At 35.6% G+C, this 288358-nt stretch overlaps 1 protein-coding gene across 2 annotated transcripts; it reads left to right on the top strand.

Moving 5' to 3' along the window:
* The first annotated feature begins 61441 nt into the window (after positions 1–61441).
* elfn1a (extracellular leucine-rich repeat and fibronectin type III domain containing 1a) lies at positions 61442–276092 on the top strand. 2 transcript variants are annotated; one of them, XM_056453928.1, is made up of 4 exons: positions 61442–61849; positions 133119–133213; positions 195362–195425; positions 273115–276092. In XM_056453928.1, exon 4 carries the CDS (start codon positions 273500–273502, stop codon positions 275891–275893), a length of 2394 nt encoding a protein of 797 aa, XP_056309903.1. In that variant the 5' UTR covers positions 61442–61849; positions 133119–133213; positions 195362–195425; positions 273115–273499; the 3' UTR covers positions 275894–276092. The 2 variants fall into 2 exon arrangements, with proteins under 2 accessions (XP_056309903.1, XP_056309904.1); XM_056453929.1 differs by lacking the exon at positions 133119–133213.
* Positions 276093–288358: the final 12266 nt, after the last annotated feature.

Genomic DNA, 288358 nt, shown 5'->3' with positions numbered 1-288358 from the left:
AGACCAATAGTTCAAAAGTTAATAAAATGACCCTTCTGTACAGAATTTAAAACATGAAGCAATCACATGTTTTATCAGAAACATGATCTTATCCCACCTCTTTTACAGAATTTTCCACGATCACATGACCATGGCTTTACCACGACAGTCTCAATCTGAAGTTTAGATTGGAAACAAAAACTGCCATCTCACAGGAGGAACGTCCAGCTTGGTCCGTCTGATCTCCATTAAGAGTGGGCAGGTAGGTGATGTGAACAGCTAATGCATTTACTGAATCTTACCTTGTTTCCTGTTAATCTCAACGTTAGATGAACTGTGTGGTTCTAGTGAGAAGCTACCGTGAAGAAATAGCTTACCTGGAAACGATTAAATGCATTTTTGTGACTCCCCTGTTAAAAAATGCTTAAAAAAGTAATGAAAAAATAATAATAAAGAGAAAATTGCTACTTTCTCTCTTCTATGCGATAATAAATTGTATTAACGTGTAATCACTTGATAGTTAGAATTAGAAGTTAAACTAAAGTAAAAATAGACCCTTTTTGAAGCCTCTGTTTAATAAAAACAGGCTGTGACCGAGTTTGTATGCTGTTTTGATAGCTGAAGCTATGAATTTGATATTTTTAGTACCCCCTATAAAGTTTTAAGCATTTATCACCCACAACAAAACAATCTTTGAGCCACCATTGGCCTGTGGTATTAGTTTCAGAGGTTATTGTCTGGAAATATCACTTTGATATGTTATGATTGACCAATCAGAATCAAGTAATCGGAAAGTACTTGGTGATAAGAGGCAATAACATGCATTACTCTACTCTGACAAAAAGTCTTGCCAGCTCTTCAAGTTTAGGAACAACAAATAATAACTTGACTTCTAGTTGATCATTTGGTATCCAAAGTCAAAACCATTGTTGTATCCAAATAAATTGTCTGTTATTACAGTATTATTTGTAAGGACACTGAAAATAAATTGTTACTTTTTATTTCCTTTTGTTGTCATTTCATAGCACAAACAGGCCTATTCACAGATAATCATCCGCAGTATTTACTTATACATAAACAGCAACTCAGTGCATTAGGCATGTAGACATGGTCAGATAATCTGCTAAAGTTCAAATTGCTCACCATAAAAATGAAGACTTTAAATGTGACAGCTTGTGGTCAACGATCGTCTGGTCTGAATATTTGAGAAACTCCTCATCTACTGGGATTTTCCTCACAACCCTGTCTAGGGTTTACTGAAGAGATATCCAGATGTCAGTGGTCAGAGGAGAATGACCAGACTGGTTAAGCCGACTGGTTCTGTAGCAGACAGGAAAAAGGTTGCCTGGAGTGATGAGTCTCGATTTGTGCTGTGACATTTGGACGGTAGGATCAAATTTTGTGTAAACAAGATAAAGCATGATCCATCCTACCTTGTATCAACAGTTCATGCAATTGGCGGCGAAATGGTGTGGAGGAGATTTTCTTGCAACACTTTGGGGCCCTTAGTGTCAATTTGGCCTGTTTTAAATGCCACAGCCTACCTGTTTATAGCTGTCCACGTCCATTCTAATTTAGGAACACAGTATCTAGTCTAGCGATGCTTCCAGAAAGATAATGCACCAAATCACCAAAGCTAAAGTTCATATAATCCGGAAGTTGCTGTGACTATTATTTCAGTATGTTGATGGTGCTTCCAACTGAAATGGAATATGAGTAAGGGGCGGGGCTTTCTTTTATGCCTCCTTCTCTCATAGCAATCTAATGGTAAGGTGGGCGGGGTTAGGCATATTGATATACAGTTGCTATGTGTGGCCGATTCATTTGAGAGATTTATTTATTTATTTTATATGCAAGTACTAGTTAACTTCAGCAAACTTGCATCTAATGTTTTGTTTTATTCACTTCAAGAGTTCCTATGTTTGTTGTAGGTGGGCCTGTAAATAGTGTGACACCGGGTGAATGTTCAAGCTTCCATCTGTGTGCCCCTGCTCAGTCGCGTGGTGCACGCAGGATGGTGAAGCAGAGGTAATTTCGCTCTCCTCTAATCCTACAATTATTATCCCTTTGCAGTCACAATCATTATATTTTGACACTAAAATGCTGTTAAGGTTTCTGTTGTAATGTGTATCGTTGTGATGAGTATATTTTACTTTAAATGGTGTGTTTATTGTGATTTTAGAGTTTTCATTTGCACGTGTATTTTTCATGTAGGATTGAGAGAGTTTCCGGTGTTAAACTATACTGACTGTGCCTCACTGTTTTGTTAAGGTATGTTGTTTTGGTTATTGGCTTGTTATTTTCAAATATGTAAATCAGTTTAAATTACAGTAATGGTGTTATTTAATTGTGTCGTGGCAGATTTACAACTAATAATTCAATTAATGCAAACAAAAAGGGTTTTATTTTATCAGTGATCAAAAATTAATGCAATTTACAATTAAATACAAGTTAATGTGAAGCTCATATGTAAACTTTGGAGAAGTTAAGTTATTAATGTTATATATTTTATTTATATTATGTAATTTATGTGATTTTATTTGTATTGGCATTTAAATGTTTAAAATAGGAAAAAACATTTTTATCTGTGTGCCTGCGCAGTCGCGTGGTGCACGCAGATGGAGAAGCAGAGGATTGAGAGAGTTTCCGGTGTTAAACTATACTGACTGTGCCTCACTGTTTTGTTAAGGGAATAAATCAGTGTTTCTCCACCTTATCTGTGTGTGTGACCGTGTTTGGGAGGAAAGTCCATTTGAAGTCTTCTACATATGGAAGCCTAAATCGCATACTATTCATCCTAAATAGTATTTAAAAATAGAATTAGTATGTGCTAAACGAGTATGCCATGTTGAATAGTATGTTGAAAAAGAGTATGCCAAAGGTTCCTGGATGGGTTACTATTTCTGATAAAAATTCAAAGTGTCAGGGTTCTGCCACTCTGGTCTTGTTAATTCTTGTTTTGTGGCAGAATCCGGACACTAGCTCTGTCTTGTCCTGTCCTGTTAGTGCTCGGCTCGAGTTTTCTTGGGTCGAGCACTTGTTTTGTCATTGTCTGGGTGCGCGTCATCAAAGGTGCGCGCGGACCGTGCGCGCTCCTGCTTGATGCGGGCGCGCGCGGTCTTGTACTTGTGTTTGTGTTTTGTTTCGTCAGCATCGCGCTGTTTCATTCTCAGCGTCTCCGTCTAGTTGGTTTCGGTTTTGGTTGGCGCTGAGATGAAACATGCGCGTTGCATTTATGTGAGCGCACGGTAAGGTGTTCACTTATCGTGTGCTCGTGTCTTGCGTCTGTCAAAGCACGTGGCTCTGTGTTTACATTGGTCGCGTGCTTTTGTTGTGTGCTTCAGTGTTTGTCCAGTCATAAGAACACTCAGTTAATGAGTTCTCTCATTGGCTGCGTGTTCTAGTCTTGTTTAATGTGAGCACCTGGCTTGTGTTGTGTCTTTGTGTCAGGTGCTCTATCGTCTAGTCCCAACCTCGTTGTTAACCCATTATTAGTTAATTATGTTCATCTGTTTGTGTAATTTCTCCTGCTTATATTCTCCTGATGTCTGCTGTCCTGTGCCAGTTCGTTGTCTATACTTCCCCCGTGCTCCAGCCTTGTCTTGTCAGCCCAACCAAGTTTGTTTCTCTGTTTGTGTTATAGTTTAGTGTTTTCCCCCTCGGGTGGTTTTTGTTGTTGTTGTTTTATTTTAATTAATAAATCATCTTGTTTTTTGCATTTGAGTCCTCGCTCCCTTTTTCCCCCCTACGAACCGTGACACAAAGTGTAGAAGCGTCCATACTCTAACTGCTGATATTGCCCACAATACATTGTGTGTTGGACATGAATTTGATTAGAACTACAAACGCGGGTGAAAAGTGTAAATGAACTACAAACATGGTGGACATGACCAACCATCAAGTAGAGATGCTTCGGTAAAGATATTTGTATGACTGTCAATCAATATCTAGCTCTCTGGAAAATATTTAATTAGTGTTTTCTGTTTTATATTTCATCTCCAACAACAACGTGAACTTATATGAAGACGTTTTGGAAAATAACATCTGAATGCATAATTATCCAAAGACCTGAGGAGATTTCACTGCATGAAAGACTCGTGAATGGCAGATTATCCTGCTGCTGTTTCTCCAGTAAGGTAGGAAATTAAATATGAAAGAAATGTGGATGATATGTGGATGATTGACGGGGGATGTAACTAAGCAACATAATGATCTGTTAACGAGGAAGTACAAGTAGTATGTAGTATGCATATTCTTCTGTTACACACACACACACACACACACACACACACACACACACACAAAACCTTTACAAAAAAGTACATACATTTAGGGTTTAGTTTAAGTATGCGAATTGGGATGCAGCAATAGACTGCCACTCCAAAAATGGAAGTAAATGGTCATTATGCACTTTAAGAATATCAATGTGAGCTTGCAAAATGAATTTCACCCTAGTCTTTAAATACACTCAAACTGTTTTCCTGTAAACAACAAACCAATCGTGCACACTTTTAGGATGTTCTGGAATGGGAGATCCACCTCATGATTTTGCAGCTGACAAAACTGCAGCCATTATGTATTTTTTGGTGTCAGTCTGGACCAGAATCTCTAAGGAGTGTTTTCTTTTTGAGTCTATGTCATGTAGAATTAAAGCAGTTCTGAGATTGAACCTTTTAAATTGGTCATTGAGTTATTATACACCGTATTCAACAAACACTAAGGGGCAGTATGATGCCGTTTTTTTTTCTCGCTTACCAGCTGACCGCTTACTTCTGTATGGACAACTTTCTCGCTGTTACCAGTTTGTCCAGGAGCTTAACATGTACGTCGGCGGACTTGAGATGCGGAGTGAAGTTAACCGTGACAACGGGGTTTTAGGACCGATGAAGAACGGTTCCGGGAGTAGGTAAGACAAAAACAAAAGCAAGTAAATAACAGGGTGAGAATGTGGTAAAATCTGAAAACGTGGTAAAAATCAGGTGACGGGTTTACTTTTTCTGGATTGCTTTTTAAAACATTGTCGATTGGGTTTAGGGAAGGGGGTGTGCAGGTCAATCAGTGCCTGTTAAAGCACTATTGGTTAAGTTTAGGTAAGGGGAGGTGGTCGGTTGGTCAGTTTATGAATTAGTCAATCGACAGCGGCCCTCTGATGGATTTACGTAAGAACAGCAGGAATGAATGCCACTCGCAAGAGAAATTTGATAATTGAAAAAGCGTACACAGCGGGTGGGTTCGCGAAAACAAAAACTGCAAAAAAAATATGTAGCTCCTGGGACGTATTTTGCTCTCTTCAGAAATGTATACAGGGGTACATAATCAGAATGAGCCTGGGTTGAGTAATTTCATCATGAACTCTTGAATGCTTTGAGGAGAGCAATAGCAGCTTTTCAGTAATAAAACAATAGCTAACAATTTCTGCGCAGTATGTGATACTTTTGCAATCATTGTATAGACTTTTTCATTATAGCTGCACTGAAAAGAATGACCATCTCATGTCTGCAGAATTCAGGAATACAAGGTCACACAGGTATGAAAGACATGAGGGTGACTCAACTCTGACTTATTATTATTTTTATTTTTTTTTTTGGTGATCTGTTCCCATTTGTTGTATGATCTTCACTGACCATGCAATTCTCAGTCTCTGCATGTAGGTCTAGCAGCAATTCATTGCCCAGATTTCTTTAAAAAATCCCCTAAATCAAAGTTAAATAGGTACAAATCACCTTGACAGGAGGAACTCTAGTCTTTTTGAAAGATTTCTTTACACCAGCTCACCTTGTTTTGATCATAAAACATGCCTTGCCGTCATTGTTTTCTCTTTCTGAACACGCATGAAACAGAATGACGTCTGTAGGAACAAGGGTGGGTTGATGTAGCCATAAAAAAATAATGAACGCTTGATCCACTCCCATGTTTCCATGGTGCAAACAGAGTTGTACTCAATGTGTCATCTTTGCTCAGGTGCCCGGTAGGCTTTTTTTTTTCTTTTACACGCCGCTGCTTCCATATGCTGCATTCTTCACACATGAGAGCCACGCGGACCCCAGACGGGACAAGAGACGCTCTCGATGGACATATACTTGTCTCCAGGGCCTCCTGCGGCTACATGTGTGAGACTTTATCCACATGCATGCTTTCTTGTACATATGGTGTATAATCTGTCTCTGGAATGACACACACCTGGAAAGCACAAAGAATAGACTGAGGGTGACTGTGAGAAGTGTTGTGCGAGAAGAGGGATAGTTTAATGGACAATTTTTATTTGTGGTGGTGATGAATTCTGCTAGGCCAAATGAGTCTAGCACAGCAGACGATATGAGACAACAAAGTACATTATGTTTAAAAGATGGCATTAAAATGAAAGCTGCTAGAAAATTGCGGAAGTATATGTTTGTAAAACCGAAAGCTCATGTCTTATGTGTTATAGACATTTATGACTTGTTATGCTGTTTTGTGTACCAGTTGAAAAGATTAGGGCAATTTCTCTACAAATCAGACATCTGTGGAGTCCATTAAATAATTAATAAAATAAATAAATAGATAGCTAGACATAAATAAATAAACAAATAAATAAAATAAATAAATAAATAAATAATTGATCACTTTAACTGACAATTTCATTTTAAATATTTCCCTCACAACTAATTGAACTAAGTTTAAGCCCTACAACACTAAAATTATCTGTAAATTACTAGATGAATGGAAATAAAATATGACTTGCATAGTATTAAAAATATATAATAATGGGGAAAAAACAGTTTACAAATTAATAGCATAAATTGTTTTAGAGTGTGGATCGCCTAACAGCAAAAAGATCACTGGTTTAAGTCTCGAAGGAGAGTGAGTGAGTGAGTGGGTAAGTGTACATTGTTAACACAAACCACTTTGAAATTTACAAATGTGGACAACTAACTAAAATATACTCACCAGCCACTTTATTAGGTACACCTGTCCAATTGCTTGTTAACATAAATTTCTAATCGGTCAATCACATGGTAGCGACTAAATGCATTTAGGCATGTGGACATGGTCAAGACGGTCTACTGCAGTTCAAAACTGACCATCAGAATGGGAAAAGAATGGTAATTTAAGTGACATTGAACGTGGCATGCTTGTTGGTGCCAGACGAGCTGGTCAGAGTATTTCAGAAACTGCTGATCTACTGATATTTTCACGCACAACCATCTCTAGGGTTTACAGAGAATGGTCAGAAAAAGACAAAATATCCAGTGAGCAGCAGTTCTGTGGGCACAAATTCATTGTTGATGCGAGAGGTCTGAGGAGAATAGCAAGACTGGTTCGAGCACATAGAACCTTGAGGCCAATGGGCTACAGCAGCAGAAGACCACACTGGGTGCCACTCCTGTCAGCTAAGAACAGGAAACTGAGGCTACAATTTGCACAGGCTCATCAAAATTGGACAATAGAAGATTGGAAAAACGTTGCCTGCTCTGATGAGTCTGAATTTCTGCAGCCACATTCGGATGATAGGGTCAGAATTTGGCATCAACAACATGAAAGCATGGATTCATTCTGCCTTTTATCAATGGTTCAGGCTGGTGGTGGTGGTGTAATAGTTTGGGGGATATTTTCTTGGCACAGTTTGGGCCCATTAGTACCAATTGAGTCAACGCCACAGCCTACCTGAGTATTGTTGCTGACCATGTCCATCCCCTTATGACCATAGTGAACCCATCTTCTGATGGCTACTTCCAGAATAACGGTCCATATTATAATGCACAAATCATCTCAGACTGGTTTCTTGAACATGACAATGAGTTCACTGTACTCAAATGGCCTCCACATTCACCAGATCTCAATCCAATAGAGCAACTTTGGGATGTGGTGGTGGGCGTAAGTGTACACAAAATAATTAAATGAGCTTAAACTGAATCATTGAAATTGTTATTTGAATAGAAATTACTAACCAAACCCCAAATAAAATGAAACATAAAAAGCTGAATATGTAAAAAGAAAAGAATAATGACAAAACCACTTAAAATAACAACAACAAAATAATAGGCAAGCAATTTATGAATAAAGGTTCAGTTAAAATAACAACAATGACTTCTACTAACACCAAGCCACCACCACTACTATATTGCTAGTAATAATAATAATAATAATAATAATAATAATAATAATAATAATAATAATACAACTTTGGTTGATGTTCTGCCTTGGGTATACAATTTATTTTCCCATATGTTCTAATACAGTTTTGGTTATAAACACACATAAAGACCTTGTTCAGTTGTTTCATTGCAAGACATTTGGCACGTTTTGTCCATAAAATCCTTTATTTTCTGTTGTTTTTATATTCATGTGTCTGCTAAGTGTCTTATTTTTACTATTAATAATAAAGGTACCAGATGCCAGTGATGCAGCAGTTTGAGAAAAAAAAAAAAAAGTAAAGTGAACTTCTTTCCACTGTAAACATTTTGTGGAACGAAAAGATCAATAAATGGCAAAGGCTCATCACAGAACATCGATAATGCACCTTTATTTTTAAAAGTATTGTTTGCTTTCCTGATGTTGGCTTTATGAAACTTTGAAAAAGCTTATTGAGTAAATTATTAAACAGCATAGAACATTTGTCAACCAATCAGAATCAAGCATTTAACAGTGCAATTAACTATACCATATAAGACTATATCAGAATATGCCATTGTCAAAAAAACAGAACTAATTCAGTTGATTTGCAAACCAGAATCATTGAAAATGAAATAAAAAAATCTGACTCAGAACAACAGCCCATACACTTATCTGATCTGTCTCCTTATTCATCCTCATCTTATGTCAATCATCTGGAGTCTGCTTCAGACACAACGTGATGCAATATAGATAAAATCAGTTTAGATCCTAGTTTAGTGATGGGAATGCTTGAACAGCCTCACTCCATCTAGTTAGCTTCAGTAAATGGACTTTGCACTCCGCTCCAAAGCTTTGTATTAAGGTGTGTGGTGGATGAAGGAAGCGATAGAGTGCAGTGTCTGAACCATTGCCCTCAACAGTCTATCCTGATAAATACTGTATACAGTCTCCAGCCCACTTCACTTTATACTCTCCAAAAGCCCATCTGCGTGGTCTCTGCAGCAAAACACTCATTACTTTAGCAGTAAACAGCTAAAAAGAAACATTTTGCAACACAAAAGAATGCCCTCAAATATAAAACTTTGTGAGGGTTTCAGTCCAGAAGCATGAGTTTGCAAAGTAAGTAAATACATAAAGAAAAATAAATATTTGGTGTGAATTGGATCTGCACATTACTGATATGTGTGATAATATACACATACATTCAATAAACCTAGCACTGTCTTTGTCAAGTCATCTTTATTTCTGTAGCTGTTTTTCAATGTAATCAGTCTCATTGATGACAATGACAGTCATCTGGATACGGGCAGGATCCAAGATTGTGTGAACCTCAGGATAAGGAAAAACAGACAAACACAAGTGCAAATGCAGTCCCAATTACAGTCTTTTGAGAAATACCATGGAGCTAAGCTATTTAGGACTTTATACGTAGTCAATAAAATGTATACAATGTTTAACTGAGAGTCAATGCAATGCTGACAGAACTGGACTAATATGATCATATTTCTTAGGTCTAGAAAGCCTTGTGTTACAGTATACTTTGATTGATATGATGTCTCTTGAAATGACGGACACATTGAAAAGGTTCTGATAAGACTTAAATCAAGCTAATCCAGTTCCAATGATACCAACATAATTTCACAACCCAGGCTCATTGGAAATATATGTCCTGGGCTACATTTCTGAAAACAAAGAATATACACTCTAGACTACATGTGCTTTTTTGTTTTAAAACGTCTATTTGTGGTCACTGTGTACGTTTTTGACAATCTCAAATATGTTACTGGTGTATTTATTCTCATATGTAATATTTTTTGTAAATCCAGCAAAGGTGGCTGTGTTTATTTCTGTCAATCTCAACATCCTTCTCATGTGTGTCTATGAGAGAAGTCGGTCGGCCGGCTTATTGTGCATAATACATTCACCGGCCACTTTATTAGGTAACTGCTCGTTAATGCTAATTTCTAATCAGCCAATCACATGGCAGCAATTCAATGCATTTAAACATGTAGACATGGTCAAGACGATCTGCTGCAGTTCAAACCGAGCATCAGAATGAGGGAAGTAAGGTGATTTAAGTGACTTTAAGCATGGCATGGTTGTTGGTGCCAGACGGGCTTGTCTGAGTATTTCAGAAACTGCTAATCTACTGGGATTTTCACGGACAACCATCTCTAGGGTTTACAGAAATGAATGGTCCGAAACAGAGAAAATATCCAGGATGCAGCAGTTCTGTGGACGCAAAGACCTTCTTGATGCCAGAGGTCAGAGGAGAATGGCCAGAGTGGCTTGAGCTGATAGAAAGGCAACAGTAACTCAAATAACCACTTGTTACAACTGAGGTATGCAGAAGAGCATCTCTGAATACACAACACATAGAACCTTGAGGCAGATGGGCTACAGCAGCAGAAGACCACACCGGGTGCCACTCCTGTCAGCTAGGAACAGGAAACTGAGGCTCACAAAAATAGAATATTGCTGGTCTGAAGTGTCTCGATTTCTGATACGGCACATGGATAGTAGGGTCAGAATTTGGTGTCAACAACATGAAGGTATGTATCCACTCTGGCTTGTATCAATGGTTCAGGCTGCTGCTGGTGGTGTAGTGGTGTGAGGGATATTTTCTTGGCACACTTTGGGCTCATTAGTACCAGTTGAGCATCGTGTCAATGCCCCAGCCTACCTGAGTATTGTTGCTGACCATGTCAATTCCTTTATTACCACAGTGTGCCTATCTTCCGATGCTATTTCCACCAGGATAACGCACCATGCCATAAAGCGCAAATCATTTCAGACTGGTTTCTTGAACATGACAACGAGTTCACTGTACTCAAATGGCCTCCACAGTCACCAGAACTCAATCCAATAGAGCACCTTTGGGATGTGGTGGAACAGGAGATTCACATCATGGATGTTCAGCCAACAAATCTGTAGCAACTGCCTAATTCATGTCAATATAAACCAAAATTTCTGAGGAATATTACCAGTACCTTGTTGAATCTGTGCCACAAAGGATTAAGACAGTTCTAAAGACACAAATCTTTAGACAAGGTCTAACACAAGTAAGGTGTACCTAATAAAGTAGCCGGTGAGTATAAAGCAGCTTGCTGTCAACTGACCCATCTGCCCCAACCGATTGTTTTCCGAAAGCAAAACCACATGATTCACAGCACACCCACATGATTCCGCCACTATTTCACACTGCTTTTTCTGGTTTTGTTTTACCTGGTTTCTGGAAACATCCTTCGCTATATTCAAACCCTGGTTTGTTCCGCTCTGCATTCCAGGTCTAGCACCATATGTGGTGTGCTACCGTGCAAACCAATCATGCTGTAAAGTCTTATGTAGGTAAGCACTGAGCAGCACCACCCTGTAGCATTCATTTTACACACAGAGTGCAGCCATATGTACCCGCCCTGGGCACATTTTCCCAATGAACCATGATGTAGTTTCAAGCCTATCAAGGAGAATGTAATGAGCAACAGTACCAAATTTTGCACTGAGGTCCAAGAACACTAACAGAAAGATGCATTATTTGAAATAAAAAAATATAAAGAAAATAGTTGTCGTTAAGTAATAAAAGAATAAGAATACCTAAAGCCTTAAGCATTCTTTGCATGTGTTTCTACTGCGTTGTTGGTGTGTTACAGCAGCGAATTGAAAGCAGAATTTAGCATTAATTAATGCATGTTTTTCAATGTATTTATGCATGGACATATGTAAAGTTTAAGCAGCAGGTCCCTGGTGTTCCAACCATTTTGATTATATAGATACATTTTGTGACTTATTTGAAAGCAAACACCAGTTCATGCAGCCCATATTCTCCATTTTATGTTAATCACTCGCCTTGTCTGGTTATGCAAATGTTTGCTGAAGGCCAGAGTGAAAGAGCACCTCCCCAACAGCACACAGGAGGTGATCCATGTCACAGCGCCACGGCACATTCATACGCAGACAAATCAAAGATACAATCATGCCAACGGGTGAGAAGAAAGCCTTCGCAGCATGACATTATACAGCCATGCCCAGCAGTGGAGTTTGTCCCTATCAATTAAAATGTACGCATCTCAAAGCAGCAATGCAGATCTGAAGTGCTCTTCTAAAGGTCGGATTGGTTTGCCAAGTGACACTGGGTCTAACTGATACACATTTAATTAGTGCTTGTATACAGTTTTGCTAATTCATTGGCAGCCTATGGCCATCTGTATCCTTTAGTTCGGACAATATGCTAGAAATCATTCATTAAACCTTTCGAGCTAAATAGGTAAACGGGATAGAGTTTTAAATGACAAACCAGGGCTTTAACGTGCTGTTTGCTTAATTAGGTGATTAACATTTCAGCTTAGATCTAGTAATTAGCTTTGCTTCTCTGTTTATTAGCATTTTCAATAGCAATTCTTAAAGGAATAGTTCACCCCAAAATGAAAAGTTGTCATTAATCTACTCACCCTCAGGCCATCTAAGATGTTTGACATTTTTCTTCTGCCAAAAAGAAGATTTGTTTTGCTGAAACTCTTCCTTTGTTATTAATTTAATGCAGGTCAGTGGCTACAAGCACTTTGAGGAACAACAACATAAAAAAAGAACATTCAGTTCAATTCCTCTTAGATTGTATACAGATTGTGTATTAAGATTGTGTCAAAGCAGATTAACATAAAAGTTCTAATAAAACGTGACTGTGTCATTTCAGTTTTCAGAGTTTAGTTCATTTCAGAGTGGTTTAATTTTCACAGCTGAAAGTCCAAACCAAGGTATAATAGTTTTGAATTTTTCATTAGTTTTGTTTTTATTTCGTTTAGACTTTTTGCTTTCAAATTCAGTTAGTTTTAATTAGTTTTTAGAGGCAGATTTACTGTTTTTTATTTAGATTTTTATGAAAAAATTGTTTAGCTTTTATTCGTTTCAGTATTAGTTTTTTTTCTTTTTCTAAATAAGGATATTTGTTAGGTGCAAGATTCATCAGAATAAATATTGCATAATAAAAACATTGATACATTTTTTGAAACATGTATTCAGAGGACACATGAATCGTACCATCTACCACTACCGTCTATCCATCCTCAAATTCAAATACAACAGCCCACACGATAGCAGCCTTGAGTAAAATATGTGTGCAAGGCTGCTTCTAAGGTTAGATACACAGTAGTGACGTGAAGTTCAGATTTTTAATGCGAACTGGATCTTTTGTAACAATTCTCCCATGTTAGACTCAACATGCTAAAAATATGAGAGTCAGTAATCATAATTTCTGTCAGTTAAAACATCACCATGATCTGAAAAGTTTCTTACAATTAAGTTTTGCAACCCATCTGAAGCATGTTTCACTTATTTAAATTCCATTACGATTTTCTGTTATGAAATAAACTTGTGTTTTATTGCCAGATCCTCTCATTTAAGCCCTCATTTACCTGCTTTGCAGTTGTTCAAGTTTAGTTCAGTCACAGCAGGGTGTCACGTACTGTTTGTGTTTGGTTCACTGAATCAAGCATGCGCGGTATTATTGGTTCACAGCTTGTCAAATCTGATCTCAGTGTACTGTTCTAATAACTGAATTACTTAGTATTTATTGGTTTATTTTGAGTCAGAGGGGGTATCAGGCGTGCTAAAAAGTAAGTCGTTTGTGGATAAGAGTGCTTATTGGTGATGCGAATCATTTCAAATGATTCAGTTCAATTTGGTGAACTAGTATAATTGGTTTATTTAGAAGATCCGGTTAAAGAGCGATTTAAAAGAGAGATTTGTTTCTGATCGCGATTACTAATACAGAAATAAAACTCATTATTGGACACAAATCTGTTAAATTAATGAATAAAAATAATTTTAAGTGTCTGTATTAATGCTGTCACTGTACTGCTGTCATGTCCACTTTTTGCTTTTGTTAGTGGGAGCAACAGCAGGGATGACTGAAAGAGAACAGGCTTGATCTGGACATTGGCATCAGGATTTACTTTTAAAAGGCATACAGTAGGCTTATGCATTGAATACATTTACAAAGATAAAGATACATTTACAAAGATAAAAACAAATTACGTTTTTGCTATACTTTTAGTTTGTTTCAGTTAGTTTTGTATGTACACAATGCAGTTTCAGTTAGTTCTAGTTTTTTTTTTAATTCTAATTTTTATTTTTATTTCAGTTAACGAAAATTATGTTAAATTTAATTTTATTTTTTCAATTGTTTTTGTTAACTATAATAACCTTGGTCCAAACAAGCAGCTCCACAAGTCCCAAACTAAGCAAGCCAGTGGCGAGGAACAAAACTTCCCCAATGACGAAAGTGAAGGTAAAAAAAACCTTGAGAGAAATCAGGCTCAGTTAGGCAAGACCATTTTTTCTATGGCCAACTTCCTATGCAGAGCTGCAGTCAAGGCTTAGGAATCATGCTCTCCGCTCCTCCATGACCGCCACAGCATCTGCTCGGGATATGGCCTGGTCCAGGATTATGGATACCTTGGCATCATTTCTTCAAAGGTCTTGGATTACATCAATGGCGCTGGATAATCTGTAGAGGCCACAATATGAGTATCCCCAGGTGCAACTGAAAAAAAAATCTTGAGGTGACAATGAGGTGTTTTGAGGTAAATCTGTCTGTACTGCAATCTAAATATTGGTCGAGGAGCAAAATATCATTAAACAATCAGTAAAAATATTCTTTAATGTTTTGGTACAGAACAAAATTTACATGGATATTAGATTGGCTGGGAGCAACTAAACTCCCTTCTCCAACTCTCTATGTAAAAGTATGCACACACTAATCCTAATCCTAACCCTAACCCCAACCCAGCTCTCACAGGAAATCGGTGCCAATTTTTGAATGTCAAAAGACTCTGTTAAGTATGATTTTTTTTATTTTTGAATTACGAGGACACAATGCATGTTCTCATAACACACATCAACATTAGCTATGTTTCCATCCAAAGATGTAAATTAAATTTATGCACAAAACAGGAACATCACATAAAAGACGTGTGAATAAAGCAGCGTTTTCATCCAATGAGCCAAAGAGAACAAAATCATCACTTCCTGATGAACTGGTGCCAAATGCAGGTAATTAATAATATAATAGCACTAATACTGAAATGGTTAAAGCATTTTAGAATGACCAAAACAACATATTATATTAATATAGTATTTTACAATGTGATCAGCCTGCTGGTTTGTCCATTCACATACATTTTTTACCATCTTATGATCTCGTATAACAAAATCACATTACTTTTTTAATGTGCATACTGTTCGGTAAAAGGATTTCTATTGTAGTTTATGCATATCATTTCTTATTGAGCAAAAAGTTTATCCTACTCAGTTATGCGCAAATGTATTTATACGCATTTTTAAAACTTATGGGCATCTTGTCATTTCCATCAACCATTTTTTTATGCACATATCAAGAATGCGCTTAAAATAGGTGGATGGAAACATAGCTATTGTCATACTTAGGTCATTTCATTAATCAAACAATGTATTTTGAAACCACTTAAACCAACACAGACAAGTGTGCTATTAGTATCTATTTATTTATTTATTTTTCAAACAAATGCTGCTATTTAGTATATCCATTTTCTAAAAGAACCCATGTTAATACTTGCCAAAAAGATCAACTGAATTATTTAAACTGAATTTTTTTTTTTTGAGTACTGCTAAGAATAAAAATGAGATCAGGGTCAGTCTGTATTGCTGTTGGCAGTTACAACGTAAAAATAACTGAAAGTATTCCTGGAAATGATTTTTGTGCACTACGACACAGAAAGAAACATTTTTGGTCTCCTACCAAAAGCCCTCTGAACTTCATTGTTATATAGAGGCTTTTATTTGGAGAAGAAAGCTTAACATTTGTATACACAAGACTGGTCATAAAACATTTTTTGATGGTATTGGCTGTTTCTTGAAAAATAGTTAATTAAATATGTCACCTGATTTGAATGTTATCACTTGATTGAATAGGCGTTATCAGTGGTTATCAACTGATAGATATGGGCCAGTAGGGGCCCTCTGCGCCTACTGGTAGGCTCAGAAGGCTGTTGTCATCCATAGACATGGTTAATCAGCTATGAATCACATATAATTAGATTAGAAGATAAGATTAAAATGTCTTTATTGTCCCCGAAGGGCAATTAGGTTTACAGCAATAGCCGACAGTTGACAGCAACAAGTCACACTTAACAACATAAAAATAACAGTAAACAATAAAGTTTAAGTTAAAGCTTCATAAGTAACCCAACTGCAGTTGGAACAAATGAATGCAAATATCTGTTGGACCTTACTGATCTAGAATAAGTAGACCTTCTGCCTGATGGAAGGAGGCAAAACTTTAAAAAAAAAGTGAGTGGTTCTCATTTGCTAAAATGGACATAGCCTTCTTTATGACTCTCACCCCATACACTTGTCTAATACTGTTAAGATTTGTGCCCAAAATCTTTTGAGATTGATGACCAATTTTTGAAAGTCTGTATTTATAGTATTTATTAAATTTCCTATTAATTGTATTTTATTAACGTCTACCCCTACCCCAAACCCAACCGTCGCATTATTGTAAAAACAGTTATGGATCTGGAATCTTCTCTACCATGTTGGATAGATGATTACAGCCTTCTGAGCCTACTAGTAGGCGCAGACGGCCCCTACTGGCCCATATCTATCAGCTGATAACCACTGATAATGCCCATTCAATCGAGTGATAACATTCGAAGCAGGTGAATATGTAACATATAGTATAATTTTTACAATTTATATTTATCGAGAGCAAGAGAGCTGTTTTCATGAATATGAGCAAAATCATTCAATAAAGAAGTGACTTACATTTTAAACAAAGTTTTGCTCTATTCTGACAATAAAAACAGTCCCAAACTAATTCATATTGAACTATTGTGCACTCCTGTCAGGCCCGTAGCCAGCGGGGGTGGTTCGGGTTGTTCAAAAGACCCACCCCTCAATGAGAAAGGTCCAAAATTTGTCCCATGCATGAGCTCATTTGTTCTATTTTGACTGCTATGCCATGCATAAATAGTGAAAATAACCCATCGAAAAGGCTTTAAAACCAAGCGGAATTCTCTGTTGGCTGTCGATTTGGTTCAGCTAATCAGTTTTGCCCCATGCAAACAATTATTTTTTATGAGTTTAACATCCAGCTTTTAGAAAACATATAATCTGACATAAGTGAAGTGACAGTAGACTACAGTTTTCAATTTAAAACAGATTCCATTTTTTTCTCTAATGATATATGACATAATTTGTATTTTAAAAATACTATACATGTTTTTTTTTCTTTATTTTAAATGTTGAGGAAATATTTTTTGACATCAAAAATTTATGTAGATCATCTGACAAGCTTATCCAGCTAAAAATAGTGCTTAAAATGTCATGAAAAATCTGTATTTAAATCTCATAATTAAATAGAAAATGAAGCGAAAAACTCCAAAAAGTCCACTTTTTGAGAAAAAAACCCCAATTTCACCAGGCTGGCTACGGGCCTGCTTGTATACATTTCTGGAGAGCGCGAATTATGTAGGTAAAGGCAAAAGAAAAGCTAGAGATGTAAAAAAATTGATCAAGTGTGACAAAAGTAAAACCTACAGTGTGCTTTCTTGACATTTGATACTTTAATAAAACTGAAACTGTAATAAAACAGTTTATGAAAAGCCATCTCAAAACTGACTGGTGCATGAACAGTTTACAATTTTAATAAATACCTCAGGAAGCAAATCCACAGTTGCAATCCTGCCAGCAAATATACTTATTTTCTGTAAAGGATATGCTCAGCTATTGAAGAAATGATATATCTTAAGTGTTTTTTTTTTCTTTTTTTTTTCAATCAGATGTAGTTATCTCAATAACAGCACCATGCTAATAGGCTAAACCATGAACCCTTGATTTAAACAACCTTTTATATGTTTCTTTTTCAACAGCACTGGAACCTCTCTTAATAACCAAAGCTCACGGATGTCACATCGTTTATCTATTGATTCTATAGACCACGAAACATCAAAACACGAATCTCATCAATCTGATCTGAAGTGGCTTTCATTCAAGACGCCTCATCGCTTGCTCTCCCTAAAGGTCACGCAATTTAACAAACAGACGCTTCTGATGGTGCGAAGAGAAGGATAAAAACATCCTGTTCTCGAGGAGTTTTAATTGACTGTTTCTTCATGCAGCTGCTGAGTCACTCGCATGAAAAGCCCTGCGTTCCTTCATGCTTTATTCACTGAAGACGACACACTTTTGTCATCCTCGAGTTATCCATTCAAGGTCTGCTTTGAATTTTCAGATCTTTAACGTCAGATGAAGGCAGAGGTGTTTCAGGGCTGGAGGGTCTTGATGAGCGTCCGAATGAGTCTTATTCTCACCACCTGCTGAAGATGAACTGATCTGTGCTGTTTATTTGGCATCAGATCAAACAATGTTTATATCTTTCCAGATTTGCCTCACAGCCTCGGCCTGCTTTCTGCCCAGGAGGTTGTGGCCTTTTGAATCTCATCCAAAAGGGAAGATCGATAAGAACGACCAGGCCATTAAGTTGTCATTATGTAGACTGCATTGTTTACAGTAAATGGAAAGTTCGGCAGTGTGTGTACTGTTGCAGGTCTTTGATGAACAAGAGGCCTGCCTTCTACTTATTTGGTTAGACAAACACTGAAAATGATATCCGCTTGGTAATATAAGCTTGTGCTATATGCCTTGTATGGGTTGATTTCAAAGATTGGTGGTGATTTGAGTCAGTGTAGATGTATTTTCGTTTCATTTTTTTTATTTGCAGATTCATCCAATGTATTTAAGTGAATCTTTCTATAATAATTGACAGATCATCTTATTTCAAAGTGAAAACAAGATTGTTTTGCTTGCTTTGAGGAAAAGCTCACTTCATTTTTATTTAATTATATATATATATATATATATATATATATATATATATATATATATATATATATATATATATATATATTTTTTTTTTTTTTATTTATTTATTTTTATATGTATATATATATATATATATATATATATATATATATATATATATATATATATATATATATATATATATAATTAAAATATTTCTGAAATCAAGACTAGAAAATGCTTCTTGATTGAAGAATTTTTTAGATATTTGGACAGATATTTGGACTCAAGACAAAAACTCAGAAAAATCTTTTTTTGGCAGTTTATTACCACTACTACTAATACTACCACTACTATTACAGATAATAATAATAATAAAAACTTTTCCATTTTTTTAAACCTGCCTCTGATATTAAATTAATATTAAATGCTAATATTAAGTAATAAAAGGCACCTATGATGAAAATAATCATCTTTTGGAAGCTGTTTGGACAGAACTGTGTATAGTGTGTCCACTCATATTGGGGTGATATAAAGACAATACGCCTCTTGTTTTAAAAAAAAATTCTGATGTTAAAATAGGATCCAAATCTCTCCCATTTTGAGGCTAACCATAACGTGACGTAGAAGTGCGGTTTTCTCACTTACCGAAATGATTGACAGCCGCATATTGACACGTCTCAGTCGTAACATTTAATCATATTAACAAAACAGGATGTGCGCAAAGTACCCGGTATTAAAAGATAAATAATCTGATGCGTGTTTTGAGCTGAAACTTTACAGACACATTCTGAAGACACAAAAGACGCGTCTTAAATCTTGAAAAAGGGGTAAAATGGGTGCCGTTTAAATTAGGATTTTTTCACTTGCATTTTTTTCTCTGAAGTTTCTGGATTCATTTTTTAATAAATTCACCTAAATTTCAATACACAGAATCAAAATAACAAATATTTTCATTTGTTGTCATTGAAAACTTCAATACACACCAAATATTGATTTCATAACATTTATAACATTGGCACTGTGTTGTCGAAAACTGAATATAAGCATGTCTGGTCCCTTTTTATTCAGATGTTATCACAATTTTATTAAACTGTTTTCTTTATAAATGGTGATAAGATTTCATTGGTTGTCAAATGTTTTATTTACTAACATAAAAAACAATGACAGAATTACATTTGACAGCATTACAGTTATTTGTCTTTGTCAACATTAATTAAAGGAAATAATGTTGTTCATTGTTAAACCATATTAATTTAATCAACTAATCTTAACAAGCTTAACATTGGCAGTGATCCTTCAGAAAACCAACAGGCTTATTGTGAAAACGTACCCCAGTTTACATTTCTGGAGAGCTCGAATTATGTAGCCAGAGCTAAGTATGGCTGCATTTAGTCGTTAAAATTAACGCTACAGGCCAGTAACGCTACCTTTTTGCACTACCAGCTCACAGCTTACCTCCGCGTGGACGGCTTTTCTGCTGTTACTAGTTTGCCCAGCAGCTCGCCGTGTACGTCAGTGGACCTAAGCGACTACTTCCTACTTTGCTACTGCTACTAACGACACAGCTTGAAGATCAACATCTAATCTACAAACTTTCTGAAATACAACTTTACTAACAAGAGGGGAATTCTTGACTAAACAATCCTCGTGCTACCAGCTGCTTACATTCCTGAGACTGGAAAATATGGCTGTTAAAATGCCTCTAAATCGGATCAATTCAGAATCTCACTGCTGCACAAACTGTAGGGAAAACAGCTAAAACTGTTAAGTTAAAAAATATCGGTTGGGTTTAGGGAAGGGGGTGAGTGGGGGATTGGTTGGTTGTTCAGTCAGTCAGTTAGTTAGTCAGTCGAAAGCGGCCACTGGTGGATTTATGTGAGAACAGCATGTGCGAATGGCACTCGCGAGACAAATTTGAGATCTGAAAAAGCGTACACAACAGCCTCTGGTGGAATCACGAAAACAAAAACTGCCAAAAATTAGTACTTCAAATAATTAATGTTCTTTTAACTTTCTATTGCATTTACTAACATTAAGTAGAGTCACTGTTTATTATCAACATTGAAAATAATAATAAATGTTGCTTGAGCATTCAATCAAAATATCTGATTGACATGTTGATCTTAATAACTAACTGTGACTAACTGTGTCACTGAATTACACCATTTTCCAGACAGAAAACAGGCAAAGCTTGAGTAACTGCACCTGAAACACACAGTCTCTGCTCTGCTTTTGTGCTGTGGTGTGTGGCCCGAAACAGTCGGCATATCTAGGATGCTTAAATATACCACTCAACACAACTCCTACAGAAATGTCTAATGCTGTCTGAGGTTAGAACATCACCTGGGTCACTTTCTCTATGTGGCGCATTGTCAACATTCAATGGAAAATTTTTTTTGGATGTGATTTTATTAACATGAGAAGGATGTGTTTACTGTTCAGAAAGTCACAGAATTCTGGATTCTATCTACTAATGCACTGGGGAAAAAAGTGCCACTCGATTTTATAACTTTGCTTATAATGGAAGAACAAAACTGTAAAAAAAAGTATATGATATGAGCAACAAGGTTAAAGCAGAAAGCAGGCATTCTGTGTTACTGTATTTTCCAGGAGTTTATACCTCAGACAGCATGCTTATGCATTTATTGTTATAACTAATACCCCATCAGTTAGTTGAATTAGGAAGAAATCAGACAATGCTACAGAAAATCGGTTGTAAATATAAAGAACACAACTGTACACAAAAATGCTTAATTAACAAGCGACAAAATGAAAAAATCATATCTAATTTTAATAATATATTAGTTGTAGGGGATCAACCAATGTTTAAAGATCAATAGAGGATTTATTAGCTCATTTCAATGAATCAAATATTGAAGATTCGACTCAATTGAGTCTGACTGAATCAGATTAAAAGCTTTTAGGTGCGTTCAACTTGAACCTCGGATGCAGCTGGTGATCAACGAGATTAGCCGAGCACAGGCGGGAGCGGAGTTGAAAAGAAAGCCAGACACATGGGGGCTCAAAGTTGTTGCAGTCATGATGATCTATTAAAACAGAATCCAGTCTCTTCAAACTATTGTTTATTTTTAAACAATAAGGGAATTATGAATTAAATTTCAGTACACCTATATAACAAATGTATGAGATAAATAATAAATAAAATATAAACAAATAAATATAATATAAACATAAAAAGAAAATAAGTATCAACGAACAGGCCTATTAAATACAAAGCAATAAGCACAAATTCTAGGAGTTTAAACATCACTCTTTAGGCTACTAAACATCACTCTTTAGGCTAATACTGTTCCTGTTCTTGTTTGAATATGCTAAAAATGGGTTTACATGTATTTACATTTATAGAGATAAAGCTTTCCAATATATTTTAGTGTAAAACCCCAAACAAGGTGTTTTAATTAGGACTTAAACAATGATAAAGATTATTTTGGATGATGAAAGAAAGATCAAGGTACTGTACATCAATGTCACAAAAAAAAAAAAAAAAAACCTGCATAAAAGCTTGGCAGGAAATAAAATATTTTATAATCATATAAATTATTTTAGAATTATTTAATAAAATAGTTCTTTAACTGAATTTGTTAAGAAACCTTTATAGCGGTGTCAGGATCAATGATGATAATTGTTTTATTACAAGTCTGTAAGACTTATTTGAGTTAATATTTATGTAACTTCCTAAAATATATGATTTAAATCGTTCCTGGAGCTAAATGCAGTATAAAAAGGTGGAAAATAAACTTATGCAAACAATCTAGCCTTTATAAACAAAATATTATATTGCAGTAAAATATTTGTAGTCTTGTTTGTTTTGAAATTTGTGAAATGGAATTTGTCCAACAATAAACCCGAAACACACGTGGTTGTTGTCATGTGGTGAGTCTAGCCAATCGTGTAATATCTAGCCGATCGTGTAATTTCGGTGTCGTCATCGCAGCTCCTGCAGTCCCTCTTCTGATGCTGCACTGAGTGCACCGTCTGATCTCAAGCCTTTCCACTGCACACGACAAACAACAAGTGAAGTTTGGAAGTCATTCATTTCCCATGGAGAGTAGTCGGGAAGCTGCGTGGAATTCCGATCATCTCCATATGCGGAAAATACGGATGCAATTTGAGCTGCATCGGATCCGATTTATATCTTAAATACAATATTTGGATGAGAAATAGGAGGTTTTTGATTTTCAAAAATTTGCTTCCCATGGTGCATGATAAAACTGAAAATTCCGTCCGACTGCCACATGGGGCCATATTCCGACAGTCGTGTCCGAATGACGTGTGCAGTAGAAAGGCGGCTCCAGAGTGATGTTGTGGTACTTTGATGCCACATATGACAGTCACGTGACATCGGCACAGCGTCAATTTGGACAAAATTTCTAACTGGCATGCGGCTTTCGATCGGTCGGCGCAACACTGCATGAAGTCGAACGTGCCTAGTATCTACCATTTGTCTTGCTAGTAGAAGACATCGTATTTTACTAATCTCGTTTATTTCCATGGCCAACGATAATAACATAACACCAGCATTTAGCAAGGTAACAAAATCTAGCTCGAGGCATTGAGTTAGGTTTCCTGTTGAAAGTCTTGTAAAGCACCATTGTTGGTTGATTAAAATGTGCCCAAATTTGTCAAAGCAGCTTAACATAGAAGTTCTAATAAATTGAAACTGCTTTAGTCCAGTCTTCAGAGTTGAAGTTCAGTTTAGTTCAGTTCAGTTCAGTGTGGTTTTAATTTCACTGCTGGAAGTCCAAACACTGAAGAGCAATTCCATCAATGCGCAGCTCCAACAAGTAAGCCAGTGGTGACAGTGACTACAATTATGTAAATACAGATTTACTTCTGACATTTAATCAAAAAAGTGTTTAACATAAACATTTGTATAAATATAACCCTTAAATTGAATCATAGTCAAGTATAAAAAGAATCTAAGAAAATATAATCCTGTTGGGAGCAGTATCAGTCCAAGTTTTAGATGTATGATATGAATTGATTTTCCATTTGGATGGGAAAGAAACACCACATGCAGAGAATGACCTTTTCTTGCTAATTTTACACCGCAAGATACCTCGTTATCTTGCACAGCAAACACTTGCCGTTTTGTCACTATTTACAGTTAATTGTTTGTATTTCGCACATGTTTGAGTGATTTACGAGTCATTCTTCATGAAACCTGTATTCTGTTTCTTCTCCACGCTGGAGACAAATAAACTACCTTTGATTTGTGCATCATACCGTATTAAACATGCCACATGAAATCTCTGTTAACTGTTAGCATAAACATCAAAGAAGTTTTCCAATGTAGGCTACCAGGAGAAAACTTTGCAGAGGTTTCTTGGCTTTGTTTTGTTTTTTGCGCTGCAGGACTCCTTCTTTTTCACAGAAACGCTGCAATCCAATCACTCAGCCCTTTAAAAGCCATGTAGCCTAGTAATATTTTAAGTACAGCAAACTGTGTTATCTGGGTCAAGATGACATGTATTTTTATTTTTTTTTGTGAGGAGAAGACTAGATGCTGATTTGATTAAATTAGCTGCACAGTATCTTAAACGGTGTTATTTTCAAATAAATTGTTAAATTTCAATGTATAATAGAGAATGAACATAGAAACAAATAATTTTAATTAGGGTAAGGTACTTAAAAATAGCAATAGCCCAATAATTCGGTGAAAAATTAAGCTCATGAGCAAGCTTCAAAAGCATTAGTCTTTCCTAAAAGAGCTTATGAAAATAAAATAAATACAACAATTTTAAATGAAGACTACAACTCTCAAGGTAATTTGTTTTACAGTGTATACAGTATGCTAGTATTATTAATGTCCAGTTGAAGTCAGAATTATTAGCCACCCTGTTTATTTTTTCTCCAATTTTTGTTTAACAGAGAGAAGATTTTTTTCAACATATTTCTAAACATAATAGTTTTAATAACTCATTTCTAATAACTGAATTATTTTATCTTTGTCATGATGACAGTAAATAATATTTTACTAGATATTCTTCAAGACATTTCTATACAGCTTAAAGTTACATTTAACGGCTTAACTAGGTTAGTGAGGTTAACTAGGCTGGTTGGGGTAATTAGGCAAGTTATTGTATAATGATGGTTTGTTCTGTAGACTATTGAAAAAATATAGCTTAAAGGGGCTAATAATTTGGCCTTAAAATGGTTTTTTAATAAAATTTAAACTGCTTTTACTCTAGCCGAATTAGAACAAATAAGACTTTCTCCTGAAGAAAAAATATTATCAGACATACTGTAAAAATTTCCTTGCTCTGTTAAGCATAACTTGGGAAATATTTTAAAAAAGAAAAAAAAATTCCAAAGGGGGCTTATAATTCTGATTAAACTGTATAGCTAAAAGGGAAAAAAGGACAAATCATAGTCATTCAACACATTTTTTAAGTGTTTTATCAAAATTACCTGTTGTGAACATTCTTCAAAATCTCCGAAGAATAGTTAATGGCATTACAACCACAGTTTGTTAATGCAATGACTTCAGTTTTCTCCTACCATCAGTTATTGTTCACATGTTCATTAACACTGAAACTAACAGAATTCTGTAACTACTAAAATAGCCAGACCAATGGTCATACTGACTATTAATTTAAGACTGTACTGAATTAATTTTTTGTCCCTTCATTTTTACATTCTATGTTTGTATTGAGATTTTAGAATTAAGCTTTCACTGTCTGTCATTATATTTTATGACATGATTAAAAGACCATCTTTTTTTAACTATTGCCTATGATTGTGTACGAGTTACTAGACTCTCCCAGATAGCAGTTTTTTTCACCACAGTGAAAATGTTGTTTTTGAAAGTTTGAAAGGGATATTTTGAAGTAAAGTTAAGTGAAGTAAAGTGATGTTTTTGTTAGCAGAAAAAATTGCTATACTACAAAGTCATTCAAAAGCATGGGAAAAGTAGCTAATGCTAAAATTAATGTGGCCAATTTGACAATTATGGCCATTCAAGATAGAAATACTCATGATTTGTAATTTCAATAAAATTAATTTAGAATGCAATAAACATACACTCATGACATATAAACACACTGTTTTTACATATTCATAAAAACAGTCAAAATGTCCGCCGCAGTAGTTCTAGTGTTAAAAAATCACAGTTATTCAGTTATCTGTCCGACAGCAGATATTTCGAAAAAGTTTCAAACACCTTCAGCCTCTTGACAGATCTCGTCTCTCATATACAACACAGTGTCCACAAATAATTTCACACCACCGATGGCTTCAATTCCAGGTGGGCAAACACCAAAATGTCAAGCGATGCAGATACGGAGTGGAAATGTGAAGCCAAGCTCATCTGGATACACCATCAGCCCCCTTGCACCTAAAAAAGACCTCTTGTCAAAGAGACATTATAGTGTATCATGGGGTTGGAACAATCCTTTTGCCCAGCATGCCTTGCAATCATGCGATCTGACCGTGAGCCACATGAATAGTGAGCCCAGTGCGGGTCAGAATCTAAGGAGATCCAGCAAAGTGCCTCCTGTTTTAATGAAATATATGCATGTATAGGGTCTGTAAATGCATTAAGATGTGTGAGAATGACTGGGCTGGAAATAACTCATGCATTCCTGAGAGCACTTGGCTGAGACTACTGAAGCATTTATGCGACTTCACATCTCTCAAAGACGTCAAGCAGGGGCTCAATTCCCACTGAAAGGATGCAGAGATTCGAAAGGGGTGAATTCATTGGTCCTGCGCCACCTGTGTGGCTGTGAAAGACGTGCCAAGTGCCGTGTCCATAAGAGAACCTCTGAGCTGATGAGGTTCTGGCCGAGGGAAAAGATTTTGATGGAGTCTTGATAAAGATGGAGACTGACTCTGAGATGGAGTGAGAGAGAGAGAAAGAAAGGGAGGAGGTGAGGAAGACCATGAGGCGATTCTCTGACACTCCAGATCTAAAGACTTTAGTTGGATCTTAAAGGGCACCTATGGTAAAAAAATCTACTTTTCAAGATGTTTGGACAGACACATGTGCATGAATGGTGTATAGAGCGTCATATTGGGGTGATATAAGCACACCCAGTGCTTTTTTTTCAATTTAACAACATAAAAAACGGTGGACCAATTGTAGCGGTTTTCAAACCGACCGCAACTTTACGTAGGAGTGCGGTCCCCCGGCCACCAATATTGATTGACAGGCGCATCATCATATCCTCAGTTTGTTGATTCACATCCGCCATTTTCAGCGTGAGTCGAAGCAATATCACTAAAGGAACACGCTAGCTCTATTTTTAGATGCAAGGCTCATTGGGCTTAACACAAGATCAATATTCTCCACATTATCGCTCTAATCGGAATTATTGGTTGTATCTTTAGGTAGGTTTGCAAACATGTGCAACAAGCCATTTGCATTTCTCGCGATTCCAGAAGCTCCCTGTGATCTTAACTAGCATGCGTTTTAGAATTCTAAACATAGGTTTCTATCAGGGTACACTCAAGTCGATGGCTGGGCGCCGCGGACAGCTGCAGACTTGAATTGCCGTTGTGTGTACCCTGATAGAAACCTATGTTTAGAATTAAAAAATGCGTGGCCGACGATTCGGGACACTTCATGTTTCTGCTGCGTCACAGAGAGTGTCTGGTGTGCCGTGTCGCGGCTTCGAGCGCATCCGGTGCCTCAGTCAAAGTTAATTCAGTGTGCGTGGTTATTAGTTTCTGTGTACAAGCTCGGCACTTGAAACTAGCACACAGTTGGCTGTAAAACTGTACAAAGACACATATGATTTTGTACTCTCTGCTTGGTCTGTGTCCGAGTCGTACATGTACGAGTGATTGCTGAACCACTCACTCCTGCTCCTTCTCTCAGTCTGCCTGTCAGACTGCGTTGCAAACGCAGAGCGGGTGAGCTCATGGCCCCGCCCCCTTGTTACGTTGGCGGGAAGCCGAAACTAATTAACATGTGAAGCAACACACCCATAAATCAGCGAACTGTGGACACGCCCCCAACATGACACTTTTTAACACATTATAATAAAAAAATCTGATTTGTGTTTTAAACTGAACCTAAACTGGCACATTCAGAAGAACCATAATATTAATATTAAATCATAAAAAAGAGGTAAACTAAACTTTAAAGCTAAGAGAATTTAGGCTAAGCTAAGGTGTAAAGCTTTCACTTCTCTGTCTATAGGCTAGTCAGACTTTGTTTGTGTAAACACCAAATTTACCTCCCAATGATTTATAACTCACCTTCAAAAATCTAGAAGTTGGTCCATTTCCGGTAAAATATTTGCAGATATTAGTCTCTTAAAATAAGCTTATACATGTTAATTCATTCTAGCAAGAGGCTAAACATGTTGTAACATGTAAAATCAAGCCAGAATGATGCTAGTTATGTGTTGAAAAAGTGGTAGCAATATGGTACAACATGCTAGCAGTGTGCTTACAGTAGGACTGGGTGATATGGCAAAAGTGTAATCTTGATAATCATTTTATTGAATGATAACAAAATATATTTTGATATAAGATGTTAATGCTTCCAGATTTAGGAGTACCTCAGCAATGACTGAAGCCACAAAAATTAGAGAGTCCGATAAATTTTCGTTGGCTGAAAATTCGGTGCATCTCTAATATCAGCACACTTCAAGATTCCTATTGTAGCACATTTCTGCTATGTGATTGGCTCTCTAGATATCTCCATATAAAAAGTCCAGAGCTTTATTACTGACATAAATTTTTATCAAGATTTGATATAATATTGTTTATTGGCCCAACCCTAGCTTACAGCATGCTAAAACATGCTAACAACTAGCTATGCTCTAAATATGCAATCATGTGTTAAATCCTGTTTTTAGGTTTGTCGGGAGGTTTTTACCATCCCACATGAAACAATACTATAGTATTTATAGTACTATACTGTAATGAACTGCATTATACTCTGTATTTTAAAGTGTTTACAACTAATAATAATTTTATGAATGTTATAGTATGTTGTAGCATTAACTATAGTGAACTGATATACAGTAATATATTCTGTAGCGTAAGTGAAATCCTGCTAACACCATACTAACATATAAAATGTATTAAATCTGCTAACAATATGCAATCAACATTAACATGCTATTTTTAAGCTTGTCAAGATGTTTTTACCATCCCACTTGAAGCAATATTTATAGTAAATACTACAGTGTTTTTAAACCATCCTACACTAAAGTGTATTATACAACCCAGGCATTTTCTGATTACATACCCCTATATACATTTCTGGGAAGAGCAAAATACATCCCAGGAGTTGTTTTTTGCAGTTTTTGTTACGTGAAATCCACCAGAGCCCGCTGTCGACTGACTGACTTACTGACTTACCAACCAACAAACCACCCTCCCCCTTACCTAAACCCAACCAATAGTGTTTTAGAAAGCACCAATTGACGCGCCCACCCCCTTGCCTAAACCCAAACGACAGTGTTTTGAAAAGCAATCCAGAAAAAGAATACCTCCTTGATTTTTACCACGTTTTCCGATTTTACCACATTCTCACCCTGTTATTTACTTGTTTATTTTATTTTTTAGCTTTTGTTTTTGTCTTACCTGCTTTCTGGAACCGTTCTTTGCTGGACTCAAACCCCGTCTTCGCGGTTAACTCTGGTCTGCGTCTCAAGTCCACCGACTTACATGTCAAGCTAGCGGACAAACTGGTAACAGCGCAAAAGCTGTCCATACGGAGGTAAGCGGGCAGCTGGTAAGCGAGAAAAGGAACAGCATAATACCACTTCATAGCTTTTGTTTTAAAGATGAAAAGCAGCCATACTAAACATAGCTCTGGCTAAATAATTCACAATCTCCAGAAATGTATATAGGGGTATGTTTTCAGAATGAGCTTGTGTTGATATTATGCTGTGTATTTTAGTTAATGTATGCAACAGTATACTGTAGTATTAATTATAGTGAACCGATAAACAGTAATAAATACTGTAGTGTAGGCTACTTTAGTGTATTTTAACAGTAAACTGTGGTGTATTGTAGTATACTGTAAACCCTATAGTTGTAGAAAACTACAGTAATTAGTTTAATATTACCATTACCCCAACAACTACAGAACTACCACAACAGACTAATTTATAGTACTTTATTATAGTATGGTTTCAAAACACTGTAGTAATTGCTATACACTACCTGACAAAAGTTTTGTCGTCGATACCAGTGGTAAGAGCAACAAATTATTGACTTCTAGTTGACTCAAATTCTTCAGCAGGATAGCACTCCTTCTCACACTTCAGCTCCCACATCAAAGTTCCTGAAAGCAAAGAAGGTCAAGGTGCTCTAGGACTGGTCAGCCCAGTCACCAGACATGAACATTATTGATCATGTCTGTGGTAAGATAAGGGAGGAGGCATTGAAGATTAATCCAAAGAATCTTGATGAACTCTGGGAGTCTTGCAAGAATGCTTTCTTTGTCATTCCAGATTAAGTTATTTGAGTCATTGCAGAGATGTATGGATGCAGTCCTCCAAGCTCAAGGGATTTATACACAATATTCATTCTTTTTTCACCATGACTTTAGATTCTATACTGTGCATTATTTCTGTTATGTGACAAGAGTTTTGTCTGAGCAAAGTCAGACATCACTGTCCTAATTAAATAATCAAAAATATATAATATAGAGGCCTTTGCCTTTCATATTAGCCACTTCTGGTGCCAAATGATCAACTAGAAGTCAAGTTATTATTATTAGTTGTTCCTAAAACTTGGATAGGCAATATGACTTTTGTTAGGTAGTGTAAATTAATACATTATTTTTTATGTAACAATAAACAAAAATGTTTTTACCAAAACAAGAAATAATCAACATTTGATTTGTCCACAAGCCTATAATGCTATTGACAAAAAAATATATATATATATATTAATAATTAATACTTTTGTTTATTAAAGAGTTGTGAGCACACCAGAAGTTGGGGCTGAAGTATTTGGTTTTGATAAAACTTTTTTTTGCCTAAGTCAGTCGCTCAGTAGCTTTTCTCAAATAATTATTGGTCTAAAACAAAATTATTGCACTCTATTCAGTGTGCTTCAAGAGCATTGTATGAGATGTGTCTTCACACTCATCGGTGTGTGCGTAGGTGTATGTACAGATTGCTTAATGGCTGTGCTGAGGAAATGGAGGTAGTGCAGTGTTCACAGAGGGGAACATAGAGTATAATTATAGTGCTAGTGGTCAGGCAATTGCCTCCGTAGGTGTAGTCAAGAGGAACAGATGATCACACCTTTGCATTAGTTGTCTGCTTAGTAGGTACCTGGTTTCCGACCTTAAAACTATCACTTTAACCTTCAGGGATTTGGTAAAGTTGCTTAAAATAATTACTCTGTTCTCAAGGTGGAATTTAGAAGAACAATTTTACCAAAATGTATTATTATTATTATTATTATTATTATTATTATTTCATTTAAAGCTGGTATAAGTTTATTTATCTCATAGACTAAAGAAAGGTGAAGATGTTTAACAGAACGTAAACATGACCTACTTCTTTCTTTCTTTACTTTTACCATTTAGTACAATTTAATTCTGTTACTCCATTAATTTCCTGTGATTTTTCACACATAGAAAAATCATATCAGACAAACTGACCTCAAGACACAGACACATTATAAATGTAGCAAATATGTACAGTGTAGAAGGATTAAAAGTATCCAAGATGATTGTTTCATGCAATGACTGAGAAACCTTTTAGACTGCATGTCATTAATGAGAAGAAGAAGGATGCCTACTCTATAATGACTGAAATCACCAAATGGTCTTAAACAATAACTAGAAAAGTAAAGTTTTTAGACAAACTGTATGGTGGCTTGAGAAAGCCTAGTCTGAAAGTTTGAAGTAGTTTTAAAGTTTAAATAACTGAAGTAGTTTTTAAGAAGTTTTAAACAATTGGAATATATAGATAAGTACATGTTAGCATGTTGCTAGCGAGTTGCTAACATAAATTAGCATGGTTCTAGTTTAAATTAGCATAGTTCTAGTAAGAATTAGTATATTGCTAGTATGAATTAGTTTGTTGTTAGTATGTCCAATGTAAAATCATTGGCAGTATTTTTTTTACAATGGAAATCTATAAGACAGTTGCTGTCAGACATTGGAAGATTGGTAGTCGGAGTTTAATGAGCTCAACTTTAAGTCTGTATAACAATCTGGAGCAAAGTTATGAGGTCAGTTTGGTTAATGTAAAGTCAGTAGGACTTTTCTGAAATTTCCGGGTCAGTTTTTGGAAAAGCACAAGGCGAATCAGTTGGAAAAGAAATAGCAATCTGGGTCAGAGCAGTTTGGAGGTTTGGAGTTAGTTTGGTTTTTGTTGTTTAAATGGTTTAGGAGGAGATGCATGGAGAACTTAGTCTCAGAAGAAGACGGAAGAAGAACTAGAACCTAAAGTTCATTGACAAACTTTGATGTTGGCTTGAGAAAGCCAACGTGACTGCGCTGGGACTCAAAGGAAGTTGGCAGTAAGCAAATGAGCGGTGGTGAAGGTACCAAGGTGGTGAGGAAAATGGGGGGGGGGGGGGTGTTGAAGGTAAAGAGCCAGTAAGATGGAGTTGGGTCCAATGTTATTTCAATGGGATTTGTAGTCCTTATGTTTTAAATGGAAGTTTGTTCACCATTATAAGTCAACGGGCAAATTTGGGGCACTTTTGCACGCCAGGGGAACAACTTACAACCCAGTTTAATATGTAGATTTACACAGCTTGGCAGCCTTGTCACTTGTGGAAGATCAAGTTTCTAAGAATTTCTTTTTCATCATGTGTCAAAATTTGGTACAATGTTAAGTCAATTGGATTTTTCCGAGATTTCCGGGTCAGTTTCTGGAAAACCGAAAGCCAAATCAGTTCGAAGATATATAACAATTTGAATCAGACTAGTCTAAAAATCTGGCCAAAGTTTGGTGGTCAAAGCATCAAAGCCCTAGTAGGAGAAGGAGTTGGTAATTTTTTGGCTCAGAAAAAGTAACAATAATAAGTTTAAGTAGCATAACAGTATGTTGTCTTTCTCAAGCCAACATAATAATACGTTTATTTAGTATAACAGTATGTTAGCTTCTCAAGCCACCATAACTACATGCACTACAGAATGTTACGTTTATAAATATATGCACAAATTGAATGTATTCTTTCAATGCTGCAGGAGCTTGGTTTGCTCCGCCAACAGCTGGATACTCATAGCCTGTTAGTCAGAATTCCAAGTGCATAACCGAAGGAATGTCCTCTGTTAGTGAATATCTGACTATTCTTCACACAAAACTGCTGTACTATTTCAAAGCACTTTGAATAGTGCATGAGCTTTTCAAGACTCTCTCTTGTTATTTATTTATTTTACCATCTTTGTAGACCTACAGTAAATGGCTCTTGTTGCATTGAAAAAGCAACACAGAAGCAGGAAAATCATACAAGTTTCAACAACACGAAGGTGAGGAAAATGCCCAAACTACTCTTTTGAAATGCTTTTCATGTCCAGATACAGTTTTACACAGATGTCACAGAAGCACTACAAGAAAAAACTCCATCCTAGATGCAAAAAGTTATGCAACACTTCTGAAACATCCCACTAGTCAAACACGGAGAGGCCAACAATCCTGCCTTGACTTTAGAAAGCAGCCGAGTTAGTATCATCAGAGGAGTCCATTATCTGCTCCATCTCTGGCTGCAAGGCATATTTAATTGATAGGAAAAAAAGGCAGAGGAGGGAATGAGTCAGGTATTTTTCACTCTTTTTGCTCCTCCCTCCACACACACACACACACACTCAGTTTTCAATCTGTTTTCCCCTCAGCGTCGTGAACAGGGGATCACTTTGACGGCGGGATGTGGGTGGATGTGTCTGTGTTTGTGCTCACAGAGTCTGCGTGGTGTCACGAAGGTTTTGGAAACCGCCTCAGCGCTGGGGAGGGCTGGAAAGATGGAGAATTAGAGAGCGAGAGAAAGAGAGAGAGAGAGAGACAGAGGAAAACATGCTGGCAAGCTCTTCACAGACAGCTGCAGACTAGTGGGCGACCCGGTGAGAGTGTCCTAAACCTATGCCAACGGAAGAAAGAAAAAAGCAGGCAGTGTGAAGCAGAGGAAAACAGTTCTATGTACAGATGCACACTTACACACATGATAAAACATACATACTGAAGTATATTTCAAATTATGAAAAACCCGTGTGTATATATATATATATATATATATATATATATATATATATATATATATATATATATATATATATATATATTTAATGGAGAGATCATTTTTTTTCAACACATTTCTAAACATAATAGTTTTAATAACTCATTTCTAATAACTGATTTATTTTATCTTTGCCATGATGACTGTAAATAATATTTTAATATATATTTTTTTCAAGACACTTCTATACAGCTTAAAGTGACATTTAAAGGCTTAACTAGGTTAATTAGGTTTACTAGGCAGGTTAGGGTAATTAGGCAAGTTATTGAATAAAGATGGTTTGTTCTGTAGACTATCCAAAAAATATATAGCTTACGGGGCTAATAATTTTGACCCTAAAATGCTTTTTAAAATTAAATTAAAATTAAAATAAAACAAATAAGACTTTCTGCCGAAGAAAAAAATATTATCAGACATACTGTAAAAATTTCCTAAATGGCTCACCCTTATATATATATATATATATATATATATATATATATATATATATATATATATATATATATATATATACATACCCCCATGTTGGACAATAAAATAAAATTGGGCTCCCCCAGCCCCCGCTCTCCACTTTCGTGCGCGGATATATATATATATATATATATATATATATATATATATATATATATATATATATATATATATATATATATATATATATACATACATAAAATGGAGTAATGAGTATCCAAAACAGCCTCATTAGAGATATTTGCCCAAGGCTACACGTGAGAATGTAAAACATGTAGCGCAGATGATGTCTGCTAACCAATAGAGGCCACTGTCTACATTTTTTTACAATTTCAAATATGTTTGTGACACTTCACATCCCAAGTCGAACTCTGTACAAGACGAGCTAAAGAACAAAGTGATCATGCCAGAAAAGTGTTTGTTTTTACACACAAAATGCAGCCAGATGAATGCCAAAGCATGTATTTCACGATTCCCAAAAACGAAGCCCTGGGCACGTATCCCCAATGAGCCTGTGTTGGAGTAAACATAAGTAATACTTTGGGCCATTGATTTACAGTGCCAGCAGTTCTCCAGTTGAGATACACAGACTGACATAATTGAAAAAGGCACCAACATTAAATTAGCCGAATAATTAATAAACTCATAACAACAAATATTCTGATTGTGTTAAACATAAATTGACCAAGTGGCTTTGTTCTGTCTCTTCCCAGTTGTTTCGTTTAGGTTCATAATTAAATTTTGCAGACTACTTTTATTTATATGTGCAATGTAATGTACGTACTGTATGCATGTATGCATGTATGAAACACAAGCAAAATAGCACTCTGGCAAAATTCTGGATTGCTAATGTTAAAACTCACTCACTTACAAAATTTATTTAAAAAAAGGCTTCCTTGTCCAGCTGAGACTAACCATGTAACCCATAATGCTAACGCTGTTTACAGCTAAATAAATGGGAATTTCATAGCAAATGAATAGAATATTGATAAATGGTATTGATATACACACTTTAAGACACTTTAGTGAATGCTTTAATATTGCAGTAAGGTATGTATATGCAGTATAACATGATGCTTTTTCTCACTCTCAATTCAACATTATGACAAGCACACAGTAAAGAAATTCAAGAAATTCAACAGAGTGTAATTTGGCATCCATAAAACATGTTGAATGTGTGAACAGACTTTGCATAGAGTCAAAAACACCAAAACAAACTACCAATGGGGTGACATAGGTGATACTTAAGTAATCCAATACACACGAAGCGCATAAGAATAATTGTAACAGAATTATTTATAAAAAATATGTGATGTCATGTAAGATATGTCTTTAAATTATTAATTAAAGTAAATTATTCATTCATACATTCATTTTCTTTTCGGCGTAGTCCCTTTATTATTCTGGGGTCCCCACAGTGGAATGAACCACCAACTTATCCAGCATATGTTTTACGCAACGGATACCCTTCCGGCTGCAAACCATCACTGGGAAACACCCATACACACTCATTAATACTCTACGGACAATTTCGCTTACCCAATTCACCTATACCACATGTCTTTGGACTTTTAAGGGGGATACCGGACCACCCGGAGGAAACCCACGCCAACAAGGGGAGAACATGCAAACTTTACACAGAAACGCCAACTGACCAAGCCAAGGTAAAGTAAATTATATAATAATTATTTATTTGTACTTTCAAAACCTTACATTTGGCTGCATTTTACCCCTTTCCATTAACAGCTTTCACAATATATGCTATATTAACAAAGAATACCTGCAACACTTTTAAATGGCTATACTGAAAGTTTTATTTGACTTTATGCAGCTGTGAGTTTATGTTTATTCTGCTATTCTGAATTTATTCTTTGCCATTTAGACTTTATTTCTCACAAATTTGGCATTATTTCTTTTTAGAGTTTTTGGCTACTTTGACATTTTTTTACTTTATTTCTTGCAATTCTGCTGTGTGTTTATATAATTATGTCTCCATTCATCATAATTGTGACTTTTTTCTCTCAGTTGTAATTTTATTTCTTGCAACTGTGACTTTATGGGCTATGCTATGCCTTAATTTTGACTTTTTTCTTGCATTTTTCACTTTAATTCACATTTTCACCTTTATTGTCCACTTGCAGATGCCAATTTATAAGCACTTTTGTGTAAAGTTACTGCTAAAACTAAAACAGTGCATCCGGAAAGTATTCATAGCGCTTATTTTTTTCCACATTTTTTATGTTACAGCCTTATTCCAAAATGGATTAAATTCATTTATTTCCTCAAAATTCTACACACAATACCCCATAATGACAATGTGAAAAAAGATTTTTTGAAATTGTTGCAAATTTCTTAAAAATAAAAAACCTGAAAAATCACATGTACATAAGTATTCACAGCCTTTGCTCAGTACTTTGTTGATGCACCTTTGGCAGCAATTACAGCCTCAAGTCTTTTTGAATATGATGCCACAAGCTTGCCCCACCTGTCTTTGGGAATTTTTGCCCTTTCCTCTTTGCAGTACCTCTCAAGCTCTATCAGGTTGGATGGAACGTGATGGTGTACAGCCATTTTCAGATCTCTCCAGAGATGTTCAATATGATTTAGGTCTGGGCTCTGGCTGGGTCACTCAAGGACATTCACCGAGTTGTTGTGACGCCACTCCATTGATGTTTTGGCGATGTGCTTTGGGTCATTTCCTGCTGGAAGATGAACCGTCGCCCCAGTCTGAGGTCAAGAGCACTCTGAAGCAAGTTTTCATTCAGTATGTCTGTACATTGCTGCATTCATCTTTCCCTCTATACTGACTAGTCTTTCAGCTCCTGCAGCTGAAAAACATTCCCACTGCATGATGCTGCCACGACCATGCTTAACCGATAGGTGGCAATAGCCTGGTGATGAGCGGTGCCTGGTTTTCTCCAAATGTAACACCTGGCATTCACTCCAAAGAGTTCAATTTTAGTCTCATCAGACCAGAGCATTTTGTTTCTTATGGTCTGAGAGTTCTTCAGATGCCTTTTGGTAAATTCCAGGCGGGGAGTGGCTTCCGTCTGGCCACTCTGCTGCACAGATGGTTGTCCTTTTGTAAGGTTCTCCTCTCTCCACAGAAGAACGCTGGAGCTCAGGCAGAGTGACCATCAGGTTATTGATCACCTCCCTGACTAAGGCCCTTTTCCCCGATCACTCAGCTAAGATGGCCGGCCAGCTCTAGGAAGAGCTCTGGTGGATCCATACATCTTCTACTTATGGATGATGGAGGCCACTGTGCTCATTGTAACCTTCAGAGCAGCAGAAATATTTCTGTAACCTTCCCCAGCCTTGTGCCATGAGGCAATCCTGTCTTGAAGGTCTAGAGACAATTCCTTTGTCTTCATGCTTGGTTTGTGCTTTGACATGCACTGTCAACCCTAGGACCTTATATAGACAGGTGTATGCCTTTTCAAATCATGTCCAATCAACTGAATTTACCACAGGTGAACTCCAATGAAGCTGCTGAAACATCTCAAGAATGATCAGTGAAAACAGAATGTACCTGAGCTCAATTTAGAGCTTCACGGCAAAGGCTGTGAATACTTATCTATGTGTGATTTTTCAGGTTTTTTTATTTTTAATAAATTTGCAACAATTTCAAAAAATCTTTTTTCACATTGCCATTATGGGGTATTGTGTGTAGAATTTTGAGGAAATAAATTTATTTAATCCATTTTGGAATAAGGCTGTAACATAAAAAATGTGGAAAAAGTGAAGCGCTATCAATACTAAATTAGTTATTTTTTTAAGGAAAGTAATGAGAAAGTATTTGTTATGCTATTTTTGCAGTTTTTGTTTGGATTAAGGTTTTTTTTAACCTAACATTGTTTATAAGCTACCATAAAATTCATTTTCTTGGCTTAATATTATATATTGTAGTCTATAACTTGCTAAACAAAACTAAACAAAACAAAACTTCCCTTTTCTCCCATGGTGGAAATGGCCTTTCACATATAACCAATAAAAAGGTTGAGCCAGCACTTTTTCTGTTAAAAAATGTAATCTTATTGATGCATTTATACATTTAGACAAAAAAATCAAAAAGTGAGCATCGCTGTTTAGATTGTTGCTCTCTTGAACTGATAAGCACGTACACACAGGCACCCAAGCATGTGCTGCACTTACTCTCAAACACTCAGCCCATTCCAGCTTGATTTCTTCAGCCTAATTGAACAGCACAACAGCATGGAGGAAGTTTAATGAACAATGAAATCAGGTCGTCACAATACAGCCATGATATAGAGGAGGCCTTATTGCCCTGAATGCTTATATTATCCATACTGATTGATAAATTAGTCCTAGGATGGCAGCGATAGTGAATTACAGCAAGCCGCAGCTTCAGATAGATGGGCATCTTTCCTCTGCAGGTAGATGAATGCCAGTGGAGAGGTGAAAGGATTGTTGACTGCATAAGTGAGCGCTCTGGCATGAAGTCAAAGGCGCCTGTGGTTTAGCAGGCCTGCTGCCAGCCTGGCAAATGAATGCCTTATTCACTCGCATGCATTGAATTCAAATGCATTTGAGCCTCGCATATACCCCGAAACAGAGTCCAGACCCTTCTTTCAGAGTGCGTCCTGTCTTCTGGAGGCCTCTAATGCTCCATTGTGCAGAGAATAATGCTGGCGACTGCTGACCAGACAGACGGAGTGATTCCAGAAAATGCTATCACAACCTGATAAGCTATTCAGCTAAGAGTAGCCAGTCGTCAAATCATTCCCCAGGGGCGTCAGTGGACACAAAAGTGACAATGCAGAGAATGGAGACTCACAATCAGGGAGATGATTAAAAAAAAAGAAAGAAAGCCTTTTCATCTGGCTGTGAATATAAATGAGTAAGACAAGTACATCTGATATTAGGGGTAAAAAGTTAGAAAAAGGGTCATTTCTTGGCTCAATTTATGATTTTTGTTTTGTTTGTGTCAGGAATTAAGTAGAAACAGTAATACTGTAATATATTAGTACAATAAAATTAACTAATTTCTATCTGAATTCATGTTTTAAATGTAATTTATTCATGTGATGGCAAAGATGCATTTTCAACTTCCTTACACCAAACTTTAGAGGAACATGAACTTTCAGAAATCAGTCTAATATCATACACTCTCACTGGCCACTTTATTAGGTACACTTTACTTGTATCAAGTTGGACCCCCTTTTGTCTTCAGAACTGCCTTAATCCTTCATGGCACAAATTCAACAAGGTACTGGAAATATTCCTCAGAGATTTTGGTCTATATTGACATAAGAGCATCACGCAGTTGTCTGCAGATTTGTCGGCTGCACATCCATGATGCGAATCTCCTATTCCACCACATCCCAAAGGTGTCTTTTGGATTGAGATCTGGTGATTGTGGAGGCCATTTGAGTACAGTGAACTCATTGTCATATTTAAGAAACCATTTTGAGATGATTAATGCTTTGTGACATGGTGCATTATCCTGCTGGAAGTCGCCATTAGAAGATACAATGTGGTCATAAAGGGATGGACAAGGTCAGCAACAATACTCAGATAGGCTGTGGCGTTGACACGATGCTCATTTGGTACTAATGGGCCCAAAGTGTGCCAATAAATTATCCCCCTCCACATCATTACACCACCATCACCAGCCTAAACTGTTTATACAAGGCAGGATGCATTCATGCTTTCATGTTGTTGATGGCAAATTCTGACCCTATCATCTGAATGTCACAGCAGAAATCGAGACTCATTAGACCAGGCAATGTTTTTCCAATCTTCTATTGTCCAGTTTTGGTGAACCTGTGCGAACTGTAACCTCAGTTTTCTGTTCTTAGCTGACAGGAGTAGCACCCGGTGTGGTCTTCTGCTGCTGTAGCCCATCTGCCTCAAGGTTGAACGTGTTGTGCGTTCAGAGATGCTCTTCTGCATACCTCCGTTGTAACGAGTGGTTATTTGAGTTACTGTTGCCTTTCTATCAGCTTGAACCAGTCTGGCCATTTTCCTCTGACCTCTGGCATCAACAAGGCATTTGCACCCTCAGAACTGCTGCTCACTGGGTATTTTCTCTATTTCTGACCATTTTCTGTAAAACCTAGAAATGGTTGTGCGTGAAAATCACAGTGGATCAGCAGTTTCTGAAATACCAGCCAGTCTAGCACCAACAACCATGCAACATTCAGTCACTTAAATCACCTTTCTTCCCCGTTCTGATGCTCGGTTTGAACTTCAGCAGATCATCTTGACCATGTGATTGGCTGATTAGAAATTTCTATTGACGAGCAGTTGGACAGGTGTACCTAATAAAGTGGCCGGTGAGTATAAATATAAATACTCCTCAACTATTTAACTATTTAAAAAATAAATAAATATCTGATTTACTGCATGGCTTTATGTTTTATAATAATACATTTAATAAATACTTACATAAATGTAAAAAAAAAAAAAAAACTGAAAAAAGATCTTACCCCAAACTTTTTCAGTATGTATAAGATTAATAATCAACACAACACAGTGTTTCTCAACACTGATGATAATAGCACATGCCTTTTGCTCAGTGAATTATAATATTTCTGAATGAATATGTGACACTTAAGACCGTGGTCGTGATTGCACATTACATTTGAAAAATATTAAATTATATATTCAAATAAAAACCATAGATTTTAAGTTAAATAAAAGGCGCAAATAACTCCAAACATACATCCAGCAGACTATGTTTGTACTTAAATTCTCAAAGATATAAAGGGAAGCCGGAAATTTCCTATTTCTTTCTTTAGCTGATGGACGAGGAACAAGCTGGCAGGATTGACCCAAACCCAGCGCACAGGCACTTAGCCAATTTTAATTATGCATGCCATGCGTCCGCTGTCCAAATAACCCTGTATGCTTGTTCCTTGTAAGTGTATCAATCTGAGGCGAACACTATTTACAGCAGTGGAGTAGTGCACGGCCCTTAGGGACCGACTCCCTGGATTGGGGAGCGGATGAATAGAGTAACCAAAGAAAGTACAGACGTCAGGCATCGCACTCTGCGTCAAATAAGAGCCCTCTATTCAGGAGTCTGTAGAGAAAACAGGCATGTCACTGCTGCCGGAGAAGATGTAACTCTTTTGTAAAGCTTTTAGAGTAGGTGGTGTGTTTATCCCAGCAGTCAGGGCCACAGCGTCCACTGCGGGGTCACATTGTGTATTGCTTAAGTCTGTATATCTGTTTTCAAGACAGCGTGTGTATGTATAAGAGGATACAATACTGTGGCTAGTCTGCATCAGAGCTGGTTTTGGAGCTTTTTGAATGTGGTGTTGCATGACTCAACTAGATGCCTGAAAGTTGCTTGGCCTTCTGGACAGTACTGCTGGAAAACTTAAAATCAGAGGATGTTTTCTTTGTTTATGAAAGAGAATCTCACTGAAACGGTGGTGGTAGGATGATGCATTTATTCCTTTGGGGTTGTGCCATGTCTGAAATACATTAATATATGAAGTTAGAGATTGAACTTTTAGCATCGTCGCTGAGCATTCTTAACCTTTACCATTGTTGTGAGGCAAGAAAAAAGTGTATCATTCATGATAACGCTTTAAAATAAGACTATAATAATGTGTTAGGTATTATGAACAAGTATTTTCATCAATATTTGTTTAATCTATTAGGTTGATATTGGTTTATCAATATATTATATTCAGTACTTCATGTCCAAAACAAACAAAAAAAAGATTTGCATTACTTTTTTGCCAATATCTTGTATTAATGATAGGAGAATTGGACCACTGTGCACAATCCTCTCCAGCATATAACAACGATTCTTAATAGAGTCAGGGTCTGGAGGTTGTGGTGGCCAATCCACTTTCAATCCAAAAATTATGTCTCATGCACCCTGAACCATGCCTTCACACTGAGATCTCAATAAATCATGGTATTGTTATCTTTAAATATGCCCTGTGCTGTCAAGGAATAAAAAAAAATCAATTGATGGAATGACCTGGTCATTCATTATATTCAGGTAGTCAGCTAATCTCATTCTTTTGGGCACATAAGGTTGTTGAATCTAAACCTAAGCAACTACAGCATCCCCATATTACAGTAGCATTGGCTTGTATGGTTGGCACTTCATCTGGGTTAAATTTGGACTCATCAGCACGTGACATTTTTCCATTGTTCCAGTGTTCAATCTTTATACAGTTGTTTAGTCCCAAACCTTTGAGTTCCCTTTAGATTGTGTGTGTGTGTGGTAATGCTCTTACGCTGACTATTATAGATAGCTGTGAGTTCTGCTGTTGTTTTTTTTTATGATTTGATTTCATCAGACATTTAAGTGACTGACAATCTCAATGATTTAAAAAGCTCCAATTTTGGCCTTTTTACAAGATTTAAGATACATCCTTTGTGTCTCCAGAATGTGTCTGTAGGCAAGGCAAGGCAGTAAAACAAAGTGCTTTACATAAACAGAAATAAAAGAAACATGTATAAGAAAATAAGAACAGCAAATAATACAATTATTTAAAAAACATAAAAACAACGCAGTGGCACAGTAGGTAGTGCTGTCGCCTCACAGCAAGAAGGTTGCTGGTTCGAGCCTCGGCTGGGTCAGTTGGCGTTTCCCCCCACAGTCCAAAGACATGCGGTACAGGTGAATTGGGTAGGCTAAATTGTCCACAGTGTATGTATGTGTGCGAATGAGTGTGTATGGGTTTCCTAGTGATGGGTTGCGGCTGGAAGGGCATCCGCTGCGTAAAACATGTGCTGGATAAGTTGGCGGTTCATTCCGCTGTGGCGACCCCAGATTAATAAAGGGACTAAGCCGAAAAGAAAATGAATGATTGAATGAAAAACAAATTAAAACGTATTGAAATTGTTTATAAAAAGTTTCAATGTACTAAACCAACATCCCACAAGGGCAATGGATGAAGTACACTATCAGGTCAAAATACTCATCATATTATTTATTATACACAGTTAAAATGTCATTTTTTAGGGTCAGTGAAGATTGTAACGGATTTGCATATGTTGCTTTAAATGAAAATTAGCTGGTTCTCCCCAATCACTCTTCAGACATTTATCTTCAGAGAAGGATCACCAGAAGAGCTGAGAGCCTGTTACAAATGCTACAGTAAGACTGAACCATGAAGTTTCCCAATGATTATTTGATGTAGTTGTTGTTGAGTTTATTAATCCTTCCTAGCTGCAATGATAAATGAGCCATACACAAATGCTGTTTCAACATTTGCAATGTGTGCAAATGCGAATGTTTAACACGTTGTGCTCATCTATTCGCAGCAAATGTGTCAAAATGCCCACCAAACTGATAAATATGCTGCTGAAGAGAGATCCATTATAACTAAGTTACTTTACAAAATAAACCTGATTTAACATCAATAAACCGGGACTGCTGTCGTGTGATTGAAGCATCCTCCTTTAAGCTGTATACAATATGCAGCTGCTGTGATTCCAGTGGTTATGAATTACGTAGCTCAAAAAATATAGTTCAAAATGAGTGTACAAAGTTTACCACTTACTACTTCTTGTGCCTTAATATCACATAGAGATGTAACATCTCTTTTAATCCCAGTTTTTTTGCAAATACTGTCTTGTGTATATGCTTATATGTATTAATAACGAGACGTTGTAATACATGCCTGTCAATCAATATTGGCTGGAGGAGGAAACTGCACTGTTCATGGTGTGGTGGGTCTCAGAATTGTTGGGAATTGGATCCTATTTGAATGTCAGGAATTTAAAAAAGTGACTCCAATATGACTGTGGACTCAATAAACCTACACACATATCTCTACAAACAGCTTTCAAAGTTGATCATGCATGACGGGTGCCCTTTAAGATTTTTTCAACCACGTTTCTTCCACAAAGCTGATGGTCCCCCACTATCCTTTCAGTTTTTAATAAATGTTCCTTTCAGAAATGGAAATCTCACAGTCCAGAGAAGATGCAAAACTTCTAACTTAACAGTTTAAATGCCCTAAACTAACATCCCACAAGGGCAACGAATGAAGTTCAGTGAGACCCAAGATCCATTTTAGCACTTTCCTTTTGTACAAGGACAAAAATTCCAAAGATTTTCAGAACTGGTTGTGATTTTGCCAAGTAGGATGCGATTCTGGATTAAAAGCTATGTTGATATAAACTAGAGCATCATCAGCAAGATGATTACCAAAGATGCCAGAAAATGCAAGAAGAACTTGAATATGGACTGGATTGACTACAAAAAGGCGTTTGATAGTGTCACTTACTCATGGACCCTGACAGCCCTGAGCAGCTATCGAGTGAGTCAAATCATCAATCAGTTTGCTGAAGCATTGTCAATAAAGCAATGGAAGACAGAGATGCACCTTTTCCACCAGAATGGCAGAATCAGGATGGAATCAATTGACATCAAGCGAGGAATCTTCCAAGGTGACTCACCGTCTTCCTGATTGGTCCACCTCAGATATGTAAAACACGGATGACTTTAAATTTAGGCTAATATCAAGAAAAGCAATGGTGGCCGAAGGCTTATTACACTATAGTCTGCGCCCTCATCATTGCCATCATCGACAATAACAAATACATTGAGCAAAGTAATAAAACAAAAACCCGTGAAGATGTTGAATATGTATAAAGACAGTAAAAAACAAGTCCTCCCTGATGAAGACAGCAAATGAGATTCACAAACACTATCGCCTTCCCAAGTTTAAGGATCATCCAGAGAGCATTAAAATCATGGGTGGGATGCCAAGTGGGAATTCTCTGCATGAAGGTCGAATGCTGAAAGAGAATATCAAATGAGTTTAGATCAATTCTGTGAAGGAGAAATCTCTACACAGCAAGTTCCTTGAATATTGCAATGGGTCATATGTAGACATGGAAGCCAGACACGGTTGGCACTGAAGTTTTGTTCTGAAAGAGAGATGGAGAGCCCGGTTACTGCTGCCCAATATCAACCACTTACTGCAACAACTAGTAGCACCAATGCAAGATCTGGCTGTTCTGGCTGTTTATCAATTTCTAGCAATTTCTTTAAGGAATGACATAACTATAAGGAATGACATAACAAGCTTTCCAACTGAATAAACTGAACAATTTGTAAGGAACTTAATGTTGAAATGTCCAACAAGTGATATGAGAATGACCCACAACCAACACTGAACATCAATGACTGTACCTTCATGTGGGTCAAGGGTTCCTAGGACATCACTGTCCAAAACAAAAAGGACAAGACGTGGTTGCTTGATCTTGCAATCCCAATGGACTTCAATATAGTGGAGAAGGAAAATGACAAGCTAACTAAGTACAAGAGCCTGGGAATCAACATCAGTAGATCCTGCAATGCAAAGACTTAGAAGCTCTGGGATTCCATTGATATCTAGAGCAGATCCCAGGGAAGTCAAGTGTCTTTGAAGTGCAGAAGATTGTGTTTTGTGGTACTGCAGACGTACTACACAAAGTACTCTCTTCGAGAGGAACCCCCAAAGACTGGTTGAATGCTGGATTATGACAGAGAGGTTCTTAAGGAAAACAAACAAACAAACAAACAAATAAATAAACAAACAAACAAACAAACAAACAAAAACAATAATAGTAATACATTCAATATTTATGGAATTTATTTCTTTATATTGAATAAATTCACTCATTCATTCATTTTCTTTTCGGTTGGTCCCTTTATTAATCTGGGGTTGCCACATATTGTATACATTATTATTATTATCATTATTATTATTATTATTATTATTATTATTATTATTATTATTCGTCACCTTAGAATTATAAGGTTCTATCTGACATTTTTGTCAAAATTGAGTTATTGACATATTCTTATTAAATGACAGTTTATTTTCATTATGGGATGTTTTTTATGAGTTGTTTACGTTTTAAGACTTTTTATTTAAAAAACAAATGTTATACACATACTGTTTGCTATATGGAATGCAAAAACTTTGAAGCTCAATATCTCAAAATCATTCAGAACGCAGATAGTACCTTATAATTCCAAGGTGACGTATTATTATTGTTATTATGTTTTGCAGTGTGAATTGTTTTCACTTAAAATAACATTTACAATAAAAAAAATTTATGTCATCTTACTTCGTATCTCTTATATAGTCAGTTTACGATAAATAAATGCAAGAGCTTGCTACAGCATGCAGATTTAGTACAATTGCTCATACTTAGGACTAGGGATTTAAACTCATTACATTTACATTACATTTACATTTAGTCATTTAGCAGATGCTTTTATCCAAAGCGACTTACAAATGAGGACTATCACAAGCAATTTATCATACAAGAGCCAGGAACTCTTGTAGACCCACATAGCCAAGTGCAGTGCAGGAGTGAAAGAGCAGAAAAGGGAAACATACAGCAAATACAAAAGCTTTTATTTTTTATGTATAAAAATGTGAATAATTGCAAATGTGGCTTAAGTGAAGTGCTGAAGTGCTTGCAGAAGAGATATTATGAGGTTTAATGCAAGACTGCAAGACATTTATTATTATTATTATTTTATTTATTTTTTTTTCTCCAATTTCTGTTTAACGGGAAGACGTTTCTTTCCAACACATTTCTAAGCATATTAGTTTTAATGACTAATTTCTAATAACTGAATTATTTTATCTTTGCCATGATGACAGTAAATAATATTTGACTAGATATTTTTCAAGACATTAGTATTCAGCTTAAAGTGACATTTAAAGGCTTAACTAGGTTAATTAGGTTAATTGGGCATAATTAGGCAAGTCATTGTATAATGATGGTTTATTCTGTAGACTATTAAAAAAAAATATTGCTTAAGGGGGCTAATAATAATGACCTCAAATGCTTTTTTAAAAATTAAAAAGTGCTTTTATTTTATCTGAAATAAAACGAATAAAACGTTCTCCAGAGGAAAACATATAGAAAATAGTGTGAATTTATTATTTATTTTATGCTTAACATCATCTGGGAACGATTTGAAAAATAAAAAAATTGTAAAAAGTCAAAATTAGAAAGATTGAGAGAGAGATTTGTGAGATTTATACATCATCTGAAAGCTAAATAAGCCTTCCATTGATTTATGATTTTGTTAGGATAAGACAGTATTTGGCTGAGATGAAACTATTTCCAAATCTGAGGGTTTAAAAATATAAATTAAATCTATAAACTAAAACTATAAACAAATAAAAATATAAATAAATAAAAATAACAAGAAAATCACCTTTAAAGTTGTGCTATGCATTTTACTGAATAAAAATCACTATATATGTATCCTGCCCCAGTTTATTGATTACATTCCTACTTGCAAACTTTTATTGGTCACACTTAACAATAAAGTTCATTAGTTAATGTTAATTAATGTATTTACGAACATGAACAAACAATGAACAAACCATTTACTACAGTAGTTGTTCATGTTAGTAAATGCTCACGGTGCATTAACTAATGTTAACAAGCATGGACTTGGATATTAATAATGCATTAGTAAATGTTCAATTATGATTAATAAATGCTGTACAAGTGTTGTTCATGATTAGTTCATGTTAGTAAATGCATTAACTAATGAACCTTATTGTAAAGTGTGACCCTTTTATTTTATACATTAACATTTAATTTTTAGTTAAACTTTTTAAAATTAATCTAAAATGCTGTTTATATGGCAGGTATGCATTTTTTAAAATTAAATTCTTGCTATTGGGTATATTTCTTGTGCAAAATTCTGAACATTAAACTACATTGTTGATATTACTTTTTTGACTGATCAAGGAGTCTCCTTTTCCCCATCATCCTCCTGAGACCCCGCCCATTGACTCATGTCCTCTCTAGTGGACATTGTGTTTTCATGAATTTTCTTTGAATTTTTCGAGCTACTCTGTCAAGTCCTGTTGAACTGTGCAGAGGACATTTGATTGGCTGGCATGCTAGGAACCACTTCTTACACTGCATCCAAAATGGCCGGCATACAAACTAGCACATTATATGGGAAGGAGAGAGGCCTGAAAAATTTTGCTTTTCAAATGCTTTTTTTACTATTATTGTTACACACACACACACATACACACATACACACTCACACAAACACACACACACACACACACATATATATATATATATATATATATATATATATATATATATATATATATATATATATATATATATATATATATATATATATATGTTTATTATTTGTTTATTAAAGTGTCAGGAACAACACATTTACCTTTCAAAGCTGTTAAATTGTTTGTGTTTCAAAATATCATCCTTTTTTAAATGTCAATTATAATGGACACGAGGATCATCTTAATGTAAATACTGACTGCATGTTGTAGGAGGCAGAACTGAAGCAGAGAGGATTCTCTTGTTGAGGGAGACTCTGACTTAGAGCTGTCAGGTGAGGAGAGAGCATACAGATTAACTATTAGTATATGCCTGAATAATAAGAATTATACATGTTAATTTGATTAGTTTATTAATGATTTACTTATGCATTCTGAATGATCTTTAAAAACCACCAACTATTCTTAATTAGCTGGTTTGTAAATAATGCGATACTTAATTTAGTAAAGAAAAAATTATTATTAACAACGTATGAAAACACAATCATTAGGCACATTATAAATGTGGTTATGAGTCAAGAATACAGCATTTGTAGCTGCAGTTATAAACTGCTTAATAATGTTTATTAATGTAGAGTTAATGCTAAACAGATAATAAATAACTATTTGCTAATGCTTAATAAAGGATTTATAGTGTGTAGTTATTATAAAGTGTTACCGACGTTTCTTTGCATTACCAAAAGGAGAAAATGCTTCCAGGAGTATCACCAACAACTGAAACAGTTCAGAATGACAATCAGTTTTAAATCGTTTTTATGTGTTTATTGTTTTGGATTAACATAACTTCTTTTCTTTTTTTGTCTTTTTGAGTTCGGCTCTCTTTCAGATTAACTGTTCCAGGAATTTCAATACAAAAGGAAAAAATGGCTTTTGTTTTGTTTTTGTTGTTAATGTTGGATTAATATCTCTTTACAGCCATATCCTGTACAGTTTTGTTGTCTGAGTTTGGCTGTTGTTTCGAACTAAAACAACAGTTTCCTGTATAGTTTAGGATACATTTTAAGATTTTAGTTTTGGTGTTTAAATGCCTAAATTGACTAGCACCAAGATACTTGTCCTTATTAATCCAATTGTACACTCCATCAAGGGCACTTAGATGTACTGATCAGCTACTTTTGGCTGTTCCACGCGCAAAGTTAAAAACCAGGGGGGACCGTGCCTTTGCAGTGGTGGCCCCCAAACTTTGAAATCATTTGCCTCCCTACGTTAGGCAGGCTGCAACCCTTTCTGTTTTTAAATCAAGTCTTAAAACCCATTTTTACTCTTTGGCTTTTAATACCATATGAGAGTCACGTGTCTGTTGAATTTGTCCTTTGTTTTAAATGGTGTATGTGTGTACAGCACTTTGGTAAGCATTTGTTGTTTTTAAAAAGCGCTTTATCAATAAACTTTGACTTGACTTGACTTGACTAAAATGGTCCTGTTGTCCACTAAAAAAGAGTAAAATGCTGTAAAATTCAAAATAAAAGCAAATTGTAAAAACTCTAAATTGTAGATTTTTTTTTAACCCAAAGGATATAGGAAGTCACAAAAAAAAGAAAGAAAATATTTCTCTTTGGGTCTCGGGAGGTTATTTTAAAAATAGCCAGAAAGTATTTTCTGTTTTATTTATAAACCTATATTTATTTACAATATGATTATTAACATATACATATTACTAATTCACTGGGTTGCAGCTGGAAGGGCATCTGCATGCGTAAAACAAATGCAAGAATAGTTGGCGGTGTGGCGACCCCTGATAAACCAGGGACTTAGCTGAAGGATAAGGAATGAATGAATGAATAAATAAGTATGTAACTAATCAAATGAATGAACTTAGATGAATATAAATGAGAGAAACCTACATATAAAATACTGGAATTAAAATCTACAGATACAAACTGATAAATTGTGATACAATAAACAGATAAAAGTGTATTTTGAATGTCTTCTTTTTATTAAGCTGAAAATACTCTTTATGAAATTTCCGAAAGCTCAAAATGTTACCATGGACATGCATGGAAAAACAGCAGTTTTACCTGTAGTGTCTAGACTAAAGGAATGGTTCAGCCAAAAATGAAAACATACTAATTATTTTCTCACCCTCAAGTGATTCCAAACCTTTATGAGTTTCTTTCTTCTGCTGAGGACAAAATAATATATTTTGATGAAAGTTGAATACCTGCAACAACTGACATCCATAGTAGGAGGAACTAATGGAAATCAATGGTTACAGGTTTCCAACTTTCTTCAAAAACAATCTTCTTTTGTGTTCAACAGTAAGAAACTCAAAAATAATTGGAAATAGTCAATAGCAGTGTTGGGTAAATTACTAAAAAAAGTAATGGATTACAAATTACTGAGTACCACTAGAAAATTGTAATTTGATTACATTACCAATTACTTCATGTAAAAAGTAATCAGATTACTAATTACTTTACTGGGAAGTTACTTTTAAAACAAATAAAAAATACAAAAACTTTAGCTCTTTCAGTAATTTAATATTCACTGATAAACATTACAATGTGTTTGACACAGCAGCTTGACAAATTCAAAAGATTTAAAGAGATAGTTTGCCCAAAACTTAAAACTCTTTCATCATTTACTTAATCTTCACTTATTCCAAACCTGGTTGTCTTTTTGTTGTTGTTCTTCTTCTTCTTCTTCTTTTGAAACTTGGATGCCTGTAACGAAGGACATTCATAGCAGGAAAAAAAACACATACTATGTCTGCAGTTGTGGAGACAAATGCTCAAATGTGGAATACGTGAAATGTGGAATATGTGAGCACGTTGTAAAGCAGAGTCCCTCCTGAAGGAAATAACTCACTAAGACACGATATGTGAACAGCCCCATAAACAGCTATGCTTCTCTTCACATGTTCAGAAGTTACCTTTACTCACGATTCTGCAATCAAGTTGCTGGTCGAGTTAAAAGCAGTCAGAAGTTCTTTAGAGACTGGACATAGACTGAATTTTACAGTAATATTTTGGTTTTACGCTCAATGAAATCAAAGTAATGTTTGTATTTCCACTTGAAGAAGCAACCGCTCATCAGCAGCTATTTCAGCACTATTTCAGCTTGCCTTCTCCAGAAATTTAAAAGCGAACGCTCATTAACTGACGTTGCAGAAAAAAATAAAGCAAATATTGTTTTCTAAAATCTCTATTTTTAACGTAGGTACTGCAATTACACCAACTTTACTAACTGTACACTATTAAAAAAAATCTGTTATTTTACAGTTTTTCCGCCAGCTGTGATGCCGGAAAAAAACGTTAAAAAACACGACTGGTAAATTACAGACATTTGCCGTAAAATAACAGACGGGAAATTACAGAAATTTACCCGAAATTTCAATTTAAGCAAATTTCTGTAGTTTAACATCTGTTATTTTTTGGTTAATGTCTGTAAATTAACTGTTGTTATTTTACGTTTTTTTTATAGTACCCCAGATGCTGGAAAATAAAGTTAAATAACAGATTTTTTTTTTTTTTACAGTGTAATCAGAGTACACAAATTTAAAATTTACTGCATTCCCAAAAATGTTATTAGAATACAGTAACATGTAACTGTGGAATGTCCAACTCTGGTCAAGAGTGACATGACATTGTTTTTAACTAATCCTTTAAATGATCAACCAGCTCTCATTTCCAGTTACCAGCTTCTAGAAACTACCTTTATTTCTACCACACTAAAAAAACAACACACGAAAAAAAGAGTTGCACATCTGACTTATTGATTTTTATTAAAGATAGAAATGAATCAGTTGCAAGCTGCAAAAATACACTTCACCAATTTAGCAAAAAGATGTGTGCTTAACCGTCTCAAAAGAGGCACAGACTGTTCAGCCTTGTCCAATGTCACTGCATATTCACGTCTATGCAAATCTAACACCTACGTAATGAACTGCTGTTACCTCAGCCAGTGAATACAGCATGTTTATGTAAATGACGGCACATCGCACACCTCGAAAGGCTGCTAAGCTTTCTTTCCTATTGTTAGATCAAAATGGAGTTCTCAAAGATCAAACTGTCACTTCAAGGTTTCGCAGTCATGATCACCCAGAGTTATTCTTTCCACTGGCTTGTGCTTGTACTTGTTAGTAAAAGCTGTGATATTTTAAAACATTTTTTAAGGCTGTTACATCGTTCTTGCTGTGCTTTTATGATTCTGCTGATGTCGAGGAATGCTGAATGAGTGAAACGTTACATATTCACCACGTTGCATTACCGGTTAACATTTATGCAGACTGTCATATTGTTGCATTATTCATGAGTTATTTAAATCTGGAGGGAGGAGCAAGACAAAACACTTATCAAACTGTTCACCTTTCTTCACATGCATGGGCAAATTTAGATGGAGAAGGTGACACTGCTGCTATGTCCTGTAGCAACTGGTTTTCTATGTGGAATGTAAGTTGTGTGAACATGAACGAATGATCGAATGAACGAATGAATTGTGAACTGTGACTTTGTAATCTCTCTGATCTAACTTTTTCAAATCTGAGAACATTCTGAATTTGAATGAGATATTAACAATATAATCTCAGATATTACATTTTTATTACAGCTAATTACTTTCATAAATTCAGAAAATAAGATATAGGGCTCTGTTTTAACGATCTAGGCTCAAAGTCTAAAGCACATGGTGCAAAAGCATTAAGGGTGTGTCCGAATCTACTTTTGCTATTTTAAGGATGGAAAAATATGCTCTGCACCCTAGCGCATGGTCTAACAGGGTTGTGCTCATTCTCTTAATGAGTTATGGGTGTGTTTTGAGCATAATGTGCATTAAACCAATCAGAGTCTCATCTCCCATTCCCTTTAAGAGTTGTACGTTGTATGTGGATGTTGTAAGTGGAAAAACTGAATGCTTCACTAGCAAGAAAACAGACCATGTGCAGTGAGGATAAAGAATGAGGCTTCTTTACTTTCTCTTTATTTTACTTTTACGCTTTACTCCTTTACTTTTGTGGATAAGGAGACTGTTTTGGATGCACTTCACTGAAGACATCCATTCCTTCATTAATTCATTTTCTTTTCGGCTTAGTCCCTTTATTAATCCGGCGTGGCCACAGCGAAATGAACCTCCAACTTATCCAGGATATGTTTTACGCAGCGGATGCCCTTCCAGCCGCAACCCATCTCTGGGAAAAAAAAAACATCCATTAGCCTACATATTTAATTTAGTTTGTTAAGCGCAAAGATTTGTTTTAAAATTATTTCTAAATTCAGTTCTAATTTCCAGCAAATGAATAATAAGCAATAATATTAAAGTGTGTTTTCATATGTAAAGATATTTGTGTATTGCTGTACATCCTCTGTGTATTAACATTGTTTAAGTTTTTGGACCACATAGGCGCATAACTTAGGCCTCTGTGTTGGACTTTAAACCAGCTTGTAGTTGGTCAGGGATGCAGTCTATTTCAGTTCTTCAAAATAGTAGCACGCCAACAATGTGCTGTTACACGCCTCTATTTCAGACCAGCCCGCCCACGAGTCCACAAATTGGTGCAAATGGATTTGCTATTTAAACAACTTGGCGCAAAACATGAAAATGACAGTTGCGCTGGTCTGAAAATAGCAACAAACCATGACATACACGTCTTGCACCTTATTGCTCTGGGTGTATAATGGGGCCCCTAAACTTGCAAGTGTGAGGAAAACAAACCGAATCAGAAAAAGTTGTTAGAAAAATTGTTGTTGAAAGCCAACATTGTATATAAATATTTTGACTTTCATTTCACAGTTCTGGGAAATTAAGTTGAAAAATGACATATCCACTTCTAACTGAAGAAGAAAAACATCAGAATTATTAATTGTGAATGTTTATGTTTCAGAATGGCAAGTTATGAACTTTGAAACTTTAAGTGTTTCCATCTGAGTTGTGAGATTTGTTTCCATACAAAATAAATCTGCCTACTAAATTCATTTATGCATTCATTCATTCATGCATGGATGCGTTCATTCATTCATTCATTCATTCATTCATTCATCCATCCATCCATCCGTCCATCCATCCATCCATCCATCCATCCATCCATCCATCCATCCATCCATCCATGCATTCCTTCATTCATTCATTCATTCATTCATTCATTCATTCATTCATTCATTCATTCATTCATTCATTCATTCATTCATTCATCACATATACTTTTGGCTCTCATATTTTAAAAACAATAATCCTCTGCCCATGCATTTGTATAATCAAAAACTTTGACAATAAAACCACAGCATAATAAAAAATGAATGTGATTGAATAATTAAATTCATATTACCATTCAAAGTAAACCTCCCTTTTTTCAGTGCTAATGTATGGAAAGCAATTGCCCTACAAAAAAAGAAGAATCACGGAGAGTCCATATGGCATGAAAATCTGTAATCAATGAGTACTTCACACCCCTAACGGCAGTCATGCACATCTGCTGTGAAGGAAAAATGTCGAGCCACTTAAACAAATGCTACTACAGCACTTAAATCATGCATCTGAAAAAACCTGGACATAATAGTGTCTCATCTTCTTGACATTGCCCGTCCAAATGGAGGAGTGCTGCAGGCATCTGTCCCACCGTCCAGATGTTAAGATGGATCTGCCATGTTCAGGGGTGGCAGATGCTCCATTATATCGACTGCCACTAAACGTTTCCTCTTCAGAATTATAACTAGCCTCCTCTTTCTCCTCGCCATCTAATAGGCTTAGCAAATAAATGGAGGATTTGAATAAATCACAACCAATAACTCACCTCACAGCCTGTCTTCTCCTCTCCCCCAAAACCCATTTACGTATATTAGAGTCCGCTCTCCATAATATTGACAGCTACTTAAAATATTTAGCCTCAGTTTAGACAGCTCAGCGCAAATATAATAAAACCCCATATCCATGCTATGTAGACTGATTGTAGGTGAATGGGCAATTTGCAGAGTGTCCAGATGCATCTTCTTCCCAACGCGTCGGGATCACGTTTAATCAGTCAGATTCATCTGTTCAGACGTTTTGCCTAAAAATAATCACAGTGAAATTTCTGAGATTCAAGCTGAAGAGTTGCTGAGAATTTTTGATGAATAACAGTAGGAACCCAAAAATGAAAATTTACTCACTATTTTCTCAGCGTCAGGTGGTTTCAAACCCTAATTAGTTTCTTACTTCTGTTGAACACTAAAGAAGATATTTTGAAGAAAGTTGAAAACTTGTAATACTGTAATTCACTTCCATAGGAGAAAAAACAATACCATGGAAGTCGATGGATACAGCTTTCTTTAAAACATATTATTTTGTGCTCAACTGAAGAAAAAGAAACTCAATAAGAACACAATAAAAATTTTTGGGGTGGACTATCCCTTAAACAGTTCAGTTATTTTTTAAACTATTGATTAAATAGTTTTAAAAGTGTGATAAATAAGGGATGCAAATGTTTATGGAGTAGAAATATGACATTGTTCAAAATCTAAATGTATTGCACACTCAAAAAATGACCTTTTCTGCTTGTTCAAACTACTACTAAAATGAACCGAATCAACACAATTCTTGAGGTTTTTGGGGGGACAGCTTAATTATTTCACGTTCAGTCCACTTAAATTTGTAAAAACATTTGAGTTAACTTAATCGATTTGTGTTGGGGCAACATGAAGGAATTGTGTGAAACCCAGCATTTTTTACAGTGCATGTGTGTTAGTCCAGATTGAAATCTGGTTAATGAACAGGGTGTCTGCAGGGTCTTAAATAAGTACAGTATTTAAAAAGTCTTAAATGCTATTTTTAGCAAGGTATCAAATTTTATATCATTTTTCTTTATGCAATGTATGCTTGTATGCTAAAGTTTGCCTGAATTAAATCTGCGAAAATCAGGATGCTGTGTACTTTATGAAATCAATGATATCCTAGTAGATTTTACATCATACTGAAACAGCATTAATTCTGCAGTTCTATTTAATTAACTAGATTAACTAGATTTAGTAGATTTGTATTCAGTATAAGTATAATGTTTTGGATTAGTTTCTTACATTAATATTTAGAACTGCACATTAAAATCTCGATGAATGAATGATGAATGATGACCTCAACCACTAATGGTTTAAAAGTGGGTGGAGGGATTGAATTGTAGAAGAGGGCCTTTGAGTGTATTTGTCTTATGGGTGATCAATGTAAAATAAAATGTTAAAGAAATAGGACTGTTTTTGTAAGTGTGGATCTTCATATACCTGTTGACAGAACCAAACTAATATTTTCAGTATTTATTCTTATTTCTATATAATAATAATAATAATAATAATAATAATAATAATAATAATAATAATAATACATATATAATAAGAACATTATATTAAATTTGTATTATATGTTACACAGGACCACAAAATCAGTCTGCTGTGGGGGTATAGTATTGGCAATAGCCAAAAACAACATTGTATGGGTCAAAATATTGTCAATCAATACATTACTGCAAATCTAATAAAAAAAAAAAAAAAAAGTTATATTTACTGTAAATACTAATAATGAAAAATGGGACTGCAGTCGCTCAGTGTTTAGCACTGTCACCTCACAGCAAGAAGGTCGCTGCTTCGAGTCCTGGCTGTGCCAGTTGACATTTCTGTGTAAAGTTTGCATGTTCTCCCCATATTCAGGTGGGTTTCTTTGTGCTCTGGTTTCCCTCAAAGTCCAAAGACATGCGCTATAGATGAACTGGATCAGCTAAATTGGCCATAGTGTATGAGTGTGTGAATGCAAGAGTGTTTTGGGTGTTACCCAGTACTGGGTTTGCACCTGGAAGGGCATCCGCTGCATAAAACATATGCCGGAGTAGTTGGCAGTTCATTCCACTGTGGCGACCCCTGAAAAATAAGGTACTAAGCTGAAGGAAAATGAATGAAAAAATTATGAAAATCATCATTCATAATTATGATACGGTTTTAGCAGTGAAGTCCTTTTCTTCATGTCATTGAGCTGCACTTGACCAATTGATTAAGCTTACAAAACAATATTGCAGTGTGTCATTTTTCCATGGGTGCACTGCCATTTTGGCACCTGTCAGTTTCATTGCACCAGTGTACTTGTATTTCAACCTTCCTCACTGGCAGCTTTTACTAGCACTTAAAATAATAGTATCAAATTAACCCTCAATATACTAGCATACCAAGCAGAAGGTGTTTACCAACTCTCCCCATCATCATCAATTACCTGGAATTCATTAGAAAAGATGCAAATTACAGACCTGGCAACCCTCCAAATATAAACATGGCTATGTTATACTTTTAATGGGAAAAAAGAAAATGAAAAAAAAGAAAATGTGTTTGACAAGAAATGCAGTCTAATTTGTAATAAAGACAGACTCTTTGTAACATTTACAGTGCTGCATAAAACTTACAAAGGATCAGCTTTCACCTCTTGTCTTACCCCCGTTGATTGGGCACGACTGACTGCTACCTATAGCAGGAATAGCGAGCATTTAACCTGGCCACGTCACATCAGCCAGCCCACTCTAATGAGCAGTCAGTGCTGACAGCCCCAGACCTGCAGCTGTGCAGACCGCTGATCCTCACACACACATAGCAGCTTGGCCACTCTATGGGTAATGCACCAGATCACCAGCGCCTCTCTACAGATGGATGCCCACTCAGTGCCTGCGTGCTTCTTTATGAGTGCTGCAGAGAACCGGGGAACTTCAGCCTCCACAATGCATCCATCCTGCGCCAGACACTCAGGCAGCAGAGCCCACAGCAGCTCCTGTCTGCGCTCCTTCTTTAAGCGCAGCCTCCAGAGAGCCAGGGTTACAAAGTATGAAGAATGGCTGTCAGTCGTGCCTCAAAAGGTTTACCAGGCTTAAATTGTGACTGAGTGCATTCTGAGGATGTGGCGGATAGGTGCTGTTCTCAAGAGTGCAGAAAGTCAATACGGAATGATGCCAGCCTTGTTTCACTTTCTTTCCTTTTTTCCATCTCTTCTCTGTATGATTCATGTATTTTGGGAGTTCTGTTGGTGTGGAATGTGTGGATAAAGAATAAGAATTGTATTAAGGAATGTATTTATTCTTTGATTCTTCGTACATTGAACCTTTCTTGGTTGCCCACATTTTATATTTACATTTTAGTCAAACGTTCTTCAAAAGAACATTATTTTAATATTTTAATGATCTAAATATCACTTTATTAACCTATAAAGAACTGTTTGTGTAATGAAAGGACTGCAGGAATATTAGCAGTTTTTTTTACGGAACCATCCCTGCCAATAAATCAACCCAGGCTCATTCTGAAAACGTACCTCTATATACATTTCTGGAGACTGCAAAAAACATCCCGGCGGCAAGTTTTTCTGCAGTTTTTGTTTTCACGAATCTATGAGTGGCTGCTGTGTACGCTTTTTGAGATCTACTGTTCTCACATAAACCCGCCAGAGGCCACTGTCGTCTGAATTTTTGACTGACTTTTTGACTGACTGAGCAAACGATCCACTGACCCACCCTCCCCCTTTTCTAAACCCAACCAATTTTATCGATTGACCCACCCACCCACTTCCCTAAACCCAACCAATACATTTCAAAAGCAATTCAAAAAAAGAAAAGCCCTTCAGATTTTACAACATGCTCACCCTGCTATTTACTTGTTTATTTATTTTATTTTTTGGATTCTGTTTTCTGGAACCATTCTTCACCAGACTCGAACCCCGTCATCGTGGTCAACTAGTCTCTGCGTCTCAAGTCCACCAGCGTACATGGTGTGCTAACGGGACAAACTGGTTTCAGCTGGGATGCCGGCCATACGGAGGAAAAAAAAAATGAAATGCAGCCATACGTACCCCTTGCTACATAATTCGTGGTCTCCAGAAACATCTGTAGGGCTACATTTTCAGAACGAGCCTGTGTTGCAATAAATAATCTGCCTTGCTTTATTTTTGAAAGTGTCCTGATTTCACTGTTCTAAAATTTCACTGATTAAATTATTTTCTGGAAAATTCCAAACAGGACTCAGCCACATTCATATGACTTGATTCCAAATGTTAATGAAGCCAATAAAATAACCTAAATTTACTGTTTTCAGAATTAGCAACTAAAACAATTGCCAATAAAAGGCATAATATTAAACTTTGCAACCTCAAAGTTGTCAGAGCAGAAATTATTGTCCCATAATGTAGTTCATAAGTGAAAATAAATGAAAAACACCAATAAATCAAAAGCTATAATATGTTGTGTGTATTTTACTCACTAAGAACACAATCTTTTTGACTCAAACCAGAATCCTTATCACAATTATGCCATTATGTAATTGTGATTTCAGAAGTCGAAAGCCCTTACAAATCTAACCATGTCTTTACTAAAAACAATTAAACAATTAAACAATCAATCAATTAACCAATCAATCAATCAAACAAACAAACAAACAAACAAACAAACAAACAAACAGACAAACAAACAAACAAACAAACAAACAAACAAACAAACAAACAAACAAACAAACGTTTTCTATAGGAAACAAAAATTTGCTTGGTTTTGTTACACTGACCATATAACCATAGTCTGGTAGTATTTGTCTCAAAACTGTAATTACACAAATGGTAATCATTCATTCATTCATTCATTCATTTGTCTTCGGCTCAGTCCCTTTATTAATCAGGGGTTGCCACAGCGGAATGAACCGCTAACTTATCCAGCATATGTTTTGCACAGCGATGGTTCTTCCAGCTGCAACCCAATACTCAATTATTCAATTCACATAGCGCATGTCTTTGGACTGGGAAACCGGAGCACCCGTAGGAAACCCACGCGAGAGAGAACATTCAAACTCCACACAGAAATGCCAACTGACCTAGCTGGGACTCAAAGCAGCGACCTTCTTGCTGTGAGGCGACAGTGCTAACCACTGAGCCACCTTGTCGCTCAAATGGTAAGCAGTTTCTCCAAAAACATGGCTGGTACACTTTTACTAACAAGCCCATATCTAACATTCATAAGGGATTATAAGCAGGGATGTTTCATATAAGGCAACATAATTGGTGTCACCAAACGGAATACTATAACAGTTCATGTTGAGAAAAACCCAGTTTTGGCTCACTTTGATCTGCTCTAGGGATCGTTTCCCTAATGGTTGTAAACTCCGTCGTTATTATCGTCGTTCAACTTGCGACCATTGCTGGTTTACAATGCTTTTAGGGGCATGAGTGTGTGGGCGTTTTTGATTCACTAAAAGAATCGGCTCAACCGAGTCGTTCATTGGAGAACTGTATTAAACTGTCAATGCTGTATTTCGATTTCATACAAAGCACCAGCTCAGTTTAATCAATAATCAATCTGCACTGATCCTATTGTATCTTTTATTATGCATTACAACATCCTCTAACAGTCATTAGTTTGATATGTGCCTACACAGGTTGATCTACTTTTCACTAATCATTTGGCTATAAAAAAAATAATAAAAATAAATTTAAAAAAAACTATTCATTTGGCTTTTGTACTGCATTTTATTTACTGAATCAAGCTCATAATCAGTCATTCGAAATAACATCGGCGATGTTGAAATAGCTGTAGCATATTTTATACATTGTCAACTGAACTAAACCACGTTATAAAAAAGCAATAGCACGCACAACAGGTATTGTAATAGCTCTAACTTTGCATATAAGTAAAAAAATCCACATATTCCTCCGTCGACCAGCAGCGTCATTGTTTTCCTTGTGCTTCTTCAAGTCCAATTAAAATTCGCAAATAACTTCGAGTTTAGATGCTTGCTGTGTAAAACTGATATGTTAACATGTCACATTTTGCACTATACAGTTCTCTCACGTGGCACACATCCCTCTTGCCTTCAGTGTCGAACCCACACCATTTATAGCCTCGCAGTAACCTACAATCTTATTATGAGATTTAACTTTGCCCTAACTGGACTTGTGGATGAGCAGTGCTCTAGTCCCGCTCCTGAACTCAACTAATGAATGACTAGAAATAGTTATAAGGCGCTGTCGCTCGCGTTATGACAGACAAAACTACTCTGCCATGTCTCTGTCTGTGCGGAATACATAAAGGCTCTGCCTTGAATTAATCACTCGCTCTTTAATGGATCTTTGAGGATCGCGCTTGACGCAGTGAGGAGCTGCAGCTCTTTGTATTCCGAGGCCAAGAGGAACCTTGTGCTTTTTTTGCCCCCGTCCGATATCTACTGCCTCTTAGAAAATGTCAAGGGGGTACATGGTGACATAGGGACCCCGGTTTGGTTACGGAGAGACTCTTGCTTCGCTCTGCGAAAGAGGTAAGTGAGAAATGCTTTGGAATGTTGCATCTACGTCGCTTCAAATGTTGGTTTAGTCGGACGAGAAACGAAATAAGCGCAAGTGTATTCTGAGACATGTAAGTTATTCATGTAAGCTCTTGTACATCCGCGAATTTGCAACAAATCCCTCGTTGCGACTTGGCGAACTTAGAAATGCATCGTCTATGTGTAGAGTTTGACAGCGCTCGAAAGAACGAGTGATAATTCGCTTCGTTTTACATTAATGCTGAATTGTATCGACGTTCAAATGTGTACGCGACTTGTGAGCGCGTTCTTTTGGAATCATTTGACATTATGCATGGGGTAATTTGACACACACTGACACGATGTATTTGTGCGGTGTTATGTGGATTCATAAGCTACATTAACCAAGTAAACACGCTAGTTTAGGTTTGTTGAACTCTGAAGCGTGTCACTTAGCGATGTTGAGGTTTGACTGTCTTGTGCTTTAATTCGCTAACATCTCCTGAATATTGCCAAAGGTTTCAGGACCCTGGACAGCAGCCTGGGTTGGTTTGCCGCTAGAGTTCGCCTTCAGCCATAAAACTGACAGCTGATAGCCGCTTTCAGTCCTCAGTCACTAGATTTTACTGAGTAGCCATCTGTGCGACATGTACACGGCAAATAAGCCTTAGCAGATCTTAGATCTTAGAGCTGCGAAAGTTTTCCCTTCCGAAACCTGTGTTCATTTCTAAAGTGGTTTCCACTGAAAGCATGTTGCTTTCCAAAGGCTATTTTCACAAACTCTATTCGTTTTTTACCCGTTGTGTGTATAGTGTTGGATAAAAACTGTGCATGGCTGTCCCTGTGTGGAGTTCATGTTCAAATTGCTAAATTAAGAAATCATTTGAAGCTAGAAGACTTATAAATTATTCAGAGACATCATAATTGAGTTAAGATTGAATGCATGGCGTAGGAATAATTCAAAGGGATTCAGGGATATATGAACCAGCATTTGTGCTTTAGTAAAACTTTTTCTTTAAATCAACAATTCACAAAAGGGAGCTTAAGTATAGAGAACACATGGAAAAATAACTTTCAGCAGGACTTGGTTTCAGTGTAAATGCTTGTTTTGTATGTTGAATGCTTTAAACAGGGGAATATGTGTACAGTATATGCAATTGATTTCTTGACTGACAAAACTGTACAGTTAAACTTTGAGACTCACCCTCAGAATGATCCTCAGCATATTAGGTCATCCGAGCGACACGATTCAAGAAAAGAGCTTAGTCCGTTGTGTTACTGTCAAAGCAGTGTATTCCAGTAAGAACTGGATCAGCAAACAGAGCGACGCTGTCTCAGCTTGTAACTAAAGCACCCATGCTCCTCAAAAAACCGGTACAGAAAAAAAGTAAAAAAAAAAGCCTTTACTGTGGCAATACTAACATTTAGATATTATTTGATATGCATTAGACAATAATATGTACCTTTAAGATATAAACATTTACCTGTAAGGTAAATGGGGTAGAAAGCGGTATTATTCAGAAAAGCTAACTTTTCCCACAGTGACAGCTGTTGTAATTTCTTTTTATCGTGAGAGTTTATGTTGCTTGTTTTTAAAGTATCATCATAGATGTGAATGTTGAATGGACCACATATATACTAAGCTAAAACAGGGACCCCTTAAATAAATAAATAAATAAATACTATTTTAACAACTTGTTACTATATATATATATATATATATATATATATATATATATATATATATATATATATATATATATATATATATATATTATATATATATGCTAAAACAGGGACCCTCTTAAATAAAAAAAATTGGTAAATAAACAAAATAAATAAATATTAAATAAATAAAAAAAATACTATTGTAACAATTTGGCACTATCAGCAAAAAAGCATGAAAAACAAACAAACAAACAAACAAAAAAACTACATTATACAATATTTAACAGATCATTAAATTAGAAATGTCATAAAGATTTTACAAATATCCTACTGCGGACATTTTAGGCACCCCTGAGTTAAATTCAGGATCCTAATAAGCCCAAACTCTCTTAATTAGGATCTTAGTGTATGTTTATTTTGCTAAAATCATTTATTAGAAAGCAAATTGTTGCTTTACAACCTGAACACATATAGCATACAGGCGAATTTCGCTCCTTAAACTCCTGACGGACTGAAAATCGCTTAATCAGTTGTTAAACAGCAAACCTAAATCATTCTTGACTTTCGTCCTGTGCCTAACCATAACGCACTTTTAATCGAGGAGTGGTTCACAAAACTAAACCATCATTTGTTAGATGCGTGCGTCTCTCTTCTCTCTCTCCATCTCTCTTATCTTGATTATGCAGCTTGAAGATTGAGTCAGCTGTTTTGTATGCAAGGTGTCTGAGCCAGGCTCTTTGTGGAGGAGAGAGCAATCGTGCCGCGGATACAGAGAAAGACAGAGAGAGAGAGATGTATAGATGGATGGATGGACGGACAGACCATATGTATATGTGCGATGTTGGAAAAACAATGCTTATTATAATATCATATTATCTGGTGTTATGAAAGGCATTTGTGCCTGCAGGGCTCACATAAGGCATAACGAATGATGAATTATGTGGCCGCCCAATGTGTTCAGTTAATACATGGAGTCATAAAACACAAGTGCAGTTGTTGGTGTTATGTGAGGCGCAAGGCTTTTACAGCAGCAGTCGTCAGTGTAGTGTGTGCTGGTAATGGAGAAGGACAGCTGCGAAGCCATCAGTTGGAGAGATGAGCGGCGTCATAAAGGGGGAAATTAAAGACAGTATTTACATAGGCATTGGTGGAAATCAATCCACCATCCTTGTGTAATATGAGTTTTTTTTATTGTGGATGTATCTATATATACCTTGTAGTATGATAAAATTATCCATCCAGAGCAAGGTAGATATTTTATAGTAGATATTTATATATTTTATTATATTATGCATACATATGATTAAGAGTTACATTTATATATTAGTTATTAACATACACACACATGCACTTGTATGCACACACACACATAGGTGTACATACACTCTTGCAGACATATGCAAGCACATACGCACACACACAGCTTCACTATTTGTGCGTTTGTTTGTTTTTTGTTTACCATGGCTGCATTATAAAAGAAAAAAACAACAGATTATAGTCATTTAATTGCAAATTTTCATATCTGAATATTATAAAATGTTATTGATTTATTGTGAAATTATACAATTTACAAACCAAAGTACAGTAAATATTGTCAGCAATATGGATAAGAAGTAATATTGTAAAAAAAGGTTACACTTTCAATTATATAAGTTCTGTATTCATTCATTCATTCATTCATTCATTCATTCTTTCATTCATTCGTTCATTTATTCTTTCTTTCTTTAATCGCAACTGTGGTAATACTTTGAATGTTCTGCTGAATTAAAAGTTCAATAGAATAGGCTATAAATAAAATTTAAATAATTCACAATATTATAATATTATGAGTAATATTTTAGTTTCCTTAAGATAATATTTTGATCAGGATTTGACTCAGGTTTTATTTTTATTTTTTCCATTTTACTAAATTAAAATTGTAAATTTTATATTAATACAGTTTTCTTGTATTTTTTATTTTGTTTTATATTTTTTTGTGTTTAATATATATACACTCACCGGCCACTTTATTAGGTACGGTATGGACATGGTCAGCAGTAATACTCAGATGCTCACTTGGTACTAATGGGCCCAAAGTGTGCCAAGAAAATATCCCCCACACCATTACACCACCACGACCAGCCTGAACTGTTGATACAAGGAAGGGTGGATCCATGCTTTCATGTTGTTGATGTCAAATTCTGAACCCACCATTTGAATGTCGCAGCAGAAATCAGACCAGGCAATGTTTTTCCAATCTTCTATTGTCCAATTTTAGTGAGCCTGTGTGAATTGTACCTTCAGTTTCCTGTTCTTAACTGACAGGAATGGCACCCGGTGTGGTCTTCTGCTGCTGTAGCCCATCTGCCTCAAGGTTGGATGTGTTGTGCATTCAGAGATGCTCTTCTGCATACTTCAGTTGTAACAAGTGGTTATTTGAGTTACTGTTGCTTTCAGTCAGCTTAAACCATTCTGTCTGGCCATTCTCCTCTGACATCTGGCATCAAAAAAACATTTGTGCCCACAGAACTGCTCACTGGATATTTTCTCTTTTCCGGACCATTCTCTGTAAACCATAGAGATGGTTGTGCAAGAAAATCTCCGTATATTAGCAGTTTCTGAAATACTCTGACCAGCCTATGTGGCACCAACAACCGTGTCACATTCAAAGTCACTTAATGATCATCTTAAGCATGTCTACATACTTAAAGGCATTGAGTTGCTGTCATGTGATATCTATCTATCTATCTATCTATCTATCTATCTATCTATCTATCTATCTATCTATCTATCTATCTATCTATCTATCTATCTATCTATCTATCTATCTATCTGATAGATAGCAATATATATATATATATATATATATATATATATATATATATATATATATATATATATATATATATATAGAGTGTCTCAACACAATTCAAGCAAAATTAAGTCTATCAGAAGTTCGTCAAAATACCTCCAACTTTAATTATATTGTGTAATTAGATGGCAAATTGACAAAATTATATGATATGTATACATTTTCTACCTCACCTGATTTATATCCCTGCATTACCTTGTTAAACAGTGATAACCCACATATTGACAGAACGCTTCTATTTTTTAACTTGTAAACTAAATTAGCATGCACAGAAATAAAGCAACATTTACATATCAGAGTCATTAATTGCCAGACTCCTGTTGAATCTGTCGGACTGTGAAATGGGTGCATAGTGCGTCTTCTTGGCTTAGTACCATGTCTTCAACAGTGGTGATATTTTCAACAGTACAGGCAGTGCATGGACAACAACTCCCTGCCACATGACATACTGATCCAGTGCGATCAATTTTCGCCAACAAGTAATCCAATCCACCTTTTGTCCAGTTTTTAGCCTTTCAGGTCTTGTAAACCTTTGATCAACTCTTATCTTCATTCAAAAACACCATTTTTATTTAAGCTGCATGGGCCACAGTTTGCTTTAGATATTTTAAATTACAGATGAAATGAATTTCTTATAATAACCCCATATTGTAATCATGCACGAATTTTACCCAACCAGGTGAGTCAATAAGAGCCCCATTTCTCTATTCCTCCATCAGTTTCCTAGGGCTGAGTCTAAGTAGGGAAGCAGGATCTATCCGTGGTCCTGAACTCTTCAACAGGCTGCTAGACTCGAGTGCCTCACTGGCCTTTGATTCACTGCCATATGAAGGATGTACTTTTGATGGATGTTGCTTGTTTACACACCGAGACGGCATCCTTTTGATTTTAAATTGATGGAGATGTTGTAAGCCTGTGGCGATGTCCCTAGCGCTTCGACACACATTAGCAGCTGGATATGTCTTGCAGCAAACAAAGCTTTTTACTATACCTGAATGCTCCAGAGGCTTCGATAGATAGTGGCATGAAGATTCGAGACTAGGTTGTTTTTTGTATCCTGAACATAATATCTCTTGGTAGCAATGTACCGATACATGTTGGGTTGGTTAGACTGACAATTTAAAGATGGTTTAAAACGTTAAAGGGTTAGTTCACCCAAACCTGAAAATTCTGTCATCATTTACTCACCCTTTACTTGTTCCAAAACTGTTTGAGCTTCTTTCTTCTGTTGAACACGAAAGAAGATATCCAGAGGAAAACTGAAAACCTGTTACCATTGACTTCTATAGTATTTTTTTCTTATGAAAGTCAATGGTTGTGTTATGAAGCGGACAGGAGACAGAGGTAAGGAAACGTTAGGGTGTTTATTAAATGACAACAAGGAGCACATGAAGGATAGCCAGGAGGATCAGGAATGATGTTGGGGTCTTTTCCTCCGTGGCTGGGTAACAGGAATACACGAGGATGGACAGCACACACCAGATACAGCTGACAGAGGATGACACAGACTTGGAAGGACTGGAAGACAGGACGATTCGGGAGGATCAGGAAGACTAGGAGGAATACAAAGAGAACAGGTAAGTAAATCGTTTGTTTTAGCTGAGGGTGACTACGCTGAGTGGTCGCTCAGTTGTCCGCTTTCGTCGAGACGAGCCCGGACAATGAGCGACTGGAGTGCTGTGCTTTTATCTGGTGCTCGTGAATGTGATGCAGCTGTGTGCTCATTAGAAGTCAGGTGATGGTGATCTTCGTGAGTGGGGGTCGTGAGAGCCTGACCAATCCATGACAGTACCCCCCCTCCCCAGGGCCCGCTCCTGAGGGCCGACACCTCCGACGCCGTGGTGGTCTCCCTCTGCCTCTAGGCGCTGGGAACTCAGGGTGGCTCTCATGAAACTCCACCATGAGACTAGGATCGAGAATATCAGCTCTGGGAACCCATGTCCTTTCTTCGGGGCCGTACCCTTCCCAGTCCACCAGGTACTCCAACTGGCCACCACGACGTCGGGAACGCAAGATCTCCTTCACTGCGTAGACGGCTCCTTCTTCTAGGAGCAGTGGAGGAGGGGGTTCCTCTTCGTGGTCAGGCTCTGTGGAGGGAAGAACAGGATCGTGATAGGGTTTCAGGAGTGATACGTGGAATGTAGGGTGAATACGGTAGTGAGAGGGTAATTGTAGTTTGTAGGTGACGGGGTTAACCTGTTCCACGATGGTGAAGGGACCAACAAATCGGGGACTTAACTTGCGAGAGGGCAGTCGCATGCGTATGTCCCGGGTGGATAGCCACACCTTTTGTCCGGGTGTGTATCTGGGTTCTTCAGACCTTCTCCTATCGGCGGTTACCTTGCTTCGACGGACTGCCCTCTGCAGATGTTGATGAGCCTCGTCCCAGACTCTCTCGCTCTCCCGGAACCAGTGATCCACTGCGGGGACATCAGATGGTTCGCCATCCCAGGGAAAGAGCGGTGGTTGGAAGCCCAGGACGCACTGGAATGGCGTGAGTCCGGTGGAGGGTTGCCGCAGTGAATTTTGGGCATATTCTGCCCAGCCCAAATACTGGCTCCAGGAGTTCTGGTGACCACTGCAGAAGGTCCTCAGGAACCGTCCCACCTCCTGAATCTTCCTCTCTGTCTGCCCGTTGGTTTGGGGATGATATCCAGAAGAGGGGGCTGACGGCCACACCTAGGAGCTTGAAGAAGGCTTTCCATAGACGTGAGATGAACTGTGGACCTCTGTCCGACACAATATCTTCTGGAATACCAAATGACCTGAAGACTTGATTAAAGATATTGTCGGCAGTTTCAAAGGCTGTGGGAAGACCTTTCAGAGGGATTAGTTTGACAAACTTTGAGAATCTATCTACTATGACTAGAATACAGGTATTACCTTCTGACGAAGGGAGGTCAGTGATAAAGTCCACTCCTAGGTGTGACCAGGGACGGTTCGGAATCGGCAAGGGATGGAGCTTTCCAGCGGGTAGATGACGTGGGCTCTTGGATTGGGCACAGTCCTTACAGCCCTGAACATATTGCCTCACATCCCTTGCCATGTTTGGCCACCAGAATCGTTGGGATACTAGCGAGAGAGTATTGTTGATCCCTGGATGTCCAGTGCCTAGCGAGGTATGTAAGGAGTGGATCAGATCTACCCGGTGTTCAGGTGGTATGAACTGCCGATGAGGAGGGCATCCCGCGGAGCAGGGGCTTCCGGAGTGGCAACGACTGGAGGAGCGTTCCAGGTGATCGGACAAATGGAGATGTGTTCGGGAAGAATCTTCGTTGGGAGTTCTTCATGATCGTGATGCTCGTGTAAACGAGAGAGAGCGTCTGCTCTTAGATTCTTGGGTCCTGGACGATAGGAAATGGAGAAATCAAAACGTGAGAAGAAAAGTGACCATCTGGCTTGACGTGGACATAGTCTCTTGGCCTCTTTGATGTATTGGAGGTTTTGTGATCTGTGATCACCTGGACGGATGTTTGGCTCCCTCCAACCAGTGACCGCCACTCCTCCAAGGCTAGCTTGATTGCTAGAAGCTCCCTGTCTCCTATGCTGTAATTCTGCTCCGCCGGGCTCAACTTCCGAGAGAAATAGGCACAGGGATGCAGTCGGGGCGGTGTATCATGATGTTGAGATAATACTGCCCCGACGCCGGTGGTGGATGCGTCCACTTCCACCACGAAAGGAAGATTTGGGTCAGGATGAGTCAGGAGTGGGGCCCTTGTGAACTCCTTCTTAAGAAGGCGGAAGGCTGCGGCTGCTTCTTTGGTCCACTCCAGTCCTTTGGGTTTACCCTTGAGGAGATTAGTGAGAGGTGATGTAATCCTGCTGTAGTCCTTGATAAACCGTCTATAAAAGTTAGCAAACCCAAGAAACCTCTGGAGCTCCTTAATGGAAGTGGGTTCTGACCAGGATAGAACAGCCTCAATTTTCTTCCCATCCATACGTATACCGGTTGGTCAATGATGTATCCCAAGAAATGAATCGACTTCTGGTGGAATTGAGCATTTCTCGCGCTTTGGAGGTAGAGGTGAGGTTCTCTCAATGTGTGTAGGACCTCCGCAACGTGTTGGCGATGTTCGGCCTCACTCTGGGAGTAAATGAGGATGTCATCTATGTACACTATTACACAGTGGTGAAGAAACTCCCGAGGACTTCATGAATGAAGTTTTGGAATACGGAGGGGGCGTTGACCAGACCGTAAGGAAATGACCTCATATTCATAGTGGCCAGTAGGGGTCACGAATGCTGTCTTCCATTGGTCCCCCTCACGTATTCTTATCAGATTATACGCGCTGCGGAGGTCCAATTTAGTGAAGACTTTAGCTTCTCGGAGCTGTTCCAAAGCGGCTGGTACCAGAGGAAGGGGATATCGGTATTTTACTGTACCGTTATTTAGGACCCTGTAGTCGATGCATGGACGCAGCCCTCCGTCCTTCTTGGCCACAAAGAAGAAGCTTGAGGCGGCTGGTGATTTTGAGTGACGTATGTACCCCTGACTCAGAGCTTCCCTTATGTAATCTTCCATTGCCTGATTCTCTGGAAGCGAGAGCGGGTAGATCCTACCTCTTGGCAACTGGGCATCTGGAACTAGGTCGATCGCGCAGTCCCATGGCCGATGCGGCGGTAGCTGGGAAGCTCTCTTGATGTAATAACCCCACTTGAAGAAGGATGTCTTCGCATTGTCGATGGATACGGGTCGAAGATCGAGTGCACTGGGTTATCGGTTGTATCTGGTATATATGCGAGGACGCCTCAGTACGGAGGTGGAGTTGACGACAGAGGGATTGGGAGATGAAGTTCCCTGCTGACCCGGAGTCGATGAGGGCTGTGACAAGGAGAGAAATAGAGGCAGTAGTTATTTGTACGGTGGTAGTAAGTGGTTTACATTGTTCAATATTCGTACTGAATACACTCACTGAAGTCCGAATGGGACGAAGGGGACACTCCATACGGGTGTGTCCACTGACACCGCAGTATAGACACAGACCCCGGGTCAGCCTCCTCTGTCGTTCCGCTGATGTCAGTCTTCCAGACTCTATTATCATGGGTTCTGGTTCTGGAGAGGCTGTTGACTCAGGCGATTGGAGGAGTGCAGACGAGGGGGTGATGGTGTCCTGTTGATAGGAACGGAGACGATCGGAACATCGGAGAGAATGTTGGATGAATCTCTCCAGACCATTGTATCATCTAATGTGGCCAGTTGGATTCGGAGAGTGGGTTCCAAGCCGAGCCGGTACGTGGTCAACAACGATCTCTCATTCCATCCACTTGCAGCTGCTAGAGTGCGAAACCGGAGAGCATATTCCTGTGTAGATAGAGTACCTTGCTTTAGATGATACAGCTGCTCTCCAGCGGCTACTTCCCCATCAGAACGTCCAAACACCTCTTTAAAATACTCCGTGAAGGTAGTGATGGAATTCATGACCGGCCCGGCTTGGTTCCAGATCGTCTCAGCCCATTTAAGTGCAGGTCCAGAGAGTAGAGATACGATGTAGGCGATCTTCGACTTATCTGTGGGATATAGAGAAGGTTGCATTTCGAATATGAGGGAACATTGTAACAGAAAACCATTGCACTCCCCCGCTCCGCCTGAGTAGGGCGCTGGTCGGGCCATGGGACTGGAAGGAAGGGCCGAAGAAGAAACTGTGGAGGCGGAAGTGCTCGGTGCTGGTGGTGCGTTGGAAAGTGGAGCTGGTGGCTGTAGAATCCGCTTCAACTGGTCCACCAGCTCTTGAAGGTGATCGGGGGTGCTCATGTTGTCGTCGTTATGGGTCCGGGCTTCTGTTATGAAGCGGACAGGAGACAGAGGTAAGGAAACGTTAGGGTGTTTATTAAATGACAACAAGGAGCACATGAAGGATAGCCAGGAGGATCAGGAATGATGTTGGGGTCTTTTCCTCCGTGGCTGGGTAACAGGAATACACGAGGATGGACAGCACACACCAGATACAGCTGACAGAGGATGACACAGACTTGGAAGGACTGGAAGACAGGACGATTCGGGAGGATCAGGAAGACTAGGAGGAATACAAAGAGAACAGGTAAGTAAATCGTTTGTTTTAGCTGAGGGTGACTACGCTGAGTGGTCGCTCAGTTGTCCGCTTTCGTCGAGACGAGCCCGGACAATGAGCGACTGGAGTGCTGTGCTTTTATCTGGTGCTCGTGAATGTGATGCAGCTGTGTGCTCATTAGAAGTCAGGTGATGGTGATCTTCGTGAGTGGGGGTCGTGAGAGCCTGACCAATCCATGACAGGTTGAGGTTTTCAGCTTTCTTCAATATAACTCATAAATGTTTGAACCCACTTGAAGATGAGTAAATAGTGAGTAAATTACGTTTTATTGAGTATTATTATTATTATTAATTATTATTATTATTATGATTATTATTATTATTATTATTATTATTATTATTATTATTATTATTATTATTATTATTATTATTAATACTTACCCAGCTGGTGGATTTGCAATTGTATGATTGAATAACAAACAATTTATTTTATTACACATTTTGTAAAATGGCATGTATAAATATGCAAATAAGGCAATATTTCATCAAATATGCAGTGATTTGCATACATACCTAACATATACATTAACACATTGGATAAAGCCACGTTCAGTATTCTTTTTTCTATCTTTTCCTTTTTTTGACATCAGTCAACGGTTCTTGCAGAGTGGATTTAGAAAAACTATTCTTTTATTTTTCCATAATTTACAACAAAATATATAAAAATATTATGAAGAGACATAATAATAATAATAATAATAACAATAATAATAATAATAATAATAATAATACTTTTAGATATTTTTGTAGAATAAAAAGTATATAATCAGACTTAAATATAATCAGAACTAAATATGAAAATAGTGTTATGTTAAAGTTTGTGAAACCCTGTCTCACTGAGTAAGATATATTTTACGTTTAAAAATTACTTATAGCCCACAAGACACAAAACACTAGCTAAAAAATAACCCAAAATAACTCGATTAAAAAGTTTGTGAACCCTTTGTTTCTAATACTCTGTGTGGTTAATTGATGATCTACGACTTATTTTTGCTTTGTGATGGTTGTTCGTGAGTCCCTTGTTTGTTCTAAAACAATCTTGCAGATTCTTAGGCTTCTAGCATCTTTTGCATATTTGAACCCTTTCTGGCAGTGACTGCATGATTTTGAGATCCATCAAACCTTTACTGATGCTCCAGAAGGAAACATCAGGCATTAAGAGTAAAACAAAACAAGTCAACAACGACAACAACATCAGCAACACAAACTAGAGAGTACATTTTGAATATTTCCATTAAACTGAAAGAAAAAAAAAAACACTTTATGAAATCCTAAAAGACCAAAAGCTCCTTACTGACCACTGCGTGAATAAAAACAAAACAAAAAAACAACAACTATGTTTTTGCCAGCAGTGTCTTTCTTTAAGTTTTATTGTATCCCGAACATAATACCTCTTGGCAGCAATGCACTGGTATGCGCTGGGAGAGATTGACTGACAGCCTTGGGACGGCTTGAAATTGACAAGTAATTAAAATCTAAAGCGAGTTCTCAGAAAAGGAGAAAATGGAGGTTTCGGTGAGCATCTGGCGGGCCTCAACGGCGTGTTAAATAAGTGACTGGAACTTGCAGATAAGGCTGGAATTACAAAGCCGATGTCCTTACAGCCTTTGCCCTTGAGTGCTGTTTTATTTCAATTTAGCAAAGCAAAGATTGCACAGTTGTGGCGATTGTATCTCTTGGAAAGCACACAAATGGCATTAACAGCTTCACCTTGAATCAGCAGCTTGTGTGAGTCATTAAGCGCGTGGCTGACGATTAGCGAGTGTCCTGGCCCATTCTAACCTCACCAGGAACACTGCATGGACCACAGTTTACTTTTGATGACTGCAGATCCAACGCCAATTGTGTCACTTTCAGCCGCAGATGTGTTCAATACAATGAATAAGAACACGTTGATTTAGAGGATCCAGTGTTTTGTATCGTGATACAGCCTCTGAACTGAGCCTATAGTTAGTTCAGTGTTTCTTTACCACGTCCCTGGAGGACCACCAACACTGCATGTTTCGGGTGTTTGCTTACACACCTATTACAGGTCTTTTAGTATCTGCAAATGAAGTGATAATCTGAATCAGGTGTGTTTGGTTAAGGAAACATGTAAAATGTGCGGAGCTGGTAGTCCTCCAGGAATGTGGTTGAGAAACACTGAGTTAGTTGGTGGTACAGTTAGATAAGTTATACATAAATGTATTTATGCATGCATTTATACAGATTTTTTTTGTTTGTTTGACATGTAGAACAACTTACATACATGTATTAATAGGCAAATATATTTAAATATAAATATAATATATTTAAATATATTAAAAGGCAAAATTATTATCCCTCCTGTGAAATTGTAATTGTTTTTCAAATATTTTCTAAGTGCTTAAATGCTGTTTAATGAAGACAATTTGTAATAGTTTTGTAATAATAGTAATAGTTTCAATAGCTAATTTCTAATTTATTTAGTCTTTGCCATAATGATAATATGTTACGTATATAATATTTTACTGGTTATTTTACTAGCTAAAATACAATTAGAAAACGTTACAAGGTTAATTAGGCAAATCATTGGACAAGAGTTGTTTGTTTGAAACATAACAAAACAAAACTGTGCCGGGGTCGCCACAGCGGAATGAACCGCCAACTTATCCAGTACGTTTTTATGCAACGGATGCCCTTCCAGCCGCAACCCATCTCTGGGAAACAACCATACACACTAATTCACACTCATACACTACAGACAATTTAGCCTACCCAATTCACCTGTACCACATGTCTTTGGACTGTGGGGGAAACCGGAGCACCCGGAGGAAACCCACGCAAATGCAGGGAGAACATGCAAACTCCACACAGAAACACCAACTGACCCAGCCGGTGCTCAAACCAGCGACCTTCTTGCTGTGAGGCGATAGCACTACCTACTGCGCCACTGCGTCGCCATGTCCGAATTCATAGAATTTGAAAAAATCAGTATGCGAGAAGTACCCGGATGACCTACTACTTCCGGCAAGATTCTGAAGTGCACATCCCATGCACGCTGCGCTATCCCATGATGCCCCGCTATAGAATTCATGAATAGGAGTGAACTCACATTGGTAGGTCATGTGTCCATGACAAAATAGCGGATGTAGTATGTCCGAATTCCATTCATACTGCTCACATTCACACAGTATAGAACGAACTTTTCTTACAGCCGAGTAGTATGTTTAAATTCAAATGCAGTACTTACTGAGAAGAAGGCAGTTTCGGATGCAGCCACTGTAAATAAATAAATAAATAAATAAATAAATAAATAAATGAATAAATAAATTCTTACAGAGGCTAATGATATTGACCTTAATAAAAAAAATAATACTGCCTTTATTTATGCCAAACTAAAAGAAAATAAATACTTCTGAAGGAAAAAATATATACAATAGCAATTACTGTGAAAAAGTTTCTACTTTATTCAATATAACTTGGAACACAGTAGATATAAAAAATTATTTAAGGTAATATTTAGTAAATATATTTTTACTTTCATGTTTGTTAAGCTAATTTTTAATTAGCTTAAAAAACATGAAAGTAAAAATATATTTAATAAATATGTTATACATGTGATTCAAGATACAGTAAATATGTAAAAATACATTGAAGAGCAAATGATACTATTAAATTCAATGTTTTTTAACCAAACACAACATTTCTATATCAGTATATTATTAAATATTAAAATAGCTCTAACATTGTTTATTGTGATAAATAAATAAATAAATAGATTCTAAAAACATGGAAGGCATCACAGTGACGCAAAGGGTAGCACGATTGCTAGGTCGCTGGTTTGAGCCCTGGCTGGGTCAGTTGGCATTTCTGTGTGTAGTTTACATGTTCTCCCCATGTTCGCATGGGTTTCCTCCGGGTACTCTGGTTTCCCCCACAGTCTAAAGACATGTGCTACAATTGAATTGGGTTAGATAAATTGGCTGTAGTATATGTTTGTAAATGCAAGAGTGTATGGATGTTTCCCAGTATAGGGTTGTGGCTGGAAGGGCATCCGCTGCGTAAAACGTGCTGGAAAAGTTGGCGATTCATTTGGCTGTGGCGACCCTTGAATAATAAAGGGACTAAGCCGAAAAGAAAATGAATAAATGAATAAAAGCATGTAAATAAGTGCACACTAAACTGCTTATGAAAAAAAGTATATACTTTACTTTACTTTACTTCACTTTGACTAAACCACATACTCATATACATGCATTCAAAAACACAAAACACATTCTTTGTTACATTCTTTTACCCTACACATTACATTTAGAGCCTTTATCCCTTACAAGTCATTGATCCACACACAAAGCCCAAGTTAAGATACATCTTTAAATGCATATTGTTCATTTTTTAGAGTGCATGAATATCCATTGCCAGAAATGGCCATGCAGTTTACTGTCGGCTATTACTACTATATGGGCAGCTCCAGTAGAGATCAGTCTCTACGCTGCAAGGTATCAGGGCTATGCAACATTACCTCGTCTTCGTCATCCTCCCTGTGAAGTAATTAGAGGTCGAGATTCAGAGTAGAATGACTGTATACCTGCTGGCCTGGAGCCGGACAAGATGAATATCCTATGCATGAGAATCCATTAAAGCTGGTGATACATAACAGGTTTGTCAATGCTCACTTCACTGCTGCTTTTATTGATTGAGTTTTTGTGCGGCAAGTGACTCTCTCTCTCTCTCTCTCTCTCACTCTCAGTTCAATTAAATTCTCTCTCTTTTTTGTTGGATATGCATGCAGTGCAGATATCAATCAGACTGTGGTGCATTTAGGGGTTATGAGGTCAGTATAATCATAAACTATTGGTACATCAATAAAATGTGACATTTGTGTGACGTAAAAAGACAAGCTGTGCTTTTTTGAGGGGGTCGGATGTTGTTTTAACAAAATGAAGGTGTATGAATAGGTGTTTAAATATTTGCGCTAGGTAGGTATGTATGTATGTGTTTGTTTGCTTGATTTTGTATTTATTTAAGTATGTGAAGCTGCATGAAATCCAAAAACCTTACATGTTCCATATTACGAAATCGTATTACATTATTACATTTATTAATTTACTTTTATCCAATACAACTTGCGAATAAGGATAAAAGAGGACTTTAAACCACTTAAATTGTTTTAAATAACTGTTTTCTATTATAATATACTGTATATTTTTATTTGTATTTTTCTGTAATGTCATCCACAATTATTTTAATTAGCTGATTTGGAGCTCATTCAGTATCAGTAGCTATTGGTGCACAAAAATTTGCAATAGTTATTATTATGGATACACAATATATAGTTTCAGTATCAAGTTTGTATTATAATTTATCATTTGCTTGTGTTTTTGATGCCTGTGATTGATTTTTAAAGCACTCAGGCATAAGCATTTGTACCATTTGTAACTTTAACAAGGATTAATTTTATTGATTTATTTAGATTTTTGTCATTCAATCACTGTAAATGAATACTGTTAGACTTGGAAAATGTTAAAACAATTTATTTCAATTGTATATTTTTGTTGTTAGTATTTATAAGCATTAATTGCGTGTCCGAATCCACTTTCGATATTTTAAGGATGGAAAAATATTGTTTGCGCCTCTGTGCATGGTCTAACAGGGTTGTGCTTATTCTCATGAGTTATGGGTGTGTTTTGAGCATAACGTGCATTAAACCAATCAGAGTCTCATCTGCCATTCCCTTTAAGAGTCAGTTGCGTCGTGCCATGACACATTTGCTATTTACGTGGCAGACTTTGGAAGTGAAAAAATTGAACGTTTCACTAGCGAGAAAACAGTTCAACAGACCATTTGCAGCGCGAGGATAAAGAATGAGCCTTCTCCATTCGGCCTTTTTACTTTCTCTTTACTTTACTCCTTTACTTTCGTGGATAAAGAAACGGTTTTGTACGCACTCCACTGAAGACATCCAATACTCTACATATTTAATTTCATTTGTTAAGCCCAAAGACTTGTTTCAAAACTATTTCTAACTTTAGTTCTAATTTCCAGCAAACAAATAAATGAACAATAATTACGAGGTTTGGTAAAAAAAAATAAAAAATTGATCCAAACACACGTCCTATTCTTATGGCCCATATGGTGACGTATATGTCTCAAAAAAAAAATGTTTGCACAAAGTGGTGCAAATGCATTTGCTGTTTAAACAACGTGGCACACAACCTGAAAATTAGGGTTGCGCTGGTCTGAAAATAGCAACAAATCGTGCTAAACATGTCTTGTGCCTTTTGCACCAGGTGTATGATAGGGCCCTTAGTGTTTTTGACTTGATCAAACTAACAGATTTATGTAAGAGTCATAACTGTTTTACCAAATGGTTTTTAACCAAGGTTTATTTAAATATTTATTGTAATAGGAAAGCCTTTTCTTCTGTTGCACAGTATTATTAAAACAATTCCAAAATAATGTTTTATTTTATTTATTTTTATTATTAATATTATGTTTATAATTAACCACACAATCTGAAATAAAAAATATGTCCTCAAGTAAAAGTACTGTTACATTGCTAAAATAATACCCACTTATAAATAAAAAGAATATGTTACTATAAAGTACTTTTCCAAAACAAATTAGTCACAGTACTAGTTACTTTGTCTTATGTACGATGTTCTGCTCTTCAAAGCTGCTGATGACTTTTCCTGGTTCAAATATCAGAGCTTTTGTTGGTCTGTTTATACTCAGATATCTTTATTGGCTACTGAAACTCAAGTCAAACGTTTTAATTTCAGTTTAGAGCATGGGCGTACTCTGTATTGAGCTTTGATTTAAAAGTAGCAGAGTAGAATACATAACTTAATTTGCACTTTAAAGTATATACTCGTAAAAGCACAAATACCCCAAAATCTACTCAATTAAAATAACTTGAGTAGTTCCACCCTCCAAATCATCAAATAATTATGACATCATAACAATTTAAAATATCCCAAGATTCTATTAGAATGATGGCTAACATTTAGCTGGGAGTGTCACTGTATTTAACTGGATCGATGTTCTTGATCACTCCGCCGACAGCTGACGCTTGCATATGCTTCACACATACACTGTAAAAATTGCTTCTTATTGAATGAAATGTCCATATTGCAATTACTGTAATTAGTTCTTATGGGAAACACAAGGCCTGTGCTATGACTCTATTCCAAAGCCAATATGATACTTGTTGTGCAGCAGTCCAAATACAAAGCATGAGTGTATTTGAGGGTGGCTTCTTAATATAAAGCTCGAATCTAGTAGTGTGCGGTTCTTATTAAGACTTTTGGCTGGAAGGAAAGCCTTCTGTCCTCAGCTGGTCCCTCGCTGAGACATACAAGGACATCAATACTCACATTGAGATCAGTGCTTTCTGTTTGGACTTCTATCAAATCATTCTTTGAATGAACTACATGCTGGTTCTCTGCTTGTGAATAGTGTTTTTTATATCCGTTAGAAAAGACATCAACTTCAAATCCACTACTCAGATGAATGGTTTAAAACAAGCTACTGTAAATAGATATTAGTTTGTAATTAGTAATGCTTATTTGACAGTGATTTTGTTAATTTTAAGAAGTAAAATAACAATTTTATTTCATCATTTTCATTAACAAGTTGATTTTTAAAGGGGCAGATCACTTAAAAATGGAAAACCTAGATGTAGGTGACTTTTAATTTCTCGTAGAACATTGGATTTGATTTCAATTAAAACCCTGGACTTTGATAAATCAAAAAAAGCAAGTCTACAAGTGATCTTGGCCTGAGGATTAGTAAATCGACATAAAAAGTTCATTAAAATATTGTTTAGCTGTGCATTTGCTAAATGAGCACTGTGCTACATCTGAACTGACCCCGCTGTATTTTTTGTATGATAAATTTCTATTCTGTCCTTAAGCATCTTAATTAACGTGGACACTTCTGGACATATATACGTACATTTATACACTACCTGACAATAGTCTTGTCATCGATCCCAGTTGTAAGATCAACAAATAAATACTTGACTTCTAGTTGATCATTTGGATAAGTGCTAAAAGACCCGTTGAAACCTGAATGGGCCCAAGATTATCATAGAAAATCAACAAAGTTTGGTGAAGGAAAAATCATGGTCTGGGGTTACATTCATCAACAGCCTGATGTATCAAGACATTTGTGTTGCCCATTACATTAAAACCACAGGAGAGGGCAAGTCATTCAGCAGGATAGCACTCCTTATACTTCAGCCTCCACATCAAAGTTCCTAAAAGCAAAGTAGGTCAAGGTGCTTCAGCTTTGGCCAGCCCAGTCCCCAGATATGAACATTATTGAGCATGTCTGGGGTAAGATGAAGGAGGAGGCAGTGAAGATGAATCCAAAGAATCTTGATGAACTCTGGGAGTCCTGCAAGAACGCTTTCTTTGCTATTCCAGATGACTTATTGTATATGTATATGTTGTATAATTGTATATGTACAACTTGACAATATTATTTGTGTCCCATACACAAATTGCTCTTAAGAAAATATTAAATGTATTATCCCCCTACTGTTAAATGAAATTCACGCCCATGTGGTTAGCTTATCTTACTGTAGCTAGTTGGTTTAGTTCATGACCAGAGCTGTGTATTAAGCTGAGAAAATGAATATGTGGAAAAAACTCTGGAATAAAGATGTCTGGAAACACACTGATGCACTGATGAAACTGGAAAAAGTCTGCAATGGTTTGTTTATCACGTTTCAAGATTTGACTTCTTGCCTAGTGGGACAGTGATATTAGGAATGTGTCGAGAAATAAAGTGTAGAAATAAATAGAGAAACAGGTGCAAGTACATGGAAACAGCCAAACTACCATCTGGCAGAAAATGCTTCTGGCCTCTGGAAGAAAAAGAAACAAAAAAATAAAACTGTCTCATACTAGCAGATCTGATTAATGTCTTCGTCTGCTTACTAAAGACAATTCAAACAGATTGGGATATTCTGTAAAACTGACAAAAATCGGAGGATGTCTCTGCGGAAATGAAACGAGGAAACAAAGGTGATATCATTCATCGTGTGGGGCTGTACATATGGCGGTAGAGGAGGAAAAAAGCTGTGAAAGCAAACACCATGTCTGTCTTTGTGTCAAGTGTGTCACTGTTTACCCTCTCCTGGGGAAAGGCTCATTTAGAATCTGACTGTGTGGCTTGTTCATCACAGTAAATAATACTTCATGTCCACATGACAATTCAAACAGTCCACTCTTCCAGTTTCCCTCTGTCCTAGTCTGCCCCCCCCCCAATCAGCCCCCAATTGAATCTGCAGGGTAATTTATCCATGTGTAGAGGCGTATCACATACAGAGAGAGAGAGAGCAGCTTCTTTTATTTCTGACAGACTTATCTTGTTCGTGGTAAGAAGTGTGCGGGAGAATGTTTTTCTTTGACAACCTCACAAAAGAAAAGAGTCAGGCAGGTCGTCCATCCTTATTCAAGCCCACCGGTAGCGTGAACTGTGCACTTTACAAACGGCGACATTTACCAGCAGATATCAAATATTTTCCCTTCTTTTTGGAGATGACATGTTGTGTTATTTTGTCGGGGCCACCTAGACATTTACACAAAACTTGAACTTAAGATTGTGGCAGAACCAATGTGCAGTGTTGATCAGTTGAATGAACACATGGCATGGCATTTTTTTTTTCACAAATAAACATAAAAATGCAATGGTGTTACTAGAGGTTTCAGACCCTATTCACGGGGTTCTTTCTTGTGCTCTCTTGGTTAAAACTGTGATTGCGTCACCTTTTGGGAAATATTAAATCCTCCAGGACTTAAATGTGACCCCTCGCCTTAAGTCTATTGGTCATATGCACTTTCGTTTTTGCGAGACCCCAGTTCATATACAGAGTTGATGTCAAAATGATTAGCCCTCCTGTGATTTTTTTTTTTTGTTTTCTTTTTCAGATATTTCCCAAATTATGTTAATTAATTTGGAGAGTCTTATCTGTTTTATTTTGGCTAGAATAAAAGCAGTTTTTTTTTTCAAGAGTTAACATGTAGGTATTGCTTGATAATAATAGCAGGTTTGGCATGATGTCCCAGGAGAGAACCCTGAGCTCGGAGATAATTGAGGCCAGGCCTCCTGCCTGGTCAATGAGCATGTAAGGGGGTACGAGATCAGGTAGTTCTTGGGAGCACCCCTTGGTAAAGGAGGAAAGGGAGAGATGGGGGATTCTTCAAAAAACGAAGATGAGGGAGTATTGCTAGTCGGGCTTGACACAACTTGACATAGTGTGAACATTATCACTATGATGTCTATCAGACGTTGGATTTTGGTTGTAGTACCTGATGAATAAATGTCAGTATTTGACATCAATATGACATTGGTTTAAAATGTTGGCTCGACGTTGGATTTTGGTCACTTTCCAACACAACCTAAAATCAACTAAATATCAAAGTGTAATGATGTTACAGCTTGACATTGTGTGGCTGTTACATCTATGATGTCTATCAGATCTTGGAATTTGGTTGCCATACCTGATGGATAAATGTCAGTATTTGACGTCAATATGACACTGGTATAAGATGTTGGCCTGACGTTGGATTTTGGTCACTTTCCAACACAACCTAAAATCAACCAAATACTGTATCAACGTGTAATGATGTTACAGCTTGATGTTGTGTGGACATTACCACTATGATGTCTATCAGATCTTGGATTTTGGTTGCCATACCTTATGAATAAATGTCAGGACATCAATATGACACTGGTGTAAGATGTTGGCTCGACATTGGCTTTTGGTCACTTTCCAACACAACCTAAAATCAACCAAGTATCAAAGTTTAATGATGTTACAGCTTGACATTGTGTGGACGTAACCACTTTGATGTCTATTAGATGTTGGATTTTGGTTGTCATACCTTATGAATAAACGTCAGTATTTGACATCAATATGACATTTGTTTAAGAAGTTGGCACAATGTTGCAAACGTCCTGTGTTTTTATTGAAGTGGAATATGGTTAAAGTTTGGGACAATATTTGTGGGAAGATTTATTGGATGGGTAGTTTTATTGGGTGGATTAAATGCTAAGCAAATAAATGTTTTCTCATAATCAAAGTACTCCTCTATCTTGTGGGTTGATACCTCTGAGCAGTGGTGAGCATTTACAGCAGTCCATCGAGAAATAAACCAAAACCAGTGACAGGCATCAAAGGCTATCCCATCTGGGCTGAGCCAACAGAAAGTCTACTGTGGCACAAGTTACACAACATTTTAATGATGCTTATGGAAGGAATGTGTCACAATACACAAGATCATATCATACTCTGCTGTGTATGGGGCTGTTGAAAGGCCTTTGATGGGCATGAGAGAGCTAGAGCTTGGGCCAGTGGAAGAAGTTTGGATGATGGTGTACATGTTTATGAGGGGAGATGATGACACTAGGATTGACACCTTTACTTTGGGCAATGTTCTGTAGGAACACTCTGTATCTTGATGTTAATTTGACGTGCCAACTAGCTAAACATTGTTGCAGACTATACTCACTTGTGAAAGTGGCCTCTTTAATAATGAGTAATGCATGACATCTTCAAGAAATGATTCAACGTCTTACCCTGGCCTAAAAATTGCCCATATTTCAATTCAGTTGGATATGGTATGTGGTGAGCTAACTAGTTCAATCTATGGTGGCTCCACCTAGAAACATACAAGACATGAAGAATTTGCCAGATGCCATATGACGTGAGTCTTGAAGAATCCATGCATCGTTGGGTTGGCACTATTTTGGCAGCAGATCAAGGACCAAGGGCATATTAAGCAGGTGGTCATAATGTTTTGGCACATCTGTGTCCTTTGCCCAAGTAGATTTTTTCCCCTTCTTGACTGAGTTGAAATGGCAAACCCACATTCCTCATGAAAGTTAGAAAAAAAATGAGTAGATGTTTTCAGACTTTTGCAGCCATCTGTCCATTTCCTGGATCAGTGAAAAATCACTCATATTTAGCAGAGAGGAACACTTTCAACGGATTGCACTTTCAATGGATGCAAAATTCTTCAGCAGGAATTTGAAGTAGTTTTAATGCTGAATGTGACCAAGTGCTGAACCAGAACTATTATAAGATTTTATTACACGGCTGTCTGGAATGCTTGATTCTGATTGGTAAGTCAAAACATTCCAAGATGCATTCCCAGATAACAAACACTGAAACTAATAAGCCAGTACTTTGAATCATCTTGACCATCAGAAAAAAGTAAATATGATCACATTTACATTAATACGAATGTCACACCCACTATTTTTTTAAGGGCCATGAACCTCCCCCCCCCCCCAGTCTTAGCAGAGTGTTTTCTCACCTCTAGTTTGGAAAACAGTCAATAAAATGAATGTGTCCAGCTTTGTTTAGGAGGGAGTGTTGAGTGGCGAAAGACGTAAGGGTTTGCATGTAAAGGGGAGTTTCATCACATGCATTACAGCTGATTTTGATTAGACAGTGATTCGGAGAGCAGTATTTACATCCCATGTGTGGAAGTGGAGCATTTTCAGTCCATAATATTGTAGTGATATTAATGTACTGTAAACTTAGTAACTAAATAATTTTGATTAAGGTATGTCTTTAAAAAGTACTGCTGATGATACTAACTAACTTTGCCATCTGAATAAACATAAACAAAGAACACTGATTAAACACTGACCAAATCCGTAGTTTATAATGCAGTGCAGTAGTGCAGTAAATCTGCACTTTATAACTTATACCTGTATCCTGCACTTCCTGCTATTGCACTGCTGGTTAGACCTAAACTGCATTTCGTTGCCTTGTACTTGTACATGTGTAATGACAATAAAGTTGAATCTAATCTAATCTAATCTAGTGACAGGACAATCAACACCAACTGGAAGCCGAGTGGTAAATCCAGATTTCAACATTTCTGTATTCGAAAGGCTCTCTAGTAAAAAATGTTCCTTACAAACATATTTTTGTCATGTTAGCAGACCACTGTAATCCATGTCTCCAAACAATTCTTCTTCTACTACTTGTTTGAAGTACAGTTGGCAACACAACGTGGTGTCTGAACACTGTAACAGGTAAAAGGAGTCTTCGAATCTATATCATGCATATTAATGAAGTTGCATCTCGTTCACAATAAAGCAAGCTGATTGGTTCGAACCAAGTCTTTCTCATGAATTAATGAACAAATGTGCTGAAAACTCAATGTCTCCACGCTAGAATTTACACAATGATCTCATTGCCGTGAAGTTTATTTTCAAATCAGAACAATTTGCTCTAAACAACGCAAAAACAACCAATTTTCACTTTTTAGTAAATATATGTGTCCTAATAGTGTTTTTAGCGATGGTCAGCATCTCAAAAAATGTGTTTTGGTGTTTCATGACCGACGTTTGGTGCTATCTTGCAGCTGAATTTAACACATAGGTTGGTGTATGCTCCATTCAGCTGCTTTCATTCTTGTCAGGTTTGTGTTTAATTAAAGAATTTGTAAACTATTACGGCTCAGAACAATGTTTTGTGCCTAATTTTTACAGTTGTGGCAAGTAGCCATAAAATAAGCAGGATGAAGTTGTTTTTAACCACCAGAATGTACTTTATCCCTTACATATTACACAAAATATAACCTGAACATGACAAATCCAAAGGAGCAGCATCTTACTAAAGTGCAATCCATGTCATCGAGAATACCTTTAAGGACTCGTGGCTATTCAAAGTTTAGGAAATAATTAAGTAAAACGTCTTTTAAATTCTATTGACTGCGGATTGCACCAGCTGCCAAGATGGGTTTTAATGCATCAGATTTTAAAGGCCTCTAAGCATTTCTGTCATGATGCACCATAAATTTACTTAGGGCTGGCACAGGCGTTGTACTTGCCTCAGTGCAAGCATCTGTCTATAATTAAAGACCGGGGTTTGTTTTATATAATTTATCTGATGACTATTTAAGAGGTCATATGATTAAAGAACATTACTTTCATTAGAAATATTTGTGAAATAAACTGATTTTCCCTTGCAATGCTGAGAGAAAGAGGACAGTTACCATAGAAACTGCCTCTGAAGTTGCCGGAAAACATACAGTACTAGCATCCTCTTATTAAAAATGTGCCAATATTCACACAGTTTGTTGGCTACTCTGTATGCTGGTGCGCCAATTAGACTCCCTCACTGCACAGTGAATGGGACCTCTGTTCGCCTCTTTTACTGTAAATTTAATTCAAGGGTTTACATGCACCTGGATATAACTAGAGGACATACATCATTCTAGAGAGCTCCTAGATCCATATTCGCTCAATAATGAGCTGGTAGCTTGATATAAGGCTGCTAGTTTGACAGGCTGCTATAGTATCACTTCCAGATTTTACAGACACCCAGGGAGTTCTGAAGTGGAAGCAGGCATCTTAATTGCATTAATGATTAGGTCATTTAGTAAGCACAGAGTTTATTGGAGAGTCCATCCATGGATGTCCCAAAGGAAAATTTAATTGCTCACCGGCTGCTCATAATAACTCAGGAGACTTAACTGAGATCACAAATCACACCTGAGTAAGTTACTCTATCTATCTATCTATCTATCTATCTATCTATCTATCTATCTATCTATCTATCTATCTATCTATCTATCTATCTATCTATCTATCTATCTATCTATCTATCTATCTATCTATCTATCTATCTATCTATCTATCTATCTATCTATCCATCCATCCATCCATCCATCCATCCATCCATCCATCCATCCATCCATCCATCCATCTATCCATCCATAAGCATGCAATGTGAATTGTGCATCTATTTATGTCTGTCCATCCATCCATCCATCCATCCATCCATCCATCCATCCATCCATCCATCCATCCATCCATCCATTTTTAAGCGTGCAATGTAAATTGTGCAGTTATTTATGTCTGTCCATCTATCCATCCATCCGCCTGCCTGCCTGCCTACCTACCTACCTACCTACCCACTTACTCATTCATCTATTCATCCATCCATCCATTTTTAAGTGTGCAATGGGAATTGTGCAGTTATTTATGCCCATCCATCTATCCATCCATCCATTTTAAGTGTGCAATGTGAAGTGTGCAGCTATTTATGTCTGTCCATCCATCCATCCAACTATCAATCCATCCATCCATCCATCCATCCACTTTAAGCGTTCAATGTGAAGTGTGCAGCTATTTATGTCTGTCCATCCATCAATCCATCCATCCATCCATCCATCCATCCATCCATCCATCCATCCATCCATCCATCCATCCATCTTTTTAAGTGTGCAATGGGAATTGTGCAGCTATTTATGTCCATCCATCCATCCATCCATCCATCCATCCACTTTAAGCGTTCAATGTCAAGTGTGCAGCTATTTATGTCTGTCCATACATCCATCCATCCATCCATCCAATCATCCATCTTTTTACGTGTGTAATGTGAATTGTGAAGCTATTTATATTTATCCATCCATCTATCCATCCATCCATCCATCCATTTTCTAACGATTGTTTTCAGACCATCAAAATTGCTTTGGATCTCTCATAATTATTTTCTTGGCTATTTTATTGTTGTTGAGCTCCGAGAAATAAATGAAGTGCAACTGACAGCATAAGAGTACAAAAAGAATCAGAAATCACAGCTCAGATCATTTTAGCATTGAAAAAAAATCTGATGGAAGACGTTAGAGTCCATATCCTGGCAAATCTAATCACGCTGACATAACCTCTATCTCTTTTGAAACTCCACAGGAGACAAGTTTGCGATAAAAATCAGGAAACAAAAATCTTACAAGAACGCGACAAGAGCATTTCTTCTCAACTTAATCCCACTGTTGTCTAACAGAAACCACTAGATATTTTGCTTCCTATTTGGTCTTTTCTCGAACCTGTTTTTTAGAAAGGGTAAAACTAAACAGCAAAACGCTACAGATTATTTCACAGCCTTTTAAACGTGTTGGTGTTTGTCATTTGATGTTTTTGTTTCGAGTGCTTCCAGCTACACAGTCCGCCGCCTAGTCATTTCCACAAAAAGCGGCCAATCCGATGATGATGGATTACGGCCTAATGAAGGTGGACGTAGCATTGGGCTTCCAGGGCAACAACTTCACACAGCAACACCTACTGAATTAAATCAATTTAACTCAGTATATTTGTGTGCCCTTAGCAATAAATTCGACCTCATCGCACGCCAAGCTTAAAGAAAGCCTTTTCACGTCATCCCAATTCAGATTACACCGTAACAATCATTCAGCCGCCTTTTCTTCCCGCGTCTGTTCGCAGCCTTAGCCAAAGTCCAGGTGGAATTTTGTAATTACGTTGGCATGTTGTCCCCGAAATAGCGATGTCGTGAAATGATCAAAACTCACCCCTTATTTTGCATCAAAACAGTCCCGCCAAATGAGGCGATAATATGCGAGCCCTTCACGACAGCCCTGCTCGCGTTGTATGAGGATGATTTGCAGGCCTGTGGTTTTAATGATTATCATCCAGACCCGACAGCTGGTAGAAACAGAGGTGCCTCCCCAGCTGCAGCGATGCTCCACCTGTTGTCTTCTTACCCGTGTGCCCTCTGCTTCTCATTAAACAGCTCCAGCTTTCAGAGCCAATCAGAATGACCCACTGATTAGCAATTGTGAAGGCGGAAAAAAGATGGAAGGAAAACGAGAGATACTGTAAATGAGAGAGAAAGAGAAAGGAAAGCACTTTCTCACCATGGGATTGGAGATAGTGGTGCTCGTGAGGTGTTATCCGGGAGATAAATATGGATATTCGCGGAAGCACCCCGTGCCAATTACAGCTTCTCACTTCAGCGCTGGACCACCTGAGCCAGAAAGCAGTAAGAGAGTTAAAGACGTGAGAACATCTCCTCTGGGCTCTGCTCGAGTAGAAAAGAAAAGAAAAGTAGAACGTGATCGGGCCGTGCTGGGGGTATTTACTTGCTCCTGATCCTATCTCTTTTACTGAGCCGCAGAGTAAGTGTACATGCTGTTAAAACATCCCGTAGATTTAAAGCTGTGCGGAGAGGCGCGCTCCACTTTCACAAAGATGTCAGATGCATGTAAAGTGGGATATTCTCTTCTTTTCATTTTGAAGTGTGTTTGTGAGTAGCAAATCAACAGGTTATTCTCAAATGAGTCTTTTAAAAGTCCAGATCGATTAGTAATGCAATATTTAACAGGCAGAGTAATAAAAGGCAATCTATCAAATGCGCAATTGATGAATGTCATAAAACTCTGGAGCTTTAATTTTCTGAAAAATGAGAAGTGGGAATAAATCTTTAAATAAAGGTTCTCTGAAAAAAAAAAAAAACATGAAGAGGAAATAAATCTGTAAATAAAGGTTTTCACTTTTTGTTGCTAGAAGAGAAGAGAAGAGTAAGGTGTGAAGGCCTTTTTTCTTCTTCTTTAATGTTCCTTCTTGGCATTTCTGTTATAAATACATACAAAGAGCTGTCAGCAAAGGCTCTCTGCTGTATTTTACCATTAACAGTTTGTGTTTGAACAGAAGAAAATAATTATACAGCAATTTTGAGACTATATCAGAAAGAAAACACATTCAAAGAATCAGTTTGGTGCTCATGTTTGGCATTTCCTTCATATGTATGCAGAAGACTATAAGTCTGATTTAGGAAGCAAACGACACAACACATGAACACAGGAAGCGAGAATAAATCTGTAAATATATGTTTTTAGATTTTGTTTCTGAGTATAAGAGAAGTAAATACATGAAGACATTTTTTCTTCTTGACTCACATATATATATATATATATATATATATATATATATATATATATATATATATATATATATATATATATATATATATATATATATATATATATATATATATATATATATATAAAGAGTTCAGATGCAAAACCCTCAAAATCCATCAGACCTCTTCTTTTGTAAATGAGCATTTTCTATCAGGCTCCTCTGATTAGGTTCAGAAGTTTCATTTTATAGGTAATGATAAGGTTATTAGCTGGTAAATAAAATAACTTTTTTTAAAAATGTCACTTTAGACAATTCTTTGGTTTTTTAAAGGTCGATTTTCTTTTGTGTCAAAACTTTTGCTTTTTTTTTTTGCAAAAACCTTTAAATCCACCTATTGGGACAAAACAGTGTAATTACTTGAAAATCACTAAAGCTGCAATTAGACATTTTTTTATTATTTTACCAAACATAAAACACATTACACAAACCACCTAAAAATACATAAACCTGTCAAGTAAGTGGCGGTTCATTCCACTGTGATAAACCAGGGAAAAAGCAGAAGGAAAATGAATGAATGAAATCTGTCAAGTAAGTGACTGTACAGTGTGTTTTTTGTTTTTCCTTATAATGCACAAAGTTTTTAGGGAAGGGACAAATTCATTTGCCATTCACTGACAGTCGAATAGGCTCATCCAGTTCATCAAACTCTAAACCAAATTAAAATCTTAATCGAAAGTGGAACAAAACAGTCTCATAAAAGCAAATCACACACAAGTCATACTTTGACTTGTGGGAGAAACCGGAGCACCCGGAGGAAACCCACGTGAACACAGGGAGAACATGCAAACTCCACACAAAAACGGCAACTGGCCCAGCCGAGCCTCGAACAAGCAACCTTCTTGCTGTGAGGCGATTGTGCTACCCACTGCACCAACGTGTCAGCCTGCATGTGTATTTTATTTATTTATTTATAAATTTTTTTGCCTATTGCCAAATAATTGATTTTTTTTACAGTTTTCTCTATTAGTTTGGCTCAGTTCTCGAAACAGGGATTACATTGTCAACACCCTAATATTGTTTTGCAAAACAACACTATAGCTCACTCACAAAAGCTCATATCTTTCCCAAAACTGTTCGCTCATGTGTCAAAACTAAATTTCCTTCTCATTTAAGCAGTCAATGCCCCCAAAATCTTCTGTCCCTTAGGCATTGCGTAAGCACTGCAAGTCAAAATGTTTAGCAGTTTTGTCACTATGACAGAGGACCATTGAAATATCCCTCATGTCCACCTTTCAGTCTTAGCCCAGTTTTTAAAAATGGTTACTGTACTGATTTTGTCTTTAGACAATGCAATTGTGTATAAAACAAAATAAAATACATTTATAAGATTTAAAATGTATAAGAAATAGGAATTTTTAGCCTGATCTACCTTTTTTTATGTTTTGCCAGTTCAGTGGCTAATTCTTACGAGTTCAATCATACAAAAATTTACGATTTTAAAAGAAGGCGTGGCACCCAAACCCCGCCCCTAAACCCAACTGTCATTGGTGTAAAAGCAAATCACAATAAATTGTACAAATGAGATTGTACAAGTTTATCCAAATTAACCACTAAATCAAAAAGTTACGAATAGCCTTAAGAAAGTGTTGGGACTTTAGGTTAAGAGTAGCCTCCAAAGTTTGACATCACACATTGCAATCATACTGCCAAGGAAATTGTAACTATTATCAGTCACACATATAACGTAATTTTTTATACATCAGAATAAAAAAAATTACTGTACACAACATAATATTCTGTAATATTAACACACAAACAAAAACACAATGAAAATTATATGCAACCCACAGTACTTAATTGGTCATCTGAGATGTGTGAAATTCCTTGTTTGTTAGTCAAGTTCTAGTTTCACCTGACTGTCAATTGCTGTAATAAATGTATCATATGTTCCACAGATTCAGATATGGTGTTCATGGTATTATGTTCTTGACTCATTTTGACAATTGAACAGAGTATTGTGCATGTGATGACTTGAATGAATTGACGCTGACACATTTTGGAGTGAACAACAATTGAAAACAACCAGTTTAGATCAACTAGATCTATTCACTTCGGAATTGTACTAAATGTAGGCTACCTGTACTTAATCATTTGCAAAGACGTACTTAGACATTTGCAATTTGATGAAATGAATGAGAAAATCAATTCTGTTTTGAACAATTGCCAAGTGGATTGGAGGTTTGTCCATGTTGTTTTGAGAATGTCATTCCTGTTTCAAGAAATGAGCCAAACCAATGGAGAAAAACTGTAATGCCAAAAAGATGTTTCATGAAGATGTTTTGCAAATTTACTAATGTAAATATATCAATAGTAATTTGCATTGCTAGGCACTTAATTTAGACAATTTTATAGGTGATTCACTCAGTATTTAGATTTTTTTTAACCCTCAAGTTGCAGATTTTCAAATAGTTTTACCTATTTTTAACTATTGTCTTGTCCTAACAGAAAATACATTAATGTAATGCTGAAATATTTAGCCTTCCGAAGATGTAAAAATGAACACTTATGACACCCATGGGTCATATTTATTATAATTAATGTTTAACAATGATGTCATTAATATAATATAATAAACAATTTTACATCATTACATATTGGTGTAATAATTAAAGTAGCTTTAGCCTCTGTTTTTGTACTCTTGTAGTGCCATTTTCTTACAGAGCAAGCAAATGCAGTACAGTTTCTTAAATACTAAAACACCCGATTCATCAATATCCTCGCCATCCCCAACAAACCCATTCAGTCTTCCCAAATGCAATAACAGAACCCATGAATCGCTGCAAGGATGGGCTCAGGTAATCATCCGGGCAATAACAGAAGTGCTCTCCATCCTGAGGCACAGCAAATTTTACATCTTATGTGATTAACATTACACAATTTTTCACATTAGCTGTGACTTATGACCTTTGAATTAATCAGCCCACTCAGTTTATACACTGTCAAGCGTGTTTGTTATGAGTATGACTTTTACTGCTCCTCTCCACCAGGGAAAGTGAAACACGCTGGTACGAAACACAGTAAAGCGCCAAGGCTCTTAAGGCACCCAGCTGCTTAAAACCACGAGGGCCGATCACATTAATCACATTATAAAAAGGCAGAAAATCCAATTAATTCTATTTGATATTCCAATAAGATCTAGGTCTGATTAAAAAACTCTAATCTCTTCTGACCACCAAATAAAACAGCGAGGACGATTTCCATGACTAAAAATAGCCTTTTTTGATTTATTTTATCCAAACAGCTGTATCACTAACTGTCTGATCATATTTCCACGGTTGGATGCTTATCGCTGGTAGTTCAAGCTTTTTTTCGGTGTACTTTTAATTAGAGCAGTTGTGTCTTTCACCTCTTATTACTCACACAGCTCCAGAAACCATCAGCATTATGAGCCTTGGAAAAGTTAAAGCTGATTTTTTCTTATTACATATACAGTGCCCAGCCTAAATGAGTACACATTAATAGATTGATCATTTAGTAATTATGTAGCTGTACTGTATTTGCTTGCCATACAAGCAAAAATGGCACTTTACAGTATAAAATTGGGGATAAAACTTTAATTTACTACTTTAAATAATAAATCAATATGTTATAAATCTCATGTTTGTTGTATTGCCCCTCACAGATCTCTCTTTTCAATTAATATTTTCTACAGGATGCCATACTGTAATATCTTTGTGTTTATGCATTAGTAGGTCTACCAAAGCCAAAACTGGAACTAATCTAAAAAAATAACTAAGGATCACTGTACAAAATTTAGTACACCCTAATTAATATGCCAAGGGAAAATATTCATAACAAATTTTATAAAGAGAAAAAAATCAAGAGAAACAAAGAAAATATGTAATTTTGTTGAAATTTTGGGTAACACTTTATAATAACTACACACTATGAATCATTTATTAAGCATTAGCATCTAATGAATTTATTATTTGTTAAGCATTAACTCTATGTTAATAAACGTTAGTAAGCAGTTTATAACTGCAGCTATAAATGCTCTATTTATGACTTATTACCACATTTATAATGTGCTTAATAATTGTACTTTCATAATTTGTGACTGGTTGAGTTTTTATTACTAAATTAAGTATTACGACATTTAAAAACCATTTGTATTTAAGAATAGTTGGAGGTTTTTAAGATCATTCAGAAAGAGTTTGTAAATGATTAATAAACTATTGGAATTAGCGTTTACATATCTTATTATTCAGGCATATATTAATAGTTAATTTGTATGTTAATAAATGCTTTATTAACTCAACTTGAAGGCCTATTTATGCTTTATAAAACCCTAATAAATAACAATTAAAGGCTCAGTGTCAAACGAACAATATATCTTTAAAATCTTATCTAAAAGGTAAAATTACTGTAAAGTTTAAACATTGCTGAATAACAGAAGTGTCAAAATATAACATACAGTTGGATAAAAACAACAAAATAATAATTTAACAATATAATATGATACAACATTTCAATTTTATTTAGCGATGTTTAAACTGTACAGTAATATTATTTTAGTTAAGATTGCAAAGCTTTATTTTTTATTTGATACAGTTTCATTTGTGTATCTTCAAATTAATAGAAATTAATAAAGTCATTATTATATTTTTTTTCCTCTTTAGAATATAACTGAACCTTTAATTGTCATTTATAAGGCATTTATAAAGCATAAATAGTCCTCACTAGATTAGGTCACAAAACTGGATGAAGTTGAGTTAATAAAGCATTTATTAACAAACAAATTAACTATTAGTATATGCCTGAATAATAATAGCTATATATGTTAATTTGGATAGTTTTTTAATCATTTACTAACTCATTTTGAATAATCTTAAAAGCACCCAACTATGCTTAAATAACTGATTTGTATACAATATGATTCTTAATTTAGTAATGAAAAATAAATCATTAACAAACTATTAAAGTACAATTATTAAGCACATTATACATGTGGTTATGTCAAGAATAGAGCATTTGTTTCTGCAGTTTGAAACTGCTTAATAACATCTCTTAAACGTAATGCTTAACAAATAAAGAATTAACTATTTGCTAATGCTTAATAAATGGTTCATAGTGTGTAGTTATTATAAAGTGTTAACAAAATGGGTTTTATATATATATATATATATATATATATATATATATATATATATATATATATATATATATATATATATATATATATATATATATATATACAGTTGAAGTCAGAATTACTAGCCCCCCTGAATTATTAGCCCCCCTGTTTATTTTTTTCCCCAATTACTTTTTAACGGAGAAAATATTTTTTCATACTCATTTCTAATAACTGATTTCTTTTATCTTTGCCATGATGACAGTAAATAATATTTGACTAGATATTTTTCAAGACACTTCTATACAGTTTAAAGTGACATTTAAAGGCTTAACTAGGTTAATTAGGTTAACTAGGCAGGTTAGGGTAATTAGGCAAGTTATTGTATAACAGTGGTTTGTTCTGTAGGGGCTAATAATTTGGCCTTAAAATGGCTTTTGAAAGAAATTAAAAACAAATAAATACAAAAATAAAACAAATAAGACTTTCTCCAGAAGAAAAACTATTATCAGACTTACTGGGAAAATTTCCTTGCTCTGTTAAACATCATTTGGAAAATATGAAAAAAAATAAATAAATCAAAGTGGGGCTAATAATTCTGACTTCAACTGTATATATGTGTATTTAAACTTTAATCACATGGATTAAACTTTTATCACATGCACACCACTTGATTTGCAGAGTTCTCGATTTTTTAAGTTGTGGCATTCTTTTTGAATCACCCTGTACATATATATATATATATATATATATATATATATATATATATATATATATATATATATATAAAACTCTGCAAAAAAGAGAAAGAGAGCTAAGCTCTTTCTGTTAAGGAAGCTCTGAAGCTTCTTTGATTAAATGCAGATTTTCAAAGTTGTGGTATTTTTTTAATATATATAAAGTATAATATATTAATAAAGTTAACAAATAAAATTGAAAGTTTAATAAAACTGTTTTGTTTTGATGCGCTAAAATATATTGGCTAAATTCACTGATAAATATTCATTTTGAAAAGGGGATTTACTCATTTATGTGTGTACTCTCTATATAAACACACACATACACGCTTTTCTGACTTTGTCTCTCTGAATCCCAACATGAAGAAGCGATGCATCCCATTGAGGGAATGTGGTGAAAAGAGCATGGCGAAAGCTCTCATCAGTTGATTAAATATGCAAGAAGCCTTTCTGCTAGACATTCCCTTAGGAAATGAATAGATGTTTCTCCCGCTATCCTGTAAAAAAAAAAAAAAAGCGTGAATGGAAGGTTTCTGAAGGATACATTGTCCCATGTCGCACAAAGCTTACATTTCACCTGTATTCACACCACATCAGCTGGGCAGAAAGTGAAGCCGTCTTGAGTGACGGATTAAACTTTTATCACATGCTCACGATTTGAAGTGTCCCCCCATTGGAACGTCACCATTTAATTTCAAATTCATCTGAGAAGCGTTATTCTCTCTGGGTTGAAATAGAAATAGGGTTTTAAAGATACACAGCAACAGTCCGGCTAAAATAAAACACTTCTGTATATAAAAAATCTGATGCATTCACATTTTTTTTTTACTGGATGCTTTTACTTAGGACATTTATTTGAAATGGAAATCGATACAGTACGCTGCTCACACCAGGACATCATTAATACAGTTAATGGAAATGTTAATTCATAACATTACGACTCGCATTGACAAGGGTGCATTATGCCCAGCGGGAGAGAAAACAATTCAGTGCAACTAAAAGACGAAAGTCTAAAATATTTGCAAGCACATTCATTTGTAAAAAAAAAAAAAAAAGTCCAATGGCTTGCATCATACATTTTTCATTCAATTTTTTTACCAATTAAAATTAAATACATTAATGCCTCATTCATTCAACAGATTTGTAGGGCGTAGAGATTTGGGCGATCCAGGTTTGATGGTGTGTTTACAAAACAGTTTCAATCTAAAAATTAAAACATTTTGCTATATAAAGTATGTTTGACAGTTCATTTAGTTTTATTTCCAATGCAATTTAGATGGGCTGAAAATACAACTTAGATAGATGGATATATGGATGGATATATGGATATATGGATATATGGATGGATGGATAGATAGATAGATAGATAGATAGATAGATAGATAGATAGATAGATAGATAGATAGATAGATAGATAGATAGATAGATAGATAGATAGATAGATAGATAGATAGATAGATAGATAGATAGATAGATAGATAGATAGATAGCATTCTACCAAACATATGGATGGATGGATTGATGAATAGATAGATAGATGGATGGATGGATGGATGGATGGATGGATAGATAGATTGTCTTCCTTTATGGTCTTTGTATGCTAAATGTCATTGAGCTCATGGAATTAATGCGTTATTTAATTATTGATTGATTTATTTGTTTATAATAAAATATCCTCCAGTATCCAGTCTTACACTTAAAGTCAAAACCAATCAAAATGATGAATAATTTATTTAACTAATTTTGTTAAAAAGCACAGATGTATAATTTGTAAACATAATAATCATTAAACACATTGAATAAACCAATTTTCTTAGCTCTTTATTTTATGGTCGTGTTTCAGGTATGTGCTATTCTGTACTTTATTATTATATTAGCAGGGTAATAACTAGGATCTATTGTAAATCCTACCCATGAATCTAACCTTAACTGTAGTAATTACCTTTTACAGCCCAATGCATTTTTGGATAAGTACGCTGTAAGTACTCACACAGTAAGTAATGATCAGTAGACGTTACTTAAAATAAGTGAGTAAAGCTGTTGCTTTTAAAATGATTAGTTGACTTAAAAAAGTGAGTAAGTCTGTTGCCTTAAAATTTTTTTCAACTTAACAGTTACAAGTTACAATGGGTTAACACTTAAGTCAAGCCAACTTGTCACTATTAAGTTTAGTCACTAAAGTAAATATTCATGTTCTAAAATGCCTAAAATAAAGAGCAACTGACATTTTATAGCTTGAGAGAATAAAACAAATAACTTTTTTTGGTAAAATGTACTGGAATGATCCTTGTTTTATTAGGTAATTATTAGGTAATAAAAAAAAAAAATATATATATATATATAAATATATATATATATATATATATATATATATATATATATATATATATATATATATATATATATATATATATATATATATATATATATATATATAATTTATTGTTGCTCAGCATGTCAAGGATAATCCACCGGCAGAGGCTGAATTAAAATAAGGTTTTTAATGAAACAAAAAAGTGAATAACATTATAGAACACAAGGGAGGATATAAAACAAGTAAATGAAAACAGATCATGGGGGTTAAGCAGTTAGAGACTCTTCAAAACAACAAGGAACACAGAGGTTAATATGTTGAAACCGGAGAATGAATGAGTTAGTGTGAGCTGGGTGTTTGTGCAGTGAGCAGGGTGAAGGTGATGGCGGTGTGGGAGAACACTGTGTATCGCTGACACTGTGTTACAATAACAGCTTTGTTTGGAGCCAGTTTCATTAGCGGACCAAGAACAGACAAAGCAACTGTTGGGTGGGTGGATTCTGATTGGCTGTCATTGTTTAATTGTGCATTAGCTGGACAAGTCATTCTGATAAAAAAGATTTCTGCTTCTAGGTTTTGGAAATTATGCATAAGAGCAATATCATAATTGTACTTCTTTTGTATTTTATTGTAATCACTTCTCAGAAACTGCATGCCGTAGATGTTGTTGTTAATTCTTAACTTTTTTTTTTCATGAAATTGTGACATTACAATGCAGTTCTTTACTTTTTATTATTATTTTGTTCTTTATTAATAGTCACATTTTTTTGGTCAAAACCTTGAAAAAAAGCTGAAACTAAGACAAATGAAAGCAATATTGTCTACTTTCAAATGCTGAGGTTGCAATAACTGTTGGCACTGAAACCAGGCCCACTGTTTATTTTGTGCTATAACTAGTAGTAAAGAAGTAGAAATGATTACATTTAATTACTCATTCTATCTATGTAATCTGTTAGTGCATCAAAGAGTTAAAATAGCATTTATTGTTAAGTTTCCTGATAAAACAGACAGCATTTGTAAGATGTGAATGTTTTTTTTTTTAAATCAAAACTTACAAAGCTTCTTGTGATTATTGAATGGGATATTGAATGGGATATATAATAATTGATTTCTAATAAATAATTTCGTTGGTCTTTGCTATGACAGTACATTTTTATAAGTTGTTTAGCAAGATGCCTGTATTGAGTTTAATGTGCAATTTAAAGACTTAACTAGATTAATGAGGTTAACTATAGGCAAGTTAGTTTAATCAGGCATTCATTGGACAACAAAATAATATAAAAAGATTTTAAGGGGGCTAATAATTACTATAATAAATAAATAAATAAATAAATAAATAAATAAATAAATAAATAAATAAATAAATAAATAAATAATTGATTTCTAATAAATAATTTAGTTTGCCTTTGCCATGATGACAGTACATCTTCATTAGTTATTTAGCAAGATATCTTTGTTTAGTTTAAGGTGCAAATTTGAAGGCTAAACTACACACTATATAAAACAAATTGTAAAAAAGATAACATTACAGTAAAGCCATAACATTACAGTACAATTTATTTGTTAAAATAAGGTGCAACAATTAAAAATCTACAGATATTTTCATTAAAATGTTTACAGAAAAAACACTTATTTTACAGACTTTTCCTATATTATTACGATCAAATTATGCTGTAAAACAATGCAGTAATTTCCCTGTATAAAAAACAAACAAAAAAATGTCAGTAATTTGTCTTTAATGATAAAGTACCTAAAATGAAAGTCAAACTGTTAATTTAGAGAGATTGTTTGTCTTTTTTACTGAGTTTACAGTGTAGGTTAATTAGGTTAACTATAAGCAAGTTGGTTTAATTAGGCAAGTCATTGGAAAACAAAATAATAATAAAAAAAGATTTTAATAATAATATTGATCTAAATAAACAAACAAACAGATTGTATTCCAGGCAAACTAAAATAATTCCTTTCTCCAAAAGGAAAAATAATACAGGAAATAATTCATTTTCACCGCTAAAACCTCATTTACATCACAAGTTAATCAGAAATATTTGAAATAATATAAGAAATTCACCGGAGGGCTAACAATCTTGCCCCCACCTTATATAATGTCTAAAATAAAGACAGGCTAAAATAACAACCTTGGGGTTTAAGACTATATATATATATATATATATATATATATATATATATATATATATATATATATATATATATATATATATAATATATTTATTTATTTTTTTAATGAAAATTTTTTTTTCAAATCATTTTCTCAGATGCATACTAAAAGACTTGTACTAGAACATTTGGATATACAAATACAAGTAGCATTTCATCCCTATATATATATATATATATATATATATATATATATAAATGCTGCTCTTTTTAAAGCTATGCTCTTGTTCATTTTTGTCAAATAACTGAATTTGGTGCAGACCTTTAGTAACATGTAAAAAACCGCTATGTCAGATTGCATTTTCATCATTCTCCAAGGCACATCTGCTACTGTTTTTGAAAATATTAGAAAGGCCCACAGTTCTCCATGGCTCCATGTGCTTGCCGGTGTATATTTTGCTCGTGTGTGTGTGTGTGTGTGTGTGGACAATACATTTTGGCAGCAGGTGTATAGTTGTAGCGTAAGATGCTGGCAGCGGGCCCCGGGGTTATGCTGCCTCTGTCATGCCCATGTTTGCGCTGGATTGAATCTGTGTTCACTTCTCTCAGCCTCTGAAAGGCTCACGCCGGAGCAGATCTCTGCCCCACTCAGAGGTAACATTAACCGATAGTGTGTAAGACAATAAAATGCAGATTGCTTTGACCTCTGGAGTTGATCTCCTCTAGCTTGGTCTGTTTGGATCATAATGGATGCTGTATTGCCTGGAGATTTGCTTGCCTTTGCTGATACAGAATTATGAAGTTAAAGTCAAAATGTTGCTTTATGTGACATCATACAAACAGATGTCATGTGACCCCTGGAATGGGAATTCTTGAATAAAACCATGGAAAATCAAAGGGAAATGAAAATATCACTTCCTAACTGCTTTTGTGAGCCTGGGGATGTCTGACAGTGTCTGATTGGATTGTTCCAGTTTTCTATGCTGTAATTTGGATTTTTTTTTACACAGCTATCAACAGAGAGACGATACAGGTTAAACTGACTGTAATAAAACAAATGACTGTTTTTAACTAATTAGTAGTTAATTCATCATAACTGGTTCACTGTAAAGAAACAAAATGTAAAAAAAACAAAACTAAACAAAACTAAACTAAACAAAAAAAAAAACAAAAAAACAAAATTAAACAAAACAAAACAAAAAAAAAGCACAAAACAAAACACAAAACAAAACAAAACACAAAAAACTAAACTAAACTAAACTAAAAAAAACAAAAACAAAATTAAACAAAACAAAAAAAAGCACAAAACAACACAACAAAACTAAACTAAACTAAAAAAAACAAACAATATTAAACAAAACAAAACAAAAAAAGCACAAAACAAAACACAAAACAAAACACAAAAAACAAAACAAAACTAAAAAAAAACAAAAACAAAATTAAACAAAACAAAACAAAAAAGCACAAAACAAAACCCAACAAAACACAACACAACACAAAACAATCAAAAAAAAAATTAAACAAAACAAAACAAAAGCGCACAAAACAAAACAAAAACAAAATTAAACAAAACACAAAACAAAGAACAAAGCACAAAACAAAACACAAAAAACAAAACTAAACTAACCTAAAAAAAAAAAATTTAACAAAATAAAACACAACAAAACACAAAAAAACACAAAACAAAACAAAACACAACAAAAAACAAAGCAAAACAAAAACAAAATTAAACAAAGAACAAAGCACAAAACAAAACACAACAAAACACAAAACAAAGAACAAAGAAAAACAAAACAAAACAAAACAAAACAAAACAAAACAAAACACAAAACAAGCGACCATTTATTTCAATGTAGAGTAAGTGACTTCCGGCAACCTCCAGTGTGAAAGTGAACGTTGCCGACCGGATGTGGGTGTGTCAAGCAAAAAGGCAAAGATGTGAATCCTACAACTATGCAAATAAGGATGTGACTTTGTGAGTCACAGCCCATAGGAGCATCAATAGAGCTCACATGATCCTCTCTCAGCTTCTGCAGCAGCCTGATGTACCTCCCTGTTGTACACAAGCCTGCATTTGCAGCAGATAAATAGACACTATGACAAAGAACACACATTTCTTCCAGTCCATCTTTTTAATAAAGAATTTTATGGACTGATTCCATTTATATTTAGTGTTTTTCCTGAACAATGTTTATTTTTCAGTGGCGTACGTAATTTTGCTCTCAGTGATTATCTTCATAAACTTCAAAAGCACACAGTCAATCAGAATTTTTGAAAAATTTTAAAATATCTTGCTTTTAACTCAGTTCCTACAGAATAATCCTATTGCTAAATAAACTAAAAGGGTTAATTCACTAAAAAATGAGGAGAGTGTTATTATTCTGTTATTAAAAACTCACCCTTGGGTCATTCCAATGCCCTGACACCGTTGTTCATCTTCGGAACACAAGTTAAGATATTTTTGATGAAATCTGAGAGCTCTCCATAGACAGCAAAAGGACACAAAAACATTAGGTGTGTCCCAAATTGCATGCTCATGCACTATTCTACGCCATTTCATAGTATAAATAGTGTAAATAGTGCATTTGCACTGAAAACTCAAAAAAATAATAAGTGCACTTTAATTACCCGGATGATGCACTCATTCAACCGGTAAAATCAAGTATGGAATGATGTACACTTCACGCACTCAACAACCGCAGTTTTGCTCACGTAGCGGAAGAGGTGGAGCTATCGGGTGCACATGTTGAATAATTTATTTATTTTGGGTTGTGAAAGCAAAATTATTCTACGAGATTGATTATACCGGCCCGATGGTGAATGTAGTTATAGTCATGGCAGGAATTATTTGGTACTTTATTCATTTATTTCACTAATCTGGCAACCGCCATACATCATTAGGTAAACGGTTTGGAATTTCCGTTTAGTAAAAAACCATTAGTGTTCCATTTGGAACAACACTACATACATATACCATGCTGTTAAGTGTGTAAGTGCATAAGTAGTGCATTAGTGCATAGTGTGCCATTTGGGATGCAGCAATGGTCAAAACTTTGTCATTTGGCATCAGTGTTTCAATTGTAATCACATAACGCTTCACAAATACCTTACTGTGTAAAAAAACACTTTATTTGCCTATGTTTTCTAGTTCTAGGGTGCGCATTCTCAGGGTATTGGGTTCTTAAGGTCTCACTTGTAGTCAATAAATACTGAAATTTGGGAGAAAATGCCTGTGGATTTGGGAGAACCAATTCTTTAAAGAAATGCCAAGTAACACATTAAATAAAACAGTTTGATATCACTTCTTGTACACACAGTATGTACTTTTCATATGCTATGAATGGAAGCTGTATTGCCTGGAGATCAGGTTGCCGTTGCTGATAAATAATAATGAATTCAAAGCCAAAATGTTGCTTTATGTGACATCATGCAAACAGATGTCCTGTGACCCCCTGGTATAGGAGTTTTGGAAAAACACGGCAAATCAAAAGGGAAAGTTAAAGGACTGCGGCTGTGGAAATGGAAATACTGCTTCCTCTCTGATTTAGCGAGCCTGGGGATGTTTAACAGTGTTACGGCTCATTGGATTGTACAATTTTTTACATGCTGTAATTTGGAGTTTTGGTGCAAAGAGATGCAGAGGCATTTCTTGGAGCTGCTTAAGAACTGAAGACGTTTTTTTGCGTCTGTTATATTTCTCAGTGGCAGACTTGATTTGCTGTGTTTTGTAAGACAGGGAAGCAACTGTTGCGGATCCTCCCAAAGCATTTCTTGAGCAGCTGCCAGTTGTCACACAGCATTACTTGTCACAAAGATTATATCTCAGTAAATGTAAGGTTTTGAGCCCAATTATGCAAACACTTGCTTTATATCTTTCATCCTCTGGACCAAATCAGGTTTTACTCACCAAGTCTGCATTTATATGATCTATAATACAGCAGATAAATACTAATATATAGATTTTTGGTAACACTTTACAATAACAGTACATGAAGAATGATGTGTTATTAAAGAATGATCTGTACAAGATTGTTTGTTAATTGATGTATTACTTACCACATTAGTAGTAACACTTTAGTTTAGGTCACAATTCATGCTATTAACTACTGGCTTATTACCTGCCTATTATTAAGATATTTACTGTTTGTTAGTTATTACAAAGCATTATCTAATTCTTTATCCCTAATCTTACCCAAAACCCAAACCAAATTTATACCTTGCTAACAATTAATAAACAGCTTGTTAGCAGCTTATTAAGCTAGTAGTGTTTGGAAATTGTTTGTTATACAGTGAATTGTGACCTAAAGTGTTACCACAATAGTTTATGCTTAATTTAACCATCATGAACTCATAACATTTTAATTTATAAGTATATCACGACTTTACTTAGAGGGACACATCATCAATAACCCATTCTTAACTATTCATGAACTCCTTATGCATGTCCGTCTAGTGTGTTTACTCTGATTAACAATAGAAAATTGTTCTGTCAACATCAACAGTTTAAACACAGGGGTTCATGGGTAGTTAAGGATGAGTTAATGATGATGTGCCCCCTCAAGTAAAGTCATGACATAATTATACATTAACAGCTCAAAAGTTCACGTTGGTTACATTTAGCCTAAACTTAAATGATAATTAATAGATTATATACTTTACTAGTACCATACTGGACCCATTTTTTGCCTTCAGAACTGTCTTCATTCTTCATGGCATTGTTTCAAAAATGTGCTGGAAATCTTCCTGATTTTGATCCAGATTGGCAGATTTGTTGGCTGCACATCTATATGAATCATCTGTTCTCCGCTGGATATTTCCTCTATTGTGAGCCTTTCTCTGCAAATCCTAGAGATGTTTATGATGAAAATCTCGGCAGATCAGCAGTTTCTGAAATACTCTGTTCACCCTGTCTGGCACCAGCAACCAATGTCATATTCAAAGTCATTTAAATTACCTCTTATTCCAATTCTGATGCTCAGTTTGAACTTCAGCAGATTATCTTAAACTACATCTTCATGCCTAAATGGATTTAGTTACTGTCATGTGACTGCTGGTTAGATATTTGCATTAATGTGCAGTTGATTGTGTGTGCCTAATAAAGTGGCCACTAAGTGTATACAGTATTTGCTAGAGTAATAGTCTGTGAAGTGGTGTAGAGAGTTTTCTTGCAGCAATAGATCAGTGAACCAGAGCTTTATGTGTCAGCAGAGGCTGGAGATCAGCCATCAGCATCAGGTGAGAGACCCCAGTCGCTCCACATTACAGTAATCCACCTGTTCAGACCACGACTGATGACCGAAATGGAGAGATGCAGTGCACAGATGACTCATCTAATGCACCGATGCTACAAACCAATCTCTTTGTTGTATTTTCTGTTTTAAGTTTTAACTTGTTTAACCTCAAATTAATAAAATTAATACATTTTACCCCTCAGACCTCCCTTTACACACAATCTTTATGCCTTCTTCAATTTTTCTTGATTAAATCAGGCCTAGGTGACATGGTGGCACACTGGGAGGCACTGTCGTCTCACAGCAAGAAGGTCACTGGTTCGAGTCCTGGCTGGACTAGTTATCATTTCTGTGTGGAGTTTGCATGTTCTCCTCGTGTTTGCATGTGTTTCCTCCGCGTGCTCTGGTGTCCTCACAGTCCAAAGTCAGCGGTATAGGTGAACTGAATAAGCTAAATTGGAGGTAGTGTATGGGTGGATGTGAATGTAAGAGTGTCAGGGTTTCCCAGTGCTGGGTCCGCTGTGTAAAACATGTGCTGGATAAGTAGGTGGTTCATTCTGCTGGGGCGACCACTGATTAATAAAAGCACTAAGCTGAAAAGAAAATGAATGAATGAATGAGTGAAATTAGGTTTAAACAGCATAGTAAGAACTGCATTGCAGATTAGGTGTTTTCAATTAAGACAATGGGCCTTATCACACAGCAAGCATAATGTGGCGCCGTGTGCAGTGTTTTTTTGCTAGTTTCAGTGGCCGCAGGTATTATTTTCACATCCTGTTCCACAGTGTTTAAATAGCAAATGCATTTGGACTAATTTGTGCACCCATGACTGTGCTGGTCTGAAAAGCAGGTGAGTTAAGTTGCATTGTTTGCAAATTTATATTTTGAAGCAACTAAAATAGACTTTACCATTGATTAATTAAAAGCTGGTTTATAGTCAATGGTGTATTTCATTTATTTATTTATTTTTTTAAAGAGTACAATGGCGATATGCACTTATAGGTACTTGCTTATTACACACACACACGGATGTGCAGCAGCACACAAACATCTTTATTCACTTTTTTTTTTACTCCCAGGGCCCAGGTTTTATTTCGAAGTTGATATTTAGCCACACCATGTTGATGTTTCGTAACATCAAATTTTTTACAAGGTGGGTCGTTAGCCAAATGCTCAAACCCTCAACCTGGACAACCAGGACATACACACATACACTACGGACAATTTAGCTTTCCCAATTCACCTATAGCGCATGTCTTTGGACTGTGGGGGAAACTGGAGCACCCGGAGGAAACCCACACAAACATAGCTTCCATGCAAACTCTACACAGAAATACCAACTGACCCAGCTGGGGCTCGAACCAGTGACCTCTTTGCTGTGAGGGGACAACGCTACCCACTGCGCCACCGTGCCAGTTTTCAAACTGCGCCAGCAACTATTAAGGGGGGAGGGGGTGGGGTTGGTTATGTGCTCACTAGAGTGAATTGATTAATGTTAGCTCAACATCTGACTGTAAGGCACATATAGAGTTAATGCATTCGAGTAAAATATATGCAAATAAAATGGTGCGGGTGCTTTTTAAAATGAATAATGGTGAATGAAAGTCAAACCGGTGAGCGTCTGAAAAACAAGTGCACTTCTGCATCAAATCAGCAGGATGCCCTTCTGGATCTTTCACTAACTTTGAAGACATACTGACAACGATTACATGGACATCAGTAATGTAGTTATTTGCCTTAACAGACAATAATTAGGTGTTTCTAGTTGGGGGGGGGGGGGGGGGCACACACACTACACAGTGAGAACAGAGGACCCTGGTGAGGGGTCTACATTGAGTTGATAATGACGCACAAATGTATGTGGCGTCGACCATCCTGCTGCCAAACAAATGCCAGAAAGGGCAGAGCCCGAAATAGAAGCTTTGGAGGCCCATACAGCCCTTGTGGAGTGGGCCTTAAATTTAGGTGCGGGACGTCCAGCAGCCTGATAGGTAACTGAGATAGTCTCAACTATCCAATTACTTATTGTCTGCTTGTTCGCCAGACTCCCCCTTTTTGAGGGTCCGAAGCAGACCAGTAACTGCTCACTCTTTCTCCAGTTGATAACCCGGTTAACATATGTATCCAGAGCCCTAACTGGGCAGAGTAAATTCAATTTCTCTTGGTCCGACGACTGAAATGGGGGCGGATTAAAGGCCTGCAGCACAGCAGGTCTCGCCACATGAGTGGGCACCTTCGGCACATACCCAGGTCTGGGATAAAGAAAGGCTTTAGACATGCCCGGAGCAAACTCCAGAAATGAAGGTGCAACCGACAGAGCCTGGAGGTCACCAACCCTTTTTAGAGAAGAAATAGCTAATAAAAAAGCTGTTTTTAGTGTCAGAAACTTATCTGAAGCCTCCTGCAGTGGCTCAAATGGGGGAACAGAGATGCCCTCGAGCACCAATGTTAAATCCCATCTCGGTACTCTGTGTGTGCTGACAGGCCTTAGCCTTATGGCTCCACGTAGGAAGCGACGAATTAGCGGATCCTGCCCTAGTGACTCATCATCTAGGGGGGAACGGTAGGCCGCTATAGCTGAAACATACACTCTCAGAGTGGATGCAGCTAACCCAGCAGACAGGCGATCTTGGAGAAATTCCAGCACTGAGGCTACCTGACAGCTGACTGGGTTCAGCTGGTGTTCTCTGGTGTTGCCCATTTTAGGGCATAAAGCTTGCTTGTGGAGGGAGCCCTGGAGCTTAGAATGTTCTGAGCAACCTCGGTTGACAGTCCATATTCTATGAGGTGGGCCACCTCAGAGGCCATACCCACAGTTTCCAAAGGTCGGGTTGGGGATGAAGTATCATTCCTCCCGCCTGGGACAGAAGGTCCCTCCTGATGGGGATCTCCCATGGGAGACCCGCCAGCAGGACTATGAGGTCTGAAAACCAAATTCTCATTGGCCAAAACGGGGCTACCAGCAGTAACTGAACCCCGTCTTGACTGACCCTCTCCAGGACTCCTGGGAGCAGAGCGACCAGGGGAAAAGCATACAGACGAAGCCTCGGCCATGTCTGCACCATGGCATCCAATCCCAAAGGGGCTAGATGCGAGAGAGAAAACCACAGTATGCAATGCGATTCCATTCCCCGGATCTCACCCCCTGCCTCGACAGGAGATCTGCTCCCATGTTCAGATGGCCTGGGACATACATTGCCCTGATGGACAGAATTTTGTTCTGGGCCCACAGGAGGATCCGATGTGCCAGCTTGCATACCATTCGAGACCTCAGACCCCTCTGATGGTTGATGTAAGCGACCACCGATGTGTTGTCCGTGCGGACTAGAATATGATGGCACCTTAAATCCGGGAGAAAGTGTTTTAAGGCCAGAAACACGGCCATCATCTCCAGGCAGTTTATGTGCCAAGATCGATGATGTTCTCCCCATTGTCCTGCTGCAGGAAGCCCCCTCAGGGTTGCTCCCCAGCCCGTTAAAGAAGCATCTGTCATAAGCATGACGCGATGACAGACAGCTCCCAACACTGGGCCCTGGGACAGGAACCAGGGCATTTTCCACATACTTAAGGCTTGAAGGCAGCGCCGCGAGACCTTGATCATGCGGAAAGGATTCCCCTTGAGGGAAAACTCCCTGGATTTGAGCCACCACTGCAGGGGTCTCATGTACAGCAGACCAAATGGAATCATGCTGGCTGCTGCTGCCATGAGACCCAACACTCTCTGAAAGTGTTTTACAGTGATGAACTGGCCTAGTTTGACTCTGTGTACGGCTGACTGAATCAAAGCAATTCGTGGCGGGGACAGACGTGCTCGCATCGTCATGGAGTCCCATAGCACACCTAAAAAAATGGTCGTCCTGGCTGGAACAAGCACACTTTTTGCGGTGTTCAACCGAAACCCCAACCTTCTGATATGGGTAAGAATGACATCTCGATTTTGAATTGCCATATCGTGAGTCTGAGCTAGAATTAGCCAATCGTCTATGTAGTTTAGGATACGAATACCCTGCATACGAAGTGGTGCTAGTGTCGCTTCGACTACTTTGGTGAAGGTTCGAGTTGATAGAGCTAGGCCGAATGGAAGAACCCGATACTGGAACGATTCGCCCCCGAAAGCGGACCTCAGGTACTTCCTGTGTTGGGGAGGGATGGATATATGGAAGTATGCGTCTTTCAGGTCTATTGTCACAAACCAGTCCTCAGACTGAACTTGTGACACCACGTTTTTGATGGTTAACATTATGAACCTGAGGGCCCCGACGGACCGATTTAAATTTCTCAGATCTAATATGGGACGCAGTCCCCCATCCTTTTTGGGAACTATAAAATACCGGCTGTAAAACCCTGATTCTCTGTCGAGTGGGAGAACACGCTCTATCGCGCCTTTTTTAATAGAGCCAGTACTTCCTGTTCCATAACCAGAGCCTGTTCTGGCTTCACTACGGTGGGTGTAACACCGTTGAAGTGGGGTGGCCGTGCACAAAACTGTATTTTGTAGCCGTGTTCCACCATGAACAGGACCCACTGAGACACCATCGGCAGGTGTTTCCACGCTGCCAAAAAAAAGTACTAGGGGTACCAGCCTCTCGAGACTGGCCTCTGGTTGCTCTTGAACCCTCCGAAGAGGGGGTGGGGCCCCCAATGCCCTCAGACACTGAGGAATGCCCACCCCGGGAGACAAAGATCCCCCCACCAACGTAAGTGGTGAGGTGGTGTGTCCCTTTCTCCACGGACCCTGGTTCACTGAGGGCACCGAATGGTGCTCTCGATGTTCAGGGGGGGCCCTGGGAAGCCTGACTCCCAACACGTCAAGACTTCCTTTTATCCTTCGCCTTCCTCGAAATTACTCAGGCTGAGAGCGTGCTCTTCAGGCCCTCTTTTCCTGAGGGGGAGCCCAAGACACCACACTCTCCTTTTGTACCGCACGATATGAGGAGCTGGTTGACGGCTGGGGCTGTCTTTTAACAGCCCCCTGACTTTCAGATCTTGGGGGGAAAAAGTCCCAGAGGGAGCTAGAGCGTTTTTTCACTCGGTCAAAGGATTCGGCGACGCGATCGACGGCGTCACCGAAAAGCCCTGAGCTTGATATTGGAGCGTCCATAAAAATAGCTCTATCAGTTTCTGACACCACTGCTTGTGTCAGCCAGAGGTGCCGCTCAGTAGCCACCAGGGTTGCCATAGACCGCCCCAAACTAGAGGCCGCCTCTTTAGTAGCTCTTAAGCTAAATCCGACGCCCGAAGAGCTTCTCGAAGCTGTTCGGGTGTTGCTCCCCCACCATCTAAGCACTCTTTAATTAGGTCAGCCTGATATGCCTGCAACACTGACATAGTGTGCAGGCATCCGACAGATTGACCAGCCATCATATATGCTTTGCCAACTAGACCAGATGTGACTCTTAATGGTCTAGACAACAAAGGAGGGACCCTTGCAAATTTTAAATCTGGACGAAGATGACGTGCTAGATTCTCTTCTATTTTTGGCATTTCTGTACATGCTTTTTCCCCCAGCCCACGAATTGCTGAATACGGTTTTTGGTGTCATTAAACGAGCTGAATACGGATTATTCCATGATTTAGAAACAGCATGATGTAGTTCGGGACAGAAGGGGAGGTCCCTCAGTGGAGGATCAACTCTGCTGGGTAAATCTCTCTCATCCAGCATTCCTGTCAGACGCAGTTGCTGCTACTCACGTGCTGGCTGCCAGTCTATTACATCAAACTGTCAGCAGCACGTGAAATCACCTCCACTAACTCCTCATATTCTACTGACCGGGGCGGCAGATCTCCCAACCCTCTTTGCCTTTGATGCAGCAGCGCATCGGTTTCCTCGGAAAAGGATGACACCGCCCTCCCACGAGGCGCAGAAGAAACCGCAGAGCGTGCTTCTGACACTCCCGAGGGAGGATTAGATCTTGCGGATAGAGAAAGAGAAAGGACAGTGTCCGTCTCCATCTCGTCCGCTAAATCTAATTGTGAACCCCATGAACGAAGTCTACGCTCAGCCTCAGCACGAGCGGGACCCGAACCGCGAGGAGCGCGAGCCGCGGGAGTTTTATTAAAGAATTTCCTCCGACTACGCAGCACTTTGCGAGAGAGAGCATCACAGTGCCCAGAGTCAGCACTCTCAAATGCTGCCAGGGCATGCTCCTCTCCCAAACATTCTAAACACAAATCATGTGAGTCACCAGCCGTGATAAAACGGGGACATGGAGGCACACAGCGTTTAAAGTTTTTTTTCTGCCATATCAAAAACAAAATAGCAAGTTTGTCAGTTTTTTTGTATTTTGTGTATGCAAAGTCAGTAATGAATGGTCACAGAGAGGGTGTTTTTTTTCACGTGCGTGCTTCTTGAAAGCAAATAAGTTAACACTGAATGCTCAGTGCAGGCTTTTATACTCTCTGGTCTGACGACACCGCTTAATTACATTAGATTGATTTCACATGTGCTTCAAGACGCGTATAAAAGAGGTGTTCCCCCTAGCGTTCTGGTTAGATGCAGTGTTGAAGTTCCCTAGAAGGGGAATCTTTATTAGTTTTTTTACTTGACGTGAATGCTTCAAGTATAAAAGCCTCGTCTGTTTTATAAGGTGCATGCGCAGTCAGTGGAGGTGCGCGATGTGGCGCCAGGTGAAAGTATAAATCGGGCTTAAGTGCATCTGCATCGTGAGCTTTAAATCGTTAAAATAGTCCAATGTGTTATCAAATGAATATATTTACACCTTACATATTGTAGACAAGCAATCTGACCTGGTCATGTGACATTGATCAAATTTGATCAAAATATTTCAATTATTTTAACGTCACGCTGAAAGTGAATAGCAACAACGATTTTAATCCTTAAAGAATTAAGAAGAAAGATAGAGCCAGGGTTGTAACCGGTGGGATTAAATGGGTTTAATTTACAAATGGTTTCAGTTCGAGTCATTCTTGTTTTTTTTCCGCTTGGCATACCAAAGAGCTGATGGAATGGGCTTCTCCAAGGAGATCTCTGCCAGGTTACAACAATTAGAGGGTGAATATAGGGGTATTTAAACACAGTTCTGCTCATCATTTTATGTTATTAGTAATCTCAGCCCAGTCTCATGTGGATGATTATGTTACATAATACCTGTTGTTATTGCCTGCTCTAAGTGCGTCTGATTAAATTGCTGCGGGTATAGATGTGCGTATGTGTGTGTGGGTTTGTGCAGTTGCCATGCAGCAGCGGCAGCAGCACTGAGCTGAAAGCAGTATAAGCTCTCATCTGAATTGCCTGTCCACATTGATTAGAGGGAGTACGCGTGAATGGGATCTTAGATTTTCTAGTCTTCAGAATTAAGATAAGCCGCTCTGGAGCTGTGTGGGTTACACCCGGTTGACCCTCCTTCAGAGTGACACACCTGCAGCTGTGGGGCAGTTAGACTCACAAATCACCAGGGGTCTCGAACCGGTCCACTAACTAGCTCCATGCCTGTTGTTTTCACCGTTTCTCTTCTTCGCTCTGCTTTCTCTCTTTCCAACCACTGCTTTCCCAAATCCTTACCTGCATCACAGAATCCCTCATTACTGGCATCCCTGCACTCTAAAAAAAACACTCTCTTTTTTGCTGTTTTTGTCTTGTTTTTATTTAAGAATATCTTAAACAAGGAACAATTATTTGAAAAGGTTCACAATACTAAAGATTCACAGTTTTTTTAAGTTGTATTTATTTGCCTTTTTTTCTCAAGTTTTTCAATAAATATTTATTTCACCTATAAAAATATTAATCAAATATGACAGTAAATACTTTTTTAGCAGAATAAACAACCCAACTTTCAGACATTTCAAATAAATATATATCTCTATATCTATGAATACCCTATCTATCTATAAATGCACTTTTTTTACTTTTCATCTGCACCCAAGGCAACTTCCTCCTATGCTATTTCCTTAACCTGCAAGTCTTTATTTTACAAATTATATAGACCCTAAAGATCTGTATGCTTCTCCTGCTCTATGAGGAGTGTCATTCATGTATTTTAAGGTGCACTCGGTCAGAAAACAATCGTCTATGATATCCAACACAATCTCACGGCACTTTGTAACTTTTTGATTTAGTGGCTAATTTGTATGTATTCCTACGGTCTAATTCGTACAATTTAGTACGATTTGCTCATTCCCCGATGACGGTTGGGTTTAGGGGTGGGGTTAGGTGTCACGCCTCCTTTTTAAAATCGAACAATTTCGTACGACTGAACTCAAACAATTTCGTATGAATTAGCCACTGAACTGACCAAAGGTAAAATACTTCTATTTTCTCGTGAGATCAGGCTGGTGATATCATGTAATTTTGTTTTTGATTGTCAGGATGATGTAGGTAATACTAATATTTATACAATATAGTTATAATGATATTTATACATGATCAAACTAGTGTGCAACTTACTAAAAAACGAATACTAAAATTTAAATAATAATTTTAAATAAATATTTGTTGCCGTTTTTAATTGTTCAAGTTCATTTGATTGAATATATAAAAAGAAGTGGATATTAATGATGCATTTATTAGGTAAAATTGCTACTTTTTACTGTCATTCAATGTGTTTTTGTCATTATGATGCACTGTCACTTTAATTGATGGGTCTATTTAATTAAAATAGACCCATCAATAAATATCATTTTGCATGCTATCGTTATCAAATTAGAAATTTATACTCGTGACCTGAGACAGTTTTAAAAAAAGCTTGATTATTACATGGCTGATTTCATGAGTTTGTACAGTATATGGAAGCATAAATATTGAACACAGAACAATTTTTCATAATGTATAACTTTTATGTATTTTAGCATGTATCTTTCTAGATGGATCATAGTAAAGCTCAAAGTGTCTTCTTTCCAATAACGCTTAATTTTTGTTTGTAGCTCACTGTAGAACGGTTACTGTTTAAAGCTAGGTAGCTGTAAATCCCCAGAAGTGAGTGCTGGCTAATAGATATTTGTAGATTTTGAACACCTAAAAGCTGAATAAACAAGCTTTGTTGTATGGTTTGTTAGGATAGGACAATATTTGGCTAAAAAAGAAGTATTTGAATATCTGGAATTGAAGGTTTAAAAAAATCTGTAACACTTTACAATAACAGTTCATGAATAATGCTGTATTAATATGTAAAGTAAACATTACTTTATTATAAACTAATGGTGAATTAATGTGTGCTAATCATGAACTAACTTTAACTACAACATGAGTCACATGAGTTCATATGTGAATAACGACTAGCTTAATTACTTGTTAGTGTATGATTGTTTATTAATTAATGTATCATTTACCACATATGCTTAATTTAGCCATCATGAACTCATGAGCTGTTAATATATAATTATGTCATGACTTTACTCGGAGGGGCACATCATCATTAACACATTCTTAACTACTCACGATCTCTTTATGTACGTCTGTCTAGTGCAATAACACTGAATAACAATAGAAAAGGGTTCTGTCAACATTAACAATTTCAACACAGGAGTTCATGAGTAGTTAAGGAACAGTTAATGATGATGTGCCCCTCCAAGTAAAGTCATGACATTATTATACATTAACAGCTCATGAGTTCATGTGGGTTACATTTAGCTTAAACTTAAATGTTAATTAATACATTCATTAACAACATGTACTAACAAGTAATTAAGGTAGCCGTTATTCACACATGAACTCTTGTGAATCATGTTGTAGTTAAAGTTAGTTCATGATTAGCGCACGCCTTAACTCATCATTAATTCATAATTAAGTTATGTTTAATTTACATAATAACACATCATCAATCGTGTACTGTTATTGTAACGTGTTACCAAAAAAATCTATATACTTAGAAAATCCCCTTTAATATTCTCTAAATGAAGTGCTTAGCAATGCACATTGCTAAGCAAAAATTGAGGTTTTATATATTTACAGTATTAAATTGACAAAATATCATCATGGAACATGATCTTTACCTAATACAATGAAGTTATTTTGTGGAAAATAATAAATAATGCTTGAAAATTATTTTGTTTCTTAAGCATCAAATCACCATATTAATATGAATGATTATGTGGCACTGTACATGACTGCAATGGCTTGATAACTGAATAATAAAATAACAAGATATAATACCATAACTATAAATAAAAACATATTTTATTCAAATATCTTTCTAAAATATCTTCCAGAAACAAAGTTCAATTGTAATAATATCATTTATTATATTAACAATATTACGTTTGGTGTATTATGCAATAAACGCAGATAACAAGACACTTCAAAAACATGAAAATAAAATGCAATAGAATAAAGCACAATGCATTTTAAAAAGAGAAAAGAAAACACTGACCCCAGGATGAGTATTGTGACCTCCTGCATTTCTGTCTGGTCTGAACTGCTCTGCCTTGACCAGAAGGGCCCTGCAGCCAGATGTAAAAATGACCGAGTCCATTACTATTTTCCGGCTATTATGAACACCTACACAGAGAGGTGTAAAAGGAAGGCTAGCGGCATCAGGAAAGATTCGTCTCGCTCAGCCCATTGTGTGTTCGCACTCCACCATCTGCAACAACAACAAAAAAAGCATCATTCAGTCCAGAATTAGCAGACAAAGAAACAGATATTCACAGCTAAACGATAATTATCATTTGAATGCAGATGACTTTCTATTAAAGCTGAAGTGTGTAATGTCGTTAAAATCTTAAAATGCTTGCTTAATATACAGAGACTGCTATATATAAGTGGTTTTGAGAATCTGTTGTAACAATTGTGGTTAGTGCATTGCTCTTTTTTTGTTTTATCAATATGTAAATGTCAATAATACGTACAATTTTCTTTCTATTTGGAATACCCTCCCGTAGACATACTGTATATACACAAACCATAGCAGAGTAAAGCAAGACTATTCTTATTGTCCTGCTTTCATGGCTGTAAACTTGTCATCATGAAGAGGAGGCATAATTTTGAGCAGGAAATGGGACTTTTTTTAATAAATGCATTTATTATTTTATGTTTTTGCTCATTCCACACATACAGTACATTTCAGCACCCATTTCTACATGCATCTTTCTAAATGCTGCTTGTTTCTGTGTCTTTAAGCCCACCTACTGAAAAGCCCGGTTTGCTTTAATTGGTTAGCTGGCCCAGTTATGATTGGTCCCCTTCTTGTAATGTGTGTTGGAATGGTAACGGCTCCTAACATAATTATGTTTTAAGCTTCCAAGACTTTGTGAGCAACTGTCAGCTGGTTACAGTATTATATGTGTGCATTCAATGTTGGAATGGCTTTGTTTTAACCTGTTGATGGTAATTTACCCAATAGCATTTGCACATTCTGGGTTGCCAGTTGCCAGAAAATACAATGTAACTTAATAAATACATTAAACTAACTAACTTAGAGATTTCAGATTCACAAAATTTCTTTTCATTATTGTAAACTAGCATATCATTTTTACCTCACACTTGAGATTATACTTAAATATATATTTAAATCATGCAAAATATTCCACACAACCAGTATGTTTATGCATTTATTTTACAGCTTTAAATTAGAATACAGTTTTATGTGACATTTTATTCAGATCTGTGTATGATATTCATGAATTTTTGTAGGAATATTATTGGTCCCTAAATTGAAGGGCCTAAAATTTAGCTAAAAAAAAAATCTATGTATTGTCTTTGACTCTGTCCTGCTATTTGATAAGCAGGTAAATGCAGTACTTAAATCATGCTTTTTTTGAGTTGAGATTACTGGCCAAAGTCAAAGACTTTTTTAACCCCTGCTGAGTTCGAGATAGTAATACACGCTTTTATATCTTCACATTTGGACAACTGCAACTAAATTTTTATTGGTATTATTCAATTATATATAAATCGCCTACAAGTGGCCCAAAACACAGCTGCTAGTCTTCTTGCTGGCACTCATATATTTGGGCACATTACCTCCATCTTTTTCTCTCTGTACTATGTTTTAGAATAGAGTTTAAACTTTTACTCTGTGTATTAAAGGTTTTAAATGGTCTGGCACCTTCTTATCTATCTGACCTTGTGACTGTTAATATATATGCTAGATGTTAATAGTCATCAAGTCAGAAATTGTTAAAAATTCCCAGATTCAAATTTCCAAAGTTTAAGAAAAAGGGAGATTGGGCCTTTTCCATTGTGGACCCCAAATTGTGTAATGGTCTACCTCTCTCTATGAGAATAATCTCTACAGAATCCGTGTTCAAGGGTAAAAACTGAAAATTCACCTTTTAGAAATTGCTTTTAATATATGTCATTTGAGCATGATGTTTTCTGTTTAATGTTTTATGTATTGTGTGTTGTTTTAATCCTCTGATCTCCTGATCATTTTTAACACTATTTTTGAACATCAAATTGTCAACAACTGTTGTTATATTGAGGTTAAGGAAGTCTAAGTCTAGGTCCTAAAACTGACTGGTAGGGTCTGAAATATGCACTTGGTGGTCAGAAAATCAGAACACACAGGTCCACTTGACAAATCTGAGCCTGTTGTGTATGGAGAGGGGCCGTTCCTAGGAGAACAGACATAGCAGTATAAATTAAAAGTTACATGTGGAAAACGTTCTGAAAACATACCTCTATATACATTTCTGGAGACTGCCAAATGCATCCCAGGAGCTATGTTTATTTGCAGTTTTTGTTTTTGCTAATCCACCAGAGGCTGCTGTGTACACTTTTTCAATCTCAATTTTTTTTGTGAGTACAATTTGTGCCTTCTGTTCTCGTGTAAACCCACCAGAGGCCGCTGTTGACTGACTGACTGAATGACTGACTGACTGACTGACCAATCGACTGACCCACCCTGATCCTTCCTTAAACCCAACCAATTGTATTGATTGACCTGCCCACCCACTTCCCTAAATCCAACCAAATATTTTCAAAAGCAATCCAGAAAAAAAAGCCCTGCTCTTATTTTTTTCCATGTTTTCAGATTTTACAACATTTTCACCCTGTTATTTACCTGTTTATTTTATTTTTTTGGATTCTGTTTTTGTCTTACCTGCTTTTTGGAACCGTTGTTCATCAAACGCGAACCTCATCATTGAGGTCAACTCCTCTCTGCGTCTCAAGTCCGCCAACATACATGGCGAGCTAACAGGAAAAATGGGTAACAGCGGGAGAGCCGTCATATGGAGGTAAGCGGTCAGCTGGTGAGCGCGAAAAGAAACGACGTCATACCACCACATAGCGTTTATTTTAAAAATGAAATGCAGCCATATGTAGCTCTGGTTACATAATTTGCGATCTCCAGAAACATATATAATTTTCAGAATGAGCTCATTTTAAAAAAAATGTGTTTTTTTTTTTTTTTTTTTTTTTTAGAAAAACAAGCGTAAACGAATAACACAATCAGTCCTTCAAAAATAGCTGATCGACCACCACGTTAATGCAGATTATAACTTTCCAAAGGAAATAATCTTATTCTATAGTTTTCAATTCTATAGTTCTTGGTTCTATAGGTTTATCTGCTTTCATGAGTCTTTTGCTTTTCTCATTCTCATTCAAGCCAGGTATTTTCATTCAAGCTAGACCCTAACTCACTGGTCCCACATTTCTGACTCCATAACACGGAACTATGGCTGTAAGAGAATAAAGCAGCATGTGACACTGGAGGCCGATGACAGGAAGTGCCTTGTAATTCACATTCTGTCTGGGGGTGAAGAGTCACAAGTGCCATTGTTCTTCCCCCTCTCATCTTCCTGCTCGTCAGAGTCCTGCAGTGGCCACTTCTGCCATTATTCTCCGCTTATAAGCCATTCATTCCCACAGGGGTTGTGTTGACGAGCTTTATTGTCTGCTTTGAAACTTGGCACAGTAAAATTTAAAGTGGTTTTGTTTCCATGCTTATCGTTCCTTAATCCCTGGGTAATCCCATCGTTTTCTTACCGCCAATCCCATGGGCCTGGCAGGCCTCAGAGTCTTTGCTTTGGTGGCTCTTCTAATACCATCCCAGAAAAGGACGAGCACTGGTCAGCTTGTCCGCATTTCCGTCACAGGGTGACAGTAAATCCCTGAGGAATACACAGAGATTCATGAGAATAACAGCTTCTTAATTGGATTCATTTAGTCCTGATCACCGTCCTCATTAGCACCATTTGCGCGTAGCGATGTTGACTCATTCTTCTATTGCCATTCAAACCTCTTCGCTTCCCTCCGGAAATGTACAATTATGTTTCGTAAATGAATTCCAGCTTTATGCTGATTACAAACACATCGCCCCCTATTGGTCCACAGTATCATTGCAACTGGCACACCAATGTGGCTTTATCTCTCCTTCGCATGCACATACATCTAGGTCAGGAGGAGGTTCAAAACATATGGCTCTTCTCATGTTCGCCTGTCTCTAATCCCCGTAATCCATTATTTGTCATGCTCCAAGTGCTGGGTTGCCATTGGAAGTTCAGGAGCAAAAGAGGATCAGGGCAGGTCTGAGAACAGAGCTGTGGGCCTCGGCAGCTGGTGTTATCTGATCAGAGACGACAGAACCTTTTGCGTGCACCTACAAGGCCCGGATCCGCCGCTGCTTCTCTGTTCATGCGTAACATGCATCTGCCAGAGCTCACTGTGATGTACTTGTGCTGTTCTATTAAAAGCTGTCATGAGCCGTGACTCCTCCGTGTCCGTCATGACTCTTTATGAATGCACATGTGATGGGGAAGCATCTTTTCTGTTGTGTTGTTGTGCTGTGGCCTGTCAGGCGAATACTAATGCGTTTATGATAAGTCAGTTAATAAAATGAGGGAAGCATATTTATATCTGTTCATTCTACTGTACGTAATATGAAATGGCATTTTCATTGCTTTTAATAATCTGGGCAATGGCAGTTCATTTATCTTCATTTATCTACTGATACATTTTTTTAAGCTGCATGTGGTTAGCATGGTTGCCTCATAGCAAGAAGGTCGCTGGTTCGAGTCCTGGATTTGACCAGCAAGACCTTTCTGTGTGGCGTTTGGATGTTCTGTCTATGTCTGTGTGTGAAATTTACGGGGGCATCAGTTCCCCCACAGTCCAAAGACATGCTGTTTAGATGAATTGAATAAACTAAATCAGCTGTAGAGCACTGTAAAGCCGCCTTTCCACTGCACACGAGAAGCGACAGACCGGAAGACATTCATTTCCAATGAATGATCATCTCCGTATGCGAAAATTTTTGATCCGATTTGAGCTGCAGATTTGTTCAAATATTTAAACTCGTGCGACTAAACCGTATGCAACCAGTCGACTGGATGTGATGTATTCCAGTGTTGTCCAAGCAGGTCTGTGTGTGTGAGATGAGAAATAATAGATTTTTCATAATTTTTTTAATCATAAAAAAGTTTATTTTAAAAACAAATAAAATCAAATAAATTTTTAGTGGTCTATGAGTGGTCTAGTATACATTCATTCATTCATTCATTCAACCATGGTGAACGGATGGAGAATAAAGGCTCTTGCTTTTACACTCCTTTAATTCGGACACCGCGAGAATTCAACTTCTCTTCTGTGGTGCACGACAAATTGAAAATTCTGTGCAACTGCCACAAGGGGGCGTATTCCGACAGTCATGTCCGAATGTTGTGTGCAGTGGAAAGGCAGCTTAAACCACACTGTTGTCATTACTAAAGATATTAAGTTCATATAACTTGACATTACTTAAAATACTAAAAAAACTTTTAATTAATATTTTAAGTTGTCTGCACTTAACATTTTAATTTCTTTAAAACGATTCACCATGTCTCTGTTTAAAATGACTGGTTGTGCTTAAAATTCTGCCTTGACAACCATGCTGATTGGTGATATATGTTCAGTATGTCTGATAATATTTTTCCTACTGGAGAAAGTCTTATTTGTTTCATTTCGGCTAGAATAAAAGCAGATTTACATTTTTTTAAAGCCATTTTAAGGACAAAATTATTAGCCCTTTTAAGCTATTTTTTCTGATAGTCTACAGAACCATCCTTATACGATAACTTGCCTAATTACCCTAACCTGCCTAGTTAACCTATTTAACATAGTTAAGCTTTTAAATGTCACTTTAAACTGTATAGCAGTGTCTTGAAAAGTTGGCGCCAATAGCCTAGTGGTTAAGTGCGCGGACATATAGCATCATGGTGCTCACGGCGACATGAGTTTGATTCCCTGCTTGAGGTCGTTTGCCGACGCTTCGACTCTCTCTGCTCCCAATACTTTCCTGTCTGTATCCTCAACTGTCCTTTCAAAAATATAGGTGAAAAACCCTAAAAATAATTTATATATAAAAAAGAAGTGTCTTGAAAAAATATCTAGTAAAATATTATTTACTGTCATCATGGCAAAGATAAAATAAATCAGTTGTAAGAAATTAGTTATTAAAACTATTATGTTTAGAAATGTGTTGAAAAAAAATCTTCTCTCCATTAAATGCTTATTTAAATCCATATTTAAATGCTTAAATACATTTTCTTAAATGATATACACACAGGGGCAACATGGTGGTGGAGTGGGTAGCACAAGAAGGTCGCTGGTTCAAGTCCCGGCCAGGTCAGTTGGCATTTCTGTGTGGAGTTATCTCCCCGTGTTTGCATGGATTTTCTCCAGGTGCTCCGGTTTCCCCCACAAGGAATGTCCCCCAAGACATGCGCTAATTGGGTACGCTAAACTGACCATAGTGTATGTGTGTATGTCGTGGTACTCCAGGTTGGGGGTTGAGAGATGGGCTAACGACCCACCTCGTAAAAATTAGATGTTACAAAACATCAACATGGCCTTGGGAGTAACTGAGTAAAGAAAATAAAAGCTGAAAATTTTGAATGTTTAGTCTGTTAGACTTTTTAAGTTATTTATACTTAAACATTTAAGTTGTCTGTATAATTAAACATTTAAGTTAATTCAATGAAGAGACTACATTTGGTCAACTCAATTAATTAAGCTGTCGATTTCCCATTACTCAAACAAACTGAGGGAATCATGTTGCTCAAATCATTTGAGTAGTCTAAACTTCTTAGGGTTTACTGTGTTTGCACATTTGAGAGTGTGTGGGTGTTTAGCAGCACTGATGGTGCTCTCAGTTGTGGATGGTTGAGGCTGGAAGGACATCTGCTGTGTAAAACAATATCCAGAGTAATTGGTGGTTCATTCCACTGTGGTGACCCCTGATAAACGAAAAAAGCCGAAGAATAGTCAGTGAGTGAGTGATAAAGTACATAAAAATGCATTTAAATGCAAGTAAAGTGTCTACTTCATTATGTTTCAGATACATTTTTGTAAATAAACGTCAAATATGGGTAATTTTCTAGAAACAATTTACAATAAGGTTCCATTAGTTCATGTTAATTAATGCATTTACTAACATGAACAAACAAAGAACAATAATTTTATTACAGTATTTATGTATGTTTGTTAACATTAGTGAATGAAAATAAAAATGTTTATTGTTAGTTAGTTAGTTAAATTACAGTGGATTAACTAATGTTATCACAAGGTGTAGAAGAATTGTTCGTTCTTATTTCAAGTTAGTAAGTACATTGACTAACATTAACTAATGCAGTTGTAAAATGTGACAAATTTTCCATAATCATTCTGGGACTGGGGCAGATTTAACCAATAAGCGAAGTAAGTGGCTGCTTAGGGCCCCAGAAAATCTGAGAAGTATAAATTATACCTGTAAACAATATACAACATTGTTTTCTATCATATTTTTGTATGGTGAGAGTCAAACAAATACAATTTTAATGCAATTAAATATTTTTTTATATACATTAATATATATATATATATATATATATATATATATATATATATATATATATATATATATATATATATATATATATATATATATATATATATATATATATAGTTTAAGTGATGGGTTGCAGCTGGAAGGGCATTCGCTGCGTAATACATATGCTGGATAAGTTGGCAGTTCATTCCGCTGTGACAATGCCAGATTAATAAAGGGACTAAGCTGAAAAGAAAATGAATGAATGAATGAATGAATGAGACTGCATTAAGATAGAACATAGAAAATACTTTTTATGTGATATAAAAAAATCTAATTAAATAAAAGCATTAAGGGTGCATTTTAGGACTGTTGGGCCCCAAAATGTCCTAAAACACCATTAAATTAGTATTATTATTTGTGAAGTTTAAGACATCTGTGATAGCCTATATTATTTTGTTTTGTTTTGTTTTGCTTCAACAGAGAAATAAAATAAAATTAAGACATGTCTGTGAGATTATGCTTTGTTTTGTTGGGAAAATAACATTTATAATTAATCACATTAATTACATTGAGTTGCATTGATTCATTTTGCAGCTCTAGTGGATTCTAGTTTACTTCACTGAATTGTAAATGAACATTTAAAAACAAAGTAGAAAGGGTGCATTTTAGGGCTGTTGGGCTCTATGGCTGGAATTGCTTAGCACCCCCAAATCACTAAATCCGCCCCTGTTCAGGGGTACATTTCCCAAACACTGACATAACTCACGGCTGAACTATCATAATACGATGCATTGTTTGGGAATAGAACAATGTAGTGACGAGTGTTTCCCCAAAAACCGTAGTTTCTGTGTCGCAGATCCATCGTTTGAACCACATTAGTTATAATGTAAAATGCTTATAAAGATGCCCATATTGTTTTAAAAAAACACACATTTAAAAAAAATCCAATATTAGTTTTGGTAAAAACATGCACTTGTTTTCTATATTAATTGAAATATGCTTTTTTTATCATTCCAAGTTTAAATGTTAGACTGTTCTAAATTAATAGGACATAGGCGGGATAACTGGAAATAGAACACAGGCAGGAACTATGTTTCTAGCTACAGCTCTATAGGTTTAGTTGCAAGCGTACAAGCTTGCGATGCAGTTTGCGAATGTTCAATGGAATGGTGGATTTGGGAAACGAATCAACAAACTATGTTTTTAACAACGAAACGTGCAACCTTAGTTAGCTAAAGGTGGTTTTCGGAAATGCCACCCCAGTATAACAGATTTAATTATAGTAGTCATACGACATTGTATAAAATTAGATTTTTAACCCCTTCAGATGCAAATTGTGTTTTAAGTTTCTGAAAAATGCAAAGTATGTTTTCAATTATAATAAAAGTTCAAAATCCTTTAAGTATATATATATATATATATATATATATATATATATATATATATATATATATATATATATATATATATATATATATATATATATATATATATATATAAATTTTGTATATATATTTTGTCCTTGTCAATGGACATCAGGTCAGAACAGTTGTACTTACCCAAACATTATACCAACATAAAATACAAAAATAAAAAAAAAACATACATGATTGCTGGTATAATCTTAAAATTTATTTTCAAAATCACAAACATTAAGATTGAAACATTTTTACTTTCATTTTAATGTTTTTGTTGTTTAGATTGCATCTTGTTTATAAAAGAAATGATCGTCATCTTCCTCATCACTCCACATAATGTCCACATCTGAGATATTTCCATATGCTACAGTATGTGCTCAAGAATTTCAAGATCTGTATATTCTGCCTATGAAATTGTTTTAGCAATGAATTGGTACACAGATATAGTCTTTTTTTTTTATTAAAAAGTTCAATCAGCATTGAAAAAATCCTGATCTAAAGCTTGCAATGTTACAACAGATTTAAACCTTTAATTAATAAGAGCTATTTCTCTTTTTTACATACAATCTATGAAATATTGGCAAACACATCAATAAATCTGAATATAAACATTTTAAATATGGCTTACGTTTGTGTCGGGAGTGAAGTGATGCCACGTTGCTTTTCAGTGTAGTTGATTTTTTTCATGCGGAGCCTTACTGCCATTTGATTGGATGACAATCGTCCACTCTCATGGACTGCGGGCTTTAAATATGATGAAATGCTCAGGAACCACAAAAAAAAAACATGGGCTGACATGTGATGTCAATTGTAATGGACACAGGGTCTGAAGGGGTTAAAACCTTTATGAAGAAAATGATGTTAATATGCATAATTATGGATATTATGGATAAAATGATGGTTAATTAATATTTTGTCTGAAGTCTGATCCTTAAAGTCTTTTAATGTCAAATCAGCAAGCGATTCTTTATCAAATATGCCTAACATAAGTTATTTATTTACATATATATTTTATATCAGATATCAATGCTTGACTTTTCAGTCCAATAGACTGGGACACCTTGAAAAAGTGAGCAGTGAGGAAATTACAGTCATGTACCGGCATCAGTTCTTTTAAATTAGATATTGATTCGTATATATCTAGAATGCATCATTGGAATGGCTTCCTGTGTGTTATAGATGATAATATGAGGGCAAGCGCTGATGATGTGTGAGGTCTGTGTGATTTACACAGTACAGCAAGAAGCGAGCGCGGCTGAGAGCTCTTTGCTGTTAGCAAACACCCCGTGCCCATCCCTGCTGGCACAGACTCATGTCAGCGTGTCGTAGAGGAGTTCCTGTCTCACTCTGTGGCACAGTTGTCACAGTAGGGTTTGAGCCCTATGTTGTTTACACCAAGAGAAGAGACGAAGAGGAGGGGGAGTTTGAACACAGTACACAAATAACACACTATAAATCAGTCTACTCGCAGTCTGGGCATCTTCCATCCATGCATGATTCAACGACTGCTGGATCCACGTCGCCAATCAGGACTGGAGATGCAGCAGGAGCTACAGTCAATCACGCTTTGAGCTGGAGATCTTGCGATCTCTCTTTGAGGGCATTACATTGATGGACGCGTGTCAGGCGGTTGTATCAGTGGCATGAAATATGAGGATAATTTGCTGTCTTACATCCCAGCTGCTTAATGGATTCGAAAGGCAGGAGATCTTACAGGCAGAGCCAGGAGAAAAAGTGAGAGAGAGAAAGAGTGAGAGAATGAGGGTTCTCTGACTGGCACTGTCTCTGCCCGGCGCCTTCTGTGGTTTACCTGTCAAACTGAGTGTGAATGTGGTAACTAGGGCTTGCTAGTACTGTATGATGATCTTCAAGGCTGAAACCTTGTGTTGAACACTAGGGTAAACCTTTTTTTTGGGAATTTATTTTTAAAGGGGGGTGACACGGTGGCTTAGTGGTTAGCACTGTCACCTCACAGCAAGAAGATCTCTGGTTCGAGTCCCGGCTGGGCCAGTTGGCATTTGAGTGTGGAGTTTGCATGTTCTCCCTATGTTTGTGTGGGTTTCCTCCGGGTGCTCCGGTTTTCCCCACAGTCCAAACACATGTGCTATAGGTGAACTGAATAAATTAAATTGGCCATAGTGTATGAGTGTAAATGAGAGAGTATGGGTGTTTCCCAGTAATGGGTTGCAGCTGAAGGGCATCCGCTGCATAAAACGTATGCTGGGTAAGCTGGCGGTTCATTCTGTTGTGGTGAACTCTTATGAGTAAAGGCACTAAGCCGAAGGAAAATGAATTAAACATTTTTTTTAAATAACATTAATATAATTAAGATTTTTGTATAAATAATATAAAAAACTAAACATTTTAATCATGACGATGGATATCACTTTATTTTAATGGTCTCTTTTAGACATTTAGCTGAATAGAAAACACAATGGAACTACATGCCAACCAATTCTCATTAATATTAAAACTGAATCCTTTTGGTGGAATTCATGTTTGGTGACTGTGATCAGTAAAACTGCTTTCTTTTATTTAATTGGTCATCTCAGTAATTGATAAGTGCAATCATAATTGTAAATAGTTTCTGGCTAAACATTTAACTTTGTAAAAATCCATATTACTATTTTTTACTGCACAAATCCAAATCAAGCTAGCTAGATACATTTATACTGTGTTATAATTGTATACAGTATATATATATATATATATATATATATATATATATATATATATATATATATATATATATATATATATATATATATATATATATACAGTTATAAAAAAGTATAAATGTTTCTAGCTAGCTTGATTTGGATTTGTGCAGTAAAAGATAGACTCATTCATTGATTATTCATTCGTTAGCTGCAGTCATTTAAGTTTGTCAGGTAAAAGGCTAATTACACTAATTGCACAGTTAATTAAAAGTGTGAAGATGTAGTTTAACAGAAGTTGTCTGTAGCTTGTGATTCATTGGTGCTAATTCATACTTTTGAATTGCTATATAGAAGCTTGATCTCTGCTCTGACAACGTTTGATGTAAAAAGTTTAACAAAGTTACTTTTTTCACATATGTAGGAATCAAAATTATTGTCTGGGTTTGAAAATCAAATGCTAGGTAATGAGACGCTTGTACATTTTCTTTCATTGTTTTCTGCTTTTTTTTAGAGAGTAATCTAATATGTACGTGAACATTACATTATGTAGCCTGAGAACATTTCTTATTGCTCATATTTCAGTTTTAACAGATAGTCCACCCAACATTTTTACTCACCTTCAATTAATTCAAACATTTATGAGTTTATTTTTGAGCTTGTGGAGCTGTTTCTGATGAGCTTTGGATCATCATGCTACTTTCTTTTCACTGTCTGTTTTGGTTGTGTTTTTGTTTATATATTAGTAAAGAACAATGGTGTCAAACTCAATTCCTGGAGGGCCACAGCTCTGCACAGTTTAGCTCCAACCACCTCCAACTCACACCTAATAGTCTTTAGTAGTCTTGAACACCTTGATTAGTGGGATCAGCTGTGTTTGATTAGGGTTTGTGCAGAGCTGCGGCCCTCCAGGAATTGAGTTTGAGACCTATGCAGAATTTGGTACATCAGGTTGTTATAAAGCAACCCAGGCTTATTGCGGATACGTAACCAGGTCTGCATTTCTGGGCACAGTAAAATACATAACCTTAGGTACGTCTGCTCGCAGTTTTTGTTTTTGCAAATCTACCAAAGGCCGCTGTTTACGCTTTTTGATGATCACAAATTCCTCTTTCACGTCCTCTTCTCGTGTAAATCCACCAGAGGGCGCATTATATATTTCAGCCGACCAGGCCAGCTTGCTGTCAACTGAATGACTGACCAACTGATCCACCCACCCCATTTCCCAAACCCAACCAATAGTGTTTTCAAAAGCAATCTAGAAAAACATAAGCCACGTGATTTCACCACGTTTTCAGCCTGTTGTTTATTTATTTTTTGCTTTTGTTTTGGTTCTGGAACAGTTCTTCGCCAGACTCAAATCCCGTCGTCCGCTCAACGTTCCAAGTCTGCCAACGTACGCTGCGAGCCACTGGGCAAACTGGTAATGCCAGAAAAGCCATCCATATGGAGATAAGTGGTGAACTTGTAGCGTTAAAATGATCGGAAGTCATCATACTGCCCCATAGCATTCGTTTTAAAGACAAGAACTGGATACATAATTTACGTTCTCCAGAAATGTAGACAGGGGTACTTATCCACAATGAGCCTGTGTTACATATTAGATTTACATTGAATTTTCTAGTTGAATATTCAAAATGAGCATGGGCATCAACAAGCTTAATTGGAGCATTTTTGAGCTAATATATCTGGAATGTGAAAGTGCATTTAATTGGTGTATTTATTTAATATACTCTGTATTCATTTTATTTTACTTGTAATAAAATAAAAGTGGTATCAAGGAATATATTGCTGTTGTAAAAAAATGCCTGTCGATCACTACATTACTACTACTGTACCATCACAGAATAGCAGAACGTGGTTGTCAGTCCTGTGTTACAAATCTAAACACATTTACATTGGCACTCAGTCTATTTCCTCTAACACAGGGTGATGTGTCCTTTATGTAACTCAACTGACTTCCTTAAATTTTCAGTGCTCGCATTTGGAGGGTGAGATGAGGTTGAAGCTTTTAGATCCGGCCTCTGTTTTCCAGCAGAGCTGCTGCCGTCAGTTTTTCGGTCTGAGCACAAACCGAATGAAGCGCTCTGCAATTCCAGACTGCTGGCGGTTAATTAAGATTTGATGGATGAACTTATGATTGGACTCATTTATTAAATAACATCCTGTCAATTGTGATAAGACTTTTTTTTTTCCCAGTGTTAGCGATGCCATCATATTTACTTGGGTCTCTGTTGTTATGGTTACAGCAGTGGTAGAGAGTTTATTTCTGTATGTGGGTGCAACTGTGGAAAACAATCATATAGGCTATGTATCTACAAATAAAACACTGATGATATTAATAAGATCAAAGAATAAATCGAATGAACTTGCTCTAGATGCTTTTTTGTAAAAAGGCAGTGGATAGAATAGTATGGTATCTGTATACTGGCATTGTCATTATCATTGTCATTAAGCAGTTAGCTCTCTGCAACTCTCACATGATCGGCCAACTAAAGCTAAGCAGGGCTGTGCCTGGATGGGAGACCACATGGGAAAGCTTTGTTGCTGCTGGAGGTGGTGTTATTGAGGCCAGCAGCCTGGTGCTCAACCTGCAGTCTGTGTGGGTCGTCATACCACAGTATATTAATACTGCAGGACTCTATACTGCTCAGTGAGTGTCTTTCGGATGAGATGTTAAATTGTGGTCCTGACTCTCTGTGGTTATTAAAAATCTCAGGATGTCAGGGTTTAACTTGGGGATTTTAATTAGGGTCTCTAGGGGATTTAGGGACTGGCATCCTAGTCAAATTTGGATGTCCATCATGACCTCATAACCATCCCCATATCATAATTGACTTCATAACTCTGTCTCCTCTCCACCGATCAGCTGGTGGTGTGCGGCCTAGCGCAATTTGACTGCCATCACATCATCCAGCTTGATGCTGCACACTGGTGGTGGATGAGGAGATTCCTAACAAAAATTGAGTGTCCAGAAAATCGCTATATATATATGTAAGGAATTATTTATTATTGTTACATAAGAAAGCATTGCAAAAACTATAATATTACAGTTTATTTCGTTTTTATTTATTTACTTTTTTGGCTTTATTCTATAAACTACTGATGACATTTCTCCCAAATTTATTTATTTTTTTAAAAATATTGTCATTTAGAGCTTTATTTGCATGATATACCAAAATAAATGTACAAGTTTTCAGACATGTTTATATTATTTGTAAAAAATAATAACCAACTAGACCAGTTAAAAAAACAGTTTGGTCCAAAAACTAACACAAGAATAGAAATATATTATATAAACAGCATTAACTGAGAGTCACACCTGTTTGTAAATACAGTTGTCAGTCTCAAACACTTTGACTGTGTGAATACAAGCAATTAGCCAAGCCTCTTTAATGAACATCCAAACAATAGATAATGAGTTATTTTCTCTTAAGATCTTGTGTACTGTGCAACTAATTACATTTCAAATCAGCAGGATGATTGGAGTGTTGCTGGAGAAGCAGGTGTGTGTAAAAAAAGAAGGAAAACTGTGGTGACTTTGAGAGTTTGAAAGTCTTTGTTTTAGAAGAAACGGCTGAGCTGACGAATCTCCTCTTCATTCATAGCATGATGTTGCTGGAGGATTTATCAGTTGAAAAGAAAAAGATGTTCTTTGTTGTTCTCTAAAGGCTCCCTTGCGTTACATCACACACTTACTACTGTGCCCAGTAAAAGAAAAGCATCCCAGAACACACAGAGAGCCAGGCTGAAACTGCTGTCAGATTGTAGAAATTGGGTTTATTTTTTGTAAAATATATATTTTCCACCAATTTTCTTGTTAATGTTTTTTTTTTCATAAAAATATTTCATAAAAATAAATAAATAAATAAATAAATAAATAAATAAATAAATAAATAAATATTGTTACAATGTAACATCAATTTATTAAAGATTTTGCAATAAATAAAAATAAAAGTTTATGTTAAATGTTGCATTTGAATAAACAAGTTAAATAAACAATTGCAATAAAAATGTAATAATATTAATAGAAAACAAACAAATAATAAATAAATAAATAAATAAATAAATAAATAAATAAATAAATAAATAAACATGTACAGTTTAACATGTATTTATTAAACCAACAAACAAACAAACAAACAATAAATGGATAAATAAGATGAATAAAACTTGATTTTATATCTAAAAATGTTAATGTTAAATGTAATATTTTTAGAAAATTGGCAATAAAAAATAGTGCTGGGCAAAAGTAATTGGTATTAATTGCATTAAAACATTTTTTTTTTTGACATAATATAAGTGTGTGTACTGTGTGAAATTATTATGTGTTACTTTGTGCCTAATAAAACAAAAGCATCTCAGAACACACAGAGAACTGGGCTGTAACTACAATCAGATTGTAGATATCTGTTTATATACGTGGGCGGCGCGGTGGCACAGTGGGTCGCTTCACAGCAAGAAGGTTGCTGGTTCGAGCTGGGTCAGTTGGCATTTTTGTGTGGAGTTTGCATGTTCTCCCCGTGTTTGTGTGGTCTTCATCTGGGTGCTCCGGTTTCCCCCACAAGTCCTAAGACATGTGCTATAAGTGAATTAGGTAAGCTAAATTTTCTGTAGTGTATGTGTATGAATGAGAGTGTATGGGTGTTTCCAAGGGATGGGTTGCAGCTGGAAGGGCATCTGCTGTGTAAAACATATGCTGGATGAGTTGGCAGTTCGTTCCTCTGTGGCGACCCCAGATTTATAAAGGGACTAAGCCCTATATATATACATACACATATATGTCTTTGCAATATTTTTTGTGAACTCAATTTAGAGATTTCATTAATAAATAAACAAATAAATAAATATAAACATTTACAATTTAACATGTATTTATTAAACAATAAACAAATGTATAAAACTTGAAAAACGATAATGTTAAATGTAATATTTGAATAAAATTGGAATTAAAAAAATATAGTGCTGACCAAAAATGTATTGCAATTGTCACAGTAAAACATTTTGACATTAAGTGTTCGTAATGTGTAGATTTATTATGTATATATACATACACCTATGCATATATTTGAAGAAATGTCTAATATATATCTATATATATATATATATATATATATATATATATATATATATATATATATATATATATATATATATATATATATATATATATATATATGTATATGTATGTATGTATATGATACAAGTTATATACAAATTTTAATATATTGTCCAAAAATAAAAAAGTGTTAATAATAATAATAATAATAATAATAATAATAATAATAATAATAATAATAATAATAACAAACAATGAATAAACGAATGAACAATCGAATGAACTAACTAACAAACGAACATTATGTTATAAGTTAGCGAATTGTCAATATATTTCTTATTTTAGTTTCTGAATTTACATTTAAATATTTTTAAATGTTTTTTTTTTTTTTTTTTTTTAACTATGCCGCATTTATTCATCTATTATTCATTTGGCAAACTTTGTGATCCACATAGAATATATATATTTTTATTGATCAGGTACACTTCATACACTTCATGTCTGCATACACTTTATACACTTCATGACTGCGTAATTTCATTTGTGTTTTCTTCATTGTGGAAATGTCAGTGTTCTAAAGAGGTGTAAAACATTATGCTGTAAATATATTATGCAAGTTCCATAAGTAATACTACTGTTTATGACCTGTGACTTTATTAATCTGATATTTACACACTTGTTATGTACTTGTTTTTTTCAGTTCAAGACAACAGCGGCACAGATGTGGTGCGTTTCTTTTCAACCAAGCGTCAACAAAGATCAGTTCAAGGGGAGATTTCGAGCATCATTAGTTCGGTGTGTACATTTCAGACTTATTTACTGACTGAAGGCATGGCAAACTAATTAAGTGAAAGACACTGAACAGGCACTCATTAGGCAAGCTATCCATTTATGCGTGCAGACGTCCTGCTGGCTCCTACTGGAAAAGGCCCTCGCAGATTCATTGTTCTAATGAAGTTGGCAAAAGCCACCCGGTGCCAGTGTAGTGACAAATCACTGTCAGGCTCCCACTGAGTGAGACGCTTTCAAGGCAAACAGAAAAAAGTCAAGCATATTCATTGCTGAGTAGGACTAAGTGACAGATTGTGACCATTAGATGATCAGATTTTGCAGGTTTTAGACAACAAAAACAGCAGAAATCCCAGTCAACAAAGGGAACAACACTTTAGCGCTACAGAATGTACAGTTGAAGTCAAAATTTTAGCCCTCCTGTGATTTTTCTTTTTTCTTTTTCAAATATTTCCAAAATGATGTTTAACAGAGCAGGGACTTTTTCATAGCATTTCCTGTTTTATTTTGGCTAGAATAAAAGTTGTTTTAATTTTTTTAAAGCCATTTTAATAATATTAAATATTATTAAATATTTATAGAAATATTTAATCAATATTATTATCCCCCTTAAGCAATACTTTTTTGATTGTCTACAGAATAAACCACTGCTATACAATACGATGACTTGCCTAATTTCTCTAATTTGCCTAATTAACGTAGTTAAGCCTTTAAATTGCACTTTAAGCTGAATACTAGTGTCTTGAATAATATACTGTAAACTATTATGTAGTGTCATTATGGCAAAGATAAAAGAAATGTTTAGAAATGTGTTAAAATAATGTTCTCTACGTTAAACAGAAATTGGGGAAGAAATACTTCAGGAGGGCTAATAATTCTGAATTAAACTATATGTTTGTAAAAAAAATGGGGGGCTGATTTAAAAATGTTACGTTAAAAACAAATTACATGTATATAATGTAAAAAAAATCTAGTTGGATCTTTGTAACTTTAAAAAATGATGTTAAAATCACTTAAAATAACATGATATTACTCATTGTTTATCTTTGTTTTGCAAAATAAAATGCTTTCTTACTTAGTACTTTACGTTTTATAGTTAACTTCAGATATTCAGACTATAGTGTGCAATGATTTCTAAATTGGTAAATTAAATAATTAAATAGTTCTAAATTATATGAAATAAAGTTTTGTGTCATTTTGTCATTTTTTAAAAGAATATTTTAAAATCATCATGGATACATTTATTTGATGAGAACATAAAATTACATACAATATTACATAAACACATATATCAAATACACAAGAATAACATTCTTTTTAAAATACTATTGTTTTTATGGAGATGCAAAATGCACTCATTCTACAATTCACTCTTCTAGAACCAAAATGTGTAATCAAACAATATGGGCAAAATTAGCCCATTATTCTAAAATCAACCATATACCATCTGGTTCCATTTTTTCTGGTTCCAAAATCTGCATGCTAACTAATTCTCAATAAATTATAAGTAGACTGTTAGGTAAAGTTTTTTATAGTGAGTTAAATATCTTTTGAAGGAGCAGTATAAGCAGATATTAAGCAGTTTACTAATACTCAAATGAGAAGTAATTGGCATGTACTGCAGTAGCAAAACAACTTTTAGTCAACAAAATGTGCAGTAGGGACTCTCAAAATAAAGTGCTACCAAAAAAATCATATTATTACTAATGAATAAAACCTGTCAATCAATCAATCAATCAATCAATCAATCAATCAATCAATCAATCAATCAGTTTAACCAACCAACCAACCCATCAATTAATCAATAATTTTACTGACCCCGAACTCTGAACTATAACTTTGAACACTGATTTTTGTTTCCACTATATATAAACAAATGCTCCAAAATACCTAAATGTATGAACAATCACCTCATAAACACAAACACTTATTCTTCAGGACTGCTGCTGTGTGATATTTCATGTCATTATTAGAGTATCAGTCAGATGACATTGCTTAAACTCCAAAAAAAAAAAAAAAAGAGTTCAAAACAAAAATGTAGTGATAGCATTAAATAGGATTGCTTCTCCTTATGAGAGCTGCCGATTGACTGCAGATAACGATATGGCATGAGTCGTAGTATAATGTAATACGAATACTGTAGTTTGTCTAGGGGAAAACACAAGCCAGGGCGTCTGTCCACAATACAAGATCTGTCCCAGCATGAGACAAACTGATCTGGGAGTCAGTCCAGTGTATCTCTGTGTGTGTGTGTGTGTGTGTGTTTGGGGAGGCCCAGAGAGAGGTCAGTGGTAGGTGAAATCAGCACCTCCATCCCAGTGGAATTTCTAGAGTTTGCTGTTGTTTGGCATGCAGTTCAGAGTGGTTGTTGTGGAGAAATGGGAGATTGTTATGTTTAACATCCAAATCCTATTTCAAACAAATCAAAAAAGAAGTGAAATGTATATTGCTGGCTACTGCTGCTCTGTACTGCTTTAGGTGATAGACTTATTACATAAAATGCATCACCTCAACTGCGTTCATACATTTTATGTGCACTTTAACAATGAAATGGTTCCCATCTTTGCATTCCAATGTTGCTCTTTATATCTGATTTCTTAAAATATGGATACAATTACTTATATGTAAGCAGCTAAAGTTTTTCGATAGAGTATCTCTTTAAAACTGTGTTTTGTCCAGTGAATGTTTTTCTTGTATGTAAAAGTAAATTTATTTAATGGTTTTCATTTTCAAATTCAAATGTGAATTTAAAAAGTAGATGAAGCGCCAGGATTATAACCAACATAGTCTCATTCTGAAAACACACCCCTATATACAGTTCTGGAGATCCCGGATTATGTAGCCAGAAGTACGTATGGCTGCATTTTATCTTCAAAACGAACACTATGGGGTGGTATGACACCTTTCTTTTTCACACTTACTAGCTGACCGCTTACCTCCATATGGACAGCTTTCCCGCTGTTACCAGTTTGTCCAGTAGCTTAACATGTAGGTCGACAGACTTGAGACACAAAGAGGAGTTGACCACAACGTCGGGGTTGGAGTTCCGCGATGAACGATTCTAGAAAGCGGGTAAGACATAAACTGAAGCCAAAAAGTAAAACAAACAAGTAAATAACAAGGTGAGAATGTAATAATATCTGAAAACAGGGTAAAAATGAGTCAAAGGTTTTTCTTTTTCTGGATTGCTTTTGAAAATTGTCAGTTGGGTTTAGAGAAGTCGGTGGGCCTGTCAATCGGCGCTTTTGAAAACACTGTTGGTTGGGTTTAGGGAAGGAGGAGGGTGGGTCAGTCGTTTGGTCAGTCAGTCAGTCAGTCAGTCAACAGTGGCCTCTGGTGGAAGAGAACAGCAGGTGCGAATGGCACTCTCAAGAGAAATTTGAGATCTGAAAAAGCATACACAGCGGCCTCTGATGGATTCGCAAAAACAAAAACTGAAATGGTCTGAAACGATAACTAAATGCACTACATATTGTTACGTTTTTACACATGTGCACAAATTGGATGTAAACACATCAACCTTTTACAGTGTAATACTTATTATTCTTGAGTACGTTTAAAAGGGCTACCTATTACTCATACTTTGACTACAACAGATTTACTACAGTTTACAACAGATATTTTTACTCAACTTGCACTACATTTTTGGGTAAAAGTGCTCTTTCCACCTCTGCACATATTCAAACTAATCAAAATGTGACCATTCATTCAACTCACACAGACATACAAAACAAAAAAATCACCACCCTTGAGTTATACGTTTCGGTCACTGCAAAACGTTTCACTTGGTTAAACTTACAAACTCAAGTTCACCAGCTGCCTTGAAAATGTGAGTCAACTCACAACTTATTATTATTATTATTATTATTATTATTATTATTATTATTATTATTATTATTATTATTATTATTATTATTATTATTATTATTATTATTATTATTAGAAGGTTCTATCTGCATTTGACTTGTTCCAAACACCCCATTTACATATTTGAAAGGATTTTACATTTACAGTTTTTGTAATTTTTCCAAATGTCATAGTTCCTTTTACATTATGAGGTTCTGTCTTAACCCTTTAACCATTTTTTTGGCCCACATCTTGGATTAAATAATATACTGTCACAATTCTGATAAATATTAAGATAAACTTTGATAATGATAACCAATGGAAAAAACGTCAACCAGGTGGTTACGATGCCTGTTAAAGGGTCAAGTATTCATTTCCATTCTATTAATGAATCTCTAGAAACACAAATAGTTTACTTATATATGAATAGATTTGTTATTTGTTTTAAAACAGTGTTGATATTATGAGTTCAATTTAATAATATTATAAATATTAACATTTTATGACTTTAAATATGCAAGAAAACAGATTCAAGTTTCAAATGTCATTGAAAATATCTTATGAAATTCCTTTCACGTTTAAATTATTTCAACTATGTAGTGGCCAGCAATTTAACATTTAATCTGACCATAAAATGTCTCTAAGTCTGTTGTCAAGCTAATTTTTTTTCCAAAAGCGTGAGATATTTATGAACTCTGATTTAAAAATGTAGATCATCTCCATAGAGATATGAGTTTGCGCTGCATCTTTTGCTTCACCTTATGTGAAAAAGCTTTCTTTTTCTTTTTTTTAGCACATCACAAGTAGATCTGCTAGTGGCATGAATTTAAATTTGGGCTTAAAATCTCTCATCTTGGCCTTTGAGATGATCCTGATTGGCTCACTTATGTGCAATCAAAGAAAGCGCTGATAGCCCCACAATTAGAATTTTTTTTTTCCAGAATAAAACATCGCAAAATGTACAAAACGTACACTCACCACTCCTCTGGACTCTGTTTGGATTTATTCAAACACAAATTTTATGAACCAATGTCGTCTACAACACCGATTGATTAATTTGATGAATTAATCATCACATCACACGGTTAATTAAGTACAATTCTGAATCAACTACTCCTAATTTCAAGTACAATCGAGCATCACCTCCTCATCAAATCCCAGAGTTCAAAGGCACGCTGGAGGACAAAGTTTCGAAGTTCATTTGCTGATGCCATTTGAAAGGCTCTCTTTTAAAACGGAGAAATCAATAATGGTATTAAATCCTTAGAGCCGGACCAAGTGGGAATGAAACAGAGCGAGAGAGACAGATCCTTCACTGTGATCCTGCATCACAAGCAGTCTGGCCAACGCTCAAGTCTTATCTAAAACCATAGCGCCGGAGACTTAGCGGCATGTTTCACACACGCTAATGCCACCACATGCATCTGAAAGCACTCCAAGTCTGTGGTGATTTTCATGGAAACCTGCTATCTGTCACCGTGAGCTAAAGTGTGAACGCTGGAGTCGCATTCAGGTGCGCACAATCTCTGCCTCAGCGTGCAAAGGCTCGATGAATAATACATTCAGTGCAAAGGAAAACATTTGGATTACTCAAGAGCAAAGACAAATACCTTTTTAAGTTCCATTTGATATGACTTGCTTGGGTAAATTATTTATGCTCTGAGAGCAAGGTTTCGTGATGAATCTGACAAATGCTGTGTTCGAGGTACGTGTTTGAGGTAGGACTGCGAAAGTGGAGATTTTCACAACAGGTCAAATATGGACAAAACCTTTTAATTGTGAAAAAAAAAAAATAAATAAAAAAAAAAATAAAAGGTTTGATATTGACAAAAATAAAGCCCGGTTGTGATATATTAGTTTATGTCCAGTTGTCATAACAAACAATGTTATTGTATTTAAAATGACATTACCAACACAAGCTCATTGTGAAAATCTATCCCTGTATTCATTTCTGGAGAGTGTGAATTATGTAGCTAGAGCTATGTATGGCTGCATTTCATCTTTAAAACAAATGCTACGGGCCGGTATGACGCCACCAATGGCTTCTGTTTCTTTTTGCGCTACCGGCTGACCGCTTACCCACATATGGCTTTTGCACTGTTATCAGTTTGTCCAGTAGCTCGCAATGTACATTGGCAGACTTGAGATGCAGAGAGGAGTTGACCACGACAACGGGCTTCGAGTCCAATGAAGAACGATTCCAGAAAGCAGGAAAAGCAAAAACAAAAGGCAAAAAAATAAAATAAACAAGTAAATAACAGGGTGAGAAAGAGCTTTTCTTTTTCTGGACTGCTTTAGAAAACACTGTCGGTTGAGTTTAGAAAAAGGGGGTGGCTGGAGAATTGGTCAGTCGGTCAGCCGGTCAGTCAGTCAGTCAACAGCAGTCTCTGGAGGATTAACGTGAGAAAAGCAGGCGCAAATGGCACTCACGAAAGAAATTTGATATCTAAAAAAGCATACACAGCGACCTCTGGCAAAAAAAAACGTAGCTCCTGCGACAAATTACACAATCTCCAGAAATGTATACAGGGGTAAGTACCAATAATTAACCTGGGTTGGACATAACTCATTCAATAACTTAATAACAGTTGTCATAGTTTGTCATGTCATGATTATAAAGGTTTCATAACAGTTTTTTTAACACACCCTTCAAGTAAAAGGTTACTATGGAAGGTAAGAGGTGTCAGCAACCGGCATTCTTTAAATTACCTTTTTTTTCCCGAAAGGTATTTTAAAAAGTACAAAACTAACCAGCAAAGTGAAAAACCACAAAAAAAGCAACAACAACAACAACAACAACAACAACAACACGTTACTGAATATATTAAAATAAAAAATATTATTAAAAATACAATAAATATATTTGTATATCTTACTGACATAAAATACTTCAATTTCTTTAAAATGACAGACGTAAGTTTTTAAGTGCGAGAAGTTAAATATGGATGATCTCCATAAAGATAAGCATAGGTTCTGCATCTTATATGAAAATGCTTTGTTTTAATTTTCTCAACACAGCACTATTATGATTTATTGTCCTGAATCTGAACAATGTTCCTTTCGAGCTACTGTGTTGTAGGTTTGTGCCGTTTTGAGTCATTGCAATTACCTATGAAATACTTTATGGAGGTTTGGGATGTTTATTTCATCCTGCAAGACCATGGGTGTTTCATGCATTTAACAGTAATTTAACAGATGAGGTTTGCAGTGTAGAAATTGCCAAATGGTGTTGTAAAGCATTTTTACATGCCCGCTCGACCCAGGATGCCTTCAAGGGAGCAGAAAACATGTTTTTATTGTGTCATTAGTCTTGTTATACCGAACCACTGAACATATTATATGTGCACACACAGACAGGAAATGCACGTGTGAGAAATTAGAGCAAGGAATAAAAGGGTAGGTGTAAAATCTAAAATGTGATGAAAATAAAACAGGGATGTGCAATATAATGGGATTTTATATAGGTTATGTGTCAGTAGATGTTGGGAACATAAATTGTGCTCATTTCCTTTATTTTAATGTTACAGTATTTTTGCTGATCTTCTGTAAATTTCAAAACGAACATTTTTCTTTTTCCATACATCAGAATGATGTGATGCCTAAATTTACGTGTGGAATTTACAAATGTGTATGTGTGTGTGTGTGTGTCTTGTACTCGTATAGCAATACCAGTACCTTTTTGTCCTTGTGAGGACATTTTTGTTGGTCCCAGTGAGGAAAACATCGCACAGAAAACTGCAAAAATGAAGATTGTTTCCATTGAGCATTAGGTTTAGGGGTAGTGCGATAGAATATTGAGTTATATACAGAATTCATTCATTAATTTTCTTTCAGCTTAGTCTCTATTTCAGAGATCGCTGCAGCGAAATGAACCGCCAACTATTCCGGCATATGTTTTATGCAGCGGATGACCTTCCAGCCATAACTGGGAAACTCCCATACACAATCATTCACATTCACACACTACGGCCAATTTAGTTTATTCAATTCATCTATAGCGCATGTCTTTGGAATGTGGGGGAAACCGGAGCACCCAGAGGAAACCCACGCCAACACTGGAATATACAGCATGAAAAATAATTATGTCTATGAAATGTCCCCATAAATATATCTGTACTAAAGATAATGTGCATATATCAACTTATGCAAATAAAAAAGATGTAATGTCATCAGTAGTTTACCAATGAAACCAGAAAGTTTTTTTCTCAACTCAAACACTATGAATCATAAATCCTAATAAATGGAACATTTGTTTGGATTATTAATTGGTCTTAGTTTTAGATTAGATTAGATTCAACTTTATTGTCATTACACATGTACAAGTACAATGCAACGGAATGCAGTTTAGGTCTAATCAGCAGTGCAATAGCAGCAAGTGCAGGATACAGGTATAAGTTATAAAGTGCAGTTATAGAAAAACTATGGTGATATTTACAGATGGATGTACTATCAACATTATATACAGGTTGTATTAGCTATGAACAGCAATTTACACTAACTGAATATATGTACAGGATGCTATTAATAATCAGAAGTGTGCAGATAGATAAACATAATTACAAATGTGTATGTACAGTGGGTGTGTACATAATTACAAATGTACATGTGCAGTGGGTATGTCCAGTTCAAATAAGTGAATCAGTGCAATGTAGTGCAATGAATATGTGTAATTTTTAAATGTGCAAATGTTAAACAGTGCAGTGATTGTGAGGAGTATAAATTAGTGGAGAGTGATGGGTGTATTATGAGGGCAAAAGAGTCAGTGAGGGGCAGAGTTCAAGAGGGAGACAGCTCTGGGGAAAAAGCTGTTCCTCTGTCTGCTGTTTTTTGTCCAGGGGAGCCTGAATCGCCTGCTGGTAGGCAGGAGTGAAAACAGTCTGTGAGCAGGGTGAGAGATGTCCTTAAGAATACTGTGTGCTGGATGTCCTCAGTGGCTGGCAGTGTGGTTCCTGTGATGCATTGGGCAGTTTTTACCACCCGCTGCAGTGCCAGCAACAGAGCAGCTTCTATACCAGACTGTGACGCAGTTGGTCAGGATGCTTTCTATTGTGCAACGGTAGAAGTTCACCAAGACGGCTGATGAAAGCTGGTTCTTCTTAAGTTGCCTTAAGAAAAATAGGCGCTGGTGAGCCTTCTTGACCAGGATGGAGGTGTTGGTGGTCCAGGAAAGGTCCTTGAGATGTGGGTCCCCAGCAACTTGAAGGATGAGACAGGCTCAATGGCCATCCCATTGATGTGGATGGGATCATGTGAGCCTGTTCGTCCTTTTCTGAAGTCCACAATGAGCTCCTTGGTCTTGTTGGTGTTAAGGAGCAGATTATTGTTCATGCACCAAGTGGCCAGATGCTGTATCTCCTCCCTGTAGGCAATCTCATCATTGTTGCTGATTAGACCAATCACTGTGGTGTCATTTGCAAATTTGATGATGGTGTTGGATCAGTTTACAGGCCTACAGTCGATGGTAAAAAAGGGAGTAGAGGAAGGGGCTGTGACGGTGGTGGAGCAGATGTGGCCTGATCTAACATTCTGAGGTCTGTTAGTTAGAAAGTCCATAACCCAGTTGCAGAGACACGTGTCAATATTCAGGTCTCTAAGTTGGAGGGTATGACAGTGTTGAATGCTGAGCTGAAGTCAACAAACAGCATTTGTGCATAAGTGTTTTTATTGTCCAGGTGTGTGAGGACAGAGAGCAGTGCTATGGAGACGGCATCTTCTGTGCTCCTGTTGCCACGGTAGGCAAACTGATGTGGGTCCAGTGTGGATGGCAGAGAGTCTTTCAGATGTGCCAGGACCAACCGCTCGAAGCACTTCATGATGATGGGTGTGAGTGCTACAGGGCGGTAGTCATTCAGGCATGTTGGGCTGGAGTGTTTGGGCACTGGCACAATAGAGGTGGTTTTAAAGCATGTTGGCACGGCTGCTAGGTTAAGCGACAGGTGGAAAATATCAATAAAATGTTTTTGAATGTGTTTGAAAAAAACTATGGTATGGATATGTATACATTAAAATAAATAAATGAATGCACGAACAAACAAATTATTTTACTCATTGCACTTTAACTTATTTTATTGTGTTCTTGAATAAAACCATCAATTTCTTAATTTCATCTTAAATTAAAAAAATAATAATTAAGTACTGTATGCATATATAGAAAAATAACTTCAAAAACTAGTACACCCAAATTTATATATTATAGAAAAATATATTTTGTCAAAATTTTGTAGGTTGTCATTTAGTTTTTGCAATATTTTGCTTGAATTTAATTGTCTTGTCTTTCAATTTCTAGATATGTTTAGTGGCTAAAATATTATTTTAATAAATATATCTGTTATATTTTAGTTTAAATGCACCAAAATACATTGCCTATATTCACTGAGAAATGAATAAAAATTTCATTTTAAAAATGGGGTGTACTTAATTATGCTGAGCACATTACATCCCTTTAACTGCCCCACCAAGAAACAAAATGGACAGCATTTCTTAACTCCTAATGTCGCTATTTAACACACTCAATGCAAAATATCAACCTCTACCAAATGGTAGATATGTCAGTTTATGGTAAAAGTACATATATTTATACAAATAATATGAAAATCTGAAAATATGAAGTGTAAGTCCAATTTATTTAAAAACAATCAAAAAATAAAACATAATGAATACTAAATCATCGTTTTGTTGTCATAAAATATTTTAGACTTTCATTTTACATGTTTTCTTTTTTTCTTTTTTTTTTTTACAATAAAACCAAAATCAAGTGTAGTTGTCACGATCACCAGCGATCCAGCCTGTGCAAAGCGCTGGTATACACACAAACTACTAACGAACTACAAATGCGCCATTTCAGGAACTACAAGTTCCAGTCATGCACCACACACACACCGGTTCCTGATCCCGTTTTATTACACTCACACAGCTGAAGCTGCTCAAGGACTGAGTAGTTGGACTATTTATACAGCACACAAACACACACAGAATTTGCTGAATCTTGTAATACTGTTACTGTGAACATTACGACGCAGTTCCCTTGCCTTGTCTTGCCTTGTACTTATCTTTGCTTTGTTTTGTTTGTTTTACGTTGTCTGCCGCCTGCCTTTGACCATCTGCCAGTTTATGCCCACGTCTCTGGATTTGCCTGTATACATCTGTTTGTTCCAGTCTTGACTGTATCTGCCTGACAATTCTCTGCATAATAAACCCTGCATTTGGATCCACACTCCATTGTCAACATCCATTCACATTATAGTAGTAGTGCAACAGGATTATGTTTGTTTGACTTTTTTTTTTTTGTAAACCAACAATGATGTGTGTGTAAACCATTAATTAAAACCATTAATTAAAATCATTCTTTCAATGACTTTAACAGTTATTATTTTAAATATGTTCAACCATTTGGTAGGGCAGGCAGTTAAAGGGATATTAATGAATTATTACCTACAGCTTTTGTTTTCAATGCCATCTCATTAAAAAAAAAAGCTTGCATCACAGCTAGTCTTTGATAACAGGCTGTAAGAAGATAAGACGGTCTAATGACATGTAAGTAACTAAATGTCTTTTTGATAAGCTGGTGGGCTTCTGAATGTGCATGACACACGTGACTCTGTTCAAAAAAAGCACATTTGCTGTGAAATAAGCCTCTTTCATTCACCTTCACACATTTTCAGCAGCATTCACATCACCTATGGTACATGTCTAAGCCATCTTATGTGCCATCTTATTTCAGCTGATGGCTCTTCATTCAGTCAGAGTAAATTCCTGCTGTTTAGATTTGTGTAATGAATCACTTCGATAATCTTAGAATTACTGTGAAATCTAAAATGGATTGGGCATTGGTCTCCTCCAAAGAGTATTGCTTGGCTCATCAATCTGTCCCGGGGCATTGATTGGCATGTCATTGCTGTAAGATAGTTGGAGCGCTGGCTGTGATTGACACGACGGGAGTTCCTGCATCTGTTGGCATCGTGGCCCTTTTCTAATGAGGAGGACCCGGTGGAGACACACGTAAACAATACGGCGAGCAGAGAGCACAAAGCAGGAGGGCAGAAGTGAATGTGCTGTCAACAAGCAAAATATAGACTGCCGTTATTTGTTGCTGAACAAGCCTAGCTGCTGAGAAACAATGCCTTGTCTTGGCTGATGTCTCTAAACTCATTTCCTGTCCTTTTGTTTTTCTCGTCTTAGAAAAGAGCTCCAGAACAAACACCTAAACCATAATATTTATTCTTTTTTCAAATATATTTCAAAAATATAAAATAATTATTAAAAAACATAGTGAATGAGCCACAATATATATGTGCTAACACTATTTTTTACAAATGTTTTACAAATATTTTTACCAATGTTTTGTGTATATATATATATATATGGCAATGCAGTGGCACAGTAGGTAGTGCTGTCGCCTCACAGCAAGAAGGTTGCGTGGTTTGAGCCTCGGCTGGGTCAGTTGGCGTTTATGTGTGGAGTTTGCATGTTCTCCCTGCGTTCGTGTGGGTTTCCTCCGGGTGCTCCGGTTTCCCCCACAGTCCAAAGACATGCGGTACAGGTGAATTGGGAAGGCTACATTGTTTGTAGTGTATGAATGTGAGTCAGTGTGCATGGATGTTTCCCAGAGATGGGTTGCGTCTGGAAGGGCATCCGCTGATGTAAAACATGTGCTGGATAAGTTGGCGGTTCATTCTGCTGTGGCGACCCCGGATTAATAAAGGGACTAAGCCGAAAAGAAAATCAAGGGGTTAGGGTTAGTGTAAGTTGACAATTAAATGTCATACATACATAATCAGTTACTGTAAATGTCTGTTGAAGGAGCAATATACAGTAAGCAGATATTTAGCAGACTGTCTACGAATACTCAAATGGACCATCAAAATAAAGTGTTACCAAATATTTAGTTGAAACCTGATTAAGTGATTTAAATTAGTTAAAGTAATATAAAAATATTTGTTTTTTGTCATTATTTACATTGTATCTTTCACTGGGAGTCAAGCACTGCCCTTGCAAATATTGTTGAAAATACATTGACTTAACATTAAAACTAGCATTAAAAAATAAATTCAGTTTAAAAATAGGTTTATAAAACAGTTGGTTTATAAAATTGGCTTAGAAAATGGTGGAATAATTTTATACCTGTAAAAAGAAATCCAGGATATAAGTACGTACATATATATTTATTATTCCACTGAATATCTGTGTGCATGTGTGTTTGTGTGTACTGATTATTGGGGGATATTTGGGACTATCCTGCCAAATTTGTTGTTTTAAGGAGAAAAATCAGAGCAAATGCAATAGTGTTCCAACACCTTCATTGCTTGGAAACCTTTAATATAATATGATTTGAATCACATACCAGTGTAATCGTACTAAAGTGTGACTTTATGGTTTGCAAGCTGCACTGTTGCTATAGTTTACGCTATCTAAAACCTTTACGTCGATGATAATGCATGTGAAAATGGGTCTAATTTTTCTCTCAGAAATGTTTAATTGATTAAGTTTAATCATGTCAGGTTAGTCATTGAAAGATATCACCTCGGAGGGAGTGTTTCCATTTCTCTTCAGTCACTCTTGAGATGTATTCTGCCTGATGTAGGCTTAATCGGCAAGCGTTAATTGCTCATCCTCCTTTTGAAAGTCTGAAAAATTATATTCATTGTGCCACAATCCATTTCAAGTGATTTAAATGATTCAAATGAGAGGAAGTCGCGTAATAGACTGATTGCTGCCAGCAATTACGCTTTATTAAGTCGAACAGAAAATGCACTGGTGAGAGTCACTGTGCCAGGAATACAGAAAATATTATCTGGGAGTCATCATCCTGTAATGAATTATATGTTGCATGGGGAAAAAGTGTGGTGAATTTAGTTGTTTAAAAGGACATGGGATTTAAATAATGTGCTCAACTTAATTTAATTTCAAATGTGTGTCTTTCTGTTCTTTGTGAATTTAAAAATGTCAGCAAGGTCTTTGAAGTTCAAAATGGATTCAAAACTACCTCAAAAGTATCAGAAAAGTAGTCCGCATGTCTTTTATGCTGAATTCCAAGTCTTTTGTGTCCATGAAATTATATTTAAAAACCAAGTCAGTGATTTGCGGACTGCATCAAAAGATTCATTCACAAGATCTGACTCAAAAGAGTGATTCAGACCATATTCTCTAATGACAAAAAATGTCAAGATATTTTATGAAACACATTTCATGAAGATATTATAAAACTTCAAATGACTTGAAATATGGCTTTTTTACATTTATGGTGCTGTTTTGTCATTTTTGAGCAACCACAGTCCTTAATTCCCTTCCACTCTGTTGGATAGAATAGCCTTTTTTGCTTTTATAAAATTCAGAACCCAGTCTCATTAGAAATATGTGACTGTGTCTATTTCCAAAGTACTTTTCATATCCAGGTGCTGAAATTTATCCTGTAGGTACAACCTGGTTGCACAATGTATACAGTTGCTTGTAACATTTCAGTTAAATGGCCAGTATCTGCTGCTAAATAGCATGTTTAATTTTTTTCAAAACATCACCTTATGTGACTTTAACAACATTTATGACTCAAAGTGACTCTGAAAGCTTTTTAAACAGTGTCTGTGAGAACTCAAATGTACTGGAACACATGTGACAAAAAAGGGACCAAATAAAAGGTGACAAACCCAACAGCTTCCTATGTACAGTAAAGTTAACCCATTGGAAATCTGAAAGGTGAGGGTTTTTTATTTTTTTTATTTTAGGCTCCTAGTTGTACAGTTCCTTGTTGTTTTTATATACCTCTAACTCTGAACAGGAAGCAGTCGGGTTTGCCCTTTTTTGTAAGTTTTAAGGTCCCCAAACACATTTCTGCTGTGGTCTGTGCAATTTTCAGCTTGTTTCTGTATTTGTATGTATTATGACATCTTGTGTGCTTATGTGCTGTCAAATTGATGAGGATTTTTTCTCAATTTATAACTGTTTTTCTATTTTTGCATTTTTGCAACTTCACAACCCCTCACTATAACAAAACAAAACAAAACAAAACAAAACAAAACAAAACAAAACAAAACAAAACAAAACAAAACAAAACAAAACAAAACAAAACCCTCAGCTGTTTTTTTAATAGTTCACTTCCACCATTTTTTGTTTACTCAGTCTCTAATATATACAGTTGCAGTCAGAATTATTAGCCCCCCTGCTTATTTTTTTCCCCAATTTCTGTTTAACGGAGAGAAGATTTTTTCAGCACATTTCTAATCATAATAGTTTTAGTACTCACACACACACACATATATGCTATATATATATATATATATATATATATATATATATATATATATATATATATATATATATATATATATATATATATATATATATATATATATATATATATTAAGGGTGTAACGATACGCGTATTCGTATTGAACCATTCGGTGCGAGACTTTCAGTTCGGTACGCATTACAAACCGAATGATTCAGAGAATAAGTACAAAAAAGCCCGCAATGCTTGCCCCACCTTCATGCTCTTCTTATTGGCCCACTGCGCTAGAACAGAACGCAAATGGATTGGTTAATATCAGCTGTCAATCACTCAGTTCCGATGACAGGGTGCCACAGCCACGAAAATGTAAAGGTCTGAATCCGAGAGAATGAAAATAATACTGACAGATTTAGTTTTAGAAACCAGCAGAGTTACAACTAATGACAAATCTGATTAGTGATCATGTGCTGAATGTCAATTCAGCATTTACATTTTTCGAAGAGTGGATAAAAGACTTGCTGTGGTTAAAGTCCACTATGAAAATGACAACAGCATTCACCATAAAGCTAGTGGGACGGAGTTTTCAGGTAAGTTAACAGTGTTTGCCCCTGAATCTACACATCTTAAGCACGAGATGTTCTAAAGTTATATAATCCTTTATTTAATCATCACGATGCTGTCAGTTGTGTGACTGGCACCGCGTTCTCCATCGCTAAAGAGCATGCATTCACTGAGATGAAACTAACATTGCAGCTTATGAAAAGACCGTTATTGCTATTAAGATGACGTTTCCAAATAATAAATTATAATATCATCTGTGCAAAATCAGACAGCACCCATGAGAACAGCATAGTTATTATCGTAACTCTGTTCATCTCATTCACGTCAAGCAGTGCGTGCAGGGCCGGGAGCGCATGCAAATGTTTATTTGTTAGTTGTGATTAGAGTGTTAATATATAATTGAATCTGTTAAAATAAAACGTGTAGTAACAGTACTCATAATTTTTGGTGCGTTCGGCTAAATTTTTTTTGGTGCGCCTAAATTTTTTAAGCTGCTAAGCAGAAACCCCAGAAGTATAGCTCTATCACTGTTTAAAGTAAAAGAAAAAAAATAAGATCATACTTTATGATGTTAGTTTTAATACATAAAAAAAATAAATCAGAGAAATCTTCGGCCTTTTTTCTTTTTTTATTGCTGTACCGAAAACATACCGAACCGTGACACCACTGTGTCGCATCGAACCGAACCATGATTTTTGTGAACCGTTACACCCCTAATATATATATATATATATATATATATACATTTTTTTTTTTATTCATTTATTTTATTTTTTTTTTCTTAATGAACATAGGTCATATATTTTTGATGCATTTGAACAAATCAGATTTGTTAAATGGATATATTTATTAAAATAATGTTTTAGTCATCAAAAGTCTTTAGAAATATGAAGATAATACATTTAAATTAACGCAAAATATTTGAGAAAAAATTACAAACTACAAAACTTCAACAAAATTTTGGATTTTTTTTGTTTCTCTTGAATCCTGCTCTTTGATTTGTTTTTAATTTACATTTTTTTCCCTAACATTTAAGTTTGGGTGTACTAATTTTGGATCATTATCATAAGTTATTTTTTTCGCTCCAGACTTGGCTTCAGTACTGACTTATCTAACGTATATGCACAAATATAATACTGTAAAGCTTGCTTTAGAGTTAAATGGCCACCATCTACTGCTAAATAGCATGTTTAACTTTTTCAAAACTTGACTCTATGTGACTTTAGCAACATCTATGAATCAAAGTGACTCTGAAAGCTTTTTAACAGTGTCCGAGAGAACACAAATGCACTGGGACACATGCAAATAGACAAAAAAAAAAAAAAAAAAGTCACAAAAAAGTGACCCAAAAAAAAGTGACAAAAACTGACCAAATAAAAAAAAAAGTGACAAACCCAGCTGCTTCATATTTAAAGTCAACCCGTTGGAGATTTGAAAGTTCTTTTTTTTGTTTGTTTGTTTGTTTATTTTTGGAGTCCTGGTTGTACAGTTCCTTGTTGTATTTATGTGCTGCTGACTCTAAACAAGAAGCAGTCGGGTTTGTCCTTTTTTTGTAATTTTTCCCAGATACATTTCTGCTGTGGTCTGTGCTTTGTGTTATGACAATTTATGTGCTTATGTGTAGTCACATTGATAAAGATTGTTTCTCAATTTATATTCTCGATTTTCTATTTGTGCATGTGTTTTCTAAATTTGCTGCATGTTTGAGCTATCTTGGCCACTGTGTTAATATTAAGTTATGTTTGAAAATAACTTCTCAACCATTCACTATGTCAAAAAATAAATAAATAAAATTAAGAAAATTTTTATGAATTATTAAATTAATTATTTGATTTAAGAAAAAAAAACAAATAATATATATATATATATATATATATATATATATATATATATATATATATATATATATATATATATATATATATATATATATATATATATATATATATATAAACAGTTTTTGAAGTAAGCATATAGTTATTTTAAAGTCAAGTTGGAAGTTTATGTATGAGGAAATTTAGACCAAAACATTTAGCTATTTGGCTCTAGGTGGTCAGCGACAGCTCCGTGAACAACTTCCTCCACCTCCACATTGTGCATTAAATTCCTTTAACACATGGCAAGCTGTTGATTATTCCTTAATATATATAATAACAATAACTTGTTTCCAACCATATTCCTCTTTATAAGACTCTAATACTATACCTTGATCATATATAAAATAATAGCAATAACTTGTTTCCAACTGTATTCTTCTTTATAAGATTCTAATATTAGCTTGATTAAGTCAACCAAAAATTGTATTAGTCCAATCAACATTAGCCTAGCCATTCTGAATGTTGACTGGATTTTTTTTTATTAAACTTATCATTTAGCATTGTTAAATACGTTTGCAGAGTGCTGCCTCTAACCTTCATATAAAATTAGCATTTTTCTCAACCTCCTATGTCTATGTTTAGTTATCTCACATTAAAGCCAATGAGAATAACTGATTATTTGCCATTAAAATGAAAATACTGAACGTAGACATAGGATTCTGAGAATAATACCAATTTTTAAAGGAACATTTTAGATGGTGCTTAGAGGCTTTTGCATCTGAACTGTTCATTTACATAGGTCAATATAGGTTGTAAATAGGTTTGTTCATCCAACATTTAATTAATTAGTGTTTTTGCAGTGTACCTTAAACCTAAGCAATAATATTGTTAACATTAGAAAGTAAAATAAATACATGCAAACCGTATTGTCTTTTTAGTCATTCATAGACGCATAACAAGCAACCAAAAAAAAAGAAAGTCTTAATAGATTTAAAGCAACATGAATGTGTAAATACATTTCATAAATTAAACACTTGGCTTAAATATGCCCAAATTAAAGAGCATAAAATGTCCCTGAATGTCCCTAACCAGAATTGTCTACAGTACATAATTAATATTTTGATGATTAATTTAAACAAAGCTGAACTTTAATTAACATCAGAAAAAGCTCTTCAATTCATTTAAAGCAGGATGTGTCTATTTGAGTCTGTTTTGTCGGCACAGAAGCAGTGTGTGAGGTCCGCAGCGGGGCTTGTTTTAACACTACTGCAAGTCTGATGGCAGACCGCCTTGCTGAGCACTCTCTTGCCAAATGTTTGGCTGCATGTCAGCATTGTGGCTTTATCTGATCCACAAGTGCATTACTAGTTCCTCTAAGTCCCTTTAATGAATCAACTGTGGCACGACCCATCAATACCCAGACGTTGACTAATGCCCTGAGTGCAAACACTCCGCAAGTGAATCTTTCCATTATTGAGTGTTCTCCAAGTAAACGGCCAAAACAGGCTGCATGAGACCTGCATGCAATTATCTCAATATCGATTGAGGAATTCCACCACACTTGGGTGTTTTCTGCTTTTTTAAGCAACATATTTTATTTAGGCTCTGAATCGCATGCTCTCTATGGGCGAGATGCAAAGCTTAAACTGTCTTTATGCTTGTTCAAGGAAAAGCGATTCTGACTAAGCAGACTTTATTATGACTCAAGATTTCTTGTACCTGCTATTTCATTATGGGTTATTCGCCATGTGCAAAGCCCAAGTATTATAACTGCACATTTTATCGTGAATTACAGCCAAAGTTGGCTCTCTTAGACTGTGATGTGACCTGTGACAGATGGTTTTGGCTCAGCTGTGCTGGGATTCAGAGAAAATGGAGTGTGAAAATCGAAACCAAATCAATCAAAATTCAATCACAAAAACTTCTCAAACTTTTTTCCCCCTCACTTATATTGTTGAACACTTTTTCCTAGTGCACCATTAAAGACCCATTGGAATCTAATTTGGGTATTTGAGACTGTTAATCAATGTTTATTAGCTTTGAGATCATTTGTATCTGTATCTCAACCGTTTTTATCTGAAGTTGTTTAACAAAATATTCAAGGACCTCCACTCCATATTGATTAAAATATGTTCCATATTTCTGCCGTAATTATAATGAAGCAGCTTGTTTTTTGTTTTGTTTTTTTACAGGCAGCTTTGATATATTAAATTAATTAAAGGAATAGTTAACCCAAAAATCTAAATTACCTCATGTTTACTCAATCTTCGCTTATTCAAAACCACTGAGTTTCTGGTCTCATTTTATATTAGGTGGCCTTAACTAATATGTACTGTAATTCAACAAAAATACAATGTATTTACTGTGTTCATAATGTATTGCAGAACACTTCTGGTGCAGGTGGGTACGGGCATAGGATTAGAGGGAGATTTGGTTGTATGGTTAGTTTTAAGGGTGGTTTTAGAAGGGGTGTCAAACTCAGTTCCTGGAGGGCTGCAGCCCACCATAGTTTAGTTGCAATCCTGGTTCAACACAACTATCTCTAGGTATCAAACAAGCCTGAAGGACTCAATTAGTTTTATCAGTCTTTAATCCTCCTGTTACCCTAAAATCTGCTAACACCTTTTTTCCACTGTGGTCAATTTGACCCCAGCAATTTAAACCCTCCAGAATATGATTTTTATTATTATTATTATTATTATTATTTTTATTATTATTTTTTTTTTGCCAAAAAGGTTAGTGTCAGGTAATTGATGTCTTTGTTGGCTACTTAACAACACTCAGAAATACATCCCCCCACTCCCCAGTCCCAACCCCCCACTCCCTGCCCCTTATACATACATATTACCTATTGCATTACTATAGACAAATTTACAAATCAGCATGAACTCACTGTTTTACCTATTGGAAAAAGAATATATATATATATATATATATATATATATATATATATATATATATATATATATATATATATATATATTGTTGTTTTATTAGTTTTTTACTTTTTAATTGGCATATATTTTTGTTATGAAAATGAAAATAATAACAATTTCTTTTAGCAAGAACTGGAACACAATTATGTAAGTTCTCGCAAGAATTAGGTTTTCCCCTCCCCCATGGCATGGGAAATATCAAAGTTCTCATGAGAATTTATATTCCCCCTACCCCCATGTCATGTGAACTGTCAGTGGTTCTTGCAGTACTACAGGTATGGATGTGTTTGTTTTTTATTTGATATTTTTATTGTATTTAACAGATAAAACTTTACTGCATATTATAAATTCATAGCATGTGATAATGACTTTATTATCACCTAAAACAAAAATGTGTGATTTTTAAATATTTCTTATGTTTTATACAGCTAAAAGACCCTGGAGAACACTGGTCAGTTCAAAAGAGACCAAAGAATATGATGTGACAAAATGTGACAAAATGTGTACAGGGCATTTAAAAAATAAATGTCATGTTCATTTTATGTTTACCAAGTTTTCCCCATTATATTAAGAACAGTCATTCAATATGAAGTCAAAAGAAAAAAAAGTCAATTATATATTTACATACATTTAACATTGAATGGGCTCAAATTGACCCCAAGGATAATAGGAGGGTTCATTAGGATTGGAACTAAACCGTGCAGAGCTGTGGCCCTCCAGGAACTGAGTTTGACACCTGTGGTTTAAAGGGTAAGGGATGGTTAACAGTGTAATCACAAATGTAATAACAAAAATAATTAGAGGTGCAATCACATAAAGATATTTAATCAATCATAAGCACTATGTAAAACATGTAGTTACACGATAAGTACATTGTGTTAACAAATTATTAATACACATTAGTTAAGGCCACCTAATATAAAGTGGGACCAAGTTTCTTTCTGCTGTTGAACACAAAATAAGATATTTTGGCATCCATTGACTTCCATAGTATATATTTTTCATACTATAGGAGTCAGTGGGTTCCAGTTACTAGCATTCTTTTAAATAAATTATGTTGTTTTTCTTTTTTTTTTTTTTTTTTTTAACAAATAAAGGTTTAATACCACAAATGGCAGAGTAAATAAATAAATAGAAACAATTTCATTTTGGGCGAACAATCCCTTTAAGGGTCATTCATGCAGAATGTTACATCTAAAATGTGTGGAACCATATGAAGTATTTCTGGCTAGCTATGATTTTACGGTTTAAATAGTTAAAAATATGTCATATTTACCTTACTTTACCTTACCTGTAAAATACAGCTAGCTAATATTGTACATAATCACATATTTGATCAACCCTATGTGATCATGACTTCCTATGCATGTCAGTGTGTTGTTTTTCTTGTTGGTGTGAAATAATAGGCTCTAGATCGTATAGCCCTGTTTTCAATGTACTGCTTCAATCAGCATTGCATCTTGGTTGAGTTTTGAATGTTGTTGATTAGTTGGCTAATTTGGTTATTAAATGATATTTCCTTAAAGGTTGAGATTCTTTGCATCTCGTTCACCTGGAAAAAAGAGCATAATGTATTGGAAAGTATAAATGCTGAGATTATGTCGTTCTGCATTCTTACATGCGTCTACATCTAAAACAACTAGCTTGAGCATGAGTGACGTGTCAATAGCCTCTAAAAAAACATATATTTTTACCTGATTAACAACAAGAAGCCTATTGTGTTTTTTCTTCACATTTCTGTATATACTTTGTGATTTCAGGTATTTCAGTAAAAAAATTAAATAAAAATAACTACATTCATTTTAAACATTATTAATAAGATTGTTAATTCAAGTAAACTGTGAAGTCCTCCTGCTGTGCCTTTGAAAGTTTGCTGAGACAAGTGTACTTAAATTTATCATTTTGACATAAATTTCTGGAGAAAGAAAAATGTGTTTGTCGAGCTTTTCAATTACAATCTGTTTAAGCCGAAGGGGTCTATTTTAACTGGAGTTTTGTGTTAGCATTCTCATTCATATTCAACAGCAATTATTTAACTGGCGCAGGCTGCACTCAAAGTATAAACTGACATTCTTCTTGTTTTAGTTAAGAAATAGCACATTTCACCTTATTTGAAGAGCCATATTCCAATAGTCATTGGAAATGTGGTTCTCCTAAATCCAAAAACCTACTTATGCAGTACATACAATTTATTTTGGTTCCATGCAGCTGAAATGAATACTTGTTGAAATAACCTTCACATGGTTCATTGGACAATACAATGCTTTAACCTCAAACAATTTTACCATAGTATATGGTTTGTAAATTGATATCAATTTTTGCTTGCAGCAAGTATCTATCTATCTATCTATCTATCTATCTATCTATCTGTCTGTCTGTCTGTCTGTCTGTCTGTCTGTCTGTCTGTCTGTCTGTCTGTCTGTCTGTCCGTCCGTCCGTCCGTCCGTCCGTCCGTCCGTCCGTCCGTCCGTCCATCCGTCCATCCGTCCATCCATCCATCCATTATCCATCCATCCATCCATCCATCCATCCATTATCCATCTATCCATCCATCATCCATCCATCCATACACTTGAAGTCAGAATTATTAGCCCCCGTTTATTTTTTCCCCAAATTCTGTTTAGAGAAGATTTTTTGACACATTTCTAAACATAATACTTTTAATAACTCATTTCTAATAACTGATTCATTTTATCTTTTTTAAGAGAAGCCACACACACATATATATATGGCAACGCAGTGGTGCAGTAGGTGGTCGCTAAAAGGTCGCTGTTTCGAGCCTCAGCTGGGTCAGTTGGTGTTTCTGTGTGGAGTTTGCATGTTCTCCCTGCATTCGCGTGGGTTTTCTTCGGGTGCTCCGGTTTTCCCCACAGTCCAAAGACAAGCGGTACAGGTGAATTGGGAAGGCTAAATTGTCCATAGTGTATGTGTGTGTCAATAAGTGTGTATGTGTTTCCCAGTGATGGGTTGCAGCTGGAAGGGCATCCACTGCATAAAACAAATGCTGGATAAGTTGGCGGTTCATTCCGCTGTGGCGACCCCAGATTAACAAAGGGACTAAGCGGAAAAGAAAATGAATGAATATATATATATATCTTCTCTGCTTGCTTCATCACTCAAAATTGAAATTAGCATTTGTGATGTTCTGATGTGATGTGAGTGCCATGAAACATGGTCTGACAAAAGACCATTAAAAACAAGGCAAAGTGACATGGATGTTACCCCAAATGTATGTATATTGTGTTTATATATTTTACTTTAATACTTTCAGTTAAGTTTAAGGTAATGTTTAGTACAATATATATATTTGTGTAACCTTTAGTGCCACTTTACTGCTTTATTTACTTGTAGCAACACACAACAGAACTACCATAAAATATCAATTCAATTCATTTTTATTTCTAATGCACTTTTACAATGTAGATTCTGTCAAAGCACCTCAACATAGAAGTTCTACTAAATAAAAAAAAAACTGTGTCAATCCAGTTTTCAGAGTTAAACTTCAATTTAGTTCATTTCAGTGTGATTTGATTTTCACTGCTGAAAGTCCAAACACTGAAGAGCAAATCCATCGATGCGCAGTTCCACAAGTACCAAACCAAGCAAGCCAGTGGCGACCAATTGATAAAATATCATTGCCAGTCACATTATTAAGACAGTTAAGCAACTATTCACTACTCACTGATCATTCCACATTAAATGCTATAAAACATACATATTTGCAATGTAGATAAAATCAAAGCAACATAATATCCCAACAGCAATATCATTTAGAAAAAATATCACCACAGACACAGCTTGGGTTGATATTTGAAAAAATGTTAATGGCTGTGAAAGTCAAGATAGTGTATCATTTATTGACTCCAAAAAGCTTGTTTCTCACAGTGCAATATGAACATTTATTGTTCCATAACTGTCAATATCACCTGTAGGAACTAAAAGGAAGAGCAAAAAGCAGTCCACGTAAGAGCATGATGTGTGGCCATGTGTGATTCCCATCAGCGTTTAGCTGCACAGAAAAGGAAAACAGGCTCACGAGGGGTTTAATGAGTACCCAGCGGATGAGATTCAACACCGGCAAATTGATTTTCCACATTTATCAATGGCGAATGTTTAAATGGGCAGGAATTAAAGCATGAAAGAGCTGAGAGATAGTGCTCTCTCAGACCCGTAGCCTTAGTGAGGGAGCGTTATATAAAGCGGCCGGCTACGCAAACAGCATGAACGCCACACATTACCAAAGGTGAGAGGGAGCTTGTTAAGCACACGCAGAAATACCTTGCTCTGCATTTTCTCTCCCATCATGCCTACCGCAGTGTAGAGTGAAAGTGTTGTTCTTGCTAAACATGTAGCTGATGATGGGTCGTGTCTGTAAACTGGGGCAGGGCCATGTCCTCTCTACATGAACAAGCCTTTAGGTGAGCTGTTGAGTACGTCTAAGCTAGCTTTTTAATAGGTTTTCATGGTTGTTGGTGCTCCGTGGTGCTGTCAGACCTCTTTAAACTTCCTGCCGTGCAGGGTGCCCATAGTAAGTGCTTTTAATTTGCAATCTGCACTGTTTTGTTTGCAAATTTGGACTGGAGCCCATCATTTGGTGCTCGCTGACAAGCATGATATACATTTGGAGGGCATCTGTGCAAAGTAAGGCTTAGAAACTTGTGGATGTTCATCTCTTAAAGGGACATGTTAGACAAATATGTAAAGTTGAACAGTTTTCTCACTCTGATGTCCCTAATGACCTGGATGGCTTTCTGCAGCGTGCAGTGTATTGACTGTATATTATGGCCACTTTGACAAAATGACCACTCTTCACAAAATGAAGTTGTCAGTGGTTAACATACCTTAGGGATTCATTTTTGGAAATCTGGTGACAATTCAAAAATGTATCTTTTATTGGCATAAACATGCTGTATGAGGTTGGATTTTTTATTATTTTATTTTATTTAAATATTATATTTTATTATTACTTCAGGGCTGTTAAATACTTAATTCTGATGGGCTGATGAACATTTTAAAGTGTGCAGTTAATTTTAGCACACAGCTAAAGTTGAACTACACTATCACTGCACTGGTTTCAGTTTTTCACACCGGCACCTTTGAAAAAATCAAAACAAAACAGAAGACTTTGGATGATGTATAAGAAACTAGCACTGCACAGAGGAGCTGTATGAGGACAAACACCTGACAAATTCAACATCTGATCAGTTTATTTAGGTGTAGTAATTGTAGAATAAGTAGAAAAACTGACTTTGGTCCATTGAGTTATTTAAAAAAACATCATAGCCACATAAACAATTCATGAATCAAGTGTTCCTTACCAAAGACAATAGAATACACAAGGCATGTCACTCATATCGTTTTGAATGGGGAAAAGTGTAATTGTCAATATGGCGAATGAACTAGTACAGAAGCCAATCATCGATCGCTATAGACTGACGTCTCTCTGGGGGAGAAGATCAGATCAGTGTGTGTGTTTTTATGATGGTGGTTGTGGTCAACATTGGAATCTCAGTAAATACTCACTTCACAGACATGGGAAATATATCCAAATAAAGCTTGAAATCTGTTCTTTAAAATTAACCAAGTACACTTGAGCACAAACATTATTTTTTTGTTTTGTAATCTGTAAGAAATGAATGCAAAGTACAGTTTATCCTGTCAAACGCACATGACATGACAGCAACTACTCAAGCGCTCTCAAACTTGTAAATAAAGACTTATTGTCGTTTCTGGAGGAGATTTGCCATCAAGACCAAGGTGTAAATTACTTTAGACCAGCGTGATCTGATGAATTTATTCACATTATTCAGAGTATGATAATGTGTACAACAGCCATAAATGAGGTTGGTGTCATGATCTCGTTCCTTTCGAGTGTGTGTGCGCTTTAGCTTGGGCAACCTGAAAAAAATGCAGATTTTGTTTGATTTGGACGTTTAGAAACTAAACTTATGAGACAGTTGTTGTTTTATTAGTGATTCCAAATATGTAATGTAATCATAAGCTTGGCAATCAATTTTAGAGAATTTAATGTTTCCACATTCAGACAGAATGTCTGAGCATACTGCCCGAGAGGCGTTTCAAAAAGATGGTAGATGGTAGAGATAGTTCACCCAAAAATGAAAAGTATGTCATCATCTACTCTTCCTCGTGTGGTTTTTAAACCTTTATGAGTTTATTTCTTCTGTTGAACACAAAAGACAAGATTTTGAAAAAAGCTGGAAACCTGTAATCTTGACATCCATAGTATTTGGTTTTCCTACTATGGAAGTCAATGGTTACATGTCTTTAGCTTTCATCAATATATTATATTTTGTGTTAAAGAGAAAAGGGAAAATTATAATTTTGGAACCACTTGAGGGTAAGTAAATAGTGAGCCTTTTTTTAAACTATCCCTTTAATATTCATAAAAAAATTCTGAAGTAGACATTTATATCATATTCTTGTCTCTTTACCAAATTTACAGCTTGCTAAAACCCTACTCAATCTTCAGTCCCTCCCTTTCAGAAAACACCCTCATGAATTGTGTGTGACTGACTAGAGGAACTGCGGTGTTAATCGTAAATTTATCAATGGAATGACAAAGTATTTTTTGTAGGTGACGGCATGCTCAGTCTGTCAGCTGAGAGAAGATAAATGTTTGAAATGTGCATTCGCTCCACTCAGTATCGCTCAGTGTGGAATTTGATATTATAAAACGTCAGCGCTAATTCACTCTGGTTGGCTAAAAGACGCTTTCATTGTTCTCTATGGTTATAGCATTGTGCGCTAGAAGCTAATCGAGAAAGGATGTTCAGATCTTATCATGCAAAACGATGGACTCAGCAGCGCTGTGTTATTCAACAGAGCTCCAGTTGGTCTTCCTCATTGTCTGTTGAATTACCTCAGCTGAATTAGAGTCCAGCCACACTAATGGCCCTGATGACAATACTTATCCCACATCTATCCCTGGCAGGACTCGCCAACTGATTGGACACGCCGCAGGCCTTCATTTCATTCCCAGCCAGAGATTATCACAGCGATTGATCCAGAGCTGTGCAAAACGAACTGATGCATTAAAGATTCCAAACCCAGCGTCCTCAGTCAAAGGCTGAGGCGCGGTGTCTCTATTGACTGATAGCTTTCTGCTTGAAGGAGTGAGGAAAATTCTGCCTTTTCCCCTCACTATATAAGTGATGCCTAAACAGAGAGTAAAATATAGAGTATATATTGTGCTAAATGAGAGTGTTAGTTTAGAATTTTAAAATGTACAAGTTGAAACTGCTTTTGGTAAAGACATATTTGTATGGGATTGATATTATTTGGGGACCTCATGTGTAGAAATGGCCCTATGTTTATATTTATTTGTAACGCACTAACACACTTGGAATGTGTGGCGAGATGCTTACTCCATGAGACGAGATACAAGATTGGGTTCACGAGAACGAGACAAAACTTTTATACTACTTTTTGGAATACTCAATGATGAAATCACAAAATGCAAAGTGCTTTTTTAAATACACTTGTAATGAACGCTATTTTATTTATTTTTTTATGAATTATGCCATAAAGGACATACAAACACTGCCAAATATTTTGATATAAACTCTACTGACTGGACAAATGCGAGTATGAACTCAAAAGAAAGCTGGTTTAATGGAATTTAATACCGCACACCGTAAGACAACATAAATGATGACGATGATGACTCGGAGGAGATGTGTTTCTGTGGTACTTTACTGACTCAGTATATGCAGAGAATAGTGTCAAACAACTGTGTGTATGGCTTATCCTGCAGCAAAATGCAGCTAAAAGTCCTACATGACAGTAACAGTTTGATTAAGGAGTTTACATGTCAGTTCAGCACGATAATGTGACTAAAATATGAATCTTCCACATCATTTGTGGTTATGATGATTATGAGTTTAAGCATATCTAAAGTGAAAAAAGCAACATTCTGAAAAGGCTCATTCTGAAAACGTAGCCCTATATACATTACTGGAGATCGTGAATTATGTATCCATAATTGCATATGGCTGCATTTCGTTTTTAAAAAAGAATGCTACGGGGCGGTATGATGCTGTTCCTTTTCACGCTTACCTCAATATGGATGGCTTTCCAGCTGTTACCAGTTTGTCTAGTAGCTCGCTATGTAATGTCGGCAGACTTGAGACACAGAGAGGAGTTGACCGCGACAACGAGGTTCAAGTCCAATGAAGAACGGTTCCAGAAAGCAGGTAAGACAAAAACAGAAGTCAAAAAAAAAAAATAAACAAGTAAATAACAGGGTGGGAATGTCGTAAAATCTGAAAACATGGTAAAAAACAGGGGCTTTACCTTTTCTGGATAGCTTTTCCAAAAACTGTCGATTGGGTTTAGGGAAGTGGGTGTTGGTCAATCGGTGCTTTTTAAAACAGTATTGGTTGGGTTTAGTGAAAGGGGTGGGTGGGTGATTGGTCAGTCAGTGGGTCAGTCAGTCGACAGCAGCCTCTAGTAGACTTACACGGGAAGAGCAGGCATGAATGGCACTTGCAAGGGAAATTTGAGATCTGAAAAAGCATTCACAGCAGCCTCTGGTGAATTTGCGAAAACAAAAACTACAAAAAAAAAATCTAGCTTCTGGGACTTCACGATCTTTAGAAATGTATATAGGGGTACGTTTTCAGAATGAGCCTGGGTTGGAAAAAAGTGGTTATGTCACACCTGACCAAGCAAACGAGTGACACGCAACACAGAAGCAGCTCGGGTTGCCAGGTGTGTGCAAAGCATTTGATTTGCGGTTCTTCAGTGCCAAATTCAACCTCACACTCCATCATAACATCACAACTCAAGTGACAACTTTTCACCTCAACAAGAAATCTCTTCACCTTTAGTCTTTAGTTTAGTTTTAGTTTTAGTTTAGTCTTGCGAAAACTTGTAGCCCGAGATCCGTCACACCCCTACTAGTTACATTATGTGATATATCAGGTATTCTCAGACTCTGAATTCAGGATTCTAAATCAGAATTTTCATCCAGAAAATTATGTTGTTATAACGAAACCTCGTTTTAATAAAAAAATTAAAAAAAAAACACATACAAATATCAACCCTTTATTTAATTTTTTTCATTTAAATTGAAAATCATATCATGACAGCATCGCTACACAGGAAAACGCTTGCCTTTGGTTTCATTTCGGATCATTGCCAACAAGACATTACAAAAAAAAAAAAGAAAAAAGAAAAAATCGCTACAAGTTTAGTATTCGATTTCCAAAGTAGGAAATCACTTTTAAACAATTATACACAAGTAGTCCTCTTCAAATATGAAGTGGATGATGGTCCAGATTGAATTCTCTTAGAGTTCAGACTTTGAGAAGCCCTGTGATGTATCATGAACAGAAAAAAGTTCCTCACCACATGGTGCTATACATCACAAATCATCCATCTCCAATCATTCCTTTTTGTTTGCACTACTCTGATGGTGATCAGCTTTTTCTTTCTGCAAATTGTGTAGTTGTATGGTGATATGACCTGACATCCATAACTATATCAAAACACTCCCTTCACAACACAGCCTTCATTCTTTTTGAAAAATGGAGAAAAGGTGTGCAGGAAACAAATTGATATATGACCCACCAAGTCCTGGCCCAAACACAGAGATGCCGGTTTTTATGGAACTAATATGATCACATGACCTCTGTGTTCAGCAAAATAAGAGTTCATTTGTGGAGGAATTGTTACTTTACAAATTACAGCCATGGCCAATTTGCACATAATTAAGATCATAGACAACTGCTGCAATTATTAAAAAGGACTAGATGTCCTATAGGTAATAATAAGCCCATGTAAATAGCGATTTAATGATTAAAAGCAGTTTTTCTAATAATTTAATTAATAATTTTTTTAAATTATTTATCCATGTCACTATTTTTCAAATGAATGTGCACTTTCTTTTCATCAAAGAAAGCTGAAAAAAAATCACAGTTTGAATAAAAAAAATCAATAATAAATATATAAATAATCAATTAATTAAAAAAATAAAGGAGGGATAGCACATGTATTAAATAAAAGGCACACAGATTTTTTTTGTAAAAATCATCAAAAAAAAGTCCTAACTCCAACATTTGTGAATGATAGTGTTGCTAAAAGATTTTTATGTTTGTTTATTTTCTTGCTTGTTTGTTTGTTTAACAATTTATTAAAGCATTGAACAATTACTTTTACATTTGTATCCATTGTTGTCACGTGTGATAATACCTGGACAATAGGATCATATGTTATTAACAGTAGCTAAATTTAACCTCAGTAGCTAATGTGTAGAAACAAGTAAAGTGTTTATCTATGGCTAAAGCGATGCTACAGTAGTAAGTTCATTGTTCCTGGATGCTTGAGCTGTGAGAAACCCAAACTCCCTAAGCAAAGCACACTCCTTGAGGACTCGGGATAATTAGATCCACTTTTGTCTTCTATATCCTGATTAGACTCCAAAGCACTGCACTTCTCGCTTTCACAACCGTAAGGGAGACTACGGAGGAAATTAATCTTCCAACTAGCACAATAAATACAAAAATATGATACGAGTCCATGTTTAATTAATGGCTAGCCGAACATCAAGAGTTGTTTTGATCCAAAAATAGATATAGCAGCAAACTGTGAACAGCAAACTGTTGATCTCTTAAGCTACAGTTTTATGAGTGTCTGTTTTTAATACGCATGTTCTTATCAAAACAGTTCGTTAATAAAAAATACTCAGCATATGCTGGTTTTGTTATGACTCGAGGCATTTAATAAAGGCGTTCAGCTTTCTGAATATTGTAGCTGGTCTTTGATGAAGAGACAGCATGGTAATTGATCCTCTGACTAACAGCTTTCAGCCAATACATGATATATGGGTTGTTAAGGTGACGTTGCATTTTAATAACATTAGCTTTTTCAAATTTGATTGTAATGCAATAATGTGCACTTTTTGGAATGCTGCTTTGAAACAGTAATTATTATGAAAGGTGCTATATAAATAAACTTGAATTTTCACTGTCACACATACAAAATTATACCATAATTACAAAAATGTATAATTAGTATTGTCGTCATTTTAAATGTTGTTCAAAACCTGACAAAAGTATTGTGCCCTATCCAAGTTTTAGGAACAACAAATAATAACTTGACTTCAAGTTGATCATTTGGTATCAGAAGTGACTTATATGAAAGGCAAAAGCCTCTAGATTATGTTTATTTTACAAAGAAAAAAAATATGATCATGCCCGATAATGTTTAATTAATTAATTAGGACAGTAAGGTCTGACTTTGCTTAGACAAAAGTCTTGTCACTTAACAGAAATAATGTACAGTATAGAATTTAAAGTCATGGTGCAGTGGAAAAAGAATGAATATTGTGTATGACTCCCATGAGCTTAGAAGACTGCATCTATACATCTCTGCAATGACTCTAATAACTTGTTAATTTATAATAACTTGTTGTCATCTGGAATGACAAAGAAAGCGTTCTTCCAGGAATTCCAGAGTTCAACAAGACTCTTTGTATTCATCTTCAATGCCTCCTCCTTCATCTTACCCAAGACATTCTCAATAATGTTCATGTCTGGTGACTGGGCTGGCCAATCCTGGAGCCCTTCGTCCTTCTTTGCTTTCAGGAACTTTGATGTGGAGGCTGAAGTATGAGAAGGAGTGGTATCCTGCTGAAGAATTTGCCCTCTCCTGTGGTTTGTAATGTAATGGGTAAACCAAGATTTTTCCTTCACCAAAGACTGATTTCTTGGAGAATCTTAGGTCAACAGATGATTCATTGGAAAAATCTGCCTTCTGCTACTTTTTTCAAATGGTCAACTAGAAATCAAGTTATTATTTGTTGCTCTTACAATTGGGATCAATGACAAGACTTTTGTCAGGTAGTGTATATACAGTAGTTGCATTTTTTTGTCTTCCATCTACCTCTTGTTGCAAAAACTGTTGCATTATTATATAGATTTTTAGCTAAATCGCAAAACTGTCCTTAGATGTGACTGTCTCAAGCATAGTTAAATTACAACTCTTATGAATTAAAAATGATTTTAGTTAGGCTATCTTAGTAAATGGCAATCATTTATTTCATCTATATTTTTTAAAACATAGGAACTTGATAAATTTTGTCACTGAAAATGACAAATGTCCTCTGATGTGCAAATGCTTACTATAAATCCATATGCTAGAAAACTATATATTAATTTTAAAGCTACAATTCCATGAAAAAAATGTATAATTAATTGAAAGACCTCATTCAAGATCATGTCAGAAGCCCCCATGTACCCCCAAGTTTTGTCTCAGAATTTCCACATATTAAATGTTTCTGTATTTTTTTTTTTTAAACCTTTGGTGTCACACTTCATTCAATGAAAATGTCCAACAAGTCTGACAAATCATGGTGAAAATATGTATATTATCTCATATCTCATTTTTGCTGTCACACCCTAGATCATATTTAAAGTACAATTCAGTAAAAGTGTAAAATAATGAAATAAATCTGTAAAATATTAATTCATTCATTAATTTATTCATTTTCCTTGGGCTTAGTCTCTATTTCAGTGGTTACCACAGCATAATGAACCGCCAATTATAGCCCTTCCAGGTGCAACCCAGTATTGTGAAACCCCCATACACACGCATATATTACGTACAATTTTGTTTACCCAATTCACCTATAGCGTATGTCTTTGGATGTGGGGGAAACCGGTGCACCCGGAGGAAACCCACACCAACACATGCGAACATGCTAACTCTATACAGGAATGCCAACTGGCCCAGCTGGGACTCAAACAACCAACCTTCTCGCTGTGAGGCGACAGTGCTAACCACTGAGCCACCATGCCACCATCTGTGAAATAACTGATAGTTATTCATCAATATAAACAACTTTTATTTTATATGATAAAGGTTACATTAAGTTTACTCTTATATTTGCTAAACATCATATTTATCAGAACTATTTTTAATAAGCACTTTTACCTGCCTATTTTTAGACATGCACACATGTATGTTTGTATATGTGTACATGTATATATGCTTTCTTCAGATCACATACAGTGACACAGTGACATGCTTAAGGCACATCCAGCTAGTTACTGTGGTCATGTCAAGTGAATCACGTATGTTCCCTTTATACATTAACTATGAGCCAGCAGTCTCCCTTTGCCATGCTCCAGAAAACAATCCTAGATTACTTATTTATCGTGAACTGTATACACTGCATAGCCCTATATGCTCTGAAAAGATGATGCTCAGAGGCACAGCCGAAGCCAGGAAGTGCTTTTGATGAATGGGCCTGTTCGTCCTTCCACCCTACATACTCCGTATAATAACTAATTACTGTCTGTGTCACTCAAGATATCTTCCATAGATTAAGCACAAAAGTCATTACAGCGCTTTAGTTAGCTCTATATAAGCTTTGTCGTCGTATAATCCTTGGGAGCAAGAATCGCAGGGTCGCACATTAATCTCATTTTCACAAAGCTGTAATTCGGGGCCATCCTTTGGAGTACATTACAATTCCAATGCAAATCATCCCTATAAAAGTGGCCTGATGAATGAATGATTTCCCTCGAGCGAGGTGCACCACAAAGCCACAATAATGGCTTCTTCTGCATTGCGAAACATCATGCTTTTGCTCTCTCTTTACGCAGAAGAAGCACGTCTTGTCCTCCATTAAAGTGGCTGTGACTAAAGAACGAGATGCTTCTGCTTCAAGCATATGTAAAACTGTGATGTTCTTTTAGAGGGCAAGACGTGATGAGTACATCTTTTAAGTGGTTTTGACATTTGTAATATTGACAAGTGGAGGCGTTCACTTTACATAATGGGAGAACCTGAACTACCTTATGAAATGTTCAACTTTGTTTAAAGACCAAATTGATGTTTCAGATATTTCATTGATTCTTCCTCGTATTTGATTGATTAGTGGTCATTCTTCTGCATATATGCATAGAAAATGTATATTCAGTCTGTATTCTTGGAGAATAACTGACTTTTAGTCATATGTATGTATGTGTGTGTGCATATTTTCCCTGAATGATCTCGTGTTATTAGTTTGAGCAGTAGTTATTGAGGAATAGCAAACGTTAGAACAACGATTCCCAACAGGGGGCCCCAGCGAGCTCTGTGGCGGGTTGCGTCATATTTTTAAAATAGTTTAGCAGTGGACAATTAGGAGAACAATCATGTTGCCTTAGTTCATTTTATCCCCTGGCTGACCAAAAAATGGACAAATTTGTAATTCCCCCTCCACAAAAAAAGTCTTACTGATTCACCTTCATGTCCTAAGCATACTGGACCCAGGTGAGGAAGCTCCAAACATTTCGCAGTGCTACTGGAAACACGAAATGCAGGAAGTACCAAGATAGTTACCTGAACTATGGCTTTATTCCATTTTTCTGAAGCATATAGTTCCTGACCCAGCCACAGTGCATTATCTGTACCACAGTTCTTGCTAACGACTGCATAAGGTCGTCCAATTGAATAAGACATTTGGAGATGACTCATCCCCTATACCGCAAGGTGTACCCAATACAAATGGCTTACTGATGTTCATTCATTCATTCATTTTCTTTTTGGCTTAGTCCCTTTATTAATCAGGAGTCGCCACAGCGGAATGAACCACCGCCTACTGATGTTTTGCTTTTGTTTTTTACATTAGGCTATTATTTGTGCATAAACATATCTAGATATAGTAATAAACATACAGTTTGTTTGAAAACATCAGTCATACCTACTGCAAACTTATATGAGAGATGATATCATTGAATGTGGAGGGGGGCCTTACAATGTTTTCAGGGGGAAAAGGGGGTCTAAGGCAAAAAAGATTGGACACCAATGCCTTAGAATATTGTGAACGACCAATCCGATGGAATAAATCCATCCAGAAGTATTCCAGAGAGCCTTGTTAAACAATTGAAATGCAGACCACATGCAAAAGCATGCGTCAACATAACATCAGTATGAGGATTCAGTGAAGCCAGGATAAAAGGTGATACTTTCCCCACACAACTGTGCAGTGATATTTTCATCTTAAATTGATTTCCAGTGACATTTAGATGTATTTTCAAAGACTGCTGAATGTTGTTCAGGGATTTTATAAGTTAACTGAATTACAATGAATTTATATTACAGCAGCAAGTGCATAATGTCATCAGAATAAGGATTTAAATATTAAATGTACTGAAGATGAAACTATCTTAATAGGGAGAAATATATCTTAATCAGGGAGTCATTAAATCATTCGGGAACAAAGATGGAATGAAGCTGTTGGTGTCAGTGATTGACTGGCTGAATTATTGACTCACCTGATGCATTCAAACATTTTGGATTGTTCATTAGTTAAAAAAAACAAAAACAAAAAAAAACAATATTTGGTGGAAAATCACTGTCTTAACTCTCCTGTCGTGTTCGGGTCAAATCTGACTGATTTACAACTTCACTCATAACTATTGTGTTTTACATCTGATAGCCTCAAGGCCTTATGATATCCTCCACACTGTGCATTTGAACTTATAAAAGTGATGATCATCTCTTTCACTGAATTTTGAGTGTTATAATCAACCTTGTTACACGCGTGGTGTTCCGATCAAAAGTGACTGCCATAGGAAATGAATGGGTATCCAGGCTATATTCATTCATCAGACAGAAAACATCCCCACACACACTACTCCAACTCACTCACTCACTCACTCACTCACTCACTCACTCAGTCACTCACTCACTCACTCACTCACTCACTCACTCACTCACTCATTTCACACTGAACAATGTCTTTTGCAGGTACACATCTCTTTTACGCTCTTATGTGCTGATCCACCAGCCTGATCTCACAAGGAAACAACTATTTTACGTTTTGTCAGTTTAGTTACTAATTCAGATGAGTTCAGTCGTACAAAATTGTATGATTTTTAAAAGAGGCGTGGCACCCCACCCCACCCCTAAACCCAATCATCATTGGGGATAAGCAAATCGTACAAAACAGTATGAATGAGATCGTACAAATTCATATGGATTAGCTACTAAACCAATAAGTTATGTATTGCCAAGTGTTGGATCCTGATAAAACAGTGTATCATATCTTCACACAGACTAGACAGGTGTCTCTTATGTGAGTCCATCTATGTGTGTGTGTGTGTCTTTCTTTCTTTTCTATTTTATTCTTTTTGTTTATTTCTCTCTCTCTCTCTCTCTCTCTCTCTCTCTCTCTGGAAAGAACACAGAGAAGGAATCTTGTCTCTTTATTTCTTTATTTCCTTCTTTCTCCATTTCTCGAGCCGAGGCTCGAACCAGCGACCTTTTTGCTGTGAGGTGACATCACTAGCTACTGCGCCACTGCGTCACCCTTAGCAACAATTATTTTATTATATTAGACCGTTATTATCTTGCTCAAAAATGACCAAAATATAATTAGTGCTGGTTCTGTGTCCATGCTCACTGTATACCCTCAGTCACTATTCCCTATATTCATTCATTTTCTTTTCAGCTTAGTCCCTTTATTAATCTGGGGTCGCCACAGCGGCATGAACTGCCAACTTATCCAGCATCTGTTTTACACAGCGGATGCCCTTCCAGCTGCAACCCATCTCTGGGAAACAACCATGCACACTCATTCACATACATACTCTACGAACAATTTAGCTTACCCAGTTCACCTGACCCGCATGTCCTTGGACTTGTGGGGGAAACTGGAGCACTCGGAGGAAACCCACGCGAACATGGGGAGAACATGCAAACTCCACACAGAAATGCCAACTGACCCAGCCGAGGCTCCAACCAGCGACCATTTTGCTATGAGGCAACAGCACTACCTACTGCACCACCGCGTCACCTGTTCCCTATATTAGTACACTAATATAGTGCAATTGAAGGACTGAAAATTCGATCACTCAGAACACAGGAAAAAATAACATTTTGTTTGTGCTTTGCTGGTTGATAAATCATTCAGATGGATTAAAATGTACATTTCTTTGGTCAGACCCTGTGACCCTGTGAGTAATTTTAGTGAGCTGTCTATTAGTAATGAAACAAAGTATTTTGATTTCTGTCATCTATTGTTCATTTTGTAATACATTTTCATCACCTATTTTTATTTTCATTGCAGCTATTTTATGTCTAATTCTGTAAATTCATGTTAAACATTACTTTGAGACATTGTTCACAGCTAAAGAATGTTGAATAAAAATTTGGTGGAGAAAAATTATTACTGTGCTAATATAAGAGCAGTTAAAACAGACCGGTCAATTTTGACCGGGAACACTAAAGTAAGGGGCAGGATGTGAACACGACACGAGGGTTAATGGGTGAATCACTGATTGATTCATTCAATCAATTTATTCAAAATGTTTAATTCATTCAGGATTAGAATAAAGTGGCTTCCTTGGGTACGAGTGGCTTACTGAATCACAAATTCACCCACATTTAAGCACAACTAATCACTGATAAATGAAACCAACAAATTCAGAATAGTATGACATGATACAACATGATCCATCAATCCATCCATCCATCCATCCATCCATCCATCCATCCATCCACCCACCCAATCAATCCATCCACCCACCCATCCATCCATCCATCCATCCATCTATCCACCCATCTACCCAATCCATCCATCCATCAATCCATCCATCCGTACATATACACATATATCCATCCATGTATCTACCATAAACTGCATAAACTGTACCTCCCATCCCCACACAAAAAAACCCACTTATTAACGTTAAAAATTTTAATAAAACTAACAGACTTTGTTTATACAGGTATTACAACCCTAATACACTTACACACCAGTGTTAGTTTAAGAAAAAAACATGTTGACAAAAAGACTGGAACCAATATTTGGTGATAAAATAGCAAAACAAGTTATTTACAAGTCATTTGAAAGTCATTTTGTCTTTTTTGACCCAGGTAACTAGCCTGAAAATACATACAGAGTTTCTAGAACAGCACAATCAGTATGTCATCTGAATGAAATAATAACTAATGATGTTCTTAAAGCAATGACAAACACGCTCCTGGCTCAAGTGTGCCAGTTAGATGGACATCACATTTCAAAAGCCGTACCGTATTTTCCACATTGATTAGGAGACAATGTGAACGATGCAGGCAGAAGGTGTTGAAAGCACCTTTCAACTTGATCAAAATGAAAGGGAATAAATACAACTGTAAAGTGCAGCTGAAGACTAATGCGCAGATTAACAACTGGAAAGAAACACAAAAGAATAAACTCTTTGAAAATTGCTTCGGGTAACAAAATGCAGCAATAAAAGCTGACTTAAAGAAGCAGTTAGCGCAGGTGTTGATATAATCATGTTTTCCCCTTTATTCTCATGTGTACTCCAGGCTATTTTGTTTTCTACAGCCGACTTCCCTGTTTCTCTTTGAAATTATGATTTTCTATATTGCGTTTAAGAAAACCACCAATGCAAATTTATTTTTCTGCTCCACCATGAGAAGCCAGTATTTTTCTTTAGTTTTATTAATACAATTTATAACAATTTCTCAGATTATATAGATCAAATGCCATCTGCATGCTTTATTGGCTGTGATGAATCAATTAGCTTTGTGGATATTTGAAAGCCTGGTGAGTCAAGCTGGGAAACAGCTCCACATAAAGACGCCATTTTCAATAATCAAATGTGTACATATGCTGTGAGTAATACTCGGCCACAGTAGGTCTGTGCCTGATGAACTATGCATACCACGAGAGGAAATCCATTGCAGCATATGGCTGTATATCCTGCATGATACATCACAATTACGCTGATGTCCTGCACGGCCCTCAGAGGCCAATTAGAAGATCCAGAGCATGATGTCAGACATCATTGGTATTTTGAGACAGATTACAGCACGCTAAAACATTCCTCCTCTCTCTTATTAAAACATATGAGCACTCTGTGTGTAGTTCATTTTCAACAGCACTTCCTATAAACTCCTACAGATGGATGATTATGACTGTGGGCCAATGTGTGATGTAGAGATCTTACATTTGGAGAAGCAGAGGTCTGGCAAGGATTGCTGCTTACCCTGGCCAAAACTTAAAGCATGACAGAGTGTGATGTTATGTGGTGTTTCGGGGAAGTTTTGTTTGAGGCAGATTTGAATACAAAAATAGGTTGAACTGTATGGTCAAATTTATTACATCAATATATTTTTTTCTGTATGATTCAGTATTTATCATGTAAATTTATCATGTTTCAGTCATGTTTATTTCCTTTAAATAATTATTTCTTGCCATTACTGTTGAAATGAAATAAATTCAATATTTGTTAAACCGTCAAAAATGGATGCAAACACAACTTTTGGCTTTTTCAAAGTAATTTATGATATAACACACATTAATAATCAGTATACTGGTGTCCAAGGAAATCAATTCACTGATTTGAATTCTTGTAAACTAACTATTTAAAAAATTTAATAAAACAAAATAATAAAAAAAAAAAATTACATTGAATTACATTAAATTTAAATAAATAAATAAACAAATAATGAAATAAATAAACAACAAATAAATAAATAAATAAATAAATAAATAAAAACACATCATTTTAGGATTATATAGAATTAATTAAAATGTTTACCACAGAACTTCATGTATTTATTTGTTAAATAATAATAATAAAATAACAACAACAACAATAATAATAATAATAATAATAATAATAATAATAATAATAATAATAATAATAATAATAATAATAATAATAATAATAATAATAATAAATAAATAAAGACATAAATAAATAAACATATAATTTTAGGATTATATATAATTAATTTAAATGCGCATACCAATTTATCACCCATTTTTACCACAAAACTACATTATCTTGATGTATTTATTTATGTTATACTTATTAATAATAAATAAATAAATAAATAAATAAATAAATAAATAAATAAATAAATAAATAAATAAATAATGAAATAAATAATAAAATAAATAAACAATAAATAAATAAACAAACAAACAAATAAATAAACATATCATTTTAGGATTATATAGAATTAATTAAAATGTTTACCACCGAACTTCATCTATTTATTTGTTAAATAATAATAATAGAATAACAACAACAACAACAACAACAACAATAATAGTAATAATAATAATAATAATAATAATAATAATAATAATAATAATAATAAATAAATAAATAAATAAATAAATAAATAAATAAATAAATAAATAAATAAATAAATTAATTAATTAATTAATTTAGGATTATATATAATTAATTTAAATGCACATACCAATTTATCACAAAATTTTAACACAAAGCCACATTATCAGGACCATAGCCTGGGGAGGTTCTGGTGGTTCGAAAGACCAACCCTCCACTGACAAAGTCCAAAATTTGGCCTCTCATTTGTTTAATTTTTGACAGAATGCCAACATAAATTGTGAACATAACTGATAGAAGAAGGCTTTAAGACAAATTTAATTTGTAATTATTCAAATGGACAAATTCTGACTGAGCAAATAAGCTGTCTAGTTTGTTATCTGCCTCTAGGCTACAGTTTTTGATTTAAAACAGATCTGAACAAAGTTGCATTTTTTAACAGATTCCTATTTAGATTTTTTTTTTTTTTTAATGACGGGTGATAATAAACTAGTATTTAAAAAAAATATATTTCTTTATTCAACATTTTTAATTTAAAATTCTGAACTCATAACATTATTTATAAAACTGTAATTTTAACTTACAGTTTAAAATGCTCAATTGTAAATAAACACTTTGTGATAAAATAGTTTGGTAAGCACTTGACAAAGTTGTAGGAAATATTTTTGTTGCATCAAAAAATGTGGTTATGATCACCATCCGACAAGCTAATTCAGAAAAGATTGGTGATTAAAATGTCACTAAAATGCAGTATTTGAACCTCGTAATTAGTTAGAAAATAAGGCAAATACAGTAATCCCTCACTATAACACGGTTCACTTTTCATGGCCTCACAGTTTCACAGATTACTTTCATGCAATTTGACATGCTTTTTTTTCTACAGCGCATTGTGTTCTGCATCCTAATTAGTAAATTGTGCTCTGCGTCCTAACTAGCTGTAGACCATTGTCAATCAATCTCCTCTGCCATGTCTCCTGTACAGTACAGAATGCATTCTAAATGTTCATAAACCTTCGATCACTAGCAGTGTGACTCTGAAGTGCTGGATTGTATGTTTGCTAGTTTTCTACCCACAATGTCGACGAAACCATCAAGACATCTGCGGTAGGAAGATGCTAACCATCACACAAAGCTGAACTTCTGGACATGCTTAAGGAAGGTAGAAGTTATAGGGTTCCATTATGGAATAAATAAATGGAGAACAAATGGTTTTGATCTTTGGCTTCATTCTATAATACTGCACTTTGAGAGTGTGTAAAGAAGAGAGTAAAGTGTAAAATTGTTAGTGCCTGTTTGAGAAACGTGTATGAAGTGTGTAGTGAGGGGTTTTAACGCCTTAAAACATCTATAATAATTGTAAAAAATAAAGCTGATAAAGGTTCGCAGATTTCACCTATTGTGCATTATTTTTAGAATTTAACTTCCGCAACTAACAAGTGACCACTGTGCCTGCAAAAAGGTCTACTTTTTGAGAAAAAAACAACCACCCCTTTCAATTGGCTGGCTACGGCCCTGTAATCAATCAATCAATCAATCAATCAATCAATCAATCAATCAATCAATCAATCAATCAATCAATCAATCAATCAATCAATCCTTTTTCTTTCTTGAATTGTTCTGGTATTTTCTAGCAGCATACTGATAATATCTGTGTTGAATAATCATAGAGCCTTTTATAGTGAAGCTCTCTATGAGAAAAAAATGCCCCAGTCAATGTTACCCTATATGAACCTGTGTTGGTTTTATGCCAAGGCTGAGGGCATGTAAAGGCATCCCTTCCCCCCCTCCCTGCTCAAAAATCAATTCAGAAAGGCAGTTCTGTAGCAAATGGCAGATTTTATGCTTTTATTTTTGGTCTGAGTGTTTTCTGGCTATTTAGAGGTCCGGCAGTTCAAGCTTTACTCTCTGTATTCATCTCACTAGGGGGAAGTGAACAGTGTGGCTTTTGCTATTCTTCCTCCAGGCCTAGGAGAGACAGAGTCACTCAGATGTGAAATCACGTTTACAGAGGTCTTACAGAGGTTTTTTTTTTTTTTTTTTTTTACTCCTGGCAGTCCACAACATGAGGAAGTGTGCAATGTAATGACTCTGTCTTTTATTATAATTTACTTAATGCTTTTATGCATAAGATCGCCACTGTGTGGGATTGACATCCCTGTGAGTGACAACACAATATCACAATGTCTTTTTTTATCTCCACCTCTTCAAGTAAAGTCCCATTTATTATGTTTCTTGCAACATTCAATCATTGTCATATTCAAATTGCTTCTTTTAGCTTGTCTTACTGCAGCTTAAACCATATGTCAATGATGCCACAAGCATGCATCAGGAGATACTGCTGCAGAGCATTAAAGGGATTCTCAGAAATGCTCAAGAGATGAGCCGCGTGACTCTTCTTGTCTTAAAATAACCTGAAAATCAGCATTAGGGGCAGCCACTAGAGGAAGCCCCATCAGTCCTTTCATTCAAGCCCCCTCCCATCATCTTCTGACACTCACACATGCTGCGCCGCTTCAAAGTCTCAAGCCTTCTCTGATTATTTTCTCTGCTCTGGCCTCTTGTGGATAAGGATTGGGTCTGTTGCCACACTTATTAAACTAATGTTGTCAGCGGATACTATATGTTATATTTACAATTTTTTATGAAAAAGTAATAATAATAAAGTGAATAAAAATAGAGCTAGTGATGTACTGGTAATGTACTCAGGAATGCCAATGCAATCTCACAACAATTCATAACTTTTGTTTTAATTGTATAATTTCATACCTATTGAGGGATGGGTTTGGGGGCATGGCTTTCTTTAAAAATTGTACGTTTTCATATAAATTAAATTGTATGAATTCCTACAAAATTGCCACTTTTGCTGACAATACATAAAATAGTTACATTTCCTCATGAGATTGGACTAGGAATGCAATGTATACCCAGTTCTTTATCAGCTGCCATTGTGCATAAACACTTCTAATCATGTCTATATCACATAAAGCTGTGTTCTGGGAGCATTTGAAAGCCCCGATCTGTGTTTGTAACACTTTAGTTTGTTACAATTTATACCATTAACTACTTGCTTATGATCTCCCTATTGTTAAAATATTAACTGTTTTTTTAGTACCTATAAAGTAAGATCAGTGACGCAGTGGCAGAGTACATAGTGCTGTCGCCTCACAGCAAGAAGATCACTGGTTCGAGCTTGGCCAGCTGGGTCAGTTGGCATTTCTGTGTGGAGTTTGCATGTTCTCCCTGCGTTCGTGTGGGTTTCCTCCGGGTGCTCCGGTTTCCACCACAGTACAAAGACATGCGGTATAGGTAAATTGGGTAGGCTAAATTGTCCGTAGTGTATATGTGTGTGAATAAGTGTGTATGTGTTTCCCAGTGATGGGTTGCAGCTGGAAGGGCATCCGCTGCATAAAACAAATGCTGAATAAGTTGGCGGTTCATTCCGCTGTGGCGACCCCAGATTAATAAAGGGACTAAGCCGAAAAGAAAATGATTGAATGGATGATAAAGTAAGATCTTATTGTGCATCCCTGTCATACGTTAATGCTTTTAATTTATAGTAGTTTATTTATTAAGTATATGTACTGTGTATGACATGGCCCTGTTGGTTAAAACATTTCTGAAGTGGTTTACATGTGACAAATTGTAAAAGTAGACTTGCCAAAAACACAGTGCTCATTCAGTAAAGGCACAGCTAAACAGATGTTTTTTCAGTCTTGATTTGAACATGCCTAATGTTGGAGCACATCTGATCGTTTCTGGAAGCTGATTCCAGCAAAGAGGGGCATAGTAGCTAAAAGCCAATTCACCTTGCTTTGACTGAACTCTTGGAATTTCTAGTTTATATGATACTAAAGATCTGAGTGATCTGTTTGTATTCAGTCAGCATATCTGTAATGTATTGAGCTCCTAGGCCATTTAGTGATTTTATAGACAGGTAGTATTACTTTAAAATCTATTCTGAATGTAACTGGGAGCCAGTGTAAAGACCTGAGGACAGGTGTGATGTGCTCTGATTTCCTGGTTATGGTCAGAATCCTGGCCACAGCGTTCTGGATGAACTGCAATGGTCTGACTGTCTTTTTGGGAAGGCCAGTGAGGAGGCCATTACAGTAATCCACTCTGCTGCTGATAAAAGCATGAACAAGTTTCTCTAAGTCTTCCCTGGAAACAAGGCATCTAATTCTTTCAATGTTTTCAAGATGATAGTATGCTGATTTACTAACTGCTTTGACATGACTATTGAAACTCAGATCTGACTCCAGAATCACACCAAGATTCTTGTTACCTTATTTTTTGTTCTTTGACCCTTAGAGACAAGTTACGCATTTCACCATCTTTTTTTCTCTTTGTTTAACTGAAGAAAGTTTTGGCACATCCAGCTGTTAATTTCATCAATGCATTGGCAGAGGGTGTCAATGGGGCTGTAGTCATTAAGCAGTAAGGCTAAGGAGATCTGAGTGTCATCAGCATAGCTGTGGTAGGAGATTTAGTTCTTTCTCATTATTTGCAATAAAAAAATACATTTAAACTATTTTTGCAATTTTCATTTTTAAATCGAAGCAACTTAAATCTAAGTTAATCATATCTTAGTGATCAATAAAACTGTCTGAAACATATGAAGCAGAATTGTTAAGTTCAATTATTTATTGCAATTAATATGCTGTACCAAACAGAAACAAATTATAGTATATAACAGCAAAAACAAAAAATCCAATAAAAACAGGTGTTATGCATTTAAAATACTATAGTAATTTATAGTAAAGGAAAATATTTAGGAATGAGCATTTTATATATATATATATATATATATATATATATATATATATATATATATATATATATATATATATATATATTTACAACTCTTCATTAATAAATCCCATTACATAATTTAGTATCATTAGTAACAATCATGAACTAATAGTAATAACCATGGTATACTTTAGCCTTATATATATATATATATATATATATATATATATATATATATATATAAGGCTAAAGTATACCATGGTTATTACTATTAGTTTATGATTGTTACTAATGATACTAAATTATGTAATGGGATTTATTAATGAAGAGTTGTAAATATATATATATATATATATATATATATATATATATATATATATATATATATATATATATATATATATAAAATGCTCATTCCTAAATATTTTCCTTTACTATAAATTACTATAGTGTCGCACCACTGTCGCACCACTTTGTTGTCGACCACTGTGAAACAGGAAAAAGAAGAAGAAATCGTCATTCTCACCGTCATATGGCTTTATTTTCATTGGCTAGACACCAGCCTCAAAGCTCCGTGAATGCCGGTGCTGTCACTTGTTGATCCGCGATCGGTAAATGTACAGTTGATGTCAGAATTATTAGCCCCCCTGTTTATTTTTTCCCCAACTTCTGTTTAACGAAAATAAGACTAAACATAATAGTTTCAATAACTCATTTCTAATAACTGATTTCTTTTATCTTTGCCATGATGACAGTAAATAAAATTTCACTAGATATTTTTCAAGACACCTATAATAAATCGGCAGAAAGCAGGTTGATGCATTTACATGCAGAGCGAAAGAGTTCTTGAATTTCATCTAAAATATCTTGATTTGTGTTTTAAAGATGAAAGAAGGTCTCAGGGGTTTGGAACGGCATGAGGGTGAGCAATCAATAACTGAATTTTCATTTTGGGTGAACTAACCCTTTAAATATGCAAGACTAGTCTTACATGCCAAGCTACAACACACAGTGGTCATCTCTTGCTTTGAAAATATAGAGATAGAGGAAAAAAATAAGGCCATAATATAAGAGTATATCCAATTCTCCATCACCACAACACCACCGACTGAAGGTTCATTGTACAGCTATAACAGAATGCACATTTATCCCTCCTCTAAAAGGGGTACACATCAACTGCATGTACTGTACTTGAAGAAAGATATTTATTATAGTAGCAATCTGTTCAGGTGCTCTTATTTGTTGCTTGTTCTTTATGTGTAAGTTTGATACAACTTGCCTAACATCTTATTTGGTAACTTTTTCACACTGCACTGATTAACTACTATGTAATAAAGCATAGTAAATATAGTAAAAAAAATAACAACTGTAACTAACCTTAATAAAAGTAACCTTATTGTTAGTTGTGAATGAAAAGTATGTATTGTGCATGCTTAAATAATAATAATAATAATAATAATAATAATAATAATAATAATAATAATAATAATAATAATAATAATAATAATAATATCAACAATGACAACAACAACAATATTAATGTAAAAAATATCCATAAATTAGCAATTTTCTTTATTTTGTGATTCATGTTTTTTTTATAATTTTTTTTTTCATGTTAATTTATGCTTTTGAATTGCAATATGGAACCTTGATCATTGTTCCAAAAACGTTTAACACTGTAAGGTTTTTGTAACTTTTTAATCGTTTTAAGTGATATTATGTTATGTATTATGGTACAAAACACCTTGGATAAACTACCAGTATGTTGCCTGTTATTTTACAGACTTATTTCTCTATATATTATTTCTTATACATTACATTATATTACATTACACTTCAAGCTACTAAAATAAAAGTCACTTTGCCAAACTGTAGAGTTGAATATTCAACGTCAAATGGCGACATAGCAGAGATCAAGATCCCATAATGCAATTCACAACCAAAAATAAGCAGAAAAGTCTTGTGAATCACTAAATACAGAACCTTTAATTTAACCCTCCTGTCGTGTTCACCTCTCGCCCCTTACTATAGTATTGACCAGTGTTTTAACTGCTTTTAAATCAGCAAAAAAAAAAAATTAAATGTTTCAAAACCAAATTTTTATTCAACATTCTTTAGCTGTGAACAATGTCTCAAAGTAGTGTTTAACATGAATTTATAAAATGAGACATAAAATAACTGAAGTGAGAGTACAAGTAGTGAGTTGGGGTGGTGTACGGTACAGTATATGAGGATGTTGTCTCTCTGATGAACATACTCTTGAATAGTGTACATAGTGTGGAGGATATAGGATATCAAGGCCAGATGTAAAACACAATATTTAAGAGTGTTTTAAGCGAGGTTAACAGATTTTTTTTACAGTGTAGACAACAGAAAATACAGTATTGCTCCAATCCTAATGAGCGTTATACTGCAAAATTACAAAGTTGAAATTGAAAACAAATAAGCATCTTGAATAAACAACTCTGAACATCCATTGTTTTATGGCGATGATGTGATATGTGACCCACCCTTCTGGAAATCTTCTCCAGTTCGTTATTCTCCAGTGCATCTAGTTCAATCACTGGATATCTTCTCCAGTTCATTTCCTCTGTTCAGTCAGACACTGAAAAGCTTCTTTATAGCAGAACTTGAAATATATTTCTACATTTAATTAACTCTTTTTTTAATGCCTAACATTGTAAAACTTTAAAGAAATCTACTGTATAAAGTGCTTTAAAATAACTTGATGTGACTTTATTTGAATTACAGTAAGTAAGTCCACTGTAGGTCCCACATATAGACTCTGCAAACATGTATGATGCTATGATAAGATCCTATTTTAACTGTTTACATTTTTGTTGTGTGATTATTTTATTATTGACAAAAGCACATATTTTGCATATTCATCTAAACACCAATTAGCCATCTGTTATTATTTTTTTACCAGATAATTATATTTATTACACATCTAATGATGAAACAATATTAGTTTAAATCATTTTATTATGGAATCATTTACTTTATTTAAAAATCCAGTACAACACAGACAACCAATCAACCTAGCAACAAAGAAAACAGCACAACAACATTGCAACATTAATTTATAAATAAATCATTATTTGTTTGGCTTATTAATGATAATTTTTATTTTAAAATGTAAGCGTGAGAGTGGTCCTTTCTAATCTGAATTTGCAACCCTTCTACTGTGCATATAACAAGCTGCTACAATGCTTGCCATTTTAAACTGTTAATTTGTCATTTGTTTTCATTTATTATCATACTAATGAATGTTCCAATTAGTTTTTTTTTTAGTTTTTCACATGCAGCTCTTTCTATCTAAGGCCACTGTATATTTATTTATTTATTTATTTATTTATTTATTTATTTATTTATTTATTTATTTATTTATTTATTTATTTATTTATTTATTTATTCATTTAATCTAGAGATTCCTTTTTAGAAGAACCTGTAATGTGCAAAATGCATTTTTTTCTGTTTATATTTCTTATGGTATTTATTAATCTTTGTTAACCTTGATAAAAAGACAGCTGTACCTTGTTAACTCAGAGCATTATTTAATGTTAACATGCACAATTTTAGATTTTAATAAAGCATTAGTAAATGTTGAAATGAATATCTGTAACTAATACTAATAAATGGAAGCTTATTGTAAAATTTGACCAAAAATGTATTGTGTATGCTTAAATATTATTATTATTATTATTATTATTATTATTATTATTATTATTATTATTATTATTATAATAATGATTTAAAAATAATCATAAATAATAATAAGAAATAATAATATTAATAATAATAATAATAATAATAATAATAATATGCAAATAAATATGAAAAAATACTTGCTAATTCATGTTATTGGAAAATGTAGCAAATGCAAGTTTTTACTGCATTGTAAAAATATTATCACTGTCTATTTTTTGTAATATGCAATATGGCTTTTCTAGCCTTACTGTAAAAAGTTAAACCTGAAGTTGAAAACCTGATTAGCTTAAAAAATAAGTTAGTGACCTAAAATGTTTGTTTTCATTAATTTTTGTCATATAATTTTTTAAAGTGTATAAGTGCTGTCAAGTAAAAATCAGAGATCGATAAATAAAAAAAAATTATATTATATTATATTATATTATATTATATTATATTATATTATATTATATTATATTATATTATATTATATTATATTAGATTAGATTAGATTATATTAGATTATCTTCTGTTATAATTGTATCTGTTAATGCTCAACATTACAGTAATCAAATTAATAATATTTATAATTTAAATTTCAGTGCACCAATACATCAATCTTTAAAGGAAGTCATTATTTTGCTGCAGTGCAATCAAATGTTTTGATGTCAGCACTGCAATATTTCATGATAACCTCAGAGTTCAACATCCCTGGAATGAGCCCTGAAGTCAGTAAAGCTCAGCTGACATTATATTTCATCTCTCTGTTGTTTGGGTTTGTCTGGCTCCTTTTGGGAACAAACAAACTGACACACACTGACAATAAAAAAGGCCTTGTCAGTTCACTCCAAACAAATATCTCCTTTATATTTTTTCTCTCTCTCTCCTTTATTTCCTAGTTCGTCTTTAGTCGCAAGCTTTCTTCACCTTGAAACAAGGGTCTGTCTGTAGCTCTGAGGATGGATTGAGGGTTCAGGATAGGGGGAAATGTGTCTTTTAACCCAATATGGCATTTAATACAGTACTGAGAGCAAGTGCTAAAGAGGGCAATGTGCGCTGGACCAGTACAATTTCTTAAAATAAAACATGCAATCCTGCATCTACCCAGGGAGTTTCAGACTGTAAGAAACAGCTCCAAAGGTCAGGAGCACCAGGATGCCGAGGATAATGAGATTATATTGAAATCATCCAAAAGTCTGTGAGTAATGCTCAGGCACTAGGGAAAATCCCTTTAAGAGGTTTCACTGCTTCGGTACAGTTGGCATTAGAGATGAATGTTGTACTTGTCGCAAAATGCAAAGATACACTTCATGCTGTCTTTTCTGAAAAATAATTTGAAACTTTAAGTCACACTGGCTCAAAATCACATTGTTCAGTGAAAAAAGGTATATTGCTTTCAGTGTTGGGTGTCATTTTTTTTACAAAGTAACATGATTTAAATTCAATTACTTTTCCAACTGAAAAAGCAAAGTAAGGGATTACTTTTTTATTTCTAGGTAACTTAATTCAACATAGGCTTATTCTGAAAATGTAGCCCTATATACATTTGTGGAGATTGCAAATTATGTAGCCAGAAGTACAGATGGCTGCATTTTGTCTTTAAAACAAATAATACACGACGGTATGACATCGTTCCTTTTCACGCTTACCAGCTGAGAACTTATCTCCATATGGACGGCTTTCCCGCTGTTACCAGTTTGTCCAGTAGCTTGACATGTATGTCAGCAGATATGAGATGCAGAAAGAAGTTGACCACCATGACAGGGTTTGAGTCCGGTGAAGAACAGTTCCAGAAAGTGGGTAAGAAAAAAACTAAAATTAAACAACAGGGTGAGAATGTGGTAAAATAAAAATAAAAAACGTGAAAAAAATCAGGTGAGGGCCACCTGTCAGCAGAATATCTGACTTTAGCATTGTTTTTCAGATAAACAAGAATGTTCATGTTTCTTAAATATCTGCAAACATATTACAGTATTTTTATTCTTTTAGAAGAGTCAAAAACATACATACAGCACCTTTAAAGAAATGCATCAAGAAACATTGAGATTTATATGGATTTTAATCAGTATTGGGTAAATAAATTAGGATTACCCACTAATTTACTTTTGACTTTCAAAGTAATTTAAACACAATTGATGTAATTAGTATTTTAATCATTAGTATCATTAGTTCATCATTAGTATGTTATGATGTAATTAGTATGTAATTAGTATGTAGTAATTGATTACTTTTTGAAGTAACTTACCCAACACTGATTACTTATTACTTAAATCAGAAAGATTGAATATAATTAAAATAACAGATGTAATAGTGGCATTCATTCTAACATTTATTTCAAAAGTGAAGCCTAATCAAATGTATTTAAAGTGAAAGTGAAAGCAGTGTGTGTGTGTGTGTGTGTATATGTGTGTGTGAATGTGCTGTACAAAACACTTGTGTGTGTGTCTCTAGTTCGGCATCAGTTCAAGTGTGTGCGCGCTTTGCACATTTTGCATGATTGATGTTAATTGCATTATGTAAGTTGTTTTGGTTATAAGAAGCAGCATGTTCCAAATAATGAAAAAGAAGCAACTCAGAGTGCGTTCACATCAATGTAGTTCTGTTCTCTTGGCTGGATTGAGTTGAACCAAATAAATAGGAAATCATACATTAAGGCTGTCAGAGGTCTCTGTCTGTTTGTTTGGTTTGTGCAAACATTCAGATGCCACAAGGTAAACATAAGTAAATGCGTAAAGTCAATGAAAAAAATAAGACATAGCATTGCAGAGAGGTTAAAATTAAGTAAATCTAACTTATTTTAGATTTATGTTAATTTTGTATATATCTATATCTATACAGTATATATATATATATATATATATATATATATATATATATATATATATATATATATATATATATATATATATATATATATATATATATATATATATATATATATATATATATATATATATATATATATATGAGAATAGCCTGCAGAATCTGTAAATTGTAAATGAATGAAGGCAATTTTGTCTTAAGCTGTGTTCAACTGATGTATTACTCTAGCATTGCAATCTCTGTTAAAGTTGTGATAAAACTTGATTTCATTAAGATTAACTTGAATTGACAGAGTAGAAGGATGCAGATTTCTAGTTCGCAGCATGCTCTGTATCTGTACAATGGAAAGAAATGTTGAAATTACGTACTTGTCATTGTGTATTCACACAAGATAAACAAGGAGACATAAATCAGACTTTAATGGTATGGTAAATTAAGAATAACTTCTCTTCTTGGTACATGTAGCTATGATTTCAGTGAAAGTCTATATGTACCATAAATTGCTGAGACTTTTAATTCAGTATGTTGATGCGCTTCCAACTGAAACTGAATATTGAGTAGGGGGCGGGGTTTCTTTTTGCACATTATTCAACATAGGCTCATTCTGAAAGTGTACCCCTATATACATTTGTGAAGATCGCAAATTATGTAGCCAGAGGTACGTATGGCTGCATTTTGTTTTTAAAACAAATGCTACGGGGCGGTTTGATGCTGTTCCTTTACGTGCTTATCAGCTGACCACTTACCTTTGTATGGATGGCTTTCCTGCTGTTATAAGTTTGTCCAGTAGCTCCCCATGTATGTCGTCGAACTTGAGACGCAAAGGGCTCTATTTTAACGATCTAGGCGCAATGTCTAAAGCGCAGGGCGAAAAAGCATTAAGGGCATGTCTGAATCCACTTTTGCTATTTTAAGGACGGAAGAATACGCTCTGCACCCCGGTGCATGGTCTAACAGGGTTGAGCTTATTCTCTTAATGAGTTCTTGGTGTGTTTTGTGAATAAACCAATCAGAGTCTCATCTCCTATTCCCTTTAAGAGTCAGTTGCATCGCGCCATTTGCTATTTACATGGCGGACTTTATAAGTGGAAAAATGGAATGCTTCACTAGCGAGAAAACAGTTAAACAGATCATCTCCAGCACGAGGATAACGATGATCCTCCTCCAATCTGCCTTTACTTTCACTTTCTAGTTTTCTCTTTCGTGGATAAGGAAGCGGTGCTGTACGCACAGACATCCATTAGCCTACATAATTAATTTTGTTTGTTAAGCACAAAGATTTGTTTCTAAACTATTTCTAAATACAGTTCTAATTTCCAGCAAACGAATAAGTAAATAACAATAACAAAGTGTGGAGTTATATCCAAACACAGGTGCTATGCCTCATATGGTCCTGACAGTTGGACAAATCTAAGCTTATTTTTAATATAACAAATATAAATATGAATATAATAAATAATACTACTACTAATAATAACATTATCCAAAAGCAAGTTGTCATCAATTAACTAAAAAAAGCTTCTGAGATGAGGAAGGCATGGAAGCAGTGGTTTTTATATTTGTTATTTATATTTTAATCCTTTAATTATTTTTCATGTGTAAAAATATTTCTGCATTGCTGTACATCCTGCATGTTTTAAGCAATGTGTTAGCGAGGTGCACAACTGCACGTCAGGGCAAACACGTCTTGCGCCTTATTGCACCGGGTGTATGATAGGGCCCAGAGAGAAGTTGACCACAATGATGGGGTTCAAGTCCTGCAAAAAATGGTTTGAGAAAGCGAGTAAGACAAAAACAGAAGCCGAAAAAATTAAATAAGCAAATATTTATCAGGGTGAGAATGTGGTAAAATCTGAAAGCATGAAAAAAAGTTACATTTTTTACCTTTCGTTTTCTGGCTTGCTTTTTAAATCTGTCGGTAGGGTTTAGGGGAGTGGGTGGTGAGGGAGTGAGTGGTGGGATGGAGTGGTGAGCTTTTGAAAACACAATTGGTTGGGTTAAGGGAAGGTGGAGGGTGGGTCAGTCGATTGGTCAGTCAATCAGTTAGTCAATTCACAGCAGCCTCTGGTGGATTTATGCGAGAACGGCAGGCGTGAATGGCACTCATGGGAGAAATTTGAAATCTCAAAAAGCATACACAACGACCTCAGGTAGATTCACGAAAACAAAAACTGCAACAAAAAAATACGCTCCTCCTGGGACGTATTTAGCGCTCTCCAGAAATGTATATAACGGAACGTTTTCAGAATGAGGCTGGGTTGGAAATGGAATATTGGGTAAGGGGCAGGGCTTTCTTTTTGCGCATTATTCCCTCATAGCAAACTAATAATAATATGAATATAAATATATTTTGAATGTTAGACTGTACCAACAGAGCAATCACATGAGACCAGTGTGAACATATACATTCCAGGAAATATAGTAAATTATTTCAGATTTATCCAATTACTGAATCTTTCTTGAGACAGCAGTCTGAATGTGCATATGGAATGGCTTGCCTCTAATGCCAATTTCTTTTAACAGTATTGATGTATGAAATCAATGGCTGCGTTGACTGCGATAAACACATCTTTACTCTCCTAATGAAGGAGATCATTTCAAATACAGTATTTATTCCGAGGATGCTCATGTTTTGCTTTTCAAAAGTCCAGGTCTCTGAAGACATGTGATGGTCATGATGCTGCTTTTTTTATTTATCTGAAGCAGCTGCGTCAAAACTAAAGTGGACCATGGCAGGGCTATTTTTGCCCACGTACCCATGTGTAGCTTCCTTCACTTGTCAGCAGCTGAGCAGAGGCTATCAATCAGACGATGTACTGTATGTGCTGCTGTGCTCGTGTTTAGTGTGCCGGTGATCTGCTCCTCAGAACCATATGAGGTCTGATCTCCTGTGGGCACCGGCACATCCATGGCCCTCCATGTCATGCTTACATCACATATAGGTCAGGGTCCTGTCATAACTGTGCACTTGAGACAAGCATTTCTGATGGCCAGAAAGGAAATTGAAAAGATGAAATAAAATGCTTTGGTTTCTGAGATGGACTGCCTGAGGTTCTACAATGATTGATTGATTGATTGATTGATTGAATGATTGATTGATTGATTGATTGTATATAATAATAATGATTTAAGTCACCTTGAATTAAAAATGGAAATTCTATATTCATTCATTCATTTTCCTTTGGCTTAGTCTCTTTATTCATCAGAGGTCACCACAGCGGAAGGAACCACCAACTTATCCAGCTAGTTTTATGCAGCGGATGCCTTTCCAGCTGCAACCCAGTACTGGGAAACATCCATACACACTAATTCACACACACTCTATACATTACGGCCAATTTAGTTTATTTAATTCACCTATAGCACATGTGTTTGGACTGTGGGAGAAACCGGAGAACCCGGAGGAAACCCACACCAACATGTGGAGAACACGCTAACTCTACACAGAAATGCCAACTGCCAGGCTTTAACCAGTAACCTTTTTGCTGTGAGGTGACAGTGCTAACCACTGAGCCACCATGTCGACCCTATGAAAATTATTATTTTTTAAATTAATTATTACAGCATATGGATTTCTATCAAAATCCTTTTGAGTCTTTTTTAGTTTATATGTTTCCCTTATGTTAACAAATGTTCCCTCTGGGTTCTCCAATAGTAGAAAATCGACCCTAGTGTGTGAGTGTGTGTGTAAATTAGGATAACGTGTGAATGTTTTTCAGCACTAGGGTTGCATGAGAACTATTTTGGTAAAATATGCCACAGGTTTCCTGATAATGATGTATCTGGTAAAGTCTAGATCGGATATGCAGCCGGCCGGAAGTGCGATATGCACATTAATATAGCAGCATTTTTTATGACACTGTATAACAATAATTCATATTTTTACAGTACTGTGACAGTTGGGTTTAGGTTTGGGGTGGGAGTAGCCATTAAAAAATCCAATTTATTGAGTAATTTAATATATTACATAACTAATACTCGGTACAATTACTGTTTTTCCGTTACTGTGATGGTTTGGTTTAGGGTTGGGGTGGGGATAGACGTTAATAAAATACAATTAATAGGAAATTTAATAAATAATAGAAATAATTCTCGTTAACTTCCGGCTGCAAATTTATCCGATCTAGCAACAACCGATGTATCTTGGCTCTTAAAGGGATATTTCACCCAAAAATGCCATCATTTACTCTCCCTTGACTTGTTTCAAACCAGTTTCTGTTATTTTGTTTTGTTTTTTATTTCGTTTTTTTTTCTGTTGAATACAAAAGACAATATTTTAAAGAAATCTATTAACCTGTAACTATTGACTTTTATAGTATTTGTTTCAATGGTTAAATCTTATTTTGGGTTCAACAGAACAACAACAACAACAGAAGAAGAAAAAAAACTCAAACCAGTTTGAAACAAGTCAAGGGTTTGCAAATGATGGCAGAATTATATTATTTAGATAAGTTGTCTCTTTAAGAAGTTTCTGTGTGAAATGTTACAAACACTCAATGTAATTCCACATATAATAATCATGAGAGAACTCTTACTACGTGCTGCTTAGTAGTCACTGGTCATTTCCAAAGTGCTAAAATATAATCTTTTTTTGTAGTTGTATCCTAAACGATTAACCCAATAATCATCACTTCACTGTGGATCAGCCATAAAGGCTAAACCACTGACTGTACTTGCAGACCGAGATACAAAACACCTGGGAAAACAAAAACTGTCAAGTTAAAAAACATAAGGTTATGCATTAGAAAATACCAATACCTTGTTTCTTTGTGCGTGAAAGAAATTCTGACGGTCCAAAACATTATAAATACATTTTCATCACATTTATGTATTTTTTTATGTTTTGGACAATCGGAATTTCATTGCATTGATATAGGCATGATGAATAAGTGAAGGATGAAAATGTATATGGTATTTTTCTGTGAAATAATCTTTTTAAAGGTGAAGGTAAATAATAATTGTGTGGTTAATTATAGTATATTGAAATGACAATGAGATTGTTTTTAATTATTGAGTGGCGGTCTAACTAATGACGTAATGTGATTGACTGTGGGATAAATGAGTGGAGTGAGAGGATTGTGTCACACACCGAGGAAGGCATTGTGCCGAAATGTCTGTGTATCACTGAAGAATGTAAAATAAAAACTATACAAAGTAATTATTTAATGAGTGCGATTCATGACCTTCTGAATAATATATATGAAAAATTATGAAAAAATAAAGTTTGAATGTGTGGATAAACTCATTTCTGAAGGAGAGGTCTTTTAAGCAAGTAGTGTCTGTTGGAGAGATTCACTCCATTATGTGTGGAATTTAAGATTTGTAATTTAGCAGGTTGTTTACATGCACAAGTAGCTTTAATAAACACTAAAAGGAGGGTAAAGGGACTAAGCCGAAAAGAAAATAAATTAATAAAAGGAGGGTAAAACAATAATTCTTATATACTTGCCTATAGGTTTTATACAGTCAATTTCTACACATGGCTCTTTGCATATTTAGAAGTAACATTTATATCAGCTCTTGGTGCTTGTATATAGAGACTGAAGGAATGGTGGGGTTTTTGAGAGGGGCCACAGTTTGGGTTAAAGGTAGCATACGCCAGGGCAGCTGCAAAATCTGCCCTGCCAAGGACGCTGCGCTTCCAAAGCCTGCTCTGTGCCATTAAATGGGTCATTGACCAGCTAAATGGAGTCATTATGATGAGTAACTAAAAGAATAGCACCCAAATCCATGAACCGCGTCTCTACTGAGCCCTGGGTTCCGCTGCTTTTGGGGTTTCACAGGCTTTTGCTGTATGAGACCTCTTTCAGGCGAATGCAAATGGCGTCCTGACCGGCTAATTATACCACATCAACAATTCCCTGCTCTATCGACAGTCCCAGGGCTTGAAGGATCCATGGGAAACACTTTTATTTATTTATTTTAGGTTTAACTAGTGGTGGCGTTGTGACACTGAGATCTCCTTTCAGAGCAGTGTTGGAAATGGCTAATAATGTGGATGCTAGCAGGCTAGATATATAAGCAATCACGAGTAGCAGTGCAATATGGCTGCATATCAGCACTGGTGGGAGGTATATTTAGTCTAGTGTTCCACCAGTGATGATATAAAGCCATTTCGCACTGCTACTCATGTGATATTGTGTTTATACAACAGTTCGACGGTATAATCGTGTACAAAAAGAAAATCAAACACAGAGAGTCTAAAAACCCTTTTGTAAGAGGAACTACTTTCTTCCGCCATGTCAGAACAGCAGAAACCATTGCAACTTCACCAATGTCACTTTAGAGCTAGTATTTGAATGATTCTCTAGTGTATTATCTAAACAGGTGATTTTGCTGACATTTTAAGATTATAAGGCTGAACGGCTTGAAATGCCATCAGTCTACAGAGATGTCCCAATATTTCTCTGTTGCAATAAGGATATCACAATAATTAACCCTGAAAAGCCTAAAGCAACGCAACCACTACCGGATCACTGTTGTGTTTGTGATAAGGAAAAACATGCAGACATTTCTTCTTTCTTTCTTTTTACTGAGCTAGTCTGCAGTAACGAAAGCAGGAGACACATTAGAAACAAACAGATGGCCAACAAAAAAGTAACTCAGGGTTATACAAAGAGTGGCCAACTCAAAATAAATACATTACTGATATGAGTCCCATCTCACACTCAATACACTACAATTATATGGTATAAATACAGCACTACAACATACAAAAGAGAGAGATCAACTAAGAATGCTAGAAACTACATAGATTTTTTCTTCTATGGGCTTTGTGGCAGTCTCTGTCGCCATCTTGTGGATGGACTACATCTTTGCTCTGCACAATGACAGGATAATGGCCGCCGACGTCTCTCAGAAATTATCAATATTTAAAATAGACACGTCCTAATAAATTAATTGCATAGTTGCAATCTAAACAACATTCTCACCTAAAAAAGCCTCAAAAGTTTATTATGTTGTCCAAGAGCAGCAATATTTGTCAAACTGTAGAGCATCCTGGATGAAGAGGCTGGACGAGTGCTGTTTGCAGAAAATCACACAGCTATCAGCCAATCAGATTCAAGAACCAGACACGACTGTTGTGTAAGAGCAAATGAAAACTGATCATGCTGGAGGCATTTGAATCAAGTCATGAATCATGCTAATACAATACTATACTATATACTATACTATACAATACAATATACAATACAATACTATACTATACTACACTCTCAGAAATAAAGGTACACGAGCAGTCACTAGGGTGGTACCTTTTCAATAGGTATGCGTTTGTTCTTTATGGGTCCATATTGGGACCTCAAATGTATAAATTAGTACCCTTGAGGTATTAATATAAACATTTTAGGTACAAACTTGTACCTTTTCAAAAGGTACCACCCCAGTGACAGCACATGTGCCTTTATTTCTGAGAGTGTATACTATACTATACTATACTATACTATACTATACTATACTATACTATACTATACTATACTATACTATACTATACTATACACAAGAACAATGAAAGCTAGTGACTGGGCACAGTTGCTTATACTAAATAAATGTACTAAATGTTAAACTTAATAACAATTTCAGCAGCACTAGATGGCTAGACATATTTTTAAATTATTTTTTGAGTGAATTTGAATTAACAAATCAGGTATTGAGAATTAAGGGAAAAGAAATAAAGAAAAAAGACAACAACAACACAAACATACTTAGTAATGCTAATTACTGGAGTGTTATTGGGGAATGTTTTAAAATAGAATTTAGTTTTTTCCTTTCATAAACTACAGGCTTGTGAATTATAGAGGACATTTTTACAGAGCCAAGAATAATTTATTTGAGCTATTTTATATTTTAATTCCCTGTAAGAACATGTTAACATATTTTAATAAGACATTATTTCCTTTTGCAAATTGTACGTTTCATAATGTTTTAGACACTTAAATTGCAAGTTCATTTAAATGAAGGGAAACTGAATTTTGATAAGTGGCCTCTTATTATTATTATTATTATTATTATTATTATTATTATTATTATTATTATTACATTTTCTCTTTTTTGTAAACATACATATGCAAAACATATTTTTAATTATACTTTTGCAATACAATTGAAGTTTAGCACATTTAAAAATAAAAAACTTCAAATAATCATTGCATGAAGCACAGTTAAGATAATATTACTTAGAATATCAAACAGTATGTTGCATACTTTAGTAAATCCAAAACATAAAACATTTTAATGATTTATTTCATACTTGTGGTCCCCAGGCTCTTTTTTTACACAAACCACTTCCTCAGAAACACCTCAGGTGCCCTCAGACGGAATCATTCATCATCTTCTAGTCTGACTTTACTCTGCGGTTGAGGAAAAGATTCTGACATTGTCCATCAGTATGTGCTAAGCCAATGCTGACTCTCTTAAAAAATAATAATAATAACAAAAGCCTCAAAGGTCACAGGTACAGACCTCCCTGTCCACTGAATCTCTGCACTTCCAACACATCGCCACACATACTAAAAAGAGCCATCTCACCTCGAACATATAACCGGCTTCAGTTCTCCCCTCAGGCAGATCCCCGAGACCACTAACAAACACAGCTTCTGTCTAACAGCTGTCAGACTGCTCAATAAACATTCACACGGTAGCTTTATCACTCCTCAGCTCTTCATCTTATGCTACTGCATCATCAGTGTCACAGACTATTGGGATAATTAAACTTACACTCTTAAATCACCTAGATTGAACACTCGTCAAGCACCAAATGCATGTCAGAACTGTTGATTTGAGTATATGGGTGTTACTTACCAGTGACTGGTGTGTTGTAATTGAATAAATATGTAACGTGTCATTTTGTCATAAGCAGCTCATTGTCATGATCACTAGCGATCTAGCGTGTTCAAATCACTGGAGAACTGCACATCTGTCACTGACTACAAGTACTATCTTGCACACACACACCAGCTCCTGATTACACACAGCTGGAAGCTCATGAAGGACTGATTTCCAGGACTATGTATATGCATCTCACTCACACATACACATTGCTGAGTCTTGTTTTCCCTGTTACATTACGAAGTGTTTTGCCTTTCTGTGTTTCTTGACCCTCGCCTTGTTTATTGTTTGATGTTGTTTCAGGGGCGTCGCTAGGGGGGGGAAAGTTAGGATGATTCTAAGGGCCCATACATTTAGGGGGCCCCCAGAGACATTATCAAGGGCCCATGATTCCCCCCCACCCTTCTTCACTTTCGTCCGCGATTCCGAAAGTGCAGTGTGACCTTGACTGGGGTCAGGCAGGCAATGGTCAAAACAGGAGCCAATGGTATCATAGTATCAATCTAATAGCGTAGTAATGAGTAGTCAGAGGTCAGTGCAGGTGGAGAACAGGATAAACAATAAACAAGGTAATAATCAAAAGGCATGGAAAGATAGACCAAATCATGCTTAGTAATGTTACAGATGAACAAGACTCAGCAATGTGTATGAGAATGTGAAGTGAATAGTCCAACTAATCAGTCTTCATGAGCTACAACTGTGTGTAGGTAATCAGTGGTGATCCGAAACTAGTGCATTCCAGTGGTAGAATTGCAGATTGGGTGATAATGAATAGTTTCTAGGAATCTACAAGGGCTAGATTGTTGGCGTTCGTAACAATTATAGTGCATTTTGCAGATTATCAACATTAAAGCCTCTTAAACATTATCTTTAGGATAAACTGTACCTGTGCTTATGCTTTTTTCCCCATTTTGTTCAACTGTAATTATTAAAATGTAAAACCAAGCCACCTTTGTGTTTCTACTATTTCCATAGTTAATAATCTTTTGTTAGATATTAATTAATATATATTTTTTAGAACATGCCGAACATTCATTAGCACTCCGATTGAATGTGCATGGAGCTCACAGGAAAAAAAGAAGACGAACTGAATTAATGAAGTGTTAATAATCGCTAACTCATTAGTGTCATCTTATTTGCATAGCATATCATTGCATCTATTGAGCAGTGAATATTAATTTCTAAAGGCATGAAGTATTGCAAGATATAAATAGAGAAACTATCCATGGATAAACCACTTATCATGGAAAAAGTCAAAGCTCTGAAAAGAGCTGCTATGCAACATTATTAGTCTCACGCTCTTCTTTTCAACAGATGCACTGCTAATAGGCTGGGATTTTCATGGCTGCATGATTATTATTATTAATTTTAGTTTTGTCACTTTAAGAAGGTTAGTAAATGGCTTTGCGTAATTAAAGTCCATCTCACATTTTTTACGTTTTCTTCTTGTTTTGATGTCTATCCAAAGTCATTGCTCTTACACATTCTAATGTGCAAAGTGTCATGTGTATTTGCATGCATTTGAATGCAAAAATGAGCCTCTAATTAGTTTTCTTCTTTTTTTTTATCCAGAGGGACAGGCCAGCTACTGATGGTGGATCTCAGACATGCGTGTGATCACTAGACAGTTTAACCGGGGTAAGTCCTTGTCTGGAACAGATCCATGACCTGAATAGTGGCTACTCTAAAGCCCCAGTGTCCTCCTCTCTCATTGGATCTGCGCCTTTATAAATCAGCTACTGTGAGGCTTCAATTGTCGAAGCCTTCAGACAATCAGAGCTCAGCTCTGAGGAGTGATTACAAATGCTTTCTTTCACTTTATTTTAGTTTGTTTATGCTTGGTTTGTTTATCCTTGATAAAATATAATGTATGTAGTTACACGGTGTGCTGAGCAAATGTCAGTATTTGTCTCAAATATTTTTAATGATTATTGGTCAAATACATTACACTCTAGCAAAAATATTCTCTAAGAATAAGACTTTTTGGCTGGCATGCCAATAAAAATGCAATTTCTAAATATGCTCAGAGCTAGAAACAAAAAAAAAAAAAAAAAAAAAAAAATACAATAATAAAGAAAAAAAAATTAATTCAATCCAATTAATTATTTGCAAATATTATCGGAAGATTATATCTGAGCATCCTAAAACATGTATTCAAACTATGTTTCAGAAAAAAGGTCCCACTTTATATGAAGTGGCCTAACTACTACAGCATGTACATTTAATTCTTAATTTGCTACAAAGCATTTAGTAAGTAACATTAACATGTAATTATTTTTGTTTTACAATTATAATTACACAATTGACAACTTTGTTCAATTATATAGTTCGTAGTAGCAGATGAGTTAAGCTATGAATGTGTATTTTTATTTAATATCTTTAGGAGTCAGTCTTTTGTTTGTTTTATTTCAGTATCATAATTTACTCATGTTAGACTCCATGGTACAATGATTTAAACAGAAAAAACCTTCTACAGTAAAAAAAAAAAAAAAAACTGTAACCTGGTTAACAGTATATGGTGGATTACAGTACATTTCCTTTACTAGAATTCATGTATGGCACTTCACTTCTCAGGCATTTACATCAGTATATTGAAATGTTTATGATTTTACTCAGATGTTACAAGATTTTTAAATATAAATTGTCATTTTTATTTTAAGTACGTGCACGTTAATCCACATGTATCGTCATTAAAATTTAGACTATTGTTTTTAAAAACATTTAACTATTTTTCAAGAGTTCACACTTTGATATGCTTGATGCTAATAGCAGTTTAGGCATGCTATCCCGGGCTCCTGCCTGGTCAATAAGCATATAAGGGGATCTGAGATCAGGTAGGTCTCAAGAGCTCCCCCTTGGAAAGGAACGAAGTCTTCCAAAACGAAGATAAGGTAGTAGGGGAGCGAATTTGGTCTATTTGGTCCAAATATTTCGTCTATTGTAAACTTGAATCAATCTTGGATTATTGCTAATTACGGAGCAGCCACGATCAATCATATCATCTGCTCCTCTCGAAATTAGTTTGTAAAACATCACTTAATCAAATCAATACAGCAGAGATGCATTATGTCAATTCAAAGTTACATTTATAATATTACCCATTTGTTTTCAAATATATGCTGCTTTTTTGAATTTTCAATTCATCAAATAATCCTAAAAAAACACAAAGTATTGTGGATTCTGAATATGAAGCAGAACAATTGTGTTTTAACATTAATAACATGATTTAACATGATAAATGTTTATTGAGCAACATATCACTTTAAAGGATCATGCGACAATGAAGACTAGAGTAAGAGCTGAAAAGTTCAGCTTTGACATTACAGGAATTAATTCATGTAAAATACATTCAAATAATGGTTATTCTTGTTTATTTAATGGTTACTTTTATGTTACATCTAATTTTGATAAATAATGTTTATTTTGTAGCGGTATAGTGGTTCGCAAACTTTTCATTTAATATACATACTGTACATTTATTAATTTGTTTGTAATTAAATATTAACCTCACCTAAAGAGACTGGTGGGCACAATGTTTTCAGCACAAGTCCATTCTTGGTTTAATTTTGGAGACCGCCACTCAGAGATCATTCTCAGTATTTAATTGTGGCCTATATTTATTTGTAATGTTTTCCATAAAGGTGTCAGAAAAGTTGACCTGGTGCTATTGAATCAATCTGCTGCATCTAATACTATTGCTGTGTTGTTAATCTAACGTAAACACACCAATCCCATAAAAAAATAAAATAAAATAACTGAAAGGCTGATGGCTTTTCACTGGCATGATGTTGATTTTTTTATGTATAAAAACAATAAAAAAAACTATTAACTACTATTTTATCTTCTGTGAGTTATAGATAATCATAGGTAATAATATAAGTATAATATTATCTAATATAGGTAATTCTAATAGTTTAATAAAATTTATTTAACTTTTAGAAATCACCAATGGACCTCTTGTCATTGTCCCGTGACCCTCCCAGGAGGTCCCGACCCCCACATTGGGAACCATTATTCTATATATTAGTGTGTTTCTCTGCTTGTGGAAAAGTTGTTCTGGATGAGCAAAGACGACTTTCACATCCCACGTGTTTTGGTTATATATGTTTTCTGTTTAATAAAGGCACAACTTGTAGATGTTAGTATTTCAAACACATTGGTGTATTATTAATAATACACTAGAAATGTACAGAATACTGTAGTTTGCCATATACACTTTAGACATTTATGGTTTCTAACATTTTTTAATGTTAAACTCTGGCAACTGCTATTTAAGTAGATGTTACAGTTTTAATTGTATTAGTTTTTTAGTGTAGGTTTGTTTATATGACATGTGTCCGTGTATTCCTTCTGCACAGTTTTTTTATTTGTAATTATTGGCATACGCCAAGTAGTGGTGTCTACATTTTAAGACCACTGTCTCCATGTTTTTAAGATGCTGTCTCAAGATCCAATTACTTTAGCTGAGAAAAGCACACACCGAGACCCCAGCATTCAGCTTAATTAAGGTCTATTGCATTGACTGCTTTACATTTTGGTGGCCCTCCATGCTTCATTTGCTTCGAAACTATGACAATCCCCAATTACAAAATGCACAAACGGGCCAAGGGTTATAGATTAATTGAATATAATTAATTGCTCCAAATGAACGTGTTAAACCCACAATCGTAATTATTTCATTTATTCAAACCAAGAACAATTGATGATAATGAATTTTCACAAGCCCTCACAGGATGGTCAGAGGGTTCAAAACGAAATAAAATGAATCACGAATCACCTGGATATAAAATGTAAAAACCTGTGCTTTTAGAAAAGATGAAGGCTTCAAATGTGTTATACCTTCCGCTGCCATGAAATAAAGAAAATACAGAGTTCCAAAGCCACACAGAGGCTCTCTTTTCATTCATTTTTAATCATCTCTGACAGTTACGCTTTAATTATCATCACAGTCTGGATCTACAGCTGACAGGCTTTTGAGATCGATGACACGGACGTCCACAGAAACCCTTATGACAACTTAATTTAAGTAGGAACGGCCCTATCCTTTGATGTGTCTTTATAAATCACATTAAGTGGCAAATATGAAAGCGCTTTAATATTTGATCACAGTGAATGGCCCAGGCAGTTTAATTTGCTTAGTTCCTATGGATATTCCTCCAGACGCCGTGCACTCACACCGTTTTCCCTCGCAGGCCATTCACTGACAGCTGCATCCACGTGTGTTGACTTCTTGCGCGAATCAGCCCGTTGAGTCTCACCGCATTCATTGGAGTTCACGCCGGCTGATGCAACCCAGACTGTCAGTGGGGCAATGCCAAAGAGATTAGATGCTGCTTTACTCTGCTTGTCTTCACAGGGGAGAGAACTGAGCTCATACAATCCTCGCAATATGCAGCCATTCATTAACATCCATCCGTTTTCTACGCCGCTTATCCTTTGTAGAGCCGCAGGACGGTTCATTAACATGAAACTGTGTATGTAAATGAATGAGAACAATGTAAGTACTTGAAATTCGAAGTTAAGCTTAGTTTACAGCGTTTGTGGAATAATGTTTGATTACAACAACAACAACAACAAACAATTTTAAATTGTCAGTGTTTCTTTATAAATAGCAAATATCAAGATTACAGTGAAGCATTTTGCGGCTAAAGCTTGTCTTTAGAGGATTTTGAAGCAGATGTAAACCTTTAATTGGACTGTTATAACTTGGGTATGTGTTTTAGCTGTAAATGACATTGAAGGTTTGAACTGGTGTTTATGGTAGTAAATTGTCACGGTAATACAGTGGACCCTTTTTACATGTCAATGTTTCTCAGTGGTGAAAGTTGTCATAGTTGGGTAGATTTACAGTGCAGTGAATGGGAAAGTCATTCATTCATTCATTTTCCTTCGGCTTATTCTCTATTTCAGAAGTCACCACAGTGGAATGAACCACCAACTATTTTGGCATATGCTTTACGCAGTGGATGGCCTTCCAGCCACGACCCAGTACTGGGAAACACCCATCACTCTTGCATTCACATACACTCAAACACTACAGCCAATTTAGTTTTTTAAATTCAACCACTGAGCCACCGTGCCGCCCCTGATTGGGAGAGTACAACAAATTGTTTGCTAAAATAATAAAAGAAAAACTCGATAACAATGGAGTTATCAAGACTTTCAGAAAAGGAACAAACAATTGTGTGAGACTCATAATGGCAGCTATAAGAGAGAACAATGTCGAATTTTCACTTGGTGTGTGTACCCTGATAGAAATCTATGTTTAGAATTCTAGAATGCATGGCGACAAACAGCACATCCAGTGTGTGACACCCTTAACAGTCTTGTTAAAATGCTCTATTGTCTAAAAATGCTCTATTTGTACCACCCCCCCCCCCCCACACACACACCCTAAATAACAATCACTTACATGTTTAAATTTAGCGGCTGTTAAAACATTTAGCATTGTATTGTTCACAGATCAGCTCATTTTACTTATGTTCATTGCTAGTTTTAGTACTTACTGTACTCCCTTTAAAAGGATTAACAAGGTTAATTAGGGTAACTACAATATGCAAGTTAGATTTATAAGGCAAGTCATTAGACAACAGTGGTTTGTTGTGTAGGGGTATAGTAATATTGCCATAAATAAATAAATAAATAAATAAATAAATAAATAAATAAATAAATGTTTATTCCAAATGGAGTTTTATTGACAGTTTTACTAGTTTGAAGTAATATAATGTCTGGGTTTGGTGCTGTAAATTACTGTACAAAAACATGGTTTGAAATTGCTGGTATGTTTTCTGTTATTTGACTTAATTTGATATAATTCTCCATGTATTGTCCTGTATAAACTATATTGTTTCAAATTACTAACATGTTAATAAAAGTCATTTTGTTAAACTGCACAGTTGAATTTTCAATGTTAAAAGTCAACAAAGCAGATATCAAAGTCTCATAATGCAATCAATAACTGTAAAATCAAAACAATACTGTGAATCACAAAATACAGAACCTGTTATTTAAGATTTTTGTTTACAGTATACAGTATATATTGCAAAGTTTTAGCTGATATACTGTATATTTATGTTGTTGTTGTTTTTGTTTGTACTGTACACATTACCCACAGTACAGCTGACTACAGTATACAAACTATATTTTGCAGTTTATAGATCATACACAGAACTATTTTCACTCATAAATAAAAATGTGTTAAAACACTTAAACCATTTCATGGCTTGCCACACTCAGTTAGAAATTGCACCAATCACATAATGCCATATATCATGTTCAAAGCAGGGAGATTTTAGGAAAAGTTAAGTCATTAGTATCGTTGTTGGCTATATTACTTTCAATCTTGCCACACTTTGAAGTTGAAAATGTGAAATGTGTACTTTTCTTATGAGAACCATTAGTGTCTGTCTGCGTTAATCTGATTGGTCAACTCAGTCATGTTGACAGTGAAGAGTGCTGTCAAAACTTAATGCAGGCTAGCCTAAAAATTTAACCTTTAAATTAATTCATTCATTCTTTCATTCATTCTTTCATTCATTTTCCTTCGGCTTTGTCCCTGATTCATCAGGGGTCACCACAGCGGAATGAACCACCTTTAAACCTTATTGCCATCATACATTATAATGTTTTATGGTATCCACAGCCCTGACAAAAAATATTGTATGCAAAGTAGTAATGATTGTGTCTTTTTTTACATATGCGTAAGAAGGCTGACATAAAAATCAGTGCAAATCTCATGATGAAGGACATTTTTGCCTGTAAATAGATTTGAAATTTGGCTTTGCAATCGACAGCTTTCTGCGCAAGTCTTTCTGGGCTGCTTCAGAGCACAGAGGACCAGACGGTCTGATGGGAGAGAGTCTTCAGAGGTTGCATTGTTAAATCAGACAGCTTGATTTGACTGACAGTTTTCCCTTATAGTGTGAGGCGTTTGTGAGGGGAATTTCTGAGGCAGATATTCGACATGTTCTGTCTGACTGGTATCCTGTTTATGGAGCCCAGGGTTGATTCCAAATATACATTGCATTGTCTGGTGGTGAAAGCGAACGATGTGGTCATGTATTCAATAATTTATGATTTTTACTGCTGTAAACTATTTCAACTGAACAGTGTTATTTGACACTGGCATGCACTCGCTCTCCTTGAGACGGTCGGCCTCTTGAATAGTGTGTGGGCTGCTATACTGATGTCTCATAGACTGGACTGCTTCCTTCTGCATGAATATAGACATAAATATTGTTGAGGTTGGTAAACAATCGGGATTAACATCCATTATATTCAAATAATAAACAAACAAACAATTTAATTTAATCATGTCTATGTTTCAGTTTTTTTATTTTTGGAATAAATTTCTCTGCATAATCGTGTATATAAAAAGAAGATCAAACACGGAGAGTCTAAAAATCCCTTTGTATGATGAACTACTTTCTTCCGCCACTCATTCACATCTGCAGCTGATGTCAGAACAGCATAAACTGTTGCCACTTCACCAACGTCACTTTAGAGCTAGTATTTGAATGATTCTCTAGAGTAATATCTAAAGTGATGACGAAACAGGTGAATTTGCTCATATTTTAAGATTATAAGGCTGAACGGCATTAAATGCCATCAATCTAGAGATTTCCCAGTATTTCTCTGTTGCAATCAGGTGATCACAAAAATTAACCCTGAAAAAGCCAAAGCAGCGCAAACACTACCGGATTACTGTTGAGTTTGCTATCAGGAAAAATGTTCACCACATGCAGGCATTTTTTTTTTCTTTCTACTGAAATAGTTTGCAGAAACGAAACAGGGGACTCAGTAGAAACAAACAGATGGCCAACCAAAAAGTAACTCACGGTTATACAAAGAGTGGCCAACACAAAATACATAATGTATGTATTCTGATATGTGAGTCCCATCTCACACTCAATACACTACAATTACTATTATATAAATACAGCACTACAACATACAATTGACTTAGATTGTCACTTACCAGTTTAATAATGATTTGATCAGCTGTAGTTAGAAATTACGAGTTTCAGGTCTTTGCCCTGCTCAATGACAGGGCAATGGCCACTGACGCGCTGCATATCAGAAATTATAAATATAAAAAAAAAAACACTGTCCTTATAAATAAACTGCATAAATGCAATCTAAACAATTACATTATTGTCTGAAAAAGCCTGAAAAGTACATTATGTTGTCCAACAGCTGCAATATTGGTCATATAGTGAGATTATAGATCTGCTGTCACTCTATGTGGGTGGAGTAATAAAGAAGGGTGAAGATGCTGTATGAATTTGATTATTGCAGAATATCGCACAACTATCAGCTATCAGCAATCAGCTATCAACTATCGTGGATGGATGGATGGATGAATGGATAAACAGACGGAGATAGATAGATAGATAGATAGATAGATAGATAGATAGATAGATAGATAGATAGATAGATAGATAGATAGATAGATAGATAGATAGATGGATAGATGGATGGATGGATGGATGGATGGATGGATGGTTGGATGGATGGATGGACGGATGGACGGATGGATAGATACATAAATACATAGACACACAGATACATAGAAATTTAGATAAACAGACAGATAGATAGATAGATATTATTCATATACGGTTTATATATAGATTAAAATACCCTCACCTGTGTCACCTGCAGAAACAGTCTCTGAAAACTTGTCACCCACACTCTACAGTTATTCCACATTGTTTGGAGGATAAATCATTCCGCTCAATTTTGAGGATTATTTAACCATATAGTTTACAATGATGATTGCTGCTGCAAAAATCCACTCAAGGCCAAACGCTAGAGTGATTTTTACCACAACTGAAGGGCTTCACATCATGCCCCAAAACAGCCTGTAGTAAAATCATTGTAACACACACACACATGCAGTCTCTTGTGGCTTATTGCATTAATAGACATCTCCTCTGAAGCTTTCGAGCTCTCTAAGATGCATTTCTCCTGAGTAATGCAGAACTCCAGCATTCATCAATATTCCTCTTGCCTCTCGGGCCCTCGCTCACTTTCGCACTTTCTTCATCGAGTAGGCGAAACCCCAGACTGTTTCACATCCTATTTTTCCACTTTCTATGCACAACACCGTTTTTTGGTGTGGAACTACATGGAACATGGAGTTCATCAGTGTTTGTGTGACTTCTTTTTAAAACCCCTGAAGCCTAACGTCTCCTCCGGAATAGGTAAATATATTTCTGCTGCGCCGCTAATGTTATTCTTCTCAACGAATCAGCCGGTCGCGTTTCCTAAATGTCATGATTTTTATTTCCAGCTGAGAAGAGGCATGCCTCCCACAGCTGTGGCCATTAGCTGTGCCATACAATCATTTCATCTATATGGGGCATGAAAAAAAGAGGTGCTGCATCAGCTTAAAGCAATTGTTCATCTCTAATGACTTACATTTAGAAAACTGTCTGCAATGCTGGCTGAAAGCAGAGAGGATTAATAAAAGCCAATTGCATCTCCAAAACCGGTGGCGGATGTGATAGCTTATCAGCTCGCATGCAATTTCAGCTTCCTCTAACGCAGAAACAAGTCCTTCACTCTGGATGTCAGAACTTTACTGTAATAGTGAGCTAACTATGTTACTATCATTATGGGAAAATGATAGGAATAGCAATCCAGTTTCATGGTTAATGATACTATGAAAGCTGAACCTAACCTAACTATCTACTAATTCTCTTAACACGAATGTTTGCATTTTTAGACATCACATAACCTCAAAGGTGCAGTATGTAGGACTAACTTATTGTAGTCCAAATAAAAAATGTTGGAGAGGGTTTTTTTTTTTGTCCACTCGGCCCCTCCTACTTCAACATGACGCACATGCAGGTTGCCAGATTGATGACACCGCAGATAAGTGAGTGTGCCTGACAGTTGAGCTTATTTAGTAATATTTAAATTGTTTGTAAAAAATAATAATAAACACCTCGGGCCCTATTATTCACCCGGCGCAATGTGGCGCGACGCAATTGTTGTTTGCTAGTTTAAACGCTGTTTAAATAGCAAATGCATTTGCGCTCAAATGTGCGCCCATAGGCATTCTGATCTAAAAAGGAGGCGTGTTGAGGCGCGTTGCTGGCGCATTACTATTTTGAGGAACTTAAATAGACGGTTCAATAGACTAGATCAAAGCTGTTCTATTGTCCAGTTCTATTGTCCAGATATCTTTACTTTATCTTTAATATCTTGACTTTGCACATGGATCATCAAAATAAAGCCCCTCATATGGATTTTTATAACTCTGAATCTGCGTTTCATATCGGAGGATGCTGCTGTCTACTGGAGGTCGTATTTTCAGCCAGGCCTGCATACATTGAGACAGCCTTTATGTCCGAAATAAATATGTGTGTTTTCCACCAAGACAACCCGAAGTGATGCCGTATAATTGGGTAATCTTGCAGTGGGCAGGTTATAGAGACATTCTGACAACGAGCACTGTAAAAAAATACAAGGGTTCCACTCAGGCGCCGTTTACACTGATACGTTTTAGTCTAATAACGAATACATTTTGCTATGGCTAAGCCTTTCGTCCACACTACTCCAGAGTTTTTGAGCCCTTAAAACGAAGTGTTTTGAAAACGATAAAGAGGTTTTGTTTGAAAACAGAGACATCTGAAAATGGAGGCGTGGCTGCAGACATTCGGGGCTGATTGGGACTTTTGCCTCAATATTAAGTGTGCAAAGTTCAGTCTTGTAACCTTTTCTTAAGTTCAGACTTCACTAGTTTGATATGGAAAACAATCTCCAGAGGACATGTCGGTAAATCCTTAAAGGGAACAGTGTAAGCTACTTTATAACCTCATTCGCATCACCCTGGTTACTTTATTTCACTATCTCAACAATCAAATGAAAACATGATATAAAGAACTGTCTATTTTTATTTTGATATTAACTAAACAGACACTAAAAACATTGAGGCGTCGTGTAGCTACATGTTTATATGATAATCATCTTCACTGTATGCATATTTATAACAAAACGGAGCCTATAATGAAACTGCCTCCTTTCATTTTCTTAAAAAATTGTGAAACATATCCTGTCTCCTTTGCTGAATATTAGTTTTAATATTCAGTAATGGCCATTATAAAAGTATAACGTACAATAAGTTTATACAATATAAGAAGTAAATCCAAGCAATCAGTCAATATGCAAAATCAGTGTATGTGGTTACATACATTATTATATTAACTTATCTTTGTGCTCAGCCAAAACACATTACCTGAGAACAAGAAATGGATTCAAAAGACCATTAGATAGAGACAAGACAAATTAAATATCAAGTTTAACAACCATAGTGAGATTAAATCCAGCGGTCTGATGTGCGCTGGTCTCATCAGGGGAGGTATGCTCAAAGCACCCGTTCACTGCCTGGGGCTCAGACATCCGCATACACTGCAGAGTGTGTTTGGTCATATGATGTGCGTTTTCAGCAGTATAGTGTGGATGGAGATCTTTTCAGATTCGTAAGATGAAATACCATGTTTAAAAGGTGTAAACAGGGCCTCAAATTCTTTAGGCTGTCCCAACACAAAATAATTTAGTTAACTTAATTGTTTTTAGTATAGTTTAGTTTTGTTTTTAGTCTATTAAACATAAAGCTCATTTTAAGTAAGTAGTTTGAACAAGCTGCAATATATATATAAACATATATATATATATATATATATATATATATATATATATATATATATATATATATATATATATATATATATATATATATATATATATATATATGTATATGTATGCTTTATAAATATCTGCAACATCATGGTAGGTTTATAGTTTATTGTTAAAAGTAAGAGTCAAAGACACAACACATTCCAATATGATCGTTTTTGTATGAGGGACCGCTATCCTTAAATGAATACTGCATCTATATAGTTTATTGTACAAAGACTGAATTTATACAGTTTATAAAGAAATCTGATAAACGTAACTAAAATATCATTAGCAAAATATTTATATGTATGTTAATGTTGCATGATCTCGTATTTTTTACTCATTGAAACTATATATATATATATACATATATATATATATATATATATATATATATATATATATATATATATATATATATATATGCATTTATTTTAAAATATTAAATATCATAATCAGTATGTTATATTTTAAATAACTGACTGATTTTATATAACTGACTACTCTATCTACTTTAAAAAATTTCCATAGATCACACACACACACCCATGCATGCACGCACACATCATAATACCATTAGGGAATGATTAACCGCAAAAGTAGTCTATCACTATCTATATGTATTTATTTGATTGTATGTTTGAAGTGATAGGATTTATAAATGACCAACAAGATCAATAGTTCATGCATTAAATAGAAAGTTTCATCTTATTTCTTCTGGCTAGGAGAGAATGTGTAGTTCTCTGACCTGCTTCTGACCTCATCTGTCATTGAGTTCTGCTATATCCAGAGGACACTTGAATGTATCCACACATAAATGTGTATTTCCAGAGGTCACTGAGGCATAACAATGACCTTGTGATTTATTTGAGTTGCCTCTGTGTATCCTTTACTTAGTGCATCATTCCTTTTCATCTGTCAGAGAAAAAGGAGAAGACATCAACAGTGCTGAGAGTATGTGACCAATGTTTTTTTTTTCCTTTTTTTGATCAAAAACAACTGAACACTCCATCAGTCAGACATCTCTATCAAAACACACAAAGAAGCACACATATGTGTGGGCATACACAATATATAGGTTATTATTTGAAAGGATTTCTAAGAATTGATTTCTTCCATCTCTGTCTGTGTGGAAATGTCAGTTGACTTGTGGAAAATACAGCCACTATGAAGCTTCTAAAAGGAAAGTGATTTTTGTTTTTTGGTCATTGAAATATTATCATTTATCATTACTGTTGTGATAATGTAACATTGTTTATTTTATTTTATTTTATTTATTCAGTTAATATGTTTTAAATATTTGAGAACATAAATATATTCTGACTTAATTTATTAAAACAACAACAACAACAACAACAATAATAATAATAATAATAATAATAATAATAATAATAATAATAATAATAATAATAATAATAATCATATTAAATTATTAACAAAAAACATTGCTGTTGCCATATATGATCTATAAATGTTGCTGCTCCAGAAAAATACAAACTATCTCAAGTGCAGTCAGGTTCTTTAATTGTACAGTTTAGATCAAACTAAGCAATGGTTTTGTGCCAACACATGGTGCACACCAGCTGCATTTTGTACATATTAGACTCTTTTAATATTATATTTTGAACAGATAATATTTAGTTTAGATATTTAGTTTAGTTTAGTTTTGTGCTTGTTTTTTTTTTTTTAATCTGACAAAATATTGGATTATTCAATAGGCATGCAGCTCATTGCCAATCAGTAATACAATGGTATCTGCCATTTTTATATAATTGTAGATAGCTTTAATATCACTTGGTAAATATCAGCAACTGATACATCATACATTCATTTTTCTTTGGCTCCCTGATTATCAAGGGTTGCCACAGTGAAATGAACCACCAACTATTCCGGCATGTTTTATACAGCTGATGTCCTTCCAGCGCAACCCACAACTGGGAAAACTGATACATTACTGCATCCTTAATACTTTAAAATAAAAAATCGAACTATGAGATCATGTTGGTTTCATGAATTTATATAATTTGGATTGTAGAATATATGCAAATATCTATTATATCATATACTGTAGCTTAATCAGTGCATTTCTTAAAAATGTATATTTAAAGTTTCTGGGAAATGCTTTGAAATGTGCATTTTTGATGAAATCTACTTAAACATCAAGACAGAGAGAGACATACAATAGCATAAAGAAGCCCCACCATTTTATAAAAACAGCCAAAAGCATTTTTGTTTTCATCACAGCTCTATTAGGGAGAGTGAATGAGCTCAAGTGCAGCAATGAAGGGAATGTGACATGTCAGATAAAATAGAGCATTTGATTGGTCAGAATATGTAGTATGAGGTGATGTCAGAAAAAAAAAAACAAAAAAAAAACTTGATTTATTTAGGCCAGGGGTGGGTAAACTTGGTCCTGGAGGGCACACACCTGCTTATAGATTTCTAGTGATCTTGAAGACACTGATTGGCATGTTCAGGTGGTTTTGATTAGAGTTTGAGCTAAACTATGTAGGACACCGGCCCTCCAAGACCAAGTTTGGCCACCCCTGATTTAGGCCATACTGTAGGTCTCAAACTGGATTCCTGAAGGGTCGCAGCTCTGCACAGTTCTGGTTCAACCCTAATTAAGCACAGCTGAGCCAAATAATCAAGGTGTTCAAGACTACTAGTGACTATCAAGCAGGTGTGAGTTGGAGATGGTTGGAGCTAAACTGTGCAGAGCTGTGGCCCTCCAGGAATCGATTTTGAGACCATTTATTTAGGCAGAAGTGACAAACAGCAAGCTTTGGGTGTTTATATCTTCTAAATGTGAATTTTGTCACTGTTTTAAAGCACACTAGATTTATCAACATACTGATATCCAGAAAGCTTTCATGGGGCTTTTAAATAAATTGATTAGCTGTAAAATATAGCACCGATATGTGACCTAAATTGTGAGAGCCGGATGTTATTTTTTTTCCTCTGCAATTATCTGCATGACAGGATAAATAAAGATTCTATGAGATGCTGATGATCCGCATGTGAGAGTCAAACGGCTGCTTATGCTGCTCTATTAATAAGAGGAGTAATTAGCGCGTGTTGTTAATGAAGGCTCAGTCGGCCCAAGCGAGGTAATGATGAAGAAAATGAATGCGAGTGAGTCTGAGAGGCAGATGACACATGTTCATTACAGTTGGTATGAAACTCGTCTCTGGACGTGAAGCTCAGAAACTTTCATATTTGCTCAATTAATGTTTGGGTTTGAACCATAGAGTACAGTAGTTCACCTTCAACTATTAAAATTATGGACATTTTCTAAACTCATAATGTAATTTTGTTGAAATTGTTCTGCTTGTGCATAATATATTGGCAGTGAGTTGAAACCAGCATGATGATAAATGTATGAAATGGTCCCAGCACACAAGTTATTTCAGATCCCACGTGTTCTTGGGGCCAGGATTTATAAACTGGGGTTGATAATACAACTGAATTAATAATGACGGCGGCATGGTGGCTCAGTGATTAGCACTGTTGCCCCACAGCAAGAAGGTTGCTGGTTTGAGCCCTGGCTGGGTCAATTGGCATTTCTGTTTGCATGTTCTCCCCATGTTCGCGTGATGTGTGTGAACATGAGACTGTGTGGGTGTTTTCTAGTACTGGGTCATGGCTGGAAAAGCATCCGCTGTTTAAAACATATGCTAAATAAGTTGGCAGTTCATTCCACTGTGGCGACCCCTGATGAATAAAGGACTGAGCCAAAGGAAAATAAATGAATGAGTAAATTAATTAATAATAAACAAAATAATGATAGGATAAACTTACAAATATAAGGATACAAGTATAAATACGTCGTTTGTAATTTATTTACAAATGGTAATTATAAGTAGATTACTATTGATAATTAAATTAGACTGCTTTAATAATTAAATTGAATACTGTTTAATTTAATTTGTTGCTATATAACAATTATATTTAATAATACATATTTACTCTTTGATTAAACATAATAACAAAATATAAAAAGAAAATTTAATGGGAAAAACAAACAAACAACATAAATAAATAAACAAAAACAAAAAAATAAAAATAAACAAGACAAGCGAACAAACAAACAAATGCTGTTATTAAACTTAATACTACTATAATAATTGCATGTAATAATAAAATAAAAAATAAAATGAGATCAAACAAACTTGAATAAAACAATACTGAAAAAAACGAATTAACAATAATAATGCTTAATAAAATAAATAATACAGAATAGAAATGAATTTCACAGTGTGTGCTGGGTCTTTATATAAGCGATAGATGTTTTATGCAGTTTGGGAATAATAGAAATGCATGTTAAAATGAAAAATACTAAAATATGTGAATAATTTAAATAATAACTCACATATTTAATTCAATTCACATATAATAATAATAATAATAATAATAATAATAACAATAATAATAATAATAATAATAATAATAATAATAATTATTATTATTATTATTATTATTATTATTATTATTATTATTATTATTATTATTATTATATAGCATTCATGTTAAATATCAATACCTCAGGTAGTCAAATAAATCAGTTCAATATCTCTGGTACACTGTAAAACCCCAAAAGTTAAGGTAACTCAAACCATTTAGCTAAAAAGTAAACTGTAAGAGAGTAAACTGATTGCAACAAACCATTTAAGTAAAAAAAAATCCTAATGATACTGTGAACTTAATCCATTTGAGTAAATGAAGCCATTTAAGCACAGTAAAACCCAATAAATGAAGAGAACTCAAACCGAGTACTTTAAAACCCAATAAGTTAAGGTAACTCAAATCGTTTGAGGAAACTGATTGATACAAACCATTTGAGTTAAAAGCCTAATCTATATAAGTAATGTGAACTTACTCCATTTAAGTTAAAGTAATGAGGTATTTAACAACTCATAACCTTCAACACTGAGTTCAAAACTCTTTTCAAATGAGTAGAATTAACTTCATGTACATTTTGAGTTGACTCCACTCATTTTATTTGATAAAGTTGATTGTTGGGTTTTACAGTGTAGTCAGATAAAAGTTGATAGATAAATGCACTAAATTAATGTTGCCGCTAATATGTAGCAGGTATATTTACTTAAGAAGAAGAAAGTATGTGGATAGTATTTTGTGTTGTATTTCTAATATCTTGATTTTACATTTCCTGAGTGAGTCAGACAGAACTCTTGCACTAATAGAGTCTCACAAACAGTACTGAAGAATCCGTAATTGTGCATTACTGGCATCCCAATGAATTTTGTCATAGAAATAGCGCGGCGTATACCTCTCGCTCTTCTCATTCTCATTCGCCGAGCCCAAATCATGACTTAAATACAGACAGATTTGTCTCCGTGTGACCGTCAGATGCTCTCTGACTTCCTTTCTGCTGAAGTTATTGAGTGAAACAGGCCGGTTGTAGGATTTCAGTTTCAGGGAGGCTCAATCTCTTACCTGAATGTGATCTGATGCGCCTCCGAGGAGTATTTTTTGCTTTAAGTGCAGAAGGTCATGAATTGGAATATTTCCAGTCAAGCGAGATTTGAAAACAAACATTAATATTGCATCTGTTTGTCAGTAGATGCATATTGTTATTTAGGCAGTTTTATATTCTGGTTTCTCTAGAACGGAGGGTCTTTAGAATGCAAAATAACCTCAAATTGCAGCCATTGCTTTAAATAAGAGATCAGGTAATCACATAATAAAAGTACTGATGCTGAAGTGATCATAGATTTTTAGGGAGACTGAGATGGTGGAAAATGAAAAGATAAATGTGTAAAATAATCAGTATTTACAAGCAATATTTCCTAAAAATGCCTCCCATTTGTTATCGGTTGTTTAAACATGTGGCTCTCCCCTTAACCATATGCTATTGGCTGTGTTTTGAATATGCAGAATCCCATAATTAATATAATAATTGGAAGTTGCTGTGTCTTTTATTTCAGTATGTTACCTTAACTGAATATTGAGTAGGGGGTGGGGCTTTCTGTTTGAGCATCATTAACTTTTTTAGTAAGAGGAGCGTGGTTTGGAATATTATGGCTGAAGCCATCAAACTAACTTTGATCAAAGATTATTCCCAGTGTAAAATAAATGTTATGTTAGTTTTACTACAATATATTGTTATTTTATTCAACTCTCTTGAATGTAAATTTGGTAAGGATAAAAAAAGACTGTAAATTACAAAAAAAAAAAAAAAATACGCTTTTATATTAGAACAGTCAGTATCAACACTTGCAAATCTTTCGCTTCTGGTGTTTCTTTGTTCATCAATACCAAGGACAGCAGTCTGAATGAAGATATAAATGGTGTTAAGTTGTATGAAAACAAACTGGACCTTGGAAATCTCGTCAAGCATGTCCTGTGAATGATATACTTCCCAGCCACAAGATGACCTTTTAAATCATAGGAAACAACAATAAAATTAAGCAGTAAGTGTCTAACTGTCTCTTTAGTTTAATTTCTAAACGATTAAGTCACACAAAATATATGGAACTCCCATCTAGTTCTCCTAGAAACTCCAGTCTATAACAGTCAGTGTTTGGCTCTTGTACTAGTAGGCAGGGCTTCATTCGCCATATTGACCGTTTCGTCACTTTTTCCCATTCAAAACTAGATGATTGACATATCTTGTGTATTCTACACGCTCAGAAAAAAGCTACGCGAGCTTTCACTGTGGTGGTACCTTTATAAAAGGTACAAATTTGTACCTAAAAGGTCCATATTAATATCTCAAGGGTACATACAGTATTAGTACCTAAAAAGTACAAAAGTGTTCCTCTTAAAATTTGTAGGTACTAATATATACTTTTGAGGTGCCAATATGGACCCTTCAAATACAAATGTGTACCTTTTGAAAAGGTACCACCCCAGTGACTGCTCGCGTGCCTTTATTTCTGAGCGTGTATAGTCTTTGGTTAAAGTCAGGATTTTAGCTCTGCACTTTTTTAAAAATGCAAGCAAATCATAAAATGGGTTTTCACTAATGTTTTATGGTTTTTATGATGCAGAATATGCAGACTCAACTGCATCACAAAAAATCCTATTTATTCATTTAAATATATTTTAATGTCATAAATGAATTTGACTTTTTTAAAATGATATGGATTGTGAATACTCAAGCTTTACTCAAACAAAAATCATAATTTATGATATGAAAACATTAAATATTTTATGCTGACATCATGAATAAATATTTTCTTAATCTATTTACTTTCTTTTTTTATTTATTATCTTTCAAATTAATAAAATAAAATAAAATAAAATAAAATAAAATAAAATTAAAATAAAATAAAATAAAATAAAATAAAATAAAATAAAATAAAATTAAATTAAAATAAAATAAAATAAAATAAAATAAAATAAAATAAAATATTCATTCATTCATTCATTCATTCATTTGTCCTTTGGCTTAGTCCCTTTAATAATCAGGGGTCACCACAGCGGAATAAACCAATTTATCCAGCATATGTTTTCCACAGCGGATACCTTTCCAGTAGCAACCCAGCACTGTAAAACATCCATATACACCTATGCCGCATGTCTTTGGACTGTAGAAGAAAGCGGAGCACCCGGAGGAAACCCATGCCAACACAGGGCGACAGTGCTGACAAATAATAATAATATATATATATATATATATATATATATATATATATATATATATATATATATATATATATATATATATATATATATATATATATATATATATATATATATAAATAAAATAAAATAAAATAAAATAAAATAAAATAAAATAAAATAAAATAAAATAATAATAAATAAATAAAACAAAACAAAACAAAACAAAATAAAATAAAATGTCTAGCTTGATTAGCCTTAAATACTGCTTCACATAAACTCATATCTACAACATACACAAACCATCTTCACAAGTTTGTAATGAGATGCACTAACAGTATAAGCTGAGAAAATAATGACTACAAGCAGTTTTTCACCAAAATAGAAGCTTTCAAAATAGAAGCAAAGAAGTTTGAAAAAGAGAACTGAATTGTTACAAACAGTTAAGACAGATCAAGAAAAAAATATTCTACACTTTGGTGCTAATGTATAATCAGAGCAAGTTGTAAAATGTTTGAGAAAAGTTACAATTAAATTTGTTCTACTCTACTAAATCTTGAAAGCTTCCTTATCCAGAACCACATTATAAACCCTTATTCTAAAATGTGGAAGTGTGCTTGTTTTCGCAATTGTTTTTTGAACTTCCGATTCAGTTGCCTATGGGAGTAATGAATAGAAATAACAAACTGCAGAAAACGGCCAAACTACTTGCTCTACAAACAAGTGTGTCCATAACTATACAGACGAAGCAGAGTAATATAATAATAAAATATCAGTTTGCAACATCAAGCTGTATAACGAGCTGTTTTTTAACGTCTAAAATGAATGGAAGGGAAAGAGACCAGAAGTCTCGAGCCAAAAAGATTCAAATGGCTGCGCCTACTCGTACGCGAAGAATAAGGTCAATACTCTATGTTATTTTACTGAACATATGGAATCTGCTTTGACTTTTTCAGCATTATTATTAGGGTTGGGGGTGTGCGAAAGCTCTGGAAAACATTTTGTCCGAGTCTATGAGCACAACAACAGTTTAAACCTGGGGACAATCACCTCTAAAGAAGGCACCTCACCATCTGCCATTGCTTTTAGCTGTAATTTAAGTGCAAAGTTGTATTTGAGTCAGTGGCTTGCTACAGTATATCAATGAACTCAGTTGAATGTATTAATTTGGAGTTCTCTATTAAGGTCCACACCTGTATACATTGCTGGCCATTGCTTACATGCTGAGACTTGAGTACAAACACTAAGAGGCAAAGTAGACAGACTTAAGCCATTCACACCATAATCCTATGTAATCCTTAAAGGAACAGGGAACTTCTTTGGCACACTTACTTAACAACTCAAGCCACTGTTCTGAAACTTAAGGAAAAGGTTACTATAGAGGTCAAATGGCCTGAAAGAGATTGTTGACCCATGAATATCTGCTGTTTACTCATGTTTGTGTAAATATATATATATATATATATATATATATATATATATATATATATATATATATATATATATATATATATATATATATATATATATAAACAAATAAACAAATAAATAAATAAAATAAACAAATAAACAAACAATAAATAAATAAATAAATAAATAAATAAATAAATAAATAAATAAATAATAAATAAATAAATAAATAAATAAATAAATAAATACATACATTTTCCCAATACTGGGTTGCGGCTAGAAGGACATCTGCTGCGTAGAACATATGCTGGAACATATACTAGTTGGTGGTTCATTCTGCTGTGACAGAATGAAAAAATAGAGACAGAAGGGGGTCACACACCGAATGTCGCTCGGTGACATGCCACATCGTGCCACGCAGCGACATGCATTTTTGAATTCTCAACATAGATTTCTAACAGGGTACGCACAACGGCGCCGCAAGTCAACGGCCGTCCATGGCACCCAGCTATGACTCAGAACAATGTTCATATTTCTGCAGCTACACAGAGCACCATCTGAATAGTTTCATTTTAAATAGTGTGCGAATGTGCGCGTCTGGTGTGCGCTACTTCCAACTGTCATGTGCGCGCCGTGTCGTGGTGATGAGCGGCGCATCCGGTGTGCGATGCCCTTAAGGTGCTAAAAAATAAATAAATATAAAATAAAAATAAAATAACATTTAATTAAATAAAAAAAAGAATTAAATTTTAAAAAGTAAATAAAATACAATGTAAAAAATGCAGGGTTCCTTTATGCTGTCCCAACACAAACCGATTAAGTTAACTTAATTGCATTTACACACTTAAGTGGATTGGATATAAAACAATTAGGTTGTATTTTAAATTAAGTTGTATTTTTCTTATTAAGTTGTTTGAACAAGCAGCAAAAATTATTTAAGTGTAAAATGAAGTAAAATATTGAAATAAAGTATAAAATAAAATATATTATCAAAATAAAATTAATTAATTTAGAAATAATAATGAAAATTGTTTCGACTTAATTGTTCATTTGATGGTAAGAAGATTAACGATGAATAACAGATGTTAAAGATGTTCTTAATCACACTGTACTGCTATACTAATAATTTTTTTCATTATCATCATCATCATCATCATCATCATTATTAGCGTCATCATCATCTTCATCATTATTATTATCACCATTATTATTATTATTATTATTATTATTATTATTATTATTATTATTATGATTATTATTATTATTATTATTATTATTATTGTTGTTGTTGTTGTTGTTGTACACTCGAAGTAGCTAATTTTTTGCATTAAATTCTAAGTTATGTAATGCGTTAGTAAATGAGGTCAGAATTATTATTATTATTACTATTTTTGCGTGGACTGTCTCTTTTAGATGCCCCAGTATGACTAGATAGTTGAAAAGGTGAAGAGCAATTACCGCAAATCTCTTAGTACCATAATTACTTTATGAATTAAACCAGCTCTGATGATCCACATTAAACTCATGTTACTCTCTGAGGAAACATGCTTTGTTGAACTATTATTTATTTATGCCGCATGCTTTTTTTACGAGCGCCTGAAAGGCTCCGCTATGGCACTATAGGTTTTTAGCTGAATGGATTCTGTGGACGCGGATCAGAAGATTGAATGCATTTTGGCATCTCTTTCAGCCATGAGATGCAGTAGTAATGGCTGTATAATGTCTACAGTGATGACATGAGATAGAGAGGTGTGAGGAAAAGGACGCTTTGTGTGAAGTGTGCAAAGTGCCATCTAGTGGCATTACAGGCCGGCTCTTTCATCTTGTTTGGCAGGCCATCATAGCCCTTGCCTTTTTACCTGGGAAAGACTTTCTGTCGTGCATTTGTGAAAAAAGAACATCTGTAGTGCATCTTTTACAATAGTGAATTTGTAAAGTATGACAAAAAGTCAGTGATGGAGATGTGATGATGCTGTCTGTAGGCCTATTGTGCAATAAATGAATAATACTGCATGTATGCACGGCCAAAAATACTGTTTAACAGCTCAAGATATTAAATGAAATTAAACATTATCATATGCTAAACTGTAAGAAACATATGTTAATTAATAGTTCCTATATTTTTGTGATTCTGTTTATTTACTGTTGTGAAGTTTTGCATTATGGAACCTTGATCTCTGCTCTGTAAACTTTTGATGTTGAAAATTCAACTTAAAGTGACTTATTGACATTTTAGTAGTTTGAAATAAGTACAAGAAATGATATAGAGATAATTAATATGCAAAATAACAGAAAATGTACTGGTTGTTAATTACAAGTTGCATGACAACAATGTAGCCACAAATAAAAAGATTTTCCCTTCACTGCAAACAAATCCTGGTTGCCTTACATTTTTAAGCTGAATCAAATTAACCTTATGAGTCCATTGAACGTATATTATGTTAAACTGACCTTGTGTAACGTATGAAATTAAGTTAGAACATGATTTACTTATGGTTAACCATATGGTTATGGTTATTTAGGGTAATAAAATACTAAAGACAAGGGAATTAGCAGAGGTGGGTAGAGTATTCAAAATCTATACTCAAGTAAAAGTACAAGTACTTGAGTAAAAGTAAAAAAAAAAAAGTATCTGATGAAAATATTACTCAAGTATACAGCACTAGTTACTTTAGATTCTATATATATATATATATATATATATATATATATATATATATATATATATATATATATATATATATATATATATATATATATATATATATATATATAGTTGAAGTCAGAACTATTTGCCCTCCTGTGATTTTTCCTTTTTCAAATATTTCCCAAGTGATCTTTAACAGAGCAAGAAATTTGTCATAGTATTCCTTATAATATTTTTTCTTCTGGTTTTATGTTGGCTTAAATAAAAGCCTTTTTCAATGTTTTAAAACCATTTTGAGGTGCCTAATTACCCTAACTAGGCCAGTAAGTGTACCCTAACTGAATAAACCAGGTTAAGCCTTTAAATGTCACATTAAGTTGAGTACTAGTATCTTGAAAAAAATCTACTAAATGTACTGTTATCATGGCAAAGATAAAATAAATCAGTTATTATATATTAGTTATTATAACTTTAGAATTGTGTTGATAAATTCTTCTTTCTGTTAAACAGATATAGGGGAAAATATATACGGACTTGCATGCATCGCATTATCAAACTATTCTTGTTGACATCTTGGACTGGAAACATAGACTGAACTTGAGGCCATGGGTGACCTGGTCTGATAAACTCCAAGGACAGCGTGACTTCTCGGAACTGCAGAAGGCCGTGGCATGACCACAGTATAAAATCACACATCTTTCTCGACTTCAGTCATCACTCCAAAGCGCGCTCTAACCGAAAGTGGGAGACGCATCTGTATAGAAACCTCTCAGGACACAATCTCTCCAATGCGGCGCCTGCTTGATATTTACAAACAAGTCATATGAATTATCTTTATTATCAATTGACAGTAGCAAGAAACGCTGCCAAATGTAGCGAAGTAAGAGTGAGGATTTTTCTCTAATAGTTTACTTAAGTAAGAGTAAAAGTACACGTTTAAATGTACTCAAAAAGTACACGTTAACCAACCATTTTACTCAAGTAAATGTAACAGAGTAAATGTAATTCGTTACTACCCTCCTCTGGAAATCAGGATGTTAAAATAAACAAACAAAAAACTCCCTTGAAACATGTGCAATGTGTTCTCTTGTTTTTGCAATGTTGTGAGAAAATGCAGCACATTATTGTAAATTGTTTGTGCTGTGAGAGGATGCAGTGCATTTTATTAATTTGTTTGTATCATGTAAAAATGCAGGCCGTTTTTTAATGTGTTTGCATTGTGAGGATTTGCAGCACGCGTGCTCTCATACAAATGGAGATCTTTTTCTTAATTGGCTGGCATTTTCTAATCACATGTGTTTTCTTAAATTGCATCACATTAAGCTCTCTCAGCCACCGTACATATGTGTAAGATGTGTCACACTTTTGGTTTCAATGTGAAGTAAATCCATCGATGTGCTTGTTTGTTTGAGCTTACTCTTAATATACTCTGCTAAACATTACAAGGCATAATTGTTTTCCAAGACTTTAATTTTTTAATGTGTTTACACAAACATGACAAATGCAGTGTTTTTAAAAACTTCCAATTCCAATTCATGCTTTTTCAGACCCCAAAAAGTTATGTTATTATGTAACCACACAAGCAAATAGTTCCCCATATTTTACTGAATTTCCCCCTTTGTGTCATAGACTGTGGAGAAAAGAGTTTTCAGAGCTCATGCAAATATCCACATTATTTCAGGCCTTATTATCATCCCTATTATCAGATGATTTTTAACTGCTGTCATTCTAATTGTGTGTTCGTTTAGATGTTGAGCGGATAATGTAGTGTAGCCCATATTGACACATTCATCTAAATGCCAGTCTCAGTAGTGTGAGCAGTATCAGGATGTTCCCCGGTGCACCAAAACTCTTTTTAACCCTAACCATTCATTCATTCATCCAGGAAGTTTTTACGCGGCGGATGCCCTTCCAGCCGCAACCCATTACTGGGAAACATCCATTCACACACATACACTACGGACAATTTAGCTTACCCAATTTACCTGTTCCACATGTCTTTGGACTTGTGGGGGAAACCGGAGCAAACCCACACGAACACTTGGAGAACATGCAAACTCCACACAGAAACGCCAACTGACCCAGCCGTGGCTTGAACCAGCGACCTTCTTGCTGTGAGGCGACAGCACTACCTACTGTGCCACTGTGTCGCCTAACCCTAAAAAAAAAGAAACAAAAATAAAATTGAACATGTTTTTACTAAACAAACACAACAATGGCAGCATTTTCCACATTGTATCTTGTTTTTTCCATATATGATTTTTCATTTCCAAAAATGACGTTGTGTGAACAAACACATGTATTTTCTGAACATGGGCCCTTAGTGTCACAGACTGTTAGTGAACGAAATCATTTCACAAACAGACGCTTTTGAGGAAGCCCCAACAAATTATTCACAGACTTTAAAGATCCTATCACACAAGCTTAAGTGATTCCCCTTTAAGATGTCAAGATAAATTGCCCTCATAAGATCTGAAACTCAAGTGTCTTCGCTGAGCAATAAAGTAAGACGAGAAGTTTAGCTGAGTTTAATTGCCACCCAGTTACTGTAGCTCAAAATTAACAACAGTTTAGCATCAACCGTGCAGGAATCTATTATACTTTATCATCTTATAGTGCATTCTTGAGTTCTTGAGTCTTAGTTTTGATAGTCACCTTCACACTGACAAAGCAACTTAAAGCCTGTTTACACCTGGTTTTAAGATTAAGGTAATACGTTTTTGTCAATCCAATCATAAGTGGATGATGCTAAATACAGGTGTAAACAGGGTCTAAAGGTTTTGAGCTTGTCCACCTTTGACCACCCTTAGATGAAGTAAAAATCACATTTGATTGGATTGCCTTCGATGTGTAAACACGCATGAGCTTGATTGTATTCAAACAGTTGTAAACACCAGCTATCCACTGTCCCTACAGTTCGCAATCAAGTGTTTGCATGTCTTCTCAATCTGTGCTTTAAACCACCGCTTACAATCTGATTGAAATTTAATTTGGATCAAGCTCAGTTGGATCAATAAAGGGGTTTTAGAGAACATGGCTTTTCTCTCTGATTGAGACATCATTGCAATTCCGAGAACCGTCAATTGTCAGTGACATGAGTGCAAGCAATTTAACTATCATGCAAGTGTTAATTGAACACAATCAGTATAGGGAGCAAACAGTGAAGTTCAAGAGGAAAAGCGGATTATGTTGGATACACTAGGTTTTATGATTTAAAAATTGTTAAAACAATTAAAAGGTCATGGCTGATGAAGTTAAAAAATGTTCAAAAGATTAAAAGTCACGATTCCGCAAATCTCTGTTTGTGTAGAAGGTTACAGGATTGTACCATCTGATCTGCTGTTTGATATTGCAAGAAAAACAGCTGATAAAACATTGACGGTCATTTCAGAGCTCGTGCAAACATCCACAGTATTTCTGAGTCTGTGCAAACATGCACATTCCTATTATCAGATGATTTCTTAACTGTTGTCATTTTAATTATACAGATGTTAACATTTCAGTATGTTCTCTCTGCCACCGCCGCAGCAGCAGTAAATGCACCTACATCCTTTGCATCACATTATGTGATGCAAAAGTGTGCATGCTAAACTATAACATTATGTTTTATAGTTTATATCTATAAAATGAACGCCCTTTAGACCATGTGCCAGACCGTTTCTCTGTTTTTGCTGGAAATTTCTGTAAATAAAAAATATTTAGGCCTATTTAATTATCTATTTATTATTTATGTACAATAATTAAGACATAAAATGAGAAAATAACATATAATCAACAAAGAAAATGTAAAAAAAAAAAAAGCTTATTTATTGATTGTCTTTGTCCTGTCACTTTAAAATTACAAACCCTGTACATCTCTCTATATTTAGGCTAAAACACTGCTTTATTTATTTATTTATTTATTTATTTTTGTTTGTTTATTTATTTATTTGTTTGTTTGTACTTTTATTTTAGTTTTCTTTTATTTCTTTAGTTTTTATTTCCAAAATGAATCCTCACTACACTTAACAAGTTTGCAATTATAATAAAGCTTGTTAACAAGTTTTTAATGATTTATGAAGGAATTATAATGCTTTGTTTCGTTATTTCATCTTCTTTTACAAGTAGCAAGGTATTGACAGCTACTATATATTTCTGTCCGTTCGCATCCTGTCCCTTTGTGTCCACTGGCAGCACAGTCGCAAACTGCTGTTACACCTAAAAACATGTCCTTAATCCCTTACTACCATGGCGGTAGTACAATTATTGTACCACACACAGCGGTAATGGTCATTTTGAAGTGTCACCCACTGTATGTTTATTTTGTTTGAGAGGATAAAATGTAGTATTTAACTATGGTAACCACAAATCAAAATCAGCCATGGTTTTGCACTGTGGTTATATAAATGTAACAAATGCACCAAAACATGGCTACTATCATAGCAAATAATTATTTTCTTAAACAGATAAAATAATTTACTTTCTCATTTTGTCAAGATTATTTTGCTTACCCCATTGGCATATGATTTAGCTTTTTAAGGTAAACCTCATTTAATTTTAGCATATTTTTTAAAATTTACAAACATAAAATTTTCATTTTTCACTAACCAGACATACACATTTCTTTCTCAAAACACAATACTGTACATGCATGTTGCTAACGTATTCTTGTAGTCCAGTTTGAGCTGTTTACAGTGGTATTAGACTTATTAGCCACTTATATCTTTATACAGTAAGCATCTGAAAAAAGGCACAACTGCACAAAGGCACAAATATTTAGGCCTATTTAATTATATATTTATTATTTATGTACAATAATTAAGACATAAAATGAGAAAGTAACATATAATCAACAAAGAAAATGTAAAAAAAAAAAGCTTATTTATTGATTGTCTTTGTCCTGTCACTTTAAAATTACAAACCCTGTACATCTCTCTATATTTAGGCTAAAACACTGCTTTATTTATTTATTTATTTATTTATTTATTTATTTATTTTTGTTTATTTATTTGTTTGTTTATTTGTACTTTTATTTTAGTTGTCTTTTATTTCTTTAGTTTTTATTTCCAAAATGAATCCTCACTACACTTAACAAGTTTGCAATGATAATAAAGCTTGTTAAGACAGACATAAGTAAGAACATAATTTCTTGCAGTAAAGTGTGTTCCGGACACACAGAAAATCTTTAACTTGCATAAATCTGAGTAAAATGGCAACCAACAACAAAAAGGCCAACCTCCAAAACCAACCTCCAGTAACATTATTTGTCAAGGACTGTGACTTCTGAAGATTATTTTAAAATAGTGTAGAATGCACACTATTGTGTTGTGTTTGTGTGTATTCCGTTTGATCTTGGAAGTAATTACACAATAAAATGAATATTTAAGATTTCTCAGTCAAGTAGAAACACCAGCAATGCTGAGACTTGGCAGCCTCCAGCAGTTTTCTGTCTGTCAGTGTTAAACAAGAGCTTAATGCAGCTGAATGCTCTGGAACCAGGCATTTCGAACCGTTCTGTCGATTCTCTGCATCTCTTTCATTAGGTGTTTGGTAATGCGAGAGTGCGCGTGAAAGCGAGAGCGGCATGTTAGTTATGCGAGTATACGAAGTGCCTGTGGAGGTAATAGCATGAGCTCAGCTGGGCAGGAATGGCGAGCGAGGTCTCCCGGGGAAGCGAGGAGGCAGAGGAACAGCTGCAGTCTGTGAGGGGGTTACCGACTCACTCCTCTGCAGGAAAGACGAACCTGGGGATGGCTGCGGGACGGTGGAGGCTAGAGAGGAGGGGGCGAAGCTGGCCAAGGTGCCCTACCAGGGACCTACTGATGGAAATTACCAACAGCTGAAAGATGATTTAGCCCAGACGGAAGAAGGTGGCTGCCACATTTCAAAAAACATTTCAGACTTAATGAAGAGAGCACTGCGAATTCTGTATTCATCGGGCTCCTCCCGGCTTTGAAGACTCCCCCCTTCCTCACGCCCTGTCTGATTTTAAGAACATCAATAAGCAAACGGCAATAAAAATGCTAATTCAAAAGTTTCTTGCGCAGGCGTTATCAAAATGTGTTAGCAAGTGTTTGTTTCTTCATTCTTTTTTTCACTCAGAACTTTGAGAACAATAAGGTTCAGCAACATGTGGTGAATTCTAACTGCTGTGAAGCTGGAATCACAATGATTTCACACTTTAGAAAAAGGTATTTCCTTACTGTGCCTAATCCCAGGTTATAATTATTGAAATCCTCACTCTACATTGGTTAAGTTTATACACCACACACCTCCCGTATTTTATGTTATATCCCGCTAACATCTCGTAAAGTTATTGTCCTGTATTTCTCCTGTATTTTCAATCTTTCTATGAAGGGAGGCAATAAACATTAAATAGTCAGTCATCCCTATACACAAACCATACCGCTGAACCACCAGGGGACACCGCTTCCTCTTAAATGTGAATCTGTTCTGTGCTTTTATTTTATTTAGGCATGGAAACACTTTGAAATACATATAAAAATGCAGGGATTGACTTTCTTTCCATTACAGGCGTCGTTGCCCCTCCTATGCAATCCTCAAAACAGGCAGTTCATGTATTAATCCATAGGGATAAATAGATGCTGTTTCCCAAATGGATTCTGTACACGCGATTTGAAGCGGAGCGAAAGTGAACACTCTGGGTTTTGGGTGATTGTTTGAATACAGACATACACATAATAATAATAATAATAACATCTAAATATGTCGATCTTGGTGGGTTTTTATTTTAAACACAACAAATTTTGTCTTAAATGAGCATAAAAAGTTAGGAAAGCAATCGAATGCTTTCATTATTGAGGTGTGCAGTTTTAAAGTGACATCTCTGTTTAATGTAATCATGAAAAATCTAAATGAGAGATTCATTTGCTGCTCTTTGAATAGGCTAAACTGTTTGCTAATTTATTTGCAGATTTTTTGAATTTATACTATTTATTATATCCTTTGTAAATAATAATAATAATAATAATGATGATGATGATGATGATGATAAAACCCATTACTGACCATTTCAACTGTTTATTTACAATGAAACAGCTTCAGATTAACATATTTAGTAATTTTGGGAATTTTTTTTTTTTTTTTTTTTTTTTTGGAGGGTGGTAGGAGGTAGGAGGAGTGGTAGGAGGTGGTATCCCTTATTTTCACATGCCAATGTTGACAGGTATGTTATATACTGAAAATTAAAAGTGGGTGAATACAGCTTGTTTACTGTGAGCCAAGTCCCAGAAAATATTTTAAGTTTTTTTAAAGAAATCGAATCTTAAACACTGTGATTTTGTATGGGATGACAATTAACCGGAAGCTCTGGGGCTGGATGACTGAAATTAAAAGTCTGTGTGCTTATACCCCATTGGAATATGGGACTAGGATTTCTGCTTCAACAGCTTTTGATGTTTAGCCTAACAAAGTCACTTTTCTATACATTATTAGCTTGTTGAATAGTTATTATCTGGATTTTAGGATGCAAATTTTAATAAAGAAAATGTTTAAATAAAAAAATAATATATTATATCATTTATATTTATATGTACAGTGCTTTACGCTTGTCGGATGCTGGTCTTTCAACTGCTCAGTCAACGCGGCTAAAATTTATGGGAGACAGGGCATTCGATTCATTGGCACTTAAATTGTGGAACTCTTTCCCCTCTGGTATTCGCAATGCAGAATCCCTAAGTATTTTTAAATAGTCTCTTAAAACTTATTTTTAGGCTAGCTTTTATTTTAACTTATTTTTTTATGTTTATTTTTGTTGTTATAACTCAGGGATGCATTGTCTGATCTGCCTCAAAATGTACATGTTTGTTAACAGTCCTGACCTGAACATGTTTACATGCCAATATCCAGTTACAGGTATAGCGCCACATGTAATTTCCTGTTCTACACGCTAATAAATTCATCCTAAAAATTATATTATATCAAATACATGTTCCGTTGTGTGATGTTAAATTGTAAAGATCTAGAGTTTGTGCTAAAGTGCTTGTCTGTGGCTGACTGATGAAATTTTGTATTTGCCATAGAGGAGGAACTACATATAACTCAGCACACATGTCTGATCTGCCTGAGAATTTACAGCTTTGATGTGATTCCTCTCATGAAGACATCTACGTACATACCAATATTGAGTCACAGCGATAGCGCCACATGCTGACTAAAGGAAGTTTGGCATAAATTTGTGATTTTCTCAGGTTTTCTATATATTCATTCATTCATTCATTTTCAGCTTAGTCCCTTTATTAATTTGGGGTCGCCACAGCAGAATGAACCGCCAACTTATCCAGCACATATTCTACACAGCGAATGCCCTTCCAGGTGCAACCCTTCACTGGGAAACACCCATACACACTCACTATGGACCATTTAGCCTACCCAATTTACCTACACCACATGTCTTTGGACTTGTGGAGAAAACCGAAGCACCCAGAGGAAACCCACGTAAACACGGGGAAAACATGCAAACTCCAAACAGAAACGCCAACTGACCCAGCCGAGGCTCAAACCAGCGACCTTCTTGGTCCCAGACGCGAGGTCCCTTTCATTGCTGCTTTAATTATTTTTTATTATAACTTTTTTATTGCATTCATCCTTGTGTCTTTAACTGCTGCACATTTTATGTCTTTAAAGTGCCTTGAGATGCTATTTTTAAAGGCACTATATAAAAATAAAGTTTATTATTATTATTATTACAAAAAACTAAACACAACAGTTGTTACCTTTTCAAAATCAAAAATGAAGGAGAAATTCCATAAATTCCATAATGCAATTAAAAGGCTTTAATTAAACAGAAAACAAATGTGAATCACATAATTTATATTATTTTACAGATGTTATACAAAGTTTATATGTGCTGAGTTTGTCCAATCAATGACACTGACACAGCAAGAATGCAAATAAGGCATGTTTATCCAGACTTTGAGACTGTACAATGTGCAGAGTTTGATTAAGTAAATTATGAGCAGTGTGAAACATGAAGCGAAGATAACCGATAGCCACTACATTAGAGTCCATGTCAGCGCTCAATATTGTATGCCCTGCTGTCTTATCTTTTAATTTAGAATGGGTTCTGATTGGTTTAGATTGTTTTTATCAACTGTAAACATTCATTTTTCTTCAAGTTAATCCTGTATTTATGAGGGTCGCCACAGCGGAATGAACCGCCAACCATTCCAACATTTGTTTTTCACAGCAGATTCCCTTCCAGCTCCAACCCAGTACTGGGAAACACCCATACACTCTTACATTTACACCCTTACACTATGGCCAATTTAGCTTATTCAAGTTACCTATAGCGTATGTCTTTGGACTGTGGGAGAAACCGGAGCACTCACAGACCTTCTTGCTGTGAGGCGACAGTGCTAACCACTAAGCCACCATGCCACCAACTGAAAACATTATCAAAAAAATTCCATTGATAGACTTTGGAGTGCTATCACAGGCTCAAAAATGAAAATATATGCCTCTGCCTACATTTTTGTTAAACATAAAATACATTTCTCTGGGTACTCTTTGTTGCATGTTTCAGATGATAAATTCATTAGAGGGTGCTGTTTACATTTTTGTGAATCTGAAGTGGGCTATTAAGGGTACAATTCATTATACGAATGTCAGTATACTTTTGTGCTTGTCCACAAAAAGGTGGGGCTTATTGTACAGTACTCAATATTCCTCCCTAAACCCAACCAATAGTGTTTTCAAAAGCAAATGTAAGAGAAAGTTCATTACAGCCATGAATATTTAACTTGATTTCACATTGCTTTTATCTCTCGTGTGGAACCATGCTTCACCAGAGGACTGAACAAGTATAACACAGTAAAAAGTGAGCTACCAAGCGAATTGGCCATGCTAGAAAAGTTGTCCATATGGAGGTAGACTGATGAGGCAAGTATATTATATTAAAATCATAGGCATCATTAAATTGCTTGGTAGTGTTTATTTGGTGCTTTATTTGGAACTGCACATACATAATCCTTTATACAGTATACGTTCCTGTGAATATCATTAATGTGAAAAGGAACAAAAATTGGCGCTGTCAGGCACTTAGATGGGTTAAAACAAAGTCCCTTTAAGGCAAGTAATTTAACTTGGCTCGTTCACACTTTCATTCTGTCTGAATGGGGAAACATCAAATTCTCCAAAACTGTTTGCCAAGCTTCCGATTACATTACATCTTTGAAATCACCAGTAATATTAAACAACAATTGTCTCATAAGTTCGAATCAAACTAAATCTGCATTTTTTCTGGTTGTTCATGCTAATTTAGATGCGCATTCGAAAGGAACGAGATCACGACACCAACCTTATTTATAGCCGTTCTACACATTATCATCCTCTGAATAAATCTTTGTCAGATCGCGCTGTTCTTCTGAAGTAATTCACAACTTGGTCTTGATGGCGAATCCTCCAGAAATAACAGCGACTCTTTGTTTATTTTGTGGGCATTCTTGTAGTTTCTGTCATGAAATGTACGTTTGACAGGACGAACTGTACCTTGCATACGTTTCATACAGATTACAAAACCAAAAAACTTTTGTTTTCAAATGCACTTTTGTTTATTTAAAAGTACAGATTCCAAGCTGTTTTGGATAAATGTCTTATGTCTGTGAAGCAAGTATTCGCTGAGATTCCAGTGTGTTTGTTGATCAACAAACTGTTGTAAAAGTATACGTCTGGTCAGAGCCTCTGCCCGGAGAAACGTCAGTTTGTAGCGATCAATGATTGACTCCTGTATTAGTAGGTGTGGCTTCATTCGCCATTTTGACCGTTACACTTTTCCTCATTCAAAATTATACAAGTGACATGTCTTGTGTATTCTATAGTCTTTGATTAAAACCAGAGTACAAATTTCGACTACGGGTAAAACCATACTTGACAAGAATCACTTCACTTTACTTCTTACTGCCATGTACTGTTTATTTTACTTAGAAACTGCAGTTGGAGTACATTTTTGCTGTTTAACAAAAAAATAAAAATAATAATAATAATAATAGTCTGAAGCATGTATTTTCAATGAACTTTTGTGGGCCATCATTGTTAAAATCAATATATTAATATTGTGATCCTTGATATGACTTTATATAAAATAGAAACAATGCAAATAACAACCATCATGTGCCAGTGTGCTTTTTGTTTTCCTGTTGTTCCATAACTCAACTTTCAGACACCATCTCTTCTCCACCTCGGTCTCTGCCCTCCGGAATTATGCCATGTCAAATGATTTCATCTCAAAAAGCGAGAGGGAAAAAAAACAACAACCTTATTTTCCAAAACAGCCATCTGGCAGGACAGCTCTCAATGTTTCTATCCACCTCCATCCAATTTCCCATTCCGGTCTCCACTCCACAGTCACTACGTCGTTGCGGATAGATCACACACGCAGGAGCTGGAATATTCTGACAGGCCCAATGTCCTCGCTGCCTCCGAATTCTCTGCGTGATTGATTCCATTTCTCCATCCAACATCCTCTCCCCCTCCCCAACGCGTTCGCCTCATTCCTCCATTCGCTGCTGTCATTTGCTATTCATATTTCCTGCGCTCGGGGAAACGGCCTTTTCGCTTATTTCTTGAATTAAAGTGAAATAGATCATACATTGTGCTCAAGGTGTTGTCATTTTCAAGCTCTTGTTTAGCTGCCTTTTACTCTCCGCTGGAAAGGAAATGAAATCGGGTAAAGTTAAATGGAACAATGAGCGAGAGCGATTGCATTCTCTTTTTTCCATATTGTCTTAAATTCATTTTTACAACAGTTTTTTTTTAGTCCTTGACTTTGATTGGCTGAGGTAGCAACGCTCCTCGCAGAGTATGTGAATGGTGCAACAATGAAGTAGATTCCATTTTGTTGTTTTGTTTCTTTGAAAGGTTAAAGAACTGCCGATTGAAAATCTCTTTGTTTGGCAACTTTATTTTTGTTTACATTTTTTGCAATACATCGATGTGATTGTCCCCGGCTGGGTCAGTTGGCATTTCTTTGTGGAGTTTGCATGTTCTCATTGCTTAAGCAGAGCTCATTGCTTATGAGCTCCCCGTGTTCGCATGAGCTCATAAGCAATGAGTTCTGCTTGTTATGCTTTAGTTTTGTTATTGTCCACACCAAAACACAATACCATTCTCTTTTAAAGGGATAGTTCACTCTAAACTAAAAAATAAATCACCATTGACTTGTTCCTAACTAGTTTATTTATTTATTTATTTATTTATTTATTTATTTATTTATTTATTTATTTATTTATTTATTTATTTATTTGTTTGTTTGTGTATGTATTTATTTATTTTTTATTTATTTATTTGTTCTGTTGAACACAAAGGAAGATATTTTGAAGAATGTTGGAAACCTGTAACCATTGAATTTTATAGTATTTGTTTTCCCTATGTTTCCAACATTTTTCAAAATATGTTTTTTGTATTCAACAAAACAGAAAAAAAATCTAACTGGATTGGTACAGGTCAAGTGTAAATGATCCATTTAGGTACAGCGCTCTCATAATTGAGCACACACCATTTTGAAAATGAAAATTTTTATCAATTTCTCAGTGAATATAGGCAATGTGTTTTGGTGCATTGAAACAAAACAGATTTATTAAGCAAATTTATTTATTAAAATAATATTTTAGTCGCCAAACAAGAAATTGAAAGATAATACAATAAAATTCAAACAAAATATTGCAAAAAATAAATAAATAAAAAATTTACAATCTACAAAATGTTAACATATTTTTTCCTTTTTTTTTTGTTTGTCTTGAGTTTTCCTTTTTTATATTTGTATTTAATATTTTTTATATAACATATACATTTGGGTGTACTAGTATTTGGACCATTATTAGAAATTATTTTGTTAAATAAGCTCCAGATTTGGCTTCAGTACTGACTAATCTCATGTAAAAGCACAAATATAATATTGTATAGCTTCCTATTAAAAATATGAATGTAAAAGAAAGTTTTGTGAGGGGTGCACTTATATATGCTGAGCACTGTATAAACCGGTATAAACTATCCTTTTAGGTTCATGCAGGATTGTTGCTGTTTGCTGCTTTAAATGCTCAAGCACTTTATCCTGTGATGGATTCTAATTGGCCGCCTGTGTTTGTAGCGTAAGTAGCGATAAGTTCATTAGTTATATCACTGATGAAATTCAAACACAAGTGATACCAATACATGTATCTATAAATTAGAATGTCTGCTTATGAGATCAGGGGTTCTGATTTATAAAATTGTGCTGAAACCTGAAACTGAACTTACACCAGAACTAAGCATGGGCCGATATAAGTTTCTGATGGTATGATTACCTTGGATAAAAATATCAGGTAACACTTTGTAATAAGTACAATTATTAAGCACATCATACATGTGGTTCTAAGTCAAGAATAAAGCATAGCTGCAGTTATAAACTGCTTACAAATGTTTATTAATGTAGAGTTAATGCTTAACAGATAATGAATTTATTATTTTCTAATGCTTCGGTTCATAGTGTGTAGTTATTATAAAGTGTTACCAAAAAATAATAAAATAAATAAATAACCCCTTTGAACACATTATTAAACTATTTTGGAGCAGTAAACATGTCAGGCTAAATAATTCAAATGAATCCTTGACTTCTGCTGTCTTCATTTGTTTCAAAAACACTGATTATTCTACAATTAAAATGGCATCATTGGAGATCTTTTCTTCTGGAGATACTGTTGTTCAAAACAATAAAAACAAAACATAAAAATATCTTACATACACCATAGGAATGGTAAAACAGACAATTTTGACAGTTTTAAAACCTTGACTTTTCCAAACCGCGGTATACCTTGAAAACAGCTATCCTCTCATGCCTAAACAAAACACATTTTAATTTATTTATTAATGATTATGGCTCATATGATGATTTAAAGTGGTTAAACTAAGTCATATTTAAGTTAAATCTGTTTACTTAGAGTTTGCTGACAGGCATGCACAGATTCTCCCATCAAGTTTATTTTTCATGGATCACAGTCTTTGCGTGGGAAGTGGCATACATACGCATTTCCACCCTTGTTTATAAATGAGACACCAGATCACTGAAAACCAGGTGTAAACAGGGCCTTTAAACTATATTTTTATCATGGTATGACCGACCTACTATTTGATATTAACCTCTATTTTAGAAAGTTACTATAACATAAATGATCCTTTTTCCAATCATGTTTTGTTATAAACATCAGCATGGCTGTGATACCTCAATATGGTTTCACATCATATCACTATTCAGCACGACATCACTCTTGCTTGTGATACTGCTTAAAAGCGCATACATTTTCATGATGGAAGCCGAGCTGCCAAAATTGGCTCATGTAGTTGAGTTTTGAACATTTTCACTGGGAAAAAAAAAGATGAGTACTGCGGAATTTCAAATAAAAGTCATGAATTGGTTTACCTGTGGGCTCTTATGTTAATGCATCCGAGTCTTCGCATCATAGCTCTGAAGCCATCATCTCTATTTAGCCTTGACATGACAGATGGGGAGAGGGCTGTGAAGCTGTACGACGTCCCATGGCTCGCTGCTTACAAACGCCATGCAGGAATACCTCTGTAGAGGATCAAGACGGCTTAATTAAAAACGGGAGAGATCTTTATTATGTGTTGTTCGCTTGGAATGTATTTTTTTTTCACCTAATATAAATACGCCTTGAATAATGTGGACAAAAGAACATTTTTCATTGAATTACTGAATGTCACAAGTAAATAATTGTTTAACGTATCTGGATGTGTTGCATTCTCTAGAGGACAGTTTTCTATAATGAAGTGCCTTGTTCCTTTTTTTACAAGATTGCAAGAATGCGGAACGTGGAGAGGAGGATATCTGTACTAATTTAATCAGATTTAATGACTGTCAGTTCTTTCTAAGTGCTTTCTTTTGGTCTGGAACATTCAATAATTGCATTTGTATCCTAAGAAAATAGAACATAAAATCGAACAGGCTCTTTTCTGACATTTGTCCTGGCCAAATTTCCTCCATCATGGCCTTCTAGTCATCCTCATCCACCAAATTGGCTCTCTCACTGTTTTTTTCTACTTCACCTATAGCTGGTGTGGGGTGAGCACACTGGCGCCATTGTCCTGTGGCTGCTGTCACGTCACCTAAGTGAATGCTGCACACTGGTGGTGGTGTGGAGAAACCCCCCCTCATGATGGTAAAGCGCTTTGGGTGTATGGCCATACACAATAAATGCACTATATAATACACACATTACATTATATTTTGTGGCCACAGTCTAAAGCAAAATCCAGTTGATAAAACAAACAAATAGGAGTGTATGAGTAAATGTGGATCATAAATATACCATGGCTGTCAATAGACTGCAAATTTAACTGTAATTAATCACACTCTTTTTGTGTGATTACTTTTAATTAATCATACTCTTATTATGAAATGAAGCATACACCATTTGTCTTGTTTAACACATTTATTTTGTCATCATGTGCTATATCCAGCAAAGTAAAGCATCGGATTGAAAGGCGATTGTAACTCTTTTGCACACAGAATCTCAAAAATGACCAATAATAACAAAATCTTTTAGAATCTCACATTTTACACTTTGGTTCCATTTACATTTGGCCACATTAATGTGGTTCTGCTAAACAGATATGATGCCAATCTTTAAATATCCTGCTATATGCAAATTTAACGTTATATACGTTATGTAATGTAAGTAAAGCTGACTAAAGCATCAGATGCACAACATTTTCCTTCTTTATTTTTTATAGAACTGTAAGTTATACAAATTATTAGCCATACAAATGATTGTATAGGCTACAGAAGGCTTTATACTCGTGTTCCAGTAAATATCCAAGACAATATTCATACAAGATAAAGACAAAGGTTATTAAGATTATTATTGTGTATGTGTGAGTGTATGTTTGAGAGGTATATTTATGTGTGCATGTGTGTGCCAGCAGTTTTTGTAGCGTAGAAAAGGGTTTTATAGCTTTATATTTGGAGCTATATAGTATATGGTTTTATATGGTTTCATAACCTTAAATGTGTACAACAATTTTTTTTTTTTTTTTCAAATGTTAATGTCATTTTAGGAAAAGTCACCAAATTTCAAGAAGTAGATTTTTTTCTACTGTTAAAATGGTGCCTGGGTCATTTTTGATCTTTAAATACCCTGCTATTTGCAAATGTAACGTTATGTACGTTATGTAATGTAAGTTATGTTGACTAAAGCATCAGATGCACAGCATTTTCTTTCTTTAATTTTTTTAGAACTGTAAGTTATACATATTATTAGCCATACAAATGATTGTATAGGCTACAGAAGGCTTTATACTTCACTCGTGTTCCAGTAAAACATCAGCATGAGCGTACAAGGCTCGGTGATAATTATGGGTTAAACAAAACATCTATTTTTGTTGTACAGATACTTGCAAGACATCATTCAAAACCAAAAGGGTTTACGATAATTTGTGCATACTGTCCCGAAAACAGACACTGTGCCTTTCAAAATAAATGAAATGCTCTGTTTTTTAAATTATTTTTCCTCTCCATTCTTGGCTACAATGGGTTCCTAATGCGACACTGTTGTTAAAGCTGTTATTTTAACATCAGTTAATCATTTAAAGATTAATAACAGGTCATAAAATATCAAATGATAAAAAATAAAAATAAAACCTTTCAAACAACTCAATCGGTCATTTGTGATGTTGAGTTGTGTGTTGCGTTTGCGCTATTATATCTGATTGAATTATTTGAATGTCATATATTACAAATAACACACTCTCTCATGTATATTTCCCATATAACACCATTGAGAACCGGGTTAGGGCGACGCGATGGCGCAGTAGGTAGTGCTGTCGCCTCACAGCAAGAAGGTTGCTGGTTCGAGCCTTGGTTTGGTCAGTTGGTGTTTCTATGTGGAGTTTGCATGTTCTCCCCGTGTTCGCGTGGGTTTCCTCCGGGTGCTCCAGTTTCCCCCACTGTCCAAAGACATGTGGTACAGGTGAATTGGGTAGGCTAAATTGTCTGTTGTGTATTAGTGTGTATGGATGTTTCCCAGAGATGGGTTGCAGCTGGAAGGGCATCCGCTGCGTAAAACAAATGCTGGATAAGTTGGTGGTTTATTCCGCTGTGGCCCCAGATTAATAAAGGGACTAACCCAAAAAGAAAATGAATGAATGAATGAGAACCGGGTTAGTAACTGTACTGTAGTGTTAGTAACTGTAGTATGGACCGAGGTATGGCAGCCGCTGTGATCGAATACTATAACAAAGTTGTAATCCCGGGGGTGTTACAGATTGTACCGAATAGCTGATTAGGGGGGTTGGATGAAATTACAGGAGTTTTCTTTGAGAAATAACAAAACAGGAGGGTGGCAGGAGATGGTTCTGAAATACGGGAGACTCCTGGGAAAAACGGTAGTGTTGGCAGGTAGAATATTTTCTTTTTTTTTCCTTTTACATTTTGAAATGGGTCAAAATTACATATGTGGTTTCAACCACCAGATGCATTTAGTCCTGTCCAGTTTTGTCAGAAATGCATTCCAGAACAATTTGCAATAATATTTATATCCGTCTCATTATGCATTTTTCAAAGCATTTACACCTGTCCTTTTCACAATCGATGGATACCTAATCAGAATAAAAACGCATGCAGTGACCAGGTGTAAACAGACCCTTTGTGTACAGTCCAATAGCAAAGAGCTTGTTTAGAGCATTGCTTACAGTACTTTTTAGTTGCAATATCAAACCACATAGCAAAATAAATACTTTAAGTAAAAAGGGTCTGTTACCTGACTACATAAACATACATCCAGAGGTGTCACTAAGTGATAAAAATAATAAAGAACTTTTGTTTTTTAAGAGTAGATCTGGAATGTATTCAGTCTGGTTTGTTATGGACTGACCGAGTGAATGCATTCAGTTACTGGATCATTGGACTGAAAACTTCCCTGGGGTTTAGCAGCTTAAAATGAGCTGATTGCAAACCAATGAGCTGCAATAGAAGTGTCCATCAAAAACTTACAGGCACCTTTTATAGACTTGTGTGCTTTAGTACGTTTTTCACATTATTTACAAAAAAATATGTTGTAATGTAAATGACTTTACCCTTAGCACGATAGCTTTGATAGCCTTAAATTTGAATACATAATTAAATACAGAAATGTTTTAATCCTTGTGTTGTCCCAGAATTTTGTGTACTGTACACTGTTTGCCCTTCAGGTAAAAAATGACACATCTCTAAAATAAAGCATCTAAAATAAAACTAGTTTGCATGAGGAAACAACATCATCTTCATCACAAACTCTGCTAATGTATAGGTTTACCCTCATCAGGGTGCAGGATTTACATCTACTGTAACTTACATCTAAACAAAGTAAACAGAACATTTTCTAATGCTAAAAATACCTGCACTGTAAAAAAGCTGTAAAAATTACAGTATTCCAGGCAGTTTGGGTTGCCAATAATATTGAAAAAGTGCACTGTAAATTTTGCCATTAATACTGTAAAAATTGTCAGTAATACTGTATTATTACTAACCAAAAGTGCCAGTAATACTATACATTTTACAGCATTTTTACAGTGTGCATAAGTGTAAAAAATGTTAGCAAGACTATATTCATACAAAATAAAGACAAAGATTTTTATTGTGTGTGTGTGTGAGTGTGTGTTTGACAGGTGTATTGGTGCATGTGTGTGCCAGCAGTTTTTGTAGCGTAGAAAAGGTTTTCATATATATTTATAGCTATATAGTATATATATTTTTAATATAGTATAGTTTTATAAGGTCAACTGTTGTACCCTAAATGTGTACAACACATTATTTTCTAATGTTGGTGTCATTTTAGGAAAGTCATCAAATTTCAAGATGAAAAAAATAGTTTAGGGTTTTTTTTCTACTGTTAAAATTGTGCCTGGGTCATTTTTGACCCATAAGTCAACAGAAGAACTTTTTATTTCGATACTAAATCAAATCTCCCAATTGCTTCAAATGCTGAGAACTTCTTGTACACTGCATTACGAATCAGTTCATTTTGATGTTGCATGCCCTTAGGTTATGAACCAATAAGGCAGTTTCCTAGTTCTGTTTTTGGATACAGCGCTATTGTTTTCTTTTATTTATTCTGAAATTCTGTTCTTCCCTGTCAAAGCGTTTCATTCCCTTCAAACAACAATCCCTAATAGCCACTTGTGTGCACTACATGTGTATTGTCATCAAGCCTGGGATGACATTTTCTCGGGTCTTCTTTTGAACACATTGTCTGTTTGATGCTGTTATTTGTCGTGATGGTGATTTGAGGTTAATCTCTGTGGGGGTGAAGAGCACGCTAGCAATATGCTCGGCTCCAAATAACCAGATGTTATGCCCAGAACCCGTTATGAGTTCACTTGGTAATAATGAGACTTCGTAAGAGGTTTCCATGGCAGCAGCACAATGCCCTTGTGTTCTGTTCTGCTGTGTCATGTTTACATAAGAGGGATTCCTTGCGCAGGTTATTCAGTCTCTGACTTTTTGGTCGCAATTTAAGGTAACTGTGTGTCCAGTATTTCTTTACTCTAAGAGGCTCCACTGTAATGAACCCTTTACTGTGCATTCGCAGGATTTACTTCATGTCTAGAAGCTTGGCAACCACTACATGTTATTATTTAGATTAGAGTGCTTTCATCTTCTCTTATTAACTACAGTATCTAGGATGTAAACAAAACAAAAAAAAAAGTATATTTATAACATACAATCATATTATTATTAATGATATTTACAATTTTATTGATTTAAAAATTCCTTTAAATGTAATGAATACATTTTTAGTAATTAACACTCTCTCTCTCACACAGACACACACACAACCAAGAGACAAAAAATATTTATTTTAAAAATTGTATTCATTTTCGAATATTTAATAAATTCCTGTTTAACAGATATTTTTCCAACACATATTTAAGGACTGTTAAATTTTTTTTATCATCTTTGCCAGGATGACATAATATTGTAATATTATTAATGTGCATAAAACTTTACTAGTTATTTTGCAAGATACTAGCATTCGGCTAATGCTAGTATCTTGCATTTCCATGCGATGCACGTGGAAAAAAACACACGTAAATAGAAGCGTAAACATTTTAGATTTACTCGCTTCATTCGTGTGTCAAATTCACTTCACAATAGACGTGGATTCGTGCATGGGCATGGGTTTCTGTCTGTTCGTTGACTCTAGCTTCGTTGCTAACTGGCTAACATGGATTTTATTGAGAGAATAGCTGTGTTTATGTGCTTTATGAAGACTGAAAAACAGCGTTGAGTACACTAGATCCATTCTGAGGTGCACCCTGCTCTGTGAGCTCATAAACTCCTCCAGAAACTATAGCTGGATGATGGAAGCTTTCAGCGTTGCTTTCGACTGAGCCGAGCCCAGTGTGATGAACTGTTGTCCGGTGTCGGCAGAATGATTTTCCGCCGGGACACCAATAACAGGCACTACGTCTTAATCATGTCCCTACTAGAGAAAGCTCCTGATTGGTTAACAAGGCGCGAATGTCTGCTGAAGTTCAGATTTTCCAACTCGAGCAATTCGCGCGTCAATCGCACAAAACGATTACCGTATTTTCCACACTATATGACGCACCGGATTATAAGACACAGTCTCAATTACGGGGTCTATTTCTGTACTTAATCCATACATAAGTCGCACCGTATTATAAGGCACACGCTAAAACATACAGTCTACAAAAAAAGGTAATGGAAGCAAAACAGTTACCGTAGTTTAGTTGAACTTTATTGTACTATTTAACAATACACTCACATTATTTTTTTAATCAGTCCTCCCACAAATCCATCAAAGTCCTCATCGTCTGTGTCTGAATTGAATATCTGGGCAGTTTCGCCATCAAACATGCCGTGTTCTCTCTCATCATTGTCGAAGTCAGTCTTGTTGCCGGGTGGCTGTTTAGCAATGATGCCGGCTTTCTTGAAAGCACGGACAACAGTTAAAGCAGATACCTTAGCCCAGGCATCCACAATCCATTCACATATGGTGGCCTAACTCGCCCTGGTAGGCAGCGCCGGGCGAGTAAAAGTGTGTTCGCCGTCTGTCATTGCTCCCACGCCGCTCGCAACTTCACTTTGAACGCCCTGTTTACACCAATATCCAGCGGTTAGAGTTCTTTTGTTAGTCCTTCCGGAATGACAGCAAGCTTCGTATTCATTTGCTTTACTTGGTTTTTCACAGTATCGGTGAGATGGACGCGCATGGAGTCGCAGATCAACAGGGTCACGCAACAACATTTTTACAGATTTTGGAACTCAGTGCACACATAAGGCGCACCAGATTATCAGGCGCACGGCTGTTTTTTGACAAAATGTAAGGCTTTCAGGTGCGCCTTATAGTGTGGATAATACGGTAACTCGCACCGCTTCATATGCATGAATCGCACCGCAGGATTTCTATTCGCGTCTTTGCATAGACTTAACATGTAAATCACTCTCGCTTAACGCTTCTTCCGCATCTGGTGTGAACGCAGCATTAGAGTGCAATTTAAAGACTTAAAGGTGCAGTATGTACGTTTTTGACTCTTGCAACATCAGTCTTTGTTTTGGTCCCTTTAACCCACTCAATGCCAGTTTATCCAATTATATTTCAGCATCCCGGGTTGCCTTCATTGGAATTAATTAGCAAATAATATAAACATTATGAACATAAACATAAGATGAACAGCTAATTTACATTGTAACCATGTGTCCCAACAACACGCGACGTGACAAGATTTGCAGTGATAAGCAATTAAATTGTTTGCAACAGACGAAACGCAATAGAAATTTGAATACAGCCATTCAGAAGCACAAAATAGTGCATTTACTGCACTCCAACACAATGGTAAGATTTTTAATCTAATTAATACATATTAAACCTCTTTAAAAAACAATTATTTGCAAGATCTGAGGTGAACTATCTGCTGCTGCTTTCAGTAGTATGTCATGTAAATGGTATTCTAACTCACATTATAAGCATTTAAAGAGCCCATATTATACATGAAATAGGGTCATATTTAGGTTGTAAGGGTCTCCAACAACAGTCTAATATGCATGCAAGGTCATAAAACACTTTCATGGTCTTGTAATCTGCATTTATTTTTACCTAATTATCCCAACGACTCCCATATGAATCGTTCAGCGATTCATTTGTTCCCAACCTCCTCCTCAGCGCGAAGCTAATCTGCGCTGATTGGACCGATGACAGCCTGCTGCGATTGGTCGACAGTGACAGGCTTCAGCACGAGACAGAGTGAAATGCCCAGCTGGTAATCAACTATATAAACGTAGTCACAGTGCACACGCGCTTCATAGTGTAAGGCTTTTTTCACACACACACACAACCCTCCTCAGAAGAACTGGGGAGATCGACGCGAGTCTCTCTCTCTCCCTCTCCCTCTCTCTCTCTCACACACACACACACAAAACGCTCCTCAGAAGAACTAGGGAAAGCGACGCGAGTCTCTCTCTCTCTCTCACACACACACACACACACACACACACAACGCTCCTCAGAAAAACTAGGGAAAGCGACGCGAGTCTCTCTCTCTCTCTCTCTCTCTCTCTCTCTCTCTCACACACACACACACACACACACACACACAACGCTCCTCAGAAGAACTAGGGAAAGTGACACGAGTCTCCTGTCTCCTAGCTTACGATCGATCGCCATAGCAACGACAAACGGCAGTGGAACGCGAGCTCACAAAAGCCTTTAACGTTAAATCCGTAAACAAAGCGGCACGCGTCGCGTTTTCAACGTGGCTTAAATGTGATAAGAGAATATAAAGAGTAACCGCGTGTACTGTACCAGGTAACAACTCATCTTTGGGTAGAGACTGTCAATATTATCCATGTGAGCACAGCGTGACTTCATTCGACCGGCGGCGTCTGTGTGTGTGTGTGTCTAGTGTTTTTTCTGTGTTAGTGGGCGGGGCCGCAGGTTTCAAATCTCCCTGGTTTGCGCGAGTAACTACTGGCGAGGCTTGTGTTTCGTGGCTGCGTCATCGCGAAACACCTAATGACTCGTTATCAAGAGGACTCGTTTGAAGCACTATGAGTCGACTCTTTTATAGATGAATCAATAGTTTTAAACACTGTACACTTACAGATTTAAGCCTTAGCTGGATATTTCATTTCACTTAGAGCTGTGTTACACACTACATGGAAGGGCATTTTCAAAAACCCATAATATGGGCTCTTTAACACTGAATAAAGCACATGAGGTGTACCTGAGATGACCTGTGAGAAATAAAAGCTGTTTCTAAAATATAAATTTCAGGTGTTGGTTAGGACAAAACCTCCTTTTAGTATGATAAATATTTTTTTTTTCTATCGCATGCCATTGCTTTTAGTTAGAAAACGGTTCAATTCAGCCTTTAGGCTCAATAGTCAGGCACACTCATGTCAATCTGGCAACCTGTGCTTGCGTGCACTCGACAGAGGAGGAGCCGAGTGACAAAGTGTTTTGATCAAAGAGTGCAATACCTAGTTCAACTACTGGGTGTCAAACTTACACTCTTCACCTTTAACTTAAGTTAAACAGGTTAACAAGGCAAGTCATTGATTAACAGCGGTTTGTTCTGTAGCCAATCAAAAAAAATAATATTAATAATCTTAAATGTCTAATAATATTGACCCAAAAATATTATTAAACTATAAAAATATTATTAAACTAAAATTATTACTAACCACTAACTTATATGAAGACACTGTGAACTTCGTTTCGAAATAATGAGTATTAATAATGATGACATTTTCATTTTTTTAAGGTGAGCTATGCCTTTTTGCAAATGATGAGCATTGTCATCACTTCTTTTTAGCATGTGTTTTTCAATGGCCTGCATTGCTCTTTTTTGTTAGATGCCAAAAAAGAAAGAGCATCCGGGTGGTGCACAGGGCCACATTAACCTATCAAAGTGTGTCTCATCTGCACTCCGTCTCTGTTTTTTGGACCGAAGCTGGCTGATGATGTGCTGTAGGCTTCCATATCCTGAGTCAGCAGTGGGAAAGGAGTCATCTCTCGTCCTCCTGCCTGCAGCTGCTCCACGCAAAGGCCACGGCACCGAGTGAACGAGTTGATGGTCTGGAAAATTGCATTAAAACCTGCAGGTCTTATTCTACCGACCATCACGCATGTTTCATGTGCTGAATCAAATTAGTCCAGTTATGGATTGATGCCATTTCTGTGCAGAAACAGGTGTTTTACAGCCTGGCTATTGTCATATCCTTAAGTTTAATCACCTGCTGGCGTGGAAATATGAGGCCTTGGAGGTTTTGTTCCTTTGGATGTGTTCAAGCATTTTAGGGATCATGGAGTGCTTTTTTTAATGGATCGTGAACATAAGTTATTATTGACTTAAGTGTGACTGATTGTGTTGCTTAAAGGCAAAGATTGTTTGTTTCTGCACCACTAGTGTGACCAAATGTCATCACAAAATTAATAAATGATTTCAAGCATTGCCTCTCAGATATTGGTTGGTCAATCAGAAAGTCCTGTCCCAGATTCAAGCCATTGGTTGAGCAGAAGCTGTTGATAAGTTGACTGGAGTGGTTACAAAACATTTTATTTGTATTTTATTACATTATCTTTGCAGTTTTTAGATAAGTATACACAATTAAAAAGTTATTGAAATAAAAACTTATTTAAAAATGCACTTCACTGTTGTTTGGAGTGCCAGAAAATCCTGAAAGCTGTGAATTCACATGTAAGCATATTAAATGATTAGTCTATAAGCATGTGTTAGAACTACATAAACAACAACAGTAAACTAGAGGACTGTATGTGTGTGTAATTTTATATGCGCACTACCTTGTAGTTGTAAGTGCAACACAATAACCTGACTTCTAGTTGATCATTTGGAAAAGTGGCAGAAGGTACATTTTTCCGATGAATCATCTGTTGAACTGTATCCCAATCATCACAAATACTGCAGAAGACCTATTTGAACCCGCATGGACTTCAAAGTTTGGTGAAGGAAAAATCATGGTTACATTTAGTATGGGGGTGTGTGAAAGATCTGCAGAGTGGATGGCAACATCTACAGCCTGATGTATCAAGACATTTGTGCTGCCCATTACATTACAAACCACAGGAGAGAGCAAATTCTTCAGCAGGATAGCACTCCTTCTCATACATCAGACTCCACATCAAACTTTCAGAAAGCAAAGAAGGTCAAGTTGCTCCAGGATTGGCCAGCCCAGTCACCAGAATGAACATTATTGAGCATGTCTGGGGTCAGATGAAGGAGGAGACATTGAAGATGAATCCAAAGGATCTTGATGAACTCTGGGAGTCCTGCAAGAATGTTTTTTTGCCATTCCAGATGACTTCATTAATAAGTTATTAGAGTCATTGCAGAGATGTATGGATCGTTGTCCAAGCTCAAGAGAGTCATCCACAACATTAAATATTTTTCCACTGCACCATGACTTTATATTCTATACTGTACATTACTTTTGTCAAGTGACAAGACTTTTGTCTAAGCAAAGTCAGACCTTACTGTCCTTAATAAATCATTAAAAATCAAGGCATGATCATATTTTATTTTGGTAAAATAAGTGTAATCTAGAAGCGTACTCTTTCATATAAGCCACTTCTGATACCAAATGATCAACTAGAAGTCAAATTATGTGTTGTTCCTAAAACTTTAATAGACAAAAAGACTTTTGTCAGGTAGTGTATATGTGTGTGTAGTGTTTCTTTACAAAGTGGCATTGTCATCCTGGCTGGCATGCATAATACAGCATTTATAGTGATTTGTTTAGATCCATGTGGATATTCATATTAAAAGTTTTCAAATCATAGCGGAAAAAACTTTTTTAATTAGTTTTTACTTTTTAGACCCATTGTTGTAATATTAACATACATTTATAACAGACTTTGTACTCCCATGGGGTGAAAGACTGAATAATGTCACATTTACTGATCCTTCTTCACTGGCCTGCCCATCCGCTCTAGCAGCAAAATGTAAAATTGTGCATTTAATTAATTTGATATTCAATTATTCCTCCTACCCTCCAAATTAAACCCTTGAGGTTTTCTTCAATTTACTTAGGCCAGATGTCTGCAGGGAAAATCTCCACTCTGTTTTAATTCATAAAAGAGTGTTTGTTTAGTTTTGAATAAAGAACACAGGACCTAATTACATAATACTAAACTTTAATGTGGCAGCACGGTGGTGCAGTGGGTAGCGCTCTCGCCTCACAGCAAGAAGGTCTCTGGTTTGAAGCTTGGCTGGGTCAGTTGGTGTTTTTGTGTGGAGTTTACATGCTCTCCGTGTTCGCGTGGGTTTCCTCCGGGTGCTCCAGTTTCCCAAGTCCAAAGACATGCGGTATATGTGAATTGGGTAGGCTAAATTGTCTGTAGTTTATGTGTGTGAATGTGAGTGTATGGGTGTTTCCCAGTGATGGGTTGCAGCTGAAAAAGCATCTGCTGCATAAAAAATATGCTGGATAAGTTGGTGGTTCATTCCGCTGTGGTGGCCCCAGATAAATAAAGGGAATAAACTGAAAGGAAAATGAATAAACAGACTTTAATGTAGTTTCTGCATCATGTATTCATTTAGTAAAGTTTATTTATAAACTAATTTCGAGAGGATCACATGCTTATGATTGAGCACAGCTGGTCATGCATTAGCCAATTTATGATTCACCAATCAGACGATTCCTTAGTCACTATAAATACCCTAAGTTCCATATCACAGCCATCTTCGTTTTGAAGAATACCCCCTTCCACCCCTACTCCTCCTCCTTTCTTAGTTCAGTGTCATGGTGGCCCAGTGGTTAGCACTGTTGCCTCACAGCAAGAACGTCACTGGTCCTTACTAATCCAGCCGACGTTTCCGTGTGGAGTTTATATGTTCTCCCCATGCTCACGTGGGTTTCCCTCGGGCCCCCTTGTTTCCTCCCACTGTCCAAAAACACACTACTTAAGTCCATTGACTAAATCCAAATTGGCATCATAGATGTGCTCCTAGTAAGTAGTTATATCTTAGAAGCAATCCCTATCTGTTCATTAGCTACTACAGCAGGGGAGTTTTCAAGATCTACCTGAGCTCAAACTCCCCTCTCGCCCTGCAACAGGAGGGAGCCCAGGATCTCATGAGCTCAGGGCTCTCTCACGAGACAGCATGCCAAACACCCTTTATAATCAATCATCAGCTAAATATATTTATATATTTATAAAATATATTTAATACTGCTACAAGGATAAATGCAACACACGCACACACACACACACACGCACGCACGCACGCACGCACACACACACACACACACACACACACACACACACAGATGCATACAGAAAAAAAAAAGGAAATAAGCACCAACTAAAATCAATAAGTTGGCATGATAGCCCAGTGGTTAGTGCGCTGACATATGGTGCGGCAGTGATCCAGGTGTCCCGAGATCAAATCCCTACTCATGGACCTTTCCCAATCCTATCCTTCTCGCTCTCCAACTTCACTTCCTGTCAGCCAACTGTCCTGTCAAATAAAGGCAAAAACGTCAAAGATGAATCTTAAAAAATTAAATAAAACAAATGTATCAATAGAAATATACACTTACTATGACTGTCACATTTGGAAATTGGCTTTTCCAGAAACAACTTAATGAGCAAGTTAATACTTTTAGAATGCGTGATAAGATATATAGTTGTATATTTAAATAAAATTGTTTATATATCTTTTTATAAATAAATGTTTTCTACAATTTATTTACAGTAGATTGGAATGATGCATGAAAGTTTTTTTTATTTGCAGGATCTGAGGTGAACTATCTGCTGCTGCTTTCAGTAGTATGTCATGTAAATGGTATTCTAACTCACATTATAAGCATTTAACACTGAATAAAGCACATGAGGTGTGCCTGAGGTGACCTTTGAGAAATAAAAGCTGTTTCTAAAATATAAATTTCAGGTGTTGGTTAGGACAAAAACTCTTTTTAGTATGAAACATTTTTTTTTTTCTATCGCATGCCATTGCTTTTAGTTAGAAAACGGTTCAATTTAGCCTTTAGGCTCAATAGTTAGGGTCACTCATGTCAGTCTGGCAACCTGTGCTTGCGTGCACTCGACAGAGGAGGAGCCGAGTGAAAAAGTGTTTTGATCCAAGAGTGCAATACCTAGTTCAACCACTGGGTGTCAAACTTACACTCTGCACCTTTAACTAGGTTAAGCAGGTTAACAAGGCAAGTCATTGATTAACAGCGGTTTGTTCTGTAGCCAATCAAATAATAATAATAATAATAATAATAATAATAATAATAATAATAATAATAATAATAATAATAATAATAATAATAATAATAAATGTCTAATAATATTGACCCAAAAATATTATTAAGCTATAAAAATATTATTAAACTGAAATTATTACTAAACACTAACTTATATGAAGACTCTTTATATAAAAAAAATCTTTATTTTGAAATGTCATACAGGTTTTTAGATTGGAATACTGCATGACATGAATATAGCATCTTTGCTTATATTCTGGATATTATTTATTTATTCTTGATTCAAACCTCCTTTAAATTCTAATCATGATATGCACAAGTGAAAATCTTTTCTTTCAAGGTCCATTGAAACTGGTTAAACATTGCAAAGACCACAACTAGGTCTTGAAACAAATTATCTAGCAATCTGTCCTTGAGTGCACTTTAGTGCTTGGTAAAATATAAAGCCCCCTTTAAATACAGCACATCTAAATATCCATATGCTCTGAAAGAAACTGAAATTGACAGAAAACACAAGGTCACATTTAAGTGTAGTATTGAGACAGAGAGAGAGAGAAAGAGACAGAGAGAAAGAGTCATCCGGTCATCTGTTTCACCTTCAGTTTATATTTTGCAGGCGACGTCAATGGGCATGAGGAAATAATAGGCTTTGTCCTGCAAACAAATGAATCCGAAGTACCCCGAATTGGCACAACGCTGCTCACTTATCAGCAAGGTAACGTTAGATAAGATAATTAGCATGCGGAGCCCCAAGGCTGTCTGTGCATGCTCTTGACTGAGGCGTTTGGGATGAACCCAAAAACCCGGACCTGAAATTGCCTCTCGGCAGTCATAAGAGAAAGCCATAAGAGAAAGAGAGAGGTCAGGACCGGTGACACTCAATTCCAGCCAGTTCTTCTCCGGTAATTAACGTGCGATGCTAATGCCATCTGATACAAATGAAGCACGACTCCTGTCTCCTCATAATTCTCTCTCACTCGAAAGTAATTCAAGGGTTGGATGTGCCGAATGTCCTCCTCTCCCACGAGAGCTGGCTTCATTACAACTGGATTGTTTCAGCACCTCTGAGCCCCCTTCTGCAACTCTTTCATGTTTTCCTGTGACACACATATGCATTCCAAATGACTTCAAATAAGCAGTCGGAGAACATCATAGAGGGACGGGCTCTGAATGTTGCTGAAACAAGACGAAAGAAGGAGACATGGGCGGATGGAAATATGAGGGAAATGACAAAGAGGAAAAAAAGGGTTTGTGGGTAATTGGAGGGGTGGAGAATGGGATTAAAGAGGCAGAGGGGGAAACAATTCAGGTTGTGGAACAATCAAGGTTTCGACTCCCTTTTTAAGCTTTAATTTCAAGTTTTTGATTCATCATTTAATTAAATTTGATTAATTTCTTATTCATTATTTTTAAAACTTAAATAATGGACCACTAAATATTAAATTTTAAGGTAACTCTTTACTTGAAAGGGGTTTATAAATCTGTCAGGAAGTAAGATATTTTGATTGTATATTTTTAAATAACTGGTTCTTTTTCAACAATGTAAACTTTAACATGTCAAAAATGTATATTTAAACACATCTTTTTTTGTTTTGTTTCAGGCCTCTTCTCAATATTGTGTGGTGCGGCATTATTTAGTTGACTCTGATTTTGTGTTTCTTTCTGGTCTTTCCCGCTGTCAATAGAGCAGTCCAGTGGAATAACAAAGAAAGCTGATCCTGATTGGTCCTCGTGCGTACATTTGAAAAGCTACAGTTCGACTTTGTAGATAAAACCTTTCTTGTTTTTTAAATAAAAAGTCTCAAAATGTAAACAACTTATTAAAAAAGACATCACATAATGTAAATAAGTTGTCATTTAATAAGAATATGTTAATAACTTATTTTGACAAATGTCAGATAGAGCCTTATAATTCTAAACTTTTTTGTGTTTTATTGCTGAGCTACAAAAAAATGTTTCAATTAAGTGTTGTAAATTAATCAGATTTTTGAAAAATATAAATAGTCACATGACAGATAGAGGGCTATGCAGAAGATATCAGTGAGCAAATCAAGGTAACAATGAATGTAATTCTGTTATAAATTTAGTTTTGTTTTTACTGTAATACGTTTATTATAAAATGTAAAAAATACTGTATTAGCAAATAAAAAGCAATGTTTTCTAGTCATTTTTAAACATTATTAAATAAATTAGGAAATTAGCCGTGGAAAGTATATTTACCTTCGGCCCACAAGCCTCAATCAAGTTTGGTTTTTGGCACTTTATAAGAAAAGGTTTGGACACCCCTGCAGAATATTATGACAGAAGTGCATCATGTTTTGTGTTGAGACACTTGATAATGTCAGATTATGTTATTTTGAATACTAGATCATTGTTGTCGTGGACAAGAAACATGTCAGATTATACGTTGCTTCAAGAACAAGCAATCATTATCAAGGATGAGGCTGTGAAACTAGTGACTGACGTCTGAAAAAAAAAATAACGTAAACAAGCACTGGCTAGCAAAGCAGGGTGTTTTGTTGAGTCTGTTGTGAAAGTCCCTTGAGGAAACATCTGCGATTGTGTATTTTGACATATCTTGCAAAGTCTAACAAATGGCTGATGTCCCTCAGACAGCATGTAATCTCTTATTCATTTCCCTTTATCTTTGCACTTTAAGCAATCATTTGTAATTTGTAACCAAATATGTTTTGAAGTATTTTGCCAATCTCTGTTTGCACTAACATGCAGAATAACCAACACAGGCTACATTTTTTTTTGTGATTCCAAAAAATGTTCTTCAATATACTGTACAAAGTTATTACATTCAAATTTAATAGTGCAAAATTAATGCCAATGTACTTTCAGTTTGCTCAGTAGTCTACTGTGTACAGATGCAGAGTGCTAGGGTTGAGTTCGGTGAAGCATGGTTCCATAAAAGAGACAAAAGAGATATAACTGCATGGTTGGGTGCACTGTTCTCTTAACCAACACAATTGGTGAGATGGGTCTGGATGCAGACCTGCTGCAGTGCAATCTGGGCTGCATCCAATGTTTTTTAATGGGCTCACCTAACCCCACCCCTAACCCTACCCCTCACAGCGATGTCACTCGCTCCATTTGAGTGCATTGTGTCGGACATTGCATGGCTGAATGATGCAATCTCAGCTTGCATCATAAAGGCTGCATCCAGATACTATTGCAATTGGTTGGGTTGGGTGTTACGGCCCAAAATCCAAAACTGGGTCTTTTAATAAAATCAAGGTTTGAGTCGAACGTATGAAAGACACAGACACTTGAATGTGACAGATTGACATCCCCGTCAATTTATATAATTCAACATATATATATATATATATATATATATATATATATATATATATATATATATATATATATATATATATATTAACAAAGTACTGTAGACAGGTAGGGGAGCTAAACAAAACAGTTTCCTGACTATAGTTGTTTTTCAAGGGAGAGATCTTACCTATAGCACCTGCAAAAAAAATTAAAAACAGGTGAGTCCACCGAGCCTTCCCTTTGTTTAACTAAATAAATAACAAAACGTGACTATGAAAAATTAATATCCACTACCTGATACAAAATAAACAACGTATCAAATTAAACAAACGAAGCAAAATAGTTTAACACATTAAGGATCAAAAGTAAACAAAAACATGGCAACAATAAGAACGCTATGTGGAGCGATCCTGGCATGCAGGGAGCACCACCAACCAGACAGCATGAGAGCGAACGACAGTGAGAGAGACTGAGCGGCCATTGCCATCAGCCTTATATACAGGGAATCCCGATGATGTCCCCGGCGTCATCCAATCCACACAAGCCGTTCACAAATTCCACCGACCCAAGTAACAGAAGGGTTTAGGTCAATGGTTTGCTATGTGGTTGGTACAACAAGTCCTGCCTTCATTGAATAGAGAAATAAAAACTCAAATCTCCTCACTTCTTTTGTGGCCCACTGGAATCCAGCCACAACGCTGTGCTTGATCTCGTTCAGGTACTGCACTCCTTTGGTCACGTCCACCAGCATATTGGGGCCAAAATGGAATACAATTGAATTTTTTTAGACAAGATGTACAAAAATACAAGTATCCCATACATTTTGAAATAAAAACTGTCGAGGATAAAAACACAATAAAGCCCTTGGCTTGTTCCCATTGCGGTCCTCCATGTTAAATAAAACAAAGTATGGCTTCAAAATACAGATGATGCATAAAACAATCAGTACCTCCATATTTTAAAAACAGGAACAAAATAATTCACAAATACATTCCTTCATTCAATCATTTTTCTTTTCAACTTAGTCCCTCTATCAATCAGGGGTCGCCACAGCGGAATGAACCGTCAACCTATCCAGCACATATTTCAAGCAGCGGATGGCCCTCCAGCTGCAACCCTATTCACAATAACATATAAAATAAAACATCCTCGTCCACCATGCAAACTAATTATCCTCATCAAACAACCATCTTTTGATAGCTTTTTTTGAACCTCCTTAAGTTTTTTTATATCCTTGAGCGATTTTGGTCATTTGTTCCACATGATTGCACTTGTATCACTTGTAAAAACATATTTTCCCCACTAGACTTCTAAATTTATATAAACAAATTTTAAATTCCAACCCCTAGTACTGTATGAATGCGGTTGCCTCACCATTTGAAAATAGTTCACCAAATAACTAGGAACCACATTATTAAATGTTTTATGTACCATTCCCAATTTTAAAAAAAAACATACTCTATTACTAACAGTTAACATACCTAATTCTTTGTGCAAATGTTTTTTTTTTTTTGTGCCTTTTGCAATTTATCTTTCATATTCTGTGAGCAGCTACTATAACAATATGAGGCAGCATAATCAAAATGGGGGCATGTGCAATAGCTTACAGCAAAATGTACCCTAAAAATGTACCCTAAATAGCATTTTTCAGATTTCCAAAAATGTAGATAGCAACCTATAGTGGATTTGTAATCTGAAACACGCAACAAAATATACTGGAGCGATGTATTTTCAGTAAGCCTGTGTTGTTTTTGTTACGAATTACAAAATGCATGCTTTTAAATTAAATGGTTTAATAGCTTGTTAAAAATCAGCAAACAGAGCAATTCATTTTTGCCTGCATATCATTATGTAACTACACACATTTTTTAAAAAGATGATGTCAAATTTCAAATTGGATAATTGAATTATGAGTAGAGCTTCTAAGCTTCTTTATAAAAAGCTAAGGAAGCTTACTAATTTTTTTTAATTACTAAAACAGAGGCAGTCATTTTGACATGTTTTTTTTATTCAGTAATTAAATAACTTTGTTAAAATAAAACCCATGTACAATAAGCATAATAGCCTGACGTTTCCTAAATGTGTGTATTTTTTATTCTAACATAGTTTTTGTTTTATTTTTTAGTAATTTATACCTTGAATGGCTATAATGGTCAAATTGACCACATGCATTTTAGCATTTGCTATTTTTTGTGGCTCTGATATCAGCCTGATCTTATGAGGAAAAAAATAACAATTTTATGTTTTGTCGGTTTAGTGGCAAATTCATATGAATTTGTATGAGTTCAGTTGTATGAAAATGTACGATTTTGTATGAAAATGTACGATTTTAAAAAGGAGACATGGCACCCAACCCCACCCCTAAACCTAACCATCATTGGGGGATGAGCAAATCCTGCTAAATTGTACAATTGAGATCGCACAAATTCATACGATTTAGCCACTAAATCAAAAAGTTATGAATTGCCATGAGATATTGTCAGAATATCTATTCTTGTCATTTTGAAAATAATGATGTGATAACATAAAATGACATTTTTCAAAGCTTCATTTTTAAATCTCAGTAGATGTTTTGAATGTAAATGTGATGTGGTAATTAAATTTGGTACAGTCTTATACGAATGGTCAGATTTACCCAATCCAGGCTCATTCTGAAAACGTACTGCTACTGTATATACGGCTATATATATATTCTGGAGAGCACCAAATATGTCCCAGGAGATACAATTTTTGCAGTTTTTATTTTCGCAAATCCACCAGAGGCCGCAGTGTATGCTTTTGGAGACCTCAAATTTCTCTCACAAGTGCCATTCGCACCTACTGTTCTCACGTAAATCCCCTAGAGGCTGCAGTCGACTGACTGACTGATTGACCAATCAACTGACCCACCATCCTCCGTCCCTAAACCCAACCAATAGTGTTTTCAAAAGTACAGACTGACCTATAGAGGTCAGCCCATCCACTTCCCTAAACCCAACTGACAGTTTAAAAAAGCAATCCAGAAAAATACATTTTCAGATTTTTCCAAATTCTTACCCTATTATTTACTTGTTTATTTTATTTTTTGGCTTCTGGTTTTGTCTTTCCTGCTTTCTATAATCGTTCTAATGCCATAGTTGTCGTGGTCAACTCTTGTCTGCATCTTAAGTCTGCCATCATGGCGAGCAAACTGGACAAATTGGTAACAGCAGGAAAGCGGTCCATACGGAGACAAGCAGTCCACTGGTAAACGAGAAAAGGAATGGCATCATACTGCTTGTAGTGTTCATTTCAAAGACGAAATGCAGCCATACCTACTTCTGGTAACATAATTTGTGATCTGCAGAAATGTAAATAGGGCTACATTTTCAGAATGAGCCTATGTTGGAAATACCACTATGGCCTTTCTAGTAGTTATAGAATTCTGGTACTTCCCATGTGAGAGAGAAGAACTTGGATGTAAGTTTGTAGTATGATACTTGCAGCACTTCATACAACCTTTCATCAAGGACATTTCAGCATTCCATGACCCCATAAACAGTTATTTCCCCCGACCCTGCTGTGGTTCTTGCACTGACAGTTCTTGAGTGCTGCGATTGTTACAGTAGTCAGAATATCTGTGTCCTCCATGAGGCGTGAAGGTTTGCTTAGACTGATGTTCTCATCACAGTGCTGAACCCTCAAGGCTCAAGAGAAGAGCACAGGAAAAGAGCTGCTCTGTTCAGCATATAACAGGATTTACACCAGCACTACACATGGGATTGTCCGACACTGCTCTATAGCCATTTTAGAAAATTCAAGTTTTGATGGATGTCTACGATATTTATAGATTAGATTGTTTATAGATTAGTTTTTCAGAGCCAGGCCAAACTGTTCTGTCCAGAGGATAATTATTAATACACATGTTAAAGGTGCAGTAGTGGATTGTCTTCAGAAACATTTTTGTTGTGCTAGTGGAAAGTCTCTTTACATTCCTCATAATGATTAAAGTTAATGATCTAAATGTATATATATATATATATATATGTACTTTTATATTCTGGGTAAGGCATAGGACTAAAAAAATTTATCCAACTAAAATTTGTCAGGCCGACAATTCCCATAATTACGATAAGTAGCCCAAACTGTCTGTCAACAAATGTAGATTTGTACATCTTCACACATCTGTTCATGCAGACAGATCCGCCGTTTGTGTGTGCACGCGAGAGAGCGACAGCGGCAAAATCAAATGCTGACTCAAAACTTTTTAAAATCCTTAATCAGTACTGGTGTTACTTTTTTCACACTGGAGGAAGGACGATATTATGGCTGAAGTATTTCTGTTAGACAGATAATGTGCTGTTTAAAAAATATTTTAGTCACGCAAAGCTGATTGTGTTGTTATGAATGGGTTAAATGCAGAAGTGTTGTTCAGCCACTGAAATCTTATGGTGAAAGATTAATGTGACTATTTTCAGTTTCAGAAGGGACCTTTTACAGCATCGATAATGTAGATTTTTATTTAGTTTAACAACAAAACATCAGTAAATAGCCGTATTCCGCCTAGCCTGCTTTACTGAGGTGAAGTTGGTTTTATATTCACATTGGGTCATTTTTGAACACTGACACATGTGACGCGCTTTAACATGTGTTTACCACACTACTTTGAATATTTGGTCTGAAATAGCATGTAAGTATGACTTAGTAATAAGTGTAATTCCTGCACCCTGCCGGCCAAGCACCATAGTCACTTTAGGACAATTAAAGCACATGAGAGAGTGAGACTACCGATCCTTGCATGCATGAAATATTGCACGTTATGATAAGTTTTGCTTGCTACATAACTGAAAACGTGCTAGATATAATACAGTTTTTAGTTAGGAATTGTAGTATTATAAAATTATAAGTTTTCTAACTAGTGAATGACACGATCTAGTGGGTTGTCGGCTGTCATCTTTAAGGCTGGCATTTGTGATTTCAGGAGATATGGCTTTGGAAGGCAAGGGAAAGACTGTGTTTTTTAAAGCTATTATGCTAATGGTTAGCATTTTGGCAGATCATCCTACTGCACCGTTAATACATAGCTCAGGAAAATCAAGTTTCAAATTAGAAACTGTTATAAAGGAATAGACAGCCTGATCTCATGAAGAAATGTGAGAATTTTACGTATTGTCAGAAAAGTGGCTCATTCGTACAAATTCATACCATTACATTCAAATGTAAAATTTTTAAGTCTATCCCTCATTGGGAGATAAGCAAATCATATTAAAATGTAGGAGTCGTCAAAACTATTATAACACATTTATGCAATAATGTATTAAAATTTTTATTGTCTCTGTGATTGTAGTTGGCTTATATATTTATATTTAGCTATTTATGGATCGCAAAAGCTTGCTTTTTTAATTAAATAATGAATGAATTAATGAATTTATTTATTTATTTATTTATTTATTTAGATAGTTAGTTTATCATAAATACTTATTTTATTTATATTTTCGTACTGAGTACCGCTGCAATGTTATTTTGTTCTCCATTACAAATTCTGTGATGTTTTGAATGACAATAATTAATAATAAAATAAAGTAATTAATAATTAAATATTTAACTTGAGGGTGTCATGGTGGTTCAGTGGGTAGCACGATCACCTCACAGCAAGAAGGTCACTAGTTTGAGCCTCTGCTAGGTCAGTTGGCATTTCTGTGTGGGGTTTGCATGTTCTCCTCATGTTCGCATGGGTTTGCTCTGGGTGCTCCGGTTTCTCCCACAACTCCAAAGACATGTGGTATAGGTGAATTTGGTAAGCTAAATTGGCTGTTGTGTATATGTGCGAATGAGTGTGTATGGATGTTTCCCAGTGATGGGTTGCAGCCAGGGTAGGGCATCCGCTGTGTAAAACATATGCTGCATAAATTGGCAGTTTATTCCGCTGTGGCGACCCCTGATTAATAAAGAGACTAAGCCGAAGAGAAAATGAATGAATGAATGAATTAACTTGAACTTAATTTAATAAATACTTGAACTTAAATGAGATCATACACATGACTATTTTTTTTTATTAAATCTACCTGTATTTAAGTAGGGATAAAGCATGAACACATTTTTTGTTTGTTTGTTTAGTTCTTTGTTTTTGATTTATGCTATGCTCATGTATTCTTATCAGAAAGTTTTCTGAGGGCTGTCAAATAAGCATGTCACTGCATAGTGTACTGTGTATATGACAAAAAATAGATAGATAGATGGATGGATGGATGGATGGATGGATGGATGGATGGATGGATGGATGGATGGATGGATGGATGGATGGATGGATGGATGGATGGATGGATGGATGGATGGATGGATGGATGGATGGATGGATAGATAGATAGATAGATAGATAGATAGATAGATAGATAGATAGATAGATAGATAGATAAAAATCATCAACAAATGCTGGCAGTGACTGGCAACTTAAAATGAAAAGGTAGCATGGAAAGATTTAAACTGCAATTTACATCAAATTAGCAGCTGTGGTTAGCATAAAAGCTTTTCTTTTCAAATCATCTAAGAAATGTAGACTTCACTCAAAAGTCCTTTCCTTTAATTTCACCACAGTCTAGCTAGAAGAAATAATTAAGACCTCTTTTGCATTTCTCCCCTAATACAATGATCCTGTACAATCTTTAACAACCAAAACAATGGCGATTTCACGTAAGCGCTAAATGTGTAGTGAAATCCTTTGAGTTTATCTACAGCAGTCTCATTAGGTTGTGCCCAGAGAACAACAGAAAAAGCCATCACTGCTCTGCATGCTCGCCAAAGTGAAATGTCACCCAGACCAGGGAGCAGCTGCGAGCTCCCAGAGGAGCCTCCGTCTGGCTGGAAGACCCGGACTCTTCTGGCCTCCACTAGACCATGGAGACTTGGGCTATTAATGAGGAATAGGCAGAAAAGACAGCGGAGAAACAGTCCCTACAGACACTATTACCACTTGTTTATGTAGCTCGTTTAAGTTTTGAGCTCTGTCTTCCTCAACAACACATGGCGCATGATGTTAATGGAATCATTTATATTAATATTTGCAAGAGATTCAGTATGTTTTAAGGAGCTTGGGGGCAAAGGCAAGCAAAAACACGAGGAACCAAATGTGAATATAAATGATGGCTTATGCAGATGTGTTTCTTTTCCGCATCTGTGTCCATTGCAAACATACTTCAGTGTTTGCTTTAACAGCTCATCTGTAATGTATGCCAATGCTTTTGCAGTAAAATGAGTTTAACTGGAGCGACTCGGGCTGGACAAACAGGATGTCTATGTTATATTAATGAGCCCAGTCTCTATTGGTTTGACCGGCTCTTTACCTAAAGCGGTCTAGCCTTCTGTATCCTGCTGGCTGAGGTTATACACACTCTTGGCCTTTGCTATTTTGTTGCTTTAAAGGTCACAGTCTTGGGAGAATGGACTGCAGGATGAAGTCCGTTTTTTTATGCCTATTAAAGCCATCAGTCATCCCGCTTCACATTTTCTCCTGATGGGTTTCTCATATTCATTTCATGGCCGTTTGAGTTTGGTAGGTAAAGTTTTTGTAAAGGATCGAGGAAAGTGCCTCTGTAATTTGCCTCACTGTAGTCTTGTCATGCTCAGTTGGACACTAAGCCGCAGAGGAACTTGCTTTTAAGATCATCCTGCTATTCCTGCATGAGCTCTCCACTAGTCTTTTTTTGATATTCTAAATAACAGTTGGTGGCTTAGTGGTTAGCACTTATAGCAAGAAGGTCATTGGTTCGAGTCCCAGCTAGACCAGTTGGCATTTCTGTGTGGATTTTGCATGCTGTGTTTGTGTGTTCCGGTTTCCCCCAACGTCTAAACATGTTGTGTGGGTGAATTGGATGGTGCTTATGATTGTGCGAAGTGAAGAGGGTTGGGGGCGGTGCAGCCAAAGGAAAATGAATGAATGGATGAATGAATAAGTAACGTTTTTAAAAAAGGTAATGATTAAAATGATGATGACCACTGGATTTGTAGGTATGAGGTTGACTTCAGGCCCTAATATAAACTGATGGTATATCATTCAAATCAGATCATCAAATTTTGTCCAGATTTTGTTTCAAGGGGTTCAGAATAGTTCTTGTTGATAAACACGTTCAATATATTGTACCAACACAATATCATGGCAATTCGTAACTTTTTATAGCATTAGTCAATTCATTTTAATTTCTACAATATCATTTGTACATTTAAATATGATTTGCTCATCCCCCATGATGGGTTCAGGGGTGGGGTTTGGGGACACACTTCTTTTTGAAAATCATGCATTTTCATACAAATTAAATCATATGAATTTGTAAAAATTAGCCACTTTTCTGACAATACATACAATAATTACATTTCTTTGTAAGATCAGGGTGGCAATAACATTAGTTTGTGATTGTTACTTAATATGTGTGTGTAATTTTATTTTAAATGAATGAACAGTCATGCTTGCTAGATAATATGGCTGTATATATACTTTTTTAAAAACTTAAGTTATAGTTAATTCTGCAATTGTGAGATCAGCACATCGGGTGCTTTTGCTTTTGACATTTGTAAATTACAGGAATTCAGACTCAAATATGCAGCCAAAAAGCTTTTAAGATTCTCCTGAAGTCAGTTCGTGGAGGTTTCTTTGAAGTGATGCATTTCATAATCAATAACACTTTAAAGTCACTTTGTTCTAGTATTGTTTCAGTGGTAATCAGGCAGAAATATGAATCACAGTTTGGTATTAGAACAGAATGTGAAACTTCTGCTGAATCTGTCAATAAACTAATTTATTTAAGCATCTTAAATGATATGACAAGGATTATGGTTTATTAATCAAAGCTAAAGCAAAGTTTAGTCAATGTTTTCATGAATTAACAACAATAAAAACTTAAGAAATAACAAATTTAATCTTCTTATAAATAATATAAGAGTTATATATAGATATATACAAAGTTTGGTCTAATAATGGTCTATTAGTTAATGTTAGTTAGTAGGGATGTGGGGGTGCGTTTCCGAAAACTGTCGTTAGTCAACTAAGGTCACAAGTTGTGTCGTTACAGACATAGTTTGATGATTTGGTGTTTCCCAAATCCATCGTTCCAACAAACATTCGCAAACTGTCTATGCTTGCAACTACACCTCTTGAGCTGTAGTTAGAAATATAGTTCCTGGCTGTGTTCTGTTCCCACTTATCCCCCCTATGCCCTATCCATTTAGAACATTCTAACATTTAAACTTGGAATAATTTTTTTAAACAGCATTAAATCATCACTCTTAGGTGTAATTTGCTTTCAAAGTATTTGAATCTTCATGTTTACAATAGCGATCTTCATGTTTACAATTGCGCTCCCTTCGCTGTGCACTTTGAAAACATTGATGCTATTTGGAACACAGGCTCATGGTGAAAGCTATAGGTGACCTATTATTTAAAAGCAGAATTTATGTTATGTCTCCAAAGCTTGTGAAAATAAAAAAAACATAGCATATGTTAATGATTTTAATTTCATAGTAGATTATATATTAAGTATCTGTATGATATGGGCCTGTTCTTTAACACATTTCTGCAGTGGTTTACATATATCAAATTGTAAAAGTAGACTTTTCAAAAAAATAAAATAAACAATATCCTACATAATAATAATAATCTTCATCATCATTAATATTATTAATATTATTATTAAAGTATGATTTTTTTTTTCATTTCCTAATAAATAATAATATTAAATTTAATTTCTTAATAAATAGTCTCATTATTTATTTATTTAAATGATTTATAAATGAAATTACAATATGTGTTGCTTTTTGTAAGTGATTTTATGTTTTAGAATAGAATATGTAATGTTCTCAATAATACTTGTAAAGGAAACATAGATCCTATTTTTGCCGTTTACATATATTTCAATTAATATGGAAAGTGAATGCATGTTTTTACCAAAACTAAAATTGGAGAAATGATGGGGCTTTTCTCTAAAGAAGTTATTACTTTCCCCGTTTAGAGCATCATAATGGGTGTTTTACGTTATAACTAACGTGGTTCAAACGATGGATCTGCGACAGAGAAACTACGGGTTTTGGAAAACACTTGTCACTACATCATTCTTTTCCCAAATGATGCATTGTACTATGATAGTTCAGCCGCGAGTTACGTCGTTGTTTGGGAAACGCACCCCAGGTTTTTTTGCCCTCGAGTGTGAGTCTGAGTCATTTGATTTTGAGTATCTACCAATACCGAAACCGGATCAGATACTTCTATAATACATAAAAGAGAATAAAGAAGAGCGAAGAAATAGGGTCCAGGATGTTCCTTTTTTTTATTTTAGTCCCCTTATGCTAACATTTAACAACTCTGTTCGAGTTACCTCACAGAAGTGCTCTGTTTGTTAACAATCAAGTAATAAATAACATTAATTCTTCACCTGTGGACCTTAGTGCAACAGTAAATATATATTTATAAAAAATACAAAAACAAATAGCCCCTCGACATAAAATACACTGCAGGCAATCCCAAGTCTACAAGTTTAATCCCAAGTTTATGGCAATGTTGTCATCATCAACTTTATAATACCTCCAGACTGAAAACATACTCGCACTTCCCATTTCAAGCTGCTTCCATGTTCTACTTTGCCGGCATTTAACCAATAGCGTCTCTGCAACAAAGTTATGTCATGCTGCGCACGTTGCTGTTTCTGTGTGAAGTCAAGAAAGAGGTCTAACTCCACCGCATAGCTATAGGTGTATTCAAAAGTAATGAGAATATAGTCCCGATCGGGAGGTAACATCTGATTCCGATCGAGTTCAAAACTGTGTCATCGGCCCCCGATCATGTGATCGGATCTGGATATCTCTACTAGTTAGTATATTTAGTAACATGAACCAACAAGTAGTTATACATTTATTGCGGTATTTATTCATCTTTGTTAGGGTTTGTTAATGCTTTTATAAGTTAAATAATGTTAATTCATGTTAGTTCATGTTAGCTCACGTGCATTAACTAATATTACAACTTTGGATTTTAATAATGGATTAATAAATTAGTAAACTATGATTAATACATACTTTACTAGATTATTCATACTTAGTTAATGTTAATAAATACATTAACTAACATTAACTAATGGATCAGGGAAGGACGAGGACTAAAGTGCAGCAACTCAAATGGGTATTAATATAAAAATAAAACAAAAAGGCAACAAAATCTACATAGAGGGGGAAACATTAACAAAACAAATAAACAAACAAACTTGACTGGACAGGTTGGCAGGGATCAGGGCTGAAAGTTACGACAGGACAAGATGATAAATGGTGATGAACTACCACAGAACAGCAGACAAGAGGAGACTATAACGAGTAAAGCTGCGGTCACACTTGACTTTTCTTCCCATAGACTTCCATTCATACGCACGCGAATGCGTCAGACCGGAAACACGGGGTCATGCGTAAAGTTTCCCAGGTTGCTGCGGTGCAAAGTTCAAGCTTGGTGAACTCTAACCTGCTAAATCGCATCACTTGACTGCATGAGACCAGTCGAGAATCAAAACATGACCTCTCTGGGCAGAAATGTAAAACATGGAGCAATCGCTAGCTTTTTTTAATGTCTAATAAGCTTGTTTAATCCCGCCCCTTTTCGCAGCGCTGCACGACAGAATTTCGCACACACAAAGCCCGGTGTGACCGTAGCTTAAGAACTAACAAAGAAACAGGTGAACATAATAAACTAACAATAGGTTAACAAGGAGGGTGGGACTAGACAATAGACAGGAGCACGACACAAAAGCAACAACACAAGCCATGTGCTCACGTAAAATGAGTTTAGAACAGGCAGCCAATGAGAGAACTCATTAACCACATGTTCATGTGAAACATGACACTAATGCATGTGGTCACAATGTAAACACCAAGGGCCTGTTTTAGTAAGAAGGTTCAACCAACTCAGAGTTTAAACTTGAACTCTGAGTTTTTAATCTCTCGGTAAATCAACTCAGAGTTTTCGGTTTCAGAATGTCCATTCACACACATTTTCATCATCATATGATCTCTTATATCAAACCTTTTTTTAATGCACACACTGTAATTTGTTCAATAAAAGTGTTTCCATCGTAGTTTATGCACATCTTTTCTATTGAATAAAAGTTTATCCTACTCAGTTATGTGCATGTTTTTATGCGTGTTTTCAAAAGTTATGTGCATCATGACGTTTTCATCAATCATTTTTATGCGCATCTCCAAAATGAGCATTACAATAGGCGGGTGGAAACGTAAGGCTAAGGCGAGAAATACTGCTTCGTCTTTAAAAAAGGGGAGGAGACCGACAGAAACTGACAGAGTTTAGAGAATAAAACCTGCTCCTGACCAGGTTAGGTTCACAGAATAAGCTACCACAGTAACTGACTCTGAGTTAAAGTTACCTCTCTTTCCGAAACAGGCTTGACTTACCCTGCTTTCTCGGGTTTAACAAACCTGCCATTTTAAAATGGAAAACCCAGAGTTTCTTTCATTTCAGATTTAAAATACTTTGAGTTTTCACTTAACCTCCTTTCTGAAACAGGCCCCAAGCCACGTGCTTTAGCAACACCAACACAAACAAGACACGAGTACACGATGAATAAAAACAGTTTCCGTGCACCCACACATGCTACATGCATGTTTCATCTCAGCACCAACCAAAAATGAAACCAACTAGACTGAGACTCTGAGAATGAAACCGCATGCTGCAAACAGAACAATCACGAGAGCAAGCAAGCATGCGCAAAACCAAGCTTCCTCAGGGGCACGCATGTACAGCTCACTCGAGACTGTGTGTTTACAACAACAAGAGACACAGACCAAGACATGATGAATGCCTGGCCCGAGAAAACTCGAGTCGAGCACGACATACAAGGCAAGACACGACCTAGTTCTGGACTCTGCCACCAAAGCAAGAATTCACAAGACTGAAGTGGAAGAATATATATATATATATATATATATATATATATATATATATATATATATATATATATATATATATATATATATATATAAATAATCAGAATTAGTATGGACAGTAACTGTATTTCAAATTTTCTGAAACCATCCAATAACTTTATATGGCAAACTTCCAAAACAGCAGACACTTCCAAAGAAATTAGAAAGTTTTGCAAAAGTTCCTTAGAAAGCAGCCACTGAATCTCATTCCTCATTCATACGGCATTTGGTTTTCACATTGCTGTCAAATCTGGTGCAGTGGGTTGATTTGTATAAAGATAATAAATTTCAAGTCGCTGTCCCGCAGTTGCCTCATTCTTCCTGTTTGTATGGGAAGCATCTGTTCAGAAGGACTCGGGATCCATATCAATCACGTTCCAACCCAAACTATGGTCATGTCAGCGCATAGCACCATTACTGATGTGAGAGGTACTGGCCACATCCAGACAGGTTTTTTCAGGCCAAGCAATTTCACATCTATCCAATAGTTCATGCCAAGCAGCTCTCAACACATGGCTGTCTGTGCTCCTCCTCAGGCGCCCCCGAAAACAAAGTGAATTTCTGTAACCCGGCCTGCCAGCAGCCACTAATGGCATATGCCGAGCGAGAGTCATTAATATTTGTGGATGAACATGCAGAACGGGGCGATGAGAGGGCACACGTTTTTTTGGGAAGGGAGGCTGTAATGCTTTGGCATAATGTGGGGGTTTAGAATAGAAATGTGCATTGTTGGTAAACCACGGTTAATTCCAAATGCAAACCCAGCTGAGACCGAATAACAATTTGCATATAATCCCTCCCTCGGGCCTCATTCAGAACCAGACAAAACAAATGTTAACGCTGGCGACTCTGCGACTCTGTCCTGATGTCAAGATTGCAGTCCTTCTGGCTCTCTGAAATAGATCACAATGCATTTATTCAAATGTGATGCTTGTACAACAGGTTTCTCAGTACTTTTGTCTTGTTTTATAAATCAAGATACACCTGACAAAAGTCTTGTCGCCGATCCCAGTTGTAAGAGCAACAAAATAAAACCTTGACTTCTAGTTCATCATTTGGAAAAGTGGAAGGTAGATTTCTCCAATGAATCATCTGTTAAACTGCATCCCAATCATCACAAATACTGCAGAAGACCTATTGGAACCCGCATGGATCCAAGACTCTCACAGAAATCAGTCAAATTTGGTGAAAAATCATGGTTTGGGGTTATATTCAGTATGGTGGTGTGCAAGAGATCTGCAGAATGGATGGAAACATCAACAGCCTGAGGTATCCAAGATATTTGTGTTGCCCATTACATTACAAACCACAGAATGGGGCAACTTCTTTAGTAGAATAGTGCTCCTTCTCATACCTCAGCCTCCACATCAAAGTTCCTGGCGGTAAAGAAGGTCAAGGTGCCCCAGAATTTGCCAACCCAGTTACCAGATATAAACATTATTAAGCATATCTTGGGTAAGATGGAGGAGGCATCGAAGAAGAATCCAAAGGACTGATGATGAAAAAGTACGCTTTCTTTGCCATTCCAGATGACTTTATTAATACGTTCTTTGAGTCATTGCAGAGATGTATGGATGCAGTCCTCCAAGATCAAGGGAGTCATGCACAATATTAGTTATTTTTCCTCTGCACCATGACTTTATATTCTGTACTGTACATTTTTTCTGTTAAGTGACAAGACTTTTGTTTAAGCAAAGTCAGACCTTACAGTCCTAATTAAATAATTAAAAATCAAGGCATGATCATGATTTATTTAGGTAAAATAAGTGTAATCTAGAGGCCTTTGCCTTTCATATAAGCCACTAGAAAGCAAGTTATTATTTGTTGTTTCTAAAACTTGGATAGGCGACAAAACTTTTGTAAGGTAGTGTTTGTTTGTCAGGTACTTTTTACTTCACAGGCAGCATGACTTTATTTTCATCAGTTTTTATAATTAAAACAAGGAAAACAATGACAGTTGCTAAAAAAGGGACACTATCTATAATCACTGTACAAAGTGATTAGTTACTGTACTTTAAAAAAACTGAGAAAACTCATTGCGTTAAATGCGACAAGTTGACTACTTTTAAAAAGTAAGTTACCCCTTGTAAGTTGAAACTGTGAAGTCAAATTAACGTAAATGAGATGATTATACACATAGTTCATTTGCTAAATAACATTTATACAACAGTTCGGTCTGGTTCTCGAATCTAATTGGCTGATAGCTGTGAGATATTAAAGTAATATCAGCAATCAAGCAGCCTCTCCTCTTTTGTGTATTACTCCGCCCACACGAGTGGCAAGCAGCGGACTACAGTTTGGCAAAAAATGCAGCTGTTGAACAACATAATGTTCATTTGAGGCTGTTTCGGGCGAGAGTGTAGTTGTTTAGATTGCAACTATGCAATTCATTTATAAGGACAGTGCCTATTTTAAATATTCATAATTTCTGAGATTTAGCACATTGGCGGCCAGCCCATCATATTGAGCAAAGCAAAGATGGTTGATGTTCCACCACAAGATGACGACAGAAACTGCATATTAAGTCCTTATGGGGAAAAACCAGCATTTTTTCAGTGTACTGTGTGTTGTAAACTACTGCTGAACAAATCATTACAGAACAAGTAAATGACATTCTAAGTTGATCTCTCTTTTTTGTATTCCGTAGTGCTGTATTTATGCCATAGTAATCTGGTAGTGTTTGCTTTGCTCTGGCTTTTTCAGGGTTAATTATTGTGATCTCCCGATTGCAACAGAGAAATACTGGGAAATCTCTAGCCTTATAATCTTAAAATGTCAGCAAAATCACCTGTTTTGTCATCACTTTATGGCTCGTTTCCACTGACTGGTACAGTACGGTTCGGGTCGGCACAGGTCACCTTTATCAGGCTTGCATTTTCCACTAACAAGGGTACCCTTTTGGAGGGCGTGGTGTATGACAGAAAGTTTCAGTCGACATCCATACTGTACTGTACTGAACCATACTGTACCGTACCACTCAGTGGAAACGGGCCATTAGATGTTACAGTAGAGAATCATTCAAATACTAGCTCTAAAGTGACGTTGGTGAAGTAGCAACGGTTTTCTGCTGTTCTGATGTCAGCTGCAGAAGTGAATGAATGGCAGTAGAAAGTAGTTCCTCATGCAAAAGGATTTTGAGACCCTTTGTGTTTGATTTTCTTTTTTATATACACGATTATGTCATCGAATTGTTCTATAAACACAATATCACACTCGTAGCAGTGTGATTTGGATGTATATCATTACTGGTGGGACACTAAGGCCAATGCACACCTCCCACCAGTGCTGATGTACAATTACATCGCACTGCTACAAGTTTGATATTGTTCTTTAAGCCAACATCCCCCAATAAAGCTGGTCTGTCTGTCTGTCTGTCTGTCTGTCTGTCTGTCTATCTATCATTTTTATCAAATTTTATTAGGCTACTTAATTGAAAATTTTCCCAGAAACCAATAATTACATAATATCTTCGGTCACATTTCTTCTTTTCTGCAAATACATGAATTATGATTTTAGAATTTAAAGACATTTGTAAAATAAAGAAAAACAAAATGCATCCCACATACATTTAGCCATGTTGTTTATATTATAGTAACATTTCACGCCTTATTTGGTTTATTAAATTAAATATAAACTTAATAAAACTCTATTTCATTAATCATTTTCTCAGATTAATATATCTCCTTTACTGTTTGATGACTGTTATTGTTGACGAGTTTACTAGCTGATAGATCAGTGTTTACCCTGTGCAAAGACCCAACAGACTGCACAACATACTGTACAGTATTGTTTTAAAGGAGAGTGTCCCCACAGCTGACATGATGTGGATGGTAGAGTTGTGTGGATTTCTTTACTGCCACATTTGTTGTCATTAACAATGAAGGAATATAGGCGTCACACTCACTTATACTGTAGCTTCTATAAGCCTCTGGGTTCCTCTTCATTAGTTTCAGGGTTGGTTGGCATGAATTGTAGCTTGTACGCCACAACTCTAAATGACCACAGACCATCTCAGATATCTGCAGTTTGTTTATAATGTACTTTGCGAATGTGATGCCCTCTGGGATCATTTTATTTTTCACTTTTATGTAATTCCAAAAATAAATTCGTCCTTTAGAGTCTACTGTACCTAAGTAATGTAATGCAGCTGCAATCGGAGAGTTTGTGGATTGGATTTTTCCTCAAGCTATAGAAGTACTGTACTTAACAAAGAGCAAACAAAACAGCTGGTTGTGAAAGTGGGGCTTTGCACAAACACCATTTAAAAATGTTATGATTTTTAGTGGGATATCTGTTGTATCTACATCAAATTATACAGGGATAAAAAGGGAAATCTGCAGTTTACTCAGGTTCTCTGTATAGGTGATATTTTCAGGTTCTCTTCAATAGAGTTTCATAGAAGATTTTTAGCTGAAACTTTAGTTGATTCACATCAACATAATGCAAGTCAATGGTCACCATAAAAAAAATAAAATAAAATAAATAAATAAATAAATGGATTAATAGTAATAATAATTTCAGCAACAACATATGATGTGGCACACAATGAATAATGTTTTGTGTAAACTGCAGCTTTTCTTAAAAAAAGAGAAATCTTCTTTAGAAAGAAAAAACATAGAAAAACGTGTTTTAAATTAAACGTTAAATTTAACGTTATTTTGGATTTTTTTGTTTTATTTTATTTTATTTATTTTGGATGAAGAAATACGTTTAGCAAGGCCATAAAAGTAGGCGTATGTGGCAACAGAGACATTTTTAAATTGACAAAATATTTATTTCAAATTTTATTATTATTATTATTATTTTATTTTGATTTTCAAAGTGTAATACATTTTAAAATAGGCGATAATGAAAACTTTAAATAATAAATTTATTAAAGTTATTTAAAATTTTAAAGTAATTTTTAATAAATGTAACCACGTTTAATTTTTATTAAATAAGCAACCTTGGAGAGCTTAAAGACTTTCTTTTTTTTCTAAAATAATCATTAAATAAAAACTTTGTACAGTAAAAGTGTCATCATGATGCGGATGATAAACAAATGTACACTCATTCAGTATCCATTATGGGTAAACAAAATAACTATATTCTGACACTGAAGGCTCTACGATCATTGATGTGCACTACATTTTGAATATAATAAAACTACTTGAAATGTGAAGTGTAATACTTAAGAAATAAATAAATACATACATATAAAAAATAGTGCAACATGTTGTCTCAGTGGTTAGCACTGTCGCCTCACAGCAAGAAGGTCGCTGGTTCAAGTCCCGACTGGGTCAGTTGGCATTTCTGTGTGGAGTTTGAATGTTCTCGAGTTGGCATGGGTTTCATCTGGGTGCTCCGGTTTTCCCCACAGTTCAAAGAAATCCAGTGTTGGTGAACTGAATAAACTAAATTGGCCGTAGTGTATAACATATGCTGGATAGTCTGCTGTGATTACCCCTGATGAATAAAGGAATTAAGCCGAAGGAAAATTAATGAATAAATATAAAACATAACAATGAACTTTGCTTGGTTTTTAACATTAAAAATGAGGAACTATAGTTTGTATGTTTATTTTTTGGGTGAAAATGTAAAAGGAAAATAGCAATTGTGTTGGTCTCATGCTTCACATATTATGGGAAAATCACAATAGTCTGCATAAGTACTACTGTATAAGTGTGATCCTGCATGGTATTGATAGTTTTTTAATGCCTTGTTTTTGTGCTCCTCTGGAAGCCATGTGCTCCTCTTTTAGTTGTTGTCTGACACTGACTCTGGATAGATAGATCAGAGTGTGCTCTGTTGTAAACATGAAACCACCAACAAAGGTTCATTGGCTAATAAACCCCTCTTGTCGTTAAACCACAGAAGAGTATTCGGTCAGTTTGCATCCATCTTGTCCTGCAGCTAATCTTTTTAATGTCTGACTTCAAACTCATTAACGTGCACAACAGCTCGCAGGTCTGCCGAAAGACCAACCAAACAGAGAAAGGTCGACTGACTAAGAAGATGACCTCTGACCTTTAAGTGTCATTGATGGATCTGATTGATTGGTGCTGTGGCCTCAATTACTATGCGCTGTCAATCTGATCTCCATGCAGCCCAGTATACATCCACCTGCGGAGGTTCCTGCCTTTGCACCTGTCCGTGACTCTGAATGCTTGCATGTCAGCAACTGCCATTCTGGACAGCAGGATATCTGTTCACACAGGGCAGCTGAAAGCAGGCAGCGGCACGGCCTGAGGATTAAACCATCCAGAAAGCAGTGCAGGGTGATGAAGCTGTCTATCTGTCCGTCACCTGCCTGTCCTGTCACTGTCCTAACAGTCACCTGAGAAAATATGGGCCATGAGCAGGCAAGATGGGTGTGTGTTACTTGTGAACACACTCATGTTTTGTTTTTTTGTTTTTTTTTCCCACTTCACAGCAGAAGTGCTGAGTCTCAGCAAATATTAAGAGCTCTCTGGGGGGAAGCATATGTTTTTTTGTGATTTTTTTCCAATTACATCACCCTCCCAACTGTTAATACACTATTTACCAGTGGCATGGTTGCCTTTCTTACTTCTGAGAAAATAAACACCAGAAAACATGTATAGGCCATTTCAATGCGGTCATGTCATTGGCCCATGAACATTTCCTGCTTGTTATCAAACTATTTCATAAATGTAACAAGAGGCAATTCAATCCTAACTTCATGTTAAAACAGCTATCATACCATTGTTTGTCAATATGTGGCTCGTTTTGGATTCTCGGAACCTATAGACATTACCATTGACCATTGTTTTTGTTTACATTCATCAAAATGGTCTATACATTATTTTTAAATGGAGATGCATGGAGAAATTCTATCTATGTCTAACATCATGCCAAATTGTTCTAGGAATGGCAAGACTGGGAATAGATTTGATTGGCATTATTACAAACGATTATCGGCCCAGAATTCTCAGCACAGTTTTATTATCATGATAAAATGTTTTGAAAAAAATATTACTGAATTTATGCATGGGTATGTTCAATTGCAGTTTTATTGTATTATCAGTTATTTATTTATTTATTTATTTATTTATTTATTTATTCATTCATAGCTTTTTATATTTTTAAAAACGTATTTAATGTTATTTTTATTTATTTATTTATTTATTTATTTATTGTTATTAATTAATTTATTTAATGTTATTTATTTATTTAATTTTTTATTTTCATGTTAACTTTTGTTTTCTAAATTATTGTATTTTTCTGAATGGGATTTTAATTTTATTGTCGTCAAACTCATCGGCCACAGACTTTTTGATGAGGACGGGTACTTATTTATACATGTTTTAAAATTAACTTTTGTTTTCAAAATAATATATTTCCACACACTTTTGCATATGTATAATTTCCTGTAGATTTTTATTGACATCAATACCAATTCCAGGACTCCTAACTGAAACCAATTTATATCAATACTGTTATTGATACTCTTTTCTACAATTTGATTCTAAAAGACAGAAAATATGTAAAACACGTTGAAAAATGTAAGTTATGTTATTACTGTTGAACTTTACAGCAGTTTACAAATACCTTTAAGCAAACAAAAGTAGGTGCATAAAGTACCAAGACATAAATAACTAACAACAGGGCATTACTTGAGTTGAATGAATGTTTTGGTAGTAAATGTTTTATAGTATTACTAATGTTGCTACCTCTGTTCACTATTACTGCAAATGTTGCATTTTCAGACATCTCACCCGGTAAAGTCTCATCTGAGGGAGATACCCCCCAAAAAATATAGTTTCAATAATTAACACTTTGGGGCTCATATTAAAATTAGGTCACACTTTACTTAGATGGTCCATTTGTTGAATTTAGGTTACATTGAATCTACATGCCAACTAATTCTCATTAGATTATAAGTAGGCTGTTAGGTTAGGGTTAGGTTTGGGGTTAGGGCTAATGTAAGTTGACATGTACTTGCGAAGTTTCTTATTGTCTGTTAAATGTCTGTTGAAGGAGCAGTATCAACAGATATTAAGCAGACAGTGTACTAATACACAAATGGACCATCAACATTATTTATTGTACAGATATATGTAAGTTGACAAATGTTTTCATGAACTTGCATTATCATTTGAATGCACAAATCCTCCCCAAGGTTTTATACAGTTGAAGTCAGATTTATTAGCCCCCTTAATTATTACCCCCCCCCCCCCCCATGTTTTTTCAACACATTTCTAAACATGATAGTTTTAATAACTCATTTCTAATAACTGATTAATTTTATCTTTGCCCATGATGACAGTAAATAATATTTTGCTAGATATTTTTCAACATACTTCTTTACAGCTTAAAGTGACATTTAAAGGCTTTACTAGGTTGATTAGGTTAATTTGGCAGGTTAGGGTAATTAGGCAAGTTATTGTATAACAGTGGTTTGTTCCGTAGACTATTGAAAAAATATATAGCTTAAAGGGGCTAATAATTTTGACCTTAAAATGGGTTTAAAAAAAACTGCTTTTATTCTAGCCGAAATAAAACAAATAAGCCCTACTCCAGAAGAAAAAATATTATTAGACATACTGTGAAAATTCCTTGCTCTGTTAAACATCATATGGGAAATATTTAAAAAAGAAAAAAAAAAAAAAAATCAAAGGGGGGCTAATAATTTTGACTTTATCTGTATATAATAACTAAATAAATGCCAACATCCAGCTATTGATACAAGCACATCTTTATCTAATAGAAAGTTTGGCAGAGTGAAACCATTCTATCAGATATTCACGACAAGCAATCAAGATATGCAATCATTGCCCCAGAAAGAAAAATACCCTGGTCCAAAAAATAAATAAAACTTTTCTGTACCCATCTCTAGATTTGGATGCCTCCAAATCTTGAAACCCAAATGAAATACTGGTTAAAATGTTCTTAATCAGATGACATTTCATCTGTGCTCCAAACCAGAGCATTATCTAACATGTAGGCAATCTAACACACCGCTTGGGAGGAACCCAGGCAAACTCCAGTCAAATCCCAGCTTTGATCCACTGCATTTCATAGAAAGCTTATGAACCGTGTCCATCAATGCACTTCAGAAATGCTTCTTTCCTCTTCAGTGGAAGCCTGCTCTCCTTGCATAATTCACTAGTATATGGCTTGTGTTAAATCAGCGTGTTCCCTCTTTTCCAGTCTTCCAACAGGGCAAGTAGCTGCTAAAGTAATGGCTTACGGTAATAGCGGGTCAATCAGACGGCACAATTAGAATGAGTTTTTAGTGCAGTGGAACTCACTGTAAAGAATTCAATATTGTGCAAGTCTTTACTCATAATTCCTCCATCTAGTGGAGAGGCTTTTAGAGGCTTTCCCCGGCTTTAAAGAGACAGTGCAATAATGAATGACTTTCATTTTGTGCTGCCATTGTCATATTTTTTCTAACACACATTCTGTGGTTGTAATAAAGCATAGTTGTATTCATATTAGATAGTAACATGTGCATTACTTGACATTGCAGTTATATCAATAGAGGACAAAGCGTTCTTTAGTTAATGGCCTCTATATTGTTCCTTTACTGTAGCAGTAAAAGTGAAATAAGGAACATTCAAAGCACTCGGGTTATTGCAAAATACAAACACACACACACATAGCAATCACCTTTATGTCCATGGTTCAGGGAAGAAGTGCAGTGGAAAGAGAAGCTTCCGCTTTTAAACCAGTTGCCATCCTCTTTTAACTCACAAAATGGTTTGTGATAAAGCCAACATTGCTTACAGCTGTCTCAATGTGGGTTCAAAGCCTGCCTAGGAGTACTGTGAACTGAAGCTCCCTCTTGTCTCTGCCACCCCAGGGAATGTACCTTCTCTCCGTGAGGGCAGTGTTTTTCAAAGAAATACTATTCCCAAATGATTTCCTTCTGCCTTCATAGTCGGTTATTTCATTTGAAAATAAATGAGTATCAAGAAAAAGCTTGCAGGAATCTTTATTCCTCTATAATCTTTATTATTATCTTTTATGATGAAATTGTTTGTGTTTAGTAATTTATCATGTGAGTTTGTGCAGAATGTCTTTGAAGATTAGAGGCAATTTGACCAAATTATGCATTTGAATTGTATAAACTGGTCTCTAGAGACACTCGTTGTTTTCACTTGAACATTTTAAAGTGCAAAGTGTAATTGATCTGTTCCATCTCCAAAGTATTGGTTCTTCTTATGTTGATGGTCTCAGAGTTAATGGAGGGAGAAAAGGGACACTTTTGTTTTCTTTTATCTGTCAGGTGGAAATTAGCCAGTGGTTCTCGATAATAGCAATATGTCACAAGAACTGAAGGGAAGGAAAATAGTGTGCAAAATAAATTGATAGGAAGCTAACAAAGTTATTTGTTAGCTTTCCACAGTTCCAGAGACATTTGAGTAAGACGTTAGGGAAATAAATGTGATATAAATTATTCCTTTGAGCTGTATGATTTTGCACACATACGTATCAGGCATCTTGTATGATACAAATCATGTCTTCATTACTTTAACACTCGTTTCAAATATTACTTTTCCAATTTAAAGAGTCTGTGAGCATCAGTCAACACTTAGTTTTTTCTCTTTTTTTGTCCTATCCAGGGTGTACCTCTGGACCCATAAATGAGACTAAAATGGTGGGAGAGAAGAAAAGACAAGAGGATGAAAGCCATCAACAATGCTCTTCCCTGGGGAAATAAGCGCAGGCCATTTTGAATTGGTGAAACACTACAACAGCTCTACCACTCCACTATTGTGAAACCTTCTCCATTGAAGATTTTACCTGTATATACGTAAGCTATGGTCAGTGGGTTGGGATATCAGTGCAGACACCCCAAACTCATGTAAAATATTCCTCCAGAGACTGAACTTTTTGTTCCTTGGTTAACGGGAAAGGGTTTATTACCCTGCTCAAATACTGTGAGGCTCCATCCAGCCTAGTTTAAACTCAAGTGATACCCCAAGCTGCTACCAACTGGCATCACCCATGGCTTCCAGGAAGGCATCAGGGGCTTGTTATGGAGGCATGGTGAAGAGTGCCTTCTTCTGGTCTGTGGCCATAATATGTCTGACTTACATAGGTGGAGTGAGGGGAGACTGCTGGCTCATAGAAGGTGAAAAGGGCTTTGTATGGTTGGCCATTTGCAGCCAAAATCAGCCACCCTATGAGGCCATCCCTCAGCATATCAACAGCACCATAGTGGACCTTCGCTTGAATGAGAACAAGATCAAGAGTATCCACTACTCTGCCCTCAGCCGCTTTACAAACCTCACATACCTGAATTTGACCAAGAATGAGATTAATTACATTGAGGATGGAGCTTTTTCGGCCCAGTTTAATTTGCAGGTTCTCCAGTTAGGCTTCAATAAGTTGCGTAACTTGACTGAAGGGATTCTCAGGGGATTGGGCAAGCTGCAGTACCTCTACCTCCAGGCCAACCTGATTGAGACTGTGACACCCAATGCCTTTTGGGAGTGCCCAAACATTGAAAACATTGACCTTTCTATGAACCGCCTCCAGGTGTTAGATGGGTCTACCTTCACCAGCCTGACTAAGCTGACAACCTGTGAACTCTACACAAACCCTTTCAACTGCTCCTGCGAGCTCTTGGGGTTTGTCAAGTGGCTGTCTGTCTTTCCCAACCGGACAAGTGAGCGGATGGTGTGTGATTCTCCTGCAGGGGTCTCAGGCTACAGTCTTCTAAGCCAGAATCCGAACAATCCCACATACCGGAATGCTCTGCATATGCTGTCCACTGTGTGCACGGAGGATTATGTGACTCCGTATATCTCTGTGCCTCCTGATACCACCACTTTCCCTCCGGACTCCACACCATGTGGGCTTGAAGACTGTCCCTCGGGTACTGAGCCGGAGGAAATCAGCATAAGTCCCACGTTCTTAGATTTAGATGTGAAACCAATCATGAAACTCAAGCAAGTGTCTCACACGAACGCAGTAATCACTGTTCAAATCCCTTACCCCTACAAGAAAATGTACATCCTTGTCTTGTACAACAACAGCTTCTTCACTGATATACAGAATCTGAAGAGACAGAAGGAGGACATTGAATTGAAAAACCTGAAACCCCACACTGATTACACCTACTGTGTGGCTTCAATAAGAAACTCATTGCGATTCAATCATACTTGCCTGACACTATCTACTGGGCCTAAGAATGGAAAAGAGCGAGTAGCAAGTAATGCAACTGCCACTCACTACATAATGACTATTTTAGGATGTCTTTTCAGTATGGTAATCGTTTTAGGCATTGTGTATTATTGTTTGCGGAAAAAGAGGCAACAAGATGAAAAGCACAAAAAGGCAGGCAGCCTAAAGAAGAACATAATCGAGCTTAAATATGGGGGTGAGCTGGAAGGCGGGACAATATCAAGGATGTCTCAAAAACAAATGATGGCTGGGGAGAGCATGACTCGCATGCCCTACCTACCGTCCGGCAGTGAAATGGAGCAATACAAACTGCAAGACATCAGCGACACCCCGAAAATGGCCAAAGGGAATTACATGGAAGTGAGAACAGGGGACCACCCAGATCGAAGGGAATGTGAGATGTCCATGGCTGGCAATAGCCAAGGTTCAGTTGCAGAGATCTCGACAATTGCAAAAGAAGTGGACAAGGTCAACCAGATTATTAATAATTGTATTGATGCTCTAAAATCAGAATCCACATCCTTCCAAGGGGTGAAGTCTGGTGCGGTGTCAACTGCCGAACCTCAGTTGGTACTCATTTCAGAGCAGCCTCAGAGCAAGTCTGGCTTCCTTTCGCCTGTCTACAAGGACAGCTACCACCACTCTTTACAAAGACATCATGCATCAGACGCCTCTCCAAAACGTCCCAGTACAGCCACTGGAGGTTCCATACGAAGCCCAAGGCCTTATCGTTCAGAAGGGTCATACAAGTCAGAGTCAAAGTACATAGAGAAGACTTCACCCACAGGAGAGACTATCCTGACCATCACGCCTGCAGCTGCAATACTAAGAGCAGAGGCGGAAAAGATCCGCCAGTATAGTGAGCATCGGCATTCTTACCCCGATGCCCACCAAATTGAGGAGCTGGAAGGACCAGAGAGCCGGAAAACCTCTATCTTAGAGCCTCTGACACGGCCTCGGGCAAGAGACTTGGCTTACTCACAACTCTCTCCCCAGTATCACAATCTCAGTTACTCGTCAAGTCCTGAGTACTACTGCAAACCATCACACAGCATCTGGGAGCGCTTTAAACTCCATCGCAAGCGACACAAAGATGAGGAATACATGGCTGCGGGCCACGCTTTGAGGAAAAAAGTGCAGTTTGCAAAGGATGAAGACCTGCATGACATTCTAGATTACTGGAAGGGAGTATCAGCCCAACAAAAATCTTAATCTACTCAAGTGTTTGTTTGTGTCTTTTTTCATTTTTGATGGACCACAAAGAACAGGACCATATGAATCCTTAATCTAGTGAAATCAAATTCTAAAGGATAAATATTACACCACAGTGATTTTCAACTTAGGGAAAAAGGTTTGTGTACCAAAATGAAAAGATGTTACTTAAAGCAACAAGATGAGAATATATTGCAAATATAAATATATATATATGTTGAAACGGATTTTTAGTATTTGATTACCGCATGGCCAAGTCCTGTGACAGTGGATTTGCTGTTGTGTACTGTGAGACTAAAAAAAATCCAACAGTGACAGACATCTTCTGAAATCTTAGTATTTCTTCTGCAGGACCACTGTAATTTATGGACCTTTTTTCCCAATATTTTAGTTTGTTCTAAATACAAATGAACTATGTACAGATACTGTTTCTATATTTGCAACGTTTGCTGTTGAAAAAAAAGAGAAAAAACAAACAAAACAAATCTATAATGTGTATGATTCAGGTTTAGACCATGGATTTTGGAGTTAGCTCCTGTGATATTATCTGTCCTTAAATGAATGTTTACCGTCCTGATGGATAAACATTGCACTGGTCAATGAAATGACATATTTTCCTTTAGGCCACAGTTTACGCTACCCTGCTTTGCCAATTTTCTTTTCGATCCATGCCACTGATCAGACCGCACAATATTACACAAAGGCTGATACGATGTTACATTTGTGTATCATAACCACAAAGTGAATCAGTGTGATTGGGATTGCGTAGATGAAACATCTGCATACACGATTGCAGTGTCAAAGTTGAAGAAAATGAAAAGCAATGGAAAAGTAGACCATTTAGATGTAGTTGTTTACCAGTAAAGCGATCCACAAAACATGCACTTCTGCTTTGACCTTACGATGCCTAATAGTAATGAGGGGTTATCTGATCATGAACCAAAGTGCTTGGGTGGCAGCTCATCACACATTTTGTTTTTCGCAGATGTTTCCACCAATCTCGAGCCAACAGCCCTATGGATGAATGTATTACATACATAAAGCAGCTTTTTTCAGCTGCAGTTTCTTTGTTGTTTTTTTACAACCACATAATCCCCATTTTTCATGCTGTATGCTGAGTTTTGATATTCATACTTTTCAGTTTCATGTATTTGTCATTTGTCAACAATATTCAATCAATGAGAAAAAAAAATGTTTATAAACTTAAGGGTATTGTTTTAGGCTTTTCTACTGTTTGGCGGGTAAAAATGCTTTTGTAAATGTCGAATGGCACTGCGCGGACCCTGCAATGATCAACACTGATCCAGAAGGTGAGACATGATTGGGAAAGACTACATTACCCAGCCAAACTGTTGCCACTGGATTTGAACATCATCTAGTACAGAAAGTAACGGGGTTGACTAATTTCTTATTTTCTTTTCTTGCTTTTTTTTTTTTTTTTAAACCGCCTTAAACTTCTGGAAATATCTGTATAAATGTATTTTCTTTCTTTGAGTGTTGATGTTTTTGAAAAAAAAGTCTTCATCTGTTGTCATTTTTTTAAAAAGACAATACATTTCAGTAGATTTCAAGAGCTGTCAGGTTTATCGGTAATCTAACAAGTAACCTACATGTTTTTTTATATTGCATAGTGTAGCACTCCTGTATCTCATTCAACTTAGAAATGTTGGGAAATCTGTGAACGGAGAGTATCAGATACAAACAAGAGCACAATGAGTGTTTTTTTGTATTTCTTAAAACTATGTTACCTGCTTTCAAACAAAGTACTGTGAAATAAAGGAAAGGGTGCACCCATAATGTCAAGATCTTCATGATAACATTTCTTTGGAGCCCTCTGCTTTTGCTTTGTTCCACGTAAACACTTACAAAATGTTCACAAAGCAATGAATGCATATTCATAATGATTTTAGATGTAAAATGTCTTGGCATATTTTTATATGAAAGCATTGCAACAACAGTCACACCCAACCCCAATAAATAAAAAAAAGTGTATTATTAACATTTATTAAATGCTCATGAAATGTATATACAATTTGCTTGTAATTATCAGCTGAACTAAACACTAGGGGCAGTAAAACATACAACTTGTTGGCCTTTTTTACACAATTTATGATTATGAGACAGAGTATCGATTCAGTGAAGACCCCTTTCCATGCGTCCTCTACAAAAGTGTAAAGTTAAACTTGTCAAGTAAGGAATAATAAACAGCACGTCCAGTACATTATTATCACAAAATTAACACAGACAGGTTCATGTATCACCCCTAAGCGGAACAGTAACAACCAGCTGTACACATGTGGATGTTTATATAAATAGCTTATTAGCAAACTGCAAATTCAAACTAGATGCACATTTAAGAAATATGGTATAGTAATACCAACTACACAGCTTTTCCCCTTATACACATTGGCTTTAAACTTTCACTCCCATGAATAAGTATTGGGACTTAAAGATACTTGTTTTACATGAAACTTGTTTCATAAGCTACCTGTTTTATGTAATAATATTTTAGAGTGTACAAAGCAGAGTACAAGAAACACATAAACATCATTTATTACTGTTAATACAAAAGATTTCATTTTCTAGAAACTAAATATAGCCAGTTATGCAAGATGCAAAACCTCATGTATATTGTGTGTTATTTTCAATGTGATAACCTAATGTGTATAAATATTCAGGGTAGGATGTTATATTTTCCTTGGTGTTTTAGTCTTGTTTCTAGAACATAAATCTAACAATTCTTAAATCAAGAAGCATTTTCTAGACAAGCAAAAAAATACTGTCTTGTTTTAAGAACTAGTATGATTAAAGTACAGTGAGTTTTTAATTAAAACAAGCTCAATAATCAATGGGGTATGCATAAAAAGATTATTTCATAACGAAAAACATGATATTTTATGATTATTATGATTATTACCACATTCAAGTATGCATTTTTATTTTATTTATTTATTTATTTATTTTTGCAGTATACTTCTCTTTTATTAATATATATATATATATATATATATATATATATATATATATATATATATATATATATATATATATATAGTAATATATATAGTAATATATATATATATATATATATATATATATAGTAATATATATAGTAATATATATATAGTAATATATATAGTAATATATATATATATATATATATATATATATATATATATATATATATATATATATATATATATATATAGACTGTGCCAGTATTGGGAAATTTTAAGTAATTTTTAGACAAGTGTCCTTGGGAAAAAAAGAAAATCCACACTGTTGTATATCACTGGTATGTTTTAAGATCAGTCAGTGTAGATTCACATACATTCACAGTAATGTAAATAATTGTGTCAGAATTGTAAGATAAAAAAAGTCTCAATTATTTTTTTACAATTCTTTATTTAGTGGTGGATACAAGCTTAATGGGAGCAGATTGGATTCAATTTCTACTTTTTCTATGTAAAATAACAATAAACACCAGATTGATCACACTCATAACTGTCAACTATCCCGTTTCCCCGGGATTCTTCCATATTTTTACAATTCTATCCCGCTAACATCCCATGAAGGTATTTTCCTGTATTTATTCAGTTTTTTCAACATTTCTATGAAGGGTGGCAATAAACATTAAACAGCCGATCCTCCCTATACGCAACCCATACCGCTGAACCACCAGCGGACACCCCTTGCTCTTAAATGTGAATCTTTTCTGTGCTTTCATTTTATATAGGCCTGAAAACACTTTGAAATAAATATAAAAATGGATGGATTTTCATCCATTACATGCGCCGTCAGCCCTCCTATGTAATAATTCCAAACAAAACTGTCAGACACAGTTTCTCAAACAGACTCTGTGCATGCAATTTGAAGGGGAGCAAAACTGGACACTGGGTTTCAAGTGCGTGTTTGAACAGACATATTCACATAATAATAATAATAATAATAATAATAATAATAATAATAATAATAATATATAATAATAATAATAATAATAATAATAATAATAATAATAATAATAATAATAATAATATATATATAATAATAATAATAATAATAATAATAATATATATATAATAATAATAAAAATAATAATAATAATAATAATAATAATAATATATATAATAATAATAATAATAATAATAATAATAATAATAATAATAATAATAATAATAACAGCAACAACAACAACTACAACAACATCTAAACTTGTTGATCTTGGTGGGTTTTCTTTTAAACACTTTCTTTTTAATGTAATCAAACAAAAAATCTAAATGATAGATTCATCCGCTGCTCTTTAATCAGTTATACAGTGAAGAAAATGTTCATGAGACTTAATAACTTGATTCAATTTCTTTATAATAGCTAATAACTTAAATAGACTAAACTGTTTGCTAATTTATTTGCAGCTTTTTCTAATGTATGCCATTTATTCTATGTTTTGTATGTAAATAATAATAATTTTAAAAAGCATATTGCTGACTGTTTCACCTGTTTATTAACAATGAAAGAGCCAGATGAACATTTTTAGTCATTTGTTTTTTGCTTTTTTTAAGTATATAAATCGTATAGAATATATAGTGTACTTATAAATAGTAAATAATGGTATATCCAGCCCAGGTGAACATGCTTTAGCATCCCCCATTGATTTGCTTTGAATTCTATTATGCATAAACCAATGTAATAAAACACAACTACTGCTTTTCCGCTCTTGACACAACACATTTTTAACATCATCATCACCGTACATTTCACATCAAAACTACCTTAAAACATGCAAGTCAAAACTGTAAGTACTCAGAGTGTTGTCTGTTCATGTTAAGTGTGGTTTGGTGACACATGAATGTACATGCGTCAGAGATATGATTAATTGCATTATTTGTATATAATTAATCAAACTAAATTGGCTTGTCAAATTAACAGCCCAAACATTGACATTTGAAATGCCCTGAAATGGGCCAACTAGCTTGTCGAAGTAAACAGGAGCATTTCTTTTTCTTCAGTTTATAAACATATTCAAAATTTCCATAACAAACTTGATGAAAACCTTTGCTGCAATTTAAATGAAAGAAAATCTGGTGATAAACTGGTATTGGGGATTCAATAACTATACCCTTCGTGTGTGAAATTTCACTGTTCCAAGTCAGATTAATGCTTTAGATTCATGAAAAATCCACTTACAGCTTGGCTTTATGTTATGAGATGATGTATGGTGGCAGTTAAATAAGCATTTTTGTAGTATGAATGAACGCTGACTGAATGAAGTGTGATGCATTTGAACAGCATTTTATTTGGCATCCCAGTCAGTCCACGCATTCCTATTTCAAGGTCAGTGTTTTTACACAAATGCCCATATTTGCTCTAATGATCCACATTTTCTTTGAAAAATAAATCCTGCCATCTGCAAATGGATTGTGAGCAGTGACAATTACATCAAGGTTTGATTTTTTTGTCTGTTCGTCAAACTTATTTACTAAAAAGCTACATCATATATATATATATATATATATATATATATATATATATATATATATATATATATATATATATATATATAAATAATGTAACAGTTACATTAATATATTAATATATTAATTAATATATTAATATATTAATGTAACAGTTATCAAAGTAAATATTTAACTTCTAAATAAAAATAAATAAATAAATAAATAACAGACGTTAATAACAAATTTAGCCACTGATTTAAAAAAGGGTCTAGTTGAACATTTAAGACAACAGAAAATAGAAATAAAATAATGAAATAAAAATAATTACCAGTGTATTTTCCTTGTCCATAGAACACAATTTAATGCAAAGAGTATTTAACTATATAAAACAAGTCTCCTCATCAAAGTTGTTTCAATTCACTGTCAATTTACTCTACTTCAGATGGTAAGTTTTTCTTCAGTACAAAAATTGACCATTTCTGATTTTTAGAATAAAACATGGTAAAACTAAACTAGTACTCATACAGTAGCATTTATTAATCATAAAAGACCTCATAACTTCAGTGTTCTAAAGTAACCCAGTATTAGTAAATTAACAGCAAATGCCCTTTTTATGGCTGAACTCTCCATTTAAACACAAATGTGTTCATCTATTTTCTTTTTGGCTTAGTCCCTTTATTAATAAGGGGTCACCACAGCGGAATGAACCACCAACTTATCCAGCATATGTTTTACGCAGCAGATGCCCTTCCAGCTGCAACCCAACACTGGGAAATACTCATACACTTTCTCATTGACACACACAATACGGCCAATTTATTTTATTCAATAAACACAAATACAATTTCCAAAATTATTCATGAATGTTTGACTGAATACACAATGAACAGTGATGCATTTCAAATGAAAAACCAGGGACATGCAGTCATCTGTCATCCTCCTCACCTGCCATCATGAGATGTACACTAATGACAGGGGCTGATTTATCCAATACGCAATAAATACCTAGGAATATAAATTATATCTATAACATTGTCTTTTTCTACCATTTCCTATTATATTTTGTAGGGCGAGGGTCTGACAAATAAAATTTTTATATAACTATTACGTCTACGCAAATTTGTCTTACAACCTCAGCCACGGAGCAGTCCAGCAGTCAAACCAAGTAAAGATTTAGTTTTAAAAAACATTTAGTTGTGGATTCATTTAAAGAAAACAAATCATTTAAAATGTAGATATTGCATGAAGATAAACCATAGAAAAGAGAGTGAGTGATATGAGAAGCTCTTTTTTATATGATTAAAAGGGTGTATTTTTGGATTGTTGGGCCCTATGCCTGGAATGTATGGAGTCAATCTAGGGCCATATATACTTGCAAAAAAAATATTGTGAAAAAAAAAATTGTGAAAGCAAAAAATAAAAGTATTGAGCAATAAATAAATGCAAATCTCAAAAAAATAAAAAATAAAATAAATAAATAAATTAAAAAAACCGCAAAGCGAAAATGAATTTGAGAAATGAAAAAAATTACTTTTGCTAACAAAACAAAGAACTGCAAAGGGAAAAATAAGTTGAGAAATAAAAATGAAATTTGGAAAAAAAAAAAAAAAAAAAAAAAAAAAAAAAAAAAAAAAAAAAAAAAAAAAAAAGTAAAAATCAATCATTGTAAATAAACTAAAATATTTGCAATAAAAAAACTAATATATATATATATATATATATATATATATATATTTTTTTTTTTTTTTTTTTTTTGCAAAACATTTTTTATAGCATTGCCTTTACAAAACCCGTCCAGTCAATGGCCTGGATCTGCCTCCATTTAAGTGACGTCATCACCTGGAGACAATCTGTCACAATATCTATTTTTGTTGTACAATATATTGCTTAAAAATATATTGCGATAAACAATATTATTGTTATTTTAAGACCATTTTACAAGGACCCTTCCGAAGAACATATTTTATTCTTAAGAGTATTTAATTGAATTATAGTCATTTTAACAATTTCGTAATTAGGCATTGCAATCAGATGGGTTTTGTAAAAGGTAATATAGATAGACAAAACGTTAAATATATATTAAAAAAAAAAAAGTTTTGCAAATATATAGTTTTTTTATTGTAAATATTTTAGTTTTTTTTGCACTGCTTGGTTTTTATTTGCAGTTCTTTTGTTTGCAAATTTCCTTTTTATTTCTCAATTTTCTCTTTGCCGTTCTTTATTTTTTTTTCTTAATTTATTTCACAAAAATAAATATTTGCTTTGCGATTTTTAGAGATTTACATTTATTTATGTGTTTATTTATTTTTGCTCAATAGCAACATTTGTTTGCAAAACTTTCTTTTATTTTGCAAGTATACTGTATATGGCCCTAGTTTGACTCTATAGGAATTGGTTAGGGCCCCCAAATCATTAAATCCACCCCTGACTAATGATAAAGAAAATATTTGTCCACTGATCTGTGCTAAAAATGCAACTTCTGTATGATTTCCAATATTTTTTATAATCGAAATTGCTGTATTTTGTATTTCCTGTTCAATTACAGTCTAGGAAGCAAGGTGAGACTCAGTGTATGCTTCCAAAGTAATACTTTATTAAAATGTTTCTATACATTATAGACATTTTTATATATAGTTGAAGTCATAATTATTATCTCCCCTGAATTGTCACCCCCCCTCCCTCCCGGTTTATTTTTGTCCTCAATTTTTGTTTACCGGAGAGAAGATATTTTTCAACACATTTCTAAACATAAGTTTTATTTTTAATAACTCATTTCTAATTTTATTTTATCTTTGCCATGATGACAGTAAATAATATTTTATACAGCTTAAAGTGACATTTAAAGGCTTAACTAGGCAAGTTAGGGTAATTAGGCAAGTTATTGTATAACGATGGTGTAATGGTCTCAGTGGGAATCGATCCCAGGTCTAAAGTGCAGTTAGCAGTAGTTCTTACTACATGAGCCAAATCAGCTACTGGTGGCATAAGAGCAGAGTAGTAAAAAAGTTAGTCCACAATGTATGAATTCCAAAAAGAATACGGTCTTCACTGAAACGAAATTGACAAAAAGGAAAGAAAATATCTTTCTACAGCCAGGGTTGAAAAAGGACAACAAAAATAGGAAAGCCGAGCTTCCCAAAACACATACAAAATAAAATAGACACGAGGGTCTCAGAACAATCAAATAAGAACACAGCAAGCAAAAAAAATCTTGAGAACAACTTAACTGGACACTGGACAAGCCAGCTAAGAGATAGGGTTCAGGACTGAACAAAGAGCAGGATACAAAGCAGTCTTATATAGAGCAAAGAACAGGTGGAGGTGATAGGCTGATTACAGGGGAGTTTAAAGGAACAAGAGTCACTACCGCCATCTAATGTTGAGGAGTAAAAGGCAATATCTCTGCGCCCCCTGGTGGATTGGAGGATGTGATAAAGTGCTGATATATTACAGATGGTTTGTTCTGTAGACTATCAAAAAAATAAATAAAATAAAGGGGCTTAAAGGGGCTAATAATTTTGACCTTAAAATGTTTTTATTAAAAAATTAATAATTAATAAATTTTATTCTAGCCAAAATAAAACAACTAAGACATGAAAATATTATCAGACATACTGTGAAAATGTCCCTGCTCTGTTAAACATAATTTGGGAAATATTTAAAAAGAAATCAAAAATTCAAAGAGGGTTAATAAATCTGACTTCAACTGTATGATCTAACTTGTATTTCAAGTATGTCTATCACTTATTTAGAGTTAGGACCTGACATACAGCCACACTGAAAAAACATAAGGTGAGGCAGGCTGTTGCTCTGCCGCAATGAAGGGGGCGCAGGTGAGCTCACAGTTATTCTTGTTTAGTGCAAAAATTGTGGATGTAATATCACAGCTAAAATTTTCTCAAAATTGTACTATCAATCAAAAAGTGAATAAACAATGGACAACCAATGCCGGAGCTAAAGAGATTACTTCAACGAACGGGACAGAAATTAACTAGATTATTTCAAAGCAATTCAAGTCATTTCAAGACTTTATTTACAAGTAAAGGTAAGACAAATGTGCAAATCCTGTGTGTGAGTCAGTGAGTGAGTGAGTGAGTGAGAGAGAGAGCATCTGCCGTGGTGCTGTGTCGCTTGTTATAGGCTGTTTGTAGCGTTCACCTTTTTTGTTTTTTGGGAGGTATATTGAATCCCTATACAGTACATTCTCCCTTGACCCAATAGGTATATAGAGAGAATGCTGATATGACGTATGAAACACAATCGATAGTTGGCAAATATATTAGTTGGTGCATTTATTTGTAAATCCAACCCTAAAAGAGTGTCTGACCAGCCACAAACTTCACCGCATGTCCCTGACGCATACATTAAATTCGTATTATCATTTGGAAACCTAGTTTTAAAACAACACCAATGCAAAATTATGTATTTTTTTCTTTATTCACCTACTGTATATGGTAGCCAAAACAATAAATAAATTATAACTTCCAGTCTAATTTTTTTTTAAGTCCTTACACCCCTAAAAAAAATCTATGATTGCACTCCTCACACTAGAAGGCTATTATATGTTTTTCCACTCCAGGTGTCATCCATTTTGACACATATGTAATGCAATACCAGTGAAAAATAAAAAGTAAAAAAAAAATCACCTTGCTGCCATAACCGTATAATTCAACAGAAGTTCTTCCAGCTGGAGGGTCTTGTTATTGCCGGAGATCTCTGAGGAATTCTGCACAGAGATTTAATTTCATTGACCAAAGGCAAAAGGCTGTGAAAGCTGTTTAATCTGGTCGTGTTTAGTGGACAGTTCAAGCTCTCTGCCCCCATCACTGGATGAGACGAGTTTTGAGGAGATTTAGGAGTCATATGGCTGTTTTATTGCAGAATTGGATGGGAAAAATATGGATACACGTCAGTTATTTTTGTATTTTACTGCAGTGTGTTAGTAAAAAAAAATAGCAGTTTACATTTCCAAACATTATTGTCACTATTCATTTGAGTAATCCACTGGAATTTTGAATGCTCAAGGTTTCCAGCAATAACAGACATCTATACGTCTTGGCTATAACAAGGCTAAATTTGGGTTGTCAGGGAAAACCTAATGGACATCTAATAATAGCATAAAACTATACCAGGCATCAGAGTATGCAGTACACTATTGCATTCATTAGTGTTCTGTCTGTTCATTAAGGCCTAATCCCAATTCTATCCCTTAGCCCTTCCCCTAACCCCTTCATCTCGTTGCACGTTTACGTGAAGGGGTAAGGGTATCCCAATTCTCTTTAGCCTGAAGGCGTAGTGCTAAGGGCAAGGGCTAGATAGCCCTTGAAGTGGAGATTTTTCAAGACCACACTTAAAACCAAGGGGTATGGAAAATTTCCCAGAATACACCATCTACAACAGCAGCATGGCTGCACACAGAAGTTAGAAGATGCACAAATTATTTTTTTTATTTTTTGTCATTATTACAAATTTTTACAACAAACAAGCATATGTTTTAATACATTCATAACTGCGTTCGTGTTTTATCGTCATGCTTTAAAAAAAAAAAAACGCTAAAATAAAAACTGCTACATTTCGTTATCTACACTCCATAATAATAACTAATGTGTAGTGATCCCACAACATTCTGTCACTCGATGACACTCCAATACTATGTCAGAAACATAGTGGCTATATGGCACAATGACACAATGGCACAATGACATATAATGACTTGTGAAGGTGTTATAGTGCCGTCCCATTCTTAGGGGTAAATTTTGACGCCCTTCCCCTTCACACTCTATTTCAAAGGCCAAGGGGAAGGGGTAGGGGTACAAAAATGGAATTGGGATTGGGCCTAGTTCGTAACCATAGCCAAGACGTATGGAATACTGTTTCTGGATCCAAGCCAATACTCATTTGAATTGAGAAAATATTTGTTTATGAATACTTTTTAGTCATGACACACACTAAAGTGAATTTTATATAAAATCATGGTGTACACAACAATCTCTGAACTTGCTGCATCTCAGACACCGATATTTTAACAATTTATAAAAAAATGAATCACTTTCTGGCCATCTGATAATAGACATATACGTATATATTGCGATCGTGATTTTCGAAAGTATTACAGCGCTTTGTAAACGTTTATTATTACCATTTGTTGAGTCTCCCCATACAGTTTGATAGAGCTCTTGGACCCGGATGCTGCTTCATGTGACGTCACACTTAACAAGTGGATTAGACTAGGCTAACATTTGTTTTGTCTTCTTTATTATTATTTTAGATTTATAATAAAACAGTAACGACAGGTAAAGATCACCTGCTTTTCCCCTTCATGGACAACAGACATGTATGGATAACATGGATAACAGACATTAACCAACAACTTTTATTATGGCCCGTTTCCACTGAGTGGTATGGTACAGTACGGTTAGGTTTGGTGAGCTTTTATGGCCGTTTCCACTGTCAAAAGGTGTACCGAACCGAAACGTACCGTACCACTATTTTGGCACCACTTCAAAAGGGTACCAAACATGAGAAAGGGAACCAAAAGGCAGAGCTAGACGCGCAGCTGAACGCTATTGGTTTACAGAGATACATCATTCGTTTATGCAACAAGCCAGAATGAAAGCAAAAAACCCGCCATGTTTAAAATACACACACAGCCGAAAGATTACAGCGGAATTATATATACATATAATAATGAGCCATGGTCGATCCGGGCTCAAACAAACCTTGTCGTCGTCTTGAACAGCCACAAAGCCATGGAGTAGAGCAGAATCTACCCTGTGCCTCGTAGTTTTTTACGAGGCAGTCTGAAGTGCGAGCGGTTTCGCTTTCTTCTTTGCGTTCGCCGCGCATCTATATCTGAAATAACAAACTTCTTGAGCTGATGATAATAACCTGCGCTTGATTATTGACGTGCTTTTGAAACCCGATCCTGTCAGACACTGACAAACACGAGAGTGAAGCGCAAAAAAAGCAAAGGTAAAGTCAGAAAAAATAAGTACTTTATTTTTCAGCAAAC

Source organism: Danio aesculapii, chromosome 3 (assembly GCF_903798145.1).
Source record: "Danio aesculapii chromosome 3, fDanAes4.1, whole genome shotgun sequence".
Lineage (NCBI taxonomy): Eukaryota > Metazoa > Chordata > Actinopteri > Cypriniformes > Danionidae > Danio > Danio aesculapii.
The sequence above is the reverse complement of the archived record's forward strand: the minus strand, read 5'-3'. Positions and strand labels throughout refer to the sequence as shown.

Bases quoted from the DNA above. Each gene is read 5' to 3' on its own strand.
- elfn1a (XM_056453929.1), top strand. From the start codon at position 273,500: ATGGCTTCCAGGAAGGCATCAGGGGCTTGTTATGGAGGCATGGTGAAG.